The sequence below is a fragment of the Marmota flaviventris genome, chromosome 7 (assembly GCF_047511675.1).
Source record: "Marmota flaviventris isolate mMarFla1 chromosome 7, mMarFla1.hap1, whole genome shotgun sequence".
Classification (NCBI taxonomy): Eukaryota; Metazoa; Chordata; class Mammalia; order Rodentia; family Sciuridae; genus Marmota; species Marmota flaviventris.
In genome coordinates, this window is record NC_092504.1 from 92299857 (window position 1) to 92588214 (window position 288358).

The following is a 288358-nucleotide window of genomic DNA, read 5'->3' on the forward strand; positions in this document are numbered from 1 at the left end:
ATTGCTTAGTAATGGTATTCTCCTGTCTGAATTTAGCTGAGTTGATTTATTAACTTATCTCTTTTGTTATAGGCACTCAGGGTGCCCCCAACCCCTGCTTTCTTTTTTATACTTGGGATTGAACCCCATTCCTAATGCATGCTTGGAAATTGCTCTACCACTGAGCCATTCCCCCAGCTCTTAGATTGCTTCTTGATCCATCTTATCAGGGGTCTATACATTTTTCCCCCTTAAAGTTCAACTTGTGGCTTTGTTGATATTCTTAATTGCTTACTTATATTTTATACATATATATGTTATACATATATTTGTTTAATTTTTTTTACAGTACTGAAGATGGAACCCAGAGGAATTTTACCACTAAGTTACATCCCCAGATCTTAGATTTTTGGTTTTGAGACATAATATTAACAGGTTATCCAGGCTGGTTTTGAAATTCTTAGGTGTCTGAATAGCTGGGATTACAGGCATGTGCCACTATGCCTGGGAATTTTAGATTTCCTAATTTTCTTTACAAGTTATCTTTTAGCATAGCTTTGTGACTCAGAAAACATATTTTATATGATTTCAAGACATGAAATTTTTTGACTTGTCTTTGTGTACTTGAACATAGTGTTGGAATAGTGTTCTGTAAGTTTAAATAGTGTTCCATAAGTTTAAATATTGGTAAGTAGTGTTATGTAACTTCTATATTTTTACTATTTCTTCTTTTCTTAATAATTATGAAAGCATTGTATTAAGATAGCCAACTATGCTTGTGTGATAATCTATTTCTTTCAAATTTGAATTAATTTTGTTTGATAAGTTTTGAAAGTATATTACTAAACATATACATTGATCTGGAAAGATAAGAAATTCCTGTGGAAAGTAGGATGTCTCCTGACACTCCCAGGTCTGTCATGTCTACTTCCTTTTCTTATGGAGCTGAGTCCTTGCAGTTTGGGGAAATACCTGAATTATCCCCAAAGCAGAATATAAGACCTTTGAGCATCTTTCCAGATGAGAAATGAGTGCACAGGGAAGGAAAATGTAAAAATTCTGTATGCAGACAGTTTCTTTTTATTGAGAACCTTATCTTGAGGTCTACCCTCTCCTTGGATCTCAGAGGCTCTCATATTTCTTAATATTTGGACTGATTCTGATCTGATCCCCAAATGGACTGTGTGCTGATATGGATGTTGCACATGCCCCTTTTACTAGAGTCATGACAGTCACATCATAACCAACCACAAACCACGTGTCTTTTTGCTCTTATTTTTTTTTTCTGGTGAATTCACATTTGATCCTGTGCAACTACATTAATATTTTGGTTCTGATTCGTTTTATCAAACTGGGAGTTTCTTTTAACTCTATAATTTTCTTTTTCTTTTTTTTCTGCTGTCTTTATTTAGAGGCTGATTTTTCAAGGGCTAACTTTCAAAATATACTGGGTAAAAAAAAGATCTTCTCCTTTAGAAGGTAGTAGGAAGAAGAGTAAACACTGGTGATGGTTGGTGTGGATCTACTTCATGGAGGGACAACTGGCCACCTGAACCATTGATTCAGTGTCTGGACATGACTCGTAGAACCTGCCCCAGCCACCCCCAACTCTAGAGTCCTCCCCTAGGTCTATGCCTTCTGTTCTATGATCTCTTATTCACCATCACACAAAGATCATCTGTGAAAGACTACTTTGGTTTCTGAAATTCTCAATCTGCTGTACACTCTTTTTAATAAGCAACTTTTTCTTATCTCCTGTCTATGGGTGCCCAATACCAGGTCTATGCAAACTCACAGACCCATCTTTTTTCCCTTTGCTGGTCTCATGAGATGCTTTCTTTTCTGTTGCTTGGTTCAAGGCGATATCTGGCCACTGATGATTTACCTAAATTTTTAAAAACACAATTTCCATTTTAAGGGCCTCATCCTCTATTGACAAGCTCTTTTTTTAAGATTTTTATTTATTTATTTTTAGTCATACATGACAGTAGATTGCATTTTAATATATAATACATACATGGAATGTACATACATCAATCATATTGTATTGACAAGCTCTTAAAACAGGAAAAGATATTAATTTAGGTCTGCATAACCAGCCTGTGGCCTTCAATTGTGTAAACCCTCCTCAGTGATATTTAAACTAAGTTTTAAGTTTTCAAGATGTAAATTTCCTCCTTTGTTTCAATTATGTCATATCTTTGAAAGTGCAGATTTAAGATTCAGAATTACTTATGAGTATGGTAATCATAGCAACAGATTAATTTTAAAGAAAGCCTGGCAGCCTGGTGTGGTGGCACACACCTGCAATCCCAGTGGCTTGGGAGGCTGAGACAGGAGGATTGTGAGTTCAAAGCCAGCCTCAGCAACAGTGAGATGCTAGACAACTCAGTGAGACTCTGTCTCTAAATAAAATACAAAATAGGGCTGGGGTGTGGCTCAGTGGTTGAGAGCCCCTGTGTTCAATTCCCAGTACAAAAAAATCAAAACAACAACAACAAAAAACCAAACAAGAGAAACCTGAATAAATTGTGAACTTTAGTTAACAACAACAACAAAACATGGCAAATGGTAAATCTAGATAAAATCTATAAAATCTTTTGTTTCTTGTCTGTTTTATGTATATTTTTGTCACCCTATGTATGTTGTGTCTACATACGTCCATGTGTCTCTATATCACATTATACCAAAATTGACTTATGGGTAGATGAGCACTCATTAAGAAACAAAGGATGAATCCAAAAAAGAAAAAGTCCATGTTATTTAAAAAATGAATTAAATTTTTTATTTAATGAAATTTAATTTTTCTCTTACATCTGTCTGTAATAGGCAAAGATAAGGTTTGCTCCATTATCCTTAAAGCTATATTTAAGATCATTAAGTGTACCTTAATGAAGTGTATTATTATAGTTTATGGTGACAGTGTGATGCCATTTGGGTAGCTCTCACAGACAATTTACAGATTTATTTTGTCTGCTCCACTGAGTTATTTGACTACTTTCCCTTCCAACTTAGTGGTAATGTCCATTGTACAGATTGGTGGGATGTGATGTTTATTTATTTTTATCCTATCACCATTACCCTGCTGCAGTGGTGCACACCGGTAATCCCAGAAGTTCAGGAGGCTGAGGCAGGAGGATCGCAAGTTCAAAGCCAGCCTCAGCAATGGTAAAGCACTAAACAACTCAGTGAGACCCTGTCTCTAAATAAAATGCAAAATAGGGCTGGGGATGTGGCTCAGTGGTTGAGTGCCCCTGAGTTCAATACCAGCATCCTCCCTCCTGCCCCCTCCAAAAAAGAAACCAAGATTTTAAGAACAATCTCTATTCAGCCTTCTCCTTAATTTTGTAATCCACTCAAAATTTTTATTAATACATTTCTGATTAACTTAGCTATAGTTACCTATAGTGGCTTAAGTGAAAGAACTCTCCCTGACATGGGCACCTTTGTAGTGCCAAGTGCCATTCTAGATGCTCAGGTCATATACATAAAACTACATTGATTCTGATTATATAGAAGTCCTATACAGTGTGGAACTAGATGTATTAACCAAAAAATCTACCCTAGGAAGTACAATGGTAATGTCAAATGAGTAATTATATGTAAGGGGACTATGGTGGAGGTATGTCTATGGGGAAGAGGACTAGAGAAAGAAGCATCTGTGCTTGCTTAGGGCGCCATATGCTTTTCACTGCTGGTGATTCTGGAGGTGAGGAGAGACAGCCAGTAGACGAGAGTAACCATGAGGAGGATTAAGGAGTACCAGGGAAGGGATTCTAGATAGAGGGGATAGCAAGTACCACAATTCCCTTCTCAGGGAAACCTAAGAAATCGCTAAGATTATGGGAGAAATACATGGTAGAAAAATGTCAGGAGAAAAGATGGAATATGCAGATAGATGCCATGGTAAGGATTTGGAGAAGAGAAGAGAATGTTATGAAGATATTTATGGTAAGAAAAGAATGTAGGGCAATGAGTCAAGAGGCAAAGAAATCAGTTAGAATTGTGGTGTTTCTCTTAGTAAATTTCATATTTTTTCCAGATATTAAGACTTACAAGTATTCTTTTTACTTTGCATAGGTATATTTGTCATTATATTTCCACTCTAATTCATGCCTTCACATGTTATTGGAAGACAATGAAAAATTTTACCTCGTCAGAAGGAATGATCAAAACAACTTGGAAGCATTTTGTGCACCAATTGAAGTTCATTGACTGTGCATATTGCTGTTGCAGCAATTGCATTGCCAGAGGAAGGGGTAAAAAGCATGAATAAGTACAATGTGCATAGGGACAAAGAGTAATAGATAATGAGAGTGATCGTATAACAGGAAGCAGAATGAAGCCAAAAATAATTTAATTGAAGACAATAGTCAAGCTGTTGTGGTGCACATGCCCAGAATCCCAGTTACTCAGGAGACTGAGGCAGGAGGATCACAAGTTCCAGGAAAACTTCAGCAACTCATTGAGGCTATATCTTAAAGTAAAAGATAAAAAAACTGCTGTAGATGTTACCCAGTGATAACACATCCCTGGGTTAAATCCCAGCACCACACAACAACAACAACAACAAAAAATAAGCAAACAAAAAACAATGATCAAATTAAAGAGGCCCTCTTAAGCAGAAGGCAATGTACAGGCTTAAACCTCTGCAAATGAAAAACATTTCTTCCCTCTCTAGTAATTGTACTCCTTTTATGCCCTATACCAGGCCATAGCCTGATGGATTGGGAGAAACAATTGTAATATTATAATTTTTAAACTAAAGTCTATTCAAGTCTTTCAAGCTATGGCATACATCATGTTTTGGCTCTCAGAGCAATCCTGAAATTCTGTTTCAGCACATACTTTAGTTGAAAATTATGGATGGTGGAAGCAGTTTTGGTGGTAATGTTAGAAGACATAGGAACACTAGTAGGGAAGAGAAGGGAAAAGGATGGGAGAGGAAGAGGAGGGGTAGCAAACAAAGAGGGGAAGGAAATAGGAAATAAGCAAAGTCTCTCAAGGCAATGAAAGTAGATCAAAGGCAAAGAAAAAACTGAATTCGTTTCAGCTGTCAATTGGTTTCAATGGAGTTATATGTCAGCCATATAACTCCATTCTTCATAGCAATCATTGTTATGTGTTTGTTAAATCAAAACAGCTTAAGTTGACTTTTGGATTTTAAAAAGGAGAAAGAAAAGGTAGGGTTGAAGAGAATTTAAAAAGAATATGTTAAAAAGAGAAGATGGAAATAATAAAACATTATTGGCCTAAAATGAGGAAGTAAATCATTTATAATAGATGAGGGAAAATCAGGAAGTCTGAAAGAATTATGTTAAGGCTCAGAGAAGTTGCACTCTGTGTAGTCTGTGACATTTAATGTGTCACAGAAGAAGTGTAGAAATAAAGTTTGTTTTTTAGAAAGAGTAGTTGTGTAATGTCTCTGAGGTGGTTTTAGTTCTTTCAGTTACTATAGACTCAGGAAATGTAATTAACTTGGGGTCTGTTTACCTTTGTATTTTATTATGAGATTTAACAACTAATATTTAACTATATTTTGCTTTATTGAGAGTGAAGCTGGCCATAGATTAAAAAATATAATATAGCCGGGTGCAGTGGCACATGCCTGTAATCCCAGTGGCTCTAGAGGCTGAGGCAGGAGTATTGCAAGTTCAAGATCTTAAGCAATTTAGTGAAATCCTGTGGATGTAGCTTAGTGGATAAGCACCTGAGTTTAATCTCTTATACAAAAAATATAATATGTGTACATACATATACATATATGTATACATATATGTATATGTAATGTATGTGTATATTATTTGCATAATACTGATACATTTCTGAAGGGATATACACCAAATTGTTAGGGGTGGCACACTTTGGGAGTCTGCTTGGGTTTGGGTCTGAGCAATACTTTAACCTTTTATGTCACAAACATATAATTTATTGTTAATTTTTAAAATTAATTTTATTTTGAAAAACTTTTAGCATTAATAGTTGAATATTTGCTGAAATTACAAAATGAATAGATGCTTGTAAAATTTACTGCAATTTATTTAATCAATGCCTATTGATAAATTTTTAGCTTGCTTCTAATTTTTTGCTAGGACAAATATTATTGTGATCATGCCTATATATTTAATATATTTCTGTTTTAATCTAGGATAAATTCATTCACAGAAGTAGAATTACTGAGTCTAAATGTGCATTTTTATTTTGAGAAATTTTGCTAGATAGCTTATATAAATATTATAGTAATTCATATTTTTACAAAAGTGCATGACTTTGCTAATATTTTCTTGCTTTCACCAATACAGGAGGTAATTGCTGTTCTTAATCTTTTTTTTTTTTGTACCAGGGATTGAACCCAGGGGCACTTTAACCACTGAGCCATAGCCCCAGCCTTTAAAAATATTTTAGTTAGAGATGGTGTCTCGCTGAGTTGCAAAAAGCCTCACTAAGTTGCTGAGGCTGGCTTTGAACTTGGGATCCTCCTGCCTCATTCTCCCCAGTTGCTGGGATTACAGGCATGCACCACCACCCCTGGTTGCTCTTCTTAATCTTTTTCAGTCTCATAAGGAAATTTAATTTCATCTTTTTTAAATTAAATCTATTATTAGTTAAGTTTGGAATAGTTTTATATTCTTAATTATGGCTATGGTTATTTAAAAAATGGTTTTGTAAGAGCTTTTTTATATAGGTAATATATACTTCTGCTATATATGTTGAAAATATTTTCTCCCTGTTTATGTGGTCTTTTAACTTTGTTTATACTGCCTTTTCATATTAAAGTTATGTAGTTTTATACAGTTGAATATGATAATTTTTAGTGCTTTCAGATATCACATCATGATTAAAATATAATATAGATTAAAAATATAATATAGAAATTACAAAAATACTCTCATTAACATAATATTGATGAATAATGGAAACTTAAAAACTGTTTTTAAGAGTCTTAGGACTATTTTACATGTTATAGGTTGATGGAAAATGTTAGTTATCTTAAAATTATTAAATATATCTTTTCTATCTTTTCTTTCTGTGCACTATTTCCTTCACTCTTTCTAACATGGTAGTTCCTTGTAGTTATTTCCTGCTACTTAGAAGGTTAAATGAAGGTTAAGTTTAAAAAATATTCCTAAGAGAGATCAGAATAGTAGTATGCTTTCCCAAATGAGTAAGAGAGAAATCTTGATAGAGAAGAAAAATAAAATGGCTATCAGTTACTAACATTTGTTATCTCATACAATTATGACCATTTATTTTCCTGTCTCACCATGTATAAACCCTACCCATTCTTTAGTGCTCAGCTCAAATAAAACTTTCTCTTTGATACCTCTTTGATCTCCCTTTCTAGGATTAATGTTTCCATTTTTGGAATTTTTAAGTTAGATTTATATATACCACTCTTTCCCATATATCTTTATCTGTATTCTTTATAGTGTTTTAAGTAACTATGACTTTTTTCTCCTAGAATTTAAACTTCCTAGGGGAGAGATTCTTAGTTATATCTTAACTAATTCAGAATATCTCCACAGTGCCTATTAGAATAACTACTCATCCGAATAGGTAAAACAGAATTTAACTAGATTGAAGAGAAATTTAAAAATTTTAAGTTATATATCAGAAAAATAGAAAGGTTTAGAATAAATAAGGAGTGTCCATAAAATTAAAAAAAAGAGTACAAATTCAGACTTCCTCATTTTTGTTATGTGAATAATTTGAAATAGATGTAATCTCAGACTATCATGATTTATAGTGGTCTGATCTGATTTTTGAGGAATTATTTGATATTCAAAGTTTTTTTTTTATTTTATAGCTATTGTTATGGTTTGGATGTGAGGTGTCCCCCAGAAGCTCATGTGTGAGACAATGCAAGCAGGTACAGAAGAGAAATGATTGAGTTATAAGAATCTTAACCCAATCAGTGAATTAATTCCCCCAATAGGGATTAACTAAGTGGTAACTGAAGAGGTAGGGTGTCCTGGAAGAGGCGGGAATTGGGGGTATGGCTTTGGGGTATATATTTGTATCTGGTGATAGGAGTCTTTCTCTCTGCTTCCTAATCACCATGTGAGCTGCTTCCCTCTACTACACTCTTCTTTCAGATGTTCTGCCTCACCTTGAGCCCCAAGGAATGGAGCTGGCCTTCTGTGGACTAAGACCACTGAATCCGTGAGCCCCCAAATAAACTTTTCTATCCTAAAATTGTTCTGGTCATATCTTTCAGTCACAGCAGTGAAAGAGCTAAAACAGAAATTTAAAATGTTCAAATTATACTAAATAAATCTTAAATCTATAAAACAAGATAGTTTGTTGAACTAGGGAGAAGAGAATATTAATGACTGATTTGTATTTTAAAATTTCTGATTAGTTTTTCCATCTGGATGATATTTGTCATTCTTCATGTGAGGTGATTCTAGCAAGTGTGTATTTATTTTCTAATTTTTTTTGTAGTTATAGATAAACAAAATGCCTTTATTTTATTTGTTTATTTTTATGTGGTGCTCAGGATCGAACCCAGAGCCTCACACATGCTAGGCAAGCACTCTGCTGCTGAGCTATATCCCCAGCCCATGGTGTATAATACAACTACTCTTTTTTTTTTTTTTTGATACTGGAGATTGAACCTAGGAGTGCTTAAATACTAAGCCACATCCCCAGTTCTTTTTTTTTAAATTCTAATTAGTTATACATGACAGCAGAATGCATTTCGATTCATTGTACACAAATGGAGCACAACTTTTCATTTCTCTGGTTATACACAATGTAGAGTCACACCATTCATGCAATCATACATGTACTTAGGGTAATGATGTCTGTCTCATTCCACCATCTTTCCTACCCTGGTGCCCCCTCCTCTCCCCTCTGCCCAATCCAAAGTTCCTCTATTCTTCCCATGCCCCCCATTATGGATCTCAGTTCTATTTATTCATTTATTTATTTATTGGGGGGCTGTACTGGGGATTAAACTCAGGGGCACTCAATCACTGAGCCACATCCCCAGCCCTATTTTGTATTTTATTTAGAGACAGGGTCTCACTGAGTTTTTTAGGTCCTTGCTTTTGCTGAGACTGGCTTTGAACTTGTGATCCTCCTGCCTCAGCCTCCTGAGCTGCTGGGATTATAGGTGTGTAATCCAAATACAACAAAATACAACAAAGTTTTACTGATTTTCTTCATGAAATTTTTTAGTTTTATACAGTAACTGTAGAGCAGAAGGTATGTTTTGCATTAAAGCAGAATTAATCATGACAGTTAAAATAGGTTTCATATTGTTGCATTTGAACCAAAGGGGCTAGATTTGGAATTCCTTGAAATCTACATTGTAAACTCAGACCTTCTGGATACCTTGCATGGGCATGCTTGAATCAAAGCAATGTGATTTTCTTAAATGGAAAAAGAGCTAATTAAGTTACTATCATTCTTCAGTCATCAACAGAGAATAGCCAATAATTGATTTGTAAACGAAGGGGGAACTTTTCCTTAGCTGGCACTGTTTTTTTTTTTTTATTGGATCTGTCTCTTGATGATTAACACAGAAATTCCTTTAGCAATTATAGACTCTCTCATAAATGACTCTCATAATTTACAGCTTGCCAGGAGCGGCTTCAACTCAAACATGTGTGTAATTCACTCTTCTGGCTCATTTCCATCACATAGCTCCCTCCCCATTTCCAATTCTGAACTCTTTATACATGTGAAATGCTTCCTGCTGAGGGAGTGTGTATTCCTCTTGGCCAGTAAACTGGCATATTATATAGATAATACTATGGCTGACTTGGATACATTTTTTTTTTTTTTTGGTACTGGGGATTGAATTCAGGGGTGCTTAACCACTGAGCCACATCCCCAGACCTTTTGCAATATTTTATTAGGGTCTTTCTGAGTTGTTAAGTGCCTTGCTAAGTTGCTGAGACTGGCTTTGAACTCACAAATCCCCTGCCACTGGGATTACAGGCATGCACCATCATGCCTGGCAACATGCATGGGTACATTTTGATGAAAACTAGGGATACTTTTGATAAAGGAATTTCATAGATCAGCTCTACATGTATTGCTAATTTCCAGCCTACTACCCTTTCTAACAGTTTTTCCTCTGAATTGTTGTTTTAACTATCAGAGTCAGAGCGGGTGACTTACTTAATAAACTAGAAGATTTCAAGATGACTGAGTAAAGATTCCCGGCAGTCACCGACTTCTCCACAAAGAAGAGCCAAAATAACAGATGTAAAGCTGCATTTTGAAATGAGTGACCATGGGAAAGCACTGGAAATCAGCAAGAGAGACACTGGAACCTTGTAAGATTTAGAGATTTGGGACAGGAGCATAGAAAGAGAAACAAAATATCCTGGCATCTGTCATCCCAGCTCCACAGCCAAGGGTGGGGAATTCTCTTATTTGTGAGAGTCAGGGGTAAAAAGAGGAGCAGCAAGCTGACAGCACTGATGCTGGTAATCTTAGCTGCTGGATGGTTTCACAATCCTCACAGGCTGGCAGCCCCTTTAAATAAGTGTCCTTACTTAAATTCTGCACAGTACCCTTGATTTGGAAAAGTATCTCACAGCATCTGCCAGTGAAAACCAGGGGGCTGTAGCCAGGAACCATCTAGAGAAGGTTACTATTGTCTTAATTTGGATTTCTCTAGGGTTAAGAAATCCCTGGATATTTCCATTCCTAAGACCCCACAGACATTCATTCCATTGCACTGGCTAAGAGGAGAGCTGCCTTTGTGAACCCAGGTTGGCCCAGCACAGTGAATCTTACTCAAACCTGCTGGGTGCCCTGTACTGTGGGAAACAAATGGGACATGGAGGGAAGAATAGGGTACCACTCTTAATAACCTGGATGGTGTGGAACTTTTTCTCAGAGATCAGGGGAATGATCAGGTATGTGTGGATTATTGCCAGTGCCAGGACTGAAGGCAGTTGTCTATGTAGTTTGTACATCCCTCTCCCTTGTGCCCCATTCAAGTGCCTGTTATTGGCAAGGTGGGAAGGGACTACTGCAGTTTTACTGTTACCCTGTCCACAGGGGGATGCTGAGGGAACTTTGAGTAATGCTGAGAGCAAATGTCTAAAGGGAGCCCCCAGAGAAATTTAGCCCCACTCCAGTCACCTCCTGTTATGAGAAGGGTATTACAGCTGAAGGATTTGTAAAAGGCACTTGAATGTGGCACAGTGCTAATATCAAAAGTGCCTGAAGAAACCTTTAGCACCTGATAGGAGCCATTGGCCTGTTGTTGGAGTAGCCACAAGTAAGCTCCCTGCGCTGACTTCTGTCTACACCACACGTACCTGAACTGCTTGAGTGCCCCCACTTGTTGATGGCCTGCAAAAACAGTGGATCTCTCTGACTCTGACACAGTATGCACTATGCCCAGACTCACTGATCAAAGCCACAGAAGTTAGAGGGAGACTGACTACAATGTGGTGCTTAGCAAAGTGGACAATTCATAGCAAACTCAGGCTTCAAGACATGTCTTTAGGAAAAAGTTGTTTATTAATATAGCTACCCCAGATAAGTGGCAGAGATCATTGATCTACCAGATGTGAAAAAGTCAAGATAAAAATGCATAAAATATGAGAAAACAAAACCAAAAAACAATATACCTTCAAAACTGAGGGAGAAATAAAAACCTTCCAAGACAAGCAGAAACTGTAAGAATCCATGACTCTTAAGCTGACACTACAGAAAATACTTAAAGAAATGTTTGACACAGAAAAAAAAAAAAAAAAAAAAAAAACAAGTGACAGAGAAAACAAATGAACAAATCTCATTTGAAAAGTAGCTAACCAAACAAGGAACAGATCACATTAAACATTAGAAATAAATCAAAATGGCAAGAATCAATAAACATCTCTCTGTAATAACATTGAATGTAAATAGTCTCAACTCTCCAATTAAAAGACCTAGATTAATAGAATGAATTAAAATATAAGACCCAACTCTATGTTGCTTCCAAAAACTCACCTTACAGGCACAGAGCTACAGGCTGAAAGTGAAAGGACAAAAAAAATGTCATGCAAACAAGCAGGAGTAGCTAATTTCATATCCAACAAAGCAAACGCTAAGCCAAAATTAATCAGAAGAGAAAAAAGAAGATCACTTCATATTGATAAAGGGAACAATCCAAGATGAAGATGTAATAATTATAAATATTTATACCTCAAATGATAGTGCACCCAACTGCATAAAGTATCCATACTCAAATTAAAGCCTCAAATAGACCCCATTACAATACTGCTGGGTGATTTCAATATACATCTCTTATTAATAGATAAGTTACACAGACATAAACACAGTAACAATTCTTTGGACCTGAAAAGTTAAATGCACTTAACAGATAACTATAGAATATTTCATCCAAGAACAGTTGAACACATTTTCTTTTCAGTTGCTCATGGAAACTTCTCCAAAATAGGCCATATTTTGGCTACAAAACAACTCTTATAAAATACCAAACCAAACCAACAACAAAAAGACTGATATAATTCCTTGCATCTTATCAGATCATAATGGAATGGAATTAGAAATCAACACTAAACAAACCTAGAGAAACTACATAAATACATGGACATTGAACAAGACAATTTTGAAAGGTAAATGGATGATGGAAGTAATTAGAGGAGAAATTAAAAATTTCTTAGAATCAAGCAAGAATAGTGATATGACATACCAAAACCTCTGAGACCCTATGAATATGGTTCCAAGAGGAAAGTTTATAGCTATCAGTGCCTACATAAGAAAGTCAAAAAGATCCCAAACAACCTAATGATATCTCTTAAGGTCCTTAAAAACAAACCAATTCCAAAATTAGCAGAAGGAAGAAGATAATTAAGATCAGAGCTAAAATCAATGAAATAGACAATAAAAAAAATACACAGGATCAAGAAAACAAAGAGTTGCTTCTTTGGAAAGTTAAACAAGATTGATAAGCCCTTAGCCAAAATAAACAAAAGAAAAGAAGACCTAAATTAATAAAAATCAGAGATTTAAGGAACAATCACCACAGGCATCACAAATCCAGAGGATCATGAGGGACTATTTTTAAAACATACTCCAATAAATTGTAGACCTAGAAGAAATGGATATTCTTAGACACATATGACCTGCACAAATTGAATTAAGAAAATATAGAAAACCTAAATAGACCCATAACTAGCAATGAGATAGAAACAGCAATAAAAAGCCTTTCAACAAAGAAAATCCCACGACCAGATGAATTCTCAGCTGAATTCTACTAGACTTTTAAAGAACTAATGCCAATATTCCTTAAATTACTTCATGAAATAGAAAGGGATGGAAGACTTCAAAATTCATTCTATTAAACCAGTATCACTCTCAAACTAAACTAGATAGGGACACATCAAGGTAAGAGAACTACAGAGCAATATCCCTAATGAAGTTAGATGCTTTAATAAAATATTAGCAAATCATACTCAACAACATATTAAGAAGATACATTATAATCAAGTTGGTTTTATCCCAGGGATGCAAGGATGGTTTAATATATTCAAATTCAAAAATTTAATTCATCACATAAATTGAATTAAGGACAAAAATCACAGTCACTTCAATAGATGCAGAAAAAAAGCCTTCAAAAAATTTTGTACCCATTCATGATAAAAATTCTAAAAAAAACTAGTGATAGAAGAAACATATATCAACACCATAAAGGCTATATATGACAAACAGAAAGCCAATTTTTTCATAGTGAATAGTCAAAAGATGAAAATATTTTCTTTAAATTCCAGAATGAGATAAGGATGTTCACTCTTACCACTCTTATTCAATATAGTACTAGAAATTCAGCCAGAGCAATTAGTCAAGAGAAGAAAATGAAAGTAATAAAAATAGGAAGAAGTAAAATTATCACTATTTGTATGTGATTTGATACTAAGAAAATCTACAAAGGTCTATCAAAAGGCTGCTAAAATTAATAAACAAATTCACCAAGGTAGCAGGTTAAAAAAAATCAACATACAAAATTCAGTGGCTTTCCCATACATCAATAATGAATTTGCTGAGAAAGAAATCAGGAAAACAATCCCATTCACAACAGTCTCAAGAATAATAAAATATTAGGAATCAATCTAATCAAGGAGGTGAAAGAGAACTCTACAAAGAAAACTATAGAGCTTTCAGAAAGAGGTTGATGAAGATATAAGATGTTAAGATTTCCATATTCATTGACACATAGAATTAATGATGTTAAAATGCTCATACTACCAAATCTGTGTACCAATATACAGATTCAATGCAATTCCCATCAAATTACCAATGACATTTTTCACAGGACTAGGACAAAGTCCTAACATTAACTTGGAAGAATAAAAGACCCAGAATAGCCAAAGAAATTCTAAGTCAAAAAGCAATGCTGGAGGCATTACAATACCTGACTTCAAGTCATACTACAGAGCTTTAGTAACAAAGACTGCAACATAATGGCATAAAAATAGACATGTAGACAAATATTATACAATACAAGAAACAGATATGGTCATCTGATCCTTTACAAATGTGCCAATAACATATGTTGGAGAAAAGAGAACCCTTTTAACAAATGGTGGTGGGAAAACTGTTTATTCATATGTAGAAAATGAGACAAGATCCGTGTCTCTCACCCTGTATGAAAATCAACTCAAAATGGATCAAATATGTAGGAATTAGACCAGAAACTAAGCAACTCCTAGCAGAAAACAGAGGGTAAACACTCCATCATACAGGCACAGGCAACGTCCTTCTCAATAGGATCAATAGGATCCTTAAAGCTCAGGAAACAATACTAAGAGTGAATAAATGCTATGGCATCAAGGTAAAAAGCTTTGGCATAGTGAAGGGAAACAATTAGGAAAGTGAAGGGAGAAACTAAAGATTGAGAGAAAAATCTCTTCTGACAGAGGATTTATATCTAGAATATATAAAGAACTCAAAAAACTTAACTCCCCCCCCACAAAAAAACAACCCCAAAAATAAATGGGTAAATGAATTAAACAAACACTTCTCAAAAGTAAAAATACAAATTGCCAACAAATATATGAAAAAAATGTTAAATATCATTAGCAATTAGTAAAATGTAAATATAAACTACACTTAAGATTTCATCTCACACCCATCAGAATGGCAGTCATCAAGAATACAAACAATAATTAATGCTGGAGAGGATGTGGAGAAAAAGGGACATTTTTGCACTGTTGGTGGGATTGTGAATTAGTACAACCAGTATGGAAATTAGTGTGGTAGTTCTTCAAAAGACTAGGAATGGAACAATGATACAATTCAGCGATATCACTCCTTGACATTTCTCCTAATAATGTATCCTATCGTACAATAGTGATACACACAGACCCAAGTGATACACACAAATTATGGAATCAACCTAGGTGTCCATCAGTGGAAAAATGGATAGAGTATGTGGTGTCTTTATACACAAAAGAGTTTTATTCAGACATAAAGAAGAACAAAATTATGCAGGAAAATGATTAGAACTTGAGACTAACACATTAAGAATATAACCCAAATCAGAAAGTTGGGGGTCACATGTTTTCTTTTGTATGTGGAAGCTAAAGAAGGAAAAAAAAGAAGAAATTCGAGTGGAGGAATATCCTGATAACTGAAGGGAAATCAGTAGAGGAAAAGGACCAGAAGGAGGACAGGAAAGGGAAATACTGGGGAATGATATTGGCCCAGTTTTATTGTTATGTTGTGTACATGTATGGATATGAAATGTTGAATCCTACCATTAAAGTAACTATAATGCATCAATAAAAATATGGAAAAAGAGATAATGTGACACCAACAAAAGATTATCTCCCCAGTAACAAGTTCCATAGAAATCAAAATGGATGATAAGAAATTCAAAGGAATGAACTTTTTAGAGCTCTGTGACATCCAAGAGAATGCAGATAAAGTTATGAAGGAGATAATGCAGTATATGAATGAGATATTCAGTACAGAGAGAGATTTTGATAAATAACAAAACCTTGAAAATAAAGAGCTGAGTCAAACAAAAAATTCAGCTGAAACCTTCAACAGTAGTGAAAGAAAGGATATCTGAATTTGAAGACCAGTCTTTTGAAATAGAAAAAAGAAAAAAAAAAAAGAAAGAAAGAAAAGAAAAAGAAAGACCAAGAAGAGCATTCAAGTGATTTGGGACACCATTAATGAACAAAATGCAGATATTGCTCAATGGTGAAGCAATAAAGGTTAAGCACATAGAAACCTACTCAATGAAATACTAGAAAAAAATAGACACATGGTTAACAAAAATAAGAAAAAATGCTCAATATTATTAGCCATCAGGGAAATGCAAATCAAACTACAATGAGATACCACTTTGCCTCTGTTGAAATGACTATTAGAAACAAAACAAGAGTAACAAGTGCTGGTAAGAATGTGGTGTAAGAGAGGAACACCTATACACTGTTGGTGGAATGTAGATTACTTTAGTATGGGCAACAGTATGGGAATTTCTCAAAAAACTGAAAATAGACATTCCATATGATTCAGTTCTCCCCCACCTGGGAAATATCCAAAGGAAATAAAATCAGCATATCAAAGACACACTGCACATCCATGTAATTGTAGCACTATTCACAATAGAGCCTAGGTACCATCAGTACATAAGTGGACAAAGAAAATGTAGCACACACACATACACAAACACACACAATGGAGTCTTAGCTATAAAGAAGAATGAAATCCTATCATTTGTAGCAAATTTTATGAAACTGGAGGACATTGAATTAAGTGAAATAAGCCAGACACAGAATGATGGGTACCAAATGCTCCCTTTCATATGTGGAAACTAAAAAATGTTGACTTGAAAGTAGGATAGTAGATTACTTGGGATTAGGAAGGGTGTGTATGTGCAAAGGAATTATGGAAAGAGGGTGGTTGGATATGACCAATGCATGCTGTATCCATGTATGGGACTATCACAATCAATCCCATTATATAAACAATTAATATGTGTCTATGAAATAAATTTGAATATTGATTCCTTTCCTTGTATTTCCCCTACTCTAGTAGAGATATTGATGACATTAGAGATGATAATGAAATATCCAAAATAAATATTAGTAGATAATAAAAAAGGCAAAGACCATTTCCACTGACAAAATCTTCCTTGAACATTAAGTAGAACCATATAAAAATTTCCCATTTTTCTAAACAATATATAATTTGACTTTAATATATCTCTTAGCTCCATTACTAGTAACATTTTTGTTATTATTAAGTGGGTTAATTTCTTTCCTACAGCACCAAGCAATAGTGAGCAGAGGAAAAGCTAATAGCCATATTAGCAACCACTGGGCCTTTAGAGTGGTAGTTTATATTTTCCTGAAGACTACTTGATAAAAGTACATTGTATGTCTATTTCATGTGCCTTAACATACCTCCTAACAGGCTTAGTGGGTAGATATAAGGAAAAGTTTCATCAGTAGACTAAGATGCATAAACTATCACATCAAAAGGGGCTATCCAATGAGCCATTAAAAGGAGCTACAGAGACCAATTTGGGATCAATTCTAAGTTATTATTCACTTAAATAATATTTGCCAATAACCTACAATGAGTTTGAGTGTGGATCAAGATTCTGGGTATACAATAGTAAATATAGGAGTTGTTAATCTTTCTTCACAAGATTTATGATCTAGCATGGGGCTGGAGAGGTAATGGTAGAAGAGGAGACAGGCTGTCACGAAGACAGAGTAAAGCATGGTGGGCCCTTGGAGGCAGGATGCCTGAAACCCAAAGCACTAAGTGTGAAGGTTCATTTTATGTTGCCTTAAGAGGGCTTTTTAAGAGGAAGACCCAGAGTCAATGGGCTGAAAGACGTGGAGATGACTAAGACATAGTCCTTAAATGTAGGCACTTAAATCTAGGAGGTGCCACATCCAATGAACATGAATTACTATGTTACAAAGCAGAATGTGTCCCATGTCATTAGAGAGGGAAGAAATAATTAAAAATGTACTGAGTGCCCTGACAGTGGATATATCACACTTTTTTTTATTGCCTTGTGCTCCTTTGATAAAGCTGCCTTGTCTTTAGGTACTAACTCAGAGAGGTGGCGATGGGTTAATTTTTGCATAGTACAGTCTGTGATTGGACTGGCAGTTTATATTGAACAAAGTCAGCTTGTCTGTAGCCTGGTGGATACTATAGGATGTAGCCCGACATGAAAATATGAATTGGCCAATTGTATTATTTCACTGGAATTGAGCCTCGAGCCACTAAGAGAACAAAGCAATTAGCACTGGGGCTAAATGTGAAAGTCATAATTTAGAGGGTGGAGAGGACTATGCAGCTGGGTTAGTGGAAAACCTGAGGGCTTTAGCATAGCTGTGGACTGTTGGGAGGGCTCCTACAGTGGATATATCACACTAACTTGCAAAAGGATAAATTACCATGGCCTGATGTAAGCGGGGGCAGGGGAGGAGTGCAAATTTGGAGGAATAGAGTTGGTGAATACCTGAATTAGTTCAGGAAAGAATGGGAGAAGGAAAATTCACAGCAGCAAATGTAAACAATCTGTGTCATTTTGCAGTGAAGGAAAGGGGAGAAAAGGGGGAGCAACAAGAGGGAAGAATACCAATCGGGAGAGAAACTTTCTTCAAGATGGAGAAGTGGGGAAAATAACCACATACTTGCATGCCACGGGGAAAGATTTGACAGAGAGGGAAGAAATGACGACACAGTAAAGAAAGGATGGAGTTATTAGAGTGATGCTCTTGAGCAATGGAGGGAAAGTAAGAAACGGGATGACAAATGAAGTCCACCCACCATTGTGGGAAGAAGACAGTCTGCAGGGCCAGTTGCACACAGGTAAGAAGCTGGCAGTGAAAGCTGTGGATACTCTTTTCTGGTTGTTTTTATTTTCTCAGAGAAAGTAGAAACCAGATGAGAAAGTAGGTGAAGAAGGGACAGGAGGTGTAGGAGATTTGAGCTCACAGAAGACAGGAACATGTTCAGTTACAGGAATGTCATGTCACAGCTGTGTTCAGGGCTCACTCGATGGTGAAAAATCAGGAATTTAAGGCACAAGTCATGAAGGTCAGCTGTGTAGTTGTTGTCTGGAGTGGGCATGGACGAGGATATAATCATTATTGTGATTATCCAAGTGGAGGCCTGCAAAGGGAAATAGACCTAGGAGCATATGGGGGCATGACGGGGGGTGATTACAATAATTGATTTTGGAATTAAACCTCATCAGAGAAAATGTGAGTTCATGAGGTTGAAGGACAGTGAAAAGGCGGCAGGTGGGAGGCCCTAGTTTTGGGGTGAGTGGTTAAAGGTAGGGCAGAGGGTAAGATCACAGAAGGAACAGTTCTCAATCATATCGAAACAACACATGTTTACGTGTGTTTCTCCTACTAGAATTGGGTTTCTTAACCTCGGTACCATTTTGGACTGAATAATTCTTTATGGAAGTTGGCAGGAGTCAGGCTGTTCTGTTTCTATTGTAGGATGTTCAGCAACGTTCCTGACTTCTACCTACTTGATGTCAATAGCACTGCCCTAGTGATGACAATAATAAAAAAAAGTCTCAAGATACTACCAAATGTTTCCAGGGAGACAAAAACACATGCCCAACACCACGGGTGAGAATCATGCCACTGGTCCATAGGCTTTTAAGTTGCCATTGTGAATAATTCATTATTACATTCTCAATGCTGAAAAAACATTTGAGCATATAGTAAAAGCTCAATAGATGTGTTACCAACTGAAAATTTTTAGTAATAATGAGTATGGTATTGTGCTGAAGATAGCCAAGATCACCCCCAGATTTGGTGATCCACCTGCCAGACACAGGAATCAGCATGCGGTTGTACTCATGCCTTTGATTTATTGCACAAAAGGCAATCAGCAAAGGGAAAAGGTACATGGGATGAAATTAGGAAAACCAGGAACAAACTTTCAAGGATCCTCTTCTAGGGGAGTGATACGGAACACACTTAACTTCCCTAGTAACATGTTCTGAGAATCTTGCTGGCTGTGGCCAACCAGGTAAGCTCTTAGAACTGCAGCACTCAAGTTTTTGTTTGTTTGTTTTGGTGGGCTGATCACATAAGCACTCTCTGCCTGGCATCTGAATTCCAGACTCCTAGAAGAAAGCAGATGTTGAAGCTAAACCATACAGTTTGCACAGTTCAGGCACAGTGAGACCTTTGTATCAGTTCTGAGGATGGTGGGAACCCTCATCATATCCAAGTTCCCACACAGCTATCAAGGGCTAGCCCCATGAGCAGGCTTTTCAAAAGATAGAAATTGGGTCTGTTATGTTAACTTTTTCCTGTGCAGGACATTTATATTGCACATCACAAGGAAAAACAATACAATCTCTGTTTTCAAAATTCCTAATCCCCTACCCAAATGCCCCATATGTCATATATTTTTTTAAAAAGATATATGTCTAGCTCCACACACAGCATTGTATATGCCCTTTCTTTAGCAAGCAGTATGTTAATTGTGCATAAGCAATGCTGCCAAAAGATCCCAAACCTTTTACTCCTCACTCCAAACTGCCAAGAAAACAAGTATTTTCCATGTGTTTCATATAGGAGCAAAAGAAATGCTTCTATTGTGTAATATTCAAGAAAATTTTGGTACATTCCATTACAGTTGCTTCAACCTTAGAACAAAATAAAATATATTTAATATGGAGTAAACTTATTCTTGAAAATAGGGTTTGCTGTAGCAAAAATATGAACACTAGTTGCTTGGTCTATTGACCAACTAAAAATTATCCAATTATTTAATGCCATGTCTCAAAAAAGAGATAGTTCATAAGATAATTTACAGTCCTTATAACTATAAAGAATGTATTACTAAGGGTTGCTTACACAGGCTACGCAGAGGACTGGGGCTTCAGGAATGAGAGAGGCTGAGCTGCTCAGTGACTCTATCCCTTGCTCAATTAAAGTTTCCTATTAAAGAAACTTGAATAAAGAAGAAGGGAGATAGAATGCATATTTTAGGAAAAATCTGAAATATGCTCAAAAAATTTAAAAAGGAATTTGTTAGCTTCACGGTCATTAAGAGCATGGAATCAGACACAATGTTCTGGGTCATTAACTTAGTCATGACACCTGTGAAAATGGCCTGATTTCTTTAAGCAGTAATTTCCTCATGCATCTGATGAAGCAGTCATCATACTTTTTTCATCAGTTCTGAGTAATAAAGGAGATAACACATGAAAGCACATAGTACATCCTCTTAGCACTGGCTTATAGTACATTCTAAGTAAGTTTCATCTCATTTTAGTAACACATTATTTTTATTGTTATTTTATTTTATTATTTTTTCTTTTTTTTATAAAATTTTTTATTGTTGGTTGTTCAAAACATTACATATTTCTTGATATATCATATTTCACACTTTGATTCAAGTGGGTTATGAACTCCCATTTTTACCCCATATACAGATTGCAGAATCATATCAGCTACACATCCATTGATTTACATATTGCCATACTAGTGTCTGTTGTGTTCTGCTGCCTTTCCTATCCTCTACTATCCCCCCTCCCCTCCCCTCCCCTTCCCTCTTCTCTCTCTACCCCCTCTACTGTCATTCATTTCTCCCCCTTGTATTATTTATTTTTATTGTTATTTTAACCATTCATGCATTCATTCAGAACTTCTATTTGACACTAGATCTTGCTTTAGGTGGAAGGGACACAACTGTGAACACGACAGTCATAGTCTCTATCCTTTCTGTGCTGAGTCTAACAGGCCATTAATGTGTGATTACAACAAGTGAAAACTACTATGCTAAGCAAAGACAACAAAATAATTGAAACAACCCACAAGTTACTAGAAATTAGTGATGAGTTAGATTCTAGCTTTAGCAACCTTTAAATATCAAAGATCTGTGAGCCTCTTCCATTTTGTAAAACTATTATCAGTAAAAATAATCCTATAAATGACCAATTTTTTGTATGTTCATGCAAAAGAATAGAAAGGAGAATACTGCTTTGTTCACGGTGCTTTGACAGGAGGAAGAAGTGATTCTTTTATTTGCACATCTTTCCCTAAATCCACAATTTGGGATCAACACTTTTGAGAATTTAGGAAAAAAATTAATCTTTAAAACTAATTTAAAAATTTTATGAAAAATCAAATTTAATCCAGAGAAACTATTTTAAAGCCTGCTAGGAGGTTCTGTGTCTCTGAATCCATGCGTTGGAAATAAAGAAGAAACAGGGTGAAAAGACATTAAGTTAACATTATTGAAAGTTGTAACTTATATGATGTAGTAGTGAGAAAGAAGAGTCAAGGTCAGCTCCTAGATTTCTGGCTGAGATAACTGGGTGCACTTATCTAATCAGAGACCCTAAGAGGGAAGGATGTGCTCAAAACTGAGAGATTGTGAGTTGACCTTTGATCATGTTGAGGTTAGGCACCTGCAGGACCTCAGAGAGGAGACAGCTGTTGGACAAGAGGGTTAAGTGTCAGGAGACACATTAAGATTGTACTTAAATGTTGACAGGAAGTCAGTCATTTTGCCAGTGTCTGCTCTGTGATAGGTACTGGTTAGGCCTGTGAAAGCTGTTAATATAGAGGTATCTCCTGATCTGTTTCATGTCCTCCTCACCTCCCATTATCTCGCCTCTATTTGCTCCTCCACTTAGCCTCTGACTCCCATGTCCCAATCTAACTCTTTTCATCCCAAATAACTTCATCCATTTCAACTTTCTGCTCACTGCCTCCTCATTCCACTCTCCTCCATCTGATAGCCTAACCCTAAATAATCCTTTTGTCTCCTGAACCTGCAATTTCAGAACCTTTTCATTGTCTCCACACTTTCATGTCCTCACTTTGTCTTTTATTTAGCTAAACTTCCAGTCCCCCACCCCCACGATTCCCATAATATCCTTACTTTCTCAGCCATCTCCATTGAAACTAGGGGTTTGTTTACCTTTGTTTCATTTCTGCCCCATAAACTGTTGGTGGAGATCTTGTTGGTTTTGTGTGGGGCATGGTTTTGGGAAAACTTTGGTGTGTCCTTTTCCTCCCCATTTTGTCCTACTTTGAATCAGGTTATAATAGCCAGAGCCCTGGCAGCCACATTGCACCCATGAATAAAAAGCCATGAGAACTGCTAAGATGTTGACTCCCCCATCACAGTGAAGCCATTGAGCCAAAGGCAATAATTGCAGAAAACAATCTTCTGTTTAAGGCAGGAAACATTCTTAAGTAATAAATACTCCAAAAATAAGAGATGTGCTGAATCTGTGTATTTTAGAATGTTTTGTCTTATGATGAATTTTATTTACCAATATATTGCAGTAGGCAAATAGGGGAAGCTGTTTAACCAAAGGAAACTCATATGTAGATTGTAGTTTAGAAGAGCCCTTAGTTGACTGTATGGAAGATTAGAGGGAGCAACTTTTTCCTTCCTTTGGCTAACTTTTCTTTATTCACTTCATATGGTCCTGCTGGGGCTGTCAAACACATCCTTGACTTCATGGCCCCAGTAAGTATCCCATGGAATCAAGTGTGCAGCAAATAGGGCCAATAAGAATCCATCTCTCTCTCTCTCTCTCTCTCTCTCTCTCTCTCTCTCTCTCTCTCTCTCTCTGTCACCAGGGATAGAAACCAAGGTGCTTAACCACTGAGCCACATCCCCAGCCAAGTTTTTTTTTTTTAATTTTTAAATTAAATTAAATTAAATTTTTTTAAATTTAGAGACAAGATCTCGCTAAGTTGCTTTGGGTCTCAATAAGTTGCTGGAGGCTGGCTTTGAACTTGTGATCCTCTTTCTTCAGCCTCCTGAGTCGCCGGGATTACAGGTATGCCCCTCTGTGCCTGGTCAAAATCCATCCTAAGAATGTTCTTACTAGAGGTAGAAGAGGAGGACTGATTTCTAATTCCAGGATCATGGAGTTGGGGGTACTACAAAGTCTCAGTGGCTTTGTCATATAGCCCATATAACTCACTGTCATAGGCCATTTCTGGGGACTCATACTGAGATGGAGTTTGGGATGCAGAAGGTATAAAAAAATAGAAAAGATGTCTAATCAGGCAGAGGGGGAAGCTGAGCTACAACGAGGGTCTGACAAAGCCTCTGTAAATGTGGCAGGGAGCTCAGAAGTGAGATGAATGCATGAGTGTCCTGCAAGGGCTGGCTGGATTCCCTACAGCTGGAGAGTTTGTTCTTCCTGGGAAGGCAGTGCATCTTACTATCTAACACACTAGTCATGGAGAAAGTCTAACTTTAATAGGTGACATTTGGGCAAACATAATCATAGCTGAGAAATGAAAAAAGGAACACCCAAATATGTTTGTTTGTTTATTTATTTACTGGTGGTAATGGGAATTGAATCTAGCACCCTTGTGCATGCTGGGCAAGTGCTGTACCACTACCTACATCCCCAGTCCTTTTAAATTTTTTATTTTGAGACAAAGTCTCATTCAGTTTTCCAGGCTGCCCTTGAACTTGTGATCATCTTGCTTCAGTTTCCTCAGTAGGTGGGCTTGATAGGAGAAAATACTTTAGAAGCTATTGGTCCAGTTGTACTTGAGGGCAGAACTATTCTTATCATCCTTAGTTACTTGAGTCTATAAGTTATCTTTTGGGTTCAACCATTTGAGTCATGTCACTCATGAATGAAACAGTCCTGATTAAGGCCATAATTGATTTGAAGACACAAAAAATGGTAGAGCAACCTTTACAGAAATCATGGAGAATTGATGAAGGACTAAGCTAGTGGAAATAGTGTTGCAAAAATGTTGCACGAAAGAATTAATAATCTATATTGACTGGTTTAAGGGAAGGATCATAGAGAGCAAGAATTCTCAGACAGCTTTCCAGTTTTTCGTTTAGGTGATATGGGAGGATAGTGAGGCTACATATGAGACAGGACAAAATGGAATAGGTGAAGAGTAGGGTGGTTATATATTTCAATTTACAATATAGTGTATTTTAAGTGCCTGAAATGCCAACTAACAAATTATCAATGAAAAAATATTACAACTAATGGGTGGACTCTTTAGTCAACTAAAGAGTCTTTTTGGTTAGAAGGGTATCTCAGTTTTTTTGTCTTACTATAACAAAATACTAGAGTCTGGGTAATTTATAAAGTATAGAGGTTTATTGAGTTTATGGTTAAATAAGCTGGGAAGCTCAAGTGCATGATGCAGGCACCTGGGAGGGTAATCTTGCTGATGGAGAGACTCTGTAGAGTTCTAGGGCAGAAAAAAGCATTGCATGGTGAAGAGACTCATGAGAAATGACCAAATTGGCTTTTATAACAGACATGTTCTAGTGATAACTAACCCAGTCCCTTGATCCATACATGGAGCCCAGCCCCCCAGACACATTCATATCCCAAAGGACCCATCTCCAAATACTATTACTGTCTAACTTTGTAGATGAAGTTGCCAAAACATGAATTCTAGAGCACAAACATTCACATCTCAGTAATGGGCCTATTTGTGAAGCTAAATTTAAATCAGAAATTTGCTTGAGTCAAAATAAAACAAGTTAAATGATGCTGTTTAGTTGTTATGTAGCTGTGATACTCAACTTCTCTTCGAGAACTTATCTGTCAAGAATACTTGAATATTTTGTTAGCTGACTGGGTACCTGTTCTAACAGTAATAGAACAAACCTGGAAAACATTTAATTATCACCTCTCTTTTTATCTCCAAGATTCAATGTAGATTTTTCCTTTTGTTTATCATTATATCACACTATCTTCTGACAGGTTAAGTCCCAGTTTATACCATACATGTTTTAATAAAGTCACTTTTTGCCAACATCTAAGAGGTAACATTTTTTTGTCTCAAAATAAATTATATTGAATCACATTGTGCGCTGGAATACCGTGAATCTTATTTATATAAATTTTTGTTTACAGAAAATGATGCTGATTGACCCTTTCCCTGCATTTTGGTGTACCTCTTGCTCTAGCATCAATTACTCTCATTTTACTATCAAATACAGGTAGATGAGTGGTGGAGAGAAGAAGAAGAAAAATAATCAGGGAGGGGTCTGTGATGGTTAAATACTGACTACATCATATTCTAAAACCTGAAAATGAAGCTGTCACGTGTTTATACACACTTGTTTATTTCCTCAGATTATCTCAAATGCAGAATTGGCATCTGCTAAAGTTTAGATCTTGAATGTCTCCCAAAGGCCTATGTGTTGAAGGCTTGACCCCCAGCCTGTTATGCTACCGGGAGGTGGTACAACTTTTAAGAGGTGGAGCCTCATGGAAGGAGGTTGGGTCATTTAGGGTTGCTCTTGAAGGCAATACTGGGACCCTGGCCTCTTTCTGTTTCTTTTATTCCTGACCACTGTGAGGTAAATAGACCTCTATAGTGTGCTCCCTGCCATGATGTGCTATGCCACCACAGACCCAAAACAAAGGGACAAATGACCATGGACTCAAGCCTTTTAAAGCATGACCCAATAGTAACCTTTCCTCCTTAAAATTTGATTATCTAAAGTATTTTGTTATAGTTTTGGAAAGCCTACTGACAGCATCTTTTGCTCTGAGAGGAATAATGGTGAACACAATGATGTACACAATATCTCTTAAATATATGCTATGTTGCAACTTTATAATTGACATTCATATGAGTTAGATGCTGCCCCAACCTTATACCCATATAGAAAAATGTATAGACCAAAGATATAGATAAATGTGTTGGTTAACTGTGTGCACTAAAGATAGCTCCTCATGCCCTGAGACAAAGCCTCGTTATGATACCTCTGCCTCATCATTCGTCAACTTCTTTCTTTCTTAACTCATAATCCTATAGTTATCACTGTCTCTCACTGTTTGAAGGTACATTCTATTCCCATTAGGCCTCTAGTCACTTAACTATTCCCAATTAATCCAAAACATTAGTTCCCAATTTAAATTATATCACTCCCAAAGAACAGCTGTAAAATTCAGGATGAGCAAAAACATCTTAGAATTATATGTTTTTTGGTGTTCAAAAATTTAAAAGGAGTGTACCATATTGCCTTAATTGTGTTGAGGTATGTTCCTTTTTCATCTAATTTGTTGACAATTTTTAATTATGAATGGATGTTGAGTTTTATCAAATACTTTTTGTGCATCTTTTGAGGTGATCATCAAGTTTTTGTCTTGGAGGTATTACATTTATTAATCTGTACGCATTGAACCATCCTTGTACTCCTGGGATGAATCCCTACTGATCATGGTGAATGATCTTTTTAACATGTTATTGAATTTGATTCACTAGTATTTTGTTGAGTATTTTTATACCTATGTTCATCAAGAATATTGAACTATATATTCTTTTTTGGTTATGTCCTAGTCTGGTTTTGGTTATACTGGCTTTGTAGGATGAGTTTGGAAGAATTTTCCTTAATTTTTTTTTTTGCAATAATTTGAGAAAAATTGGAGTAGTTACTCTTTAAATGTTAGGTAGAATTCAGCAGTGAAGACGATAGGTTGAAACTCACAGCTAACATCAGACCAAACAGGGAAAAATTGAAAGCTTTTTCTTTAAAATCAGGACAAGTAAAGGATGACCCCTCTTATCACTTTTACTCAGTGTACTACTGGAAGTCTAACTGGAGCAATTAGGCAAGAGAAAGAAATAAAAGACATTAAAATCAGAAAGAGGGAATTCAAACTGTCCTTGTTTTCAGACAACATATACAAAACCTCAAAGAGCTTCACAAAAAAAAAAACCAAAAAACCCAAACAAAACAAAAACCTGTTGGAATAAGTTCAGTAAAGTTGCAGGACACAAAATCCACACACAAAAGTAAGTAGTATTTCTAAATGCTAATAGTGAACTATCTGAAAAAGAGAACAGTCCAATTTACAACAGCTACAAAAAATGGCTAGTAATAAATTCAATAAATTCAACCAAGGAGATGAAAAAGATCCACACAGAAGACTATAAAGATTGATTAAATAAATTGAAGTGAATATAAATGAATGGAAAGATAGTCTGTATTCATGGATTGGAAGGATTAATATAATTAAAATGCCCTTACCATTCAAAGCAATCCATAGATTTACTGCAATTCTTATCAAAATTCTCATGTCTTTCTTCACAGAAACAGAAACAACAATCCTAAAATTCATATGGAACTACAAAAGATCCTGAATAAAGAGAACAAAGCTGGAAGCATCACAATTATCTGACTTCAAAAATACTACAAATCTGCAATAACTTAAACAGCATGGTATTGTCATCAAAACAGACACACAGAACAATGGAACAGAAAAAAGAGCCCAGAAATGAAACTACACATTTACAGCCAATTGATTTTTTACAGAGGTGATGAGAATATACATTGGGGAAAGAAGAGTCTCTTCTATAAACAGTGCAGGGAAAAGTGGATATTGATGTACAGAAGAATGAAATTACATCCCTATATCTATATCTATATCTATATATCCATATCTATATCTTTATTTCTATATACATACGTACAAAAATCAACTCAAAATGAGTTAAAGACTTAAAGGTAAGACCCAGAACTGAACTGTGAAACTACTAGAAGAAAACATACAGGAAATATTACACGACCTTTTTCTGGGCAAGAACTTTTTAGATAAAACCTCAAAGCACAGGCAACAAAAGCACACATAAACAAATAGGATTGCATCTAATTAAAGAAAGAGCTTCTGCACAACAAAGGAAATAATTATAATAGAGATAACCTACATAATGTGAGAAAATATTTGCAAACTACACATCTGACAAGGAATTAATATTCTGAATTTATTTAAAAAAACACAAAAAAGCTAAAAAAAAAAAAAAAAAAAAAAAACCTCAACAGGAAAACCTGAATAATTCAAGATAAAAAAAGATTTCAAGAGCTGGATAGACATTTCTTAAAAAGCAACAAACAAATGATCAATGAATTTTAAAAAAGCCCAACAAAACTAACCATCAGGGAGCTGCAAATTATAATTAAAATAAAATATCACCTAACACCTGTTAGAATAAAAGACTATTAACAAAAAGGTGGAAAATAACAAATGTTGTTGAGAATGTGGAGAAAATGGAACATATATTCATTGTTGGCAGGGATATAATTTAGTACAACCATTGTAGAAAATAGTGTGGGAGTGCCTCAAAAAATATAATAATAGGGCTATCATATAATCCAGCAATCCTGGTTTCATGTCAAAAGAAAATGAAACAATATATTGAAAAGATATCTTTACAACATGTTTACTGCAACATATTTACTTCACCACATGTTTACTTCACCATAGTTAAGATACGGAATCAAACCAAACCAGATATCCACCAATAGATGAATGAAAAAAAATGTGGAAAATATTTATAATGGGATACTTACTATTTAGTCATGAAAAAGAACAAGATCTGTCATTTGTAACAACAAGGATGGACCTGGAGGATATTTTGTTAAATGAAATAAACCCAACAGAGAAAGACCAATACCACATTATTACATCCATACACAGAATGTAAAAAAGTTAACCTAATAGAAGTTGAGGGGGAAGAATATGTGTGCCAGGGATGGGAACTGTAGAGGGGAGAGAGGATTGGGAGAGACTGGTCAATAATGTTACAGTTAGGTTGGAGGTACAAATTCTGTTGTTCTATTGCACAGTAGTGTGAGTACATTTAACAGTAATGCACTGTACAGGTCAAAATAGCTTCAAAAGACAATTTTGAAAGTACTTACCTTCAAGAAATGATAAAATTTTACAGTGCTGGATATGTTAATTACCCTGACTTGATCATTACACAATGTATACATGAATGAAAACATCACATTGTACTCCATAAGTATGTATAATTATTAGGGTTAATCAATAATAAAGAAAAAATAAAAAAACCACAATTTATACTAAAGGATAGGCACTCAAGAAATTTTCATGTGGGGAGTGATTAGGAGAAAAATAGCTTAACAAGGCACCTTATGTGTGTAAGCATGAAACAACAGAGCCTGGGCAGTGCCGACCTAGGAAAAACCACCATGTGTATACCTGATGATATCAACACACTTGGCTCTAGACTCCTCTGTACCTGTTATCCTTTGTTCTGTCTGGTCTGATGTCTAAAAGAAGCAACATATGAGGCTCCCATGCAATTTAAAATTTTCCAGTAACTGCATTTAAAAAAGTGAAAACAAAGGAAATTAACTTGAATAATATATTTTACTTCTGACTTAGCCCAGTATATCTAAAATATTCAACATGTAAACCACATAATTATTAATTAGACATCTCACATTATTTTTGCAAGTGTGTCATCTTCAAAATTCAGTGTATGTTTCATACTTACAGTATTTTTCTAATTGTAGGCTAATTGTTATTGAAATTCCTTGATCTATTAGATCTCATAAAATGTTCAAGTTAAAAAGAATCACATACCCAAGTTATTCTAAACATATTTAAACATTTGCATCAATGAAATATTCAGTATTTTAACTAAATAACATTAAATAAAACTTTCAGTTTCTCAGTCACACCAGGAACATTTTAAGTGTTCAAAAGTTGGTGGCTATATACTAGAAAATGCTTATTTGGTCTATTATTCCTGCATGGTTCTCTCCACTCCCTTCCTTTTGGTTTCTATTTGCATATACAGATGCATTGAAGATGTGGAATTTTAAGATGCTAACTCAAGACAGATATGTGATATAAAAGTTCAGTTGAGTTCTGACTGCTGTTGAGCAATCTTATGATTCATGTCTCATGATCCTCTTTGCAGAGGGATAGCTACTAACATGGCACAAGGATCACAGCTGCTCTACTCTGATTTCAGGCAGACATCACAAATCAAAAATGGGATTCTTTCCCACTGAGCCCAAAAGCAGCCTCAAAACACTTTTACAACTTCCTTTAACTAGTAAGACTCCTCTCAATACAATATTCATTTAGCTATAATAAATTAATTGGATTTACTATGAAAGTTGAAAGCAATCTGCCATATGTATCTTTGTTCATTACACAATATTCCTTTCCAGAACTTACTTTAAGTGAACATAAAGGGTTTTAAACTGGGATATAAAGGGGTTTGCAGGTGTGATGAGGCAAGCATTTCTAGTGAAAGGGGGAAAAACAAATCCTCTGTGGAAGAACAGATTTAAGTTTGAAACTATTTTTACTATTTACCAACTATATGATCTTGAGCATAGTAGTATTTTCTCATTTTAAAAATCAGAATAATAACATTGGCTTTGCAAAATCATTATAAGAATTAAAAATTAGGAATTTGACAAAGAGCCTGGTACAGAGTAAGCATTCAAATTAAATATTTATTTTCTTGATATGATTAAATATTTTACATTATATTTGTATGCTTTAACTTACCAACCAATTTACCTGCTTGGAAGGAAAATTTATGTGCCATTTGAGACTTTTTAAAATCCTTTCCAGAGATTAATAAAATTCTACTTCAGGACTGATATTTAATGACTACTGAATGAATGCCCCAATCAATGTACCTGTAAACTTAGAATTATTCTCATAATATTTAAAAGGTGGATTTGCCTATTCAGGGCAAAACAGCTATTAAATACAGGCTGAGCAGATTTCTATGAAGCTAGACCTGATCCTAAGAAGTATAAAACCAGGGCAGATCAAAATTCTAAGATCTATATCCAGGCATCTTAGAGTACATTTTCCTGATGCTGTTCTAAATGGAGCTTAGTCATAGGAGGAGAGAATAACATGGCGAGGACCTGGAGCCCAGACAGTTTAACAGAAATGTCAGTACACGGAGAGGTACCATCATCAGAAAATAGGAGCATTAAATAGGAGTTTTTTAGGAAAAGGTCTACAGTAGCCAAGAAATACATGTCTCAGTTGGTGAGTACATCCCAGCTTGATGAGTGAACACATGGCAAAGCCATCAGTGGGGGGTGGGGGACAACCTGGCAATCAATAACTTTCCAGTACATTTGGTATCATAAAATTGAAATTCAACTATTAAGGCTAATTTGGAATAGGACTTTACCATTTAGAAAGGACTGTGAGGGGAAGTTAGAAATTCAATTCTAAATGAAATTCAATGGTCAGTAAATCTAGAGGAAGATTCAGTGCCCTAGATTTAACTGTCATAATTTCTCACTTCAAATTTAGCAGTAATCTTCTCCATGGCTCCTGCTCCTCCAGTCTATTCTTTTCATTCTCCACATGGCAGCCAGAGCTAAAATCTCCAAAGTATAAATTTGATCCTACCGTTCCCTTCGTTTATAACCTTCCATGGCTTCAAATCACTCTCAAAATTTAAACTCTCTAACATATCATAACAGATACTGTAAAATCTACTAAATTCTTTGACCTTATCTATTATCTCACTCAACACTGGACTTTACAATCCAGCTGCATTGAACTTTTTTCAGTTTCCCAATAGAACACCTGCTGCGGTCTCTCTAAATCCCTGGGTTTCTCAACTCGGTTTCTTCTGCCAGATTATTTCACCTCTTTTCTGTGCCAGGATAATGTTTTTTAACATCCCTTCAGTCTTAGTTAGAAGGCATTTTTTTCCCCTGGGAAACTATCTCAAGTTTGCTGAGTTTCAATTAATTGCCACTGTGCTTCATCCTATGTACTTCCCACCTCATCCCTCACCCCCATCAGAATAGGGACTCTGTATATCCTCTTCAGTTATACTCGCCAGAACCCAACATAATAAAGTGTGTATTTGTTGAATGGATAAATGCATGCTTATCAATAAATGAGTAAATGCTCATATGCTTATAAAGACTGGGTCTTGTCTCTCTTATTGGTCAATGACATCATAGGATGAGTGACTACTACTGAGCAACTGCTGGAGTTGAACTACTCAACAGAGGTTATGAGACATTTCTTGGATTATATTGAGAAGTTGGGAACAGATGAATTAAGATGTCACCTTCTGCAGGCTGAAGATGTATAAGTAATAAAAAAGATTTTATAAAGTTTGTGTGTTTTAACTGTCATTAGCATAGAGACTGATGGTTGTCCATCTATGACTTTCTTTTTCTCTTTTCTAGTTACCAAGGAAATTAGTATTGTTAATAATATTATTATTGTAAAAGTGAATATTGATGGCTTTTCTCAAATAAAGATGTTTATAAGACAAATTGAATAAACATTTCATCCACTGACTGATAATGGACTCAATATGTGTGAACAGTATAAACACTTATTTTCCTGACCACAATTATCCAAAACATTTGTCTACTCTGATTTATTGTTTGTCTACTCTCTTTTCCAATGAATTTTACTCTTTAATTCCAATATATATTTATATAATATTCCAATATTTAAGAGTATAAAACTTTAAAAAATTTCACTGATGACCCAAGTTCTAGAGCCCTATAGATGAGGAAAGTTTTTGTCCTGTTTATGTGGCATGTCATCACATCATTGCAACTCAGAGGCATTAAGGACACTCAATTAGTCATATATTTCCAAGGGTTCTGCCAAATTTCTTTGGACTAGTAACATAGCATTGAATTACTTTTGATTTTCTTTCTTTTCTAACTTGATGGTTATAGTGGGAATCTACCTATTCTCTTATTTTACTGTATTTGAAAAAAGTTCTGTCACACTCTCCTAGCTATAATTCTACTTCAAAGCATTTGTCAGAGTATATATTTACTGGTGTATTATAAATACTGAGATTATAAATAGGCAGAAGGCAGCAGCTGTTTATCTATTTGGCTTGAAACTGCGTCCTTTAGCATGTAGCACAGGGCCTGGCATATATCAGGCTAGAAAAAAAAATTTTTTTTGTTTGGAATTACTGAACAGATGCACTGATCTTTTTCATCTTGAGTATGTTCAGGTTTTGTGAGAAACAGGAGTCATTCTAGTATTTTGGTTAGGAAGAAGGCAGGGTATTGGAAGTTCTGTGAGAGAGAAGGTCCGGAAGATCACTTTTCAGAAAACCTGAAAGGGCAGCATTGCAGGAGAGCCACTGCTAATGATCCTCATTGCAGGGAGCATTGGCGTGGGTTATTCTCAGGGGGATGACTCGAGCCACTGGAAACTTTTACTGATGATCTCAGCTGCCTGCTTATAGCAGGTGATTCCTGGGAGAAGTACTGACAGCCAAGGAGTGCTGCCAACAATGATCTCATCTGCCTGCAAACAGCTGCTGCTGAGAAAAATGGCTTCCCGTCAAAATATTTGTGAAGGCTCCATCAGCAGAATCTAACCTTGAATGATACTGGAAAGGGATTCCGGGAAATGTAGTTCTACCATGTGGATAAGGATGAGGGTAATGTTCAGGCAAAAAGCAACAATTCCGCACAGAGATCCATTGGGAAGGAGCTCTTCATTGGAGTAAGACTACATTAGTCTGTGGCCTCCTTATGGACAGATATTTTTATTTAAAAAATCCATGTATCTCCACCATGTAGGTGCTTATTGCAAGGTGATTACCTGAGCAAAACAGTCACACTCCTTTCAGTGTAGCATTGCTCCTGGGAAGTGAGCATGTAACTGGGACCATGCAACTAGTTATTACCAATGCACTGTGGACAGAAATGATGTGTCTCTCTTCTAAAATGAGGTGGATAAGAACAAGGCAATCAGTTTTCCAAGATGTTCTTCCTGCCTGTTGTCATCACTGAGTTAGAACATCCCCAAAGGACTCTGAAGAGCTTCTATTATAGAATCACTCATGGAAGTGTCTTGGATTTTGGTCATCACTAGGACAAAAGCTGCTAACCAGAAGTATCTGATTGGAATCTGTATATGAGAACTGAATTTAGTATAAAACCAACACAATTTAGGGGTTGTTTGTTATAGCAGTTGACTTACCCTAAATGCTTAAGAAATATTTGATAATGAATGAATAAAATAAAAAAAATTTACTATGGCTTTTGCAAAGTCTACTGGACCCTTGCTTAAGAATGAGTGTTCTGACAGGCAGACTCCATTCTTGTGGTCAAGAATGCTTCCTCCTCTTAATAACTTCCTGCATGCTCCTCAAATAGGGAGTTACTTCAGTTACTACAAGTCTAGCATGGCAATTAGAAAGGACTTCCCATTGTTAAAAATTATAACTGTTTTTAGCACAACTTTCTGATCCAAATTTTGTAGAAAAAAGTGTGAAAGGAGTTGATAGAGGTGTTTTTCCTTAGCATAACTGGTCTGCTTGATTAAAACCCAGAATTCTTGTTAATGCTTTCAGAAGTTTAGGATTTTCCACTTGACATACCGAGAGTAAGTGAGGACCCCAGGAACCTTTGACATACCTGAAACTTCATTCTAATTTTGTGGCAAGATCAGCTGTTGGAAAGTAGCTGGATAATGGTTCTGGTAGTCTCTCAATGCTTCTACTAAATTACTTTAATACTAGCAGCATAAAATGATAGCTGACAACAAAGTATCATTTTAAGTGCTTTATGCACACTAGGAATTCATTAGTTCTATGTACAACACAGCAACCTGTTATTATTATTTCAACTTTACTGATGAGGAAATGGTTGCTCATAGAGGTTAAGAGACATTTCCAAGGCCACATAACTATTTTGTATTTTTCTTTGATCTGTAAAAGAATTTATGCATTTGTTAATAATTTGTCTGAAATACAACTAGTAAGAAGTTTTTATAAACCTTTTTTGCCAGGTTGTGACAGCTCTTTATTTTCTTTATTAAGTACTCTGCAAATCAATGGTTATGTCTTCACATATTCAGTAAGAAATCTCTCTTGATTTCAAATTTGTTCATTTTATACTCATTTCCACAGTTCTGCTTGGCATATTAATTATAGAATCTCTTTTTATCATTGGTTTTAAAACTAGAGAGCATTTGATTAACATGTCTCATTGATTTTTAGTACTGAAAAGGGCTATTTTAAGCCTTATTATATAATTTCAGTACTTAAAACCATAAAAGGATTTTCTTAAAGAAATTTTGTTTCTTAATAACATTGAGCTTCAACTGCATACCTGTCAATACTACTCAGGTCAAATTTTCATCATCATCAACAACAACAACAATAACAAAAACCTAAACAAAGTGAGAATTTTCCATTTGGGATATAAGTTATATCTCTATATACTTCAATACAACTGCTGCTGCAAATACAATTTCTGTCATTATTCTTTTAGCCACAATCATTTATTGAGTACTCATTATTTTCACTCACCAGATTAAGTACTTAACATATGAGAACACTAATCTTTAAATGAAGATGTAAGGAGATATTGTTATCCCTATTTTATAGACAAGCAAGCTGGAGGGAGGTAAAAATACTTCACCTCCCCTATGGACATAGGACTAGTTAGCATCAGAGTTCAGATTTGAATCTGACTTTTAATCCTACATCATTACCCCATGATGACTTTCTCAATTCATTTATAAAGGAACATCTGAAATAGAGTCCAATTTACTTATCCAGAATCAAAAGAAATACTCAGTCACATGTTTAAGGGGTGTGAGTGTAATATCATGGGCTTCCAAACATGCATATGCTGCTGACCTCTGTGTGTCCTCTGTGGATCCTTCTCTATCCTGTTATCCATGTCCCTGAAAGTTGATAATACCCAAGCTATATAAATTTTTTTAAGTAGTGATAAACACTAACCAGATAAATGCATCTCTTATAAAACCTTCCCAGACTTCTTCCACGCAGGTGACTCCTTAGAGGAACTTTGATAGCAGGAAGTGCTGGTCTGGGGAAATGGGAAGCAGGAACCAAATAGACAAGGTAGCCCGCTTATCCAACCGGTGGAAGGAGTTAGCATACTTTATTTCAGCTCCGTGGATCAAGAAAAATTATGGCATCTATCTCTAATAATAAATAATATAAATACTGTTAGTATTACTGCTACGTCTCTATAATTTTATGGAACAGAAAAGAAGGGGAAAATTACTGGAAGATAAAAATTAAGGTTGACCTAATAAAATTAGAGGCTTTGTCTATCAAATGAAAATATGACTTTATTCCCCGCTGTGTGGTTGCTTTAATTTTTAAGTTACTGCCAAAGAACTGCCCTCACTCATATTCAGCTGTTCCTTATTTACAAAGCTTATACCCCCAGCTGACTGTCTTTAGCATCTAGGAGAGGGACTAACATATGGCATGTTAGAGCAATGATTCTGCACATAGGAATCACCTGGAAAGCTTTAAAAGTCCTGTTGTCTGGATTTCCTATAAGGAGATTGATTTAATTGTTCTGGGCATGGGGAATTTCAGAAGTTCCCCATGCACTACTAATATTTAGCTATCCCCAGGAGGCTGGGTCTCCATGCTGGAAATTCTCCAGATTCAAAAGAGGGAATGACAATGACCAGCCACTATTGTTGCTTTCCACTTACATCATCTCCTCACTGTTCCTATTTCTATTTGTCCTCTCTTTTTAAAGAAATCAAAGCCTTCCAACAAGAGAGCAAAAACCAGCCTTAAAAAGAAATCATTCTGGGAAAAGGGGCTTTCTGTGGCTGGCTTCACTAGGTAAGAATTCATTCTCTGATTTGGCTTGCTGACTGGGAAACAAATAGATTAGAGATGGTGGAAGATGAATTAGAGAGAGGAAATACAGTATAATGGAAAAAATTAACTTGGAATTAAAATGATTGGATTCGTTTCTGCCTTTGCCACAGTGTGTGACTGAGTCTTTTTCTTTATTAGCAGCAGAAGAAATTTGGACTATTTGATCTATGAAGTATTTTCCAGTTAAGATAATTTTTTTTTTTTTTACAATGAAAGGAGAGGAACTATAACTGAAGGTGAAATAACTAGTGCTGGAGCAGGCTCCAGTTCCTTGTTTGACTCATGGCTGGTTTGCAGAAAGCTGGTGGAAATCCTGCTTCTCCTGACACTTTCCTTGTTCCAGCAGGCATCATGGAACCCCATGAAGGGGCCTTTCTGATCCTAGGTAGTAGCTCTAGCTTTCTCATTACTTAATATACTTCTCCCTGTCTATGACTTTGGCCTGGTCTATGTGGATTTTCTGCTCTGTATGTATGACTGCTTTACCTTAGTGATAACCCCCCTCATGGGATCCTTTCCTCTCTGTCCACTTGGATTTCTCTATTCCTGCTTTGAAACACCGACACTTTTTTGCTCAACCACTTCTGGTGCACAACCAGGTTCAGTTGATCCCAATAAACTACTTTTTGTGCTGGCTTTACAGAATGGAAAGCTCTTCCTGTCTGAGGTGAGGGGATGTCTTGGGGTTGAGAAGGCAGTGATGCTGTCTTTGAGATTTGGTGACGGTTATGGTTTAGATATGTGGTGTCCCCCAAAAGCTCATGTGTGACACAATTTGAGGAGGTCTAGAGATGAAACCATTTGGGTTTCAATCAGTGAAAGCCTCAATTCAATCAGTGAATTAATCCTCTAATGGGGATTAACTGAGTGGTAATTGAAAGCAGGTTGGGTGGGATTAGAGAAGGTGGGTCCTTGGGGGCGTGCCTTAGGGTATATATTTCGTTTTTGTTAAGAGGTGCTGATTCCTTTGTCTTGTCCTCAGCTGCTTCCCTTCATCATACCCTTCTGCCATGATGTTCTGACTCACTTCAAGCCTCAGAGAATGGAGTCAGCATCTGTGGACTGAGACCTCTGAAACTGTGAGCCTCACGATAAACTTCTATTCTTAAAATAGTACTTGTTGGGTGTTTTGGTCATAATAGTCAAACAGGTGACCAAACCAGTGACCTTAGCCACCTCCATATTCTCATTTCTAATGAAGCATAAAATAAGGGTAACTTAAAGGATAAAACTCCTTCTTTGTCTTTCTGGAAAAAAAAAAAAGAAGTTTGCTCTGGGGAACTGAGCCCACTTGAAACCCTCCCTCAACTACAGAACGAGAGCAGCAGAAACACTTCAGAGATTTGGACTTCCTTCATGGTTGACTGGGTGTTCTCCAGGTCAGATAGGACTAAAAGAGAGTTAAGGAATCCTTTGGGCTTCAGGTCCCTGATGTTTTATATTGTAGTGGCTATTTGGGGCAGTCCACAGTTATTCTTCACCTGGTGGAGATGGGAAATGAATACATATTGGTTACCTCATGGTTCTAAAACTTGTACATTGAAATCACCAGGAGATCTTTAAAAAATATTCATACAATTGGCTTCTTCCCTAGCACCCATACTGATTGAATTGGTGTGGGTAGAAACTAGGACATAGTGTTGATTATGGGGAGGTTTCAATCTCTGCCTAGTTACAGGTATGACAGCAGTTTTCAAAGTGTGGTCCCTGCTCTAGAACATAAGCATCACCTGGGAACTTGTTAGAAATGCAAATTCTTAGACCCCACTCAAACTGGAGTTAGAAACTCTGAGCATAGACTAGGTTCTGCAATCTGTTTCAATTAACCCTCCAGGTGATGCTGATGTCCACTAATGTCTGAGAACCACTGTTTTAGAAGAGGGCTTTCTAGCCATATACAGTGGTGCACGTATATAATCCCAGCAACTTGGAGAATGATGCAGGAGGACTGCAAGTTGAAGTCCAGCGTTAGCAATTTAATGAGGCCCTGTCTCAAAATAAAAGGGTTAGAAATGTAGCTCAGGGGTAAAGCACCCCTAGACTGGATTCAATTCTCAGTATGCCCACCAAAAAATTAAATAAATAAAAATTGTGATTTTTCTCCTTTCCTGTCCCACTCCAGGCCCAGGTACAGAGAGGTAAATAGACTGCTATTATGTAGGCCTAGAGCAAGGGCTGCAGTGGTGACCTGGATCCTGCTTGTGTGGCAGTGCCAGCCCTTGGCTTTGGGTTCAGGGGAAGGTGGCAAGCCTTCCAGTGTTGTATCCATGGGAGGTCCTATTTTTTTTCTGCATGTGTGTACAGTCTGCTTCATTTCCCCTTGATGATAGACCTAGGAGTCCTGTGTGCCTTTTCTGTTTAATGGTTCCTTCTTTTCTGCCAGATAAAGTAACTGCAGGAGTTGCTAATCAATCAAAAGGTGCAGTATCTATGAGCAGAAGGGGAAGGAGCTGGGGAAGCTCAAAGAGTGGGGTATGGCAGAATCACCAGGGAAGTCAGTTTCTGAACATTTGAGGGACACATTCTCAGAAGAAAATTCCCCACCACCCATGTACCCTTCCTCTCCTCTTTCTCCTTGAAGAGACTGGCATTTTCAACAACCTGAAGTGGTCAGAGGGGAGGCAGCCTACAGGGAAAATGCAAAGCTGATGGTAGATAAGAAGAGGGAGGCAGTGTGTGAACAGAGGGGAGGCCGGGGTGTAAAATCATGGACAAAGTGAGTAGGAAGACTTGATTTGGTTTTGGAATAGTTTTCTTTTACCTGTCCTGTTGCATTTGATTAGGAAAATGGGAGTCAAGTTTTTCCAGCGGTGAGAAACCTGAGAAACAGCTTGCAGTGGTCTCCAGCGTAAGTGAGGAACTCAGGCGGGTGCTGAACTCCTGGGCTGCTCTGGGGATGTCCATTGAGTTTCCAGGTGGTAGAAAGAGAGCACTGAATCTTAAGTCAGGCTCCAGTTGCAGTAATGGATCCTTTTCACTTATTTCAGAGTGGAGGCGAGTGAGTGGTGGTGTGTTTTCCAGAAACTTACTCTGTTCAGCAGGAGCCAGCTGGATAACCATCAGCTCTCTAGAGCTTCCACTTGGGTCCTCTCAAACTGCAGGCTGAATGGCTCATCTCCATTGAAGGCACACCTGATTTCCCCTCTTATTCAATTTCACCCTCTCTCCTCTGGAAAGCCTAGGTGGCCATAATTGTGGACAGTTGGTGCCTTCTAGTAACTATAGTTTCCTCAAGAAGAAAGTGGAGGTACTAAAAAAGTCAGGGTTTTCCCTACTCACAGGCCCTGATGGTCCCCATGTGGGTGAAGCTGGGGCCAGTGTCTTTCTCAGGAGAGAGAGTCTTTGGGGTTGGAGGCTTGAAATTGAAACTTTCTTTAAGTGGACTGTCATTCTACCACCTTGTCCGAGGCCAGGCAGTGGAGACGGCCCTAGGTGTAGACCCCAATTCAGCAACAGAGGCCATGAGAAAGTGCTAGTCCGGCTGCGGCAGGAGTTATTGTGGAGTGGGACTTCATTGCCTATCATAGCATTGGTTCTAGGTGAGTAGTATAAAGAGGCTTCTCTAGGCCAGAGCTACAAGGCAGGGACTGCAGCCAATAGGGACAGTTTTTTTGAGTAAGAAGCTCGGGTGAGACCCAGAAAGACCAATTCCAGGGCTCTTCCTTTCTCTGTTTTTTTTATTTTTTTGGTACCAGGGATTGAACCCAGGGGCACTGAACCACTGAGCTACTCCCCAGCCCTTTTTATTATTTTATTTAGAGACATGGTCTCGCCAGGGTGCTTAAGGCTTCACTAAGTTACTGAGGCTGGCTATGAACTTGAAATTCACCTGCTTCAGCTGCTGGAATTATAGGTGTGTGCCACTACGCTTGGTTCTCCTTTCTCAAAGAACAGTAGAGGGTGCAGAAGTCCAGGCACTTTTTGTCTAGAAGTGAGCCTATTTTAAAGCAGAAATAGCTTGTCACTGAAGCCACCATCTGTCTGGACCAGGAGGTAATTGCAGGGGTAGGCAGGGGTCTCTGGGTGCAGATACCCTCAGTTTTTCTGTGGGTCTTTTGGCTTTTCCTCTGGTTTTACACTTTGAGCTGCAGAAGACTCTCTCCTGGAAGGAGGAACTTCTGGGATTCTTTATCTGCAGTTCTTCCCAGTTGGAGTCCCTAAGGTCCAGTCTTGATGCTGAACCCCAAAGTGTGTGTTGTTAGACCTGTTCTCACTTTGTCCAGGAAAACATCTCCAGACATTGGATATCTAGATCTTCCAGCTTACTCCTTTTGATTGAACCTCTCTTCTGGTATTTTTCTTAGTTCACTAATCTCCTTAAAATACTCTAGAAAGGACTCTGGTTCTTGGTGCTCTGTTTGCTGTTCTTTCTCTGGGATCAGTTGAAGCTCGGGTATCCTTGTGTTCCAGATGGTTCCATACTTAAGGGATCTAACCACTTCTTTTAAATGGAAGGTAAGGATGAGGACAGCTTTGGAGTGAGCTTGGTAGGCAGAGGTAGGTATAGGTAGTGATTTCCCCCACCTAAGTACACTGGGGCTGCTACAGATGCCAAAGAACCACTTGATTTGCCATATAGTTCCCTGGGTATTTCTCTTTGGTATTTCAGAGGCAAAAGGGCTGGAGGTGGAAAAGGGTTGGCTTTTATTTATTTATCTTTAAATGTTGAGAAAAACCTTATTCTTTGAACTGTTCTGTCTTTTAACAAAGGGAATACGCCTTCAATGACATAGATATGGGCATTGAGGATTGAGTGTAGTGGTGTTCAATGGAAGATGAGTTGTGGAAGAAATTTGTTGGGAATGGGGAGAGAATTGAAAGTGGGTGGTGGTGGTAAAGAAATCCTCTTCCCTTCAGAGAATAGGATGAAGTATCTTATGTTAGGCAAAGACTGAAAAATGATGGATTTCAAGTGCTATCCTCACTCCACTAAAACTTTCTTCTTCTTCCCTTCTTTTGCTACAAATTCCTTCATGAAACTTCAGAAGAGAGCAGTAGAAAGAGAACAGTAGAAATGGGGAGGTGGAACAGGATGAAGGACCTCGAGAACTGAGTTGGGCCCATGGACTTAGGAGTCGCCAATGTCATCTATAAATTTTCACACTTAACAGTGGGGGATTGGTGTGGGGAATGAGTGTAAGAGAAGAATTTCCAACAGGTGAAAAGGGGCCAGCACTGACTTGGCTCCAGTAGTGCCCCCTTTACCTTCTGGGTGAGTTCTGTGCTAGTAGAATCAGCTTTCACCTTGTTTTCCCCTATGGCATGAGATCTGTAAAGTTGGAATGAATAGCTTCCTTCTTCCTTTGGTTCAGTCAAAACCTGTAAACCAGGCCTTTTTGTGCTATGAGTAGGTGTTTTATCAATGAATGAGTCTCTCTCTCCATATTGCTAGGTGGCTTTATTCTTGGCTACTATTCTTTCTGATATCTTCTCTTGCTTAGAGCTGGCAAAGGGCATAAGCCCAGACTTAACTTGCTCCCTTGCTTGTAATATTTGTGAATAAATCTGACAAACAATGTAAGCTCAGTGTCTGAATTACTTACAGAAGTGGCAATTTAGTTTTTGTGCTACGGAAGAAGGGGTGGAGAGTCAAGATAAAGCTGAACTCACAGGAAGGTTCTTGGATGTCATGTAACTGTACCTGTCTGTCAACTATTCCTAAGAGCAAGGATTATATATTTGGGTATATAGAGATTTTCTTATCAGCCAAAAGAGAGAACTCAGGAGGAGGAAAGGACTATATTACTCATAATAGTTTAGCTTTTGTGACCTCCACACTCTCCTTCCCACCCTGGAAAATACCTCTTTAAATTTTGGGGGAATATATTCTGAATCTTGGCTAGATATAATACATAATAATATATAACTTTATATAACTATATATAACTATATATAACTTTATATAATTATATATAACTATATAACTATATATAAATATAAATATATAATATATATATATATATTTGTTTGGGTACCGTGGATTGAACTCAACCACTGAGTCACATCCCCAGTCTGATTTTGTATTTTATTTAGAGATTAGAGACAGGGTCTCAATGAGTTGCTTAGTGCCATGCTTTTACTGAGGCTGGCTTTGAACTTGAGATCCTCCTGCCTCAGCTTCCTGAGCAACTGGGATTACAGGCATGTGCCACCATGCCTGGCTATATAAATTATATTTTTAAAAAGATAATATATGATTTTATACACACACACACACATTTCCTTTAAAAATTAACTTTTTGTTTGCTTGTAGTACTGGAGATTGAACCCAGGGGAGTTTTTTCCTCTGAACTGTAGCCCAGTCCTTTTTATTTTGAGACAAGTTCTCATCAAATTGCTCAGGCTGGCCTTTAGCTGGTAATCTTCCTGCCTCATCCTCCCAAATTGCTGGGATTATAGTCATGTGCCACCATGCCCATCAACACACCACTGTTTTGCACAACTCTACAGTGACTTTATAGCTAATTATATGTCAAATATTCTACCTTCCCCTGAAGTTAGAGATAGCCATGTGTTATAATTCTGGATATTACACATCGTAGGGGGCATCAAATTTGCTTTTGCAGGGTCATATCTTTGATACTTCAGGTATGCAGTGTTACCAGATTCAGTCCTACGTTGTTAGTAGAAATGTAGAATGTCCTTAAACTTCCAATTAGGAAAAGGCATTAAGTGAGAAGTTGGATCACGTCACTTCATTGCTGATTTCCCATTACGTGTGACCAGGAGTCCTCTTAAGTAGCAAAACCCTGCTGTTCTGGTGGTAAAATGCCAAGTGGTGCCAACATCACCTCTAGACGTCTCCCTTAGTTTTAATATATTGGGTTTTTTTCACCCCAATTATTTCCTAAATTCTTTTACTACTCTTGAGGAAGGCAAGGAGAATTATGAATATGTTTCTGATGAGCTCTTCAAACTCATCTCATTTGCTCTACATTTAAGCAAAGATTCTTTGAGGCTTTTGCTGTGCCATTTTGAGGCAGCATCAACTTGCCTGTGGATGATCTGGTGGACAGATGTAAAGCATTTGTGTTCACTTGTTTCTAGTGAGACTTTCTGTGTGCATGATGTTGACTCTTTTCAGCGAGGTTTCCAAAGGTGATTTGGATTTAACATTCTGATGCCCTTGCGTGAGATTTGAAAGAAGGGAGGGACAGGTCACGTTTTTGGTTGTTCTGGTAAATGCCATCCTGAAGACCCAGTTCTGTGGTGGCTTCCTGATCATGGGGTAAGAGCTGCCAAGTTTTGCAGGTAGGTTCCTGGTTGAAGAGGAGTGGTTTTATTCATAACTCACTTCTGTAGTGTGATTCTTAGTCATTTCTGAAAACTGAACTTGGAGTTTGTTTCTTCAGTTTTCTAATGACTGATTGCCATCTGATCATGTATAAAATCTTTCTGTCTCACTAGAGTAGATTTATTATCTGCCACTGGACTTTGCCAAATGTGAATTGAGACGTGGACCCTATTCTCGTTTTCTTTTGTGATGTGGATTATTCTAGGAAGGATTTTGAAATTGTGCTACTATACCACCATCTTTTCTGGAAGTCTGCTTATAATAAAAATTCAGGTATTTATGTAGTCAAAGCTTTGTTTCCTTTTCATTACTGTCTTTGGGAGTTTTCTTAAGAAGTGAGATCATAGTTTTTTTTTTTTTTTTAGAGATTTCATAAATACCTTATCTTCAAAGACTTGGTGGTATAATCCCACTCATTTCACGATGAACCAGATAACATTTTCAATTGATGTATTTTTCAGAAAGATTTAATTTCTTCTGACTTCTTTGTGCTACATGGGTACTTTTACCGCCCCCCCCCCCTTTCTCCCAGATTCACTTTGGATACTACTGTTCATTTTATTGCTATTCATCATTCTGCCCTCATGGAACTCACTGTAATGGAAGCAACTGATCTAAACAGACTGGCAAGGAATCATATGCTTTCTCTATGTTCTCTGTTTGATTCTATCAGATCTTAACTGTGGCTGTAGGAGGGATGGAAAGACTGGCTTCCTGTAGAAGGAATAAGTAAGGTGGTTTTGAAGAAACTGTAGACTTCAGCATAATGTAAGAGTGGGGGTGATAAGTGCTCAAGGGAGAACAATATTTAACAGGTGCCAAGATTTGAATTTGAGGGGAAAAAAACGAACCTAGTGGACTCTGAATTGCAGGGAACTCTTGGAGCCAGACTGAATGTGTTGGGCTAAGGATAAGTCATGGTGTCCAAATGAACAGAAAAGAGTTCATTTTACTTATATTATTCTAATAGAACCAGGGGCCCACACAGCTCAATTTCATTAAAGAGACGCCTCTAAAACAGGCCAATTCATAGTAAAAAGTTCATTCAGAGTTTTGATTTTAACTTGCATTTTCCAGATAAGATTAAAATTCTCACTTCTGCCTCCCAATTTCTGTTTTCTCTTTGTCCTGTTATCTAATACTTCAAAACTACACCTGCATCTCTTATCCCCAGCATTTTCTTTTTCTTTTTTTATTTTCTTTTCTGGTGCTGGAGATTGAATCTAGCACCATAACCCTTAGCAATTAAACACTTTAAACACATTTTATAGGTGTTCTGACATAGTCTTGGTTCTTGCCTAAACAATAAAAGTTATTGCCTTACACATTGTAGACAAGCACTCCACCACTGAGCTAGATCCCCAGCAATCTTCAGGATTTTATTAACACCAGCTCTTATTTCTTCCTTTCTGTGTCCCTTTCTTTCTGATCTTTTAATTCAACATCTCTAAAACTTTCTCTTGTCCTTAGTCTAACTAACCTCCTTGATCATATATCTCCAAAGATCCAGAATAGACCTGCCTGAGGCAAAACTTTCTTTAGAGAGCAGGAAAGAGAAAAGCAGAAGTTATGTGTACCTTTACAAATACAGTGGTCAATTACATTTAGAAATTTGGACTTTATTCTGTAACTAGTGGCAGCCATGGGAGGATGTTTTTTTTTTTTGGCCATGGAATGACAGAATCAGGTTTGCATGTTAGCATGTTTACTTTTTAGAATTGCAGAGAATAAACAAATGATTACTCCAGTTACATAAACATAGAAAGTGCTTAGCATTGATATATTAAATTTATATATATATATATATATATATATATATATATATATAAATATATATATATATATATATATATATTTATATATATATATATATATATATAAATAAATAAACTGGTTTATGTGATATCATCTCCCACAACCCTAAAATAGAATAACAAGGAACTTGTAATTGCTGACAACTTTAAACAACCTAGCTAAATATAAATAGAATATTAAGACCAAGGGAAAATGTCTCTGCAAAAATTGAATGCAATGGTTTCTTTGATTCAGCTTTACATATATCACAGCATTGCTGATGGGGCGCTGGGTAAGATGGCTATCAATGTTAGCATATTACAGCAATCATGGTAATGAACTTCAAAAGTGATTTCTTTTGTATTTTTAAGAAGTTGAGGCCCCCAAAATAAAATTTAAATAGTTTCTAACATTAAATTTATAAGGACTAAGAATATTGCTCTCTAGAATATAAGAGACAGGATATAAGTGAGATTCATGGAACAGTGGGGATAGTTAACCTAGCCATTACATATATCCTGTACATATTTTGAGACATCCTTCATAGGAGGAGTCCAAAATTATTTTGTTCTGAAAAAATTTTAAAGCAGTTGTGTTTTAGTCACTCTTGACATAAAAACCAAATGTCTAGAGGGAAAGTCAGATTCTGAGCATCCTGCTGCCTGGACATGCTTCTTCCATAATATGCATTTCTACATAATCGGTTTATGTGATATCATTTCCCGGAGACCAAGTTTGCCACATGACTATGATTTAGTGTTTGTCTATCCCTTCTTTCCTGCAGGAGATTGAGGAGTCTTGATCACACTGGTTTCATGGGGGTACTTTTTTAAGTACAGCATTAAGATCCTCTAAGGAGTCACACCTGGAAGACAGATCCATGTATGGATTAATTAAGACTGGGAAGGACCTGTACACAGCATGTAATAAGTACGAATTCCTTTTTCCTTCTCAACAGAATACAGGTTACCAGGCACCAGACAATGTTTGTGTTGACACTAAATCTGATTGCCAGGATGAACATAAGAATCCATCTAATATACGAATTGATCCTCTTTTCCACTTTACTTTCTCATTGGTTGTGTTTTTGTGATTCTACTAGGATTGAGAGAGGAAAAGAACAGTTGGGAAGGCCTCATGGAAGATCTGGTACTTGAAGGAAGGATAGGTTTAATGAAGAAAGGGAACCATCAGGTCAAGTATAGTAACATGAAGGAAAGTTGAGGTGATATGTTGTGATTGGGACCCTGTAAGGAGAAGGAGCTCAGCTTTTTATGGTTAAATCAGCTACTCCACTGAGCTAAATTAAGCAAAACCGTTTTTTTTTTTTTTTTTGTAAATGTCACTGGGGGATACAGAAGCTATATATTTGGCATAAAGAATGAACAGTTTAGCTTGTGCATGATGCCAAATCTTAGTCACTCAAAAAAAAAAAATACCTGTTTCACATTTATTCATCAGCTATACATTTTTTTTTGCTATTTTTATATTCTAATTCTATAGCAGTTCCCCTTTCTGCTGTATTACAATGATGATATTTTTAACCTCTTGGTTAACATTTTGTATCAACTAATCAAGCATTACTTTGGTTTTTACACACAGAGGGATTGTTGCACAAGTAAGAAAGAAATTTTAAGTTTTAATATAAGAAAATAAAATATTGGTTGTTTTTAGCCCTATCTTTTGAGCATATTATAAAAACAATTTTATCTGTATCTTAGAATTGCAAATGGGATGCCTTGATATATAGATTTAAGTGGTTTAGAAAAAAATAATATGAATTCTAGATCATCATATCTGGCAGCAAAGGTATAATTTTCCTGAAAATTACATTTTTAGCAGGAATATTTGCATGCAAAGCATCTTATTTTTCTTTGAATGTTATGCTTTTCTCAGAAGCCAGTAATTTCCTTTCAGTATTTTAAATCAGTATCTTTATTTATTTTCCTACAATCTGTTGATATTAGGGGGATACTTGAACTTGAGACTCCGGTTAGCCAAGTAGATTTTGAAAGTATTCTTTCTCAATGGGGAAATCATTTGAATTGGGAATCAAAGTTGATTCAATATAGAAATACTGAAGAAGCATTTCACGATATGACATAAAAAATCCAAAGTGAAAATTATAAAGGGATTGCAAAGGGAAGAAGTTGTCTTGACATTCGAGACTTCCAGAATTACTTAATCAAACTAGTGGTGATTTTCCACAATGCTAGTAACAATTCTGTGTTAAGCTTTTAACTAAAAGCATTACTATGTTTTTTTAATTCATTGGCAAAATTTAAAAATATTGGCTATAAAAGAAATCAAGTAGGAAAAATGTAAACAATCTTTCAAATTTCTTTAGATGATTCAAATGTCTTGCTGAGATTGAGAAATCCTGCTTTCTAAATAAATGACTATCTCATTGGCTCATTTACCTGCATTCCTAAAAGTAAAACCTTTTATATTTTAATGCTTTATTTTATTATTGTTATTATTCTTAAGGTATTTTTGGGTACCTGGGATTGAACTCAGGGGTGCTTTACAACTGAGCCACATCTCAAGTCCTTTTTATTTTTTATTTTGGGACAGGGTCTTGGTAAGTTTCTTAGGGCTTCTGTAAATTGCTGAGGTTGGTCTCAAACTTGCAATCCTCCTGCCTCTGCCTCCTGAGCCTCTGGGATTACAGGTATGTGCCATCATGCCTGGCTTTAAACTTAGTTTTTAACTATAGATGGGAACAAAATTATACATATAAATGGGAATAACATGATGTTAAAATACATGTATACATTATATAATGTCAAAATCATCTTAAATATCTCATTTATCATTTCTTCATGGTAAAAACTTCCAAGTTCTCCTAGCTTACAGTTATTGTTGTTACCCTATTGTGCAATAGCTCATCGGAACTACTTTCTCCTATCTACTGTAAAACATTACTTGAACCTCAGTTCTTCTATTCATCCTGCCAAGTCCCTGTCTATATGTAAGATGCAATGTGAATTTTGTCTCCTCACGAAAAGCAGAAATGGCTCTGATGGCCCTTGAGTCCTTGGCCTGATGAAAACACCAGCTACTTTCCCCAAGTCAAGTGATAAATCGGTCTTTAAAACCAAGGACACATTTCTGGAGTCTATGGCTTCATTTTATAAATTTTGCAACTGTGCCCCGTGATGACTTTGGAAGTCCTTTGAAGGCAAAAGAATCATTATGAAAATATTCCTCTGGTGTTTAAGTCATCATATAAACATTTTGAAACTTTCACATAGGATGAGCACGAAGGCCCAAGTACTTCACTGTATCATATTCAGTGAATTTTGTGTAGAGTTTGGTTCTGTGTGCTTCTGTCATGTCTTGGCCACTCTGAGTTAAAAGGGACTTTAAAGTTATCTAACTTTCTATAAAAGAAACAATCAATTATCAGCATAGGCCTGGCTATTGGGTTAGTTATAGCAACTGTGAGAAGGATTTGAGGTTATTAAGAGGGAGCATCAACAATGAATCCAGAATGGGACTTGGATATGAAAAAAGAAAAGTTAGAAATCGGCACTGATAAGAAATCAGCACTGATAAAGACATATCTCCAAAATGAAGTAGTTTATTGATCTCAGTTTCATGGAAATGCATTTGAAGTATTGTTTAATCCTGCAGAGTAAGAGCTCAGAAAAGAGACAGCTCAGGATTTCATGGGTGAGTAACCAGGAGAAGGTCCATATGAGGAACTGATAAATGAAGAGGGTGTTGGTCTGCAAGAGTACTAACCAGAGGAACTAACGACTATTTTCAAGCATTTGAAAGGCTGTGTGGGGGGAGATTGTGGCACAAGGTGTGTTCATTAATAAGAATGTACAGAACAATTCATGAGATAAAAAGTTTGATTTCTAAGTGCAAATATATTTCTGATGTTCTATGATTTATAACTTCCCTGCATGTTGATGTCTAAGTGTATTTCCTCTAGCCTTAACTTGTTAAATTGTAAATTAATTTACAATTATAAATTGATCATTTACAATTTAACAAGTTGGTCTCATAATTGTTTTAGAAGACGTTCTATAATCTTAGGTCATTTAACTATTTTTTGGACTCAGTTTTATCATCTTACCACATGGTATGTCCTGTGCAGGATAAGGCATTATTATTATTATTATTGTTTCCTAGCAAAAATAAAGTGTTAAATCATTAACATAATTTACTGAGTTTTTAAAAAGTGATTTTTTAACTCTCCGGGACAGGTTCTTCTGGGAAGGTAGGCAAGTTACTTGTATACTTATCTAATAGCATTATCTGTGCAAATGATAATGGATTACTTCTATCCATCCAAATTCATATCAGGGAACAGCTTTCAGAGGACATCAGGTATCCCTATTTAGGGCAGTTAAAGAAACTGAGGCAGTGTTATGCCCTTGGAGGACAAGTTGAATTTAGGATCAGTATTTTAGAAACTTCTTCCCCTTTCTTCTAAGGTAATGTTAAAAAAACAAACAAAAACACTTAGAAAAGAACCTAGCAGTGGTGCATTCCTATAATAATTCCAGTAACTTAAGAGCCTGAGGCAGAAGGATCACAAGTTTGAGACCAGCCTCAGTAACTTAGGTTCTCTCCCAGTTGCCTAGGACCTTGCTGTCTCAAAATAAACAAGAAAAAAGTCTGAGTATGTAGCTCAGTGTTGAAGTGCCTCTGGGTTCAATCTCCAGTTACCCCCCTCCCTAATAAAAAAACCCTAAAAATGGTTTAGACTTTACCTAGTTTCTTTTGAATTTTATTCATATAATTTTACAAATAATTTATAAATATTGAGTCCCTATCACATGAAAGAGACCCTAATTAGAATAAGTTATACTCCATGTACGTATACTAAAATATTAAACAAAGTGGGGAAAACGGGTGAAACTAGTAAGTTTAGAAAGAGCAAAAATATTGGAAATCCTACTTGTATAAAATATCAATATATTCATGTATTTCCTTTCATTTTTTTGTTTTTACTCTTCATGAAGAAAAAGCTCTAGAGAATTGGGTTACTCTTTGTCATTTCCATTTATGCAGTGTAGTTTCTAGACTTCTGACAGTTTGTTATGTGTCTAGAGTTTTCCAGACTTCTCAGAATCTTAATCTGGTAAAAATAGTAATGCCATAGTCCCAGAGATCTGTATTAACTAGTCTAGAGTGGAATCTAGACCCTGGTAATTTTTAAAGTTTTCCAATATAACACCCCACTAAGAATCTGCTCTAGGGAATATTTTAAAAGTTGTTTATCTAGGTTTCCTGGCACACACTTATGATCCCAGTGACTCAGGAGGTTGAGGCAGGAGGATCATAAATTCAAGGCAAGAACTTGTGTCAAAATAAAAAGGGCTAAAACTATGGAATCAACCTATGTGCCCTTCAACAGATAAATGGATAAAGAAAATGTGGTACATAATAAAGTTTTACTCAGCCATAAAGAAGAATGCAATTATGGCATGTGATGGTAAATGGATGAAAATGGAGACCATCATGCTAAGTGAAATAAGCCAGACCCCAAAAGTCAAAGGTTGAATGTTTGTTGAATGTTTGTGATATACAGAAACTAGTCAAAAATAAGGAGGGGGGAAAAAGGACAGGGGGGATTCCATCAAAATAAATCAGTGAAGTAGAGGAAAGGGATTGAGGAGGAGAGGGGAGGGATGGAATAAGGGAAGAACAGTGATATGAATCTGATCTAACTTTCCTATATACAAATATGAATATACCACAGTAAATATCACCATGATTTACATCTACAAAGATACCAACTTAGAAAAAAATGAACCCCAATGTTAAATATAACTAAAAATAACCAATGAATAAAAAAAATAAAAAGGGCTGAGATGTAGCTCAGTGATAGAGCACCCTTGGATTCAATTTTGTACCAGTACCAAAAACAAACAAAAAAAACCACAAAAAAACCCAGAAAATTGTTGATGAAAGACCTCAGTTGATTCAGTTTGGATTCTGTGTTCTTGCTTTCATCTTCAAGTGTATATCCGTTCTGCTGATAACTCCCAGATCAATGTAGTCAGTTCTTCTCAAAAACTCCTAAACTATATTAAAAGTTTGCTGGACATTTTGATTTGCATTTACCTCAAAATTGTCATATTATCTCCCAGTAAGCAGTTCCCCGTGTTGGAAACGTCTAGTAATCTTTGACATTGTCTTCTTCAGCTTCCTTTTCCTCTGTGGTTCTTGTTTGTCTTTTCAACTACAATAGAACTCTTCATCCTTCCCTCCTCTTTTGAGTCTATCGGTTAGTGTAGGCCCTTATCATCTGGCCCATTGTCTATATGGATTTCTGATCTCAAATCTAGGCCCTTTTGGTCTCTAACATATCTTGTGCAATGTTCTAATTTTCTTTGCCTTCTCTTTTTGCTTCCCATGTCAAATAACAAAATAACAAAAAGCCAGCCTACTTTGGCCAAGCCTTTGTACCTAACATTATTTAATTTTGCTTTTTTCTTTTTCCTTACAAGTCTGTCATGCATGCTCCACAGCATACTTTTGTTTGATTAATTTAGTGTTTCCTGAATTGATATATCCTACTGACAACACTGAAGATACTGTACTTTTGGTGGTACATGAATGAACTAAACTTTGTGGTTATATATATTTAAATGTAATATAAAGTAGAAAAAAATGCTCATATTGGGGCTGGGGTTGTAGCTCAGTGGTAGAGTACTCGCCTAGCGTGCATGAGGCACTGGGTTTGATTCTCAGCACCACATAGAAATAAAATAAACTAATAAATAAATAAACAAACAAATGAATGATCATATACCTGAAATCCATGATTGGACAGATTTTTATTACTTAGACTGAGGCTAAAGTAAATATTAAAGATTTTTAAAGAGTCAGTTTGAATGAGATATTAAATGGAAAAACTGTGAAGGTGATGCATGAGTAGCTGGTGTTCAGTAAAAGAATGAAGTATGGTCCCAGTGACTTGGGAAACAGATACAGGAGGATTGCAAGTTTGATGCCAGCCTCAGCAATTTAGGCCTTGTTACCCCATTTCAAAATAAATAAAAATATTTTTATCTCCTGAAATATGCTGAGGGAGATCCTATCCCTCATTTTAGGTTCAACTTTAAAATTCGCAGTGAGGTCAACAGTGCCACATCTGATAGATAAATGAATAACAAATCCATTAATGATTTTTCTTTTTTTAAATTAGAGCATTATACATAGCAGTTGGATTCATTTGGACAAAGTCATACATGCATGGAATTTGATTTTCTCTATTTCACTCCCCATTCCCTCCTGTTTTTCCTTTTCTCCTCCCTTACCCCTTTTTCTTTCCTCTATTTTACTGATCTTCCTTTCATTTATTTTTGAATTGTGCTTTATACATATACATAAAGGTAAAATTTATTGTGGTATATTTATATATGAATTTTGTTAAATTCATTCAGCATTTCTTCCCCTTTCCTGTCCCTCCTCCCTCCCATTTGATTTCCTCCTCCACTGATCTTCCCTGTATCTTTGATATCTGATCTGCCCACCCTCCCCCCCCATATCCCCATTTTGTTCTAATTTCTGCATGTGAGAGAAAACAGTCAACCTTTGACTTTCTGCACCTGGCTTATTTCACTTAGCAGGATGTTCTCCAGTTCCATCCATTTACCAGCAAATGCCATAATTTCATTTTTTATGGAGTAGGTGTGTCATTGTAGTATGCCAATTTTAGATTGTTTGGTAAAATACCAAGGAGTGGGATAGCTGAGTCATATGGTGGTTCCAGCCCTAGTTTTTTGAGAAATCTCCATACTGCTTTCTAGAGTGGTTATACTAGTCTGCAGTCTTTCCAATAATGTATAAGTGTCTTCTTTTCCTCACAACCTTGCTGACATTTTTTGTTGTATGTATTCTTTATCATTCTTTCTGACTGGAGTGAGATGAAATATTGGTACAGTTTTTATTTACATTTCCCAGGCTGCTACAGATGTTGAATATTTTTTCACATATTTCTTGGCCATTTGTGTTTCTTCTTTTGAGAAGTTTCTGTTTCTTTGTCCATTTTTGATTGCGTTGTTTTATGGGTGTTAAGTTTTTTGGTTCTGTGTATATTCTGGATATTAATCCCTTATCAGAGGTGCAGCTGGCCACGATTTTTTCCCCCATTCTACAGACTCTCTTCATGCTCTCAATCATTTCCTTTGATGTATAAAAGAAAAGCCATTGATCTTGGCCAACACAAGGAATGTACGAAGAGGGTTTTGTTGAATGGGTGAGGGTGGGAACTAATGCACTAGTTCCAGTACCATTTGGGCTACCGCTTCAAATGGTAAAGGGAAAATGAAAGCCAAAATCAGTACTAGAGGGAACAGGTTGCTCCCGACTGAAAGCCAGGCAAGCAGCTCCCTCTTAAAAACTACACAGTAGGAATTGAGAGAAACACCAGTGCAACACATAAACCCCAAAGCTGCCATGCTTGTGCCCTCTGATGCTACCACTCCTCGGTCCTCTTCTGCCATCCTCTGAGATCCATACTCTGCATGGTGGCCAGGGACCTGGAGTCAGTCTGGAGAGAGCAGAGGGTGAGGCACACATAGATATAGCAGACAGGAATACATGCCATGGGCAGTTGTGGCTTGTCTGGTCTCTTTCTTTACACTTGGAAAACCAGTTCAGAAGAACCTTTGAGGAAGAAGCCCAAAGTGGCAATTAATGTTTTTTTTTTTTTTCCTTCCATGGTTAAACCCAAGGTGTCTTTTTTTTTTTTTTTTTTTTTTTTTCAGTTTCTCCCTCAGGGATCTCTTGTACTCCTGTGTGTCCCCAGAATGTTCAGTATTTGTGATACCTTGGTGTGGCATCTTTCAAATTCCCCTGGAATGAAATCAGTCAATTGTAAAGCCAGTTTTTCACAACAATTCTTGATGGCTTCATATAAAATGAGGCCACCAGTGCTTTTGCTCTTTATCAGGCAAGAGGAGGAAACTCAGGTGAAATCAGGATGTGTTTGTGTGTTAGTGAAAACTGAACTAGGCTTCCGTGTCAGGTTCCTGCTTCGGCTTAGCCCTAAATAAGCTGGGTAGTGATGTGCAATCCAGTTGCTTCATCAGTAATATGAAGGGATGGGATTAGAACACGACTAGCTCCTCCCAACTCAATGAAAGGGAAGAATCTTTTTTCATACATTTTATTGGAATGGTTCCCAGTTTTCCATGTAACCACCTGTGGATCCTCTGCTAAATAAACTGACAAAAAGTGCTTCAACCGATTTCACAGTTTAATTTAATCAGATGCTCACAGGGCTCTGGGAATTGCTCCTGGTTTGACTAAGAAGGGATCATTGTTTTGAGTAGTTGGGATTAGGATGAAGTAATGGGCTGCTTGTTTACCAAAGCAAGTTTAGTTAATGAATAATTGTAATCCATACATTGGCTTTGAGAAAAATCTCAAAAGTCAATTGGGTATTTCAAGCTGAGATCTGAAGAAATTTGGCAGTTTATTCTGCTTCAAAGATTCTGTGTTTGCATTTTAAACATTTGAAGTTCCACCTCCTACTGAATGTTTCTGGTTTAAGACAGCTCCCAGCAAAAGCCCTACTGTTGTTTCGAGGCAGGGTTGATACGCTTTGCAAGTGTTTGGTGTTTTCTGGGGAACCAAAAAGCACTCTGATTTTATACTATATTCATATATGTGTGATGGGAAGTTTACAACTTTGGATTTTCTTTCTCAGGAGCTTAGCATTTAACTAAAGGATGCTCTGGGTGATCCTTCTGCTTGTGCATCTGGCAGGTTAGATATGCTATAAGAATATGTCACTGTTAATTATTTCCTATATTTTCAATCTAGATATGAGATCCCTTGAGATAATCCCTTGTTTTCAGAAATGTGCAGGTTGCCAGAGCTCTAAAAATTATCATTAGTCTCTTCACTCTTTACTATGAGGTTTTATCTGCACTGATGCTCAGACCACAGATAATTTTCTAAGGAATATGACTTAAAGGGATCCATTCCAAGAATAAGTAACATCAACATTCTGGTTGAAAAAAGATGTTTTCTTTTTTTGTATCATGTCCTCAATTTTTCCAAAGAAAAATGTTTAAGAAAAAAAAATGCTGTAAGAGAAAGCATTTTTCAAGAGGAAAAAAGACAAAGCTGGAGGTATCACAGGACCCTGGCTTCAAAATATATTGCAAAGCTACAGTAACCAAAACAGCAAGATCCTGGCACAAAAACATACACACAAGCCAATGGTACAGAGAGCCAGAAATAAAGCCAGAAATAAATTCATGCCTTTATGGTGGTCAATTGCATTTACAAGAAATTTATTTTCAACAAAGGTGTCAAGAACACACAATGGGGAAAGAATGGTTTCTTCAATTAATGGTTTTGGGAAATCTTAGATATCCACATGAAGACTGAAATGAATCCATTATTTGGCACTGTACACAAAAAGTTAACTCAAAGTGGATCAAACAAACTTAAAACCAAAACCATGAAAAATTCTTGAAGAAAATATAGGGGAAAAGTTCCATTGCTCTGGGCAATGATTATTTTTTTATCTGACCCCAAAAGCATAGGTAACAAAAGCAAAAATAGACAAATAGGATTATATGAAACTGAAAAGCTTCTGTATAGCAAAGGAAATGATCATCAGGGTGAAGATACAATTAAAAAATGGGAAAAATATTTGTAAACAATATATCTGATAAGAAATTAATATCCCAAATATATAAGGAATTCAACCCAAAAAACAAATAATTTAAAATGTGCAAAGGACCAGAATAGATATTTCTTAGAAGAAAACATACAACTGACCAGATATATGGAAAAAAATGTTCAACATCACTAATCATAAGGGGAGTGCAAATTAGTGCTAAAATGGTATCGCCTCACCTCCTGTTAGAATGGCTACCATCAAAAATATGAGAGAGAACAAGTGTTGAAGAGAATGTGAAGGGAACACTTGAACAAAGTTTCTGATAACATAAATTAGTATACTCATTAGGAAAAATGATAGATTCCTAAAAAAAATAAAAATAAAAATAGAGCTACTTTAGGCTCTAACAATTCTACTGGGCACATATCCAAAGAAAGTGAAATCGGCATGTCAAAGATATATATATATATATATATATATATATATATATATACATACATTATACATATATACATACACCTATGTATTATATATACAAAGATATATATGTATATGTTATATATAATTCATATGTATTATATATAATTCTTTACTATTCACAGTAGACAAGTTATGGAATCAATCTAAGTGTCAATCAGTACATGTATTGATAAAAAAAAAATGTGGTATATACACAACAGAATACTATTTAGCCTTAAGAAAGAAAGCTTTCAATTTTTAACATAAATAAAACTGTAGGACACATTATGTTAAGTAATATAAGCTATATACAGAAAGACAAATATGTCATGGTATTATTTTTATGTGGAATCTGGAAATGTTGAACTCACAGAAGATGAGAGTAAAATCAGGCTTGGGGGGAGGTGGTAGTGAGGTGATGTTGGCCAAAAGATACAAAATTTAGTTAAGAGTAAGTTTAGATGTATTATACACCATAGTGACTCTAGATGATAACAATTTATTTTATTCTCAATTTTATGTTATAAAATATATAAGTTTATATATATGTGAAAGAACAAATTGGTTTTTGGTGTGGAAAGAACCCATGCATTTGGTTTCAGTCGTGTAGTAGAAGCAGATCAAAATATCAACCATGCTGATTTCTTTTAAGAAGCATTTCTTCAAAGGGTTTTGCAAATTGATATATTTTCCCAATTGGTTTTCTTTTTTTATAATATTAGTTAATACATGTATTAAGATGTATTAGTACCAAGTAAACTTTCTTAGTTTTCTAGCCCTATCTCTCCAAACATTAGCTGGTGGCCTGTCCATGAGAGTCATTTAAAGAAATTTATGCTTGGGTTCAAAATACTTTGCTTGCATATTTTATGTGCTGAATATATTTAAACTGTTATGTGCTGGTCCCTGCTTTTTAATTCTCAAGTTTAAGGGCATTATTCCCATTTTATAACCTTATTATCTAGAGATTGAAGTATTAGGTAACATTCCCTGTGCCCTTAATAAGTAAGAGTGCTGTTCTTAAGTGGTAGAGGTATATAAGAGCCAGGACCTGTGGTCTGAAGGTGTCCTTCAAAATTCATATGTTGAAACTTGGCTGCAGTGACAAACCTCAGGGATGTTATGAGTGCCCTTGTAGAAGAGGCATGGGGAGCTTCCCCGTTCCCTTCATACTCTTGTGCCAGGTGAGGACACAGCAAGACAACCTGCAACAGACACTGAATGCTGGCACCCTCATTTTGCATGTCCCTTCCTCCAAAACTGTAAAAAATCACTGTTATGGTTTGGATGTGAGGTGTCCTCCAAAAGCTTATGCATGAGACAACACAAGAAAGTTCAGAGGAGAAATGATTGAGCCTTAACCTAATCAATGAATTAATCTTCCTAATGGGGATTAACTGAATGGTAACCAAAGGTGGGTAGGGTGTTGTTGGAGGAAGTGGGCATTGTGGGTGTGGGCTTTGGGATATATATTTTGTATATGTAAAGTGTCTCTCTCTGCTTTCTGATTGTCATGTGAGCTGTTTCCTTATGCCACACTCTCCACCATTGATGTTCAGCCTCACCTTGAGCCCCAAGGAATCAATCTGGTTTTCTGTGGACTGAGACCTCTGATACAGTGAGCCCCCAAATAAACTTTTCCTCCTCCACAATTGTTCTGATCATATCTTTTAGTCACAGCAGTGAAAAAGCTGACTGAAACAATCACTTTATATTATTTATAAACTGCTATATCTGAAGTATGTTGTTATAGCACCAAAAATGTAAGACAGTGGATGAAAGTTAATAATGTGAGAGCAATCAGAAGAAATGGCCATATTCCATCTGAGCTTTCTTGAATTGTGAACATCTTATCTTCAATTAACTGAGTATTTAGCATATAGTCCTTTATACACACACACACACACACACACACACACACACACACACACGAAATGTTTCTAGGAAGTGGAATTTTAACCTCATTCCCATCTACCCATGAGATGCTCACATGAGCATTCTGAAGGATTTATTAATTATAATTGTCCTAAAATGGATTGGTGGGTCCATCTCAAATGCATCAATCCCAGAATTGTTCAAGTACACACAGGACCAATTGTCAATGATGTTATTGAAAAGATTAAAATTAAAGGTTTGGAAAATAGACCTTAGATTCCATGAAAATAAGATGTGGGTAGTGTTCTGAAGGAATAATATTCAAGAAAAATGGGTTCTGTATTTATGCCCCATAAAACCTTACTGTGCTATTACTTTCTAAATAACATACATTTTCCTCAATGTGTACTCAATCTTTGTGCAGCAAAAGAATGAGCAGCTGTCTGGGCTGAGATAACTAGTGGATATTTATTGGAAGAGTACAATTAAATGGTAGTGTACAAAGCTTACACCCAGTCAGAATAATTAATCTCATTCTTATTTCCTGTCCCCTTTTTTGTCTCCTAAATTATCTGAACATTCAGACTAAAGAAGAGTTTTCAATTGTGCATTATTCAGGGAACTATATCTATTATAGATTGTACTTTTAGTAAGAAGTTGGAAACAAAATAATAAACCTTCTTTTATTCTGTTAGGGGCTTTTAGTGCTTATTCATCATAACATGGGATTTGAAGCTTTTTAAAATATTTTTATGTCCAAAGGCATTTGGTGAGAATGAGCCTTTATATGGTGGCTTCATAAAATCAGGAAAAGACCAATGATGAAATTCAACAGAAGGCAGTTTGTATTCTTTTTGGAAACTCACATGATTTTATTTCACTGCCACCCATAGAATGGCACTAGCTTCTTAGCACATTTGAGTGATTAAAAAAGAGAGCTGATACCAAAGACAGTCAAGAACTTGTCACACTTTACAGTTGTACATATCTGTCTAATGAATAGCAAAACAGCAAACTTTGTAAGAAAGTGACCATCCAAACCATTCAATAACTCTTTTGTTATTTTTAGAGTAGGTGTTAATATTTTGAAATTCTAAAGCACTTTCTTACTTTAAATTTTATACATTCAATTTCTGATTGAGTTTGGAAGAAGTGTTTATAATAAGGAAGGCAGTTCTCAGAGTAGTCAGAAGCTGTTTTAAGGGCACTTGATGGAAAGAAGTTACATCCCAATTTTGGGTTAAATTTGGTAAGTGTTAAATTGACTTCCAACTGTATTTGCTGGAGGAAAGAATGCTCCAGGGAGATGCTAGGCAGAGAAATAAAGACAGATTTGATGACTGGAGGCTTGACTTTGCTCTTCTGACTGAAAATCTTGAGTCTGCTGGGTAAGAGTAGGAGAGGAGTGGATGATATTAGGAGGGAATGCTAATTTTGCTATCGGTGGTCAGGAATGATGCAATCTAGTATACATTTCTAAAATCTGTATCTTGGGATTTCATGTTTTGATTCCTGTTACTAAGCAGTGTGACAGTTTCTGAGGACTTGAAGAGTGTCTGCTGATGATAGCCAATGAATGAACAGAGGCATCAAAAAACAGGCATACAGACATGTACTCAATAGGATATATAGCATGGTACTATAGATGAATATGATACACAACAAGAATGCCTCCTGTTACCTAAAAGGAGATGAAATACACATGCACCAGAATTTCCTCATGTCCAAATATAAGTTTTACCAAAGAGGTCACATCTGAGTATTCTATTAAATTGGTGACAAAGTAATAGGTTTGATGAGGCTTTCTTTTTATTATTATTATTACCATTATTATTTTTTTGCGGCGCTGAGGATTGAACCCAGGGCCTTCTGCATGCGAGGCAAGCACTCTGTCAACTGAGCTATGTCCCCAGCCCCCGAGGCTTTATCTTTTTTAAAAATTTTATTGTTGCATTATAGTTGTACATAATGATGGGATTTGTTGTTGCATATTTATATATGCACACAACATAACAATATAATTTGGCCAATATCATGCTCCAGCGCAGCTGCCCCCTTGTCTTCCTGCCTGCCACCCCATGGTCCCTTTCCTCTATTGATCTCCCTTTGATTTTTTTTTTTAAAAAAAACATTTATTCCATTTTGTTATGTATGACAGCAGAATGCATTACAATTCTATATTACACATATAAAGCACAATTTTTCATCTGTTTGTACACAAAGTAGAGTCACATCATTCGTGTCTTCATACATGAACTTAGGGTAAAGATGTCCTTCTCATTCCACTGTCTCTCCTACCCCCCAGGCCCCCTCTCTTCCCCTCCCTCCCCTTTGCCCTATATAGAGTTCATCTAATTCTCTCATGCTCCCCCCACAACCCCACTATGAATCAGCAATGAGGCTTTATCTTGAAGTGGGCTATCCAAAAGTCAAAAATATTTTCTAAAAGGCAGTAATTTTAAGTTTTAGGACTTCTTGGGGAAAAAGGATGAATGGGATTTAAGCCTTTTTGTTAAAACTCTTTTATTATTTTCTATATTTTCAAATTTTATTTTGCAATAGGATGATAATTTTTTATGTTAATAAAAATATCTGATGGTTTCATCACACTAAAGTGGTAATGTATTTCAATTAAACATACCTGCAAGACTACTATCTTTAATTCAGAAGACAACTAATATTTTTTGCAAACTAAGTCCTAGGTGTAAATAGACTCTTTTTAAATTAACTTTTTAATTTGTTTTAATTAGTTATGCATGACAGTAGAGTGTATTTATGCACTTCAATATATCATACATAGATGGGATATAATTTCTCATTTTTCTGAGTGTACATGTTGTAGAATCATATTGGTCATGTGGTCACATATATACATAAAGTAGTGATGTCTCTTCCCTTATACTATCTTTTCTATCCTTACCCTCTCCTCCCTTCATTCCCTCTACCTAATCTAAGGTAACACTATTGATTACCAATCTTAAAAACTCAGTTTTATAAAGCTACATTAAATATCACACCAATGATTTTCAGTACTTTAATTAAAAAAAATTAGGCAGGTCTATAAATCTTATATGTGGGTGTTCATGTTTATCCATACGATTTGTAAAAATGAGAATTCATATTGTGTCTGCCATCTTGTAACAAAGGACAAGGGAGATGGCACTGTGGTCTTTGGAGATGACTCTTTTATATTTACTATATCCCACAAGTAGGGGGATATAGGGGGACCTGGGGGGGTAGGAAATATCCCATTAATCATTATCATGCTCTATTTGTATATTGTATTTCCAAAAATTATTACTTAGTTGGAATGTGTCCCTTATAATTTTAGGCCCATCTTGTTGTCAACAGCATTGTTTTTCTCAGAAGGTATAGCCCTCATTTAAGCACAGGACTTTTTCCTATTTTGAGCATCAAGATTAAACATTTGGACTGATACAATAAAACCAGAGTTAACTGGGATGGGGCAAATAATATAGAATACTCTGATTTTTGTAGGACATAAATTTTAGAGAACTTTTGTTATGGAATTTAGTTATGTTCATCCTCATCTGAATATATAGTTCTTTGAATATTGTTGAGTTTTATTTACGCACTTCTCAAAACAAAACAACAAAACCTCAAACAGAAAAAAAAACTAAAGCAAATCTTCATATCAACATGCATAAGAAAGCTAAATCCAGGCTTTCTTTTATTAATCAACAGATTATCAATCAAATAGACAATCTCCCCTTGTGTGTTTTTGATGACAAAACAGAAATGGAGAGGTAAACTATAAATCTGATGAATATATGGGCACTTTCTAATATGTGCGTATATATTGGCAGAATTGATGGATCCCAGGAGAACATTTTTATTATCTATTGAAAAGCTATGTGCCAGGTACCAAACAAATGATGCACATGAATTAATTCATTTAATCATCAAAACTTGGAGAAAGTAATGGTACTATTTTCTTACACATAATTGTACAGATGATAAGATCAACATTTGGAAAGGGTATCATTTAGTTCAAATCCGAGGAAGAGAATCACTGATGCAGAATTAGTGACTTAACCTTAACCAATTAAAGGTTAAATAGTACCTCTAAGACTGATGGTTCTGCATCTGAGGTTAAGTTTGCTGTCAGCAGAGAAGGCAGTCAGACAGGGAAGATGGACATACAATAGGGATTAGCGAGGACAGAACTGGCTCCTTGGGGATGTCCTGAAGATCAATCAATATCTATCAATCCCCAACCTCAGTGGTATAGGAGGAGCGGGCCCCTTTTACCACACAGTTGCATATGCACCTCTCTCAGATTTGAGGCACTGAGACAGGAGCTTGATGACGTGGAAACCTGGTTGCTGCCCTGTACCAAATGTGATCTAGCAGCTCAGTGTCAATGTGTGTGAGCTACAGGAGCATCAGCCCTATCCCATAGTTCAGAGCATAAAATGACAGTTGCTGAAATTCTGCCTTCCAAGTCCTGTGTAGATTTATCTTTTTAAAAATCTATTTATTTTTTATTAGCTACACATGACATTACAATGATCTTGGCAATAGATTTATCTTTGACAGACCCTAATTTGGGTCATAGATAAAGAATTTTTGGAAATATATTTCTAGCCTAGGTAAATTGACCTCTGCAACTAAACAGCATAAAGGTTAAGTACCATAACCAGGGTCATACATTTAATAAGTGCTAGGGCAAGGATTCATATCTGGTTCTTTTTTTTCATTCAAAAATGTATTTGGGGGCAAATATTTTCCTATAATGCTTTTAAACATGTATTAATTAACAAGAATGCCAAGTATGAATTTGAAACATAAGTGAGAAATGAGAATTTAAAAAGTTTATCAAATGTTACTTTTGATTCAGAAAATACAAAATGAAGTAATGTGCATTTGCAGATTAAACTATAACATTAATATTTTCATTATATTATAGCAAATGTTCAGCTTATCACTAATTCAGCCTTACATCTCTGTTTGGTTCTGGCAGGATTTCTTAGATTTTTTTATTAAAGAATGTAAACAGTAGTAGTAAAGTTAGTATCATCTATTATTTGTTGAAGATTTACTTTTGGCAGAAAGTAAAGACTACTTTTATCTAAGCACTTTAATGAATGGATTCTTTCATTAAACAGTACACTTTTATATTCTTTTCATTATATTTTTAAATAAGAGTTGGATTTCATGTTTTTAGTTGCAACTTCATAATTTTAAGGATTAAGTCTTACAAATATTTCTTCAGTCTTTAACAGAAAATGAATCCCACATGAATGTAGGGACCCCACAGATGCCATGATCAAAATGCTTTATATTACTATAAAAATTTTTAGATATTATATCTTTTAAAAACATTTAAAAATTTTTAAATTTGTTATATATGACAGCGGAATGCATTATAATTCATATTACACATATAGAGCACAATCTTTTCATATCACTGGTTGTACACAAAGTAGAGTCACATCCTTTGTGTTTTCATGCATGTACTTAGGGTGATGATGACCATCGCAGTCCACCATCTTTCCTACCCCTATGCTCCCTCCCTACCCTTGTGTCCCCTTTTCCCCTTTGCCCTATCTAGAGTTCATTAAATCCTCCCAACCCACTGCCCCCCACAGCATATATGAATCAGCATCCTTAAATCAGAGAAATCATTCTGCATTTGTTTTTTGGGGGGATTGGCTAATTTCACTTAGCATTATATTCTCCAGCTCCATCCATTTACCTGCAAAATGCCATAATTTTATTCTTTTTTAATTTTGAATAATATTCCATTGTATACATATACCACATTTTCTTTATCCATTCATCTACTAAAGGGCATCTAGGTTGGTTCCACATTTTAGCTATTGTGAATTGCGCTGCTATAAACATTGATGTGGCTGTGTCCCTGCAGTATGCTGTTTTTAAGGGCTTTGAGCAAGAAGTGGGATAGCTGGGTCAAATGGTGGTTTTTCCAAGGATTCTCCTTATCGCTTTCCATATTGGCTGCACCAATTTTCAGTCCCACCAGCAATGTATGATTTTTTTCCCCCACATCCCCACCAATATTTATTGTTGTTTGTATTCTTAATAGCTGCCATTCTGACTGGAGTGAGATGAAGTCTTAGAGTAGTTTTGATTTGCATTTCTCTAATTGCTAGAGATGATGAGCATTTTTTCATATATTTGTTGATTGATTGTATATCTTCTGAGAAGTGTCTTTTCAGTTCCTTGGCCCATTTGTTGATTGGGTTACTTGTTTTTTTGGTGTTAAGATTTTGAGTTCTTTATATATTCTAGAGATTAGAGCTCAATTTGACATGCATGTGGTAAGAATTTGTTCCCAAGATGTAGGCTCTTTATTCACCTCACTGATTGTTTATTTTGCTGAGAAGAAGCTTTTTAGTTTGAATCTATCTCATTTATTGATTCTTGATATTAATTCTTACACTACAGGAGTCTTATTAAGGAAGTTGTGGCCTAATCTGACATGATGAAGATTTGGGCTTACTTTTTCTTCTAATAGATGCAGTGTTTCTAGTTTAATTCCTAGGTCCTTGATCCACTTTGAGTTGAGTTTTGTGCATGATGAGGAATAGGGGTTTAATTTCATTTTGTTGCATATGGATTTCCAATTTTCCCAGCACCATTTGTTGAAGAGTGATATCTTTTCTCTAATGTATGGTTTTGGCACCTTTGTCAAAAATATAAGATAACTGTAATTATGTGGGTTAGTCTCTGTGTCTTCTCTTCTGTACCATTGGTCTACAAGTCCATTTTGGTGCCAATACCATGCTTTTTTTGTTACTATTGCTCTGTATTATAGTTTAAGGTCTGGTATAGTGATGACACCTGCTTCACTCTTCTCACTAATGATTGCTTTAGCTATTCTGGGTCTCTTATTTTTCCAGATGAATTTCATGATTGCTTTTTCTATTTCTATGAGGAATGTCATTGGGGTTTTGGTTGGAATTGAAATAAATCTATATAGTGCTTTTGGTAGTGTGGTCATTTTTACAATATTAATTCTGCCTATGCAAGAATAAGGTAGATCTTTCCATCTTCATAGGTCTTCCTTTATTTCTTTCTTTAGCATTTTGTAGTTTTTGTTGTAGAAATCTTTCACTTCTTTCGTTAAGTTGATTCACAAGTATTTTATTTTATTTTTTTGAGGCTATTGTAAATGGGGTAGTTTTCCTCATTTTCCTTTCAGAAGATTTGTCACTGACATACAGAAATGACTTTAATTTATGGGTGTTGATTTTGCATCCTGCTACTTTGCTGAATTCATTTCCTAGTTGAAGTTTTCTGGTGGAATTTTTTGGGTCTTCTAGGTATAGAATCATATCGTTGGCAAATAGTGCTAATTTGAGTTCTTCTTTAACTATCTGTATCCCTTTAATTTTTTTCGTCTGTGTAATTGCTGTGGCTAGAGATTCAAGGACTAGATTAAATGGAAGTGGTGAAAGAGGGCATCCCTGTCTTATTCCAGTTTTTAGAGGGGTTGCTTTCAATTTTTCTCCATTTAGAATGATGTTAGCTTGGGGCTTAACATAGATAGCTTTTACTATGTTGAGATATGTTCCTGGTATCCCTAATTTTTCTAGTGTTTTGAACATGAAGAGGTGCTGTATTTTGTTGAATGCTTTTTCTGCATCTATTGAGATGATCATGTGGTTCTTATCTTTAAGTTTATTGATGTGATGAATTACATTTGTTTATTTCCGTATGTTGAACCAACCTTGCATTGCTGGGATTAACCCACCTAGGTCGTAATGTACTATTTTTTTAATGTTTTTGTATTCAATTTGTCAGAATTTTATTGAGAATTTTTGCATCTATGTTCATTAGAGATACTGCTCTGAAGTTTTCCTTTTTTATTGTGTCTTTGCCTGGTTTTGGAATCAGGGTGATATTGGTAGTGTGGTCATTTGGAAGTGCTCCTCTTTTCTATTTCCTCAAATAAATTGAAGAGTGTTGGTATTAGTTCTTCTTCAAAGGTCTTGCAGAACTCACCTGAGCATCCATCTAGTCCTGGGCTTTCCTTGGTTGGTAGGTTTCTGATGGGGTCTTCTATTTCATCACTTGAAATTGATCTCTTTGAATTGTGCATATTATCCTGATTCAATTTGGGCAAATCATATAACTTTAGAAATTTGTTAATGCCTTCAATATTGTCTATTTTATTGGTGTACAAGTGCTCAAAATAATTTTTAAATTATCTTCTGTATTTGTGTAATGTCTGTCATGATATTTCCTTTTACATCTCATTTGTTAGTAACTTGAGGTTTGTCTCTCCTTCTTTTCATTAGCATGGCTAAGGGTGTATCAATTTTATTTATTTTTTCAAAGTACCAATTTTTTTGTCAATTATTTCAGTTGTTTTGTTTCAATTTCATTGATCTCAGCTCTGATTTTAATTATTTCCTGTCTTCTACTGCTTTTGGTGATTTGTTCTTCTTTTTCTAGGGCTTTGAGATGTAATGTTAAGTCATTTATTTGTTGAATTTTTCTTCTTTTAAGGAATGAACTCCATGCAATGAACTTTCCTCTTAGAACTGCCTTCATAGTGTCCCAGAGATTTCGATATATTGTATCTGTGTTCTCATTCACCTCTAAAATTTTTTGATCTCCTCTTTGATGTCTTCTGCAACAAATTGTTCATTCAGTAGCATATTATTTAGTTTCCAGGTATTGGAGTAGCTTTTATTTCTTATTTTATCATTGATTTCTAATTTTATTTCATTATGATCTGATAGAATGCAGGGTAGTATCTCTACTTTTTAATATTTGCTTAGAGTTGCTTTGTGGCATAATATATGGTTTATTTTAGAGAATGATCCTTGTGCTGCTAAGAAGAAAGTGTATTCATTTGTTGAAGGATGAAATAATCTATATATGTCAGTTAAGTCTAAGTTATTGATTGTATTATTGAGTTCTATAATTTCTTTGTTCAACTTTTGTTTGGAAGATCTATCTAGTATCCAGTGGTGAAAGAGGTGTGTTAAAGTCACCCAAAATTATTGTGTTGTGGTATATTTGACTGTGAACTTGAGAAGAGTTTGTTTAAACATAGCTGCTCCGTTGTTTGGGGCATATATATTTATAATTGTTAAGTCTTGTTGGTGTATGGTTTTCTTGAGCAGTATTTAGTGTTCTTCTTTATCCCTTTTGATTAACTTTACCTTGAAGTCTACTTTATTTGATATGGGAAAGGAAACCCCTGCTTGCTTCCATAGTCCATGTGAGTGGTGTGATTTTTCCTAACCTTTCACCTTCAGTCTGTGGATGTCTTTTCCTATGAGTTGAGTATCTTGGAGGCAGCATATTATTGGGTCTTTTTTTCTTTTTTCTTTTTGATCCAATCTGCTATTCTATGTCTTTTGATTGGTGAGTTTAGGCCATTAACATTCAGAGTTTTTATTGAGACATGTTTTGTATTCCTAGCCATTTTTGTTTATTTTTGGTATTTAACCTGACTTGCTTTCTTCTCTGATTAGGTTTTTTTTTTTCTTTTTTTTTAGTGTTATACCTCCCTCTGCTGATTTTCATCAGTTTTTCATGTTGTCTTCATGGAATAGTTTGCCGAGGATGTTCTGTAGTACAGGCTTTCTAGTTGTAAATTCTTTTAATTTTTGTTTATCATGGAAGGCTTTTATTTCATCATCAAAACATAAAGATTAATTTTACTGGATATAAGATTTTTCATTGGCATCCATTTTCTTTTAGAGCTTGGTATATGTTGTTCCACTATCTCCTGGGTTTGAGGGTCTGGGTTGAAAAATCTGAGATATGAATTGGTCTCCCCTTATATGTGACATGATTCCTCTTTCTTGTGGCTTTTAAGATTCTATCCTTATTCTGTATGCTAGACATTTTCATTATAATGTGGCTTGGTATAGATCTGTTGTAATTTTGTACATTTGGTGTCCTGTAAGCCTCTTGTATTTGGTTTTCCAATTCATTCTTCATGCTTGGGAAATTTTCTGATGTTATCTTATTGAAGAGGTTGTGCATTTCTTTGGTTTGAAATTCTGTGCCTTCCTCTATTCCAATAAGTCTTATATTTGTCTTTTGATGCTGTCCCACATTTCTTGGGTGTTCTGTTTATGGTTTCTTACTATCTTCACTGTGTGGTCAACTTTATTTTCCAAGTTGTATACTTTGTCTTCATTATCTGATGTTCTTTCTTCCATGTGATCTAGTCTGTTGGTTATGCTTTCAATTGAGTTTTTTATTTGGTTTATTGTTTCCTTCATTTCAAGGATTTCTGACTGTTTTTTATTTTCAGAGTCTCTATCTCTTGAAGTAATCTTTTGCTACCTGTATTTGCTCTCTTATCTCTTTGTTGGAGTGATCATTTTTTGCTGGTGTTTGCCTATTTAGATCATTCTTTAATTCACAGATCATTTTAACTATAAACCTTCTGAACTCCTTCTCTGAAATTTCATCATCTTCACTGTCCATGTTATTGTAGTATCTTGGTTTGTTTGGGGCACTTTCCTCCCTTATTTTTTATGTTGTCTGTGTCTTCCTTTCTTGCAGTGTGGATCTGAGATATTACAGTTTCTACCCTATAGTCTTGTAGTACCTGTGCAGATTGGTTGTACCTCACCTTGATGTTGGGCTTCCAGACCCTGCTGGTGTCCCTAACGTATGCTACTGCAACTAAAAATGGTGGCGGCAATAGTTGAGGTCACTTGAGATAATAGTGGAGGTGCCTCAAGACGGATGCAATGTCTTATAAAAAGATGGGGCTGAAAGGGTGGGCCTTACGCTGTCTTTGGCCTTACACTACTCTGAGATGCAGCTGCTTCTAGCCTATATCTGTTGTAAAAAGGTAGGGTCTCCTACATGGGGAGGGCTCTGGCTATGTCTGCAGTGTCTCTAGATGTAAGTGGGTTAGGCTTGGGCTCCCAGGTGTTGGGGGGTTGGCAGACTCACTCCTGCCATGGGCCTGGGTTCCATTTCTGTTGGTGTAGATAGATCTGGGCTGGGCCTGAGCTCCCGCAGTGGTCTGCTGGTTAGAAGTGGCAGTCCTGTGCCTGAGCTCCATGGGGTGGCTGCCAGTGGCAAAATGGACCCAGGCCTATTCTGAGCCCAAGTCCTGTGCAGATCAGTATGGGTGGATCTGGGCAGGGCCTGAGCTCTAGTGGTTGTCTGCTAGTTGAAAGAGGTGGTCCTGTTCCAAAGCCTGAGCTCCGGTGGGTGTCTGATGGCGGCAAGATGGACCAGGGCTCACTCTGGGCTTGGGTCCCATGTATGTGGGTCTGGGTGGATCTGGGCTGGGCCTGAGCTCTAGTGGGTGTCTGCTGGTGGCAGGATGGGCCTGGGCCTACTCTGAGCCTGGGTCCTCCATAGGTCAGTGTGGGCCAGCCATATTCAGTGCTGCCCAATATCAGAGTTAGGATGTAATTAAACATTACAAGAACCAAGGGGTTCTATTAACTTTCATTTCATAGGTTAAGAGTATGTATTCAATAACTAATTCATTCAAGTATTTGAGAACTTCTTAGAGTTAGATTCTATATAATAGCAAGAACATATAAACACAGTTCTTCCCTTTAGAGTTTGAAAGAAAAATTTGGAAGAACCAAAAGGTAGAAGAAGTAGAAAAGAAGAAAGTAAGTAGGGTAGCTGCTTAGAAAAAGGCAAGGATACAGGGTAGTGAAAGAGGATACAAATATGGAGGGCCATCTTTTTCCAGGTTGTGTTGGATAGACAGTGGTGAATAGCATGCTGCAGGGAACTTCAGTCTAAGAGGTGACTTATATTTTAGAGGGCAGTTTATTCATTGGTCCTATTGAAGATTCATCCCTGGGATATTGGTCTGTGTTCTTCTGTGGTGGTCCCAATAAATATTACGAGTTCTTTTAATATTACATTCTAAAGATGAAGCCTATCTTGGTCCATTAGGGATGCTATAGCAAAACACTATAGACTGCTTATAAACAGTGACATTTATTTCTAACAGTTCTGGAGACTGGATAGTGTAAGATCAAGGCTCAGAAGGATTCAGTATCTGGGGAGAGCTGAGTTCCAGATTCATAGATGGCACCTTCGTGGTGAAAGATGCTAGTTATAATACTCTTGAGGTCCCTTTTATTTTATTTTTATAGTACTGGGGATTAAACCCAGAACCTTGCACTTGCTGGGAAAACCCTTTACCCTCAGTCCTTGAGTTCTCTTTGTAAGGGTGTTAATCCCATTGATGCAAGATTTGTCCTCATGACCTAACCACCTACCATAAGCCTCTTTTAATACCATCACCTTGTGGTTTAGGATCTCAGTATATGAATTTGGGAGGACATTGGCTTTCAGATTATATTAGAGGCCTCAAGCCTGGGATGCACACTGGCAGATCTTAGGCAGATCAGCACTTCATTCATCCTAGCATTTTCTGTGAAAATAACCACAACGTCTGGAGTAAATTCTTTCTGAAGCATTACAACTGTGTGGGAGTCTTAGCATTCACATTACCATTCTGCAGAGACACCAAATGAATGTATAATGAATGTGGCACTTATGCAGTTCACATATTTGCATTAGAAGTGAGGATATTTTAAAAGATTATGACCAAAATGTAGTTTGACCTCTTTTAAGAATTTTCTATCTCTTTATGTATATACTAACAATAAAATATTTTCCAATTTTGATTTCCAGTGCACTGGAATGTGTGGCAAATGTCCAGTGTAGCACAAAAGCAGTAATTTTTTCTTTATTATTGTTATTTATTATTGAAACATGCTTCCTTAAGCAGTCCCTGTCTCATTACTAAAACAACTTAATACGGTTTCACATGACTAATGGTTTTCACCAGCATTTATCACTGAACTGCTTTCTACCTAAGAAATGAAATTGGTGTTCTATATAAATGCTTTATATGGTTGGATAGGAAATCTTATTACCAAAAAGGTATATGGTAAGTTTTAGGAAGAAACTAATTCATGTCAATCACTAAAATGGTCTATGTAGAGAGCTACATGACAATCATAGTAATGTATTCCTTATCATTCAGTAGATTAAATATCTACTGTTTTCTCTGCTATTGGTCAATCAGAAATAAATGGAACCTCAATTTTGACTTGCAATGATTAAAATGAGCATTCCTGCCTGGGGAAGTACAAATGTGCAGTGGGAAAGATGCTGCATAGGGAAGAACTCAGGAGCACTGGAGTCTAACTAAGCTGTGCTATTTAGAGGATTTGGTTGTTTCATCAAAGAAATGAAAGGAATGCTGATATTTCTTTAATTTGGCTTCAAGTTCTAATATGATGCCCACATTACCTCCTATCACAAAGCATCTCTTTCACATGTTAAACAAAAAAAGGAATGAAGATATACATAGCATTAGCTCACCATAAAATGTTAGAGGAAGTCTACTGTACTGGGAAAAAACCCAGCTGGGAATGGGAAGGCCAGCTCTGTGAACAACTAGCTTTGTCACCTTGTGCAAGATATTTTCTCAGTAGTGCATAAAGTTATTTTCAGTTCTAGGATTCTGTGGTCTCAAGAATGAAGTACAATTAGATAGAATGTGGGCATATAACTCTACCTGATGTCATCAGAATCAATTTTAGATATAGGAAGGTATTGGGAAACTTGGGTTTCAGGAGTTTTATTTTTCTTCTTTAGTATCACAAGGTAGATGTTAAAAGAAACATTTTTATGACTTTTAAAATTACCTTTTGAGAGGACTTTGTTAAAGTTTGAAGTGGTGGAGGATTATTACTCTTGTCCTATAAATCCTCTCTGAGTCTAGAACTAGTTGAGAAACAGGTAAGGATCAAATGGCGAGTGATTAAGCCTGGATTGGAGTAGATAGCGTAGTAATTTCCATAGCAGTGGAAAACTTTTTATTATTTTCCTCTAAGCATATGTTTTGGGATGCTCTGTAAGAATAACATAAAGGAACCAGACTCAGAAGTACTGGCTCATCTCTGCTGAACCTAGCAATTGAGATAGGGAGAAGGCATTCCAAGAAGGGATTTTGGTCCTTCATCTGTGTGCATTTACCACCTGAAGTTACTATCTGGAGGACATGGCCAGTGGCAATGAGAAATGAGAGAAGGGGGAAGCCAGTTTTTTTTTTTTTTAAAAAATCTGAGGCTGAAGATCTGGAAAGAATGTGGGTCTGAATACAAAGCTCTCCAATGAGTTTTGTTAGTCCACGTTCCCTTAGGAGCCCAAAAATATTTTCATGGGGACCAGTCTGCTCTGTTATCCTAATGGAAGCTCTTTTCTTTCTGTAGCTATGAAAGAACAAATATAGAAGGACCAAAGTCCCTCATTTCAATCTGCCCAATCATCTGTCTCCCCTCCTTTTTGGGAAAACACAGGATACCTGTGGAAGCTGAAGTAAGTGTTATATTAAAAGCTCTTTTTGGAAATATGAGACTGGGAGGTTGGTAGTATTTCTCTAATGTACTATTTTTCTACTTGGTGGGGGGAACAAATATTTATCCCAAATACAATTTTGATTAAAGTAGAATATACTAAAGGCAAAACTGGTTTATAGGAACAAGTGCATGTTTATCAGTCAGAAACCCTTTTTTTTTTTTTAAATCTTAATCTAGAGCAAACATTCAAATTCTTCTCTATGTAGTCTGATCTTCTTCCAAAGGATCACTGGGGAATGAGTTAATATTAGGGTTACTTATGGAGGTCAAAGGGTAGCTTAGAGGCCCTGATTACATACAGAAATATGTTTCTCTGGTGGAACTACCTTAATATGCTGCTAATCATCTCTGCCCTGTTTATTCTTTACATTAATATAAGATCTAATAGTATAGCAGATCATTGCTAGATTAGTTTACATGCATGAAGCAGAAATCATGGGATTTTGGGGGAGTGGTTGAAATATTGATCTTTAAAATAGAGGTGACTTCAACATGGTATTACTTAGAGGGAGAGAGGGAAAAAAAGAACAGCTTTGACCTCCTGAATGCCACTTTGCCACTTTACCTGTCCTTGTGAATGAACTTCATGGACAGTCTCCCTGGCTTCCTATATTTCCTATATACATCAGGAAAATAGACTAGATTTGTGTCAGAGCTGGGCAACAATACTGAGAGATGTTTGTGGATAGAAGACCAGGAAGCCAACCATAGAAAGTTCTCTGGAAATCTGAGGGCTAGAAATGAGAAGCCTGGGTAAAACTTAAATGAAAGTAGGGTTTATAATAGTAAAGCAGAGAAGACTGCCAATTCAAGTACATATCAAAAAGAAATAGCCATATAACACTAAAAAAACAGAAGTGGCCTTGTAGTATACCAACTAAATGCAAAGAAAAACCATCAAGCCAGGCACCATTCCAGGTGCAGCAAAGGTGGGGGTGGGAGGGTGGCGATGGAGCAAGGAAGAAGACAAAGCCCTCTTTTATTGCTGTCTGGAGTTGGCTTGCCTGGCTTAGAATCTTGGCTCATTATGTTATCTTGTTTAAACTTGCTATGCCTCAGTTTCATCATCTCTCAAATGAGGTTAAAAATACCACCTACTGTTCTAAGAATGTATATGTTGGCTGTGGTAAAGTCATTGCAGCCACAGGAGGAAACAAGAACAAGGCTTGCAAAGATATCTATTGTCAGAGCTCAGAAAGGGAATCAGCACATGACATACAGGGGAAAGCACCTGTGTCATGCAGGGTGCAGAAGAAAGGAACAAGAGGAAAGTCAAGGTCAGAACCTTCTTTGAGGTTTCTATGGAAAAGTGAGAGCAAAGCAGAGCACACAGTTTAGGATTAGCCAGTTTGACTAATTCTAGTGGGCTTTAGGCTACAGGATCACTAGTTGCTTGGTAACTGGGATGATTTAGGACACGGGAAATATTGGTTTGGCTTGTGAGAGTTAGATAAGGAGGTTGGGTCTACAGATGCAGAAATGCTTGGTTTCTATGTGAAAACTGTGCTCTTGGCCAAGCCCTTTACTATCATCTTTCAGAATTTACTGGCCCTAGGAAGCCTAGGATGGGTGGTCCGTCCTGGGTCTGTGAGGCTCCTAAATGCCAGAGCATCAAGAACACAGTCAATATAGTTTGTGTAATTAACCTGTGATGAACAAATAGAGAATCTGTGAAACAGAGTCTGAGAAAATACAGAGTGTTTACAATATCGTGAGTTTTAATGATTTAGTACATACATAGTCCCATGACCAAAACTGGTCACATGTTCCCTGTCTGACTTCAAGTGATATGGAGTCATAAGTGGAGCACAAAGAATACTTGAGGAACATATTTGTGTCTTCCATGTAGTCATAGCCCAGAGAAAGTCAGTCCTTGTAGAGCCTATAGGAGGTTTGGAAAGCCATTGAAGTTAAAATGAGTAAATAAATAAATAACCCCTGGTGATTATTCTATTAATCTGAAATAATTTATATATCTGCATTATTTTAGAGCAGGTGATGAATTTTATAAAATGTATAAGTGTATGAAATATCAAATGGAATAAAAGTTATTTACAACAATTTAATTGGTTTGATTGGCATTTTCTTGATATCCAGAATGAAATGCAGATATAAAAGAAAATATACTATAATGAGTTGTTTTATTTTACATGAAAGTGGAGATCAGCAGTTTCTTTGGTTGATACAAGTTGGAGTCACACTGCACCATGGATTGTGTGAGCCTCCAGGAGGTTGTGGGTGCCACTGTGAGGGACACATTTTACCATCACTGATGCCATATCTGTGAACCTGAGTTAAGTGGACAAGTCAGATTTGCATCTACAAGTCCTGGGTTTGGGTCTGTCTTTGCGACTTCCTGGATATGTGACTTTGAGCCAATTCCCATATATCAAATAAGAACAAAGTGATACGGCAGGCTGGTTGTGGGGTTTCAATGAGATGTTTTTGAAAGTATTTCCAGTGAGAGTTCATTTCCACTCTCCTAGCTTCTGATTCCAGTCAATAACTGCTCTCCATATATCCCCTGATTTCTGGTGAAGTTCACTAGGAAGGTACATAATTCACTCCTTCCAGTAGTGGAGACTTAGTTCTAAGGATATATATTTATATATATTTATATATTTATATACTTTATATATAATATATAATCTCAAAATTTTGCATTCTGACTTTACTCCAAGACTGTTTCTCATCATTAAAATAGGAATAGTGATAGCATCAACCTGTTGTCATAATTAGACAAACTTATACAAGTAAGACTTTTAGCTCAATACCTGACAGATAGCAACCATTTACTGAGTGATTATTATTATTAGTCCACTTTATGTACACATAAAGGATTTTGATCTTCTGGGATTCAGACACTGATCTATGTCTCTTTAAAAGAATCAATGAGAAAAAGTAGAAGGGGTGACTAATGCTATTAAGTTATTAGTGGTCAAAAACTGCTATAAAGGGACAAATGGATGTTTCATATTTTCAGCAGGGTTCTATGGTAGCTCAGTGTGTTTCTTTGAGAAAATTTAACACTAATAAAAACTGACTGATCTAAAAAAAATTCTTACATTTCTTGATTAACAATGAAGTTTTATTGTCAAATTGGCAATTTAAAATAAGGATAAAGAAACTATTGTTTCACTTAGATGGAAATTAAGAAAAATACTAACAGCCAAATAGGTAACAAGTAACTTCATTTACTAGGCATTGAGGTAAGTATCTTAGGAGATATGACTGTCAATAACTAATAGTTACCCTGAGTAAATGTACTCAATGCAATTAGAACAGTCTGGCATGTAGTCAGAGCTCAAAAATAGAATTCGTTCTTACTCCTTGAAAGAAACTTTTCAGTGTTGTTGGGAGATAAATACATAATGGAAGGTAAAATTCATTACAAAAGAAGGATTTTTAAAACCCTATAATTTGATTAATACCTGCAGGGAATGCTATAGGAATTCAATTGGCTCACCCTCAAGAAATGCTTCTTGGGAAAGGTAGGATTTTAATGTTTCTGTGTGCCCCAGAAGTTGTGAGATAATGCCTAGTAATTAGCATAAGCTTGAAGCTAAATAGCTGGAAAAACACATTTCAGGACATTGCAGATAAAATCATATTTCTATAAAAAGAATCTGCTGGATGTTTGGCTGACAAAACATCAACCATAAAAGGATAGTTTAATGGATTTCAATCATTATCTATACACAAAATCATAGCGCCAAGTTTATGTGCATTGTTAATCATAGGCTGTGAACCTGGTAAGAGAAAATGTGACAAAAGCATCAGATGTTTTTTCTTTTCTGATTTTTGAATCGTGATATTTGATTTTTGAGCGTCACTAAAAAAAGAGTGGGTTTTTTTGGAGCAACTCCACTATGGGAAGGGCATGATCTTGTTGGAGAAACAAAATGATACTTCAGAGAATGCTTTATAAGTCACCAAATTCCTTGTTTTTTCTTTTTAAAAATTTTGTTAATGTATTATAGTTATCCATATTGTAATACATAATGGGGTTCATTTTGACGTATTCATGAGTGCTCTATTTCAATCATCAGTACTACCCCTTCCCTTTCTTCTCCCCCTGGTTTTCTTCCTCTACTCTATAGGTCTTCCTTCTATTAATTTGATATTTTTAATTGGTGCATTATAGTTATGTATAAAAGTAGAATTCATTGTGATATATTCAAACCTGAACATAGCATAGTTTGGTCGATTTCATTGTGCAGTTCCTCCCTTTCCCAACCCTCCTCCCTCCCTCTCAGCCCCCTTCCTCTACTCCACGGTTCTCTCTTCTATTTTCATGAGTTCTTCCTTTAAAAAATGTCTTATTTTGCTCTAACTTCCACATAGAAAACATTTGACCCTTGACTTTCTGAGTCTGGATTATTTTACTTAACATTATGATCTCCAGTTCCATCCATTTACCAGCAAAAAGACATAACTTCATTCTTCTTTATGGTTGAATGGAACTCTATTGTGTATACATACCACATTTTCTTTATTCAATCCTCTATTGACGGACACCTAAACTGCTTCCATAACATGGCTATTGTGAATTGGGCTGCTATAAATATTGGTATGTATCTATCACTATAGTGTGCTGATTTTAGTTCTTTTTGAAAAATACCAAGGAAGGGGCTAGCAGTGTTATACGATGGGTCCAGAGAAAGAACTCTGAAAATAGTGAGTGCTTTATAAAATGACAAGTTTTCTTGCTATTTCTAATATTTAAATTCTGGAAGACAACATATCCCAACCCAGAGGATTCTTTTGCATATATTTTTATTGGTGTGTTTTAAACCTGTGGTCACTTTTTAAATTTTAAATTATGTTAATGATGCAGTTTCCTAAACTATTTTAAATCGATCCGTCTTTAAATATATTGAAAACTGACATACATTACAGACATGAAAAATTTAAGAATACAAGGATATTCATTAAGGTAAGTGGTTATAAAATAAACGTATAAAACAAGTAGCTTTCTCATCTCCTATGTTCTTTTTTTTAAAATTTTTATTGTTGGTTGTTCAGAACATTACATAGTTCTTGACATATCATATTTCACACTTTGATTTAAGTGGGTTATGAACCCCCATTTTTACCCCATATACAGATTGCAGAATCACATCGGTTACACATCCACTGATTTACATATTGCCATAGTAGTGTCTGTTGTATTCTGCTGCCTTTCCTATCCTCTACTATCCCCCCTCCCCTCCCCTCCCCTCCCATCTTCTCTCTCTACCCCATCTACTGTAATTCATTTCTCCCCCTTGTTTTTTTTACCCTTTCCCCTCACTTCCTCTTGTATGTAATTTTGTATAACCATGAGGGTCTCCTTCCATTTCCATGCAATTTCCCTTTTCTCTCCCTTTCCCTCCCACCTCTCGTCCCTGTTTAATGTTAATCTTCTTCTCATGCTCTTCGTCCCTACTCTGTTCTTAGTTACTCTCCTTATATCAAAGAAGACATTTGGCATTTGTTTTTTAGGGATTGGCTAGCTTCACTTAGCATAATCTGCTCTAATGCCATCCATTTCCCTGTAAATTCCATGATTTTGTCATTTTTTAATGCAGAGTAATACTCCATTGTGTATAAATGCCACATTTTTTTTATCCATTCATCTATTGAAGGGCATCTAGGTTGGTTCCACAGTCTTGCTATTGTGAATTGTGCTGCTATGAACATCGATATAGCAGTGTCCCTGTAGTATGCTCTTTTTAGGTCTTTAGGAAATAGACCAAGAAGGGGAATAGCTGGGTCAAATGGTGGTTCCATTCCCAGCTTTCCGAGAAATCTCCATACTGCTTTCCAAATTGGCCGCACCAATTTGCAGTCCCACCAGCAATGTATAAGTGTACCCTTTTCCCCACCTCCTTGCCAGCACTTGTTGTTGTTTGACTTCATAATGGCTGCCAGTCTTACTGGAGTGAGATGGTATCTTAGGGTGGTTTTGATTTGCATTTATCTGACTGCTAGAGATGGTGAGCATTTTTTCATGTACTTGTTGATTGATTGTATGTCCTCCTCTGAGAAGTGTCTGTTCAGGTCCTTGGCCCATTTGTTGATTGGGTTATTTGTTTTCTTATTGTTTAATTTTTTGAGTTCTTTGTATACCCTGATATTAGGGCTCTATCTGAAGTGTGAGGAGTAAAGATTTATTCCCAGGATGTAGGCTCCCTATTTACCTCTCTTATTGTTTCTTTTGCTGAGAAAAAACTTTTTAGTTTGAGTAAGTCCCATTTGTTGATTCCAGTTATTAACTCTTGTGCTATGGGTGTCCTATTGAGGAATTTGGAGCCCGACCCCACAGTATGTAGATCATAGCCAACTTTTTCCTCTATCAGACGCCGTGTCTCTGATTTGATATCAAGCTCCTTCATCCATTTTGAGTTAACTTTTGTGCATGGCGAGAGAAAGGGATTCAGTTTCATTTTGTTGCATATGGATTTCCAGTTTTCCCAGCACCATTTGTTGAAGATGCTATCCTTCCTCCATTGCATGCTTTTAGCCCCTTTATCAAATATAAGATGGTGTAATTTTGTGGATTGGTTTCTGTGTACTCTATTCTGTACCATTGGTCCACCCACCTGTTTTGGTACCAGTACCATGCTGTTTTTTGTTATTATTGCTCTGTAGTATAGTTTGAAGTCTGGTATCACTATACCGCCTGATACACACTTCTTGCTTAGAGTTGTTTTTGCTATTCTGGGTCTTTTATTTTTCCATATGAATTTCATGATTGCTTTATCTATTTGTACAAGAAATGCCGTTGGGATTTTGATTGGCATTGCATTAAACCTATAGAGAACTTTTGGTAATATCGCCATTTTGATGATGTTAGTTCTGCCTATCCATGAACAGGGTATATTTTTCCATCTTCTAAGATCTTCTTCTATTTCTCTCTTTAGGGTTCTGTAGTTTTCATTGTATAAGTCTTTTACCTCTTTTGTTAGGTTGATTCCCAAGTATTTTATTTTTTTTGAGGATTTTGTGAATGGAGTGGTTGTCCTCATTTCCATTTCAGAAGATTTGTCCCTGATATACAGGAATGCCTTTGATTTATGCGTGTTGATTTTATATCCTGCCACTTTGGTGAATTCATTTATTAGCTCTAATGGTTTCTTTGTAGACCCTTTTGGGTCTGCTAGGTATAGAATCATGTCTCCTGCAAATAATGATAATTTAAGTTCTTCTTTTCCTATTTTGATGCCTTTAATTTCTTTCGTCTGTCTAATTGCTCTGGCCAGTGTTTCGAGAACTGTGTTGAACAGAAGTGGTGAGAGAGGGCATCCCTGTCTTGTTCCAGATTTTAGAGGGAATGCCTTCAATTTTTCTCCATTCAGAATGATGCTAGCCTGATAGCTTTTATAATGTTGAGGTAAGTTAGCTTAGCATAGATAGCTTTTATAATGTTGAGGTAAGTTCCTGTTATCCCTAGTTTTTCTAATGTTTTGAACATAAAGGGATGCTGTACTTTGTCGAATGCTTTTTCTGCGTCTATCGAGATGATCATATGGTTTTTATCTTTAAGTCTATTGATGTGGTGAATAACATTTATTGATTTCCATATATTGAACAAGCCTTGCATCCCAGAGATGAATCCTACTTGATCATAGTGCACAATTTTTTTGATATGTTTTTGTATCCGATTCACCAGAATTTTATTGAGGATTTTTGCATCTAGGTTCATTAGAGATATTGGTCTGTAGCTTTCTTTCTTTGAAGTGTCTTTGTCTGGTTTAGGAATCAGGGTGATGTTGGCCTCGTAGAATGAATTTTGAAGTTCTCCCTCTTTTTCTATTTCCTGAAATAGCTTGAAAAGTTTTGGTATTAGTTCTTCTTTAAAGGTTTTGTAAAACTCTGCTGTATACCCATCCGGTCCTGGGCTTTTCTTAGTTGGTAGTCTTTTGATGGCTTCTTCTATTTCCTCAATTGATATTGGTCTGTTTAGGTTGTCTATATCCTCCTGACTCAATCTGGGCAGATCATATGACTTAAGAAATTTATCGATGCCTTCACTATTTTCTATTTTATTGGAGTATAAGGATTCAACATAATTTCTAATTATCTTCTGTATTTCTGAAGTGTCTGTTGTGATATTGCCTTTTCATCCCGTATGCTAGTAATTTGAGTTCTCTCTCTTCTTCTCTTAGTTAGCATGGCTAAGGGGCTGTCGATCTTATTTATTTTTTCAAAGAACCAACTTTTAGTTTTGTCAATTTTTTCAATTGTTTCTTTTGTTTCGATTTCATTAATTTCAGCTCTGATTTTAATTATTTCTTGCCTTTTACTTCTTTTGCTGTTGTTTTGCTCTTCTTTTTCTAGGATTTTGAGATGAAGTGTGAGTTCATTTATTTGTTGGTTTTTTCTTTTTTTAAGGAATGAACTCCAAGCAATGAATTTTCCTCTTAGAACTGCTTTCATTGTGTCCCATAGATTCCGATATGTTGTGTCTGTGTTTTCATTTATCACTAAGAATTTTTTAATTTCCTCCTTGATGTCTTCTATAACCCATTGATCATTCAGTAACCTATTGTTAATTCTCCAAGTGATGCATGATTTTTCCTTCCTTCTTTTATCATTGATTTCCAGTTTCATTCCATTATAATCAGATAAGATGCATGGTATTATCTCTACTCCTTTATAATGTCCAAGAGTTGCCCTGTGACATATTATGTGATCTATTTTTGAGAAGGATCCATGTGCTGCTGAGAAAAAAGTGTAACTGCTTGATGTTGGGTGGTATATTCTATATATGTCAATTAAGTCTAGGTTATTAATTGTATTATTGAGTTCTATAGTTTCTTTATTCAACTTTTGTTTGGAAGATCTGTCCAGTGGTGAGAGAGGTGTGTTGAAGTCTCCCATGATTATTGTATGGTGGTCTATTAGACTCTTGAACTTGAGAAGAGTTTGTTTGATGAACATAGCTGCACCATTGTTTGGGGCATATATATTTATGATTGTTATGTCTTGTTGGTGTATGGTTCCCTTGAGCAGTATGTAGTGTCCCTCTTTATCCCTTTTGATTAACTTTGGCTTGAAATCTATTTTATTTGATATGAGTATGGACACTCCTGCTTGTTTCCAAAGTCCATATGAGTGATATGATTTTTCCCAACCTTTCACCTTCAGTCTATGTATGTCTTTTCCTATCAAATGCGTCTCCTGTAGGCAGCGTATTTTTGGATCTTTTTTTTTTTTTAATCCATTCTACTAGCCTGTGTCTCTTAATTGGTGAGTTTAAGCCATTAACATTTAGGGTTATTATTGAGATATGGATTGTTCTTCCAGCCATATTTGTTTATTTATGTTACTTAACATGGTTTGTTTTTATTCTTTGATTATTTTTTCCCTTTACTGTACTACCTCCCACTGTTGGTTTTCATTGTTATTTTCCATTTCCTCTTCCTGTAATGTTTTGCCGAGGATGTTTTGAAGAGATGGTTTTCTAGCAGCAAATTCTTTTAACTTTTGTTTATCGTGGAAGGTTTTAATTTCATCTTCCATCCTGAAGCTTAATTTCACTGCATACACAATTCTTGGTTGGAACCCATTTTCTTTTTTTTTTTTTTTTTTTTTAATTTTTTATTGTTGGCTGTTCAAAACATTACATAGTTCTTGATATATCATATTTCACAATTTGATTCAAGTGGGTTATGAGCTCCCATTTTTACCCCATATACAGATTGCAGAATCACATCAGTTACACATCCATTGATTTACATATTGCCATACTAGTGTCTGTTGTATTCTGCTGCCTTTCCTATCCTCTACTATCACCCCTCCCCTCCCCTCCCCTCCCCTCCCCTCCCCTCTTCTCTCTCTGCCCCCTCTACTGACATTCGTTTGTCCCCCTTGTATTATTTTTCCCCTTCCCCTCGCTTCCTCTTGTATGTACTTTTGTATAACTCTGAGGGTCTCCTTCCGTTTCCATGCTTTTTCCCTTCTCTCTCCCTTTCCCTCCCACCTCTCATCCCTGTTTAATGTTAATCTTCTTCTCATGCTCTTCGACCCTACTCTGTTCTTAGTTACTCTCCTTATATCAAAGAAGACATTTGGCATTTGTTTTTTAGGGATTGGCTAGCTTCACTTAGCATAATCTGCTCTAATGCCATCCATTTCCCTGTAAATTCTATGATTTTGTCATTTTTTAATGCAGAGTAATACTCCATTGTGTATAAATGCCACATTTTTTTTATCCATTCATCCATTGAAGGGCATCTAGGTTGGTTCCACAGTCTAGCTATTGTGAATTGTGCTGCTATGAACATCGATGTAGCAGTGTCCCTGTAGCATGCTCTTTTTAGGTCTTTAGGGAATAGACCGAGAAGGGGAATAGCTGGGTCAAATGGTGGCTCCATTCCCAGCTTTCCAAGAAATCTCCATACTGCTTTCCAAATTGGCTGCACCAATTTGCAGTCCCACCAGCAATGTACAAGTGTACCCTTTTCCCCACATCCTCGCCAGCACTTGTTGTTGTTTGACTTCATAATGGCTGCCAATCTAACTGGAGTGAGAGGCTGAGCCGCCCCCTCCCCCTGCGCCGGCATAGTAGAGGGAACTGGGACCAAACACAGAGCAGGCCCAGCGGCCTGCTGAGGGGCAGAGCCGCCCCCCACCCCCCTCGCCTGCCAGGTAGGGGAAGGGTGACCACCGACAGAAAAGGCCCAGTGGCCCGCGGCGGGACAGAGCTTCCAATCACTCCTGCAAGGTAGGCGGGCCTGCGACCCACCAGCAGAAGAGGAGCAGCCGCCTGCTGAGAGGCTGAGCCGCCCTCTCCCCCTGCGCTGGCATAGTAGAGGGAACTGGGACCAAACACAGAGCAGGCCCAGCGGCCTGCTGAGGGGCAGAGCCGCCCCCCACCCCCCGCGCCTGCCAGGTAGGGGAACTGTGACCACCGACAGAAAAGGCCCAGTGGCCCGCGGCGGGACAGAGCTTCCAATCACTCCTGCAAGGTAGGCGGGCCTGCGACCCACCGGCAGAAGAGGAGCAGCGGCCTGCTGAGAGGCAGAGCCGCCCACTCCCCCCCGCGCCTGCAAGGTAGTCGGAACTGAGACCACTATCAGAACAGGTCAGGCCTGCAACCGAGAGACAGAACAGGCCCAGTGGCCTGTGGAAGGGTAGAGCCGCCCCCCCCCACGCCTGCAAAGTAGGCGGACCTGCGACCCACTGGCACTACAGCCCCAGAGGCCTGCAGAGGGGCAGTGCCGCTGCCTGTGCCGGCAAAGTAGGCAGAACTGCGACCACCGACAGAACAAGCCTAGCGGCCCGCAGAGGGACAGAGCCGCCGCCCGCGCCTGCAAGGACGGCGGACCTGCTACCGACTGGCAGAGCAGGCCCAGCGGCCTGCCGGCGTGGTAGGCACATTGCCCCAATTGGAGGAGGGGCAGAGCCGCCGCCCGCGCCTGCGAGGGAGACTTTGCAACTATACAAGACCAATATAAATATATAGGGGGAAAATTCAATAGCACAACAGTTTCACCAAGAAGAAAGGAACGCGAACAGTATGAAGAGACAAGGAAAGAAAGGACCACAAGCATTGCAGGTCAACTCAACGTTAGAAGAGGTAATAGCTGCAGCTGATGGAATGTCAGATAAAGAATTCAGGATATACATGCTTCAGATGATCTGGAGTCTCAAGGAAGACATCAGACAGCAAAATCAGACAATGAAAGATCACTTCAACAATGAATTACATAAACAAATCCAAGAAGCAAAAGATCAACTATACAGGGAAATAGAGGTTATAAAAAACAAACAAACAGAAATCCTAGAAATGCAGGAAGCAATAAGCCAACTTAAAAACTCAATTGAGAATACTACCAGCAGAGTAGAACACTTAGAAGACAGAACATCAGACAATGAAGATAAAGTATTTCAACTTGAAAAGAACATAGACAGCTCAGCAAGACTGTTAAGAAACCATGAGCAGAACATCCAAGAAATATGGGATAACATCAAGAGACCAAATTTAAGAGTCATTGGGATACAGGAAGGAACAGAGTTTCAAACCAAAGGAATGAGCAATCTATTCAATGAAATAATTCGAGAAAACTTCCCAGACTTGAAGAATGAGACAGAACCCCAAATCCTAGAAGCCTACAGGACGCCGAATGTGCAAAATCATAAGAGACCCACACCTAGACACATTATAATGAAGATGCCCAACATACAGAATAAGGAGAGAATTTTAAAAGCTACAAGAGAAAGGAAGCAGATCACATTTAGGGGTAAGCCAATCAGGATAACAGCTGATCTTTCAACACAGACTCTGAAAGCTAGAAGATCCTGGAATAACATATTTCAAACACTGAAAGAAAATGGGTTCCAACCAAGAATTGTGTTTCCAGCGAAATTAAGCTTCAGGATGGAAGATGAAATTAAAACCTTCCACGATAAACAAAAGTTAAAAGAATTTGCAGCTAGAAAACCATCTCTTCAAAACATCCTTGGCAAAACATTACAGGAAGAGGAAATGGAAAATAACAATGAAAACCAACAGTGGGAGGTAGGACACTAAAGGGGGGAAAATAATCAAAGTGGAAAACAAACCATGTTTAGTAACATAAATAAACAAATATGGCTGGAAGAACAACCCATATCTCAATAATAACCCTAAATGTTAATGGCTTAAACTCACCAATCAAGAGACACAGGCTAGTAGAATGGATCACAAAACAAGACCCAACAATATGCTGCCTACAGGAGACGCATTTGATAGGAAAAGACATACATAGGCTGAAGGTGAAAGGTTGGGAAAAATCATATCACTAATATGGACTTCAGAAACAAGCAGGAGTATCCATACTCATATCAAATAAAATAGATTTTAAGCCAAAGTTAATCAAAAGGGATAAAGAGGGACACTTCATACTGCTCAAGGGAACCATACACCAACAAGACATAACAATCATAAATATATATGCCCCAAACAATGGTGCAGCTATGTTCATCAAACTCTTCTCAAGTTCAAGAGTCTAATAGACCACCATACAATAATCATGGGAGACTTCAACACACCTCTATCACCACTGGACAGATCTTCCAAACAAAAGTTGAATAAGGAAACTATAGAACTCAATAACACAATTAATAACCTAGACTTAATTGACATATATAGAATATACCACCCAACATCAAGCAGTTACACTTTTTTCTCAGCAGCACATGGATCCTTCTCAAAAATAGATCATATATTATGTCACAGGGCAACTCTTAGACAATACAAAGGAGTAGAGATAATACCATGCATCCTATCTGATCATAATGGAATGGAACTGAAAATCAACGATAAAAGAAGGAAGGAAAAAGAATACATCACTTGGAGAATGAACAATAGGTTACTGAATGATCAATGGGTTATAGAAGACATCAAGGAGGAAATTAAAAAATTCTTAGAGATTAATGAAAACACAGACACAACATATCGGAATCTATGGGACACATTGAAAGCAGTTCTAAGAGGAAAATTCATTGCTTGGAGTTCATTCCTTAAAAAAAGAAAAAAACCAACAAATAAATGATGTCATACTTCATCTCAAAATCCTAGAAAAAGAAGAGCAAAACAACAGCAAAAGAAGTAGAAGGCAAGAAATAATTAAAATCAGAGCTGAAATTAATGAAATCGAAACAAAAGAAACAATTGAAAAAATTGACAAAAGTAAAAGTTGGTTCTTTGAAAAAATAAACAAAATCGACAGACCCTTAGCCATGCTAGCGAAGAGAAGAAGAGAGAGAACTCAAATCACTAACATACGGGATGAAAGAGGCAATATCACAACAGACACTTCAGAAATACAGAAGATAATCAAAAATTATTTTGAATCCTTATACTCCAATAAATTAGAAGATAGTGAAGGCATAGATAAATTTCTTAAGTCATATGATCTGCCCAGATTGAGTCAGGAGGATATAGACAACCTAAACAGACCAATATCAATTGAGGAAATAGAAGAAACCATCAAAAGACTACCAACTAAGAAAAGCCCAGGACCGGATGGGTATACAGCAGAGTTTTACAAAACCTTTAAAGAGGAACTAATACCAATACTTTTCAAGCTACTTCGGGAAATAGAAAAAGAGGGAGAACTTCCAAATTCATTCTACGAGGCCAACATCACCCTGATACCTAAACCAGACAAAGACACTTCAAAGAAAGAAAGCTACAGACCAATATCTCTAATGAACCTAGATGCAAAAATCCTCAATAAAATTCTGGCGAATCGGATACAAAAACATATCAAAAAAATTGTGCACCATGATCAAGTAGGATTCATCCCTGGGATGCAAGGCTGGTTCAATATACGGAAATCAATAAATGTTATTCACCACATCAATAGACTTAAAAATAAGAACCATATGATCATCTCGATAGATGCGGAAAAAGCATTCGACAAAGTACAGCATCCCTTTATGTTCAAAACTCTAGAAAAACTAGGGATAACAGGAACATACCTCAATATTGTAAAAGCAATCTATGCTAAGCCTCAGGCTAGCATCATTCTGAATGGAGAAAAATCGAAGGCATTCCCTCTAAAATCTGGAACAAGACAGGGATGCCCTCTCTCACCACTTCTGTGGAACCCATTTTCTTTCAGCGTTTGAAATATGTTGTTCCAGGATCTTCTAGCTTTCAGAGTCTGTGTTGAAAGATCAGCTGTTATCCTGATTGGTTTACCCCTAAATATAATCTGCTTCCTTTCTCTTGTAGCTTTTAAAATTCTCTCCTTATTCTGTATGTTGGGCATCTTCATTATAATGTGTCTAGGTGTGGATCTCTTATGATTTTGCACATTCGGCGTCCTGTAGGCTTCTAGGATTTGGGATTCTGTCTCATTCTTCAACTCTGGGAAGTTTTCTCGTATTATTTCGTTGAACAGATTGTTTATTCCTTTGGTTTGGACCTCTATACCTTCCTGTATCCCAATGATTCTTAAGTTTGGTCTCTTTGTTATCCCATATTTCTTGGATATTCTGCTCATGGTTTCTTAACAGTCTCGCTAAGCTGTCTATATTCTTTTCAAGTTGAAATACTTTGTCGTCATTGTCTGATGTTCTATCTTCTAAGTGTTCTACTCTGCTGGTAGTATTCTCATTTGAGTTTTTAAGTTGGTTTATTGCTTCCTGCATTTCTAGGATTTCTGTTTGTTTGTTATAACCTCTATCTCCCTGTATAGTTGATCTTTTGCTTCTTGGATTTGTTTATGTAATTCATTGTCGAAGTGATCTTTCATTGTCTGATTTTGCTGTCTAATGTCTTCCTTGAGACTCCAGATCATCTGAAGCATGTATATCCTGAATTCTTTATCTGACATTCCATCTGCTGCAGATATTATCTCTTCTAAAGTTGAGTTGACCTGCATTGCTTGTGGTCCTTTCTTTCCTTGTCTTTTTATACTGCTCGCGTTTCTTTCTGCTTGGTGAAACTGTTGTGTTTTTGAATTTTCCCCCTATATATTTATAGTGCTCTTGTATAGTTGCAAAGTCTCCCTTGCAGGCGTGGGCAGCGTCTGTGCTGCTCCTCCAATTGGGATGATCTGTTTATCATGCCGGCAGGCCACTGGGCCCCTTCTCCAGGTAGTGTGCTCTGCCTACCTTGCAGGCAACGGCTGGGCCCCTCCTCCAATAGGGGTGATCTGTCTACCACGCTGGCAGGCTGCTGGGCTTGTTCTCCAGGTTGCAGGTCTGCCTACCTTGTAGGTGCAGGCGGCGGCTGTGCCCCTCCTCCAATTGGGGTGATCTTTCAACTAGGCCAGCGGGCCGCTGGGCCCCTTCTCCGGGACGCGTGGTCTGCCTACCTTGCATGTGGCTGGTGGGCCCTTCCTCCAGTTGGGGTGATGTGTCTACCATGCCGGCGGCCCGCTGGGCCTGTTCTCTATACTATGTTCTTATGTAGAAAATATGAAGGGAAAGCATTTTGTTTTCACTTATAAGTAAATAGTATCTAATATTTAAAAGTAGTTGACAGGAAATGTCAGGAACTACATGAATGAAATCATAAAATTCTATAGGATAGTATAACAAAAAGATTGAGAGGATGACAAAACATTTGAAGAAAATGAGAAATACCTTAGAAAAAGTAAGCTTAATTTTTTGAAAGTCAATTTTGTTTATGTGAATTGTAATATCAAGTAAAATCCCCTTTTGTTGTGGCAAAGAAGGTAAAGAACTTGACAAAAACATTCTAAATTTTACTTTGAATAAACATGTAAGACTAGCTGGAAGAATTCTGGAAAACAAAAATAAAGTATTGCTTTACCATGTACAAAATATACTACAAAATTTCTCAAATTAAAACAATATGATACTGACTGAAAAGATCTATCCTTGGACCCAAGTATGTTCAGGGATTTAGCATATTAGAGAGTTACCATCTTGATTGGTTGGGGGAAAATGCATTAGTGGAGAAAATGTTTGTGCAACATGTAATCACTTGAGAAAAATGTCATTCTTGTGGTGGTCTTTTATGTTATTCATCCTTGTTAAGAATAAGAAACTGCAAAAATGACTGAAGATAATATGGGGGGATTTTAAGCATAATATTAGGGTAAGAACGACTTTTCTAAGGATGAAATTAAAGGCCAGAACAAAAACAATAATTAATAAATATAATTCTAAAAATTAAATACTCTGAATAAACATTGTGAGGTTGAAATAAAAAGTATTATTCATATGTGACAGAGGCATGCTATCCTGAATATACAAAAATCTCTTACAAATCAATACAAATGTACAACCCAGCAGGAAAAACATGCAAAACCAAAATACAGTATACATCAGAAAAATTTTGGTAGTTCAAGAAAATTAGTGGGACACCAAGATCAGAAGAGGAAGAACATTAAATAAGACATAAAAGTACAAAACAGAATTCTTAATAGTGAGTTAATAAAATTTTTGTTATGCTGCCAAGTATCTCAAACTTTACTACATTGTTTATAGAAATACTTATCTTTATTATGTACTGAGTATGATTCTAATCTTCACTGAAAATCTTTCTTAATTGAACTTTAAAAAATACTTAGGCAAATTGGGTATTTTTTGGTTTGTATTTGAAAAGTACAAGAAATTATACTAGCTTCAGACATAGTTGAATCCAAAGATATAAACTTTGTCTTCAAGACTCAAGTTTGTCTAGCTATGGCTTAGCTTTCCTCTCCTCTGCATTGGCTTCATTCTTTGATGAGCACCTTGATGCGGTGGACCCTATCAGTAGGAGCTTTGTCACTGATAAAACTAAGCCATATCAGTAGAGAGGTTCCTCTTCTTCCCCTACTGTTAAATTCCTAGGATTAAGTATTGTTACACCAGTGTGAATCACATGAGTATTTCTGAATCAATCATTATGGTTAAAGAGATGGACTATGCTCATTGGTGAGGTATGAATTACGTATCCATGCAGAAGCCCAAGATTGTCTTTGACCATCTGAACCACATGGACTGAAAATAGGAAGAAGTGTTTCCAAGAGCATCAGGAGGTTGTTACAAGGAGATGGAATAAATAGTGGACAGTGAATAAACTTTTGATTTTGAGATAATTATAGATTAATAAACAGAAGGACTGATTGTTAAGATGAAGTTAGGAAAGCAAAAAGAAAGTATTTGGTATTGTGAATGAACAAGTAGCTCAATAATATGTAGAGATCCTTTTATCTAGTTTCCTTCAACAATATCTTACAAAACTACAGTACCATATCAAGCCAGGAATTGGACATTGGTACAGTCAAGATACAGAGAATTTCCATCATCACAAGATCTCTTATTTTTGACCTTTTATATGCACACTCATTTCTCCTCTGTCATTCTCCCATCCTAAACCCCTGGAAACCACCAATCTGTTCTACATTGCTATAATTTTGTCATTTCAAATAATGGAATCACATAGTTTATAACCTTTTGGGAATGCTTTTATCACTGAGCATGATTCTCTGGAGACTCATCAAGGTTACTGAGTATACCAGTAGTTCTTTTTACTGGGTGTACTATAGCGTGTTTAACCATTTACCTGTTGCAGGACACATGGGGTGTTTCTGCTTTTTAGCTATAATGGAGTTGCCATAAACATTAATATACATATTCCTCTGTGAACATCTGCTTTAATTTCTCTAGAATCAATGTGCAGGGTGAAATGTAAGTTGGTTTAAATGAAAATTATTTCATCTTAAAGAACTTCTCTTCATTGTTTACAGAATTCTTCAGTAAAGACATTGCTCTCTGACTTCTGTTGAAGTAGTGATTGTTAAGATGAAGTTAGGGAAGCGAGAAGAAAGCATTATTGGTATTGTGAATGAACAAGTAGCTCAAAGAAACATTACTGTACTTCAATAATTTCCTTAATAATTTGTTACGTGGATAAACTAAGGCAATTTTAAGCAAACTTCCATGAAGCATAAAGACTACTTTGGAATTTTGAGGCATGACAAATGCAGTTCACCCTGCAGGACTTTTGACTATACCCTCTAAAATAATAGTTATGTGGGTTTGAAATTTCCTTTTCTTTAACTATTACATGCTTCTTTTAAATTCAATTGGTTCAGAAATGATTAAAACAAAATCTCCCCTCTAGAAATGCTTTTAAGTAAAGCTATGATTTAAGATTGGTTTTATATGGAAATATTTTTGCTCTTTCAGTCCTTCTATAGGAAATATGGATTCTTTTTTTCTCTGGAATAGAAAAGTAGTTGCAGTCTGATAATAAATGTTTTTGAGAAGTAATTTATTATAATAAATAATTATGAATCATATTCTCCGGCAATCGAGTGAAACATATAGAATTTTAAAATGTCTTTATTTGAGTAGAACACATTCTCAATAAGACATGGGTAAGCTGAATGAAAAGCTATATGTAATATGCACCCACTTCCATAAAACAATTTTATTATAGGATCTCACACCCTTCAAAAACAGAGTAAAAGCTGTAACAGTGTCAGAGAACCTAAATGATACCCTTAGCAGCACTATTATAATTTAATATTGGTTGAGGTGTGAGCAGTGAGCAAGACTTTCTATAAAACACAGCAGGAGAGCTGCTTTCTGTTCTTTAGACAACCATGTGTATCAAACTAGTAGTGAGGCTTTTGTTTCTTTATGAAAACAAATTTTTCCAGAAGTTGTCATTTGGGAATGGATAGAATAACTCATTTGAAAACTCAATTTGAGTCAATCGTAGCACTGTGCCATATAGATCATAGTCGGTGAATAATTTTTGAACAATTAATAGACCACTTAAACTTAAATAAATGTGTTTAACCAGTTCACACAATGCATTTTCTAATATTTATTAAACACCACATGTAAAGCTACATGGAAAATAGAAAAAAAATATGAAAGGAAAAGTGTTATCTGTGGCAATGATGAATGTCCAGTGGGACTCTACTACAGGCATGAAGTAAAAGTTATTAGACTGTTTTGGCTGCAGGTAACAGAAAAAATGACTGACAGTGGTGTAAATATTTAATAGTTTTTTTTCCCTCTTATAAGCATGAAGCCAAGAGATAGATTGCTCACAATGCTGTCAAAGATTTAGGATCCTTCTAGCTTTCCATTCTACCTCTCATTTACCAGCACTTTCCTTTTCTGCTGGAGATTCTGTGGCTTTCATCTGGCTACTAGAACACCAGGAACATATCCTTGTAAGAAGAAGAGGGAAGGAGAGGTTTTGTCCATTTTTGTCCTTTATATCAGGAAATATGGGGACAACATTCCAGGTTGCAAAGAAGAGTAAAACATGATTATTTGGCAAGGAGAAAGAATTTCTGATTAGTATTTTGGAATCATTGCCTCCCAGAGATGAATACATTATGCTCCATGAGTAAGAGTTCTGAATGGCAGAAATAGGGCAGATTGCTTATTGGCGGGCAGTGCGGTCTTCCCCAGAGGCAGAGGAGAATGAACATGATGATGGCAAAGTCTTGAAGGACTTTTTTGGTAGATGTAGGAGTTTAGGATTTATCAATGTAACTCATCAACTAATAGATTGGGTACTTGTCATAAACCATGGTATATTTCTACGGTTTTAGATATTATTGTGCTTATACAAATTTTTGTGGTATTCAGTTTGTTGTCCTAGAAATGAGGGGCCTAGTTATCTACCTGAAGCCAGATCTATTATGGAACAGTTACTATGGCTTGAGAATTCCATCAAGATTTGAGATCAGGAGACGAAAGTGTCCCTGCAACCTGATAGTGCCACATCCATCTAACTCATGTCATTAAGAGAATCTGTGACCAGTACCTGCACACTTGGTGCCTCATGTCTAAATGTATGAACAAAAATAAAAACAAGATGCTTTTGAAAGGCCGTCTGATTCCTTAGACGTTAAATATGCCTGACTTGTGCTACCATGTTTTGCTGTGTTCATTTAATTAATTTTCTCCTAAAATATATTTAGCTTATCATTATAAAACCAACAATGTTTGGCCACATATTCCAGATGGTAGGAGGTCTAAAATATAATGATTTGTAATATATGTAAAAGAAATTTCTTTTAAGGAAAGTACCACAAAGGAAAATTCTTTGAGAGTTTAACTAGCTGTCTTCCTACCTAAAAATACACATGTGTATGAGAATTTATCACAGATTTGTGGTGAAGTTACTTGTATCCTTTTGGGTATCGGTTTGTATAGATTTTGATTGATTATGTAATTGGCTGAAGTTTTTACCTTTTGGAGTTTTTGGAGGCTTTAGGGTGTTCACAGAAAGAGTCAAGAGGCATGTTCAGAAAAGAGACAAAAAGCTTTATACTTTATTTTTATTATACAATGTTCCTTTCCTGTAGAAAAAAAATAAGTGTGATTCATTGAGACATGTTAACTAGGAAGTAGGGTCCTTACAGCCTTTCACATCTGGAAGAAAAATTGTATACCTATTGCTAACACAGATTTAAGCCACAGGAACCAAGGCTTGAGGCACAGATAAAAGTAGGTACAAGCAGTAGTGACATTATAATTAAAAACATTTGGTGATTTTTTTTAACCGGTTTTAATGACTACTAAAAGGACTTTTATAGTTGGGGGCTAGCCAAGGCAGGACAGGTCCAGAGTGTGCATTTTTGAGGCAATCGTAAGAAACCATCTATAAGGATTACAGCTCGATGAATTCTGATGATCACCTCAAAATCTCTACACATAAAAATTTCCTGTATGGTGCCTTTAGTTATTACGTTGTGACTCTTCCTCACTATTATATTTTTAATTTTTGTTTCTGTGGTCACTGCTTTAATTTTCAGTAGCTTGTTTCAAATTTTAGATCCAGATGTGCTTTGCTTCTAAGGCTAAAACAGAATTCAATTTCAGGGTAAACTGTCAGGTGTGATTCCTTCTTCCTTTCACTCTTCCTGGATTGCTAACATCTTTTTTTAAGGCAATTATTTTATTTTGGTACTAGGGATTAAACCTAGGGGTACTTAACAACTGAACCACATCCCCAACCCTTTTAAAAATTTTATTTAGTAAGAGTCTCCCTGAATTGCTTAGGGCCTTGCTAAGTGGCGGAGGCTGGCTTTGAACTTTTGGTCCTCTTGCCTCAGTCTCCTGAGCCACTAGGATTACAGGTGTGCTTCACCATGAATAGCCCAGGCAAGCATTTTTAGAAACCATTTAAACACCTAGAATCCTGCAATATTTAATAAAAGGGAAAATCAAACCTGGGTGGATAGCTATCGAGTTAGATTTTCCCACTGTTGACTCAATATACTTTCCAATTCTACTCTTTTAGGTACTACACAACAGAATAAAACAATATGACCTAATTTTACTGGCATTTACAGATTTAGAAGATACTCAGACGAATTCCAGAACATAATACAGGGAATTAAGAAAATTTTTTGTCTATGAAAGAACATTGTTTACCTGTGCTTGTTTTCTGGTTTCATGGATTTGATGCTATTTTCCACTCAAAGGCTGCCATCATATTTGTAATTTCACCACATGGGCTACTTTTGTTTTAAATAGCACTGGGTTCATTTTTTAAAAAGATTTTTTAAATTATATATAACATTCAGATTCATTTTGACATAATTAAAAAGCATGGAATATAATTTGTTCTAATTTAGGCCCCAGTCAGTACTTCTTTCCCTCCTTCCCTTCCCCCTTTTCATTTGCCTCTACTCTATTGATCTTTCTGCTGTTATTATTTTTTTTTAAGTTAGTGCTTTGTAGTTATACATCACGATGAGATTCACTGTGGTATATTCATGTATGTACATAAGGAAGTTAGGTCAGATTCATTCCCCTGTTCTTCCCTTATCCTGTTCCTCTTCCCCCTCCTTCAATCCCCTTCATCTAGTCCACTCATCTTCTATTTTGATGACCCCTCCCCACACACACCATTTTTTTTCTTCCTTGTTTTGCACTAGCTTCCACATGTCAGATAAAACATCCTACCTTTGACTCTCTGGGTCTAGTTTATTTCACTTAGCCAATTCCATCCATTTACCAGCAAATGCCAGAATTTAATTCTTTATGGAGTATGAGTAATAACTCCATTGTGTAGACATCCTACATTTTCTTTATCCATTCCTCTGTTGGCACACATACCAAGGTTGGTTTCATAGTTTGGCTGTTGTGAATAGATTCTACATGATGGGTGTTGGCCCATTAGAATTATAAACATGACAAGGATTTTCAGATCACATTTGTATTCAACTAGGTCAAAGTGGAATACTTGGAATAGAGTCAGTGATAACCATGTGGGGAAGAAGGTGGCAAGAGGCTTTTTAGGAATGTGTTGGGGACTTTGGTTTCTGGAATTTTTGTATTGTTTACAGTAAAGGAGAAATACCTTGCTCTTAGGTGGAAGAGTCTTGGATTAGGACTTTGTAGTGCTAGAGGATGCTGATGAACCACCCACCTGGAATAATGAATGTGCAAACTAAACTCAGGGTAAACATAACATTTATGAGTTTTTCTAAGCTGTTCGACCTGACATGTTCTAACATATTTTAAGCCTGCTTGCTTTCAAATATCTTTTAAATAGCAAATTCTATACAACAGAGGCTGATTATTTTGGGTGACTAATTATAGCAGTAATGTATGCTATTTCTATTATATGTCTAATTTAGCTGAACAGAAATGAGACCTTTTTTTTGTGTGTGACAGGATTGGTATTTGGAGATTCTGCCAGTTGTCCATGTAAAGGCATTATTAGCATACAGGGCCCTTAGAATTCACCTGTTTTTGTAGGGCTGGGTTTTAGATTTGATTTACAGGAAAAAAGAGCAGATCTGGTTCACTCCAGATTATTATTTGCTAGCTGATGTGTTTGAGAAGCTTACTGAGAAGGTGTGTGTGTAGGAATAATTTTAGCTGTCACAGGTAGCTTCTTGTTTTGTTAGGCTTGTTGAATCTCCTTATAGAAAACAGCCATGTCCTGTTTTTCAGGTTTCTTTAAAATCCCTTTTTTCAGTGCTTTCCAGACCTCACAAGCTATTATTTTCCTGTATGTCAACATGCCTTCTCTCTCGAGCGTGGCCAACAGGGCTGCCTCCCTCTAAAAGCAATCCAGCCCCCAAAGGGCAAATATTTTGGTCATCATTTATGTGGGTAATTACAGGTATTCCTTCTGTAATTTATTAAGTTATAGGAAGTTTAATTTTCCTTAGTTGTGGGTTTTGATCACAACAGAAAGCTGTCTCACTAGCTCTAGTGACTTGCACTCAAATCTGTTGTAGTATATGAATATTTGACTTTGAATTGAAGCTTTATTTTTTTTTCCCATCACCATAATGTGAGTGGATGGTGGATGGAGTAGAAGAATTTAAACTTGTAATAGGAATGAGGATCCATCTGGCAAGTCTTAGTCTGGCTGAAGTGTTTGTTGTTGTTAAAACCGCCTTCTCACCACTGGGATTTAGAAACTGACTAGTAGTTTACTGCAGGTCTTAAAAAAAAAAAAATTGAGAATAAAGATTGGGCTCTTTTCCTGTCCTTTCCTCCAGTGTGCTAGCTTATAATAAAAATGTTTTAGGCAAACACAATTAAAATGTAAACAAAGTAAGTGGTACATTTTAGTTATACTTCACTCCAGAAATAATTTTTTTTAATGATTACATGCATTATTCTTCTTTTGATTAATTCACACATTTTGCTATCAGAATGTCTTCTGCATAAAAGAGGTTAAACTGAAACATTAGATGGTTCTAGGGAAGTCAATGTAAAATTGAATGTGCTACTTTAGCACCGTAGTTTAAGTGCAGACTGTGCGTAGGTATGGGTTTAAGCTTCCCATGCAAGTAGTAATCAGTGTTTGCCAGTACTTTTTTTGAGGGGTATGGGGGAGCAGAGTAAAATATACCTTCACCACATGAAAGAAAAAAAGGAAAAGGGATTTTAAAATCCATAAAGGGTTCACCTGGACTCTGGCATGACCAACTGGATTAACTCAATAAGATCACCTCCTATTATCTACCTTCCTCGGTGATAACTATCATGGAAGTTGCTCGAAAGACAAATAGGGGTGCCAGGGACAGTGGAATCCCTGTGACTGACTCTTCTTGGAGTTCTGCCTCATTCAGGCCCTTGTGGAACTGTGCTGTGGCTCTGATAACTATTCAAACCCACAGATTTCTTTTTGGTCTATTTGTAAATATATGTCATATAGACTGAATGCTCTTGCCACCTTCTTTCCCACATGGTTATCTCTGATTATATTTCAGGAATTCCACTTTTACCTAGTTGAATAAAATGTGATTGAAAATCCTTGTAATGTTTATATTTCTAGTGGGGTCCACACCTATCATGTAGAAGTTTGTGTGTTGGGACCCTGATTTCCAATGTGAGGGTATTTGGACATGGGTCTTTTGGGCAGGAATTAAGTCTTGAGGGTGAAAGAGCTAGAATGGGATTCGTTTCTTTATAGGAAGAGACCAGAGAGTTTTTCTTTTTTTCTTTGCTGTCCAATATATGCAGATACAAGATTATAAACCAGAAAGAGGACCCTTACCAAAAATCTGACCATGCAGGCACCCTAATCTTGGATTTTTGGTTGCCAGAACTGTGAGAATTAAATTTTTGGATGCTTAGGCTACCTACATATTAGTTTTTAATATCAAAGTCCAAACTAACTAAAGCAATATAACTTTGTAACTGAATACACTCATGCAAATGCCCTGGAATCAGGCATTTGGCTGAATCAAATGGCTCTACCTGGCTTATCATTGGTGCTCAGAACTTAAGTCCTGTTAGAAAAAAGTTGGGCAGCCTACTTACTTAGACATTTCATTGGAGCAGGGGGACCTCCTAGAGAAAGCCTTAACCTTAAGACACTTTTCCTATTTCATTTAAAAGTCATTAAAACCTACAGGATGTACTTCCAGTGCAAAGAAATGCTGTGATGAAGAAAATATGAGGAGGGTGTGACTAAGTTGAACCAGTGCATGGGAAAATGTATGAAGGGAAGTTTTGTTTTTGTTCTACAAGGAGCTTTACTCTGAACCCTAATATTGTAATAACCACTTTGCTTCATGGAAGTGGATATATGAGTGAATCCAAAGACTCGCAACTTTGGGAATAGAACCCAGTTTGACATAGATTATCTTTTCTTATAGTCTGAGCTGGAAGCCTAGCAAGTCACAGTAGATGTCTCAATTTGAGTCCATCTCTGTTTTCCCTTGGCTCTAAGTGGTAGCCACAGTGGTGAGTTAAGATGCAAGAGACCGCAGAGTGTGGGATCCATTCAAGGGGCACCTTGGGATTGCATCAGGCACAAACACCAATAATCAGGCATCCAACACAACACAGCCACATGGAAAGAGTTTCTGGAACAACAATGATTATGGAGACCACCAACCTAAAGGGGAATGTGTAGTTTTGAATCTATTGGTAAGATGAGAGTAATAAATGTTGATCCCTTGCACAGAATAAACATTGTGAGAATAGTTAAATATACTGGGATGAAGAATTTAAAAATAGACTGGAAAACTTGGAGTTTTACTTTGCAATTTTACTCTAGAGGGACATTTTTTATATCTAAAACTGAGGAAGAAACCACCATTTACAGATTTATATTCACTGATCATATGTAAAACCTTATATTGGGGGAATTTCAGAATTGTGAGCTTGAATAACTTCATAATAGTGCATCCTACAATATGAGGAGTTGTATTTTCTGAGGTTCTCAATAGCCAACAAATGGAAAAAAGTCAACTCAAAGAATCTAGTCAGAAATGTATGAGTTCAGGATGCGTAATGGATAAAATATAGGACTTGAGTCAGAGAGACCTGTGTTTCAATCTTGATTCTCTTTCTGGCTGTGTGATTTTGTTAAAGTTATTTAAACTTTGAGATTCAGAAAATTTAAACAATTTGAATAATTTAATTTTTTTTCCTCTGTAAAACAGTGACAATCATATCTGCTTTGTAGTTGCCTGTGAGGATTAAATAAGATAATGAGTATTAAGGAATCTAAGAAAGAACAGGAAACCAATGTAAGACAGCTATTGTAATAGAAATGCTGACAAATTAATTCTTCAACTTCTCATAACAGGAGGTTTTAAAATTATGCTATTAATGTGGCAGTGAGATGAGGCATCTTTTTTTTTGATGATAATGATTTTTAATGGCCCTTCCTGTTTTTAAAAAAATGCCCAAGGAAAAAGAAGAACTGAAAACAGCCTCTTCCTGCAATACCATCTTTCTCCAAGTACCATTGCACAATTGTTGGCTGCAGTATTGCATTGGCCTAAAAAAAAAAAACATTACTATGGACATGCAACTAGTTAAAGAAGTACTTTAAGTAAACAAATTCCTTTCAAAAACCCTCAGAGATCCACATGGGTAATATCATGATAAAAAAATTTTGTAATTTAAGTAACTTTTATTTTAATTTGTTTTTTGAAAATTATAAGTTTATACCTATAGAATTCCCATTAAACTAGGCTTCCAATTTAAAGTAGAAAAAATAATTGAAGCAACTATTGAGAATGAACCTTGAAGGACAAGGACATTTATGGTTCTGAGAAAAAAAGATGGCCCTTGGCTTGGCATCTATGAGCTTGTTCACATCATGGAGAGTGTTTTTGTATACCAGGGATGGGGGATTTTTGCTTATTATTTGAAGGGACAGGAAATTTAGTATTTGAATTACTGAATAGTGTATTCTTATGGAGCTCTAGTAGTATTTGTTTCAAAATGTCACTTAATTCAATTAAAAAAAAATTTAGTGTAATCTATCTTCCTGTTAGAAATTTGTAAAACATGGACAAAAAGAACAAAATTTCACCAGAGATAACTATTCTATTTAAATTGCTTTTGTACCCATATTCACATATAAAGCAAAAAACACAATAATGTATTTGTAATTTACATTTTTTCAACCAAGAAATTTATTTTGACTTGCACATATAATTTTATTTTGAATACCCACACAAGTTTCCATTACATGAATAAACTATAATTTAACTAATCTTCTATTATAAACCTTTTAGCTTTGTATTGATTTTTGCCAATTATAAATAATATTTCTACAAACATTTTTTGTGACAAAAATCTTTGTACACATCTATAATTGTTTTTTGAATGAAATTGTAGGTCAAATGTGATATGCAAAAATCTTAGAAGTGTTTGCTGCCAATTGCAAATTGCTATCCAAAAGGAAAGTTACAAAATGCCATTCCATCCTCTAGTAACTCAGTGCCTGTTTTTCCAGCTTCTCAACACTGCTATCCTTTCCTTTAAGACTATTTACTTAATTGATAAAACACATACAACTTTTATTTTTCCTAATCGTGTGATTGATCATGTTTTCCTGTATTGTCTGTCACTTCCTGGTGAAGACGTTCCACATGACTGTGCAAATGTTAAGGTTTAAGTATAGAAAATGAGGTTACTTCCTTGGATAAAAATCAAGGTAAGTCTTCCCTTTTCCCAGCTCCTCTTTGTACAGCTTCTCACACAATTCTTTAAGTGAGGTGCTCATATTTTTAAATCATAAGGAACCGAAAATTGATTTCGCGTGGAAGTTCAAGTGGTAGATCAAATCCATGATTTATGCTGTTTAGAAAAGGGCGTGCTGAAATTCAAAATTCCATAAACATATATCACCTCACATTATTCTTGCACCTTTCATATACAGATCAGGTGGTGCTAAAAAGAGTAAATATAAATATTATCATTCATCATTCAGAATCCTTGCATAATGAATGGAAAGGGCCTTTTAAGTCCTAGTGCAACAACCTAGTCAGTTCATAGGGAAGGAATTCAGACTTCATGAGGCACCTCAGTGAAATGAAAAGGTTTTCAAATTTAGACTTACATACCTGGGTTTGAATCTTGATTTTCCCGCTCACAAATGTAAATAGAAGAATAAAGTACTTAATTGTTTAGAGCTTTAGTTTTGTCATCTCTCAAGCATATTAATGCTGGCAGGTTCACTGGATGTTGTGAGGTCAGTTTCTCTTCTTTCCTTTAATGGCTTGCCCAGGGTCACTTGTGTTATTAATAGGATAGAGCTGACGAGAGCCTTAGCCTCTGAATGTTCATCATATGCTCTGTTTGCTCTATCCTGATTTCCTTTTCTTGTTAAGGAGTTTGAAGCATGCCATATTAAAGCACATCATTTTAGTTAAAAATGGACTGGGATGAAAAAAAAAAAGGTGACAAATACTTATTTGGTCCACTCAATGTGCTATCAACCAGCCATAGATCACCAGGAACATACTGAGAGTTGAAGGAGTTCGAATTATTACTGGAATTAGTAAAAAGGAGACTACACACCACATATGTGGTGGTGTGTAGTGTTTTAGCAAGAGGGTGTCTGAAAGCATGGATGTAGTTGATTCAGAAGGAAAATTTAAAGAAGTGGTTTTGCTCTGGATTGGACACTTTCAGGAACTCGGGATAGCTCTGGTTTAAACATCTCTAAGATGGCAGAAGTAAAGCAACGCAGAAGGCAAAGTTGGAAGAAAAGCAAATTCCTCGAATCAGCCAGGGTGCTCAGATGTTTGGTATTTCTGTGGTGGCACAATAACCATGTCTCTTTGTTCAACAAGATGCTTAATTGGGTTTGTCATCCTTCTTTCTTCATCATGTTCTCCAATATTGGTGATATGGAAACCTGTTTCTTTTTTTTTTACTGTATTAATAATATTAATTTATTTTTCAGACTGGCACTTCTTTGCACATCCTTTTGATGATTTGCAAGGTTTTACTTCTTGAGAATGAACAAGCATTAGGAAATAAGTTGCTTTTCCCTGTGGTTTCTTTTAAAATGTCTGTGTGGTTTGCTTACAGAGCTCTTCAAAATACCTCTGTATTCATTCAATGAAGATAGGTGTTTCTTCTACTTTCTCAAGTTAGAATTTAGATTCTGTTTTTATATTTGCTGGCTTTTAAAACCACCTTTTAGTTTATTAAAAAAGGAAATATAGCCAAGTTCTCTGAACATTGTAATTTGTACATAAATTCATTTGAATAAGTGGTGATATTAACTATCCATATTTTTATTTCAATTGATTATCTCTGGTATTCAAACTGAAAACAAAGAAGGATCACTTTTACAAAACTTTTACTCTAGAGATAATGAATATTTTTGGTTTTTATCTTTATGTATCTTACATACTTACTTCATAAATGGGAAACCATGAATTTTTTAAAAAGCTTAGTTCTTAGGCAGTCTAAGAATGACTATAATGTACAACTTTGCTTTATTTAGTGGCTATCTAGATAGTGTGTCAAATTATGCAATTTAGTTGGGGGATTCAGAAACAGCAAATGCACTCCTCAGCCTTCTCAACCCTGAGATCTGTACCTTTATGACTTATTATTATTGTGAGAGTGAGGTTTAATCCACTTCAGAAGTATGATTGGAGTAGCACAATAGCTAGACTGTGAAACCAACTCAGATGCCCTTCAACAGATGAATGGATAAAAAAAATGTGGCATTTATACACAATGGAATATTACTCAGCTCTAAAAAATGGAAACCTGTTTCCGTTGAACCGGAGATCGCCAAGGACTATTTGTGAAAGCTGGGTTAACTCTTTGTGTTAGTCAATTTTCTGTCTTTGTGACAAAATACCTGAGAAAATCAACTTAAAGGAGGAAAGGTTTGTTTGGCTCATGGTTTCAGAGGTTCCAGTCTGTTTTCTTTGCTCTGTTGCTTCGAGCCTGTGTGAGCACCTGGTGGAAGAGCTGCTCACCTCATGGAGGCCAGGAAGCAAAAACAGAAAGGGGCCAAAATCCCCTCCAAGGGCATTCACCAGTGATCTAACTTGCTTCCAATTAGCCCAACTTCCCAAAGGTTTCTCCTGCCCTGATAGGCACCCTGGGCTGGTGACCAAGCCTTTAGCACATGGGTTTTGGGGGGACATTTCAGATCAAAAGTAAAACACTCTTCTGAACATCAGTGCCTGGGTATGAGTATCTTCTGAACATCAGTGCCTGGGTATGAGTATCTGGCCAATGTCTGGATGCCATGAGCTGCCTTTGCTTTTTTCTTTGCCTTTCCTCTCTCTGGCCATCTCTCTGCCAGGAGTGACTCTGGAACAAAACTATGGCCAAAGAGATATAAACAGAAATTTTCTGGGAGCTTTCTCATAAAACTTTTACTTTCAGATATTGGCAATTCCCTTTCTATCGGCTTCATTCTCTGTCTTCTTGTTGGAAAGGGGATATAATTGTGGAAGCTGCAACAGATTTGTTGTAATTGTGAGAACAAGGTCAAGGAGATCTCAAACTCTTTGGCATCACTGATCTGCTGAATAAGCCATGCACTGCTAACTCTGGACTTCTCATTATGGGAGAAAAATGCTCCTTAATTTTTTAAAGCCACTGTAGTCAGGCTTTCTGTTCATTACCTGTAGCTAAAAGCATTCCTAAAATGTTAGGTATTCATGTTCATTATTTGCTAAAGTGGGCACTCTTCTGACGGCTAAAAATTTCATGGCAGTTCAGGCCATCTTCTATTAGGGGAGAGAACTTGGAAATTTCCCTTCCCTCCTTTAAGAAATTAAGCTCATGTTAGGTGAATGAATTACTCTTCTTTCCGCTTCATAAATTTTGTCATTACTATTTCATTCAGATGCAATTGCTTCTTAGGATTCTGAAATCTACATTAAAACAAACAAAGAAAGAAAACAAGTTTTAGAAACCTTCCAGATTAAGTTTAGCAGAAGTGTAGGCACATTTTGTGTGACTCAATCATTAGAAGAATAGATATATCTATACATAATTGCTGGATAATTGCAACTTCCTCATTGCAATGGTCTCTATCCCAATTGTGATTTGTTAAGCTTGACAATATATTGGTTGCTTCTAATGATTATTGACTCAGAGGTGAAAAGAGCTCCTGTTCTCCTAGGGGTATAATTCCCTGGTTACTCAGTACCACTGTGGTTAGAAGGTTAGACTCCATAGTACAGAATCAATGCCCATGGGAAGCTGATAATGTGTTGGTAGGTAAGGATGAGGACAATAGATAATTACTATTAATATTCAGCATGCAGGAGAACAAAGCCACAGGGAAAGCAGGAGTCCAATGCATGCCAGATGCTGAAGGAAGTTCCTGATGAAAGAGAAAAGGTTCAAAAAACTTCATTTATTGATAGTTAGGATTTGGACATTAAAAATTATGTACCTGTGGTAAGAATAAATTTTACTGTATCAATCACTAATAATTATTGTATAAGCCTTTCTTTAAAAAATTTTCTTCACCCTACTAGGTGTAAAATAATTGTTGTTCCAGAAATGCTTGAAATATATTAAAATTGGGCACCGTTGGATGGTTTAACCTCTATAAAACAGACAGGAATCATATAAAATATTCTTTACAGCCACATAGGGTGGCCCCTGTAATTAGCTACTTAGGAGACTGAGGCAGGGGCAACCCAAGTTTGATGGCAGCCTCAGCATCTTAGCAAGATCCTGTCTCAAAATTTTAAAAAAGCGATGGGGGTGTAATTCACAGGAAGGAAGCCCTGGGTTCAATCTTAATACTGCCCAAAACCCAACTAATCCTATGAATAGTAAATTATTTAGAAGACCACAATTCATAAGTAACAGATATATTATTGAGTAAAATATATTGCTGAACACTATAGTTAACATAAGATGTGCAGATTTAGGAATATTTAATTTATGGGAAAGATTCATGTCCACATAATTAAGTTGGCTATGAATCTTACATGGAACACTTGAATGCTAGCATATGAAACAAACCAGTGCTCTTTTTCAAGAGAAATTTAAAGGAATTACAATAAAGTAGTTTTACAATGTAAATTTCTTATCTTAAACTTGAAATGTTTATGAAAGGGCTGATTTTTCTTCAGTTGTTGTAGGCAAATTAAATAAACACATACAAATGAAGTGATTCATATAAACTCTGTTCACTGGTAGGTTGTTACAGGTCTAAGTTGAAGTTACGGGTCTGGTATACCTTCACACATTTAGGAAATTGCAGAAATTTAGTTAATGAGGAACATGCAAAATCCTTGTTTGGTAGCAATATTCAATGTCATTATCACTTTCTCTGTTTTCCTCCTCATTTTGGTTTGCTCTTTGAAATAAACAGGAGATCTGTGCTGGAAAGATATTGGAAACGAAGGTTAGAAACTTGTCCATTTTCCTTTGGGGGTTTTATATTACTATCAATCTTCCTGCACAATTAAGTTCTATTGAAGTACACGTTTGATAAATTTTTTTTAGAAAATAAATGAATGAAATAAAAACTCTCAACCTTTATCTAAGAAGAAGGGTACCAGAAACTTCTTTGAGAACCTGTTAAAATAATGAGGGCAAAGAAAGGTCAAGTGTAATTCAATAAAATAAATACCAAGTTGGATTTTTTAATATTTATTTTTTAGTTGTGGTTGGACACAATACCTTTATTTTATTTACTTATTTATTTTATGTGGTGCTGGGGACAGAACCCAGGGCCTTGCATGTGCTAGGCATGCGCTCTATCACTGAGCCACAACCCCAGCCCAAATTAGATGTTTTAAATTTCAAGATAAGAAATAGAAGAGGGAATCTAGAAGTTGTGTGCCATACGGTGTCTGCCTGATCTAACTGCAGCCAGACTATATAACATGCTCTCTTTGCAGTTTTGTCAGGAAAAAAAAATCTCTTAAGATTTCTAATATAATTAATTCATAAAAATTCTTCTGAGATTCCATAAGTATTCCATGGCTCTTCTTAGGAGCACCCCAGCCACATTATGAAACTTTCTGTCCTCTCTACTCCTTGTCTATCTGGAAAATCCTTACTTTTCCCTTAGGATTTATCTCAAAGATCAGTCCAGAGAAATAAGTTTACTATTTCTTCCCTCTTTAGCAGAGAGGAAGACTATATTTTGCACCTTCTTTTTGGTTTGTTATGACCAGTGTAATTAATTTCTGGCTAAGGGAGTTATGTATGCCTTTCCAGACCTTGCCCATGAAATGCCTCCTACATAATCCTCTATGTTCTTTCTTTTCTCTCATATGCTGGTTGGATGCAGAGGGATTAACCAGTTTTCTGGGTGATTCTAACTGTGCAGCTAAGATTAAACCAAAGGTATAGGGTAGGGGTCAGTGGTGTGTGTGTGTGTGTGTGTGTGTGTGTGTGTGTATTTCCTGCAGAGGGTAAGATAGTAAATATTTCAGGTTTTGACTTTGAAAGTAATACAATCTCTGTTGGAGCTACTTAATCTACCACATTGGGAGAGCAGCCAAGGCAACATGTAAGCAAATGGCTGGGCTGGGTTCCAATAAGACTTTATTTAAGAAACAGAAAGCAAGCTGGTATTTACCTTCAGGCCAAAGTCTGACAATCTCCTTTCTAGAACAGGTATTTTCCAACTTTTGTTCTCAGAACTCCTTTATCCTTTTAAAAACTATTGAAGCTCACAAAAAGCTTTTATGTGTTTTATGTGTTATATTTAGCAAGAATTATAATAATAAAATTAAACTGAGAAATTTAAAAAATTAATGAGTCAAAAATAATAATACATCCATTATGCTAACATCAATAACAATTTTATTATAATCGCATTTGCAAAAAATGAAAAGAATGGCATCATTTTATATTTTTTCAAAACCCTTTATTGTCTATCCGAATAGAAGACATCTAGAATCAAGACCCATACTTCTTTTGAAGGAACATATTTTTAGTCTTTTTAGATAACTACAGATATTCTATGATACTACATCCCAACTTAACAAGTGATACTTTCTTTTCTGGAGATTGAGTATAGGACCTTGCCCACACTAAGCATATGCTCTTCTACTGAGTACAGATCCCAAGTGATAATTTCTTAAAATTTCATTGCAATGTGAAATCCAAAACCATATCAATGAACTTTCATACTCTATTACATTAAAATCTATTGACTTATTTTCATTTTAAACAAATCTTTTACCTATGTATGATTTTGTAATGTCTTACATTGGTTACTTGGAAAATACTGTTTTACTGAGTTTTACCATTGTGCATTTCATTATGTAAAAATTTTTAAAAATCACATTTGTTAATATTGCCATTGATCTCATGAAAAAAAGTCTTTAAGTATTCAGAAGCTGTCAAGCTCATGGTGGTGTATACAAGTTTTCCAAATTCTAATTTTTACTTGAAAGCTTAGATTTTATCATTGGCAACAAATACTGTAAGGTTGTTTGCCTTCAAGTGACAGGCTCACTTCATTTATTTTCGAGAAAGCAACTGCCAAGTACCCAAGTCTGAATAACCATATTTTGTTTATCACTTGTTCTTTCAAGTAAAAATGGTGCTCTATGAAAAAGAGATGAATCAGTTTGCAACTCAATCGTACATTGCTTTTCCTCAAGGCAACCATTGTACTTGGGTATGCATCTCAAGTGCTGTATGTGTTCTTCGCTTCTGGTCCAACAGAATATTTAAAAGATCTATACTCAAGTGTTGAGATTGGTAAAGTAAATCCCTTACTTTTTCATCAGAGTCATCTTAACTTCAACTTGTTTTTAAAACTGAGAACATGGTGATGAAATGATCCAATAGACATTTTTAGTGATCAATACAATCCTACAATTTGGTGATATTACCTTGATTTGTTCTAAAAGACCAACAATTTCTCCTATCATTACATTTGCATCATGAGTTCAAATGCAAAAAAACAAAAAAAAGTCCAGTAACCTCTTAGTGTTATTCTGAAAATAACTTTGATCTCATGATTTCACTAAAGGGGTTTGGGATTTACTGGGTTTTGCAGATCACATTATGAGGACCATTAATTTAGAAGATGTATTCTATTTAATTTTTTAAAATATTTATTTTTAGTTGTAGTTGGATGCAATACCTTTATTATTTTTTTTTAAATTTATTTATATGTGGTGCTAAGGATCAAACCCAGGGCCTTGCACATACTAGGTGAACGCTCTACTGCTGAGCCACAACCCCAGCCCCTAGAAGATGTATTTAAAAGAATCAGAGTGTAAGTGTGTGACAGCTATTGTTGGCTGCTTTGGGTAAGGTGTTTCCAGGAAGAAATGATCTCAGAAAGAACTGACCATTTTCCAGGTTGAATAGAAAACAACAAAGAGTCCAAAGACTTTTAGAAAAATGGTTGGAAATTCAACTGGTTCCAGATCCCAAATGAAGACATGAAGAACCCAGTCAGAGTTTTTAGTTGAACAACATGACTTGGTTCTATGGTCAAGATCAGATAAAAGGAAGAGGAAAGGTGGAGAGGGGGAGAGAGGAAGAGAAATGCTAGAAACTATGACATGGAAGCAAATACAACATGAGCTGAACAAGTTTTTGCAGAAATTGCACTGTGAAAAAATTCAAAATATCAAATTGAACATCTTTGACTCCTTGATGTATAAAATTATTTATTAGCTTTAAAATGTTTGGATTTACTTATTTCAACTCTGGCCAAGGGGATTAAATAAACAATAAGAAACCCTAAAGGAAAGAGGGCTAAGGAAGAAAGGGACAAAGGAATTATTCAGAGAGAATGAAAGTTTAATCAAGTGACTCTTTCTCCTCAGGGTAGTGGACTTCCATAGTGATTTCAGAATTGATGTGGACTAGTGAAGTTTGTCCTAACAGTCCCTTTGTTGAATGAGAGTTTTAATTGTAGCTCTCCTGTCCCTGTTCCATCATTGTATATAGAGTAAGCCCGTAATCAAACTTTACCCTCTGTCCTCTCATATGCCTATCAGGTGAAAGTCAGGATCTGATGGGGCACTCCATGCACCTAAGAGATCGGGTGGCCATTAGATGGAAGAAACCTGGTTATCAGAGGAGAGTAGATTCTGTTCTACAGCCTGCAAGAGACTGTGACATGCGCAAGGAATAAATCTTTATTGTGCTATATCACTAATGTTTTTCTTGCAACATTTGTTATAAACATCCTTTGTTATAACACACAGACTAATCTGGATAATGCAGGGGCTAGTTTCTTGCTCTACACATGAGGAATGAACTAAGGCCGTGGAAGAAATAAACACTTATTTAGAAGTAGGATCAGTAAGCCATCATAGGCTGGTAGGATATGAGAGCAGAGTGAGAGAATGGGAGTCTGGATGTGTTCTAGTTTTTCATCTTGGGTCAGGGTAGGTATAAATTGTGGATGGCACTTAGAACAGTCCAGTTAAGTTGTCTAATAGGAGTAATATGCAGGCTGAAAGCTTGGGTCAGAGGCCTGACAGGGAGGAATTATAGGACCATCAGTTTTTAGGTGATGGTTGAAGACATGGGGAGGGAGGAGTGGTAGGGAAATTTTGTTGGAATGACTATTTGCAAAGAGAAGAGTGAGAGGTCATTGACACCAGAGAGAGTATTGCCTCAAAAAGACAGTGATAATGAACACCCAGGAAGATAAATGACAGGATAGATCACAGAAACCAAAAAAGACAATTGAAAGAAATATGAAATGGTAGAGTCAAATATTGCAAAGAGTTCAAATACAAGTAAATATTCAGTTTGAAAATTGAGAGTATCGGTGTTCAAGAAGATAATTTCAATGAAACATTGACATAAAATTTAGATCATTGTGTGATATGTTTTTCCCATGACAGATGGAAAAACAGAAGCATTAAATCTTGACCATAGTTGACAGTTAATTTTGAAGTTTGGCTCTGAACTCTTGCCTATCTTATATCGCAACCCATACTCTACGTGCTTTGAAGCTGAATCAGAAAAGCTCAGTTTACTAAGATGCAGATTCAGATAGAATTTTATTATAATAATAATACAGGTAAAATAGGTGTATTGAAATTGGTATCAATATTTACTAATAGGGAAAAAGGTAGAGGAGTGACCATTGTTCTATTTTCTGAAAGAGGATTCTCTTTCCCCTCTCTCTTTTCACTCTCCCTTCTTCTCTCTCTCCCTCTGTATTTGTCAGATGTCTGTCACTATTACAAATACCTGAGGTAATCAACTTATCAAGATGAAGGTTTTATTTTGCTCACTATATTAGAGGTTTCAGTCTGATTGGCTAACTGCATTCTTCTAGACCTGTGATGAGGCAACATATCATGGCCGAAGCATGTGGTCACTGACCTCGTGGCAGGAAAGCTAAAGAGTGAGCCAAAAGGAGGCCAAGGGTCCTATTGTCTCCTTCAAGGGTATACCCCAACCCCCTGAAGACCTCCTGCTAGGCTCCCCCCTTTAACACATGGGTCTTGGGGAAACATTTAAGATCAAAACTATAGCACCCACCCTCCCGTGTTTTTAAAGCTGATCGTACTGATAATATCATAAACCAGGAGTTAAATTTTATAATATGAATGGGTATATTAGTGTCATATTTTTAAAAGGAAGGTTATTTTAGTTTTAGAACACAGGATGTATCAAACTTCTAAAATAACTTTTCTCAAGCTATAATCTTTAAGTTGGCTGATAGAACTTTTTCTCTTATAAAACTTAATTGGCAAGATCAAAGGCAAGAAGAGTTTAACAGTCACCTTTATATATACCAGATGCCTTGTTAGCAATTCAGTATTTTAAGTATCATGCCAAAAAGCCCAAAACGGAGCCAAATGTTTTAAGAGATTCATCCTATGATTCTTTTTTCTTAACAAACATAAAGGTTGATGTTACCTTAAATGCTGTCACAGAACATAATTTCAAAATGAGCTCTTTAGCAAATTAAATGACAGACATGTAGAAACCTGAAGAAACATTTACTCTTGTGAGTCAAAGTGTCTACAAATCTTGTGTAGGAAACAGCTTATTTTTCAGTTCATACAATGAAATGAAGAAAAGTAATTTGCATCATTTGAATCCATTATTCATTAAATTTTCATATAAAGGAATATTTCTTGCTATGTACTGAATTTCTAATCTGGAAGTTTGCTAATTTTTTTTTTCCTGGTGTGTGTGTGTGTGTGTGTGTAGATGTGCTATTTTTAGTAGTAGAGGACCTCCCAACTTGGGACTCAGCACTTTCATTTTAGGGAATGTATAAGAATCCATGCAGTCAGCATTATTAAACATAAATGTTGATACTGTCCTACTTAAACTGCAATTTTTGATGGCACAGTTCAGTGTTATTTGTATCTTTTACATTTCTATAGCAACTATTTCTGTAGAAGTTACATATTTTGGTTTATTTTCTAGTTAAACAGGAAGGATGTGTTGTATTGAGAAATGACTTGTATGCAAAACAACTTTTCCAAAGCTCTATCCTACACACATGTATAGACACATGTTTTCATGTTCAGTTTTATAGACATTACTTACATTATCTTATAACATGGTAGCAGATCATTCATAACCTTCTATTAAAAATTGAGGAAACGACTTAAGAAGGAAAAAAAATGCCTAGCACCATCCTAAGAAATCCATGTTACAAAAGTTGCACATGTGGATTTTTTGTACAAAATACATAGAAAAAATGTAGTTGTCATATACCAATTATGTTACATAAGACGTAGAGTAATAGGGTATGTTTCTCATTTTAAGAGATACCGTTTTATAACGCACACTGTCACATAAGAGAAAGTTAAAGAAAACAGAATTATTGTTAAAACTGAGCTCCTTTTGTTTCTAAACCAAGTTTATTTCTTTAGCAATTTGAAAACATTTTGATTTTTCTCATCAAGACTTAAATTTATCCTAATAATTATTTCAGAAGATCCTAAAACTGAAATGAAATTGAGTATCTGAGAGGTATAGATTTCTAGTGAATCTTTTTTATAACCTCTTTTATGATAGAAGGGCATGTTACAACTTCTGAATCTCTTCTCAAATGTCAGGTGTCTAACACATCTTATAAAGACAATAACAAGGAAATTCACAGTTGATTTTAAGTCTTGCAGTTTTGAAATTTTTTAACAATAAACATGTTACTTTTTCATGTTCAGGTAAAACCTTTCATTTTTGAAATTACAATTGTTGCTGGTTTTTTTATGTAGTTTTTTTTTAGTTGTAGATGGATATAATACCTTTATTTTATCTATCTTTATGTGGTGCCAGGGATCAAACCCAGTGCCTCATACATGCTAGGCAAACACGCTACCACTGAGCCACAACCCTGGCCCCAGTTGCTGTTTTTGATGACTGTAAACTCAGTAAAGTCAAATGAAACAAATATTTGGTATGTTCATAATACTGATTTCATTCATTCATTAAACAAGTATGAACTATTTATTATGTGACAAGGTAGTATACCGGTGTCACTAGATGCATAACAAAGAGCTAGACCTTCAATACTTTCTGAAGCTTTCAGGACTAATTTTTTATAGCTGTGAAGAAAGACATTTGGCATATATGCTGAGCAAAGAGGAAAAAAATCAAACAAAGCAAAACTGGATGCCAATGAATTACAAAAACCACTATTTAACTGGGTACAGACCAAAGGTTGTTAGGGCTACTGGCCACAGCTCTCTGAAAAGGACCCAGAAAGTCAAGCTGACCTCTTCATAGTGACAAGTCGAATACCAAGGTTCAGTGGTTCTTGATGCACATTCAAATATTTGGATGTCTGTCCCATATTTTAGTTACAGCTTGTTCTATTAATGTTGTTTAGAAATGAGTGAAATGTGACATGCAATAGAATGTTCAAGGTTCTATTTTTATCATCTTTAATGAACGAAAATAGTCCAAATTTTGAGCACAATCCCTTAAGTTCATACAAGGTTAGAGTGGCACGATACTCATTATCCATGAATCATGGTTGATAACAAGAAGTCGGTACTTCACAGTTTTCTCTTCAGAACTGAAGAGAAAGAACAGGCTGTGACGCACCTCGTGAAAGGAAGAAACGGGTGATACAAATGACAGTCACAGGCTGGAGTGGGAGTGGCAGGGGAGGCCAAGGAAGGTCTCTCTAAGGAATAAAATCTGAAGGACAAGAAGTCTTGGAAAGAACCAGGCAAACAGCTTCTAAATGAGTACAATAGAAAGTGTGCAGCTCTGAGGTGAAAAGAACTTGTTGATTAGAAAAAGCAAAGAGTAGCTTAAGCTCTTATAGGGACGATCTTTCTGACTTACATTTTTGCATGTCTAGCAGACAGCCGCCCTGCCACCCAGCCAGAGAGCCGCACTTAAGTGGCAGTGACTGATATCCCCGACCCCTCTCAACACTAGGTTTATTTTCTACTTACTCTACGTGTCCATTGCTGAGGTCTAGGTGCTCTGCTCTGTCCACCTCACTCTGGAACCCAAACTGACAGCAGTTTTTGGTGGCAGCAAAAAAAAAAAAAAAAAAAAAAAAAAAATGGCAAATTGCACACAGGCTCTTGAAACTTCCCCACACGTCACTTCCACTTGCATTCCATTGGCCAAAGCAGTGATTTATCTCAAGTCAGCAAGGAAGTAGACTCCTCCAGTGTGCCTGGCAGGGGGGTAGAACTGAAAATATTGACCAGCAGAAGTAATATCTCCTACAGAGGATCCGTCATTAGGCAGCCTGCAATTGTATGCATGAGGGGTGTGTGTGTGTGTGTGTGTGTGTGTGTGTGTAGTTATGTGCCTATCTCCAGAGACAGTACATTGTCTTAATCAGGGTCTCGAGGGATCTGTGACACAACAACGATTAAAAACCACTGGACCAGTTGAAAACTGTCATGTAAACAGATAATTACTATACAAGGCAATTTGCAGCCTGAGCAAGAGGCTAAAATAATTAAAGAATTGTTTCTGTGGGCGTGTGGATGGTGAGGAGATAAAAGTTGAGCAAATGTGCAGACCAGAGGGTAGAAGCCAGAGAGCAGAGAGCAGGGATAAATGACACCAAAGTGTGAGGGAAACTGATGGAATGACATCCCTGCAGCTGCCTCTTCAGGGGGATGGATATTCTACACAAGTATTAGCTTTGGGGATTAGAAAAGAGCACTCTTTGATTTAGAAGAAAGGGAGGGAGAGGATAGGTATCCTCGTGGGTCAGTCAGTTGGTTGAGGGAAGGAGAGGAACTCTGTGATATATGAGCAAGGTCAACTATGAGAATGAGGGGACCACAGAGTTTGAAACATCTGTAAGGCAAATCTGAAATGGCGGTGACTGGGGACAAATAAAAGGACTGCCAGTAGCACTGAGGGACTTCCAGCTGATGTTGGAGAACAGATTTGTCAGAGTGCCAGTAAATGGGGTTATGTGTTTCTTTTTCCCCTCTCTACACCCAGCTGTCTGGAATTATGAACTGAGAAAGTTAAAAGTTGGACTGCTCCAATGCTGGGGATTGGCAGGGCAGGTGCAACATGTTTTACTGATAATCTGAAATTCAAGAGTTCCAGAACAAAGAAAAGTAACTAATTTCACTTTTATTTAAAAAATAAAGTAAGTTAGAGTGTTGCTTAGGGTAAAAGAAAAAATAATGGTGAGAAGTACTATGTAACTATAACCTCTAGTTTGTGGGGTTTTTTTTTCTTTTTGTATGTGAGTTGCAGGTTTTGTTTCCTTTACAACTTGTCTTCATTTTGAGGTTATAACTGATACAACCGATAGAAATAGGGTGAAGGATGAGATGCATGCATATTTCTGATTGCTTAAGTGACATTAATCATGATTGTCTCACGTGAGATTTTTTTTCCTAGTTCTCAATTTTATTGAGATTCATTTAATAGCAAAAATTGTCAACAATATATAAACACAACTTGAAATTTGATACATATATTCTGAAATAAATGTAACTATTCATATCATAGGATGGCATTTAAGGGTAAACATTCAGATTTTATATGTTCCTAATACTGCCTTATTCTACTAGTAAAATCCGGCAGAAGAAAGGTAAAAGGAAAAAAAAAATTAAATTCTAAAAATATAATTACATACTCCGAGACAGAATTGCTTAGCTAAGCATCTTGCTATTAATTAGTATGTTGTAAATTTTGCTGCCTTGGCTGATACTAAGATGTGGTATTTAGAGGAACCATTAAAAGAAGACAAAAGAGAAACATCTGGAGTAGCTCGGCTCCAATGCAGACCGCAGGCTGAAATAGCATTGTATTGCATTTCTCTGTTCCCAATTGCTTGCCAAATCTCTGAATTCCCCCCATTTCGGTGAAATTACATCATAAGCATCTGATAAAAATGGTGTTGCTCTTCACAAAGGCTGCATATGCATACTGAAGGCAAACACAGCCCTGATAGTAATTCTGGTTTGCTGAACAATGTTCCTTGAAATCTGTCATTTTATTTTCTCTTTCTTCAGAATGGGGGTTTTTATCTCAAGTCACTATTGATGACTGACAGGTGAGGAGAACAAGCCATGCCTGATCATTTAGAATTAACCTTGGAAGCCGAAGTTAAATGTAACTTTTCACATCCTTCCTTAACAGAGAATTTAGCAGGAGGCAAGCAAGTTTGAGTTCTAAAAGGAGACTGCACTGCAAATGGCTTTTCCCCAGAGGACCCTCTCTCTCAATTTCAGTTGTTGATAACTAACAGGTTTTATCTCCAGGAACTAAGATAATTTTTCCTCGCTTCTGGTCTGCCAACTTGTAGACTGTCTTCAGCTGAGGCAGTGCTGCCAGATTGAATAACTGGAGAATCTTCTCAACTCTATTTATTTTAGAGTATGATAATTTGAAGGAAAATTAAAATTGTCAGTTTTTCATTACACCCTAAAGCAATCAGTGCTGGTTATCTTATCAGACCTAAAAAAACTTAGTTCTACAGAAAATTGTGTAAACAGGCGGAGAAGCCAAGAAAAAAGGGGAGAAATGTCTTGCCAAGGGTCACGTAGTATGTTCAGGGTAGGGCCACCTGAGCATCTTGGCTGATCTGATCCAGGTCTTCCTGCTTTAGCCCCAGGACAAGGCGCAATGTGGGTGGTGAGATGGGAAGTGAGTAGAGGTCTGGTTATATAAGGGGCAAGGACAATAGATTTGAAATGTTCACACACCAACCTGCAAAGAGCTGGACCAGAGGTACAGAAACTCTGAGGGCCAGGACTCTGCTCAGTTCATCTCTGTGCACATGGCCTTAATCCCAGTGCCTGGCATTCACTAGAAACCTAATCCATGTTAAATAAATTCAGATCCTTTAATAACATTGCCAGGTAATCTCATTTCTCTGCTCCAAATGCTGTAATAGCTTCTCATTTCACTTGGAGTAAAAGTCAACCCCCTGGCAGATCTAGGTTTTGCTACCTCTGTGGTGGGATTTCCTTCTTTCTGGTCCCATTCTCAGTAGTCCCACAAACCCTACAGTGGCTTCTTTCTTATTCACAGGAGAAACTTCCTGTACATCCATTGTTCTGTAGGTATGGACTCTCTACATAGCTAATAAGGCCAGCTCCACTCCTTGCTACAGGACTTCACTCAAATGTGACTTTCGTTAAGCCATATACTCCTCTGCCTTTTTAAAAATTACATCTTTCTGCCCTCAGACCACCCATACTCTTCACGTCTCTTCGCCGGATCTATTTCATTTGTAAGACTTATCACCTTCTAACTCTTAGTATATAATTTATTATGTTGATGTTTTGTTGTCTCATTCTTGCTAGGATGTGAGCCCACAAGGGTGAGGATTTCTGTCACTCTCATTCATTGAATATTCCTAGTGTTTCAGCCAGTGTCTGACACACAGAGAATACTTGGTAAATAATCGTTGAGTGAATAAATGAATAAAGCTGGATTATTGAAGCAAGTGAATGGACGAATCTGAAAGTAAAAGGGATGTACCTTTAAAACTAGGGGCAAAGGTGAATGAACTGTCAGTTGTAAATTCACGAAGACATTCATTTTCAATTCAAAAGCCTTTGTGTTTCATGAGGAACTTGGTCAACTTCCAGAGTCAAAGCTACAGACTTCCAACCTATGAAGTGTCAAGCTTTCTTGTTATCAGGGTATAGTTAATCCCTCGTGACTTCAGACAAAGGGCATGTCTGTGTGTGGATTGGTCTTTCTCAGAGTGGGCCATGAGCTGCCTTGCGTTATGAGTGCTTGTTGGGGAGTCCCGTGCTGGAGCCTTACCCAGTTTTATGAATGATTGCTATGGATTAGATCCACAGGTGATCCAAATATGTGCTAATATTTGAGAATTACTAGCACATTGTAAATCTACAGAAAATGATGGGACTATAGTAGAACAGGATTTCCCCTGCTGTCATATAAGTGTCCCACAGGAAGTTGATAAGATGGCAGTTTCAGAAAGTGTTATTTGAATTAGTTAGGGCAATACTGAGTTAAATGATTTTTTTTATAATAGTAATTCTCAGAACCTTTAAAAAGCTGACATTGTGAATTCCCAACAGTAGGATGTAGTATGTGGTTTTCCAAATTTATTCCATCATGGGCATCATCTCTTTTTAGGCACCTCTTATTAACTTGGTGGGGAACAGAAGAGCTTTTTTTTTTTCTTTAAAGGGAATGTCTATAATATTATTTAAAAATTACTGATATTACCACTTTCTAATTTACTATAATTCTGTTTTCTCTCTTGTAAACTCCCCTTAGTTTATAATTGGGGCTTTTTACACTCCTGAGCAAAAAAAGGTCTAAAATAGTATTCCTATTTCATGATTCCCAGGACTCGTCCCTGCAAGTGCGAAATGAGGAAGATCTTTTATATTTTTTGTGTGGGTGGGAAAGAGAATAGGATGATTGCCAGTCCAGAAGTGCTACACAAAGAAGCCTAGGTATAGTACATCTGAATAAAGCTGCTTGCTAAAATAAAATTTGGTAGATTTATGAGTGAGGATTCAGTCCGTTGTGTGAGTCTTTTGTTGGTGGAACACACACATGTAAATATCTCACTGGGTGTAAGCATGCATGGAACCTGGTTCTCCTTTATTGATCACCTCTGATCTATTCTGAATGTTGCTTTCCATTCCTGTGGCATGGCCCCTGGAAGTAAGACAGGTATGTGCCTGGAATAAACAGGCTTCTCCCCATTTGAAAGCTGTGCGAGGTCTCCAGCACATTACATCCTTCCGTGTAATGGAAGTATCCACACACGGGCAATCGCTGTCTACAGATGTAATGAACCAAGTGGGAGGTAATGAGAAGTGACTGTCACGCCATCTCTAGGGCCCCGTTTCTCCCACCACACAATTACACTGTGACCCCAGAGAAACTGAGAAGACTGTAAAATTTTCCCCTTTTCTAATGGTCTTAAAATCAGCCCTTGCTTACTAGGGGGAGCGAAAATGCGGCATTATGCACTTGGCAGTCCAGAGGCTGTCCAAGGAAATATAGGATTATAATATAGGAGGCAGTTCTCTACACGACCACACACTGCGTCCTGGGTGCAGACTTGGACTCTGGCCCAAAAGATGCCGGCAGACTATCATGATCCTTCCCCTCTTTGCCATGGTGTGTTTTTGGAGTGAGAACTGTTACTTTCCTAAGAGGAGAGTCTAGGGAGGAGGCTGGAGTGCTGCAGAGCCACATTTCTGTTAGAGGAATACCTGTTTTTTTTTTTTTTTTAAAGCTTTTAAAATAATGATGATAAATGTGGTGATAGCAGCTCTTGGATGCTATGTCGCCCCAATCTTATTTCAGAGTTCATTTTAAGGGAGAGCATCCATTACGGCGACCATTTCCATTGACTTATTTTTGGGAGAGGGAGATGGCAGGGTTGAAGAAAAGCTGGAGAGGGTTGCCCACCTGCTGGGTCAACTTTTAGAGAGCACATACGGAAAGTGCAAAAAGGTGAAGGCTTTTAACATTCCTTTCATTGTCTTCATTTTGCTTGATAGCTGAGGCTTGCCCATGCTCTGGGGGAAGTCTGCCAAGCTTGCTGAATGGTGAATGGGAACAAGCTGGGCTGCTGTGTTGCTTGGCAAAGAGAGAATAGCAGTGCAGGCTGGCTGCTGGCCGGGGCCACACCATTTCCCACTCTCTGCACCTCTGCCGGCAGGAACCCCCCAGGTGGCATTAGGGAGAATTAGTGTGAAAATTACAGGGCCTGCTAATTTCTCACCACTTCATTAGTTGACAGTTCAATGAAAGAGCTCTCCTGCCATTCACCTCACGTCTGTGCGCTGACATTGCTCATCAGGGGAAGCAGAGTTCAGTGCTGTGCTGACATGCTTGTGACTTTTTGGTTCCCCTGCCCTTGGTGTGTGCTAATTGATCCTCTGACCCTGTTACTTAGCAATTGCTTTCTTGGATGTTCCTGCAACATTTGCCTCAAATCTTCCTCTGGTTCAGGCTTGGCTTATCAGCACCAGGAAAAGTTAGAAACTGCTCCTACCCCATGTCCATGTCTTTTTACTAAATGGGCCCAAAGATATGCACAAAGAAAGAAGAAAATACATCGAGAAAAAACAATATATGTAAATGGATCATCTCACAGAATTCCTCATAGCTAATATTTTTTGAATGCTAACTATGCGCTAGGCAGTTTTCAAAACACTTCATACTTTATTAAATCTGATTATTTCTGTTTTGTGCAGGAGCAAACTAAGGCACAGAGAGGTTAAATTGACCTCCTAGAACATACAGCATTTAAATATGCTAAGTTGGATCCTGAATCCACTCTGTGAGTGTGGGGGCATTTTGTCTTAATTACTTAGTTAATTCTTAGTTTCATTAGTGTTTAATGAATTAATCTATGTCACTTTCTATGCCAGACTGCCTTACCTTATCAACTTTTTTTCATTTCCATCAGTCAAAATGTATTTGTTGAGCACCTTCTACCTCTCCAGGTCTATTCTCATGTATATGCAAGAGAAATGCAGGCGGAACCTTGACATCAGGAAATTGAAATACATGGAGAGAAGGAGTTGACAAGGCTTTTTCTGTAAAGGGCCAGATCGTTAATATTGCTGGCATTAGAGATCACATCATGGATCTCAATAAGAGTAAAAGCAGCAGCAAACAATATGCAAAAACAAACAAACAAACAAAAAAACAATGACCACATATGTATTTAACAAAACTTTACAAAAATAGCAGATTGCCTTTGGCACATGGTCTGTCTACTGTGGAGGACAACAGAAGTATCAAGAAACACACAGGATGGTAAATGCAGGGTGACTGAAGGTGGGACTATGTGGTGCTGTTTTCAAGGCTAGGAGTGTGTCAGTGAAATCAAGTCTCTGGGAGTGAAGAGACTGGTGCTGTACAACCAGTGATTAGGCAGACCATGTTTAGAGAAGATGAAGCGTGAGCCTTCCCTAAAGGTTGGGAAGTAACTGATGTATTCCTGTGAGGTTGTTAGGTGGGTTTCATTATCGGACCCACGGTTCTTATTGCTGTGTATGGTGGACAAGCTTGTTCCCTGTAACCATTTTCCCTGTTAACAGAACCCCAGTTTTGTTTGGTAGCACCACACATCCAGTTTCAAGCAATGACTCATCATTGATTCAAGTGAATCCTAAAAACAGTGTTCTCTAATTTCTGTGCCTCTTTTGAAGTTAAAAGTGACCATATACCTCAATTTTTATCAATTGAAAGTAGATGGTGCCGACTGGGTGAAGTGGGAAGGGGCTCTTGGGAAACCTTTCACTTTTTTGTTCAAAGGGGGAGACCAAGCTAGTGCCACACATCCTGGTGTGTCCTGCATGATGGAAACAGGGAGGTGAGGACAGCCTGGAGGGAGCAAGCCAATGTGTCCCAGAAGAATAGGGGTAGAGAAAAGGCTCAGGCCTGAGGTCACCATGGAGCATGGGCGCTGGCTGCCTTCATGTTAAGAGAGCTGGTGAAACATTTTCATTGCTTTAAGTTACTGTCAGATGAATACAAAGGTCTTTCAAAATGTTCTACAAGTAACTAAAAGTTTTTTACTTCTAGAAATTTCCTGTTGTCTTAATATTTTAAGAAAACGGCACTAAGTCAGATAAAAGAATTATTTCTAATTGTAAGATCAGGCACTGGTGATCAAAAGGAGGCATATTAAAAACAGTTAAAAAAGGCTTTATTGAGATTCGTTCCCATGGAAGACCCTCCAGTCCAACAGAGCGAGTCCGGGGGAGTTGCTCCCAGGCTCAGCTGGATTGGAATTTTCTTGGACTTAGGGCAGGAAAGGACGGCTTGGGACCACAAAGGGAGGTTTTTAGAGTCCCTTGTCCTCCTGGGGTTGGTCAGGGGATATCTTGCTGAGATCCATGTCCTTCCAGGATTGGTCAGGAGACCCACTGATTGACAGGTGGTTATGAGGCATCATCTCTGTTTCTCTGTGGGCACCTGATTGGTTGTTTTTTGCTCATGGGTTACCTGGCGATTTGTTCCCTTAGCCACCTTAAACTGATCTAACACTAATTATTTTTGTGTCTCTTCCATAATAAACTACAGGAGGATAATAAAACATATTGCAGAAGAGAATTCACCCATTTTAATTTAAATATTAGTGCCAGTGCCTTAAACAATTATGGCCAGGGGTTAATAATGGTTTGTCTTGGTTATTGATTCTCTCTAGATGTTAGAGTTAGGAGTCTGGTGTGCCTTTTAATTTTTTTTTTTCGAAGGAGTCTTTAAATTTTTTCTATTAGAAAGTTTATAAAGCTGGGTGCTGTGGCACATGCCTATAATTCCATTGGCTTGGGAGGCTTAGGCAGGAAGATGGCAAGTTCAAGGCCAGCCTCAGTAACTGAATGAGACCCTAAGGGACTTAGTGAGACCCTGTCTCAAAATAAAAATGTGCTGGAGATGTGACTGAGAGGTTGGTTAAGCATCTTGGGTTCAAAAATAAATTTATTATAGAAAGAAGAAGGTAACTTCAAGTGGAACTGCCTCAAGCCAAACTCTTACTTTTTTGCTACTGGGGATTTAACCCAGGGGTGCTTTACCACTGAGCTACATCCCTAGCCCTTTTCAATTTTGAGACAGGAACTTGCTATGTTGCTGAGGCTAACCTGGAACTTGTGATCCTCCTGCCTCAATCCACAGAGTTGCTGGAATCACAGGCATGCACAGCCATTCTCAGCTCAAACTAATTTTACTTTTAATGCAAGCTTCTTTTCTAGCTTCTACTATTGCTCCATCATTGTTTCTCCTTTTGCTTCGAAGCTCACCAGTAATAGTTTTCCTTCACATACAATTATATTTGTTTGGTTTTACACTGTCATTCTGTACATTTTTCAGTTTCATGGGGTCTGTTGCATATTACAAGCATGAGGTATGTTTTTGAAGTTTGAGTCTTATGTTCTAAGTTTCAGCCAATCATCATCTTCATTTTTTTTTTCATTTTAGCAAATGTGGTTGAGTGGTTATTATGTGCCAGCTGCCATTTTACGTATTATAGATTGAGGAGGAAGGAACACTGGAGACTTTGTCCCTCTTTCCTTTGGGCTGCCACACTTCTGGTCATACTGTAAAACCCACTATAAGTGCTATTTCCTCCATGAAACCTGAAGTTACACACTCATTGGACTATTACTATGCTCTTCTATATTTCTGTGACACGACTGTCTCCACCTCTATTTGGATCCTATTTGCTGGTTTACTATCTTGTTCAGACTCTGGGTTTTTTTAGGAGAGTGGCTGTGCCTTTGAATTTTTCCCTGTGTCCAGCCTGTGGTGCTTCTTCAGGTGGCCATACTTATATCTTATCCACCTTAACTGTCAATTTCCCTAGACCCCAGTGTCACTTTTTGTCCTTCATCTTCTCATTTTTCAGATATGCTTCAGCCCTTCTTCTTTCTAGAATCTTCTCAGTCCTATCCCTTCTCTGACTTTCTGACTTTGACATAACTTCTCCTAGGGTGCTGAGATCTTAGGGAAGAACCTGGAGAATGACTATATTTCACCCTTAGCAAGGCCTAAATTAATCTATTTAACAACTAGGTGAATGCTCGGAGGAAATATGCCTGGGAAGGCACCCAAATATAGGCCTGAAAACTCCACTGTGGCAGGCGAGGCCACGGACACCTCCCCTGGCCACCCTGTCCTTCTGCACAGCCATCCCTGTTGTATAGTAGCCCTCTTTAAATAGGGGAAATAAGAAAAAAAAAACTCTCTGAACTCGAGCTACATCAGGAAATGGTGGCAATTTCTGGAATGTCAAGAGTAAAAATAAGAAAGGAAGAATTAATCGTGCTAGCCCAAAATGAAAAGCTGTCACCACTGAAGCTATAACTCTCTAAATGAATGTAACACCTCTGAAAACTCTCACAACTGTGCCAAGTATTTACATGTTCTCTCTGAATGTGGCATCTACAGCAAGTGGCTTCGGTCGGGAAGCACACCATCTGTGTGCTTACCCACCCCTTGCTAGAGTACTCTGAACTCAGCAGTTGTACAACAGATGCATTTAAATATACAGTATTCCTGCTCTCATAGTTCAGAATGGGTGTTAGAAACTGAGGGAAAACAACCAGCTTCCTTGAAAACTCAGGCTCCATCTGACATTTTCCTCTGACACCTTTTGTAACTGTACTACACGTTGTCCTGAAAGATGACATTATCATAATAGATTTACAGATAGTTAAACAGGTCAGCTTGACCCAGAACATCAGCAGCTGCTGTCACCATCGTTAATGAGTCAGTCAATCTGGAAGGGGAAACCAGATCACTGTTTGGTTTTCATTCAAGTGGAGGTCTATGTCATTGTGAGAAAAACAGGCCTGCAAAAAATCAGATGGTAAGTACTCCAGATAGAGGAATTAAAATGGTTTCACTATAACTCATCGTGACTGTATTAGTAGATATGTCTCTTCGGAAAAATAACAACAGTTTCTGATGAAATTATAAAATAAAAAATGAAGACTTGAATTCCATTCTTTCCAATATTTATTTAAACATTTTACATGTATTCACTGAGGTGTTTTATTCAGGGGTTATTTTATCCTAAATGCAGGAATGAGATCTGAAGTTGCATTTATCACAATGTGCTTATTAGTAAAGGCCATTAAGTCCTTCTGCATCGTGGCCTCTCTGGCTTCCCACTTATGTGTTGACGTCATGCCCTTTTAGGTTGATTGTAAGCCTTGCTACGTGAGGGACAGACATTCCTTATATAAGCATGACAGCTTTTATTCATTTTGTCCACAGATCTCTTTTCTCTTTTCCCAATCCTGAGTTTTCAAGGCAGGGCTGTTATCAATATTGAAAAAGAGTAAACTCTAGAAACGAATTGGTTAGTCTCAAGAATTTAAGAGAAGACATGGACAAAATATGTTATTTTACATTTATGCAATAAAGTTCACAATAGTAAGTTTTAACATTACCAGAAAATGAGTTGTCATTAACACTTCCTGCAAGCTCTGGGTAAGACTTGCCCTGTGGCCATCATCCTGAAACACAGTAACCTCTGGGAGAGTCATTGGAAACCACAATTCATGGGTGGTTCAGTGGCTGAGGAAACATCATGGGGGATGTAACCAGCATAAGTAAATAATATCAGCAAGTCAGAGGCAAGAACTAAATTTTATTAATGTAAACGGATTCCAAGAGTTTTGGTATCGTGAGTTATAGCAGAACTGCTACACCTTTTTCTTCTCAGTGGGAAAAATAAGAAAAAACATTGTTTTTAAAATTCAAATTAGGTTAGGAGTTGGCAGCACTTTTTAGAATATCAAGAATAATAAATAAGAAATAGAGAATTAAACCTGTAAGTACAAAATGAGGACTTGTCTCTATCAAAAGAGTATGATGAAAATGTTTTCTGAAGAAATGTTTTTTTCTGGTTAAAATGTTTTCTGCTTGGACAGAGTGAAGACTCCTCACCTACCCAAGAAGGCCAAAACCAGTTCTCTAAGTCCCTTTTCTCTGCCCATTATTTTAAACCTTCATCCCCAAACCACTCTATCTTACATGGGCCTAAGGAGTCTTAATATATTTTAATCAAATTATGTATATTAGCAGAAACTGCAAAAAAATATTTTCCCAGAACCCCCTAAACATAGAAGTGGCCCTGACCAGGAAAGAGAGATAAGGACTTTGAAGTATTTGGTAGTCAATAAGAAAACACTGAAGGAGTGTCTAGCATGATGTAATGCAATTACATTTTATTTCAGAATTGTAATATGAAAGGGGACTAGAAGATGACTTAGTGGATGTGAAAGGAGTCACCAGAGGCCCAGGCCTAGTTGGTAGACCAATGCCACTATGCTGCTGATGGCTGATTTACAGTGCAAGTGGAGAGAGCAGGGCATTCAACCTTGGAAGAAAGCGAGAATGCTCATATCTAATAGAATTGAAGACATCTGAAGAAAGAAAAGACATGTGGAATGTTATGGTTTGGAAAGGGGGTTGATTTTAGGAATAATGATGTTGGTGGAACATTTATCTATATTCTTGTTGCGCTGTGGTCCAAAGGTCCTTTGGCTGCAATTTCTCAGAAGCTTTAATCAAATCTTGGAATAATCTGAAAGTTTATTTAGACTTTCGACATTCAGCATTTCCAAATCAGTTAAGTTGAATTCCCAAAATATGCAGGGAAGAAGTGGTTTGGTTTTCTTTATTTAAAGCTACCTCCACCTTCATATATATATGGAATAACTTTGGTATCCACCAGAAGACTAATGGGAAGACTCAGCATATTTGATGTTTGTGCTTGTTTTTGCCAAGGAAAATACCATTCAGACCTCATCACCAGATGGTTATCTAGACAGCACACACTCCTTTATTCTCATACCCTCTCCACCCCAAAAGGAAACAGGCCTAATCAATATTGACTTTAAGATGTGGTTAAAAGAACATTGCTAAGAGTGGAAAAAAATGGTACCTTCGGCGCTTGCATGTCTCTGAGTGTTTATATGTATGACTTCACCAAATGGAAGATGTTCACAGTGGCAAGCAAGTCAACATAAAACAAGGGCATAGAATATCAGAAATAGTTACTAGTGGTTATAAAATTTGACTTATATTTATGCTATTGTAGTAAAGGTCCCAGTGGGTATTGGTGACTGTGGTTTTCATAGAATGTTTTTCTTACCATATTGTGGGATTTCTTATGTGATGACTCCTTTGGCAGAATTCTGTTAAGTAGAACACACTGATTAATGTGGCTTAGAGGGGGAAGTAAAGGAATTCTGCCAGTGATAAAAGAGTCATAGTCGTTACTTTGGATATCACTTTGTAAATTTAGTAGATAATGCAGTGAAATTAAAATTGAAAATATTTTGGGAAGAATTCATAATAAATCATCCAAGTTTTCTTGAAGTGTATAAAACTTTTCTTCAACATTTTCTTAATTATACGCCCATGACATGGTAAATAAAGGTAATGATGATTTGATGAGGAGGAAATAGAAGTATAGAATTTAAGCAATTTTCATAGTTATATAAGTCAAAGGCAGAAATAAGGACTAGTACCCCCAGATCTGTCTACTAGATCACACTTTTCCTCTATTCATTTTTTTTCTAAACCTAACTTAAAAATGTATATGTAGAAGATAATATTTAAGAGACAAAAATTAAAAGCAATTTCATCTAAATGTTGGGAAACTTGAAAAGATGTAGTCATCTCCCTATGTAAATTCTGCAGTAACTAAGAACAAAACTTTTGCTTGTGTTTATCTTCATTGTTCTTCTTTTACCAGAGGGAAACTTTCGTTGAGTAGGTTTAAAATAAGAACAAACAAAATAATTTAAAACTCATTATACTAATGAGTGACTGTTAACTGTGCCATGTAATGGCAAGATGTGTTAACAATTAGATCAGTTCTTCCATTATTTAATTGTTTTAGGAAAGCCTTACTCCTTCTCTTCCTTCCCACTTCCTCCACCTGCTTCTCCCCTAGCCTCTTTCTCTTATTTAAGAATCCTGTGGCTCTCATCTGAGAAAAGACTGGAGATAGTAAGGCCTATCACATGGCTGCCTCACCAAGTATTTGGGAAAATTACATGAGACATGTAAATAGTTTCACTCCTTCCTTCCTGTCTTAGCAATAGGACTATTATCCATCCAGGTCCTTAGTAAAATCTTTGAAGTCACCTGATTCTTTACTTTTATTCTAGATCTATCCAACTACACATCCTCCACAATGTACTCCATATTTACTCACCACTTTTCCACTGCTCCCCTTTTATCCAGACGACTATAGTAGCCTCTGATTGGTCACTCTGCTTTCCCTCTTGTCCTTATTTCAATTCATCTCTGAAAAGTTAAAATGATTTTTTAAAAACAAAAATAAAACATCATTCCCATACTTAAAAACCTCTAGTAACAATGATAGGGTAATAATGTCCTATTCATTCTACTATGTGCTTACATGATTACATGACTAGCATAAATCTACATCATGTACAACCAGAAGAATGAGAAGTTATACTCCATCTATATATGATGTGTCAAAATGCATTCTACTATCATATATAACTAATTAGAACAAATTAAAAATATAAACCTCAAAACACACACACGCACACACACGCCTCCAGTAACTTACCATACCATTCAGAATAATAAGTAGAATACCTACCATGCCCTCTTTGGTGGATTCACAATAGCCACAAACTCTTTGATACTCTTCCCTTCTAAGGATATTGTCTGGATTTCTTCCCTTTGAGTCCAGACTGGCCTTAGTACTTTGTTTAAAAAAAAGAATGGCAAAATGGCAGAAGTGATGTTCTGAGATTTCCAAGGAGATGTGATAAGAAGGCTTGGAGCTTGGCTTGCTCTTAGGGCAGCAGTCTTCATGTAAAAGTTATAACTACAAGACAGCCAAAAGCTGATTTGTGAGAACAAGCCATTCAAAGAGGCCCTAGAGTGAGATTCTATGTAAACAAAGAGGCCAGGGAGCTCTGAGGCACCAGACTCCGGAAGAAGTCACTGGGAAGTATGTTGTATAGTTTCAGTGGATCAGGGATGAATAGCCCAGAGAACTTTCCCATTTCTTAAATTCTGAGTGGTGAGTAGAATAAAATGTTTATGTTAAGTTTCTGAGTTTTGAGGATAATTACATCACAGAAATGTCCCCATTGTCTCCTATGTACCCAAAAGGTGGTTCCTGCCTCTGAGTTCATCTCCTCCTATTCTTCCTCTTGCTTACTTGAACTCTAGTCACTCTGTCTTCTTTGAACATGCCGCACTCCTTCTTGTCCTGGAGCTCAAGTTGGCCTTGCAGACCATATCTGAATAACCACACCTCACCTCACATTATTCTAGCTTATCACTGTGTTTTTGTTTTCATAACACTTACCTACTACCAGAAAAAGTTTTGGTCACTAATTTATTTCCTACCCACTCTTTTGCTAACTACAACGTAAATGTTTTGAGACAAGTGTCTTACTTGTATTTTATATAATGTACCTTTTATATTCAATATATTTTTTATGAAAGCATGTGAAAAAAAAAGGTTTCAATATTATTACACACACAAACACAACTATTGCAAGAAACCACAGAATTCTAGAAAAATGTAGACTAGAATGTGCTGAGCCATGTATCAATAAGAAACAGAGAACTAGAAATATCTAATAATATCAATCTTTTATTCCACTCAAGTTAAAGAGAGCCATACATTTCCATGTCAATATATCCTTTAGAAAACTGACAGTTTGTTTATACTATTTTACCATTTTCCCTTGGCACAGGGGCACATGGCTCAAGCTTCATTTTTTTTTTTTTAGTATTTGTCCTTTAGTAATAAAATAATAAGGTATTTTTTCATTTGCCCATTCATAAAGTGATCAGAGTCCATGAGAATGTCAAGTGTGTTGACTTTCAAAGGGGAGGCACTGACCCATTTCAAAGAAGTAAGAATGAGCTCACAATACATGTGAATTTTTATTTTGCTTTACATTTTAACAACCAGTGATGACTTAGGGCGAAGACTATTGCCAATCAGTAGTGTTTAGGCTACTCAAAGGGAGAGATAACAGAGAACAAATTTGTGGGGAGAACATCTCTACAGTGATTTGAGAGTCAAGAAATTTCATTTGATTCTATTTCAATAAACTTATTGTTGTGATAAACTATGTAATTGTCAGCACATACCAGGAGAGCAAGTTTAATATATGTTACTATCATACACATTTTAATATGGGGAGCTAGAGAAACTCACTGACTAGCAAGGAATTGAAATGTTAAAATGGAAATCCAGGCGTTGAGATTCCTAGAATCTCTGAAACCATCTTGCATCTTTTTCTCCATCTGCCTGTCAACATGACTTTCTGAAATAACTAATCTCAAAGGAATATTTTAGAAAAAAATATCATGTGGACGTATTTTTCCCCCTAATAAATGCCAATCTTAGGCAGTGTTTTCGTCGGGAATCTCGGTTCCAGCTTTAAAAGCCAAAAGCAAGATGAAAATGAATACACCAAAATGTAATTTAAAATGCAAATGCAGATTCTTCAGAAAAGCAGCAAAAGCTAATTGTAGTTTTTCTTCATGCTTTTGGCTCTGCAAAGTGTTACCTTCCTCCTGCTGGGAATGCCCAGCGTGCAGCTGCACTGCCATGTTCTGACCTCTCTGATGAAATACATTTGACCTAGAAAATCCCCAAGCCCCAGTCACAGAAATCAATAGGTATTTAACCCTATGCAGTTGTAGGTAGAAAGGCAACCATATGTGACAGTGTGGTTGTTAACTTCTGAGAAACCCTTAGAATAGAAACAGTAGTTGCATATTATAAAGAAAGGGCAGCTAATCCATATTCTCCAAGAGTTAGTAGTATTAAAAAAATGCTCTGAATTAAGGACACCATTTTTTTAAAAGATCAAGAGGCTGTAAAAATACTTTATATTTAGATCAACTTGAGTCAATTCTATAACTGGCAATCCTGACATCTTTTTATTTTAATTCCTGTTATACCTGGATACTTTATGGTGAACTTGGATAAATATATTAATTATAGCAGAAATTTGTCTGTTCCTTGTTGTTTTAGGATTTGATTATGAAAAAATAGAAAAATCATTTGTGGATCTCAATTTTTAACTCTATCCCCCTTTTCTGAGAAGATGTGTGTTATAATAAATTTATTCAGGATTTTATTACAAAAATTGAGTGGTTTTGCATATGGTTATGGGAAACTCTGCTACAGGTATTAGGGAGTACAGGCAGAAGAATAGATCTACCAAATAAAATTAGAATTTTGAATTTTTAAAATCGGCTCTTGGAATCAAGTGGAATCCATTTTATATTATGTTTTAATTAGAACTTCAGTCTCCATGAACAAAAGAAATTTGTTCCTAGTCCTTGTCCTTAATTATCAACTTTATGAACTCCATTAATAGTGCTCTATAGGTGTTTCATGCCATTTCTTGCTCTCTAGTGGGGTGCTGCGGTATTATAAAATGGCCAGACAGAAAAATGGAGGCTATGAGATGGAAGAGTTTGGATAATTGCTTTAACAACCCCAGGACATAATCTGGTTCCAGATGTCCACAGATATGCTAAACTTCAGAGGCTTCCACCCTTCCTTAGGGAGGGGTACAAATTCCCTCAAGCAGCCATCCACAGGGCTTAGGGCTCACAGCGATTATATTATGTTACTTTGGACCTACCTTTATTTCTTCTTCCAAGGTTTATCACCTGGGTGTTATCTTGCCTGAGAGCAATGGCTTCTTTTAGTTACATACAACATTTTAATAAGAGAAAGGCAGATTGTGGAGCCTGGTGGTGCACACTTGTAACCCTGGCTACTCAGGAAGCTGAGGCAGGAGGATCACAAGTTCCAGGCCAGTTTGGACAATTTAGTGAGACACTGTCTCAAAATTAAAAGGTAAGGTGGAAATGTAGCTCAGTGGCAGAATGCTTGCTCCTGGGTTCAATCCCTAGTACTCAAGGGCGAAAAAGAGAGAGAAAAGCAGAATCCCTTGTTTAACTTTATCAATTACTTTGCACAAGCAATCACATCTGCCTGTTCACACGACAAGTGTAGGAAGAGAAGAACAATGAGGTAAAGCTTCCTTCTGAACTTTGTGATAAATAAGCAGTTAAGCCACACAAAGAATGATTTTTAAAGTTGGTTTTGTGCTTATCAGTCCTACATATACCAATCTCAATGCCCTACCAAAACCAAATTTTACTAGTGTGTCTCGTTCATGAGTGCTTTATTTTCTTGACCATTTCTTGCTTTTAGTTCTATGTTTTTAATTTCATTTTTTTTTCCTTTTGGAGAGACTAACTTTGAGGTCTCCTTCCCAGAAATGAATTCCTCTGGGCAGGAAAACAGTTTTTCTTTCCACTTTTTTTTTTATTGGTTGTACATAATGATGGGATTTGTTGTTACTTATTCTATACATACACACGATATAACTATGGCATGCGGAGGAAAAAACTTTTATAATACCACTCAGAGATACATTGTTCTTTTAGTAATTATTTTTGCATGAATATTTTTGTCTTTTAAAACAAAGACTAGGTTGCCCTTTACTACCTCTGATGCAGGAAATAGGATTGCATCCTAAACTAATTTATTATTTCTTTATAAAATATTTTAAACATAATACATATATCAAATTAAAATATCAAATTAAAAAATCAGTGCAAATCCTAATGCCCAACAGTAATCAGAATGCTCAGGAAAGCCAAGTTGAGTCCCTCTGTTTCATTTCTGGTTGTTGGTGTTGGTTTGCATTAATACTTTCCATCTTTCCCAAATAAATCTCTCCTCCCTATCTGAACTCAAGTTTTATTCCCAACTTACCTCTTGCAGACAGTTGTTGATTTTGAAATTTTTTTTATTTCTTCTTTTTAGTAATACATGACAGTAAATATATTTTGACATTTTATATGGAGTATAACTTCCCACTTTTGTGGTTGTACATGATGTAGAGTTACACTGGTTGTGTCCAATTGTTTCTAATATGAGACTGGCTGTAAAAGAGACCATTTATTTTGTTAATGCTATGATGGTTGAATTAAAAAAGACCAAATGTCCTTTTCTTTATTACCAGCTAAGGACAAATATCTATTCAAAGTACATAATGGATTTTATATTTTACTTGGCATAGGCTCTACATAATTATCCAGTGAGTTTCATTTTTTATGATATTCTGAATCCATTCTTCTTCAGTATTCTCACAGTAGAGTATTCCATTTATGAAAAATCTTCCTTATGCTATCTCTACAGAATGATGATGATAATAATAACTGTTACCACCACTCGTGATTGCAAACACTATAGTATTACTATGTGTTATGCCCTATTGTAAATACTAGATATTAACTCATCTATCCTTTAATAACCCTATAGTAGAGGTATATGGTCAACTACAATGTATAGAAGAGGAAACTGAGGCATAGAAAAATTGATTATGTTAATGGTGATCACACAGCCATAAGTTGGAGTTGGACCCAAAATCAGCTGGTGTGGATCAAGAACTAATATTTGCTAACCATAGTGATATGCATTTTTCTATAATTGTTAACAATTGTTATGTAATATCAACAAAAATGTAAAGAAAGAGTAAAGTGACATATTTTTATCACGTTAACTGGGAAAATAGAACTTACTCTACCTAGTACATATGTGACGTTTTGAAATTGACATGCTAAGTAAAATACATTCTTTTAAGCAACCTAGAACTCTGTGTAGGGTTGCATGGTTGGTTATGTGGTGTTAAGTAGATCTGAAGAGGTGGTCTCTGGAGAATGAGCTTTGCACAGATGCCTGGATCATCATGAGGCACCTATGTACCTGTAGAAGCACAGTACCTGCAGTGGGGTCCAGCTCTAGAATTGTATGACCTTAGACAAGTTGTGTCTCAGAATTTTCATCTGTTTAAAAAAAAAAAGACAATTCTAATCCCCCCAATTGCTGGGAATGTATACTATATTAGAAATTGAAAACTCCTATTGTGTGCTGTATGAACAAAATGTTTTATAAGAGAAAAAACATATCAGTAAACTCAAATCATCACTTTGCCTAAGACTTTAGGCAAATAGAACTGAAAAGAACCTGCACCTAGAGGTCTTCACATTGTAAGTAGATACCCCCACTGAATATCATCTTAGTATGTATCAAGTGGAGGTAGTTTATTAGCAGTAGATGTGTTTCTTATTTTATTAATAAATGCATTATAATTTTATAATTCAGACTTAAAATATTATGTGTCAAACGTTAATAGTAGCCTACTCCAATATGCATTTTTCCTCTCTCACCTTAGTAACACACCTGAGCACATTGCTTCCTGGAAACTAAAAACAAATAAAACAGTAAACTTTATTTTTCTTCTTTCTTTGCAACCAGGTAAGGGCATATAACTATGTTTTGGTAAATAAGATATAAATGGAAATATTGTGTCAATATTCTAGGAAGACTGTTTAAGGGAACCAAATCAATAGAGAGGAATCCTTTTGTCCCTTTGAATTTGCTTTCTCTTTTGTCAACAATGTGGATAAGCGGATTGAAACTCCAGTATGAACTGATGGACTATGAACTGACCTTGAAAATGGAAGACAAGATTTAGGACAAGGGAACAGAAATATAGCAGCCTGGATTCCTGATGATATCATGGCTTCCTTGCTTTGGTCATGAGCTACCTAGTTCTAGATTTTACAATGAGATTATTAAAAGAAAACCAAAGAAATTTAAATCACTGGTATTTTTGATCTGTTAACCCATTTCAAATTATGCAGCAGAACAATCTTATCATCAAACTAAACAAGAACTTTTATATAGTTATTGAGTGCCTTTATTTATAATGTAATGGCATGTAAAAATAGATTGTTGGATTTTGATTAAATATAAGATCTGATTGTCCTGAGGTAGAAAAGAATAATTTTGATGTTATATGCTATTATATACTTGCATACTTAAGTTAAAGAGGCATTTTCCTGAAATATATTCCAAAACATAAAATACAGAAAATTAAAAAAAATAGATCTGAAGGTATATTATCTACTGTTTATAACACCAACACTTAGATTTTAGTAAAATAACATCATCTGTGATCTTAAATTAACTTTATTATAATTTGATTATTTCCATAGTTTTGGCTACATTTAATACATAGATTTACTTTGTGCTATTTTTATCTAAGCATAGGAATTTATATTTAATTAAAGTGAAAAAAAGATGCCCCATGATTATTGTTTTACTTTAGAAGGGGAAAATAAAATACTTAAGTTTAAAAAAATCCAACTGAGGGCTGGGGATATGGCTCAAGTGGTAGCGTGCTTGCCTGGCATGCGTGCGGCCCGGGTTTAATCCTCAGCACCACATACAAACAAAGATGCTGTATCCGCCAAAAACTAAAAAAATAAATAAATAAAATTCTCTCTCTCTCTCTCTCTTAAAAAAAAAAATCCAATTGAGGAGGCTAAGCAAAGTATCTCCTAAATAAGATACTCAGCCATCATCTCCTCACAGACAAACCAACCAGAAGAGCTACCCACACACCAAAATACCTTTGAAAGAGCTAAGGAAATAAGGTGAGAGGCCATGGTGCCTGCTTTTGGTATAACAAAACAAAAAGACACATTGAAGAAGGCAGAAAGGAAAGGGTTACCCTTGTCACTCTTTTTCCAACTCAAAACAGACCAGTGCATTCCCCCTCCCCATTTTGGGGAGAGGGAAAAATTAATCCAGGTCTTGGAGTTGAAGCCCAGTGCTGGGCAAAGCCCATGACCTCTACCACCAGGCCAGTAGCTGTGGCCAAAGCTGCTAGAACTGTACTGTGCCAAGTGGCTGACTGTAATCACTAGTCCTCATCTAACCTCAGACAGCAGAGCCAAGAGCAATATTCCATCCTCTGGGGAACAGGGCATGAAAGCTAGCACCAGGCTTTTACTTGGATCCCAGTGCCAGGCCCACTGAAGTGAGACCCAGCAGCTAGTAGAAACTGAAGTTCCTGTACACAGGCCAGAGCTCATGGATGGATCCTCTAGTATGGCCCTGGCATTAGGTTGTAATCTGTGTGATGAGACAAACCTGAATTTCAGCCTCACCAGTTCTAGCTTTGGAGTGAGCTTAGAATACCCACACTTCTTCAAAGAGTGTGTAGTTGTGAGACTCGCGTGCAACCCTGTTAGTACCATCGATGGCCTAGGAACTCTATTGTCCATCATCCAACCTTGGGCAGCACAGGCTATTACCACACCAGTGTTCTCAGATGGGGCTTTAGAACTACCCTGGTGCCAAGCATACACTTGAGCCCCAGTGGGATGAGCTTGTGTTTTGTCTTGAATCACCACCAGCTGTGGTGTGAACCCTTGTATGCCTCTGAGATTGTGCAGGACCCCCGTGACTGTGAGACTCAAGCTTAAACCACCTTAGCATCTAGGTGGCCAAGGGACTGCCTTTGCCAAAACTATCCCAACCTTGGGTAGCATACTGTGGTAAAAGACCCCATTCATTAGGGGTAGAACAGGATAGTAAACCAAGGATTTGGACTGGTAAAACCTAACATTGAGCAGAACCTAACAATCTTCATGCCCTGGCCTGCCTACATACAGTAGCCATAGTGTTGGGGGAGATGTGTGGACCCTGCCTATTAGTTTTCTGTTCTAGCTAGAGTCACTTGTGGCTTGTTGCAATGGTCTTGGGTCACAGGGAAACTGACCTCAGCAATGGGCAGCCCACAGCAGTGCAAGCCTTGGTCCTACCCTAGCATTGTGATAGTCTAGGAGAGTTATGGGTTCAAGGTCTGACACAGCTTGATGGTATTGGTGGCCACAGAAGTGAAAACAGGAACCTAGGGGTTATCTATCCATGATGACTTTGTTCAGAGAGAATCCTGCAGGCTGATAACTGCAGATGAGGCTTTCAGGCCAACCCTGGGCTCAGGGAGAGGCATATTGAGTACTGACTACTCTTTCTAGGCACTTTCCTGTTTCTTTCTCAACAGTACACCAACAGTATATTTGAAACCAATCAGGGCTTGGATTGCCCTCTCTTAGTGAAATAGTGCCAATACATCAACCACAGACTTCTTGTGAATCTGGACTTGAGCACCTTCTAGAACTGAAATCATAGAAGTGACTATAGGCTTAGAGAAAATAAACATCATGCTGTTTTAATTATTATATTTTGGTGTTATGTTTTGAAATCAAGTACCGTACTGCCTCTTTTTTTCCCCCTCAAGAGTCTTGTGATTCCCATACAAGCTTTAGAATTTTTCTTTAAAGATCTGTGAAGAATGCATTAGTATTTTGATAGAGACTGCATTGAATCTATAAATCACTTTGGATAATATGAACATTTAACATTATCGAGACTTCCAATTCATGTACACAGGATGTGTTTTCAGGTTTTTGATCCTCTTCAGCTTCTTTTATTATTGCTTTACAGTTTTCATTATAGAGATCAGTATGTGTCTGTGTTGGCATTTTTAGGTAAAACTAACTCTTTGATTACCTGAGAAATATTTCCTTCATAGTACTAATAACTTTTGACATAGTCCATTGGCCTTTACCTGTCCTTTTCTTCCAACTATGTCTGGTCCATTTCAGGTTATATTGTTTTATGTCATATTTTTCTCTAGTTTGTTCTTGAGGTCTCTCTCATGAGAGTGACTATATACTACAACCCTGCTCTGATGGGAATACTGGGGCAGTTGTGGGTCTCCTGTGTGTCTTTCACAGCAGATGTCCTAGTGTCAGAACCATGACCAAATGACCCTCTTACAGAAAACTTGTTACACCGACAGACACCCTTATGGCTCTTGTTTGACTTGTGTCCAGTCTATTCTTACCTTGAAGCCACTCTCTAAGACAATCTTGACTTGCAGGAGATTTAGGTGCAGGTGTTTTAGTCAGGTGAGACTGAGGAGGTAGCACTATAAAATGCCATGAAATAATGGGAGTATTTTCTTATTGTTTTCAGATCCCAGTAGAGAAGAGGGCAGCTTGCCTCAGAGGATAAACAGGAAATGAGGAGCTATCTGGCACATGTACATTCAACCAGAAGATAAGGAGCAAGAGGAGAAGGAGGTACCTACAAGCCAAAGTCTTTATTGAATTTCAGGGTATATTATAGAAGCAGGGTTCTAATGGCAACTTCTAGTTGGTAGCTTTAAAATGAGTGAGTACGAGTTCCAGGAGAGCATACTGTGACTGACAAGGGGTCACTCACTGTGTCATACCTGCTTAATCTAGGTAGAGTGTGGGGGTCCACAGGGAGTGGTCAGGAAGTTGCCTAAGGCAGATACCTGGATTCATCACATTGAGGAACTAGAAGGAGGCAGAGAACATAAAGCTGTGTCAAGGGTAGCTAAGATCTATTTTTAGTATGAGAAAGTACAACATATATTTAACATGAGTGCCAAGGAAACATAAAATTATAGAAATTCATTTTTTCCCAAATCCAGAGCCATTGCTCTGGTAAGAAACAAAATGCATCTTGATTAGCCATGCATTGGTGGAATAATAATGATAATAATAATAGCTGCAAATATAACCATATTAAAATAACTGATTCAGACTCAATGATGGGGAAGCAGGAGGTGGCAGAAATGGAGGAAATGTGCTGACTCTCAGGGAAACCTTGACAGCTCTTATAACTTTTCTAGAAGAAATAATATAAAACTTAGACTTAACAGTGGCTTTGGAAGCAATCTGTCCTGGGTTGGAAGGTCTACTTTGCCACCTACCACTGTATGTCTGTTAGTGAATAATTTGCCCTTTTGGAACCTCATATCCCTTACATATAAAATGGGAATAATAACAGTTGTCTTACAGCATAGTTGTGAGAATTATGGGTTGTATGGACTTGTGGGAAAAATGTTAATGAGATATTTGGTGCATAGCAGGTATTCAATTCATGGTAGCCATGATTATTGCATTGTGACTTTCTTACATTGTGATGAAGACATTCAATGATGGCCTATTGGTATCAAAGATAACAGAAACAAAAAGTTGAGAAATGGAGCAAAGTTATGATGCTGTGAGGAATTAACTTATGCCTTTTATCAAGTTCCTGTTCCCCAGGGAGTATTGTACCATTTTTTCCCTTCCACAATGGATCCTATACCAACATCTACGCTAAAGTGGCTGTTTAAAACACAGTTCTATGGTAGAAGAACAAAATGCTACTGATTTAGTCCCAATTATAATTTATAACCTGGGATGCTCTTAAAAATATTTGGTAACCAAATAGCGGAGGCACCTGTATTATACACTCTAACTGATGGCCCATGTCATCCCCTTTACTGACAGACACAGTTAACATTTACTTAAATTACTACTGATATTGAGACTGCTATTGCTATGTACAGTCACAATAGTCTCTCCGACTACGCCAGTGTGGACTTTCTCTCTACCTTAGTATACCAGGAAATACTGCATAAGAAGGAAAGTGACTCTAACTATATGACTTCACTATTTTCTGGGAGCTACCTGGAGACATACGCTCTGATATGCATGCACCTTTGCTTGGTTTTCATTTTCAGAAATTCTTTTTCCTTTCCCTGTCAAAAAAGAAAATTTTCAATTTCTTAACAAGTGGAATAAAAAGTGAAGTTTTAATCTTGCACTGCAAAGAGTAATAGAATGGTAATTGGAGCTTTCCCAGCATATGCAGTAGGTATTTTAAAAAATATTTGGCAACTTTCATTTTGACAAATATTTAATTTGAAAAAAAAAAAAACACAGAAGACAAAGAGCAACCAAATAGCCAACACTTCAATTTAGTCTCAATATCAGTAATAATTTAAGCATATGTGAACTGAGCAGAGTTTTAAAATATTAAACTGTGGCCTTATAGTTGATGCTTAGGGTAGAGATCTGTTAAATTGGTCTGGGAAGTTTCTAAGGGATCTTTTACCTTCAGACTGAAGAGTAAGTTCTACAAACCTCAGACTGTTAGCATAGGAAAGGGAAGAAGTACAGGAAACCAAAGCCCATTTACTGAGTGGTATTATATTCAAGGTATTTCTGAAGATAAACCTGTTCTCTCCAAATCCCTTGGTGGGTAGGAATCCTGTGGAATTTGCTCATTGTTGGCATCATTGTCCTTGGAATATATTTACACATTGGAAACTCAAAAAATGTTGGAAGCATGATGGGATGGTGATGTATTCTAAACCTTTCTTTTTTTTTAATTTATTTTTTTAATTTGTTGTTCAAAACATTATAAAGCTCTTGACATATCATATTTCATACATTAGATTCGAGTTGGTTGTGAACTCCCAATTTTACCCCAAATACAGATTGCAAAGTCACATTGGTTACACATCCACATTTTTACATAATGCCCTATTAGTAACTGTTGTATTCTGCTACCTTTCCTATTCTCTACTATCCCCCCTCCCTCCCCTCCCATCTTCTCTCTCTACCCCATCCACTGTAATTCATTTCTCTCCTTGTTTATTTTCCCATTCCCCTCACAACCTCTTATATGTAATTTTGTATAACAATGAGGGTCTCCCTCCATTACCATGCAATTTCCCTTTTCTCTCCCTTTCCCTCCCACCTCATGTATCTGTTTAATGTTAATCTTTTCTTCTTGCTCTTCCTCCCTGCTCTGTTCTTAGTTGCTCTCATTATATCAAAGAAGACATTTGGTATTTGTTTTTTAGGGATTGGCTAGCTTCACTAAGCATAATCTGCTCTAGTGCCATCCATTTCCCTGCAAATTCCATGATTTTGTCATTTTTTAGTGCTGCGTAATACTCCATGGTGTATAAATGCCACATTTTTTTTATCCATTCATCTATTGAAGGGCATCTGGGTTGGTTCCACAGTCTAGCAATTGTGAATTGTGCTGCTATGAACATCGATGTAGCAGTATCCCTGTAGTACACTCTTTTAAGGTCTTCAGGGAATAGTCCAAGAAGGGCAATAGCTGGGTCAAATGGTGGTTCCATTCCCAGCTTTCCCAGGAATCTCCATACTGCTTTCCAGATTGGCCGCACCAGTTTGCAGTCCCACCAGCAATGTACAAGAGTACCCTTTTCCCCACATCCTCTCCAGCACTTGTTGTTGTTTGACTTCATAATGGCTGCCAATCTTACTGGAGTGAGATGGTATCTTAGGATGGTTTTGATTTGCATTTCTCTGACTGCTAGAGATGGTGAGCATTTTTTCATGTACTTGTTGATTGATTGTATGTCCTCCTCTGAGAAGTGTCTGTTCAGGTCTTTGGCCCATTTGTTGATTGGGTTATTTGTTTTCTTATTGTTTAATTTTTTCTTATAGAAATTGATAAAGCAATCATGAAATTCATATGGAAAAATAAAAGACCCAGAATAGCAAAAGCAATTCTAAGCAGGAAGTGTGAATCAGGCGGTATAGCGATACCAGACTTAAAACTATATTACAGAGCAATAGTAACAAATACAGCATGGTACTGGTACCAAAACAGGAGGGTGGACCAATGGTACAGAATAGAGGACACAGAAACCAATCCACAAAGCTACAACTATCTTATATTTGATAAAGGAGCTAAAAGCATGCAATGGAGGAAGGATAGCATCTTCAACAAATGGTGCTGGGAAAACTGGAAATCCATATGCAACAAAATGAAACTGAATCCCCTCCTCTTGCCATGCATAAAAGTTAACTCAAAGTGGATCAAGGAGCTAGATATCAAATCAGAGACTCTGTGTCTGATAGAAGAAAAAGTTGGCTCCGATCTACATATTGTAGGGTCGGGCTCCAAATTCCTTAATAGGACACCCATAGCACAAAAGTTGATAACAAGAATCAACAAATGGGACTTACTTAAACTGAAAAGTTTTCTCTCAGCAAGAGAAACAATAAAACAGGTAAATAGGGAGCCTACATCATGGGAACAAATTTTTACTCCTCACACTTCAGATAGAGCCCTAATATCAGAGTATACAAAGAACTCAAAAAAAAAAAATATTCTAAACCTTTCAAAGGCCACAAAACTTCTGAAAGGGATGGTACTTTAAGAAAAACCAGGGCTTGATTTGATGCTGCCTTCCCAATTCATATATATTGGGAATGGTTTTATGGTATTTAAAATCTATGTATTCACTTTCTATTGGGGTTTTAATGGTCGAGTTCTTAGTAGGCTGATTCTCAACCTTAGGACAAGGGTTTAGCCATAGCTTTGTTTTTTTCTGCCAGTATAGTGAATTAATCATGGTATAACTGGCAGAATTCAGCTGTGGGTCAGGTGTCAGTACAAACTTCATTACCGTATCTGTCAAGGTCATGCAAACTGCCTATTTGTGTATGTGGGAAATATTTTACATGGACAGATACACTGAGTTGCACTTGTGCTAAGAAAAGAGCTCCACACACTGCAAAAAAAAAAAAAAAAAAAAAAAAAAAAATTCCTGGCTTTTTTTTTCTTTTTCTGCTTTTCTAGGAGTCAAAGTTCAGGCTGCATTCTGGGTTCTTTGACCCACCAGCTCTGTTTGGCAGTTTTATAGGGCATGTGAGGGAGTCAGATGGCTAACAGCCCCTTCCTTTTAATTAAAGACTTTGGTGGCTTTGGTAAAGGAGAGATAGAAACAGGAAAGAGCTGGCCTTCACTGTGCATTGAGGATGTCAACATTGATATCTTCACAAAAATATCTTAGGCAGAACTAATCTATCAGAAATTTTGTTTTGGAGAAAAAGTCTAAAGCTTTATCATTTTCATCATCATCATCATCATCATCATCATCATCATCAAGTTCAGGGGCAGAATTAAATGGTATACCGAAGCCTCCCAGTCTCCTGGAGTGGGACCATTATGACTTGGCACTTATGTTGCTAGAACATCTTGTAAGCAGGTACAGTGCCAAAGGAACACATGTGAACAAGCATACTCAGCAAGGAGGAAATGTTAGTTTAACAGTGAGTATCTGACTAGAAGTAGGGAAGAACTACTTCTTTTGCTCTGTGGACAAGGACATCCAGGCTTCAAGACAATAGATCACTGCTGGTACAGAAGATGGACAAAAAAAAAAAAAAAAGTTGTGCATCTGTCCCTTTTGTGAAACCTGGAAAATAAGCACTTTTCAATGTATAAGCATGTTTTACCAATCTACACTCTCAGAGGAGAAAAATACTATAAGTCAAATCTGTATGCCTTGCTACCATCACACATTGATTGTTTTTGTCCTAGGTAAGTTGGGAGCATGGCTAATTGTCCGGCAGCCTTTTGCATGTATGTTATCCATGAAGACTATGTACTTCAATTGATAGTTCATAAATTTGCCCACAATATAAGGTGGAAAAGGAAGTTCATTGTGTGTCAAAGGCAGACAACTTTGTTTATTTCCTCCATATGGAATACTAACATTGTCTCTGGTAATTTTCCTTTCTTTTGTTCATTTAAAAAATAAGATAGAGCCAGGACCAGTGACACATGCCTGTAATTCTAGTGGCTAGGGTGGCTGAGGCAGGAGGATCATGAGTTCAAAGCCGGCCTTAGCAAAAAATACAAGGCACCAAGCAACTCAGACCCTGTCTCTAAATAAAATACAAAATAGGGCTGGGGATGTGGCTCAGTGGTTGAGTGCCCCTGAGTTCTATCCCCATTACCCACCCTCCAAATAAATAAATAAATAAATAAATAAATAAAATAGAATAAAAAATAAGATAGAAGCATAAGAGACATACATTAAACTACACATATAAAAGTATACAACTGATAAATTTATATATGTATATATTTATGAAATGACCAATAAAACTAACATGATTGACATATTAACACCAAGAGTTTTCTTGTTTCCCTTTGTGACCCTGACCCTTAACATCCTCCCCACTCCTTCCCCTTTTCCCAGGCAACCACTGACCTGTTCTTTGTTATAGATGACTTTGTATTTTCTAGGACTTATATAATAAAATAATACAATATGTACTATTTTTTAAAATTCTTTCCTTCACTATACTCGCTTTGAGAGCCATGTTGTTATGTGCAATAGTTCTTACTTTTTAATTTTTACAATAGTATGCCTTTATACGGATAAATAACCATTTGTTTAACTACTCACTTGTTCATGGTATTTGCATTTTTTTTCTTTTTTAATTATAAAAAAGCAGCTGTTTACAAGTTTTTGTATGGACAGGTGTTTTCATTTTTCTTGGGTAAATATCTAGGAGTAGGATGGCCGAATCCTACCATTAGTGTATATTTATTTAAAAAGCTACCAAACTATTTTCCAAAGTAGTTTTGCTAGTACACACATCTATAGCAATTCATGAGGCTTTCCACATTCTCCATATCTCACAGATATTTGATCTGGTGAATTTTACTCATTTGAATAATAGGTCATGGTATCTCATGGTGTTTTTAATTTGAATTTTCTTAATGAGTAATGATGTTGAGCAAATTTTCATCTGTTCATTTACAATAAGCACATCCTCTTTGGGGAAGTGTCTGTTCAGATTTTGTTTTCCCCAGTAAAATGTTTTTCTCAGTGAGTTCATGAGAATTTATCAATTTGCTCTTTTATATAGATCTTGCTTTTGGTGTAGTACCTAAGTGGTCTTTGCCTAACCAAGTTCATAAAAGTTTTCTCCTATGTTCCCTCTTTCTTTTTCTTCTCATTCCTTGATGCCAGGAGTAGAAGTGGCAGAGCTGGTTTTTAGATATGAAGAGGTTCCTGTTTTCTGCATTCAATAGTTTTATGCAATCTGGCTACTTGCCATTTGGATTTAAAACATTTAGAGGAAGGCCAGAAGCAAGAGACTCAGAACTTTCTTGAAGCTTCACATTTTAACTAAAAGAGAGAGTCACTGATTACTTTTAGAGAACCTGTCAAGGTTTCAGATGTACTCACAGTTGGTTTTTCTAAGAAAAAGCAAAAGCAATTTTACACAGTATTTTGAAATGTTAACTGGTGGCATTTAATATTTAACAAAACTGGGAAGTGGGAAGAAATTTCTTGGTATTTTAATTTTAAAGTGTAATTAAAATAGTCTTTTTTAACCTTGTTCTGTTCTTCCTAATTTATTTTGAACATTTCTTGAATGTAGTTTAGCTAATGACTCAAAATAACAATTAAGGTAGGTGCTACATGAGCAGTTCCAAGGAATAAAGATTTATATTATAATAATATAAGCATCAATATTTCATTTGCCCATAATGTTTAAAAATATTTGTCATTAATTAAATTTTATTTTGAATTTTATTTATTAAAATTGTTTAAATTCAGGGTAGATTCTAAATATTTCCCTAAAACTAGTGTTTTAAATCACCAAATATAGAAATAAAACCTCTCCCTAAGCTACCTACTATAAAGCAAACCTCAGACCTGTCACAACAAAATGCCTTGTAAAGTCTCAATTTAATTCCGTTAAATTCTTATAAAGCAAATAACCTCAAAGTGTTGCTTAGTTGATACTATGTGATGTTTTTACTATCTATTCTGATATTATTAATGATAATACTCATTCCTGCAAGTGTTTTAAGATATTTTGCAAAGAACTTGGATTGTTCTGTATTCTGAGGTTTATATTTAGATTTACAATTATAATAGTGCACTGAGGAGGGTGTCTATTACGAATTCTGGTTAAAATAGCTTAAAATGCAGTCAGAAAAGCTGTTTTTCATTGACAGTATAAAAGTTAGCTGAGAAATTTGGAAATGCTCATATTGGATGGAGAAGGGAGGTTGAATTTCCTGCCATTGGCTACTATTGGAACAACTATGAACAATCTAAACAAGGATTATTTTCTTTAAAGCAAAACTGTGAAAGTAGAATTTCTTCTTTGAGGCATGCAAGGGACATAGCTGGGCTCATACATTTTTAGCAGCTGGCATGTTAATGAGACCATTTCCATTGAAATGAGCTAAATACTATTAACATTTGTGGACTTCAAACTGATTTCTGAAGTATTTATTGAATTTACAGAATCAATTAAAAATAAATGTTTGGGTTCAACATGTATATAATTCATGAATAGTCAACATTTATACTTATTTGGTGTGGCTCATGCCATGCCTAATTTTCTTTACTGTTTGTGCTTTGATGGTCAAACAGTAATAGGTATGAAATCTGGTAAAATTGTTACCTAACTCAGATAATTTTCAAAAATTTAACTTTTTCTTTATTAGTCAGCTTTCTCTTGCTGTGACAAAGTACTGGACAAAATCAACTTAAAAGAGGAAAGATTTATTTTGACTCATGGATTCGGAGGTTTCACCCATGGTCATTTGGCTCTGTTGTTTCTGGGCTTGTGTGAAGTAGAACATGATGGTCATTAAAAGCTTCTCACCTCATGGCAGCCAGGAAACAAAAAGAGAGGGAGGGAAGGAGAGAGAGAGAGAAGGAGACGAGAAGAAAAAGAGAGAAAGGGACTGGAACAAAATATTTCCTCAAGGACATGGACCAAATGACCTACTCTGCAACTAGGCCCCACTTCCTAAAGTTTGCACCTCCTCCCAAGAGGTCATTAAGTTATGACTTCATACATGGATTAGTGTATTCATGAAGTCAAAGACTTCATGATCCAATTATCTCCCAAAGGCCCTTCCTCGAACATTGGGTACCAAATCTTCAACATATGAGTTTGGGGGAGACATTTAAGATCTGTAAAATAGAAAATAATGTTTCCTATAACATATGAAGAAAAATAATAACCAAAATAAGAAGATAATAAAAATAATAACCAAAATAAGAAATAATAAAAATAATAACCAAAATAAGAAGCCACTCATTAGAGAAAGTTATACTCTATTTAGGTATAATGTGTCAAAGTGCATTTTACTGTCATGCATAACTAATTAGAACAAATTTAAAAAATGCAGAAAAACGAATTCTAGGAAGTCCTATGATGTTAGCACAGCTTGAGGCAGAATCTACAGCTATGCTGTTCAGCAGGAGAGCCAACAGTCACGTGTGGCTACCAAGCAGGTGTCCAAATTCAGATGGCACTGTATAAACATAGTGCCCACTGGACTTGAAAAGCTTAGTGCAAAAAAATGAATATCAATTCTTTCATTCATAATGTTATATTAATATATATTACGTTGAAATAATATTTTAGATACATTGGATTAAAGAAAGTATATGCTTATAATAAGGTTTATTTAGATATATTACTAAATGAAATATTATAACATTATTATATATTAACATATTATCTTAATATGTTTAATATTGATTGGTATAAATATATTAAAACTAAAAAAAAAGGGCAAATAATTTGGTACAACTGTATTTGTGAAGAGAAATGGAACTCTTCTCTAGTTTCTGAATCTGCTTTATTATCAAGTGGTGATTTTATTTTCTGAATGAAATAGTGAATTTGCCAAAGCATTTTTTTATTCTGATTTTGGTTTTAATAGCTATTTTTTTTCCAAATTACTTTATGTAATTATCTTGTTGGGCTCTTGTAACTCTTATTCCTATGCACATTAGAGGAAAGAGAAACTCAGAAAAGTTAAAAGTGCTCTAGGGAACACAGCCAGCAGATAAACTGGGGTAGTCACACTTTCTTTCTTTGATAGTTTCTCCATTGGGTGCTCCTACATGTTTTAAGAAAGTACCTCTTTTTGTCAATGGGAAATTCAGTTATCCAATTCTGTTTTTGTTGATATTCATCAACAAAGAAAAAAATGAATGCTAATGGACTTGGTAATAGAGTAAAAGCATTGGAGACAGTACTTGTGCTTTCCTGACATACAGTATCCTATTTGCAGAAAACAGAAATATTTTGCAACCTGAGGTTTAGATTTAAGACTTGTAACACTACACCAAGGAGTATATCTCTTACTAACATCTTTCAACTGATCTTTCTAGGGGATTCCACTGAGAGGAAGCCTATCTGTGACTACTCTTCCTCTAGAACATGCATATTCCACGATTTCCTTCTGAGCCAAGGTGTGTCTTTGAGTGTTCTATTCTTTATGCAAAAGAGAAACTTGTGTCATATTGTTGGGAGCCAGTCATGAGCTGTGTGTGAGCTCTGCACATTTGAGCGTATGAGGGAACTGGATTATCGCTGCTGTCTGATTGGGCTGTGTGACATATGTGTGCCCTTTCGCTCACTTTGCCTTTGATCCCACACAGCACCTGAGATGGATGTGGCTTTTCAAGATGTCAGTCATCTGATGACAAGACATCACCAAGCAAGACTCCATCCTTCAAAACCCAATCCCTTGCCTTATTCGGGTGGAACTTTCTCAAATGTCTTTCCCCCCAATAAATACCAGGGTTCAGGGCATTCTGGCCTTCTTGCCTGCCTTTTGCCTCCCTTGATCTCTGTGCCTTCCAGTGTGGGAGCTTGATTCTTGAGGCTGCAGAGCTGTCCTGAACCCCGAGAAAGGTATTTTCTGTGATTGTGTAATTTTTTCGTTGCCAGTCCAATCCACCCAGAATGACCCTTATTCTGTCACAGATTGGGACATCATATCCTGATTTAAAAATAAAACCAAATGCCTATGACATTCAGGGAATTTTAGGGGTAGGAGCTGAGAACAGGGAAGCATACCTAGATATGCGTGGCTGATGTTTGCTAAAATTGTGCACAAGAAATTTGATGAATGTTCCATGAATGTGTACCATAGTTGGTGGCTTAAATAAGAGAAATTTATTTTCTTACAGTTCTAGAGGCAGAATCCATTTCTGGGGAGGCTCTCTTCCTGGCTTGCAGTTGACCTCCTCCTTGCTATGTCCTCACATTGAAAATATGTAGATAGAGAGAACACAAGCTCTGTGGCATCTCTATTTTACAGGAACTAATCGAATCATGAGGGTCATGCCTTTATTTAATCCTAATTACCTCACAAAGGCCCCATCTCCAAATACCATCATCGGGGGCTAGGACTTCTACATATGAATTTTAGGGGTCTACACATATTCAGTCCATAACAATTGTCTTATGTAACATTCAATTAGAGATATTTTATGTATTGTTATAAATGGGAGTCTGGATTCAAGAAGGAGACTGAGATCAGGTTAGATATATAAAGATAGACTCTCCTCTGCAGGTCACTATTGTCCCAACTTCTCTTAGATGCAAATATTGTCAATGTCTGCCTTGGCATTTCTTACTTTTCATGCTACTACAAACACAGTCTGGGGAACCTCATATTTGTTTATGGATTCCATTATCACATGCAAATAAATGAAAAATACAGCAAAACTCTGAAATCTAGTCTAATATTTTTTTCCATCTTTTTCTATCCAGCAATATTCTAAACATTTCCGTCTAGTTGTCATTATTGATGCTTTGCACTTAAGAATTTTGAAATCGAACTCATTATTTTTTCCCCAGATACCCACCTTGAATAACAAATAAGAAAACTCCCTCTTCTTTTCTATACCTGGAGTAATGACACCATTACTTTTATTCAAGGGAAGATCCAGTGGCAGGGCTCTCATTCCCTGTGTTAGTATTGCTGCTGTAACACATCATTGCAAACTTAGTGACTTAAATAGCACAATTTGTTACTTACAGTTTGGGAGGTCAAAAGTATCATACTTACTATGCTAAAATCAGATGTTGGCAGGGCTGGGTTCCCTTTGGGAGACTGGAGATTCTTTTCTATCTACAGCTTCTGGAGGCTGCTCATATTTTTTGGTTTATGGCCTTCCCTCCATTTTCAAAGTCAGTAACATCAAGTTGAGTCCCTTTTGGGCTTCCATCTCTCTCCTTTCCTTCTGATTTTCTCTTCTACTTTTAAGAACTCTTGTGGTTACATTGGGCTGACCCAGATAATCCAGGGTAACCTCCTTATTCGAAGGTCAGCTAATTAGCTTCCTCAGCTCTGTCTTAATTCCCTTTTGTTTTGTGACATTATGCATTCACAGGTTTTGTGGTTTAAGATCATTATTCTGTCTACTATACTTCTCTCCCTTCTGTCATCCTGTGCACCGTCTTTCTTCAATATACCTTATTCTGCTACATTTTTCTTCATTGCATTTATTATTATCTAATATATAGGTTTACTTGTTTATTTTCTGCTGCTTTCACTGGACAAAGGCTTTGCCTTTGTCTCATCAGTTGATGATGTAGAGTTATGCTGAAAATATAGCAGCTTCTCAATAAATATCCTTCAAATCAATGAATAAATAAAACTCTCACTTGTCATTAAAGACTCAATTTGATCTTTTTTTTTTAATTTTTTATTGTTGGCTGTTCAAAACATTACATAGTTCTTGATATATCATATTTCACAATTTGATTCAAGTGGGTTATGAGCTCCCATTTTTACCCCATATACAGATTGCAGAATCACATCAGTTACACATCCATTGATTTACATATTGCAATACTCGTGTCTGTTGTGTTCTGCTGCCTTTCCTATCCTCTACTATCCCCCCTCCCCTCCCCTCCCCTCCCCTCTTCTCTCTCTGCCCCCTCTACTGACATTCGTTTGTCCCCCTTGTATTATTTTTCCCCTTCCCCTCACTTCCTCTTGTATGTACTTTTGTATAACTCTGAGGGACTCCTTCTATTTCCATGCATTTTCCCTTCTCTCTCCCTTTCCCTCCCACCTCTCATCCCTGTTTAATGTTAACCTTCTTCTCATGCTCTTCGACCCTACTCTGTTCTTAGTTACTCTCCTTATATCAAAGAAGACATTTGGCATTTGTTTTTTAGGGATTGGCTAGCTTCACTTAGCATAATCTGCTCTAATGCCATCCATTTCCCTGTAAATTCTATGATTTTGTCATTTTTTAATGCAGAGTAATACTCCATTGTGTATAAATGCCACATTTTTTTTTATCCATTCATCCATTGAAGGGCATCTAGGTTGGTTCCACAGTCTAGCTATTGTGAATTGTGCTGCTATGAACATCGATGTAGCAGTGTCCCTGTAGCATGCTCTTTTTAGGTCTTTAGGGAATAGACCGAGAAGGGGAATAGCTGGGTCAAATGGTGGCTCCATTCCCAGCTTTCCAAGAAATCTCCATACTGCTTTCCAAATTGGCTGCACCAATTTGCAGTCCCACCAGCAATGTACAAGTGTACCCTTTTCCCCACATCCTCGCCAGCACTTGTTGTTGTTTGACTTCATAATGGCTGCCAATCTAACTGGAGTGAGATGGTATCTTAGGGTGGTTTTGATTTGCATTTCTCTGACTGCTAGCGATGGTGAGCATTTTTTCATGTACTTGTTGATTGATTGTATGTCCTCCTCTGAGAAGTGTCTGTTCAGGTCCTTGGCCCATTTGTTGATTGGGTTGTTTGTTCTCTTATTGTCTAATTTTTTGAGTTCTTTGTATACTCTGGATATTAGGGCTCTATCTGAAGTGTGAGGAGTAAAGATTTGTTCCCAGGATGTAGGCTCTCTATTTACCTCTCTTATTGTATCTTTTGCTGAGAAAAAACTTTCTAGTTTGAGTAAGTCCCATTTGTTGATTCTAGTTATTAACTTTTGTGCTATGGGTGTCCTATTGAGGAATTTGGAGCCCGACCCCACAGTATGTAGATCATAGCCAACTTTTTCTTCTATCAGACGGCGTGTCTCTGATTTGATTTCAAGCTCCTTGATCCATTTTGAATTCACTTTTGTGCATGGCGAGAGAAAGGGATTCAGTTTCATTTTGTTGCATATGGATTTCCAGTTTTCCCAGCACCATTTGTTGAAGATGCTATCCTTCCTCCATTGCATGCTTTTAGACCCTTTATCAAATATAAGATAATTGTAGTTTTGTGGATTGGTTTCTGTGTCCTCTATTCTGTACCATTGGTCCACCCTCCTGTTTTGGTACCAGTACCATGCTGTTTTTGTTACTATTGCTCTGTAGTATAGTTTGAAGTCTGGTATCGCTATACCGCCTGATTCACACTTCCTGCTTAGCATTGTTTTTGCTATTCTGGGTCTTTTATTTTTCCATATGAATTTCATGATTGCTTTCTCTATTTCTACAAGAAATGCCGTTGGGATTTTGATTGGCATTGCATTAAACCTATAGAGAACTTTTGGTAATATCGCCATTTTGATGATGTTAGTTCTGCCTATCCATGAACAGGGTATATTTTTCCATCTTCTAAGATCTTCTTCTATTTCTCTCTTTAGGGTTCTGTAGTTTTCATTGTATAAGTCTTTCACCTCTTTTGTTAGGTTGATTCCCAAGTATTTTATTTTTTTTGAAGATATTGTGAATGGAGTGGTTGTCCTCATTTCCATTTCAGAGGATTTGTCGCTGATATGCAGGAATGCCTTTGATTTATGTGTGTTGATTTTATATCCTGCCACTTTGCTGAATTCATTTATTAGCTCTAATAGTTTCTTTGTAGACCCTTTTGGGTCTGCTAGGTATAGAATCATGTCATCTGCAAATAGTGATAATTTAAGTTCTTCTTTTCCTATTTTGATGCCTTTAATTTCTTTCGTCTGTCTAATTGCTCTGGCCAGTGTTTCGAGAACTATGTTGAACAGAAGTGGTGAGAGAGGGCATCCCTGTCTTGTTCCAGATTTTAGAGGGAATGCCTTCAATTTTTCTCCATTCAGAATGATGCTAGCCTGAGGCTTAGCATAGATTGCTTTTACAATATTGAGGTATGTTCCTGTTATCCCTAGTTTTTCTAGAGTTTTGAACATAAAGGGATGCTGTACTTTGTCGAATGCTTTTTCCGCATCTATCGAGATGATCATATGGTTCTTATTTTTAAGTCTATTGATGTGGTGAATAACATTTATTGATTTCCTTATATTGAACCAGCCTTGCATCCCAGAGATGAATCCTACTTGATCATGGTGCACAATTTTTTTGATATGTTTTTGTATCCGATTCGCCAGAATTTTATTGAGGATTTTTGCATCTAGGTTCATTAGAGATATTGGTCTGTAGCTTTCTTTCTTTGAAGTGTCTTTGTCTGGTTTAGGAATCAGGGTGATGTTGGCCTCGTAGAATGAATTTGGAAGTTCTCCCTCTTTTTCTATTTCCTGAAATAGCTTGAAAAGTTTTGGTATTAGTTCTTCTTTAAAGGTTTTGTAAAACTCTGCTGTATACCCATCCGGTCCTGGGCTTTTCTTAGTTGGTAGTCTTTTGATGGCTTCTTCTATTTCCTCAATTGATATTGGTCTGTTTAGGTTGTCTATATCCTCCTGACTCAATCTGGGCAGATCATATGACTTAAGAAATTTATCTATGCCTTCACTATCTTCTAATTTATTGGAGTATAAGGATTCAAAATAATTTTTGATTATCTTCTGTATTTCTGAAGTGTCTGTTGTGATATTGCCTCTTTCATCCCGTATGTTAGTGATTTGAGTTCTCTCTCTTCTTCTCTTCGCTAGCATGGCTAAGGGTCTGTCGATTTTGTTTATTTTTTCATAGAACCAACTTTTAGTTTTGTCAATTTTTTCAATTGTTTCTTTTGTTTCGATTTCATTAATTTCAGCTCTGATTTTAATTATTTCTTGCCTTCTACTTCTTTTGCTGTTGTTTTGCTCTTCTTTTTCTAGGATTTTGAGATGAAGTATGAGATCATTTATTTGTTGGTTTTTTCTTTTTTTAAGGAATGAACTCCAAGCAATGAATTTTCCTCTTAGAACTGCTTTCAATGTGTCCCATAGATTCCGATATGTTGTGTCTGTGTTTTCATTAATCTCTAAGAATTTTTTAATTTCCTCCTTGGTGTCTTCTATAACCCATTGATCATTCAGTAACCTATTGTTCATTCTCCAAGTGATGTATTCTTTTTCCTTCCTTCTTTTATCGTTGATTTTCAGTTCCATTCCATTATGATCAGATAGGATGCATGGTATTATCTCTACTCCTTTATATTGTCTAAGAGTTTCCCTGTGACATAATATATGATCTATTTTTGAGAAGGATCCATGTGCTGCTGAGAAAAAAGTGTAACTGCTTGATGTTGGGTGGTATATTCTATATATGTCAATTAAGTCTAGGTTATTAATAGTGTTATTGAGTTCTATAGTTTCCTTATTCAACTTTTGTTTGGAAGATCTGTCCAGTGGTGATAGAGGTGTGTTGAAGTCTCCCATGATTATTGTATGGTGGTCTATTAGACTCTTGAACTTGAGAAGAGTTTGTTTGATGAACATAGCTGCACCATTGTTTGGGGCATATATATTTATGATTGTTATGTCTTGTTGGTGTATGGTTCCCTTGAGCAGTATGTAGTGTCCCTCTTTATCCCTTTTGATTAACTTTGGCTTGAAATCTATTTTATTTGATATGAGTATGGATACTCCTGCTTGTTTCCGAAGTCCATATGAGTGATATGATTTTTCCCAACCTTTCACCTTCAGCCTATGTATGTCTTTTCCTATCAAATGGGTCTCCTGTAGGCAGCATATTGTTGGGTCTTGTTTTGTGATCCATTCTACTAGCCTGTGTCTCTTGATTGGTGAGTTTAAGCCATTAACATTTAGGGTTATTATTGAGATATGGGTTCTTCTTCCAGCCATATTTGTTTATTTATGTTACTAAACATGGTTTGTTTTCCACTTTGATTATTTTCCCCCCTTTAGTGTCCTACCTCCCATTGTTGGTTTTCATTGTTATTTTCCATTTCCTCTTCCTGTAATGTTTTGCCAAGGATGTTTTGAAGAGATGGTTTTCTAGCTGCAAATTCTTTTAACTTTTGTTTATCGTGGAAGGTTTTAATTTCATCTTCCATCCTGAAGCTTAATTTCGCTGGAAACACAATTCTTGGTTGGAACCCATTTTCTTTCAGTGTTTGAAATATGTTATTCCAGGATCTTCCAGCTTTCAGAGTCTGTGTTGAAAGATCAGCTGTTATCCTGATTGGCTTACCCCTAAATGTGATCTGCTTCCTTTGTCTTGTAACTTTTAAAATTCTCTCCTTCTTCTGTATGTTGGGCATCTTCATTATAATGTGTCTAGGTGTGGGTCTCTTATGATTTTGCACATTCGGCATCCTGTAGGCTTCTAGGATTTGGGGTTCTGTCTCATTCTTCAAGTCTGAGAAGTTTTCTCGTATTATTTCATTGAATAGATTGCTCATTCCTTTGGTTTGAAACTCTGTCCCTTCCTGTATCCCAATGACTCTTAAATTTGGTCTCTTGATGTTATCCCATATTTCTTGGATGTTCTGTTCATGGTTTCTTAACAGTCTTGCTGAGCTGTCTATGTTCTTTTCAAGTTGAAATACTTTATCTTCATTGTCTGATGTTCTGTCTTCTAAGTGTTCTACTCTGCTGGTAGTATTCTCAATTGAGTTTTTAAGTTGGCTTATTGCTTCCTGCATTTCTAGGATTTCTGTTTGTTTGTTTTTTATAACCTCTATTTCCCTGTATAGTTGATCTTTTGCTTCTTGGATTTGTTTATGTAATTCATTGTTGAAGTGATCTTTCATTGTCTGATTTTGCTGTCTGATGTCTTCCTTGAGACTCCAGATCATCTGAAGCATGTATATCCTGAATTCTTTATCTGACATTCCATCTGCTGCAGCTATTACCTCTTCTAACGTTGAGTTGACCTGCAATGCTTGTGGTCCTTTCTTTCCTTGTCTCTTCATACTGTTCGCGTTCCTTTCTACTTGGTGAAACTGTTGTGCTATTGAATTTTCCCCCTATATATTTATATTGGTCTTGTATAGTTGCAAAGTCTCCCTCACAGGCGCGGGCGGCGGCTCTGCCCCTCCTCCAATTGGGGCAATGTGCCTACCACGCCAGCAGGCCGCTGGGCCTGCTCTGCCGGTCGGTAGCAGGTCTGCCGACCTTGCAGGCGCGGGCGACGGCTCTGTCCCTCTGCGGGCCGCTAGGCTTGTTCTGTCGGTGGTCACAGTTCTGCCTACTTTGCAGGCGCAGGCAGCGGCACTGCCCCTCTGCAGGCCTCTGGGGCTGTACTGCCAGTGGGTCGCAGGTCCGCGTACCTTGCAGGCGTTGGGGGGGGGGGGCGGCTCTACCCTTCCTCAGGCCACTGGGCCTGTTCTGTCTCTCGGTTGCAGGTCTGACCTGTTCTGATGGTGGTCACAGTTCCGTCTACCTTGCAGGCGCGGGGGGGAGGGGGCGGCTCTGCCTCTCAGCAGGCCGCTGCTCCTCTTCTGCCGGTGGGTCGCAGGCCCGCCTACCTTGCAGGAGTGATTGGAAGCTCTGCCCCTCCGCGGGCCACTGGGTCTTTTCTGTCGGTGGTCACAGTTCCGCCTACCTGGCAGGCGCGGGGGGTGGGGGGCGGCTCTGCCCCTCAGCAGGCCGCTGGGCCTGTTCTGTGGGTGGTCACAGTTCCCTCTACCTTGCCGGCGCAGGGGGAGGGGGCGGCTCTGCCTCTCAGCAGGCCGCTGCTCCTCTTCTGCCGGTGGGTCGCAGGCCCGCCTACCTTGCAGGAGTGATTGGAAGCTCTGTCCCACCGCGGGCCACTGGGCCTTTTCTGTCGGTGGTCACCGTTCCACCTACCTGGCAGGTGCGGGGGGTGGGGGGCGGCTCTGCCCCTCAGCAGGCCGCTGGGCCTGCTCTGTGCGTGGTCACAGTTCCCTCTACTTTCTCAATTTGATCTTAATAGCATGTTTTCCTTCATTCCGTTTTTATTCATATTCATTGTTATTTGTATTATTTCATTCCACTCATTTTTTTCCTGTGGGGAAATTTCAATATTTCAGTAAATCTCTACTAAGTATACATTCATTTTCTGTCCCATTTCTTTCTTCATTTCTTTATTTTTAAAATTGGCAAAGTGAATACAGTCTTTTTTTTTTTTTTGAAAATTGGCAGTTTTCCAAATTATAAAAATTGTTAGCAATTAATTGATACAATAACAATTTCTTGTGGTCTGCTCTGTGCCAGACACTTAAATTGTCACCTGTCTCTAAACCACAAATCTGTACACCTTCATCCTCTAGAATTAAAAACTCCTCAGTGGTTCTTTGGCAAAGTTTCTGAGATTATGCATGACTTGCCTCTGCCCTTCTCTTCAGCATGGTTTTCTGTATACTTCATAGACCATGTTCCAGAGATTCTGGAATATTTGTCCATGTCTAGAGTACTTTCTCTTCTTTGATTGTCTGGAGAAATATTCCTTCTCCTTAAAGATCCACATTGAGTACATCTTTCTCTACAAACCTGTCAGTGGAAAAATCTAAATAAGATTAACTGCTTTCTCCTCTGTTGCCATAAACAGAGGAGGGTTGGGGCTAGGATGGGCCCAAAAGATTCAGATTGTGAATGCACAGAAAGATATTGGATGAAAGAATTGTTTGGAGACTAGGTTCTCATGGTTCTGTTGGTAGAATTGAATCAGAGCATTTTCCTTTTATTACTAGGTATTGTGACTTTTAAGTAATTACTCTCCTGCAAACACCTACCCAGTCTTCTAGGAACATTCAGGTTGGTGAGACTTTATAATTTCAGATTTACAGTATTATAGTCAATATGACCATTTTATTGTACTAGTCATTCTATACATAAACAATTATGTAGTTTATGAATCATATGTGTCTTTATGTGATTTTTAAAAATTTCTCTATTGGACTCTGGATTTGCTTTTCTTGAGCTCAAATCTTAGTTTCATCGCTTACTAGTATGTAACCTTGAATCATTTACTGAAGTTCTTTCAGTCTCAGTTTTATCATCTGAAAACTGGAGTTAATAATATTACCACTTTATAAATTTATTGTTAGGAGTAATGAATTAAAATAAATTCTTAGTACTGGGTACATGTGCATAATTAGTGCTAACTATTATTATTCTAATGATAAATGTTCTGAGGGAAAATATTATTTGTAATTCATCTCTGTATTCCAATCATAACTAGATTCAGTTTTTTAAAAATTCTTTTTAGAATTTTAACTTATAATGAGCAATCAATAAGTGTATGCTGAATAATGAATACATAAGAACAATTCTCAAGACTTTGGAACACAGTTCATGTATGGAACACCAGATCAGAAAAAAAGGCTTATTGGATTAGGATTTGTGATACTTTACCTCTTTCCTTCTTCCTTTCCACCCTCATTCTGTGAATTAGAATTTTGACTGTGAGAATTAATTTTGTACATCATTTGATGGTGTCGACTTAAAAGTGAATTTAATAAAACAAAACTAATTTGTTGAGAATTATTCAGTAAAAAAATGTCCATTGAGGGCCCAGTCTATAGGGGGCTTTCTGGGTGTTGGAGCCACAACATTGTATTCTTCACAACTAGCACTGACAGTTTTCTATATATGTTTAGGAAAAGTAGAAAATAGAGGCAGGCAAGGGTCTGGTACAGGCTCTGTTTCCTCACCATTAAATCTTTAGGAACAACCTTTAACCAGAGTGAATAAAGAAACACCCCAAGTCCCTTGTCCCTGTGAGGTCCTATGTGGTTCGTAGTTTGACAGTGGCTTCCTCCAAATTCTCCTGCTCAGCCAACTGACTGGTTGCAAGACCGGGTGTCTTCTCCCTTCCTGTTTCTTCTGCTTTATACTTCTGTTAGTATTCCTTCTCCCCATCCCCCCAAAGAACATAGTTCTATGTGCCTGTGGTAGTTCTCCTAATTTTCAGGTTTTAAAATAAGGTCTTAGAGAAACATTGGCTCTTTAAACACTACTCCAGAAAGGAGTACAGCCTGTGGCTGGCTAATCCCTATTTCATCCATTTCCATACCTTTGGCATGTAATCAATATTCACAAGTAAAAGCTGGCTTATATGGGCTGGCGCTGTAACTCAGTGGCAGAGCACTTGCCTAAAGTGTGAGGCACTGGGTTCAATCCCTAGCACCAAATAAAAATAAACAAAGGCATTCTGTCCATTTACATGTACAAAAAAATTTTTTTAAAAAAATCTGGCTTATATGAATCCTAGTTGATTTCTAAGTACTGACTCCTCCCATCCCTAGGACTCAATATATCACCAGGTGCTTATTCTAGAATTGTGTCGTACTCTATTGGGCCATTGCAATTTACCCAAAGCTTTGGGTAAGAAATCTGATTATATTCGCCTCTGTTTTTCTTGTCATGAAGAACATGACAAATACATCAGTCAGATGATCAAGTTAATACCAACGATAAGTCAGCTCGATAGTTTGAACCCTTAAGAGGTGATGAGAAAGGCACGTCACTTCTATTGTCTTCCACTCCAAACCATATAACTCCAGTCTAATTGTAAGAAAAGCATCAGCACAAATCCCAAATAAGGGACATTCTACAGAATACTCAGTGCTTTCCCAAATTTGTCTAGATGTTTATGTTCGACTGAAGTTAAATGTTTTTGAGCAGAAGACAATATAATTGAAGTGCCTTTCCCATTAGCTCTTATTAAGGGCACAGAATGTAGATCTGACTTATTGTTGATATTAACCTTGATCATTTGACTGATGTTTCGTGTTTCTCCATGATGTTACTTAGAAAATTATTGGATGTGGTGGTGCATGCCTGTAATCCCAGTGACTCAGGAGATTGAGACAGGTGGATCACAAGTTCAAAGCCAGCCTCAGCAATCTAGCAAATTAGGGAGATCCTATCTAAAAAAAAAAAAATTAAAAAAAGGCTGAGGGTTTAGTTCAGTGGTTAAATGCCTCTGGTTCAATCTCTGGCACACACAAAAAAATAGAAATCAATAATTTATCTAACTGCAACCCTCTATGGGAAATACTCTCTCTGATATTTTAGTATGGTTATCTGAGAAATATCATATAATGGAAATTATTGTTTAAACAATATTTTTCCTGATTAGCAATGTTAATTATCAACTCAGCCACCACCAGTCCCTGATGACTTCCCAATGTCCTCATTTGTAAAAGGGGGCCATTTAGTAACTAGCTCATAGGCTTGCAGTATAAATAAAATAAGTTAATAACATGTGTTTAGTGTGGTGACAGCACTTTGTAAGCACCCAATCAATAATAGTTATTATTATTCCTATCATTAATATTTATAATTCTCAAGGGACCAAAAGCTTTTAATTAGAAGTATTCCCAATATATTCCTTTGTATTATTGAGATATTTCAGATTAATTTAAAAACTTTATATTTTAGATATGATTTTGAAAAAAAAGTTATAAAGATGGTACAATGTTCCCATGTTTCCCACACCTAGTTTCCCCCATTGTTAACATTTTGCATTACTATGTCACCTTGGTTACCACTTAGAGACCAACACTAACATCCAAATTTATTCAGACTTCACTAGTTTTTCTCTCATGTCTTTTTTTTCCGTTCCAGAGTCCCATGTATGATAGTGCATTCCATCTACTGTCATGTCCCCTTAGGCTCCTCCTGGCTGTGAGAGTATTTCTGTTTTTCTCTGTTTTTGATGACTTGGTCAATTTGGGGAACACTGGATATTTTGTAGAATGTTCCTTATTTGGGACTTGTCTTGATGTTTTTCTTATGATCAGACTGGAGTTAACATGTTTTGAGCAATGGACAATAGAATTGACGTGCCTTTCTTATCATTTATTGGTATTAACCTTGATCATCTGACTGATACGTTTGTCATGTTTCTCCATAACAACATTATGTTGAAAATAATCATCATAGTCATAAACCTTTGGGATGCATGTAAAAAATTTTAAACTTACATGTTAAATCTAAAAATACAAAAGGCTTATTTCAGTAGAGAAGCAGAACTCTCTATCTCATTTGGAATTTAGTCCTTGTGTATGGTTTATGTATGAGGTGTCCCCAAAGAGCTCGTGTGTGAGACAATGCCAGGAGGTTTTAGAGGTGAAATAATTGGGTTATGAGTGCCTTAACTTAATCAGTACATTAATTCATGTAAATAGATTAAGTGAATGGCAATAAGGAGGTAGGGTGTGGCTAGAGGAGGAGTGTCATGGGGGGTTATTTGGGGGATTATATTTTGTCTCTGGTGAGAGCCATCTCTGCTACCTTATTGGCGTCTCCTGAACTGCTTTCCTCCTCTGAACATTTCAGAGATGGTGTTCTGCCTCATCTGGGGTACAGAGCAAAACACCTTGAATCCTATCAGAACCAATTCTTGTGATGAAAAGATAGAAAGTGTATCAGCCTTCACTATGATCCTTATCTTTTCACTGCAGGCGGAAAGCTAGACAAACATGAAGTTGATGGTGAGAATTAAGCAGTAGACACATGATGGAAGATGTAAATGATTGTAGGTGGGTTGGGATGAAATTTATGTGGTAAACACACATAGATGTCATCAAACAAGTAAACCCTCAGGAGTGAGGCTTCTGAATTTGTGTAGAGAAGGTGATACAATTTAACAGGACCTGAAGAACAGGGTTTTAAGACTTGAGTGGAGCACAGTAGAGGAAAGAGACCAGGAGAGGGAAGAAGGGAAGGAAAGGCAAATACTGGGGAATGATATTGGCTAATTTATATTGTTACATTGTGTGCATGTAAAGATAGATATATAGCAACAAATCCCACCATTATGTACAACTATAATGCACCAATAAATATGGAGGAAAAAAAGACTAGTGAAATGAGAGAACAAACTATGTATAAAATGGGTGAAGAACATTCTAGGTGCAAGGGATAGAAAATACAAAGGCCCTAGAGGCTTTGCTGAGGAATTGCAGGAATGGTGAAATGTATATTAATTGCCAATAATTTCTAGATGCTTCTTAGGAACATACCCTAATAATGGACACTGTGGGACATTTTGCTTTGTTCTGAAGTCTACGGATTCATGGATATGTTCTTGAACCAGAATGTTGTCATATTTTCTTAATTTTGAACAGGTTTAATTCATTTTCTCGTTCTTGAAATTTTCCCAAATAAATGTCTTTGGAAATAGAAAAAAACACAGCAAAGATTTGGCTTTGTTTCCTACTCCTGGAAATTCTCTAACTCCTGAAGAATATCTGGGGGGATTTTCCTCTAAATTATTTTGCTCTCCAAAATGTTTCATTAACTCTCAGCAGTGAGCTAAGACTTACCATCAGCCACCTCCAAAGAAGCTTTTGTTAAGCTTGTTTATTTGTAACAGGTGTTAGAATTTGACATTTGATTTGACTTATCCATATTTTTGGAGACTGTAAATTAAGAACACATCTGAAATATGCACAAACTGTTATGCAGAAACATACTTACAGATATATGGGCAGAATTAAAAAAAAAAACTTTCAATAAAAACCTTCTTTTTACTTTAGGTTTGAAAAGGCTTGATACTTTTCTAATGGTTCTCAGCCAGCTGATTTCAGTCCAGGAGGCTAAAAGGAATATAATAAGAAACCTGTTCTTGTAAAATTTTCAGTCTGTCTAAAACAAGTCTGAGCAGGAAGCGTTTGTGAGAAGCCTGTTCCTGCAGAATCTCCCTCCTGGCTCCTAATTTCTGGAGGTTCCTTCTACTCCCAGATGAATATTTGAAATGTTCGTGATTTTTTTTCATCCCACTAAGAATATTAACGGGAAAGGGGCAAGTGGATCCAACTTCTTAACACAAGTGAGTGATATAGCACTTCTTGTTTACTGCTGATGATTCTGTGCGGATCAATTTAACCTTGTTTTGTTATTTTTTAGAGCCAAGCTTCAATACATAAAACTTAGAGATACTGCCTCATTTCATAAGCCTGTTCTGTTCTAGACCCCATGCATTCACACTTACTCTTGTGAGGGCAGAAACCACACCTGTCCTGTTCTCTACTACTTCCCCAAGGTACAGAAAAATGCCTGTCACATGGAATGTGTTCAGTGAAATTATGTTACGTATATTAATGACTAGCACATGACTACTGTCTGTAGCTTCCAATTTGAAAAATTCAAAATCCACACCAGGTTCCAGAAACTCTGGCCAGAATTTATTGTCTCAAACCTCCAGCATTTATTCAATTTCATCCTTGTAGTAACTCAAATTAATGACTCTTAATAGCCCTTAATATACAAAGGCAGATACTTTCATGAAAATTGTTTTTTTTCCAGATCAATATACTAAAGCATAAGAAAGTCACACGACTTGTTAAAAATCCAATGATTATTTTAGTAATGATTCAATGTTCACAAGAAGTATACTTCCAGTAACATTGGTAATAACAGCAATCATAAAAATAAACTTCAATGTTATTTTCTTTTGGGCAGGTACCAGGGATTGAACTTAGGGGCACTCAACCACTGAACCACATCCCCAGCCCCATTTTGTATTTTATTTAGAGAGAGGTTCTTGCTGAGTTGCTTAGTGCCTCATCATCGCTGAGGCTGGCTTTGAACTTGCGATCCTCCAGTCTCAGCCTCCTGAGCTGTTGGGATTACAGGTGTGCACTACCATGCCTGGCTATCTTTAGTTGTTATAATTCAAAAGCAGGTATATTAGAGACCTACTAAGTAATTAAGTACCATGATAGATGCTATCTATAAGTATAAAAGAACCCAAAGAAGGTATTTAATATGGAGGTATTTAATAACAGCAACAACAAGCTGGGGATATAGCTCAGTTGGTAGAGTACTTGCCTCAGATGCCTCAATCCCCAGTACCACAAAAAAACAAAACAACAAAAATCCAACATTTATCAAGCACTTAATGTGTGCCAGTTACTGAGCTAAATCTATATATTTCAAAATTTTGTCTTCCTGCCTATGAAATACACACACACACACACACACACACACGCACGCACACACACACACATACATACACATACATACATACACACACATACATACATACTATAGATTTCCACATATAACAAATGATGAAGTTAATGATCAGGAATGTTAAAGAAATTGTCCAAGGTCAAGTTAAAGAAAATGATGAAAGTAGGATTTGAATTTTTTGACACATTATCTTCTTTTTCCTTAACTAATTAACTTTATTTTTTGTCCTTCAAATTTACCCTGTAGCTGAAGGTTCAGGACATTCATATGCAATAATACTTGTCAAACAACATATAAATGACCATAGTAACTTGAATACAGACCACTAAAACCAGAAGAGGGTAAATGCAACCCAAGTGGCAGTTCATATTGCAAGTATTTCCTAGAGAAAATCAGTTGGAATCTATATGAGCAGCAATGGAAAATGTACTTTTTGGTGAAGATAAGAGATATATTGCAACTCTTTATGTTAAAAAGCTAAGCCTTTACTTTTAAAAGCCTAAACTTTAAAAATTTATACCTCTTTGCTCCTGGTAAGATAATGGTCATAACAAGAAGAAAAATAATACCATATATTTCTATACAATTAAGAAAATATAATTTGGTTCCATTTGTGGACTAATGGCCCTTAATGTGATAAGTTCCATTTTAATATAAACAAAAAGGAACTAGAAGATCTTTCCTGGTAAAGTCTTGAAAAAGCACAATTCAACAAATGCTGCAGGGATGGAAACCCTCCAGTCCTGCTATGAACTCCCTTTTTAGTTGTTTATGAAACTTCGAGTCTGCCCACAAGCCCTTCCCCTGTAGCCCACCCCACCCAGTTCCCACCACACACACAATGCTGCTCTTTTTGAAAAGAAACAGAGAAAATCCCCACATTACAGATGTGGTTTTCATAATGGATAGAATGGTTTAGAATGTTCACCAACTGCATCTGTTGTGTGGGGCTATGTCTTTACCCAACTTGCTTCAAATCTGGTTTTTGCCAGTGGTAACTCCTTGTGTTAGTTTATATTTCTGTTATTGTCAGAGATGACAATTCCACTTCTCTGTTTCATTATTACACATTGTTCATATTTAAGAATTCAAATTTTATTTTTTTTTCAGAGGAGAATCTCTGATGTATACTTTCCCCTTTACAAGAAGCATGCTAATATGACTTAACTAAAGAATATTGAAGGGAAAGCAAGTTAGAATATTTTAGGTTAATAATAAAATGAAGCATGATAATAAGATACAGAGAGGAATGAAGGAGGCACAGAGATGTGCCTTTGCAATGCTACCGAGCTCTGGTAACAATATTCAGGGATTGGTGGATTTGGGTGACAGTAAAAATTGTCTGTCAAACATATATAGTTTACACATTTATCTGTAATAAGTCTTAGCATCTCTGTGTATTTTACAATATATAGGAGAAAAATGTAAACTTTTTAAAGAATATCTCCTGAATTTATAAAACAGTAACAAACCCCATTAACTAGCCACTCCCTGTGTGAGAGATAGTAAATAAGAAGAGCCTTGTGTGATGGTATAAAGACAGCCATCATGAGACAGAGGTGACAAGAAACAAGAGTGGCTTTTAGCAAGAAGGAGAAAATAGAAGACCAAGTTTCATTCAAGGCATAGCCTGGATTTATGCTAGGAAATTTATTTGTTTTTATGCAAGAATCTTGGAGTTAACCTCTTATTTAGATTAGGTCAAGAATCATTTGTAATGCATTTTAGTGTTCTTCATAAAAGTTGAAAAATAAGTATATATTTATACTTGCTTGTGTATGGTCTCATATGGGGATGGGACAGAAATAAATTTAAGGACTAGAAACCACTTCTGGGCCAGGTTGTTCCCAATAACATTTTCTTCTTGATCCTACCTACCTAATGGAGTTTACAAAAGAATAAAATAATAAAGACACAAAATCCCTTTTAAACATTAGACTCATTTTTCATCTCAGATATGTGGCATATTTAATAAATTCAAATCTTGGAGCTATTCTGTTCCTTAATATGATTCTTTAAGTTAGAGCATAGCAAGCTGCCCCTTTCATTATATTAGTGTTTAGCTATTAAAAAATAAAAATTGAAGTTGAGTAACAGAAAGAAGTACAGAAAGTGCATATATACAGATACTTATTTCTCCCCCAAATTAAGTTAAAAACAGAATAGCATCAAGTTTTCATATGAAAGAATTTATGTTTTTCCAAAAAATAGCAAATAAAAAGGAAGGATGCCAAACCTCCTTAATAAAAACCTTCAAATATTATCTTTATATTTGGAGAGATATAGAAACAGACTAAGATTTTTGTATATTTTAGAGTGGGGCTTACTTACTGTGGAAAAGAAAACAACTTATGTAAGACTTCACAAATTTACAACAGGTTTTGTGGTGGATGAGTAGGTTAAGGTGTTAGGTAATCCAAATCCATTTATTTATTCAAAAAATGTTTAAGGAACATTTTCTATGATCCAGACCTTTTTGCCAACTTCTAGGAAGTGGTGGAGAATAAAGCTAAAGGTAAACTCTCTTAAAGCTTACAGTCAAGAAGACATCCAGGCACGATGGCACATGCCTGTAATTCCAGTATCTTGGGAGGCTGGGGGAAGAAGATGGCAAATTCAAAGCCAGCCTCAGCAACTTAGTGAAACCTTATCTTAAAAATAAAAAAGGAGTGGGAATGTGGCTCAGTGATAAAGCACCCGAGTTCAATCCCTAGTACAAAAAAAAAAAAAAAAAGGGAGACTGGGGGTGTAGCTCTGTGGTACACACACATACATACATACTACATACATACCCCCCATAATCAAGTAAATAAAAATGAGTTCATCAACATATACATGTGAAACTGCAGCTATGAGAAGTGCCTCGTGGAAAAGGCAGAGTCTGTAATGAACACAGCTGGATGTCAGGGGAAGATTCCAGAGGAAGATACTTAACTGAGATCTGCAAGAAGAGAGATGAGGAAGTGCATTCCAGGCATTGGAAATAGGAGTGAGACGACAGAGAATTGGACCCAACCAAACCTTGGCAGAAAGAGGAGCTCAGACTGGAAAGGTCAGTAGAAAGCAGATCATACAGGTCTTTGATGGTCACATTAAGAATTTATCATTTTTAAAATATTTTTTTAGTTGTAGTTGGACACAATACCTTTATTTTATTTATTTATTTTCATGTGGTGCTGAAGATCAAACCCAGCACCTTGCACGTGCTAGGCGAGGAGCGCTCTACTGCTGAGCCACAACCCCAGGAAGAATTATAATTTTTCTAAGAACAGTGGGAAGCCATGAAAAGAGAGAAGCAGGTTGGTGACTTATTCAGACCTTCAGCCTTCCATTTGAAAGAACACTCTGGCTGGAGCTGGTGCTCCTAGTTATAGGAGGATAGTTCGAGCAAGCCATTCTTGGGGAAGGAACCTTGTCTACTAGGTTGGTGTTGGGTATAGAAAGAAGTGAAGAACTCAGATCTATAGCAGATAAAATTAGTATGGCTAGTGATAAAGCAATCATGGGCTCTCTTTCTCTGCATAAATATATACAAGAATATGTATATTATTCTTATATAGTCTTCATATATTTTCCATGTATCATACATATATGCATATATATAAATGTATGTGCAGGTATGTGAGATTAGCGCTTTATAAAGGATGCTTTCATAGAGCAATATTTATGGTTAGTTTCTCTCTTTTTAAAGCAGATTCTTTTGTTTTTTTTTTCCTATTAAGTGTGATGGTTATGACTTCCATGTAAACAGAGAATGTAGAATGAAAGTGAAAATTGAAGTAGAAAATTTTTCTTTATTAGAATGATTTGACCATGAGGTTAAGATAATTAAAGCACACACTTTATACTTTTTCAAACTGAATTATGCCTAGCTTCCCCAAAAACCATTAATCAAAGAAGTTACTTAAATAATGACTAGGTTATAATAATGTATTATAGTTAAAGTGACAATAGAGGAGAATTAAAAGTGAAGAATGCTGAATAATGCTTAACTGCCATTACCCAGGTGAAACATGAATGATTTAGGGTCAGCCTGAAGAACTGTATTGGAAAAGTGACTGGTTTCAGGCTGAAAGCTACTGAATTTTTTTTTTTTTTGTATTGATTTTTTCCTGTCACGATCCTACCATTCTTTTTGATGAAATTTGTTGCTTTTATAATTCTGATTTGGTAGAAGAATTTAAAAGTGTAAATTATAATTAAAATTTCCATGTTTTTTTCACACTCTCTTATAAATTTTGTTCATTTAGCAGTTAAGTGATTTTCCTATAAATAGAAATTTAATAGCTTAGTCACCTGTATGGTGTCTGCCACTGAGTGTTCTTATCTGAGAAAAATTTTCTTGGGGATTTATATTTCTAGAGTACAGGACTTATTGTCTATTGAATAGTTGGAGATGGATTGTATCTATAGGAGATTGCCTGTATATGGAACAAACAGACCTTTGCATAATATTTGGATATAAATTTAATTTCTGTCAGAAAATAACAAGCAGTAGAAAATAGCATGTGTGGTAAAGGAGGAACCAAGTTGCCAGAGCACTGAGCTATGTTACGACTTATGGAAAGATTTGCTCAGGTGGGGCTTTGGTGGGCTAGATGACCAGATCTTGCCTTGTTTTAGATTTTGCTGTCTTATACATCCTAGGTCATAGCACTATGTTTCTGAGATTAAATGAGACCAGTGTACTGCACTCTCCTGTGTTACCTCAACCTGCTCATAGCAGGCAGAACATTTTAGAACACATTGAACACATTACAAGTGCTTTTGCACTCAGTGTTCATCATCTGAATCTTTTTTCTTTTAATCGTATATTCATCTTTGAACATGAACTCCAGGGTATCACATGGCAACCTACAGAAGTTCAGGAAAATAATTTAGCTTTGATTTTAGGCCTATTTCCTTATAATATAAATGGTCATTTTCAGCGGATGCTTTCTACCCTAAATGATTAATTTGGCTTGGAATATCTTTTATATGTTACTATTAATTGATTTGTTTGTTTGTTTGTTTCTTGAACAAATATGAAATACAAATGTCCTGGATAGAGAGCTTTAAAATGGCTGCCACTGTGACTCAGAGTTGTGTTAACTGGGATTCCTGTTTGTGTTATCTTTTTGACAGCAATATTTCTTTCTGCTTTTCTGACAGCATTATTTCTAGGGAATCAAGCTGATTCCTATTTTTCTTTCTCTGTTAAAAGGATTACTCATTTCCCTCACATGTTCCTAGTGTGTCCTTGTTTCTGATTAAGATGATCTATAATAATAATCCATGTGACTCCTTTGAAATTTTGAAAATAAAATGTTACGTATTTTTCTTTTTCGCTTAACTCCATAAATTGATTTTTGGTTCAGATTTTACCACCTTTATGAACCCTCCCTGCCCCCAGTTCTTCTTTTACCTTGAGATATTTCTTGACTCAAAGAAGATGAACAAATTTATTCACGTTTTTATATGTATGCAATATTGCTTAAAATGTAATTCATGATATATTTACATTTTTTTACGAAGTATCTGTAAACTTAATCTCATTTTATTTTTTCACAATGGTAAGTGTAATTATCCTCAATTTATAGTTTAAAAAATTGAGGGTTTAGAGAGTTTATGTATATGAATGGTCTAGGATATTATTTTTGGAAAATGACAAAGTCAGGCAACAAGCCAGATGATATACATTTTAAATATACTGTTTATAAAGAAAAAGCATTTAATAAATCTCTGTTATAGGTGAAGCATTGTTCTTAGCAGTGTCCTTGGATTTAGAGAAGGAGATAAAAGATAAAGATCTTGCTTTCAGAGAGCTCATGTTCCTCAACTGGGCATTTCAATTCATTTTTTTTACTATAAATATAAAACCAAGATGTTATTACTTACCTAACAGTTTATTATAAATAATTTAATCATGGAGCTTCTTGTTTTTAAAGACTGCTACAATAACATGAACACTAAACTATTATAAATACAAGATGCTCTTCAATTTTTCTGTACATGGAATGAGAATGGTGCTTCTAATTCTTTGCATTTGAGTGATAAAGTGCATTTCTGGAACTGTTGGTCGAGCTGAGGGGTTCTGTGGCAGCCATTAAATGGAGTCAGGCTAAATGATCTGTACACAGTGGCCTTCCGGTCTTGGCCAAGCATTGAACCTCTTATACAGGCCAACACAGCATGCCAGGAGACCAGTCTAGGTGTTGATGGAGACTGACTTTGCTGACATTGATAGAATTGCTCTGTGAACTTACATCAAGAAATTCTTCCTTTTTCTAACCCCAGTACAGAGCAGCAATTCTAGTAATACTTATCCAGTTCTGTGCATTCCACAAAATAGCAACTCGTGTGTTCCCTGAGTTAACCATTCCTTGTCCTATAATCACTCAGCTGGCAATTTGGTGACCCCAAATATACTAAACAAGATCTTTTGCCTAGGTTTTTATTCTAAAAACTCTTAGGAGGCAGAGTATCTCGGTAATATTATAATATTGCAATATTTATGGCATGTATTCATTTGGAAGTAGATGAGAATAAAATTGTCATGAAGATTCAGAACCTATTTAGCATGCAAATAAAATAATATTTAGCATGCAAATAAAATAATATTTAGCATGCAAATAAAATAATTATTTAAAGCTTTAGTATTGTCCACATTTTAAGTCTCTGTGAAAATAGAATATCTGGGGCCCAGTGAGTCAGGAGTCTAGGCAGTTGTAGGAAGGATCCAAATATGATACTGGTTGACTGCTGCCCACAAGTTGAACCAAGACAATGATCAAAACTCTGTACAGAAAATACAAGCCTGTTAACATTTTCAGCTTTAATTGTCTCATGTTGGTGGAATATTTTGAAATATTTGCAATTGATACATTATTTGGATATTGGAATGGTGACATAGAGGTCTCTTTAAAGCAAATATAAAAACAGAACCCCTTAGGCTTGGTACATGAAAATGAGAGTTAAAAGATGCCTTCCCTTTAGATCAGATTTGGTGCCAGGGGAAAGACATGTAGTTCTTCACATTTCCAGCAGGGGTCAATATGTTTTCATCGTTACATGCTGAATGCTCAGTGAGCTAGCAGCAGAAGTGTTGATCCTAATTGGAGCAGACACAAGGATCTTCTATAATCCTCTGACATCCTTTTCAAATAATAATTCTTAGGTGGGTGGTGGGCTGGTGGCTGCAATGCCAGTGCAGGCTTCTCTACAATGAAGCCTAACCATTGTCAATTATTTTTGATGTATGCTAGCTTAACTTAAGTCTCCTTCTTACTGGCTTTTCCATCCCACAGAAGGGTATTCCTCCTCCTAATTATTGAGACACAGGACCCAGCATGGTCAGAACAAGTGTGTTATTTTGGCTTAATGTGCTCTCCAAAACCCATTCCCTTGTTTTTCAGCCTCCCTGTACTCTTGCCACTCAGCACAAAGAGAAGTATATACTTTCAGGAAAAAAAATAGCTTTGGAGTATTTTACTTATAACCTTAATTGCTGGGGTCTTTGACTTTAACTCATTAATTGCCAGTCCTCGGAAACAACTGCAGATTTTATGAGTATACAGGATTATAGTTGCATGCATACAACTTTTTGTGACTAAATCTTCCCTTAACCCTGCACTTTCTAATAATTTGTTCAGGGGCTCTGCCAGCCAGTGGTATTCAGGGAACAATTTGTCATCCTTCATGTGCATTTTAAAGAATGGTGGTTGCCTGAGTCTCCAACTGACATACAGAAGGAGTTCTCTTGAGTCAAAGGGGAAAAAAATATGTCCTGCCCCACATTTGTAAGCTCATTTTTTAACTCTCTTTGGCTCTGACTACAACCGTTTCTGCTGAGCAGGGGCGAGTGAATGTCTCCATGTAGAGACATTTTCAGAAATCCGATTCTGGAGAGCTGAGGAGTGTTGCAGCAGGAATGTATTACCGGGGACACTTAGAAGGCAGTTAACTGCTTGAGTGCTGCTGCAGGCACTGAAGAGAGAGGGGAGGGACAGCGCATCTAACAGCAGCAATAGCTCCCCCAAGCTTAGCCAAAGCAGGATTTGAGAGTGATGCCTTCACATATCCTAGGGGGGAAGGGAAGTTCTTTTGGAATATGAAACCTGGGTTGTAAAGGTGAGGTCAGAGTCAGCATGGCAAAAACAGATGGTATTTGGATCTTGCACTGGAGCTATAGAGGTTGGGGTAATTTTCCACTTAGAGCTCAGTAGGTTCCTGAAAGCAAATATCCTATCACATACTAAAGCTGCAGTGTCAGATTAAAAAAGGAATATTCCTTTTGATACATGTAAGTACATTTTAAAAATCTCCTCTAAGTATGTGATTTATTTTTAGAGACTGCAGTATCCTTTAATGAATCAATAATAAAAACAAATCTAGTCTTCTCTATTATTTTTGGCAAATCTTGCTTTAAAGTTCATATTGGACAAATCAAGTGATAAAACCCCTTAATGAGACCATTCTTTATCTCCTTTACTTTAAATTTATATTTACTTAAAAAAACCCCAAAAATATCATCCTCAAATTCAGGGCAAGGTCTGAGATATAAACGCTATAGATTGATGAAGAGGACATCAGTGATTTCAGCTTGGGTCTGACAGGCACCTGACGGGTGACGGGTAGTGTCTAATGGGTAGTCAGGAGAGGAGTGAAGAATTTTGAGCTCATTCTTGGCCGTTGCAGCAGGCAGATTAATTTCTTCATAGTTTTAAAGGTTATGGTTAACATGAATGGAAAAAAAATGGCTTAGATGCATAATAATGTCTCTCTTAAAGTAAGCACCATTTATTTATTTATTAAGTGCCTACTGTGTTCTAGGCGATGATATAAGTATTGGGACTATGTTAAAGAAAAGATAGGAAAGGGCTGTATTCTCCATGAAGGTTACATTCAGCTTGTTAAAATATACATGCTTTGAAAGTATATAAGTATATGCTCTAAAAAAACCCTTCAGTGTATTTTTGTTTCTTCACTTCACACATTTGCTTCTTCATATTTAAAATGTAGGCTGAAACACTCCTTGTATTCTTTGAAGGTGAAAAAAATATGTAACTGCAGGGTGAACTACAGAATTTCGGTGACTACAGAACTGCTTCAAAACCTAAATTTGGAACTGAGTGGATGTGAAATGGTTTACAAATAATTAGCAGATCAGGATGCTTTTTAGATAGTGCATTCATTCATAAAACTGAGAAAACTGCATCTGGAGTAGCTGACACCGAAGTTCAAGGTTGCCCATTTCCTCCGCAGGAGGCCGTAATAACTAAACATGACCATTTCTTGTTCTCACAGCAAGGCTTCAGGAAAACCAAATGGTCTTTGCCCTCAGAGTCCTGATCTCATGAATTAGGAGAAGTGAGAGGACATGGCTTCCAGATTATCTTTCAAGACTTCTAAGGATTTTTTTTTCTATTCATAGAATTTACCACTGAACAATGAAGTTAATTTGAAACAGAATAAATAGGTTTGTGTTTTGTGTATTTATAATACTATAGTTCTGTGCTCAAAGACCCCAACATTTAATATTTTTTTAAGAAACATAACTTTGAAAGCTTAATTGAAACCCATAATTTGAAACTTTGCTATATCTTTGCTTATTGCTAAGATGGTTCTTTTTCATGGCATCTGGGAAGCAGAACCTTGAGCATATCTTCTATCCTCTGTGTAATGGACATGATGCTCTTTTACAAGTTCAAATGTGAACCCTCACTATCCACTCAGAGAAGAAAAATCCAGGACCAAAGATAAGATCTAGTTCTTTCTCTTCTCTATCACTTTGTTTCTGACAACCACCTTCCTCTGTTTTTCTGCCCCCAAAGATGTGATTTCCATCATTTTCTTGTTCATACTTACCTCTAATTAATGAGTATTCACAAACTACCAGGTCTCCTGGCTTTGTCACCTTCCTGATTACAAGAAATTCCTCCGAATTTCCAAAAGAGATGCTGAAATTTTCTTTTGGAAGGTGTCAGAAAATTCAGATACTCTTGCTTTTGAGAGTTCCAACCTCTTTTGAGAAAAGAGATTACTGTTTTCCTAAAGCAGAGTTTCTTTTTCTAGTGTACAATCCCTTGTTGAATATATATTCTTCATAATAAATAGGAAGCACACCAAGAGGGAAAGTGTGCTTCTTCTCTTGAGAGTACCCATCCAGTGGGTACAGGTTACCTCAATGCTTTCGTATTTATTATGGGTAAGTATTTCTCTCCTCTCTTACATGACTGTTGATTTTCTTGGTTATGACAAGCATATTAAAAGTTACACATAGATTTTGAAATAAAAGAAATTAGTCATGTTTTTCAGAAACTGCCCAGGTTGGATTTTTCTCCAGATGCTAAGATAAATGTTTAAAGGAATAATCATGACATAAAATTATCATAGTAGACAGCTTTTAAGATTGTTTTTGGTTTCCAACTTGGATCACAAGATGATTTTTCACTCTAAGAAAACTTGCTTTTATCATAATGGATTCTTTTCTTATCTAATATGTGTAGTACAAAGGTGCCTTTTGAAATTAGGCTACCTTGGTGCCCTATAAAGCCCATGAACATGAAGCAGTGAGTATAACTCAGGAAAAAGACAAGAAAATCAGGGACAAGAGTGTCCACTCTCACCATTCCTATGCTATACAGTATTGAGATTACAAACTTTAATGAAAGGATTATAAGCATATTGGAAAGGGCAGAAGAAGAATTCAGTGAAGATTAGGTTATATCTTGGAAATTCTGTATTTCTAAGTTCTTATTCTTCTCTTATGTTGTTTCTTGACCTCAAAGAAAAAAATTTATCTTGATTCTTCACACAAGTAGACGGTTTCCCCTTATCTTTCATCTGCTAGGAAACTCAAATAAAACTCGAGACCTTTTTATAGCAATTATATATATTTTAAGAATGTGGCTTAACTTCAACAAGGCTCAAACCTTCAAACTTCGGACAACAGCAGAGCAGTTATCTTGTAAATTTGGAGACTGAAACTGTAAAGAAGCAAACCTTGAAAATAAGATGATGTGTTAGGTAAAATTTGGGTTTAGACAGTTTTTGGTCTGAGAAAACTCTCCCATCTATGACTCAGGGACATGCCAGAGCTCAAGTGTAAGCTATGATGCTGACAGCTTGAACAACAGAGGATGGAGTGAGGACTTGTAGACATTCAAAAAGTGAGAAGGAAGTTTCAGAAAGGAACAGTATAAAGGGAAGTCTTTCTTAACCCTGAACTGCCTATGTGAGGGTGAAAGGGAAGCCTGGTGAAAAAGAACAGATTAAATATTGAATTAACTAAGCAGAGATTTCAGCTGCTGCCCACCAAACTAGGGCATATTTTCAATTTAAATCCACCTACATTAACTTATTTCTAAAACAAAAATAAATGCTCTTCAGAAGAAGATAACAGAATGCAGAGACCCTACAATGTAATGTTCACTATGTCCATAACATTAATAAAAATTATTAGAGGTGGGAAAATAACAAAATGTAACTCATAGCCAGAAGAAAAATCAGTTCATATAAACCTCCAGGTGTTACAAGTGGTAAATCTAGTGAATAAATACTTTAATAAACCTCTTGATTATATTTACCATCTCACTCTGTGTGTATACACTTTTGAGTACATTGAATGTATTCAACAAAATGTAAAGAGAAATTAGAGTCATAATTAATGAACAGGTAGAGAATCCCAGACAAGAAATCTATAAACAAGAACCAATTGGAAATTCTCAAACTGAAATTCTATAACTGAAATTACAAAATTTAATAAAAGGATTATAAGTATATTGGAAAAAGCAGTTGTTCAGTACATTTAAGATTTAACCAAAACACTAGAACTTAAAGATAATGTAGAAACATACTTAAAATACTAAGAGGAAAAAAAAATAAGGAAGAACATAGAACTCTATTTCCAGCGGAAATATCCTCTACAAGTAAAGGTGAAATAAAAACATTTTCTGATAAAAGAAAACTGAGGGAATTCATCACCAGTAGATTGTCTTCAAAATGCTTAGAAAGTTCTTCAGGCTAAAGAGAAATCACATAGATGAAATGTCAAATCTAGAGGAAAGAATAAAGAGCGTCGGCAATGGCATAAAGATGCCAATCAGAAAATATTTTTGCTCGGTTTAATTCCAGAATTATATACATGTATATTTGCATAGCAATAGTGCCTTGGAATACATTAAACAAAGCTGAGATATCAAAGGGGAAAAAAGAAAAATGCACCATCATAGAAATTTTTATACTCTTTGGTATTAATTTGATATCTAATTCCAGCTTAGAGAAGCAGGCTCCATGCTGGAATTAGAGATGCAAGCAATTTATGGGAAACAAAGCAAAACAGGGAGGGGTGCAAAAAAAAGATGTAGGTGCAACGCCCTTGGAAAGAGAAGGGATCAAGATTGCATAGAAGAGTATCACAATATAATTCCAAACAGTTTGTTGGATAAATGGGGAGATTCTGAGCCACAGTTGCCTTTGGAGCAGTTCTCTGTCTTGCCAGAAGGTCCCCTCTTTGCACTCTCAAAGTGCTGAGTTATTGACTGGAAGCAGTCTGTGGGAAGCACAGCATCAATGTAATGAAATAGACGGGCACCTACAGGGTTAGTGATGCATATTCATGATGTTCAAACCTTTTCTCAGTAAATAATGGAGCAACTAGAAAATAATCCTAGGTGTAAAAGAGGTCTGAAGAGCAGTCGAGCAGATGGACTAGGTGAATTTCTCTCTATACCCAACGACTACAGGATGCACATGCTTTTCATGTGGACATGGAATACGCTCCAAAATAAAGTACATACTGGTTCATAAAATATATTACAGTACATTTTTAAAAACTGGAATCTCAGTAGGCTTTCAAATAGAATGTAAAACATTAAATTAGAAATCAGCAATAGGATATTTAGAAACTCCAAGTTACTTGGCAATTAAGCAATAGATTTCTGAGAATAAATAAAAGAAGAAATCACAAAATTAGGTAACATTTGAAGTAAATCAAAATGAAAATATGTCAAAATCTGTGGGATGCAGCAAAAGCAGTGCCTAGAGAAAAGTTGATAAGTTTAAATGCTTAGGAAAGATGAAAGGATAAAAATAAATAGTGATTCCTTCAAAGAAGTTAGTCAAAGGTAAACACATTACATCCAAAGTAATTATAAGGAAGGAAAAACAGAATTAAAAGTGGAAATTACTCAAATAGGAAGTGACAACAAAATGATAAGCAATACTTACAAAGCTAAATGTCTGTTCTTTACAGATATTAATAGAATTGTTAATCTGAAAAAAGAACAGCATGACAATAGAAAGGCACAAATTCTATTATTAGGTTTGAGAGGATAGGACCATAGCTCCTACAGATATTGAAAGATAATAAATATTGTGAACAACGTTATGGCAACCCATTCGACAACTTGGATGAGATGAAAAATTCTCTGGAAGTACACAGTAGGACTAACTTAAGAAGAAATAATTTAGGTAGCTCCATGTTTTAGTCAGCCTTTTCACTGCTGTGACTAAATACCTGACCAGAACAGTTTTCAAGGAAGAGAAGTTTATTCAAGAGCTCACAGTTTCAGAGATCTCTGTCCATAGACAGCTGGCTGTGTTCCTCAGAGATGAAGTGAAGCAGAACATCATGGCAGCATAGTGTGGCATACAGAAGTAGCTTGCATTATGACGAAGAAGCAGAGAGACACTCCACTCACCAGATGCAAAATATATCCCAAAGCCACACCCCCCCCCCCCCATGCTGGCCTCCTTCAGCCACATCCTACCCACTTTCAGCTACCAGTTAATCCTCATCAGGGGATTCATTCACTGATTGGGTTAAGGCTCTCATAACCCAATCATTTCTCCTCTAAACCTTCTTGCATTGCCTCATGCATGAGATTTTGGGGGAACACCTCATATCCAAACCATAACATTCTGTGTCTATAAAGTAACCAAAAACCTTTCCACAAAGAAAACTTTAGTATCAGGTAGTTTTGTTGGTGGGATTTATCAAATATTTAAGGAAGGAATAATATCAGCTTACTCTGGTTCAAAAAAAAAAATGTGAGAAAGGGAATCCTTCTCAACTACGTCATGAGGTCAAGATAACCTTTCCTTCAAAACCTGATACATACCAAAAGATAAAAACCAATACCTCTTATAAATGTAGATAAAAATAATATGAAAAGCATAATCAAATGCCAATTGGCATTTGTCCCAGGATGGCATTTTCTGAAGCAACTTACCATATTAACAGAATAAAGAAGAAATATCTAATGATTACATAATTAGTTACAACTATGCAAATGAATCACCTGATAAAATTGAATATCAAATTTTGATATGAAATATCTCGGCAACCAGGTGTAGAGGGAGAATCTTTAGTCTGATAAAGGACATCTATATAAAATCCTCAGCCCATTATATATTTAATAGTGAAATATTGCATAATTTTTCCTTAAGATTAGGAATCATAGAAGGATATTGACTTTCCTTCCTTCCGTAGAACAGTGTCCTAGGACTCCTACCTACTGAAAAAAGGCAAGAAAGAGAAATAAATTTGTAAATATTATAAATGAATTAAAACCTCTTCTCAGATATGACATTGTTGGCTAAGTAGAAAATCCTAAGACATCTGCAAAGCAACTACTAAAATTCATGAATGAATCTAACAACTTTGCAGGGTACAGTTTCAATACACTCAAGCATTTTTCTATTTACTTGCAGCAAATAATCAGAAATAACCTACAATTTACAATAACATCAAAATTATGAACTACTTAAGAATAAGCAACAAAAATATATGATGAAAAATTCAGAATATTGCTAAGAAAAAGACCTAAAGAGAGTGATATATGACGTTTATATATTAGAAGAATCAGTATGGTTAAGATGTTAAGTTTCTTCCAATTTAGCCATAGATTTAATAAAATTCCAATAATAACTCCATATGACCTTTAAAAAAGTAAATTCACAAATATATTCTAAAATTTTGTGGCTAAGCAGAAGATCTAGAACACCCAAAACAATCTGGAACAAAGTTGGAGAATTTGCATTACCTGACCTCATGATATAGGCATAAGAATACATAAATAATGTAAAACAGGAGAATAAAAAGTCCAAAAATAGACATACACTTTAACAACTGATTTTTTTTACTAATGTATCAAAAGAGTTTCATGGTAAATGGAAAATTTATTCAACCAATGGTGCTAGAAGAAATAAATATATATTTTGACAAAACAGTAGCAATCCCTATCTTATACATGCATATCAGTTTCGGTTGTGCTTAGAGCTAAATAGAAGCTCAAACTTCTGGAAGACGTATAGGAGAATATGTTAATCTTGGGATAATAAAGGATTTCTTCAAAAGTGCACAGAAAGCATCAACCATCAAAAAAATTTAAATTAGACTTCATTAAGTAAAAATGAATATTGTCGTCATTGAAAGACACTGTTGAAGAAATGAATGAGCTAGCCACAAAGTAAGGGAAATATTTGCAAAGCATGTATTTGGTAAAATACTTGTAGAGGGAATACATAAAAAGACCAACAATCTAATTTTAAAAATTGGTAAAAATTTGGATACATGGCCAATAAACACATGAAAGGATGCTCAACATCATTATCATGAGGGAAAGGAAATGAAAATTACATTGAGATGTCAGGATTCACCCATTTGAATCACTGAGAGTATGAAGATAATACCAAATATAGAAAGGGTGGTAGGGAAATAGAACACATGATTGCTGATAAGAATGTAAAATGGTACAAAAACTTTCAAAAAATTATGCTTAAATTTTCTATAAATAGAAATACTTCTATGAAATGGTAATTTCAAGAAAATGGAGCAAGAACTTACTCTATTACAGCAATCACATTTAACAATTTGGCTAAATATTACAGATGTTATGCTGAATAGAAGAAGTAGGAGCAATAGACTATGATTCTATGTTTGAAGTTCTAGAAAAGATAAAATAATTTGTGAACATATCAGATTGTGGTTGCTTCTAGAACAGATGCAAGTTTGGGGAGGGTCATGAGGGAAATTTCTGGAGTAATGGATATGATAAGAGTGTGGATTACTTTGGTGCAAACATTTATCAAAACATTGAATTACAAACTTACGGTTTATTTTTGTTATTTTGTTTTTGCATTTTATCTCAAGAAGAAAAACTACAACACATATTTTTCTTTGTACAGTGATATAAACAATTAATAAACAGTTCTGAAAGTACTTTCTAGATATTATAAGCTTAAGCAAATGGAATATATTAGAGATAATGGGAACCAGTTTTCTCTCTATTAAAGGAAGGAGTTAAAATATGCTCGATGAAAAATCTAGAAGAAATTCTATGGTGTTAAATTAAAATTGAAAGTATCAGTGTAAACTCATGCAGACAAATATGTAGGTGAATATATATATATATATATATATATATATACACATATACATTTTATATATATGTATATATATATATATTTAATTTATGCATATATGTGTATATTTAATAAATGTCTATATTTCTAATTTTTTCAACCTAGGAAGTTCTAGAAGTGAAGATACTCTAAAAACAATGAATAAACCTAGCACACAGACCTTATTTCTATATCTGTTTTTCACTAAAAGAAATTAATGCCTCTTGAAGAAATGGCTATTTCCACAGCAGCATCAGGGTAAGTTTAGGATGAGTTTACACGTGTCAAAAAGTGGAGAAGTGCTCAAAGAATGATATGAACCTGTGAAGAAAACATAGGAGCAGTTTTAGTTCTGATGTGTCAGAATCTTGGGGATTGTCATCATCATCCTATCCTTAGAGCAAAAAAAGCTGAATAAACTTCAAGTTAATGAGTTTTTCTTCAATCCATCAGATGATTGAGGTTGCTGAGAAACCACCACCTTGAAAGCTAGGTAGATTGGTGAATAGGAACCAGGCCTTTAAAAAAATAAAGGTAATACTGCAAACTAGAGAAGCAAGTCAATGCAGACAGAAAAGAACTATAGCATTGCAGAGACAAGACTCTTGTGGAGGTCTCAGCCCAAGAGACAGGCCTACCAGAAAACTAGACTTTAAGTAGAATAGTATAACACATTTGACCTCTCAATACCTTCTGACCATACCAACATGGGTCCAACATCTTGGAATTGAAAGAGCTGCAACTTAATAGTTAAGAAACTATTATAACAAGAGACCAAAGTTGACATTACCAATATTGGCATGATCAATATCAGGTGTGTCCTGATAGGATGTATAAGAAAGAACCGAGCATCACATTTGTGATATTCCTGCCCAAAATGCTTCATGTAAATTTAGCCACAAGGAAACACCAGGCAAACCCAAATAAGAGAGAGATTATAAAAAAAAATAGCCAATAATCTTTAAAAATATTGAGGTAAAAACAAACAAACAAACAAACAAAAAACCCGAAGAAACTGTTGTTATGTGTTAAAGGATACAAGAGATAGATGGCTAATTGCAACACATGATCTCAGATTATATCCTGGTCTCAGAAAAAAATAACTATTAAATATATATTGTTGGGGCTAGGATTGTAGCTCAGTAGTTGGGTGCTTCTCTCGCATGCGTGAGGTTCGATTCTCAGCACCATATAAAAATAAATTTTAAAACATAAATAATAAATAAAATAAAGATATTGTGTCCATCCACAAGTAAAAAAATTTAAAAAAATATTTTGTTGTAAAATTAGAAAATTTGCATAGGGGCTATAAATAAGACAATAGTATTGCATGTTAAATGTTCTGGTTTTGAAAATTATACCATGGTTATGTAAGAGAATGTTCTTGTTTGTAAGAAACATGCATTGAAACATTTAAAGAGGTATAATATCTTTATTCTCAAATGGTTCCAAAATATTATCTATATTTCTGCCTCTCTTTCCTGATACATCATATATCTGCTTCTTTCTGTATAACTAATCAAGAGCATGATAAAATGAATTATGGTAAAATGATTGTAAATTTGGGTTAAAAAAACAGTGGAGTTCCTTCCTTGTGCTATTCTTGCTTTTTTTTCTGTAGTTTTGAAGTTATGTAATAATTAAAAGTTACAAAATAAGTTCTGTGGAGACTCTGACACTTATGACTTTGTTACTCAAACCATGTCACATGCAGGATTGGAATTATTATTGCCAGTGTGCTTATAAGTATGCTAAATCTCATACTCATTCCTGATCCACTCCATCAGAATCTGCAATATAACATCTCCACATGATCTTTATTCCCCAGATGATTTTAAGACACAGTAAAGATTAAGCAACTGATTTGTGTGAAAGTATTCAGCAGCATCTGCAGATGCTCTAGAACTTCATGGTGGTTGTTCATTTGCTCCTTTGCATCACCAGGTTGGTCCCATAGATGACCACTCCTATTCCCATTTCTATACATAACTCCTGTTCCTCTCTACTGTGCATGGTGCAATGATACAGTCAGAAACTTCATTCATGAAATTTGCTTAATGTGTCTCTTGCCTTTCTTCTACCTATTCTTATTCAAGTCTCAGTTTGACTCAACTCATTCATGAACACTTCCCTCTATTCCTTGAACATCTTTATTTTTATTTTTATTTTTTTGATTTCTTTTTTTCATTGGTTGTTCAAAACATTACAAAGCTCTTGACATATCATATTTCATACATTAGATTCAAGTGGGTTATTAACTCCCATTTTTACCCCAAATACAGATTGCAGAATCACATCGGTTACACATCCACATTTTTACATGATGCCGTATTAGTGACTGTTGTATTCTGCTACCTTTCCTATCCTCTACTATGCCCCCTCCCCTCCCCTCCCATCTTCTCTCTCTACCCCATCTACTGTAATTCATTTCTCTCCTTGTTTTTTTTCCCATTCCCCTCAGAACCTCTTATATGTAATTTTGTGTAACAATGTGGGTCTCCTTCCATTTCCATGCAATTTCCCTTTTCTCTCCCTTTCCCTCCCACCTCATGTCTCTATTTAATGTTAATCTTTTCCTCTTGCTCTTCCTCCCGCCTCTGTTCTTAGTTGCTCTCATTATATCAAAGAAGACATTTGGCATTTGTTTTTTAGGGATTGGCTAGCTTCACTTAGCATAATCTGCTCTAATGCCATCCATTTCCCTGCAAATTCCATGATTTTGTCATTTTTTAGTGCAGAGTAATACTCCATTGTGTATAAATGCCACATTTTTTTATCCATTCATCTATTAAAGGGCATCTGGGTTGGTTCCACAGTCTAGCTATTGTGAATTGTGCTGCTAGGAATATCGATGTGGCAGTATCCCTATAGTACGCTCTTTTAAGGTCTTCAGGGAATAGTCTGAGAAGGGCAATAGCTGGGTCAAATGGTGGTTCCATTCCCAGCATTCCAAGAAATCAAATCTCCATACTGCTTTCCAAATTGATTGCACCAATTTGCAGTCCCACCAGCAATGTACAAGTGTACCCTTTTCCCCACCTCCTCGCCAGCACTTGTTGTTGTTTGACTTCATAATGGCTGCCAATCTTACTGGAGTGAGATGGTATCTTAGGGTGGTTTTGATTGGCATTTCTCTGACGGCTAGAGATGGTGAGCATTTTTTCATGTACTTGTTGATTGATTGTATGTCCTCCTCTGAGAAGTGTCTGTTCAGGTCCTTGGCCCATTTGTTGATTGGGTTATTTGTTATCTTATTGTTTAATTTTTTGAGTTCTTTGTATACTCTGGATATTAGGGCTCTATCTGAAGTGTGAGGAGTAAAAATTTGTTCCCATGATGTAGGCTCCCTATTTAACTCTCTTATTGTTTCTCTTGCAGAGAAAAAACTTTTTAGTTTAAGTAGGTCCCATTTGTTGATTCTTGTTATTAACTCTTGTGCTATGGGTGTCCTATTAAGGAATTTGGAGCCCAACCCCACAATATGTAGATCAGAGCCAACTTTTTCTTCTATCAGATGCAGAGTCTCTGATTTGATATCAAGCTCCTTGATTCACTTTGAGTTAACTTTTATGCATGGCAAGAGAAGGGGATTCAGTTTCATTTTGTTGCATATGGATTTCCAGTTTTCCCAGCACCATTTGTTGAAGATGCTATCCTTCCTCCATTGCATGCTTTTAGCCCCTTTATCAAATATAAGATAGTTGTAACTTTGTGGATTAGTCTCTGTGTCCTCTATTCTGTACCATTGGTCCACCCGCCTGTTTTGGTACCAGTACCATGCTGTTTTTGTTACTATTGCTCTGTAGTATAGTTTGAAATCTGGTATCGCTATGCCGCCTGATTCAGACTTCCTGCTTAGAGTTGCTTTTGCTATTCTGGGTCTTTTATTTTTCCATATGAATTTCATGATTAATTTATCTATTTCTACAAGAAATGCCATTGGGATTTTGATTGGCATTGCATTAAACCTATAGAGAACTTTTGGTAATATCGCCATTTTGATGATGTTAGTTCTGCCTATCCATGAACAGGGTATATTTTTCCATCTTCTAAGATCTTCTTCTATTTCTCTCTTTAGGGTTCTGTAGTTTTCATTGTATAAATCTTTCACCTCTTTTGTTAGGTTGATTCCCAAATATTTTATTTTTTTTGAGGATATTGTTAATGGGGTATTTTTCCTCATTTCCATTTCAGAAGTTTTGTCGCTGATATACAGAAATGCCTTTGATTTATGCGTGTTGATTTTATATCCTGCAACTTTGCTGAATTCATTTATTAGTTCTAGGAGTTTCTTTGTAGACCCTTTTGGGTCTTCTAGGTATAGAATCATGTCTACCGCAAATAGTGATAATTTAAGTTCTTCTTTTCCTATTTATATGCCTTTAATTTCTTTCGTCTGTATAATTGCTCTGGCCAGTGTTTCGAGAACTATATTGAATAGAAGTGGTGATAGAGGGCATCCCTGTCTTGTTCCAGATTTTAGAGGGAATGCCTTCAATTTTTCTCCATTCAGAATGATGCTAGCCTGAGGCTTAGCATAGATAGCTTCTACAATGTTGAGGTAAGTTCCTGTTTTTCTAGAGTTTTGAACATAAAGGGATGCTGTACTTTGTCGAATGCTTTTTCTGCATCTATCCAGATGATCATATGGTTCTTATCTTTTAGTCTATTGATGTGGTGAATAACATTTATTGATTTCCATATATTGAACCAGCCTTGCATCCCAGGGATGAATCCTACTTGATCATGGTGCACAATTTTTTTGATGTGTTTTTGTATCCGAGTGGCCAGAATTTTATTGAGGATTTTTGCATCTAGGTTCATTAGAGATATTGGTCTGTAGTTTTCTTTCTTTGAGGTGTCTTTGTCTGGTTTCGGAATCAGGGTGATGTTGGCCTCATAGAATGAATTTGGAGAGCTCCCTCTTTTTTTATTTCCTGAAATAACTTGAAAAGTATTGGTATTAATTCTTCTTTAAAGGTTTTGTAAGACTCCACTGTATACCCATCCAGTCCTGGGCTTTTCTTGGTTGGTAGTCTTTTGATTGCTTCTTCTATTTCATCCATTGATATTGGTCTGTTCAAATTGTGTGTATCCTCCTGACTCAGTCTGGGCAAATCATATGACTTAAGAAATTTATTGATGTTTTCACTATCTTCTATTTTATTGGAATATAGGTTTTCAAAATAATTTCTAATTGTCTTCTGTATTTCTGTAGCATCTGTTGTGATATTGCCTTTTGCATCCCATATGTTAGTAATTTGAGTTCTCTCTCTTCTTCTCTTCGTTAGCATGGCTAAGGGTCTGTCGATCTTATTTATTTTTTCAAAGAACCAACTTTTAGTTTTGTCAATTTTTTCAATAGTTTCTTTTGTTTCAATTTCATTGATTTCTGCTCTGATTTTAATTATTTCTTGCCTTCTGCTACATTTGCTGTTGTTTTGCTCTTCCTTTTCTAGGGCTTTGAGATGAAGTGTGAGCTCATTTATTTGTTGGTTTTTCTTTTTTTGAGGAATGACCTGCAGGGGATGAATTTCCCTCTTAAAACTGCTTTCATTGTGTCCCATAGATTCCGATATGTTGTGTCTGTATTTTCATTTATGTCTAAGAATTTTTTTATTTCCTCCTTTATGTCTTCTGTAACCCATTGATCATTCAGTAACATATTGTTCATTTTCCATGTGATGTAGGATTTTTTTCTTCCTTCTTTTATCATTGATTTCCAGTTTCATTCCATTATGATCAGATAAAATCCATGGTAGTATCTCCACCCCTGTATATTTACTGAGGGTTGCCCTATGGCATAATATATGGTCTATTTTTGAGAAGGATCCATGTACTACTGAGAAAAAAGTATATCCACTTGATGATGGTTGATATATTCTATATATGTCAGTTAAGTCTAGGTTATTGATTGTGATATTGAGTTGTATAATTTCTTTATTCAACTTTTGTTTGGAGGATCTGTCCAATGGTGAGAGAGGTATGTTGAAGTCACCCATAATTATTGTGTTGTGGTCTATTTGATTCTTGAACTTGAGGAGAGTTTGTTTTATGAATGTCGCAGCACCCTCATTTGGTGCATAAATATTGATAATTGTTATGTCTTGTTGGTGAATGGCTCCTTTTAACAGTATATAATGTCCTTCCTTATCCCTTTTGATTAACTTAGTCTTGAAGTCAATTTTATTTGATATGAGGATGCCCACCCCTGCTTGCTTACGAGGACCGTGTGCATGGTATATTTTTTCCCAACCTTTCACCTTCAGCCTGTGTATGTCTTTTCCAATCAGATGTGTCTCCTGGAGGCAGCATATTGTTGGATTTGTTTTTTCAATCCATGTTACCAGCCTATGTCGCTTTATTGGAGAGTTTAAGCCATTAACGTTTAGAATTACTATTGATATATGGTTTGTACTTCCAGCCATGTTTGATTATTATTATTTTTTTTTTGTTTAATTTAGTTTGTTTCTCCATGATTAGCTTTCCCCCCGCCCTCTGTCTTACTGAGGTACTTCCCAGTGTTGGTTTTGGTTATTGTTTTTCATTTCTTCTTTGTGTAGTGTTTTGCTCAAGATGCTTTGCAGTGCTGGTTTTCTGGCTGCAAATTCTTTTAACTTTTGTTTTTCATGAAAGATTTTTATTTCATTTTCGTATCTGAAGCTTAATTTTGCTGGATACAAAATTCTTGGTTGGCATCCATTGTCTTTCAGTGTTAGAAATACGTTATTCCAGGATCTTCTCGCTTTCTGTGTCTGTGATGAAAAATCTGTTGTTAACCTTATTGGTTTACCCCTGAATGTAATCTGCCTCCTTTCTCTTGTAGCTTTTAATATTTTCTCTTTGTTCTATATTGAATATCTTCATAACAATGTGTCTTGGCGTTGGTATACTGTGATTTTGTATGCTCGGTGTCCTGTATGCATCGACAATTTGTATATCTGTTTCCTTTTTTATTTCTGGAAAGTTTTCTATAATTATTTCATTCTGCAGGTTGCTCATTCCCTTGGTTTGAACCTCTATACCTTCCTCTATCCTGATGACTCTTATGTTTGCTTTTTTTATGTTATCCCATATCTCTTGGATGTTTTTCTCGTGATTTTTTACTAGCCTTTCTGAGTTGGCGAGACTCTTTTCAAGATGATATATTTTGTCTTCATTATCTGATGTTCTGGCTTCTACTTGCTCCACTCTGTTAGTGATACTCTCATTTGAGTTTTTAATTTGGTTTATATTTCCTGCATTTCTAGAATTATTGTTTGATTTTTTTATAATCTCTATCTCCTGATAAAGATGCTTATTTGCTTCTTTTATCTGTTTATGTAATTCATTTTCAATGTGTTCTTTCACTGTTTGAATTTGCTGTCTCATATCCTCTTTAAGATTCCATTCCATCTATCTAAGGTATTCCTTGAGTTCTTTATTTGGCCATTTTTCTGATGCCTCTAGGTCCTCCTGAATATTTAGGCTGTCCTGCATTGTTTGTACTCCTTTTCTTCCTTGCTTTTTCATGCTGCTCATGTTACTTCTTGTTCTGTTTGACTGCTGAGTTACTGTTTACTCCTATAAATTTATTTGATGCTTGGGAAGAAAGGTATTAGAAGGGAAGGGAAGAAGTCACTAAAGAGAATGAGAGTAAGCAGGTAGAATTCAAGGATGTGGGAATAAGGAAATTGAAAATAAATGAAAAGACAAAAGAAAAAATAGAAAATAAAAAAAGAAAAAAATTTAAAAAAATAATCAAAAAAATTAAAATTAAAACAAATAATAAAAAAATTTAAAAAAAATTTAAAAAAAAATGAAAATGAAACCCCCCCCCCCAAAAAAAAATTAATAAATGCAGTCTTAGAGTTTGATTAACTTCTCTTTCAGTAGGTCGAGCTGTGCCCACCGGGCCAAGCTTCTCCTCTCAATATGCGGGAACCAATCACTGTGCAGCAGCTCCTCCTCCCATACTGGGCGGGTCTTCAGTCCTGAGTGCCTAGGGCCTTCTCTTGTGTCTAGTCACTTCTCCACTTTTCCTCAAGCCAGGCCCCGCTCACCGGTGATGCTCACCACAATACTGGCTACACGCCAGGTCTGCTGCTCCCAGGAGCCCAATTTTCTTGAACGACTGGGCACACTCTCCCCGTTTGCCCTTCCCTCAGACCCTAAGTTTGTGCAGCTTGGGGCTGAGAACCCTCAGCGAAATTTTGCTTGCCCTCTGGTAGCCACAACCCCAGTAGCTGGTGCAAGAGACCTCAGTTGTCAGCACTGGTGGGAGTGGTAGCTGGGGGTTTCACGCCACGGGTCCCGCACCACTCCTGATTCCCTCCGTCTGACTATGGTGCTCACGGGAGAGCTGGGAGGGGCCCTTAAGGTTTCCCCGCTGTGTGGAGAGGAAGGGCTAGGGGGTTACACACCTGTCGCCGTGGGTTTCAATGAAGTTATCTCCTCCGCCGCATTCTGATGACTTCAGTTCTCTGCCATGGTGGTATCCCATGCAAATGGCGACAGTTCGTTCCCTTTGCCGGGTGAGCAATGCAACGGGTGGGTCCTGACTGGCTCTCCCAAGCCCCGTCTCAATCCTGTGGCCACTGCCTATGTAGGCTCGGTTGGTATTAAGCTCCACAGGTTCAGAAGGGCCGACCAGTTGTTTCAGCGGTATTGTTTAGTGCTGAGTCACAGCAGATTGTCTGCGAGACGCAGGCGAACGGGAGCTTGAATTCAGCAGGTCCGGGCTCGGTGTGTGTTCTGAGAGGTCCAGACTGTTTGCCCCAGATCCACTTTAGCTTAGCATTGCCTAGTGATCCTGAGCAAATAGCATTTAGACGGTTTATGACTCCCTATGCCCGCAGCTGAAGAGGTCAGAGACTTGATCTCTCCGTGCCCGCCGCCATGTTGAAACCATTGAACATATTTAAACTTCTATAACTTCTATACAACTTGACCGTTTGCTTCTTATTGTATGCTACTTTATATAGCATACAATAAATAAATGCTTTACATGTCACACAATATTTTGGGGGATAGAACCTGTTCTCCTGGTTTCCTACTATAGCTCCCTCCATAGTATGCAGTCTATTTTCTAGAACATGTGGGAAAAGTGTCATTAGGAAGGAGGAAAATTATTATGACTTCATCAAAATCTGAAGAAAGACAATACATATTATTAATACTTTACAAATAAGTCAAAAGAAACCATATAAACACACACACACACACACACAACCCTACTTTTTGGTAAAACATACTTTGGAGATGCAAGCTTAGAACTTTTTATGGATGTGGGTATGTAATTTAAAAATTTTAAAGTATAATAGAAAATACTGGATGCACACTTTGTGTGTGTGTGTGTGTGTGTGTGTGTGTGTGTGTGTGTGTATGGTTCTGAGGCTTGAACCCAGGGCCTTGTAAATGCGAGACAAGCACTTTACCAACTGAGCTACATCCCCAGCCCCAGAACTTTTTATTTAATTTAGTAATGAAGGAAAAACTGAAGGTAGAAATGATGACAATCATTCAGCCTAAGAAACATTGATAGGATTTCATACTCTAGTACATCCTCCTTAAAGATATTGGATTCAGAGATGAAACCATTCCTTACTGGTTATGAATGCGGTTATGGAAGATGACTTTGAGGAGACATTGTACTAGAATTACTCTGAAAAACTAGGATTCACACTTTTTACGACTTACTGGGGGTTCCTTACTTAATAGCATCCCAGGACAACCTGACATAGACTCAAATAAACTCAGAGGTTTCATGATTGTAGAAAGATAAAGACTATTTTTTCTGCAAAATCTCTAGATTAATATTCAATTTTAAAACATGCTGTTTGAAAAATAATACTATAATAACATGTAAAATCTTATTTGATGAAGTCTTGATGAATATAGCTTGTTACTAAGACTAATAGATTAATTAATTAGTGAACAAAACTTATAAATTCCAAAAATTTGAAACGCCTTTGTTAGAAATGATAGAAGTAGCTAATCTGAATAACTATATCTTTAAAATATTTGATCTTGCATTACCCTCAAGATACAAAGTAACTTATACTAGTTCTAATTTTGAGGTAGAAATCTAGGGACATCAACAAATTGTGTTATTTGTACAAGAATAGGTACATTCAAAGGGTTTGAAAACTAGTTATTTTAAGTAAGCATCATAAATCTATTTTAAGCTATTGTCAGGTTTATACCTACTGCTGTTTCTTTGTACATTTTTCAAACTTTAAATTCACAGTTGAAATTAAATTGATAAATTATAAAAATTGTGTCTAAAGTTTCCAGTATCTAATAGATAATCTCTTCTTTAATAGTTGTGGCCCAAACTGAAAGTCCTACCTTGATTTTTAGTTAGATCCCTAGAATCATTTTTCTACAGTTTTCTTGTTTCTCTCAAACCTCTACCATCATTCAAAAATAACAGACACATACACCCACTCCCTTTCCCAACAAAATAGGCCCTCTGACTTTTTTTTTTTAATACTCAGGATTGAACCTGGGGGTGCTTTACCACTGAATTATATCCTCCTCAGTCGTTTCTTACATTATTTTTTTTTTCATTTTGAGACAAGGTCTTACCAAGTTTCTGAGGCTGGCCTCGATCTTGCCTTCATCCTACCTTCACTTCCAGAAAGTCACTGGGATTATAGGCATATAATACCACACCTGACTTCTGGCTTGCCTTTAAGAATTATGCTCATTGATGCTAACTAAGAAGCATGACCCTGCTTAATCCAATCTTTAAACTTTCATTACATGTCTGATTCAGTTACCGGAGGGATTTAAAATAGGTTTAAGAGCAGTTGTTATATAGCTTACTTTTATTATTTATTCCTGAAATTTCAACTCCAGTTATCTCAAGAAAAAGAAAGCTTGAGATAACCATGTCATTAGCATTCTTGCAAAGTGAATATTCTTATTATAATCAATAACTATATTTTTTAATTTGTGCTCTTAATTTTTAGCTTTTAATATTAGTTTTTCTCTATATGTTTATATATAAGAGGAAATATTATTCCCATGTTTTGTCACTGATTGAGCACATAGGGGCCAAATTAATACCTTTTTTGTTATTGTTGATCTATTAAAAATTACTAAAATTTGGAAACTTAGGATGGTTAATTTTTTTTTTGCATAAAAGAGTAAGACCTAATTTTTATGGAAACTATTGCCTCCTATTAGTAATTGTCAAAAATGCTCAAGAGTGCTTAAAAGTTTGGATTCATTTTTACTTACAGAATAAATTAGGTTTTTGCTGGGCCAATCTGTCTTTCAAAAATAATTAGTGGTAATAATGTGACCCCAGTGGTCACAGATGCTGAGTCAGTATGATTCTGATTTCAATGGGCACCGTAGAGTCACCTACATACCAATGCTATAACATAATCATTTGATTAATTTATTAATTCAACCAATATTAAGCAGAAATTAGGAACTTCAGAATAATTTTTGTATTTTGAGTATATTTTCATTACTTTCTTTTCTCCAGCTTTAAAATACTCTTTTAATCTTTTTTATTTAAAAAATTTAATAACCCACATAAAAATTAATTAAAGCTAGAATCTTCATTAACCCTTATCTTTCATGCTTGCATTTTACTTTTCTTCCTTGGGTACTCACTCTGCTTTAGTCAAGTCCACCTATTTCCATTTCTTTTGTGCATCTCTTTTCTGCTTTTGTGCTGTTAAATTTTTTTTTCAATGAGTGGTTATTGATCCATATGCTAAGTTCTGTACTTGTTTTTGGTGGTGGTGGTAGTGTGTGTGGTGTACGTATATTATTTTTGGATAGAATGGGAATACATAAACAGAAGTAGAATTATGATCTTATGGTAACCTAACTTCTGGTAGCAGAGTCAAAGATACATAATTATATTTAAAAACTCTGTGGAAGGAGTGACAGCAAATACACAACTAATATATAATAAGAGAACATAAAATAAGAAATTATTTTGATGGGTAAAGAGGAAAATTGATTAGTATAAATTATTTAAATATTTGAATAGCAACTATGGCATGACATTTTTTTTTTCCAGGAACAGAGGGTAGAGTATATAATAAGATAAAAAAATAATGCTTCTTGAGTTCAGGGAACTCACATTTTCATTATGGATGAAATAAGGTATTTTCAGATGGTAAGTGCTACAAAAACAATAAAATGTAATATCGGAGAAGGTCTGGGAGCTATTTGAGAAATCAAGGAAGACTTTACTGGGAAGGGGACATTAGTGGGGAGTGGCGAATGAGGTGATATCTTTTCATCCTCCTTTCTAAATATCTCCCCTAAATGCAGAGTTTGACTTCCAGGACTATGGGAGATGCCTCCTTTTTCTTTACTCTATTCCAGGTCCATTGACATACCCTTTGTGCAGACATTTGTCATTTCTCTCACAGATTCAACCAGAATCTTTGGATCACCAGCCTCTGTAATCCCAAGTGTGCTCCCACCCCTTTTTATATCTTCACTGAGGCAGATAGAACAGCTGTTGTATTCCCAAACTCCTAAATATACATCCATTCTGCTTAAAATGTTTTATGGGCTCTCTTTCCCTCTAAGATAAAATTCCAAGTCCTTAATGTGGTCTACAAAATAATTTAATGATCTGGCCCCTGTCCATCTCCCAGACTCATCTCATTATTCTTCTCCTTTCTCCATTCCTGAACTCTGTGCAGTGGTGAGGTATGAGAGAATATTCTTCCCTTAGGTTTTGACTTAATCCAAAATTGCAAGCTCACTTTTAATTTTTACTATGGAAACAATACTCGTTCATAAACTTTCAATTTTAAATAATGTTCATTTTGACTTCTTGAAGTATTAATATGTGATAAGTCACAAAGTAAAATTTAAACAGTCTAGAGTTTACTGGAGATAGTAATTTAGCATTTTATTGAAAAATCTTCTTGCCACAATACATGTGCACATGCATGTAGAATTTTGGGAAGTAGATTCCATTAGTGGGTCATCACTGTTGTGAGTTAGTAGTGGTTTTCCAACTATTGCTATTCTGGCTTTGGTCATCTTCACTCCAAGTTTTAGTATTTGTGTGGATTATTTTATTTAACCAGAAGAGTATACTGGATTATAGCTCAATTTTTTTTGGCCTATGACTTTTCAAAGACCAATTTCAAAGAGAGTTTGAGTTGCATTTTTGGTATAAAGCTTCTATATTTTGCTAAAGCAAGTGTATACATAGTCTATCTACTCAAAATTTATGTGCATAATAATTCTTCATCTGGATTCACTGCATGTGAATATGTGCTATTTAAACATTTTTCTGTGAGACAACATATCTGCATGTCATATTATAGACAGAGTGCTCATCTTCCTAATATATCACAAGTTCCCAAAATTAAAGAGGCTAATTGCTATAGTAAAAAAACGATATGAGCAAACTGTTTACAGATAATTAAGTATAAATGGTTCTTAAATGTACACTAGAACATATATAAATTAAAACTATACAGAGACATTATTATCCATATAGCCTGTAAAGTTAAAATGCTCAAATAACACATTCTGCAGTTGAGGCCTAGAACATTGTTTTGAATGTATGCTGGAATAATCTGTATGGAGGGTAATTTGGTCATACATTTTGATCTAGCAATTTGCTCTGGGAAAAATATTCTCAACTTACTCTTATATGTTAGAAACAATGGATACATAAGGCTATTAACAGAAGCATAAACACTTTCACATTATGTCTGCATTAAAAATTTAAATGTTTAAACCTATAAACCTCATGAATATGATACTGTCTATTAAAATTAAATGATAAGATCATGTTCTCCCATGCATCACACCAAGAAGCTTCCATGCCTTCTTAACAAATGTGTTTACCTTGATCACATGGGCATGTTAGTGTGTGTGTAAATTTCTTAACTGTAAAATTATTTTTTCTTTATAGTTAATGGTCTGTAGTGGTAGTTGTTTTGAGAGTAGACCAATTCTGTTTATTCTCAAACCTTTGCCCACTGATTTTACCATGTGTTGGTGGACTTGCCTGCATCAGCTGTTACTGTGGTGTTTGCCTAAGGTTGATTCTTAATTTTCATTCTGTATTCCATTAAGTGGAATTTTATTGCAAGAACCATTCTTACTCCAGTATTTATTGATTTATTTAATCCTTTATATCCGTGTATATTCATTAATATTTTGTAGATTAAAATCCAGCACCATTATGATTTTTTGTTCAGATTGATTCAGCTTTGGTCATTAGGACATAGGTCTCATTGGTTCCTGTGTACTTTCGACAAGGGCCTATAGTTTTGGAGCATTTTTCTTATCTTCCTACATCATCATCAATTATCCCAGGCTTACCTTGTATTGTTCCTATTCCAGTCCTGGACCCAACCATTTCTCATAGCATTCCTCAGGGCATCAATTTTTGTCACATTCATTCCAGAAATATGTAATATCATTGTAAACATAAAAAATATATAGATAAAGCCACATTAAGGAAAATTCTATAAAATAATTGATTAGTACTCTTTAATATCAGGGTCATAAAAAACAAGGAAAAACAGGAATTGTTAGAGATTAGAAGGTTGTGTTATCCAGTTTTACATCAGTATAACAAATACCTGAGACAATTAACTTACACAGAGAACAGATTTCTTTGGCTCAGTTTTGGTAGTTTTAGTCCATGATTGGGTCAACTCATTCCTTTTTAGGCTTCCAGTGGGGTGGGGGAAATAGTATCATGTCAGGAATGCATAGACGAACAGAATCTTTCAGAAGGCCCAGAAGCAAAAGTGAGCAAGCAAGAGACCAGTGTCCCACAATCTTTTTCAAAGGTACTCTCCCAGTAACTTGAAGAAAGTTTCCATACCTCCTACTAGAAGTTGGGGACCAAGTGTCCCATATATGGGCCTGTGGGGAACATTTATTATTCAAAGTAAAGACCAATACACTGTGGGATCGTGGGTAGAATACAGAGACAAAGAACATTAGTGGAAAATTTGCTAAAATTAGAATAATGTTTGTGATTTAATATTGTAGCAATGTTTATTTCCTGTTTTTGATAATCATATTCCATATTATGAAAAGTACGTGACAGAGATAAATTCTTGTAATAGTTTTGCAACTTTTCTGGGTCTAAAATTAATTCAAAATATTAAAAAGAGAAAAACACATTGAAGTAGTGCAGAGAGCTTTCCAAAATATATTTTAAGCATGGGAAATAAAGTTCTCCTATTGTATTATTGCATAAATGTATGTATTTCTGAATATGTATAATATCTTTGGAAGGATACACAGGAAACTGAATATTTGTAATCTCTGGGGACACTTGGAGACAGTAAAACAATTTTTATTTTTGTGCTTTTGTAATTATTTTGTACATGTATTACTTATACAAAATAGCAAAATAAAAAAGTGACATTCCATTACTAAACTAATGCAATGATGTACAGGTTTACTTTAAAATGTGTAAGTTCTTATTTAAACATGTAATTACATATATTAATATTTTCATCTTATTGATAAAAAATTCACACATGTTAATGTAGAAAATTTACTGAAATTCATTCATTTCTTGTCTCTTTAATTTTTAAATCCTTTCCCCCTGGGAATTGGAAATGGTAGTCAGGAGGGCTGTAGTTCTTGGCCTTCACCCAAAAGCCTGCTTTCTCTCAGTAACTATTTTTTTTTTCATAGCTGTTCTCTTGCCTAGAGTGTCTCTCTGACTTTCCCCTTACCTGGCTATCTTCTCCTCTTTGAAGCTCAAGTTAGATGTTATCTTCTCCAGAAAGCGTTTCTTGATCCTTAAACACCAAATATGGGCTTGAAACCAATCCTATGTGCTTCCATTACACCGTTGACTCTTCAATAACCTCTACTTTATTATATTTCTTTTTCTCTTTCTTAGATTATGTGTTGTTTAAGGGGAAAGATTGAGTCTTTTAATTTTTTTTACCATGTATTCTTCAGATAGTGCCTAAATATATATATGTATATATTAAGTATCTAAATATACATAATATAATCTATGTATTTATTTTATATGTATTTACAGAATAGAATTGAAATAAGTCTAAAATACAAATATAGAAATCTTCTGTTTCCTGGAGTTAGCAGATCCATGTAGGATTACATCATCTCTATGAAAACAGAATAAGTCTGAGATCTGAAAAAATTACATGATTTTTTTTTTAAAAGTAGGAACTTCATTTTAATGATCAAGCAAGGTTTTTTCAAGCTGGGCGATATAACCAAGTGAAACAGTTATATATCTTAAGTCCATGTGCTCATAGAATACACTTACCAATATTATCAGTTCTGGTAGATAGATTATTTCTGATTTGATGCATCAATGTGAGCAACATAAGTCTTTTGCAAGCTACAGCCTCATAAGGAAAGCATGTTCTCTGAAACTTGGTAAAAGAACAGGTCAAAAAAAATATTGGAAGTCTAAAAATAAAGATAACTCCTGGCTTTCAGCAAAATATCGAGAATTTTTTTCATGGTGCTCTGAGCGCATGAAATTCTTTTTATGACTACCCTGAGGAAACCTTATCATCACTATTCCCTCCATCTGGAATACGGTTCCTTCCAAGGCTTACAACGGACCGGCCTCTTTCCACATAGGTTCTGCCTTCTCTGCAGGAACTTCCCAATTCTTCTCAGCATAGTAGGCAAGGTTTCTCATTGCTCTCTTGTAAGTGACCTCCCCTTTGTCATAGCACTTAACATCAAATTTGTTTTCACACTCTGACATTTAATTAGTTGAAAGCAGAATTCATCCCTGCTATGGTTTGGATAAAGCTTAGGTATGCCCCCAGAGGTTCATGAGCTGGCAGCTTGGACCCCAGTGTGGCAGTGCTGAGGTGGTAGAAACTTCAAAAGCTAAAGCCTAGTGAAAGAAAATTGGATGATAGGGGCTCTACCATCATTAATACATTAATGCTGACTTACAGGAAAAGGTCAAAGTTTGTGGGACTGGATTAATTCCCAAGAGAATGGGCTGTTATAACTGGACCTGGCACCTCTCCTGAAGCCCTCTTTAACATATGCTGCATACCACTTTTGTTGAGGGCCACAGCCAAGTTGGGATGATGCATGGCATTTTTGCCAGAAGTAGTGGTTGACAGGTGACTCCAGCGAGCCATTAAGATGATGACTTTTGAGTTCTCTCGGAGTTCCCTTGAGTTCTGGTTGAGCTCTCACGGGGATTCCTGAAGAGTTTGCTTTGGTTGGTGAAGTTCTGGTGGTGGGAGTTCCGGTTGGTGTGTGGTGTGTTCCTGGAGGAGCCTCGTGGGTGGCATTCGGGAGAGTTCCCGGGGAGCGTGTGTGGAGTGTGCTGGTGGAGTTCAGAAATAAAGTTTGTTCCTGCTTGAGTGGCTCGTGATTTGTGCCCAGCCAGACTGCAGCAACTTTTACCTGTTCTTGTGCTTTTGTGATGCTATCTGCCATGAGGCTCTTACCAGAACCAAGCATATGCTAGCACTATGCTTTTCAAGTTCCAGAACAATGAGCTAAATTTTATTTCTTTATAAAATACCCAGTTTCAGATATTTTCTTATAGCAAGCACAAAACAAACTAAGGCTATGACATTTCACATTTTGCATCCTTGAAAATCAAAAGAGTGTTAAGGATCTTAGTAGATACTTCATAAATGATTAGTAATAGCATAAAAGAATGAACGAAAGAACTATTCAGTGGTCACCATAATTAAAATAGAATTTGGAGAAATATATGGAAGGTACTAATTTTAAAAATAGAACTCAACTACACATCTGAAGTCCCAATTTTGTGTTTTGCCCAAGCAATTATTTTTATTTTCTTTATTTCATTTAAAATAACATAAACATTTCAAGTTAAACATGGTTTTAAAGTTATTTCTATAGTTTCAAAATCACACTTTCTTTATTAAATAAAACTGTTATTTGAAAGTTGAAAACAAATCCTTCAATATTTTCATATCTGCCTCTTCATTCTTTGAAATTTGCTGTTTCTTCTAGCAACCTGTGATACACTAGTAAAATAATTAAGCTCTGGTAAAGGATCTTACTGGGAAAATTAGATGAAATAAATAGATAATAGCTCTTGCAATAATCTTAGAGATGAACTAGCATAGCTCATTTTTTATACACATGAGGGAAAAGTAGAATAAATCCCCTTTAAATTGGTTTCTTTTGACTTCAAGAGACAGATCAAATCAGCAAAGGGAGAGTGGATATAAGGATGGAGCCAAATCTCACAAAGGTGCTTCTTTCTCCAGGCCACCATGACACCAGATAATAAGTAGGATGGGTTAATAGGATCCTGTTAAACAACAAAACATTCACTGTGGTCCTAGATAGAGAAATTGAAATGCACAGATACTCCAGAACCATTTCACAACTGAGGTTCATTTCTGATCCACTGTGATACTGGGAACCTAGTAGGAGGAGTCCCACATGTCCTTGCTATAGCTTTGCTATTAACATGACTCAGTAGTTCTGCCTGTGCCATCTTTCTTACTGTGTCTGTTTATTTCTACTCACTATTACCAACTTTTTCCTTCTACTCTGTCTATATTCAAAGCAAAAACAAAAAAAATAGAAGAAAAAATCTGAGAGAAAAAAGACATATTGTCTCATAGCATCTTCTAAGTGAACTTTGTGACTTATCAGATATCTTTGACTCTTAGGAACCATTATTGTCCCCAGTCAGGGTTTCTCCTTAGGCATCTTTTTCCCTAGCTTAGCTTCCCCATGCCTCCTTTTCTATTTATTTTCCAGTGCAGTTTCTAGAGATAGTGTGACTTTCCCAGCTTATTTATTTGTGAGAGAGAGTGTCTGGGTTACAGATTTCTGGCTTATCTTATAAAATAGCTGCTTTGGGGTAGGGGTGATGGTCCCAGCTGTCACTAGTAAAGAGGGTTGGCAGGTGGAATGGAGCTCCTATATTTTAAAGCATGACCTCTTTTAAGTGCTTATTCAGCATTCTGAAAAAATATATATAATGGGCTGCACTCTTTAGTCATTGGTCATTCAAACTATAATGAATTGGAAATAAAACCAAAATACAAGATGAGATTTTTAAAAGTAAACTTACATAGACATTGCACTTGTTTCTTTACATACAATAAAATAAAAATTCTGGGGCTCCAAAACTGCTATGGATGTGTTAAGTTTAACACCTTATACACTATGGACACTTCATCAATATTGAGCAAGTGATAACAGCTGGAGATATTTCACAAGATGTATTTTTTCATTTTTCCTGTTGGTGTTTTCAAACTTTCTTTAGAATACAAAACTGAATGTTTTACATTACTTTCAAGAGAAATGAGAATATTTTGATATTTAAACATCCAGACATTACATTTCAAATATTTTGGATAGTTATCCATTAAATTTTTCTTTGCCATGAAGTAATGAATCACATCTAAACCATATATGAAAATCAAAATATTGGTGTTTTCTCTTAATGAACTTAAGAGTTCTTTCTATACTGGTTTAAAGAATATTCAAAATAATTTTTACTTCTTGTTTTTCCAATATCTGGGAGTTAATTCCTTTGCGGCAGAGCTCAGTAGTTTTACAGTGATCTCTTTGTCTCTTTCATTTTCATTTGGCATGAAAAGTATAAATACTATTTAGGTTGGGTTTAAAGCTATAATACAGTATACAAAAATAACATAGAAAATGTCTCTGTATATAGATTTTTTAATATATGACTTAAAGGAATGTGATTCCTTATATAAATGAAAGTTATTAAAAGTTTAGCCTGGCATGGGGGTGCACACCTGTAATCACAGGGGTTGGGAGGCTAAGACAGAAGGATCTCAAGTTCAAGACCCATCTCAGCAACTTAGTGAGGCCCTAAGCAACTCATTCTCAAAATGTAAAACCAAAACAGCTGGGGACTCAATTCAGTGGGAAAGCATATCAGGTTAAATCTCCAGGACCAGAAAAAAAAAAAAAAAAAGCCCACTACCAACAAACACAGTTCAGAGCTCCTAGCACAGATATTAGATGTTGTAAACAACTATTTAGTATTTAAATAGCAATACTGTTTGTTGAAATGTACACTTTCTAAATTAATCCACTTAAACAATTGTAACTTAAGGTATCACTTATATGCCATTGATTGCCAGTCTCTATTTCCAATCCTACTCATTTTCATAAACTTGAGACCCATATACTGAAGTGTACTGGACATTTCTATCTGGATATTCTTCAGAGAAACTGTATAAAAAATATGTTCCAACATTTGTCATTTTGCCTTCACTTCAATTATTTTCACTTAAATACTGCAAGTAGTAGCCCTAAAGTCATTTTGCAATTTTTTCTTTCTGAAGCCATGATGATTTTTATAAAATACAAACCTGAACATTGCTCTTTCTTGTTTATTTCTTTAACAGAGTCACTGTTTTCTCTCATCTTCACACTACATTCTAGCCTTCCTGAACTTCTTTTGTTTTGCTAACTACATGACTCTCTTTTTGCTCCCTTGCAATGCATTTACTACTTGTTTGCCTAAGAAATACTTTCTTCAGTTTCTTTAGCTAATTCTTACTTATACTTTGACTTTCTGCTTCAATGTTGAGTCTTTTGGTTAGAATTCTTCAGTTTTCCCAAGGTTAAATATTTTACCTGGAATCTTCTAGAGTATTTTTTTTTTGTCGTCGAATATTATTCTGGATTAGAATTTTTTATTCAATTGATGTTTTCCTTGTGGATTATAAGCCACAAGGAAAACATCAATTGAATTAAAAAAGCCATAAGAATAGAAACCTTCTTCATTCTTATACTCCCAACATCTATAAGAATTTCTGGATCTAGTACATATAAAGAGGTACTTCTTAAATGAATTACTGAAAGTGCTCTAATTTAACTTCTTAAATTCTATATAAATATATTGACTATGTCACATGTTTAATTGGTTATAACATAAGTCTTCCCACAATTGGTATGGAGATAATATTTTGTTTCACAATCTTATGATTCTTTTCATGTGAGTGGTATTCCTTTCACATACCAATTATGTCTCAGCTTCCCATCCTCACATGCTTCTTCTTGGACAGACTAACTAGATGGGTTATATGACTTATAAATTTTGAAAGAATAAGTTGAGTATGCCAGCTTAGTCATTTCTCTTTCTCTTTGGGTCCATATCTGTTTACAGAGATTGTGTATTCTGTTATGCTTCTCCACCTGTTCAAGTTTAGAAATGCAGATCTCATATGAGAAGGTCCCTGGTGGCCTTGTTCTGCTTGTGCCCAGGTTGGTGTCTGTTGAATTCTGGGTTCTCCAGTAGGAAACCAGCGTTGCTATGGTTATAAGTTCCATTTTCCCTTCTGAGGTTGTTCAGTGTTAAAGCCAACAGTTATATTAAGTTTCCTATTTGCTTTACTCTTTCTTATTTTTTAACTGGTTTAGAAACAAAAGATATAGAATATTATTTGTTGGGTCTCATCGTCACTACAGCATTGCTGCATTCTAGGCTATTTCTTTCATTTGGGTAATAAATATTTTTTAAGTGTCTGCTATACCAGAAAATCTGTACAAAGACTAATTCTTTCACTTGAGCTTTAAAAACTAAAAATAGGCATTAGAGGGTTTATGTTTCTATTTCAACTAGTTGGAGTTGGATTGACTGAAATTTGGAGTTCATATTGTCCTCAATGGATTTCAAAGCATATACAATTTAGTTGGAAAATATTCAGTGCATGTTCATTTTAGCAGACTAGTTTATATATTCTTCCCTTTCTTACCCCTCTTTCTAATTCTTCTAAGTAAGTAGAAGAAATTTTTTCTTTAGGTTTGACAGACTAGTAACCCTGCATTTGATTAATTTAAGCTGTACTTCAATAATATCTATGACTACAATTAAGCCAAAACACTTTCTATGGTAACATCATGGACTTTCTAAATTCAGAGTCAGTCAAACTGACTGTCATACTTGAATTCTTGTTTATTTTATTTGTAACATTTCTTATTTAAGTCTACTATACTACACATATATTTTCCACATCTGAATTTATCTTGGGGGATTTAAGAAATATTATAGTTGCTTCTATTTTAGAAAATTTATTTTGATTTTTTGGTATTATGGATTTCATATTTCAACTAGAATTAAGATATATATGGCCAAAATGGGCCAAATTATGTATTTGTATCTATATGATATTGACCTAATTTTCACAAAATTCCAGTAATTTTCTATCCATGCTGTAGAATATTACTGTAGTCAAGATATTATGGAAGAGTGGATCTTACACATTAAATTGATTGTTACTGTGTGATCTATTAACAAATTATGAACTAGTTGAGAATTTTGGCCTGGATTTCCTAAAGTATCCAATCTAACAAGATTTTTTTAAAAAAATAAATACACAAGTTTTTTATTTTAGTGCTTTTCCTTTAAGTAGTAGTTGTGAGTGACTATTTTATAAACATGTATATAAATTGACTACTCTCTAGATTCCTCTAATGGTGGAAAATGTGAAGATCTTTCTTTGTCTTTGGGTTTAGATAAGATATTTATTTGAATAAAACTAGAACTTTGAGCCTGAAAACTCTGGAATTTACTGATGTAAAATCATTTTTTACTCATTTTTCCCCTTTGTTTCTTACTTATGAACTCATTCAGGAACATAAATACATGGAGGAGAGAGAATCAAGAACATCATTTTGTGGACATAAATTTGGAGACTATTGGTGCTACTTGCTAGAACAGATTCAGGGGGATGTTGAGTACATTCCCTCAGCATTCTTTCAGGGAAAATACACCATTCTCTGTATTCTGTGCATTATAGGTTGAACATGCAACTAAGGGTTTTCAAAACTTGTTGAAAAGTTGAAGAAGCAGAGCTTAGGACAACTGACAATGATAAAAAAAAAAGGGAGCTGTTACTCATAGGGCAGAGAAATGAACCCTGAAGATCTCCGTTTACAACCTTAAGGCAAATCTGTCTTGTGAACTGTTAAATGTCTGGAAGGTGTTATATGGTGCAGTACTTTAGTGGGAAACTCCCAGAAACTGTCTCAGACTGTGGAAAGTAGGAGATGGGTCTTCAGAGCATCCCTGAAAGCTATGGTGACTCTCATCTCTCGACATCTCTCTCATATGTCTTTGGCTTCTAGAGAATGCAGCATCAGCTTCACTTAAGTCTAGTTCTCACTTGAGTTTCTGTCATTGAAAACATTCTAACCAAGACCACATAGAGAAAGGGGTTCCTGAAAATGATTTCACAGGCTTAGATGGGAGTGGGAGTGGTGCTGAGTTGTGAACAAATAGTCTGGGACCATGACGTGAGCAGGACTAGAGCATATGGCTAAAGACAAGAAGTGAGAGGAAACTTTCAACCTTTGACTTTTTGGGTCTGGTTCATTTCACTTGGCATGCTGTTGTCCAGTTCCATCCATTTACCGGCAAATGCCATAAAACTCCATTGTGTATATATACCACATTGTCTTTACCCATTCATCTGTTGGTGGGCACCTAGGCTGATTCCATAGCTCTGCTATTGTGAATTGTGCTCCTCTAAACATTAATGTAACTGCATCCCTATAGAATGCTGAGTTTAGATCTTTTGGATATATATTGAGGAGAGGAATAGCTGGGTCATATGATGATTCCATTCCTAGTTTTTTGAGGAATCTCCATACTGCTTTCCAGAGTGGTGGAGCTAATATGAAGTTTATTACTACTTTATATTATTCTATTAACAATACACTACTAACAATTATGTACCTTTTGCCCCACATCCTTGCCAACATTTATTATGATTTGTATTTTTGATAATTGCCACCTAACTGAAGGAGATACATTTCCCTGATTGCTAGAGATGTTGAACAGTTTTTCATATATTTATTGACTATTTATATTTCTTTTTTTTTGAGAAAGTGTCTCTTTAATTCTTTTTCCTGTTTATTAATTGGGTTATTGATGGTGTGTGTGTGTGTGTGTGTGTGTGTGTGTTAAGGTTTTTGAGTTCTTTATTCTGGACATTAATTCTCTGAGGAGCAGGTGTCAAAGATCTCCCATTCTGTAGGCTCTCTCTTCACACTCTTAATCGTTCCCTTTGCTGTGCAGAAGCTTTTTAATTAGATGGTATCCCATTTATTGATTCTTGGTATTATTTCTTGTGCTTTAAAAGACTTATTAAGGAAGTAGATGCCTGTGACAATATGTTGGAATGTTGACCTACATTTTCTTTCAGCAGATGCAGAGTTTGTGATCTAATTCCTAGGCCTTTGGTCTGCCTTGATTCGACTTTTGTGCAGGGTAAGTAATAGGGATCAAGTTTTGTTCCTCTACATATGGATTTCCAGTTTTCTCAGCACCATTTGTTAAAAAGGCTGTCTTTTCTCCAACATGTGCTTTGGGTCCCTTTATTTAGTATCAGAAGACTGTATGTATGTGGGTTTGTCTCTGTGTCTTTGATTTCCCTGGTTTTCATGTCTGCTTTGGTGCCAATACTATACTGTTTTCGTTATGATAGCTCTGTAGTTGAGGTCTTGTATTCTGATTCCTGTAGCATCACCCTTCTTATTCATGATTTATTTAGCTTTTCTGGATCTCTTATTTTTCCAAATGAATTCCAGAACTTTTTTGCTGTTGTTTTGTGAAGAATATCATTGGTATTTCAATGGGGTTACATTGAATCTGCTTTGGGTAGTATGGCTATTTTGGTAGTATTGAATCTGCCATATGTTTTCTATCATATGTGGGATCTAGACCAAAATAAAGGAGAAAAAAGAAAGAAATGAAAAGGGCGGGGGAATTCCATGAAAACAGAAGAGAATCAGTGGAGTAGAGAAAGGGGGAGAGAGGAGGGACAGGAAAAGGGAAGAATGGTGCAATTAATGTGACCAAACTTTCCTATGTGCATTTATGAATATACCACAGTGAGTCTCACATTTATGTATATCCACAAGGCACTAATTAAAAAAAAACATAAATAGAAGAAAGATCAGCAGAGTGAGGAAAGGGAATAGGGAAAGGGAGGAAGAGATGAAAATGGAAAATACTGGGGACTGAATTAGAGACAATTATATTTCATGCTTATATAATCATGTCAAAATAAACTTTAGTATTATGTATAATTATAATGAACTAATAGATAGAGAAAGGGCTGGGTGCAGTGGCACATGCCTGAAATTTCAATGACTTGGAAGGCTGAGGCAGGAGCAGACTCTTTTATTAAACAAAAGGTTAAAAAAGAATGAAAGGTGGATAGGCTATATTAGAGCCAGACAAAAGATTTAGTATTTTGTTTTCTTTTAAAGAGTAGTATCATTTGGTTAGAATTTTATTCAGAAAGAAAGAAGCTAATAGAGAAAGATAGATTGTAGTGTAATGAAATGGGATGACTGTTAATGAAGCAAAGTTTCTAAAGGACATAGGAGATGTTGAGAACAAAGCATGAGTGGAGAGTTTACTCTTAAATATGAGAAGCAACAAGGCTTTATATGAAAACAAATTAAAGCATTATGGTGCAAAAGTAGTTTAGTTTATAGGGTTTAGAGTGATGAATTGAGGGATTTTCTCTGTGAACTAGGAAGTAATGATGTCTAGTAAGGGGAACATGGCAGGGATTAATTTGGAGAAGGGTGGATGGGATTACAGTTATTCTGTGGGAAATAAGGAAAGGGGTTCTTCCTGAATGAGCAAAAGATTTCTGAATTCACCAAGAGCTCAGAGGAGGCAAGAGTCCATACATATGCAGTTCACCCAACTTCTGGATTTTCCTTAACTGAGATTATCATCTTTAATGAATTGATAGCTCACTTGAGTTCCTCTTTTTGGTGATATTAATGAATATCCTGTGATTACTTTCCTTGTGGGCATTCACTTGGACACAGTAGAAGTCACTGATTTGTGCCTGGTTTTTATTAGGCATTCAGTAGAATGCATGTAGAAAGGGATTGGACCAAAATGAAGAGTCACACAGGAGAGACTTGATCCATGTTTAGTGATCTATGAAAGTCTTTGATATAAAAACAGAGTGAAAGAGTTGGTGGGGTGCAGCTGTGACAATGTTTCGGGGGGTGATAGAATAAGGAGTTTAGACTGAGGCCAGGAAGTGGCTAGTGGAAGTAGAAATGAGGAGGACAAGAGGATAAAAGTCTTAAGAGACTTAAGAACATACTTAATAAGAATAAAGGAATGAAAACACTAGAAAAACAGAACAGGAATTATAGTCAAAGAGTAGATTAATAGAAATATTTTAAGGAGTGTAATATTTTAAGTTGTCAGAAAATAAAAAAAAAAGAGATTCCAATTATATTCATGGAGTGATTGAAAACACAGAAACTCAGAATGTCAAAGAAGTAAAGGTTATAGTATTGGGCCCCAGACAGCTACATGGAATCTTGTACTACCTACCCATCTACATTATAACCTATGTGTATGGTGCCCCCTCAAGGCTAATACTGGCACAACATACGTGGCAATTGGTGGTCCTGACCTGGATGTTACTCATGTAGACCTGTATTCACACATATCTTATCAGGTATTTCCCTATAGTTCTTATAGTTACCTTAGCAGGAAGACAGGCCAAGGAGTGATTGGAAGCTCTCCAGACAGCACAGAAAGAGAAGTGAAATCCAACTGACGACTGGTTTTAAAGAGCAAAGGAGTGCTCCATGTGATATGAGGAACCTATTGATTCACAGAAATGAATAAATGCTTTACAAATGGAGGGACCCATGAACAGAGACCTAAAAGCAGCAAAGTGCTTTGGTTGTATAAACAATACGTCCTATGCTCTTTATAGCTGTTCAGAAGATAGACTTTATGATGATACATGTCTCATGATGGTGGCTATTGCATTACAATGAAAATGGAAATCCTGAACATGAGAATCCATTGGCCCTTGGAAAATATATTCTTATAAAGGAAAACTTTTTTTTTTTTTTTTTCAGGAAACAAGGTCAGAACAGGAAATTACCTACTTTTAGTGGAGAGAAGCTAAATGAGAGTCAAAAGTTTCTGCTGCTTTTATAAGTAAAACTGGTTGGATTAAAAAAGAAGATAAGATTTATTTGTTACCATAGATAATCATTATTGTTTTCTATGCATTTTAGCTTCATAACTATGAGAATAAAAGAGAAAAAGATGGATCGATTGTACCAAGTGCTATCTTAATTTGTTCTGTGAAATTATTGTGACACATTCACTGTGTTTACTTCACAGAAACAATTGTTTCTAGAGACGACTGTACGCATTCATACTTTTCAGTTTTATTTATTAAAATTATAGTATATAATAAAATTACTATTATTATTTTGCTTTAGATGAAGCTATTGTCCCAAGGATCCTTGAAAGATTTATAGAAACATTGCATTAATCCCTTTACCATCTCATGTAAGAGGTAAGTTTTATTGAAAATTCTGTTAGTGTAACTCAGAAACAATGAATTTGTCACCCACATAACAACAATGTAAGTAGAGAAGACACAGATGACAATCAATAAAAATGGTTCTTTAAATTTCTGCCATTGTAGTAACTAACATTCGTTGCTATAGTATATAAGCCCCGATATCTCAGTGGTTGAAAAGCACATCATTTATTTTTAACTTCTCTGAAATCCTATTGATGGGGAGGGATAATGAGAGATGTAGAAGGCAGTTATACAGGAAATGTATGGAGAAATTTCAGGAAAGTTTTATCATTTTTAATGTATAGCTTCCAAGATTATCCTAAGCATTTGCATATAGACTATGATGGTAGAATTGAGGGGCAGAAAATTATGCAGGAGATTTTTTGGCCATTCAATTTTCATGGCCAGAGTAGGGTCACATGACCACACCTAACTGCAAAGGAGACTGGGAAATATATTTGGATATCAGGAAGGAAGGGAAATGGACTTAATGAACAATCTGTCATCTTCTGCTATAATCACCATTCAGTGGCTCAAAAAACAATTATGATTTCTGATATGTAATTATAAAATGTGGCATGGGTTACTCTAACAACTATTTGTCATCTTAGTACAAGTTACAGTACATCAAAGTTTTCTAGGAAATAGATTTTCACAATAATACTTCTACAGTAGCTCAATAATATGATACTTTCTTAAGCAGAAATTCCTAGAGTGACATAAGTACTTGGGCCGCACATATGTGAATGGATGTTGCAACTTTAAATGAATCCATAGTAATTAAAAAAGTGAAGAAAGGCTGAGCATGGAGGTGTCTTCCTGTAATCCCAGCAACTCTGGAGGCTGAAGTAGGAGGATTGCAGATTGCAAGACAGTCTCAACAACTTAGTGAGGCTATAAGCAACCTGTGAGACCCTGTCTCAAAATAAGAAATAAAGAAGGCTGTCGATGTGGCTCAGTGATTAAGTGCCCTTGGGTTCAGTCCCTGGTACAAAAAACAAAAACAAAAGTGAAACAAAACCAAAAAACCTCTCTGTACAACAGGACTTATCCAGCTAGACTCCCACAGAATGATCATGCTGGACACAGACTCATGGTTCTGGGTGCAGAGTTAGTGACCTCCCCATCCTGGACTTGTAGAAACTTGTTCATCAGTACAGATTCTGGGAGATCATCCCACTCATTCAAGGGTGTCCCTCGGGAACCTGACGGTTCCATGCTGCTGGGTGACCCCAATCTGGTGGGGCCTGGGCCCCATCTGTGTCATGGCCAGCAAGTTTTCCACTGTTGCCTTTGCCATCAAAACTCTTCTGATTCAGAAGAGGAATGAAGCCAAAAAGGAACTAGGAACTAGGACTCAACATTGAAGTCTGGGCATTCAGAAGTGAGAGTCAGGAACACACAGGGAAAATGAATCATCTCTCTCTGTATGGAAGGAGGAGAGAGAACAAGGACATGAGGTAGATGCATACCACAGGCTCATGCTAGGTCCCTCTTTTGAAGCTAAAAGAGCTAATGCATAATGAATAAACAACAATGTTAATGAATAAACAACAACATGTTAAAATGAAATCAAAGAAAATGATAAAAAAAGGTTTTGAGGTCAAATGATTGGTTTAGGGGAATCTTCACCTAACCAGTGCGTTAATCACTGGGTAGGGATTTACTCGGTGGTAACCAGAGGCAGGCTGGGTGTGGCTGGAGGAAGTGGGTCGCTGGGGGTGTGCCTTTGGGGTTTATATTTTGTGGGTGGTTTATATATGAATACACAACCACTGAAACTCCCTCTCTGCTTCCTGGTGTGATGGGCTGAACCACACTCTGCATCACACACTTATGCCATAATGTTCTGGCTTACCTTAGGCCCCAAAGAATGGAGCCAGCTGTCTGTGGGCTGAGACCTCTGAAACTGTGAGCTCTAAAATCAACTTTTCCTCCTCTGATTACTTTTTTTAGGTCTTTTAGTCACAGCAGCAAAAAAAAAAAAAAAAAAAAAAAAAAAAAATCTGACTAAAACAAAGGTATTCTGGTACATTACTCTTATTTGATTAAGACTTCTGAATTTTAATTTTGTAGTCCTACACACTTGTGATGTTTCTTTGACTTTCATTAATTAATTAAAGTCTATAAAGAGTCTGCACCTACTAGAAGAAAATGTAGGTCCAACTCTCCATCTCGTCAGCTTAGGAAGTGACTTCCTCAACAAGACTCCTAAGGTGCAAGAAGTAAAAGAAAGAATCAATAAATGGGATGGTATCACACTAAAGCTTCTTCACAGCAAAGGAAACAACCAAGAGCATGAAGAGAGAATGGGAGGAAATCTCTGCCACCTGCACCTCGGATAGAGCGTTAATCTTCAGGATATAGAAAGAACTCAAAACACTTACCCCACAAAACAAAAAGCCCAATCAATAAATAGGCAAACTAACTGAACAGGCAATTCATGGAAGAAGAAATATAATCAGTCAACAAATACATGGAAAAAGATTCAACATGTCTAGCAATGAAAGAAATGCAAATTTGGGCTGGGATTGTGGCTCAGTGGTAGAACGCTCACCTAGCACAGGCATAACCGGGTTTGATTCTCAGCACCACATAAAAATAAAGGCATTGTGTTGTGTCCATCTACAAAAAAGATTTTTTTTCTCTCTCTCTCTCTTAAAAAAAGGAAATGTAAATTAAAACTACACTGAAATTTCATCTCACTCCAATCAGAATGGCAATTTTCAAGAATATAAGTAACAATAAATGTTGGTGAGGATGTGGGGAAAAAGTCTCACTGACACATTGCTGGTGGGACTGCAAATTGATACAACCCCTCTGGAAAGCAGTATGGATTAAACTTTGGAATGGAACCATCATTTGACCTAGTTATTCCACTCCACAGTATGTACCCAAAGGACTTAAAAATCAGTATATTACAGTGTCATGATCACAATAATGTTTATAGCAGCTCAGTTCATGACCTAGGTGCCCTTCAACAGATCAATGGATAGGCAAATGTGTGTATATGTGTGTGTGTGTGTGTATACACACACACACACACACACACACACACTAGAATGTTACTCAGCCATTAAGAAAAATGAAATATGGCATTTGCCAGTAAATGGATGGAACTGGAGACTCTTATGCAAAGTGAAATAATCCAATCCCCAAAACACAAGGTCCAATTGTTCTCTCTGATATGATAACACAGGATAAGGGAGGGGGTAGGGAAGAAAAGAAGTTTATTAGATTAGATAAAAGAGAATGAAGGGTTTCCCTGTGACATAATATATGATCTATTTTTGAGAAGGATCCATGTGCTGCTGAGAAAAAAGTGTAACTGCTTGATGTTGGGTGGTGAGATAATACCATGCATCCTATCTGATCATAATGGAATGGAACTGAAAATCAACGATAAAAGAAGGAAGGAAAAAGAATACATCACTTGGAGAATGAACAATAGGTTACTGAATGATCAATGGGTTATAGAAGACATCAAGGAGGAAATTAAAAAATTCTTAGAGATTAATGAAAACACAGACACAACATATCGGAATCTATGGGACACACTGAAAGCAGTTCTAAGAGGAAAATTCATTGCTTGGAGTTCATTCCTTAAAAAAAGAAAAAACCAACAAATAAATGATCTCATACTTCATCTCAAAATCCTAGAAAAAGAAGAGCAAAACAACAGCAAAAGAAGTAGAAGGCAAGAAATAGTTAAAATCAGAGCTGAAATTAATGAAATCGAAACAAAAGAAACAATTGAAAAAATTGACAAAACTAAAAGTTGGTTCTTTGAAAAAATAAACAAAATCCACAGACCCTTAGCCATGCTAGCGAAGAGAAGAAGAGAGAGAACTCAAATCACTAACATACGGGATGAAAGAGGCAATATCACAACAGACACTTCAGAAATACAGAAGACAATCAAAAATTATTTTGAATCCTTATACTCCAATAAATTAGAAAATAGTGAAGGCATAGATAAATTTCTTAAGTCATATGATCTGCCCAGATTGAGTCAGGAGGATATAGACAACCTAAACAGACCAATATCAATTGAGGAAATAGAAGAAACCATCAAAAGACTACCAACTAAGAAAAACCCAGGACTGGATGGGTATACAGCAGAGTTTTACAAAACCTTTAAAGAGGAACTAATACCAATACTTTTCAAGCTACTTAGGGAAATAGAAAAAGAGGGAGAACTTCCAAATTCATTCTACGAGGCCAACATCACCCTGATTCCTAAACCAGACAAAGACACTTCAAAGAAAGAAAGCTACAGACCAATATCTCTAATGAACCTAGATGCAAAAATCCTCAATAAAATTCTGGCGAATCGGATACAAAAACATATCAAAAAAATTGTGCACCATGATCAAGTAGGATTCATCTCTGGGATGCAAGGCTGGTTCAATATACGGAAATCAATAAATGTTATTCACCACATCAATAGACTTAAAAATAAGAACCATATGATCATCTCGATAGATGCGGAAAAAGCATTCGACAAAGTACAGCATCCCTTTATGTTCAAAACTCTAGAAAAACTAGGGATAACAGGAACATACCTCAATATTGTAAAAGCAATCTATGCTAAGCCTCAGGCTAGCATCATTCTGAATGGAGAAAAATTGAAGGCATTCCCTCTAAAATCTGGAACAAGACAGGGATGCCCTCTCTCAGCACTTCTGTTCAACATAGTTCTCGAAACACTGGCCAGAGCAATTAGACAGATGAAAGAAATTAAAGGCATCAAAATAGGAAAAGAAGAACTTAAATTATCACTATTTGCAGATGATATGATTCTATACCTAGCAGACCCAATAGGGTCTACAAAGAAACTATTAGAGCTAATAAATGAATTCAGCAAAGTGGCAGGATATAAAATCAACACGCATAAATCAAAGGCATTCCTGTATATCAGGGACAAATCTTCTGAAATGGAAATGAGGACAACCACTCCATTCACAATATCTTCAAAAAAAATAAAATACTTGGGAATCAACCTAACAAAAGAGGTGAAAGACTTATACAATGAAAACTACAGAACCCTAAAGAGAGAAATAGAAGAAGATCTTAGAAGATGGAAAAATATACCCTGTTCATGGATAGGCAGAACTAACATCATCAAAATGGCGATATTACCAAAAGTTCTCTATAGGTTTAATGCAATGCCAATCAAAATCCCAACGGCATTTCTTGTAGAAATAGAGAAAGCAATCATGAAATTCATATGGAAAAATAAAAGACCCAGAATAGCAAAAACAATGCTAAGCAGGAAGTGTGAATCAGGCGGTATAGCGATACCAGACTTCAAACTATACTACAGAGCAATAGTAACAAAAACAGCATGGTACTGGTACCAAAACAGGCGGGTGGACCAATGGTACAGAATAGAGGACACAGAGACTAATCCACAAAGTTACAACTATCTTATATTTGATAAAGGGGCTAAAAGCATGCAATGGAGGAAGGATAGCATCTTCAACAAATGGTGCTGGGAAAACTGGAAATCCATATGCAACAAAATGAAACTGAATCCCTTTCTCTCGCCATGCACAAAAGTTAATTCAAAATGGATCAAGGAGCTTGAAATCAAATCAGAGACACGCCGTCTGATAGAAGAAAAAGTTGGCTATGATCTACATACTGTGGGGTCGGGCTCCAAATTCCTCAATAGGACACCCATAGCACAAAAGTTAATAACTAGAATCAACAAATGGGACTTACTCAAACTAAAAAGTTTTTTCTCAGCAAAAGATACAATAAGAGAGGTAAATAGAGAGCCTACATCCTGGGAACAAATCTTTACTCCTCACACTTCAGATAGAGCCCTAATATCCAGAGTATACAAAGAACTCAAAAAATTAGACAATAAGAGAACAAACAACCCAATCAACAAATGGGCCAAGGACCTGAACAGACACTTCTCAGAGGAGGACATACAATCAATCAACAAGTACATGAAAAAATGCTCACCATCTCTAGCAGTCAGAGAAATGCAAATCAAAACCACCCTAAGATACCATCTCACTCCAGTTAGATTGGCAGCCATTATGAAGTCAAACAACAACAAGTGCTGGCGAGGATGTGGGGAAAAGGGTACACTTGTACATTGCTGGTGGGACTGCAAATTGGTGCAGCCAATTTGGAAAGCAGTATGGAGATTTCTTGGAAAGCTGGGAATGGAGCCACCATTTGACCCAGCTATTCCCCTTCTCGGTCTATTCCCTAAAGACCTAAAAAGAGCATGCTACAGGGACACTGCTACATCGATGTTCATAGCAGCACAATTCACAATAGCTAGACTGTGGAACCAACCTAGATGCCCTTCAATGGATGAATGGATAAAAAAAATGTGGCATTTATACACAATGGAGTATTACTCTGCATTAAAAAATGACAAAATCATAGAATTTACAGGGAAATGGATGGCATTAGAGCAGATTATGCTAAGTGAAGCTAGCCAATCCCTAAAAAACAAATGCCAAATGTCTTCTTTGATATAAGGAGAGTAACTAAGAACAGAGTAGGGTCGAAGAGCATGAGAAGAAGATTAACATTAAACAGGGATGAGAGGTGGGAGGGAAAGGGAGAGAGAAGGGAAAAAGCATGGAAACGGAAGGAGACCCTCAGGGTTATACAAAAGTACATACAAGAGGAAGCGAGGGGAAGGGGAAAAATAATACAAGGGGGACAAACGAATGTCAGTAGAGGGGGCAGAGAGAGAAGAGGGGAGGGGAGGGGTGATAGTAGAGGATAGGAAAGGCAGCAGAATACAACAGACACTAGTATGGCAATATGTAAATCAATGGATGTGTAACTGATGTGATTCTGCAATCTGTATATGGGGTAAAAATGGGAGCTCATAACCCACTTGAATCAAATTGTGAAATATGATATATCAAGAACTATGTAATGTTTTGAACAGCCAACAATAAAAAATTAAAAAAAAAAAGAGAATGAAGGGAAAGGAGGAAGGATGTGAATAGGAAAGACAGTGGAATGAATCTGACATAACTTTCCTATGTTTATATATGAATATACAACCACTGAAACTCCACATCATGTACAACCACAAGAATAGGATTCTAATTTGAATAAGTTGTACTCCATGTATGTATAATATGTGAAAATACACTCTACTGGTATGTACACCTAAAAAGAACAAATAAAAAATAAAATAATTAAAATATAATGGTAGATTTTCACATTCTGTATTAATTGGTCCCTTGCTATATTCTCTTTTTGTAATTACTATTATATTCCTCAAATTGACTACAGTTATATTTAAAAAAGCTAACTTTAAAACAAGTGAAAACTAATGAAAAGTAATGCATATACTGCTCAAGTACTTTGGATGTTTGGCTTTGAATGTCAAGTTTCCTATTCATTTGCTTAATAATAAAATTTTCATTTTATTTTCACTAACACAGACTATTGTAACTATTAATGGTTTTTGATGTGATATCTCCATACATGCATAGAGTGTGCACTAATTAGTCATATCCAACCACCCCTTATCCAACTTTCTCCATGAAACCCTTCCTAGCCTTCCCAACCCTTAGCATTCACTATTTTATTTTTAGGTAAATTCTTTTTTTTTCTCTTAGTTTTCTTGAGAGAAAGAGAGAGAGAGAGAGAGAGAGAGAGAGAGAGAGAGAGAGAGAATATGAATGTGTTACTTTCTGTGTCTAGATTATTTCACTTAATGTCCTTCAGTTCCATTCATATTGCTAACTAAATAATACTCCATTGTGTGTGTATGTTTTCTCCATTTCATTCCAATCTTATGTATTGTGATTAGTGTCCCAGTAAATATGTGTATGAAGATATCCCTTTTGTATGCCTATTTCATTTCCTTCAGATCTAAATGCAGAAGTAGGATAGCTGTACCCTATAGTAGTTCTACAGTTCTATATTTAGATTCTAAGAACCTTCATACATTTCTCCATAATTTCTGCATTAATTCACAGGCCACCAACGGTGTATAAGAGTTCCTTTTCCTTCACGTACTTGCCAGCCCCCTTTTTTTTCTTTATAGCAGTCTTATACTTTCTAGGCTACAACTTGAAGGAAAAAAACCATAACAAATATGTATCAACAGAATAAGTAAAATGACTCAACAGAATAACCTTGCCAGCATTTGTTATTTTTTGATAGTAGTCATTCGGACTAGGGTGAGATGGCATTTTATCATGGTTATTGCCGCAGTCCGGCTGCAGCAAAATAACTGGGGGGTGACGAACAACTTGTGTAGATTGATACAGCAGGAGTGGGAGCCGTTTATTGCAGGACAGGAGCAGTATTTATACATTCCACACAGCCTATCTAATTAGCATAAACTAGATACATCAGTCAACCAATAAGGAATCTCCACACTTAATGGCTCGCTTTTGTTACTTCTCAAACCACTCCCTCTGGCATTTTGCCAGGCACCATCCAGACTTGTTTACGAACTCTAACATCCCCCTGGCAAAATGCCAGGTGTTATTTTGACTTGTTTACAGACTCTAACAGGTTATGATTTGCATTTCCTAATGTCTAATGATACTGAATTTTTTTCAAACATTTTTAGCCATTTGCATTTCTTTGAGAAGTGTCTATTCAGATCATTTGCCCATTTAAAATTTGGATTGCTTGTTTTTTTTATTGTTAAGTTTTTTTGAGTTTCTTATGTATTCTGAATACCAACACTCTGTCAGATGAACAGATGACAAAGATTGTCTCTTGACTATGTTGATTGTTTCTTTTGCAGTGGAGACACTTTTTAATATGGCATAATCCCATTTTCTGTTTTTGTGACTTGTGTTTTTGGAGTCCTATCCAGAAAATCATCACCTGTACCAGTATCTTTTAAATTTTTTATTCTTATTATTATTTATTCTAATTAGTTGTACATGACAGTAAAATGGATTTTGACACATTGTACACAAATGGAGCACAACTTCTAATTCTTCTGGCTATACACGATGCAGGGTCACACCTGTTATGCTATCATATATGTATATAGGATAATAATGTCTGTCTCATTCTGACATCCTTCCCCTCACCACAACCCTTCCCCTCACCACACTCCTTCCCATCACCACACTCCTTCCCTTCCCCTCATTCCTTTCTGCCCAATCCAAAGTTCCTCCACTCTTCCCTACTCCTCCTCCAGCCATTATGGATCAGCATCACTTATCAGAGAAAACATTTGGTCTTTGGTTTTTTGGGTTTGTCTTGTTTCGCTTAGAAAGATATTCTCTAGTTCTATGCATATACCTGAAAATATCATAATTTCATTCTTCTTTATGGCTGAGTAATATTCCATTGTGTATATATACCACATTTTCTTTATCCAGTCATTTGCTGAAGGACACCTAGGTTGGTTCTATAGTTTAGCTATTGTGTATATGAACTGCTATAAACATTGATGTGTCAGTGTCATTGTAGTATACTGATTTTAAATCCTTTGGGTATAAATCTAGGAGCAGGATGGCTGGGTCAAATGGTGGTTCCATTATACTATTTCTGAGGAATCTCCATGCTGCTTTCCAGATTGGTTGCACCAATTTGCAATCCTACCAGCAATATGTGAGTGTACCTTCCCCCCCGCCCCATCTTTGCTAGCACTTATTGTTGCTTGTATTCTTGATAATTGCCATTTGGACTAGAGTGAGATGAAATCTTAGAGCAGTTTTGATTTACAGTTCTCTAATTGCTAGAGATGTTGAACATTTTTTCATATATTTGTTGATTGATTGTATTTCTTCTTCTGTGAAGTGTCTGTTCAATTCCTTAGAAATGGTGCTGGGAAAAGTGGAAATCCCTATGTAGCAACATGAAATTAAACCCCTATTTCTCACCCTGTACCAGTATCTTGATGTGTTTCCCTTGCTTTCCTCTTGTAATGTTAAGAGTTTGAGATCTAACATTAAAGTCTGTGACCCATTCTGAGTTGATTTGTGTTCAGAGTAAGAGACGGAGGGTAAGTTTCGATTTTATGTACATGCATATCCAGGATTCCCAGCATCAGTTTTTGAAGAGTCTATCCTTTCTACAATGTCTTCTGTAAATGTAGGTGTTTGTTTCTGGGTTCTCCATTCTGTCTCATTGATTTGTGTCTATATTTATGACCATACAACAGATAAACGGATAAAGAAAATGTGGTATATATACACGATGAAACATTACTCAGCCTTAAAGAAGAATGAAATTATGGCATTTGCAGGTAAATGGATGGAGCTGGAGAATATGATGCTAACTGAAATAAGCCAATCCTAAAAATCAAAGGCCAAATATTTTCTCTGATATGTTTTAGTTACTATGTCTTTGTAGTATGTATTGAAATCTGGTACTATGATGCCTCCAGCTTTGTTAATTTTTGATCAAGATGGTTTTCGTTATTCAAAATCTTTTGTGCTTCCATTTGAATTTTGGATTTTTAAAAATTCTGTGAAGAATGTCATTGGTATTTTTATCAAGATTGTATTGATTCTGAAGATCATTTTGAGTACTATGGACCTTAGAACAAAATTAATTCTGCCTATCTATGAACATGGAAAGTCTTCCTATTTTTAGTGTATTTATCAGCATTTTGTAATTTTTTATTGTAGAGGTCTCACTACCCTACATAAATTATTCCTAGGTATTTTGTTTTATTTATTTATTTTTTGTAGTTATTGTGATTGGGATTACTTTCATTGCTTCTATATCAACAAATTCATTATTGGAGTATAGCAAAGCTACTGGTTTTTGACTTTGTATCCTGCTACTTTGCTGAATTTTAAAATCAGTCTACTAGTCTTTTGGTGGAGTCTTCAGGTTTTCCTATGTATAGAATCACATCATCTCCAAATAGAAATGATTTGGCTTTCTTTGTTCCTATGCATATGCCATTTTTTTTTCTTTCTATTTATTTGGCTAAAACTTCTTCTGTTGAATAAAAGTAGTAAGAATGGGAGTTCTCATCTTGTTCGTTATCTTAGAAGAAATGCTTTCAGTTTCTCCCCATTCCGAAGGATTCTGGCTGTGCAGTCATCACATATAGCCTATATTATACTGAGCTCTGAAATTAGATGTTATATATTTACAATCATATCTTCATGATAGATTGATATATTGGTTATCAAAAACCTTTCTTGTTACTTCTTACAATTTTTATCTCAAAATATATTTTATTAGGTATAAGTATAGTTACTCCTGATCACTTTCAGGTTTATTTTCTTGAAGTATAATTCATTTTACTGTGTGTGTGTGTGTGTGTGTGTGTGTTTACTGGACTTACTCTTAAAGCGGCAGCAGGAATTGTCATGTTTCTCTGCTGCTACTGGGGGTGTGCCTGCCCAGAAGTGGACCTCAGACTCCCTGTAGCTCTGAGTGCTTGAGTCGTGCTATTCTTTACCTGGCTCAGCCATATTGCCCACCAGGGGATAAAGTGAATTTCTTTTAGGCAACATATTGTTGAATCGTGTTATCCATTTATTCAGTCTGTATGTTTGAACTGGAGAATGAAGCTCATTTATATTTAAGGTTATCATTGAAAGATATGGACTTATGCCTGTTATTTTATTGATTTTTAGTTGTTTAAAAATATTCTCTCCTTTTTTCTTCTCTCATTCATCTTTATGTTTTTATGATTAATGACATTGGTAATATTTGATTTTTTTCTATTTCTGCTTTATGTACCTACTTTTCTAGTGGGCCTTGCATATTCAAATGCTTTCATGATTTTATCTTTCACCCCTTGATATAGGACTCTGTTAAACATCTTTTGTGGGGCTGGTATGCTGGCCATAAATTCCCTCAGTTTTCACTTACATTAGAAGGTCCTTATTTCTTATTTATTTCTAAAGGATAGCTTTTCCGGGTGTAGCGATTGTAGTTGTCAGTGACTTTCTCCAGGACTTGAAATATATTATTGTATTTCCTACTGCTCTGTAGGGTTTCTGCTGAGAAATTTTCTGCTAGTCTCATAGGGTCATCCTTAAATGGGACTTTTATTTTTCTCTCATAGATTTAAAAATTCTTTCTTTGTCCTGTAGTTTTGATAGCTTGACTATAGTAAGCTGTGGTGAAGAACTTTTCTAGTCATGTCTACTTGGGTTTCATAAACCTTTTTATAAGGACACTCATGTCTTTTCCAAGATTAGGAAATTTTTCTGCTATTATTTTATTGAATCAGTTTTCTGTGTTCTTAACATTTATCTCCTCCTCTTCAGAAAATTTAAAAATGCAGATATTTGGTGTTTACCAAAGATATTATATGTTCTGTCCTTTCCTCCCTCTTTCTTTCTTTCAAATGGGATATTTCAACAAACCATCTTCAAGTTCAGATATTCTTTCTTCTACTTGAAGATCCAGTCTGATGTTGAAGCTTTCAGTTGAATTTTTATTTGACTCTCTGAGCTCATTCCCATGACTTTTATTTAGCTTTTTCAAAATCTTTTTGCTCAATTTTTCAGTCTTGCATCATCTTTCTCATTTCATTTCACTAATAATATTCTCTTGGTTCTTATTGAATTTTGAAGAAATCATTCTATTAAATTGTTTATCAGATATTTTATCCCATTTATTTTCTTTGGAATCTGGTACTAGAGAGTTACAATCTTTGGGAGATGTCTTATTACCTTATTTTTCATCTTTTTTTTGTGTGTTCCTACTTGAGATTTGCATATCTGGTGGATTGAGTATCACTACCACTTTTTGTTGGTATAGCTTTATTAGTAAATGATTTTCTCCTGTGTTTGGGATATTGCTTTATCCTAGGCAATGTTGGCTTTATTTCTAGCTGTGCACATAGTGTAGTCCACTGTAGCTTCTTTGGTTGTTGTGATTAGTGAGTTTGGTCCATCAGTATGCACTGTGAGAGAGACCCGTTGATTTTTTGGATCACTGAAGAGTGGTGACATTCTAATCTGTTCAGGCAATTATATCGTAGATAGTAGAGAGTGTCTAGGTGCATACTTTGTGATTACTCCTACAATAAGAGTGGTATCCTCTGTCAGGTGATGGTAGTTTCTTTGGTCACTCTTGATTTTGGCTCTGTGACTTGTAAGGTCTATAGCATATTCTGCACCAGTGCTGATAAAGGGCCTCAAGTATTTTCCTCTAACAATATGCTTCAGTGCTTCATGGGGGAGGCATTGGCAAGAACCATGGTACCTCTCTGAGGCGATCACATCTAAACCTGTCAGCAGTACATGATTAAACAAGGTGTGGCAGCCAGAAGTGGGAACCAAGTAGGTGCAGCAGCAGCAGGAATTGTCATTTCTCTCTGCTGCTGCTGCAGGTGTGCCTGCCCAGGAGTGGACTTCAGACTCCCTGTAGCTGTGAGTGCTTGGGTCGTGCTTTTCTTTGCCTGGCTTAGCCATGTTGCCCACCAGGGGAAAGCAGAAATTGATAATGACTGGAGCCAGGAAGCATTCCTTTTGATGCCTACCTTGGTTGTGCCTACCAAAGGACAGAGTGATGATGGGACTTGTCTCCCTGCCACATCTTCAGCTCAAGTGCTTTTGGGAGAAAGGAAGAGAGAAACTCTGCAAGCACCTGTCAGTTTTTTTAGGGGGGGGGATCATTAGGCTGTGCAGTCTGGGGGTGTGATGACAACTGGAACCTTGATATTGCTCAGAACCACCTCATCACAGCCCTGTGTGGGGGGCATCAGTGAAACGACAGTTATTTCCCTGCCCTAGGAGTTACAGGTGCCAGTGTGCCCATTGTGAGAAAGGGTGGCGGGAACCATGTCAGGAAGTCCTAGCACCTGCATGAGTCCACATATGACTTGTCACACCTTGGGTCTCAGAAAGCAGGCTCCTCAATCTCCCAGTCATCAAGGGAAGAGCCTTGTCACAGCACCCACCCTTAACAGAGCAAGCCACTCAGTAGGTCTGAGTCAGTCATCCTTCTGAGCCCGGTTTCTTTGGTGAGGTAGCTTTCTTCTGAGCCCATGCAGTGGAATGTCTGGGGAGTCTTAGGGATGGAAATATGCAGGGGTTTCTGAGCCCTAGACCAGCCCAAATTCAGACAGTATTCTCCTTCTCAAGATGGATCCTGGATGCCCAACCTTGGAGTTTCACATGGGGATGATGTGAAATCCTTTTCCAGAACAAAGCTACTGTGAAGGTTTCAGGTTACTTATTTAGTGAGACTATGACGTTGTAAAACTTTGCAATAGGATGGCCAGAATCTCTGCTGATAGAGTTTTCTGGGACTTTCTTTCACTCTTATCCCTGCAGCAGTGGAGATAGGGTGGCAGGTGCTTGGACAACATGTTTTTCTTACTATGTTGTTATACCAGGTCTCTGAATCTTAAAAGGTTTCTGTTTTCTCCTCTTGATTTCCCCTGTTCTTCTACAATCACTCACCTCAAAATGCAGGTATACCTCCATTGTTCATATTCTTTATGAAGGAGCAGATGCCTCTATTCAGCCATCATGAAAATATTCATTTCCAACGAAGATCATTTAGACTAGCTTCATTTAGTTTTAGTCATTCAAATTAAATCCATAGACTTTGTTTTTCTTTTTTAGAAGTCATATCCATTAATTGGTGGGTATATATGTTTATACAAATATATAATGCTTAGAAAAAGATTCAGCAGACTAACTTACATAGGTCAGGGGAAATAGCCATTAAATCATTTTATTTAGGTTCTATTATTGTTTCCATTGAAACATAGAAATTATTGTTAAGGAAAATAGTTATCTTGATAATAACTGTATTTTTAAATAAAATATTAATGAGAAAAATATTTGTTCCTGAGTAATTCAATAATAGTAAAAACAAGATTTCAAAGATACTAATTTATTAGTTGTAATAATGTCAATAAACAAAAAAACCTCAGCAAATTAATGTCATTATAGAAGTATTAAATGCCACTAAAATACATTTTATTACAGTTTTCCCCATTTTATTAGCTCAGATTTTAGAGGACTGTTGTATAAGCCCTTTGGAGAAAGAGACAGAGAGAGAGATAGGGAGAAATATTCATTGTGGGGATAGATGGGTGTACTCAGGTCTTTAGTGTCCCTCAGTGGACAAATGTCAAATGGGCTATTCATTTCTCCCCAACCTAATCCATGAATAATAATACTATTGGTTTTGTCTTCCTCAGTGTCCTTTTCCCAATTTAATATTTGATACTTCTTAAAAATGACAAATATTTAAGAGGAAAAATGGCATAACTCAAGTGTTAACTTATTTTTTGACATGCTGATATTTTCTAGTTTGATATTTTGCAAAATTTCCCCCTTATAGGAAACATTCTGTTCATCAGTTATATTATTCAGATTTTCCAACACAGTTTGCAGTAGAGAAAGAAACCATTTTACTTATATTTTAAATTCTAGAAAAACAATATTTTCTTAATGAAATTTCATGGCAACTTCTTCTATCTACTGGGGGTGGGGATAGGTGGACACCATCACTGTGATAAGCTAATGCTGGGTATTGTTTCTGATTTATTTCTTCCCTGTGGATGGAAATTTAAAGTCCATCACTTAACTTCTATCAATTTTTCATATACTCTAAGTATGAAACTTTGCTTAATTAAAAAAATTTCCAAATTGTCTGTGAAATTTATCAGTATTTCTTTGGTTTCTAATCTGTGTATAACATTTAAAACATGAACCAGTGAATAAGGCATTTCCTAACCCTAAAGAATTTAGTCTCAGTGGAGTTATTTATATTTTTACTTGCTTTTACACATACTACCCTTGTAGTTGTTAATGGTTTTACTCTCTTAGAATTCTGCAAGTGTGCCTACTGTATAAACTTGTAAATGACTTCTCTGTGTTATTACAGTGATAGAGATTTTAAAAGCCCACAGCTTTTGCTAGGAAACAACATACCTCTAACACAGATACTATCAGGAATCTTTCCCTGCATTTTTCAAAGATCTTTACATGATGTTTACTTCCTGTGTGATGTTATCAATTTCTGCACTGCTTTCAGTAGTAAGGTTAAATACTATATATTTTCTCTTTCACTGTGGTTTGTCAGTTTAACTCTTTCATGTTTCTTTATGCGTGCATTACAATTTTATGAGCTTAGGAATATGGAAATGTTTAGAAAATCTAGAGGTATGATTCAATGAACAGATTTTAATTTAACTATGATTTTACTTTGTTCTATATTTTATCCAACCTCACTTTTGAGACTTTCCTTCCTCAGATGAACATTCCTATAAATCTGTGCCCTGAAATCCCAACCTATGAAAGGCAAAAAAAAAAAAAAAAAACCAGAAAGTGAGAGAACAGGCCAGGGTCAGAGTGGGAGGAGGTTCTTTTCTTTTTCTATGGAATGAACCCCAGGGCCCTTTAACACTGAGCTATTTCTGTGGTTCTTTTCTTCTTTTTTTGAGACATGGTCTTGTTATGTTGCTGAAGTTGGTCTTGAACTTGTGATTCTCCTACCTCAGTCTCCTGAGTAGCAGGATTCTAAGCAGGTGTCACGATGCCTAAGTGGTTTCTATATTAGGAAAAACACCATAAAAAATAATTTGAATCATAAAATTGATCATATATTGTATAAGAGAAAAGTGTAATGCTAGTTTTGTTTTTTAAATTATAAGAAACTCAGACATCTGATACTGGCATTGAGGGAGTAAGACGATAGAGAATTAATCTTCTGCTATTAGCAATTAAAGACTAGATAAACAAAGGGTAAAAGAAGGAAGGAAGGGGGAGGAGGAATAGGAAAGACAGTGGAAAAAATCTGACATAACTTTCCTATGTACATATATGATACACCATGTTGAATTTCACCATTGTGTGCATCCATAAGACTAGGGACCCATTAGAATAAGATATATTCCATGCATGTATAATTTTATCCAAATGGATTCTACTGTCACATATAACTCTAAAGAACAAATAAAAAAACTAGACAAAATATTAGAAGCATTGAACAACAGGATGCACCAGACTAAGAAAAGGCAAACAAATGAAATGAACCCTACCACTGCCTGGGTTTTATAATTTGAAGTAATTCCTAGAAGGTTGCAAGAAGGGAGAACCCAACAATGGTCTAATAATCTCCTAAACTGAGAAGCTAGAGTGGAATTTTGGAAAATTGAGTTAGCTAGATTTTGTGGGACAAAGAATTTCATATTATAGGCTACATAGAAAAATAAATCAAAATACTTGTCAAAGGAATCTAATACTCTTTATAGGAATAAAATAAAATATAGTACTCAAATATGTAAAATTCATGGCTGGGCACAGAGATACATTCCTGTAATCTCAGTAATACAGAAGACTGCAGTGAGAGTTGTCAGCCTGGGAAATTTAGTAATCCTGTCTCAAAATAAAAAGTAAAAACAGCTAGATGTATAGCTCAGTAGTAAATCACCCCTGTATTGAATCTCTATTTCTGGAAAAAAGAAAATTTATAATGCTCAATGTCCAATAGAATTTATTGAACATACAAATAAAGAGAAAATGGAAACCATATTTAGGAGGAAAAATAATTATGAAGAACATGAAAATGCATTGTTGGTATACAGTGCTTGGTATCACATTGTGGTTGTGATTTGAATTTCCCTGATGATTAGTGATGCTGAACATTTGTCCATGTACTTCTTAGCCATTTTTGTTTTCTGTTTTTTCGAGTGCCTTATAGTTATACCTAACATACATATAAAGTTATACCTAATATATAATAGCATACCTAACAGTGGGGTTCATTTTACATATTAATGCATTCAAGTAACATAATTTGCTCCATTTTAATCCCCAGAACTTTCCCTTTCCCTCTTCTCCCCTTGCCCCAGCTCCCTTTCCTTTGTTCTATCAGTTTTCCTTCTATTGATTTGTTAACTTTTTTACATTGGTGCTTTATAGATGTACATAAAGGTGGAATTCACTGTGGTATAAAAAAAAAGTGTGGAATGAAATTGACCAAACTGATGTCTTCTTTTGGGAATGTCTGTTCAGTTCTTTTGTCAATTTTTAAGTCAGATTATTTGTTTATTTATTTATTTATTTATTTGCTATTGCGTTGTTTGAGTTTCTTATGTATTCAGGATATTAATATTAATCCCTTGTCAAATTCATAGTTTGCAAATATTCCCATCATTTGTAAATTTTCTCCTTACTCTGTTGTTGCCTCTGCTATGCAGAAGATTTTTAGTTTAATATATTATCATTTAGATTAATGTATTATCGTTTTTGGTTTTTTTTTTTTGTCTGTGTTTTTGAGGTTATATTGAGAAAAAAAAAAGATCTTGCCCAAACTGATGTCTTAGAGCATTTTCCTTACGTTTTACTCTAGTTGTTGTATCATTTGAGGGTCTTTGTTTAAGCCTTTAATCCATTTGAATTTAATTTTTATGTAATGAGAGAAGGTTCTAGCTTTGTCCTTCTGCATATCAGTATCCTGTTTTCTCATAACATTTATTGGAGAGGCTGTTCTTTTTCTATGGTATGTTCTTGACACCCTTGACAAAAATTAGTTAGCTGTAAGAGCATGAGTTTATTTCTGTTTTATCTATTCTGTTTCATTGATATATTGATATATTTATTTTTATGCCAGTACCATAATACAAAGCCATAGCTTTTACAGTCTATTTTGAGGTCAGGTAGGGTGTGCCTCCAATTTTGTTCTTTTTGTTCAAGATTACTTTGACCACTCATGTTCTTTTGAAATTCCATATGGATTTTAGAATTGATTTTTCTACTTCTGTGAAGAATGTCATTTGGATTTTGATAGGAATTGCATTGAATCTGTAGATCACCTTGGGTAATATGGTCACTTTTGGAATACTCTTCCAAACCATTAACATGGGAGACCAGTCTTCCTAACTTTTTTGTGGCTTCTTCAAATCCCTTCTTTTTATCTGAGAGCTAGTACTTTTGTGATACACAATGCTACAGAAGACTTTCCCCCATAAGAAGTTGCCCTTATGTACTTCTTGCCTACTGTTTAGGTACTTGACCAAGAAGACTGAAATGCAGATTGAATAAATTAAAAAATATATAATTGGAATCACTCTTACATGTATCACCCTGACAAGAACCCTACGGGAAGGGGAAAATTCACTGGTAAGGTTGCCCTTAAGAAAGGTTATGGTCAACACAAAGTAAAGTGAAAATATTAAGATGCTGTGGAAATGAGCTGCTGCATTAGTTATATGAGAAAAGAAGACCTGCAATGATTAGTTCAGAGAACAGCCTATCCCTATGGCCATTAGGAACACTGGTAAGAGAGGTTCCAATATCACTAAGAAGTTCCAGGGTCATTTTCCTTTGTAAGACTGAAAACAGGAAGTATGGTTACAGACATTGGCTTGTTAACTTCCATAGGTTTGTTGTGTCTTGCAGTAAAGGAAGGCAGAAAGGAGCATCAGAAACTAGGAGGCTGCAGTTACCTTAATTATCAGAAGTATCAGAGGTACAGCCATGGGGACTTGTCTCTCCATAAATTACAGACTGTTTAATAATGCATGGTGTCTTTTGGAGAAAAATAGTTTGGTAACCAACAAACATGCTACTTAACACTAATAATCCAAAAGCTGCAAAAATAAAGAGAAGTAGGCTAAGGATTGTCAGCTCAATAAAAATTGACAGTCCCTTGCTCAGTTTCTGATTGCTCATTTTTCAGATCCACAACCCAGTGACTCAAATGGAGACTCAGTCCATAGGAGCAAATATCCCGTAATTCCATAGAATGATACAATATTCTCATGTTCCTTCCACCAAAGGCACATCTGCCCATTTACTTGGATGATCAATAGGGAAAAGGATGCATTAGTTTACTTTTTTCTGTGACAGCATGGTACATCAGACTTAGCAGCTTAAAATAATACTAATTTATTTTATCATATTTCTGTATGTCAGAAGTCTACCACACTGGCTCAGATCATTCTGATGAAGTCTTACAAAGTTAAAATCAAGAGGTTGGCAGTATTGCACTTCTTTGTGGAGAGTCCTTACTGAGTTAATCAATTCATTATTGTTTTTACATTGGTATTTCATTTCCTTGATGGCTGTCAGACAGAAAACTCTCAGTCTTTAAGGCCATATTTTTATCTTATTGTCATTCCCTTTATTACTTTTTAAAAAAAGTTTATTGGTTCACAATAATTATACAGAATAATGGGTTTCAGTGTGGCATATTTGTACATGTCTAACATGCTTTGATCAATTTCATTTCCCAGTACCTGTCCTTCATCCTTCTTGCCCACTTCCTCTAATCCATGGTTCTCCCTTCTATATTCATGAGGTCCTTTTTTTTAATAACTTCCGCATACCAGAGAAAACATGTGACCCTTTACTTTCTGAGTCTGGTTTATTTTGTTTAACATGACATTCACTAGTTTCATCCCTTTTTTTCAGCAAATGACAAAATACAATTTTTTTATGATTGACTAAAACTCCTTTGGGTATGTACACCACATATTCTTTATTCATTCATCTGTTGATGATCATCTAGGCTGTTTCTATAACTTGGATATTGTGAATTGTACTGCTGTAAAAATACAAGCAATTGTATCTATCTACAGAACATTGACTTTAGTTATTTAGGGTAGATAATGAGGTGTAGCTAGATCATATAGTGGCTCTGTTTCTAGTCTTTTGAGCAACCTTCATGTCAGTTTCCATAGTGGCTGTACTAACTTGCATACCACCAGCAGTGTAAGAGTTCCTTTTCCCTTCTTCCTCACTAATGTTTATTGTTAATTGCATTCTTGATGATTGCCTTTCTAATTGAAATGAGATGAAATCTCAGTGTGGTTTTTTTAAAATTTTTTTAAATTTTTTATTGTTGGTTGTTCAAAACATTACATAGTTCTCAGTGTGGTTTTGAATTACATTTCCTGGAAGGCTGAAGACATTCAGCATTTTTTTCATATATTTGATGACCACTTGTACTTATTTTGAGAAGTATGTGTTCAGTTCATTTATTCATTTATTAAGTGGTCTTTTGGCTTTTATCCCAATGTTTTTTAAGTTTGTTATGTATTTTGAATATTAATCCTCTGTTTCTGTTGTTATTCCTGGGTTTTTGATCCATTTTGAGTTGACTTTCATGCAAAGTGAGAGATAAGGACCTAGTTTGATTTTTCTACATATGGATATAACAATTTCCCTAGCAACATTTCTTAAAAAGGCTATCTTTGCTTCAGTATATGTTTTTGGAAAGTTTGTCAATCCAATGTCTCTATCTGTGTGGTTTTGTCTCTGTGTCTTCTATTTTATTTCATTGGTCTATATGTCTGTTTTTATGGCAATACCATGCTGTTTTTGTTACTATATTTTTGTAGTATAATTTGAAATCAGGTATTGTGATACTTACGGCATTACTCTTTTTACTCATAATAGCTTTGGCTATATTGGGTCTTTTGTTCTTCCATGTGAATTTCAGGATTATTTTTTCTAGTTCTGTGAAGAATATCATTGGTATTTTAATGGATATTGTATTGAATCTGTAGATCACTTTTGGTAATATGGCCATTTGAACATTATTAGTTCTACTTATCCATGAACATGGGAAATCTTTCCATCTTCTAGTGTTATCTTCTATTTCTATTTTGAAAATAGAAGATTTCTATTTCTATTATGAAATATCTGTAGTTTTCATAATAGAGGTCTTTTGTAGCTATATTCATCATGGAAATTGATCTGTAGTTTTTTCTTTTTTTTTTCTTTGCTGTGTCATTATCTGGTTTAGGTATCAGGGTGATACTGACTTCATGGAATGAGTTTTTGGAGTGTTCTCTCCCTTTCTATTGTATGGAATAATTTGAGAATTGGCATTAGTTCTTTAAAATTCTGGTAGGACTCAACTGAGAATCCATGTGGTATTTGGGTTTTTCTTTGCTAGAAGACCTTTTATTACTACTTCAATCATTGCTTGCTATTAATTTTTTTCAATTTGGGTATGTCATAAGTATCTAGAAATTTGTCCATATCTTCTAGATTTCCTAATTTATTAGAATATAATTTTCACAATAGTCCCTTATGATCTTATGGATTTAAATAATGTTTGTGGTGATATCTCCTTTTTCATCTCTAATTTTGTCTATTTGTGTGTTTTTTTCTCTTTCCTTTGATCTGTTTGTGTTAGGTTTTATCACTCTTGTTTATCTTTTCAAAGAAATCAATCTTTGTTTCATTGTTCCTTTGGATATTTTTAATTTTCAATTTCACTATTTTTTTCTCTAATATTTGTTATTTCCTGCCTTCTACTGGTTTTGGAATTAGTTTGTTCCTACTTTTGGGGGGCCTTGAGAAGTAGCATTGGACTGTTTATTTGGTGTCTTTTGGTTTTTAAAAATACAGAAACTTAATGCTATAAATTTTCCTCTTAAAACTACCTTCATATTCTCCCAGATTTGGGTACATTATACTACTATTATTATTCAATTAATTGTAGGAATTTCAAAATTTCTCCTCTCTCTCTTCTATGATCCACTCTTCATTTAAAACAGTATTGTTCAATATACATGTGCTTTATATAGTTTTCTTGCTGTTGATTTCTACTTTTATTCTATTATGATCTGATAAGATACATGGGAGTATAATTTTTTTTTGCTAAGACTTACCTTGTGACCTAGAATATAATTTGTCTTGGAAAATGTTCTATGATGCTGAGAGGAAAGTGAATTTAACTGTTTTTGTATGAAATATTCTATAAATGTCTTTTAGGTCTATTTGATTTATAGTGTTATCTAGGTCAGAAGTGTGTTTATTGATTTTATGTCCATATGACTTGTCTATTGGTGTGAGAGGTGTGTTGAAATCAGCCAGGATTATTGTATTGGAGTCTACTAAGAATGTAATATAAAGAAGTATCTGTTTTATGTAATTAGGCACACCAACATCTGGCACATAAATATTTACCATTGTTATATCTTCTTGTTGGATTGTTCCTGTTACCTGTTTATAGTGAATTTCTTTGTGTCTTCTGATTGAATTTTGCTTGAAATCTCCTTTATCAGATATAAGAGTATCTATTTCTGCTTGTTTTTGTGCTCCATTTGCATGAAACATCTTTTTTCATCTTTTACCCTCAGCCTGTGGATGTCTTTGCCTATGAGTCTCTTGCAAAGAACATATAGTTAGATCTTTTGTTGTAATCCATTCTGCCAATATGCATCTTTTAATTGGAGAGTTGAGACCATTTACATCCAGTGTTATTGTGGATATAATGCCTTAACACTGTCTACCATTCCAGAACTGTATTCAGTTTTGCCCTATCAAGTAAGATGTTGACTTTGTGTTTGTCATAGATAGCCTTTAAGAAATTGAGGTAAATTTCCTCTATCCATATTTTTTTTTAATTTTATCATGAAGGGGCATTGAATTTTTAATTAGTTAATTTTAATTAGGTATATATGACAGCAGAATGCATTTTGATTTATTGTACACAATTGCAGCACAACTTTCATTTCTCTGATTGTATGTGATATAGTGTCTCACCATATGTGCAGTCATACATGTACCTAGGGTAATAATGTCCATCTCATTCCACCGTCTTTCCTGTCCCCATGTGCCCTCCCCATCCCTCCCTCCCCTTTGCTCAAGCAGCGTTCCTCCATTTTTCCATGCCTGCCCTCCACTTATGGATCACCATCCACTTATAAGAAAGGACATTCCACCTTTGGTTTTTTGAGATTGGCTTACTTTGCTTAGCATGATATTCTCAAACTTCATCCATTTACCTGCAAATACCATAGCATTGAGTTTTGTCCAAGGCTTTTCCTTTATCTGTTGAAATTATCTTGTGCATATTGTTCTTGATTTTATTTATGTTGTATATCATGTGTATTAATTTGCAAATATTTTACCATCCTTTTATTCATTCTTACCTACTTTTGAATTTTATTTGCAAGTATTTTGTTAAGGATTTTTTTCAACTTTATTCATCAAGTTTGGTTTGTAATTTTCTTAAGGTGTCTGTATTTATTTGGGGTATCAGGGTGATACTAGCTTTATAGAATGAGTTTGGATGTATTCCCTTTCTATTTCATATAATAATTTGAGAAGTACTAGTGTTAATTCTTCCTTAAATATCTGGCAGAATTCAGCTGTAAAGTCATCTGGTCCTGAGCTCTTATTTGTTGGGAGATTTTTTTTATTAGTATTTCAATAACAATGCTTACTCTTTGTTTAAGTTTTCTACATCCTCTTAGTTCAATGTTGGTAGGTTTTGTGTGTCTAGAAATTTTCCATTTCTTCTAAATTTTTCAATTTATTAGGAACTAGATTTTCAAGATAGTCCCTAAGGATCCTCTGTATTTCATTGGTATCTGTTGTAATACTCCACTCTTCAAATCTAATTTTATTAATTTGGGTTTTCTCTTTCTTTTGGATGGCTTGGTTAAGGATTTATCAATATTATTTATCTTTTCACAGAATCAACTCTTTGTTTCATTGATCCTATGTATTTTCTCTCTATTTCAATAATTTCAGCTCTAATTTTGTTCTCTCCCATTGGTTTTTGGATTGATTTGTTCTTGTGGTTCTAAGAATTTGAGATACATCATTAGGTTATTTATTTGAGATACTTCTGATTTTTTTAAAAAAATTTGCATTCATAACCTTTCCTCTTAAAAATTCCTTGATTATATCTCATAGATTCTTGAAAGTTATATTTCTGTTCTTGTTTGATTGTAATAATTTTTATATTTCTCCCCTGATTTCTTTAATGACTCACTCATTATTCAAAAAGTATGTTATTCAGTCTCCATGTGTTTTGTAGTTTTTCTTGTTTATTTCTAATTTCATTATCTATTTAAAAATATTTTTAGTTTTATATAGACTCAATACCTTCATTTATTTTTATGTAGTGCTAAGATCGAACACAGTGCCTCACACTTGTGAGGCAAGTGCTCTACCACTGAGCTACAACTCCAGCCCTAATTTCATTATATTTTAATCTAATAAGGCATTAGGAAGTATTTCAACGTTTTCGTATATGCTAAGATTGATTTGTGGATTAAAATATGTCCCATTTTGGAGAAAGTTTCATGGGCAGCTGAACAGCTTTTGATGAATGAAACATTCTGTAAATATTTATTCTGTCTACAAAGACCATTTGGTCCATAGTAAATTTTAACTCTGTAGTAACTTTGCTATCATGTCTGGATTACCTACCTGCTAGTTGAAGAAGTCTATTAAAATCACCCACTATTATTATATTGAGATCTGAGTCTTTATGTTGAGTATTACTTTTTTATATAATTAGATGTGGCAAATTTGGGGCAATGGATATTCATAATTATTATATCTTCTTGTTGGCTTTTTGGTGGACACAACATCTTTATTTGTATGTGGTGCTGAGGATCGAACCCAGCGCTGTGCACATGCCAGGCGGGCACACTACCGCTACCACTTGAGCTATATTCCCAGCCCTGAAATGTCATTTTTAATCCTTTCTTTTTAGTCTGTGGATGTCCTTGCTAATGAGGTATGTTTTGTTTTTGTTTTTTTTGTAAGCAACATCTAGTTGAGTCTTGTTTTTTGAATTCTGTCTCCTAATCTATGCATTTTAATTGGAGACCATTTACATTCAATGTTATTATAGAGTGAAAGGTATTACTCTCTGTCATTTTATTTCAGTTCTAATGTTTGATTTAATCCTACTTCTCACTTGCTTATTCACTTTTCTAATGAGACTTATTCTTTCCTGTGCCCTCTTTGTTGTTTTTATGTTCTTTTTCTGAGAGTAGGATTTAAGTGTCTTTTGCCATCCTGATTTAATTCCTTTAGTTAATGTTTATCTTGAGATATTTTTATTTATTTGTTTTTTAATTCTGAAAGGTATCTTTGCTGAATATAGGAATATGAATTGGAAGTTATATGTTTTCAGGCTTTGAAATACATTGTTCCAAACTCTCCTGGACTTTAAAGTTTTTGCTAAGAAATCTGCTATTATCTCAATTAGTTTGCTTTTATACATGACCTGATATTTCCTTCTTTTAGGATTTGAAATTATTTATCTAGAGTAGATTTTTGATATTTTAACTATGATATGTCATGGGGAGGTGTTTTCTTTTTTTTTTTTTTTTGGTCGTGTCTATTTGGGTTTCTAAATGCATCTAATATTTGAATGCCAGTCTCATTTTCCACATTTGAGAAATTTTATGATATTATTTCACTGAATGGGTTATTAGTGCCATTAGCTTTATTTATTCTCTGTGTTCAATATGAACAGGCCTTAGGTCTCCTGAATGTTATCCTGAGTTCTTAAATATTCAGGTTATGATTATTTCTTCTTCTTTTGTTGTTGTCTGAGAATTCAAGTTCATACACCTTGTCTTCAAGGCCTGATATCCTATATTCTATGTGATCTAATGTAATAGTGAGACTTTCAGTTGAATTTTTTATTGGACTTTTTGTATTTTTTATTTTCAGGATTTGTTTGGTTTTTTATTTTATTTATTTATTTATTTATTTTTATTAGTTGTTCAAAACATTACAAAGCTCTTGACATATCATATTTCATACACTTGATTCAAGCGGATTATGAACTCCCATTTTTACCCCGTATACAGATTGAAGAATCACATTAGTTACACATTGGTATATTTATCTCTTTACTGAAATACTCTTATCTTGCATTTTCTACCTTAGTTTATTTCTTAGATCTTTTGGTTCATTGATAATTTTAATAATCAACTCTTTGAATTCTTTATTCAGAGTTTCCTCCATGTCGATATCTATGGGATCAGTTTTGGGAGTGTTATGAACTTTAGGGAGTATCTTATTACCTTGCTTTCTCATAATTCCTGCATTTCTGTGTTGAGTGTTGCACATCTGCTGTTGTGATTATCTCTGACACTGTCATAAGAGGGACTTTTTTAGTGAACTATTTTCTCTTCCCTATGTATCCCAATCTGAGAGTATATCTGTGTGTCAAAACTTTCACTCAACATGATCACACTTTCATTGTCAGTCCCTAATCTTGCTTTGAGAGGAGATAATAATCACCAGTCACTGCAACCATTTCAAAACAAAGCCATACATTAATAAACCTTAAACTGCATATTGAAAATGTCCTCTACAACTCCACCAATCTAAAAGTGAAAATGGGGAATAATGCTCTAGAATAGCCTGAGAAGTTGGATATTAAAGCAAATAAAAATTATACTTAAACTTTATATGACCTAAAAGGGAAAGATAGGGGAAAAAGGGGGGAAAGAAAAGCAAAAAATGGGGAGGGGAACAGGAGAAGATAATGGAAAATACAAAAGAGAAGAAGAGTATAGGCATAAATAAGGAGGCAAAAGAGTAAATCCAACTAATGCATTAAAAATTAAAAGAAATAAAGTTGGATTAAGAATTGTGACATCAAATAGTAAGCAGAAACCTATCAAATCAATACAGAAGATATTTGTGAATCAAAAAACTGAACTAAGAGAGATTTATATTTTCCATTCATAGCTATTTGACATGGAGAGATTTCTTATTAGGCCTTCTAGATTTGGATTTTATCAGATTTGGGGGGACTTAGTAAATGCACACACCTCTTTGGCTTGACCTCTAAATTTCTCTTTGGACATGGAGGTAGCAAGGCCAGCAGCCCACCTCTGATGTAAATCTAGCAGCTTCCTCTATTCTTTAATGTGTCTGAGTACCAAATAGCTTTCTGGACAGTCAGAGCAAATGACCTCTACTTCTAGCCTCCAGGCCAGGTGTCCTTCTGGTTGAGACTGCAGTCTTGTGTGTCTGTCTGTGGAAATACTTCATGTGATCAGAACTGTCCAAACAGGTATGGGCTTACCTCTGTATATTTCAGTGTGCATGGAGCATAGCCATGGCAGATGCCCAGTGACCTAGCGATAGTGGTGCTGGATGGCCCCTGGGAAGTGTGGGATGGTTATGCCCAACTGGGGTACATGTGTTAGTGGGCCTACATCTGTGCAAATTCAACAGTGGCCAGCATCTGTGGTGAATGTGTCTGCAGGATATGTCTGGGGTACACTCAGTGCTGCTACTTCTCGGCAGCTTCAATCAGCTGCTGGGTTTTGAACAGCTTCACACGGAAGACTAGGGTCCATGTCTTTGGGCTGCCCCTACGGCAAAAGCAGCACTGCTCTGATGCAGGAAGGTTCCCCCAGATCTGGGGCCTGTTGGTGGCATGCAGTCAGCAGTGGCTGGCATCTGTGAGGCATGTGGTGTTGCTGGGACACCAGCAGCTTCTGCTCTCTATGGTAGCTTGTGCAGCTGCATCCAGCAGCTGGGGCACGTGCTGCCCCCCAGACACTGAAATCCCTGAGCATGACTTGCTCTCTCTTCTGCAGCAACTTGCTCCTCAGTGGTGGAGTTAGGGAGTTTAGCAACCTTTAGCTTACAGCAGTCCCAGTATACAGACAACCCAATCATTCCATCAAAGGCATTTCCTAGGCTAGTATGTTTTGCTATCTGTATGTTGAATGAAGCAATATAGATTTATCCTTTAAACAAAACAGGCTTAGGTGTAGCCTCTACAAAATGGCTGCCTTCCATAGTTTTCTATCAGCAATTTGAGATAAGATGTACTGTTATCACTAAGTGGCTTTGCAGCTCTTGCCCCAGGTTAACTCAGTTGGTCTAACTTTGTTTACTGCCATTCTTTCCAAAGTAAGCTTTGCCTCTTCCTCTTTTACTCCTCCCCCACTGACCCACTCAGAGTTCAAGGTTATTGAATTATTTTCGGTTTCCTGTTTCAGTAACCCAAACTTTTGCACCCCCTTCAAGGTTCTGACTGTCTAATATTATATCTCTATTACTGCACCCCCCACCCCATCAGCTGTTCTCTCACTGCTTTGGTTCTAGAATGTAGAGTTGAAATTTGCTTCCATTCCATCACCTTGCCTCCCCAGCTCCTCCAAACTTAAACCAGCAATAGTGTTCTGGATTCTTCTCACACTCAAAATATCTCTTGTGTCTCTCTGTTTGCATCAGACAGTTTTCCTCTTTTAAGGGATTATATGATAATCTAGGGTTTGCCTGTAGAAAGTAGGTCAGTGTTTCTATCTTAAAGATCTATCATCTTAATTATATCTACAAAATCTCATTTGCCATGTATTGAAACATACTCACAAGTTGTAGGTATTAGGTACATATATCTATGGGTACTTTTATTGCCCACCACTTACAATGTTGGAACAACCCTGACATTGCCTGTGCAGTATGAGCTGTCATAGTGGGGAATACCAAGTAGGAACTTCTGAAAGTTCTTTGCTGCTCTCCTCCAAATTGCCCCAACTAAGGGTAAATTAACACATCGCGTAACATCCTAGGCAAGGATTAGTGAAGCCATTAAATACACAAAGGCAGGAGTAGGGCTGTCTATCACATCTGCATTTACTTCCTGGTCTTGCCCCAGCAGATACTGGATAATCCTGGAAAATGACTGTAAATTGCCCCCATAACATCTGTTCTTCCATGCTGAAGTGTGCCTGTGCTTTGCTAGACATTAATAAGGTTGTAGATACATGGCATATAACAATTTATTTGGAAAATTTATTATTTTTCATTCCAAGTTAATAAGTAAATCTTCAGTTGTTGTAGGATCCACAACAGTAAATAGTATTTATGAAGAGTTCTGATTCAAGACTGTTCTTTAACATTCTCTTATAAAGAGATCTAAACTATTTAGACACCCTGAGGTTTTCATACTGATCATTTAAATTTATGATATATGCTGATGAGATGATTAAGAACAAGTTAGGGACTGGGATGTAGCTGAGTGGTAGAGCACTCACCTTGCACGTTGGAGAACCTGGGTTTGATCCTCAGCACTGCATAAAAATAAATAAATAAAATAAAGGTATTGTGTCCAACTACAACTAAAACAGTATATATTAAAAGAAAGAAACAAGTTAGGAAACTGGAGACCTTAGAAAGCTACATGTGTACTAAAAATAAGGAAATTAATACTTTGAAGTTTCAGGACCATCTATGTCAGTGAATAAATTTTAAGGATCCAATAATCAGGTACAATGATCCTCCACCAAAAGCAAACAAAGATTTTGGTAGTACTCTTTGTGTTTTATAAGCATCCCAAATATCCTTCAGATGTTAAAAATATAATTAGTGAATATTACAATCTCACAATAATACATTTGAAAAGGTAGATGAAATGTACAAGTTCCACAAAAAAACACAAATGAGCAAAATTGACTTGAAAAGAAATTGAAATTCCAAAGAGTCTTTTATGAATTAAAAAATAATTTATAATTATGTTCCTACATAAAAACTGCCCAACCCAGTTGGATTTATTAGCAATTTTAATGTCTAGAAGACATTCATGAAGAATTAATGCTATTCTTGCACAGAACACACTTCCCTAATGATTTTATGAGGCAAGCATTAAGCTGGCTCTAAAATCACACAAGGAGGTAATTTTAATTTCACAGTGCTGCCATTAAAGATTACCATAAATTTGGCGATTTTAAAAAACAAATTTATTTTCTTATTGTTGTGGAGGATATGTCTAAAATAAAAATATTGGTATAGTCATGGCCCCTTGAGGTCTGTGGGGGAGGGACTCTTCCTTTACTCTTCTAGCTTCTGGTAACTCTAGGCATTCTTTGGCAGCAAAAATACTTAAACTACTGCCCCTATCCTCTGTTTGTCTGTATTCCTCTTATAAAGATAACAGTCATATGGGATTGGAGTCCTCCCTAGTGACCTCATCTTAACTCAATTTTATCTTCAAAGCCCTTATTTTCAAATAATATCACATTCACTGTTATGGGAGCTTAGGACTTCAACATCTTTTGGGGGCAGCATATATCAACTACATCATATATCACTAGATATGAATAATTCTTATCAGAGAAATAGTAATAATTTATACAATTTTAGCAAAATTAAAAATTATATAAAATGTAATATTTCACAACTAATGTTCATTCAATAAAGCAAATTTAGTGTTATGTAAAAGGCAATCAAGCCGGGTGCGGTGGCGCATGCCTGTAATCTCAGCAACTTTGGAGGCTGAGGCAGGAGGATTAGGAGTTCAAACCAGCCTCAGGAACTTATTGAGGCCCTAAACAATTCAGATAGACCCTATCTCTAATAAAATATAAAAAAGGGCTGGGGATGTGGCTTAGTGGTAAAGGTGTCCCTGGATTCACTTCCTGGTACCAAAAAAAAAAAAAAAAAAAAAAAAAAAAAACCTAAAAAATGCAATCAGGGTAGTTCACCACACTAATTAAATAAAAGAACATGATCTGATGATCTCAAAAGATACATAGAAAGAATTTGATGAATTCATCATCTATTTATAATTAAAAACTCTCAGCAAAACTAGGAAAAGAAGGAGACATAGTGAACATAATAATTAGTGGCAAAAAACTAAATATTATATCCCAAATTTCTGGGGTAAAGAAATAATACCCATTTCTACCACTTCTATTCAATATTAACTTATATTAACCTTTGCAATAAGACAAGAAAAAAAATTATTGCCTACAGATCAAAAAAGTAGACCTAAAATGTCATTATTTTCAGAAGACATGATTGTATACATACAAAATGTTTGTTATACAAAAAAACCTAAAACTAAAATTATGAAAGTTGTTGTATAAAATGTCAATATACAAAATCAATTATATTTCATATACATACATATACATTAATAATGAATATGTTGAAATGAAATAAAAAGTAAAATTTAAATAGCTTCAGAAAAGAACAATTTTGGCCTAAATGTAAATGAAATATTTGCAAGACTTACATGTAATTACAAAACATTGATGGGAGAAGTTAAAAGACTTAAATAAATGGATTGGAAACTTAATATTGTAAGGATATCATTTCTCTCCAAATTTATCTATGTATTAAATGCACCTTCAAACATATTTGTGTGTATGTACATGTACATATGTACAAATACATATATGTGTATATTTGTACATACATATGTATATGTTTGTGTGTATATATATATGTATATATAGTTTGTGTATGTTTTTTTGTATAGGCATCTGCAAACACCCCCTCCACACAAAGTAATTCTAAAAAATTTACATTACATGAAAATATAAATGAGTTAGAATGGCCAAGATAAATTTGAAGGAAAAATTATGAGTATTGTACTTGGTTTTCAATATGTACAAAAAGCTACATCAATTAAAACAGTATGATAGCAGCATAAGATTAGACATATAAATCAATGAAATAAAATAGAGTTCAAAAATTGATATGCATAATGTCAACTGACTTCTAACAAAGGCAGCAAGTAATTCAGTTGGGAAAAAATAGTCTTTCAGACAATTGATGCTTAAATAATTGGGTATTCATATAGGAAATATGGGAAGTAATAGTTGTTACTTTAAACCCTGTGAACAATGAACTAAAAATGGATCATGTATCTAAATATTAAGGCTAAAAATATAAAATTTTAGGAGAAATTATAAAAGTAATTTGTCATGACCTTAGGGAACACAAAGAGTTCCCTTTTTTTGAAGGTAGATCTATGTATTTTTTTTATTACTAATTCATGTTTTTCATTAACATTGCACTCAATGCATTTTTTCATATTATTGTACACTTTCATAACCATTCTTTTTCATAACTATAAATATTCCATCATATAGATGAGCCATAATTTGCTCAAACAATACTAAATAGACATTTGACTTGTGTTCAACAATCTATAGAACATTAAAAGAGGATGCAAGATTTGGAGTTGGAGGCACATGTCTGTAATCCCAGCAACCTGAGAAGCTGAGGTAGAAGGATGGCAAGTGCAAGGCCAGCCTGGGCAACTTAGCCAAACCAGCTTCAGAGGTTTCAGTCTATGTTCGATCAGCTCCACTGCTCTTGATCTTAGGTGAAGCAAACCGTCATGATGGAAGGGAATGGCAGAGAAATGTTGCTCAGCTCATGGTAGCCAAGAGGCAGAGTGAGAACACCATAAAGATTTCTTAGGGATAAAACAGAATGAAACATAAAGAATAATTAATAAATTAGACTTCATTAAAAACTTCTGAAAAGACAAGTCACTGATGGGGAGAAAATGTTTATTAAAAAAAGTCTACAAAGTATTTGTATCCACGATATATAAAGAGGTATTACAATTCAGTAACAAGAAAAAAATAATAATCAACAATGATGGACAAAATGTTTCTGTAGCAACTTTAAAATATAGGACATGAAAATGTCTAGAAAGTTCATGAAAAGGTGTTTAGTATCACCAATATGAAGGAAATACAACTTAAAAATAGTAAGTTACTATAATGTATCCAGTAGAAGGAATCAAATTGACAAGACTGACCGCGTTAAGTCTGTCAAGGATGTGATGCAACTGAAACTTTCACACATTGCTTGAGAACTTTGGCAAAAAAGTAGAAATCCATTCAAGAGAAATGAAATCACAGAATTTGTGTTCTAATGTTCATAGTGGATATGAACTACTGTTATACTTAACAGCATGGATGAAGCAAAAACATGCTTAGTCACAGAAACAATCCAAAAGAGTACACACTTTATTATTTCATTTCATAGAACAGAATGACAAATATAGTTTGTTGTAACAACAACAACAAAAAAAAAAAACAGATGGTTGTTTGTTTGTGGCATAGGGTTGATAGTGGAGTGGGGGGATAGGAATCTGACTGCAAAGAACAGCAGGGAAATTTTTGAACCAGCAGTTATATTTTGTATCACCTGTTTTGGAGGTTATTTCAGTAAGATCCTCAACATGTGTACTGTAATTGGGTTTACTTTATTTTATTTAAACTATATCTCAATTAAGTTTTTAAAAGTAAAACTCTTATAAACCCCAAATAAGAATGTCAAGTGACAGTGTTAGTGAAGGTGGTCAGAGCTGCTTTTTTTTCTGATTTTATCCTAGTAATGCATAATGGCATCTTCCGATTATGATTAAGCATGGATTCCAACAATAATAGCTATGACAATTTAAAAAAATTGCCTTTATACATAAACACAAATTATGTATGATTGTGTTCATTTTTAAAGCTTAAATATATTAAAGCATATAAGTATGTGCTTTAAATATGTGGGTACAGGCTAAGCTTATCCATGTTCATATATTAAAAGTTCAATTTTAATAAACTGAGCAAATATGTGTGAAAGCAATTGCCCCCCTTTGAAATCAGGAGCAATAAGAGAAATACAGGGGACTTTTCATAGGTTGTGGTGAGCACAGTAGGTGCTGTGATCAGGAATTACTCTAAGGTCAATAAACCAGTTTCTATGGTTTTAGAGCTTGCATCTCTGTCACAGTGCTCCAAGTCTCACCCCTGAGCTGATCCGAATGGTTCACATTCTTTGATGCTGCAGAGGAATTTTACCTTACCAGGAATCACTATCCCTCTTATCTTTGCCGTTCCTTTCCTTTTTCTACTTCAGCCTACATGGCTACCCTATTGAGGTGCTATCTCAGTCAAGGAAGCAGCACCTCTTTCCTATTTTTACTAATAACTCTCTCTTATTTATTTTGAAAATGCGTTTTTAATGTTTGAAAGGTAACTCATATGGAACAGGATCTCCCAGGATCACATAAAGGACTTTCAAAGACCCACCTCTGAGTCTTTTCCGTAAGTTCCATTATTTTCTAACATCAATTCTTATTTATCTAATATGCATGGCTTCTCTCCCTATATTAAACAACTGGGGAATGGAGAATGAAAAAAAAGTTGAATATCACTTCATACATCTGTTTTTCTCTCCTCTTTCCTTCTTCTTTTTTATGTGCCCCAGTTCCCAATTCTTTTTAAGTTCCAAAGTAGACCTCATCAATCTTTTTGATTCTTTAACGCTCCCTGATCTGGACCTCACCTCCCTTCTCTTGCAATCTGACAACCACCCATGTAATCTGGTTTCCTGAGAAACAACCTTGTTTACTCCTTGAAAACTTCCCTTACCCGTATTTATACAGCAAATACCATTTTTACCTCTTACAGACTGTACACATTCACTGGCTCTAAACACAGCAATATTTGATGAGTCAAAGTCATTTCTTCTTGCTACACTCAGGGTATTACTACCTGTATCTTAAGACAGTTGGACACAACTATAACCTTGTCTTAACATTTTTCTACTAGTACTCTAAGGAGATCAGAAATAAGAGAGTTAGTCACCATTAGTTTTTATAAATTTCTTTGCAAAGACAATTGATTTTCCTTCTTTCTCTCTGAGAAACTTTGATTTTGCATGATTTGCCAATTGTCTTAGTTCATCTGTACAAAACACCTAAGGGCAATTTATAAAGAACAGGAATTTGTTTCTTATAGCTTTGGAGTATGGGAAGTCTAGGATCAAGGTGCTGGCAGGTGTTAAGTGAGGGCTGCTTTCTGCCTCAAGAGAAATCCTTATTTGAGTTCTCAAGTTGTGGAAGATGGGAGGGATAAGGGGGAAGTTATTGGGTAAAGCTTCTTTTAAAAAGCATTAATCCCATTAGGGAGGCAAAGCTCTCAGAATTTAATCATATCCCAAAGGCCACACTTTCAGATACCATCACCTTGGTGATTAAGTTTCAGTATATGAATTTTAGGGAGGGCAAAAACATTCTTCACATCACAACATCTATTTTTGTAGATTTGTTCTCATTATAATTTCTCCTTGTTTGCATTAATTCTAATTTTATTGTCATATGAGGTCTGAAGGCTTTCCAACAGAGCTACATCCTTAAAAAGATGACTGAGTTTCAGAGTTGATGTTCCTTTACATTTTACTCCTCACGGTACTGTTATATCAGATCATAAAGCTCATGGGAATCGAAAGGTCATGGCAATGCAAACTGGGAGGGGAAGTTTTAAAATTAGTTAATAACAATTTGTTTTTTAATACATGTATTTCTCAATCCTCAATTTATAACAAAAATCCAGATACATCAGAGTATTCTAAGAGCTCTGTAATATTTATTGTTTCATTATTAGATATTTTCACCATGTTAAATATGTCACTTTTACTGGTCAGGATAGGAGATGCCTTATCTCTAATTTGAGGTTTGTACTGAATAACTATTATTATATTATATGGGGGTAAGAACAATAAACATTTGAGCTTTTCTATAATGTATCTCTGGTCAAATGAGCCAAGAGATCTCTTAGCCTGATTTTTTCAGAAAGCAGAATCAAAACAAAGACTAATGTGCTGCTGTTATTATATGGGTCAGGGGTGACTCTAGGGTGTGGGAGTGAGAAATGAGGAGAGTAGAACCATATTGGGAAGGGTATTGAACCAAGTGTAGTGCTGAATTCTGGAAAAGCCTATAACTCCAGGTTATTCCTAGGTAGGGAAGGAATAAACCAGAAATAATTTATGCACTGGTTCTCATAAGCCCCTAGTAAGTTAGACCTCTTCACATACAAACTCCTCCATCCATACAAGTTGTGCATGCCAGGTAGCGGAACCGAAAAAGAGTCCTGTGGCATCAACAGCAACCCTGGGGTAGGAAGCTAGAGACGCACAGAAGGGGAAGAAGATAAGGCAATATCCAGTTACATCAGGGGGAATTTGGTCAAAACACATGGAGAGCTGGAAAAGGGATGCTAAAAGTGTCTGAAGAGAAGAAAAGCCGACGTTAGATATGAAACATTCTCATTTATTTTTGCAAACATAGATGATTTAAATATATCATAATATCTTGTGGATATCTCTGTGTCTGTCCTGCAGATATCTTCTTTCTCATTGAAATTATTTCCCTATTAGATGTGGCTGATGGGATTTCTGCTGCCAAAGGATGATGTATAGGGGACATTCTAAGATAGAACAGAGAACCTTGTGGTCTATATCTATAGAGGGAAGGATGTAAAAGCATGCTGATAAGTATAGTCTCTTCCATCCTTTGACTGCTTTCTTATGAGTCATCTTTATGGAGAAATTTTTCCTTGTTACCAGGAGATCTCACATATGTGAAGGCTGTATATTGCACACCTGAGAGTGGCCAGGAACAGCTGGCCAAGTAACTGCCAACAATTTAACTGACAGAAAGAGGATGCTCTGAATCAGCCCCCAGTGAGGATGTGCAAGATCCTGTAAGGGGAATAAAAACACATTGAAAATAATAGTAAAAAACATGTCTCTGCTCATGAGCCTGGACTGATTTCAAATTTCTGCAAAAACCCTTTGATTTCACTCACAGATAGTGTTTTACTTAAAATACACGTTTTAAGTAGGAAAGGAAAATGGAGTAAGATAAACAGATATATTAGTCTCCCACTCTCTTTAATTTTATCCCATGACTAGAATCCAGTCATCGTTTTCCTTTTTAGAAGATACAAGCTCAGTCATGAAAGCAATGAATGTTTTGTTCCAGAAAAATACATACTGCACCTGCCCTCTTATGCATATGGATGCACATACACAAGTTTGCACAAAATTTCATACTCTCGAAGTCTCTTTCTCTAATAAAGGTAGGAAAAAATGGATAATCTCACATGGTGTTTTAGGAATCAGGGAATAAGGATTAACTTTAAGCAGACCTATTTCCCAAGTAGAGTTTCATGCTTGTATTTTAACAAATTAGGTAAATTACACATAGCACTGTTGTTTTTTTTTTTTTTTCTCTTCTCATTTTCAGTCCATTACTGAATTTTAAATACAGTTTTTATCTTTATAGACTAATGGAAGTTCAGAAGAAAACAATACAATATGAGGAATTCAGGAAGGATAGACTATATGATGGAAGGTTAGTAGGGCTGAGAACTTCGGAATATGGAGAAAGGAAGGCGAAGGGGAGGCATGATGGCTTCTGATGACACATTAAAGGAAATTACCAGGAGGACAGGGACCAATTCTCATTAGTCCATGGGAGCAGAACAGGAAGCAATGAGCTAAACTGCAGCAGCGAAATTAGAGTGAAAAATAAGAAAAAAAAAATTGATCATGAGAACAATTAGGTAAAAGTACTAATTATTAAGAAAAATAATGAGTTCCCCTTTACTAATCATATTCAGAGTAGCACTTGACACCCTGCATTAGGGACAAGTTAGGAATAACAACTTTTCCAACATTCTGGGAGTAGACCAAATGATCCAAGTGGGAATACTTTTCAAAATCCCCATCATGTACTAAAAATTGACTCAAAGGAAAATAATAGCTTTTAAAATGTGTAAAAGTAACAAATATTAATTCTACAAATAATTCCTATTTTTATAATTAGTCTCTTTGGAGGGAATAAAGATTAATTTTAAATGGCAAGACCTCAGGTCACTTACTTGCTAGGAAATTGGTACTCCTATTTTTATTATTACATTTCCCTATTAGGAAAATATTTTGAACATTCACCTTTATTAAAAGTACATTAATTCATTTGTGGAACATAAATATATTATGTATATGATAAAATAAATGCAGTACAAATTGAAAAGGGTAAAATGAAATAAATCTTATTTTAAAAATATTTTGCTAATTGTTATACTTTCATTTATCATTAACTTATTATTTAGAACCACAAAAATCGATTAGGCTAATTTCACATTTAACAATAATTAATTGTTATTCTTTATAGAAAATAATCTTCTTGATAATTTTAAGGTTCTTGGTTAACTTATTGTCAGATCTTATTAAACTGTCATTATTTTCACCTTGTGTGGTGGCCAGAAAAGACCTTTTCCTAGGAATAGAACTGTCAGCTCTGTTACTTTGGTTTTCTGTGCCTATATTGTTAGTGTTAGAAATCTACACTTTCTCTAAAGCAGTAGTTTTAAAGCTTGGGTCTCATTTATAAGATTTATTTCATTGGAACTATATGATATATTCCATAGAACTAATTAGCTCACATTTATAGGCTATTAATATGTTAAACAGATGTATGCACAAAGGTTTTCTTCTCAACACTTCTCTAGGTTGGGCAGATCTCTCCCTTTCCTTGACCTTGTGCTGACTTTAGAATCTATGAAATGAGTGATGGTATAAATCAAATATTGATAAGTTTAATTATGTTTATAGGTAAAATAATAGAAATAGACTGCCATTTCCAGAATTATAGCAGACTGGATTAATCTAAAAACCTTTCACTAAAAATAAATTTAGACTTTACATTAACATGAGTTTAAATGTAAATGCATTGGTGAAATAAGAGAAATTTTCAAGGATTTTATTTATTCTGCTCAATAAATTTAAGCCTAGAGAATGTATTCAGAGAATGTGAAAAAATAAGATATTTTCCAGTAGAAACAGAAAGTTTATTAATAAAAATTTATCCTCATTAAAAGATCTTCCAAGGATGTATATAATAAAAAAGAAAATGATTCTAGAAGATTTGAAGTAATAGTAAGAAGTAATAGTGAGTAAAATATTGCTTAGCAGGTCTTTATATTATTTTGCAGAAAAGACAATAACAATTGTTTTAAGTCAAGAATATAAGGCAGATTTCCAAAAGTAATCACCAAAAACATATTACTACTAATTTTAATAGATCTTTATAAATCAATGAAATGAATACAAATTAAAAAAATTAAAGAGAAAAGGAAGGATAAGAAAGTATGGTAGATAGAACACAAAATAATAAAGTAGAAAAACACAAAATATATTAGTAATCACAATAAAAATAAATGAGCTAAACTATTAAACTCAACAATTAAGTACTAATATTTTCATGTAATTGTAATAATAGTTGTTTGCCAAAGATTCACCTAAGTCATAAAGGTAAATAAATATTGTAATGTGTAGGATGGGCAAATGATATAGAAGGAAAATTCTAACCTTAAAAAGGCTGTTATAGAAATAATAATTCAGACTTTTAGGTAAAAATAAATATCAAAGATGAATATAATATTAAATGATGATAATGATAACATTTTAAGTTACTAGAAACAGATAATAATTCTAAACCTATGTATATCTGATGAAAGCCTCAAACATAAAGCAAAATGAAAGAAGTATATGAAGAAATTCAAATCCACTGTTATAGTAGGAGATTTAAATGTCTCTAATATTATGTAGTATTTAATCTGAAAAACACAATCAACAAAAACTTTGCACTCAACAATTGTAGAATACTCATTCTCTCCAAAGAAACACAAAAATATGCAATCTTAAAAGGACACATTCTGTGTATACAAGACAATGAAATCAAATTAGAGTATAAAAGATCTCGCAAATGCTTGGAAAAATGGAAATTTTACCTATAATTAGTCTAGGAGTCAAGGAGAGATCATAACAGAAATAAAGAAACAATTAGCACTAGCATATAACAAAAATACTTGTGTCAGTTTATCAACTGGAGTGCTCTGAGAAGCAGACATCTACAGAATTTGTTATAAAAGAGATACATGGGAGAAATCCCTTTGGAATATAAAGAGGGTTAGCAGGAGTAGGACACAGGAGCCTTCAAATTAGGATGCACTTAGCACCTGTGAAAAGAGGGGACAATGGATGATTGGGAAGGAAGAGCTTCAGACTATTCTGTAGTTCTGCGAACGCTTAGCCAAGATTATGGGAGTCCCCAAGTCAAGGCTGTCTTAATGGAATCTCACAACTAGCCAACAAGGCCCTCTTCTGTGACCATTGCTGTGCTAAGTCCCTGCCAAGAGCAGCCTGAGAGTGGCACTGGTGAATGTCACAGTGGGTCAGAGGTACAACTACTGGAGACTGTCAGTCACATGTGTCCTAACAGCACATCATCTTAAAGATCTGAGCAGCATACATCTGAGCAAAATCAACCTAAAGAAATAGAAAGAAGGAAATGATTAAGATCGTGGCATAAATTAATGTGACATAAAGCCAAAGGACCAAATTAAAAATGATTTGTTGAAAAATTAGTAAAATATAGAAGCCATAGGCAAACAAATCAAGAAAAAAAGAAAACATAAAATATTAAGCATCAACAGGAACAAAACAGTAGCTACTATGAAGATTTAAAATAAAAATGATGAACATTTTTTGTAAAAATATTAAATTTTGCTATTTAAAAATGTGTCTTACAGCATAAAATTGCATTGTTAAAGAATGTAATAAATCTAAAATATAGATTTAGTGGACAATGGCCTAGCATGTTTATTCTAGCAGTTTTTATTGGATACACTAATATTTCTAATAGTCTTACTTATCAAGTGACAGAAAGAGAGCTCCATGATTTGATCTCTAGCAATCTTTCTTTTGGATGGGTAATGGAGGTAAATGGAATTTCTTCTGGCTCCATCTGCTTTGGGGAACAGAAGGGATGTCAGCAATTCATATGGAAGTTTCCATTTGTTCCCACAGGACTTCATACTAAGTACCCCTCAAGTATTTCTGGAAATCCCAATGGGCTGAATCAACGGTACTAGGGAATGAGTCCAATCACTTCAGGCATTATGCCACTATGTCTGGCACTCAGTTTTTCCTGCCTACTCAATTAATTCCTAGAGTACAGTTTCCAAGGGCTCCAGTGGGTAGTAATGTCTTTCACCAGAATTCACTAGAATCCTTTCCAGTCTCTTGGCACTACTGTCTGTCGCCTGGTACAGTGGAAAGTCCTGATAGGTGCTTCCCATCTTTCTCTGTTCACAGTTACTGTTTATAGGATTTTCATGATGCTAAAGCTACCCAATGGCCTATGGTAAGGTGAAAGTTGAAAGTCTATTTACATTATATCACCTGCAGCATCCAAAAATCTCTATATATATTTTCAATGTTACATACTCTTCTTAATTAAGAAATCAATTTTTATTAAACACTCTCTTAGTTCTTCATAGAACTCAATGATCTTTGGGATCTGGACTAGGAAACAAAGCATATAACAGAAATCATTTTTGTTTTTCCACATCTACACTGATGTTTTTTCTTATTGAATCAATATCCTCATGTCTGGATATTTCGTTTTTTTTTTTCTCTACAGTTCCTACCCAGGGTGTTCATTGGTTTTTATGAAAATAGATTCCTATTAAACTTTTAATGCCATTTACCAGGTATAATTTTGCTTCAATCTTTCTTAATTTTTTCCTTAGTTTCTTTTATCTCTTTCTGCCTTTTATTTTATCCATTTGTCTGAATATTCCTCTTTCTATCATCTTCTCCCTCTCACGAAATATATATCATATATATATATATATATGAAATTATCACATACTAAATAAAATAAGTGCTAACACTAAAGATCAATGGTGAGAAAATAATTAACATTTAAAGATTTGTAAGCAAAGATGTAATTTTAGAGTATTTTTGTAAAAAGATGACAAGGTAGAATGCAAATAAGGAAGAGGATCTAATTAATTCAGACAACATTTAATTTCTCCAGCCTTTACTACTTTTGGCTCTACTAGAATCTAGTTTAGGTCAAGTGCTCAATGAAAAAGAAAAAAAAATCTATAAATGTTAATGGAATTCACACTCTTAGTCCAAAGGGAGAAACTCAAGTGGTAACAGAATATGCCTGTTTCCTGCTCTGTCTGCTGGGAGAGAAGATAACCCACCCTAAGGTTATGGCAGTGCCCTCAAGAAAGCAGGCAGGAGCAACCTTCCAAATGCCATCAGGATGTTCACGTAACCTTATCTTTCCCCTCAATAGATCTTGAGCATTTTCCATCTAACAATGCAAGTGAAGCAAAATGAGAAATTTTTAACGATTTGGTAACTTTCTCACAGTGTTATGGTTCTTCTCTGTTCACCTCCTTCTGGATTTCAATTTAATTCATTGAACATATTGAATATTTACCATGTAGATCACATTGTTTTATTCTTCTGAGCAATTAAAAATGAATATGGAATAATTCCTGCCTCAGGGATCTCAGAATCCATTGGAAGATAATTTTCATCCATTTAGCATAGATTAATTGGCAACAGTGACATAAGAGTCAAACCAATTGCTAAAAGGATGATTCATATGAAATACTGACTAATTATTTTTTAAAAATATTTTTTAGTTGTAGATGGACACAATACCTTTATTTTATTTATTTATTTTTATGTGGTGCTGAGGATCAAACCCAGGGCCTCATACTTGCGAGGCAAGTGCTCTGCCACTGAGCCACAGTCGCAGCCCCCAACAAATTCTTACAAGCATGATGAACATCATGGTGAAGGTGAAATTAGGGCCTGCCCTTGTACATTTTCTTTTCTTTTTTTTTTTTTTCTAAAGAAGAAAGTTATTTATTTTAAATTTAAATCTAAGTGTTTTTAAAGAAAATTTATATATTTTATATATACTTAATCCATATGTTTTGGTCACAATACAGTCTTAAATTTAAATTTAGAGATATTCTGAGTAACAGTAAGAAGCACAATTCCTTGTACATTTTCAATAAATAGCTTTTAGGAGAGAGGAGAAAGAGCAGCTTTAGAAAAATACAGACACTTGCCAAATGTAGATTGAGGGTAGCTGGAGAGAGTGGGGTTTGGGATGAGACAAAATCAGTTATCCATCAGCATACAGTTGAAGAGAGCCATATCCTGCTGTACTCACTGAGTGCTAGACAGAATCTCCACATTCTACCACCTTCCTTCCCAGTCCCACTAACAAGAGGAATGAGAGCAGTAAGCATCATTGGTCTGGTGGATTGAAGAGTTTTTTATTGGAAGTTTTCCCTCCCTCAATAAAGCGCATTGGTGCCGCAGTCTGGCTGGGCACAAAATCACGAGCCACCACACAGCTTGTAGGTTCAAACAGCAACTCTTTATTCTCGAACTGTCACCAGCACTCTACACACGTTCTGGGGGCAAATCCACGTTCTCCGCCCAAATCCATCTCCACTGGGCTTCTGTCTCTCAAAAAATACTGTCTGAATCCCGTGAGAACTCAAGGGGAACTCAGGCAGCAGGATACGCCCTATTCCCAGCAGGAATAATCTTAAACCTTAAACCTGGAACCTAAACCGGGAACGCCCTAAACCCGGATCCGCCCTGGTCCTTGAGCAAGGTCACCTACATGCAATGTCACTGCAAAATGTCCTATTTCCACGAGTCCTTCCACTAAGCAACATGGAGTACGCTGGCAAGGAAATTGTCATACCACTTGGCTAATGGCTCCCAGCATCTCCCCCCTTCTGATTAATTAAACAACAAGCAATGTGGCTTAAGGACCGTGCCTGGTAGGTTGTCCAATTCAACATATGGTTCTTACCCGTCATGGGAAAAACTGACCTTTAGGCGTCAGCCTCCTGTCTTAGGTTGATACCACTGCAATTGGATCATACCCGTCACTGACTACCGGTCCAGCATACAGCCATACTTGTGGATAGGTCTATGCACCAGTGGGGGGGTGAGGTTCTTTGCCTCACCTCTGTTGGCCCCCAAATTTGGCCTTGGTGCCAGTGGGGGAGTGAGGTTAATGTGGCTTAAGGACCGTGCCTGGTAGGTTGTCCAATTCAACATATGGTTCTTACCCGTCATCGGAAAACTGACCTTTAGGCGTCAGCCTCCTGTCTTAGGTTGATACCACTGCAATTGGATCATACCCGTCACTGACTACTGGTCCTGCATATAGCCATTGGCCCCCAAATTTTAGACCATCACTAGCAGAAGGGAGGAGGATACAGAAATGCCAAGACACCAAGCCAATTGATGGCTCCTTGGGAAAAATTGCATCACTGGTGACACCATCAGCAAAGATATGCCAGCACTACCACAACTAACATGGGGTGCGCTGGCAAGGAAATAAAAATTGCATCACTGGTTAATCACTGTCGCAGATGTAAGAATGGCCAAGCTGGAGCTCTGGATATCAGCTGTTATGGATTTGAGTCAAATCATCTTCTTTTCGATCTGTAGAAATTGTTTTAGTTAATCTCTCTGGAATCCAAATCGGCTGCTGTTCTCCCTGTGGAAACACACAAACAAAACCCCGACTCCAGACAATCACTGGTCAGGAACTTTCCATTGTCCTGTTAGAATATCTTTCCAAAGTACCTTAGGCTTATGTACATTTTTTGGATACATATGTCTTTCCGCAGCACTAAGTCCTTATGAATCCAAATTTAAAAAGTTTAGTGTAAAAAGGGTTATTTTAAGTTTATCTTTGGGGGGTATATACCCCTTTTCAATTCCCTCTTTTTTGCTTTAATAAGTACATGTCTGTATCTAATAGTTGTCTTAGCCTTTTGCATTTTCTATCTAAATACCTTACTTGACATTTTCAACCATTTTCTATCTTATTTCTATCTTCTAGTTTTTTTTTTTCTAAGGTTTGTATATTTACCCTTAGTTGCTTATTTTCCTCCTAGTTTTTTTTTCTTCCTATTTTGTGGGTTTAAAATTCTTGTCTTCCTACATTTTTTTATCTTTCTACATCTTGTTTATCTTTTTTTCTTTTTAACTTTCTATACTTCTGTCTTTAAAGTTTTTCACTTCAATTTTTTAATCTTCTTTATCTAAATATCTTTTATCCTATTATCTTCCCATTTTTTTTAAGTAATGCCTTTACGATTAACTAGGCTTCGAATGACGCAATCTTTCCTCCGTCATGAAGGCATTTTAACCACCTTCAATTTAACCTTTTAAAGCCTTTTGCAACTTACTTAGACATTTCACAACTTTTTACTTTACCACACAAAGATTATCTCATCTAGAAACATTTCTTTCTTTTAACCTTCCATATTTTTCTCCATTAAGAAGCTTTGTCTCAATCTGCCATGTACAAATATATTTTTCTTCTTTCTTTCTTTCTCAAGCTTTTAAATTAAGTCTAGTTTCCTAAAAATCTTTTTAAATGGCATTTTACAACTTTATACTTTACCACACAGAGATTATCTCATCTAGAAACATTTCTTTTTCTTTTAACCTTCCATATTAAAATATATTTCCACATCTTGAATCTTTTTATATCTCTTTTTTCTTTTTTCCGCCATGAAGGTATCTCAAACACCTTCAATTTAACCTTTTAAAGCCTTTCAATTATCATCTATACTGTACTTTTAAGTGTACTTTTTCACCACCTACAACTTCACTCTTTTAAACGAGGCTTAGATTCTGTTTAAATCACTTTAATGTTAGTTTACATGGCTGCCCTTCAACCAAAGCCTTTTTTTTTTTTTAACTCCATTGAGAAGCTTTGTCTCAATCTGCCATGTACAAATACCTTTTTTCTTCTTTTTTCCTTTCTCAAGCTTATAAAGTAAGTCTAGTTTCCTCAAAATCTTTTTAAATGGCATTTTACAACTTTTTACTTTACCACACAGAGATTATCTCATCTAGAACATTTCTTTTTCCTTTAACCTTTTATATTAAAATATATTTCCACATCTTGAATCTTTTTCTATCTCTTTTTTAACCTTTAACCCTTTTTATAAATTCACATTTTGAAACAACTCTTATAAAATTTCTGATTTAGACAAATTACTCCACTTTAATAAGATGAAATACTTTCATGTTTTTTTTTATGGTACTATAATACTATTATTGAAACCCAACTGAAACTTCTTATACTCTTTGTATATAAATTACACCTGATAGAATCTTAACACTTAGCAACCTTGTTTCAGCAAAGACACAGACCAAAGCAATATTAAACTTTTTTTTCCATTTACCAATTTATGAAAACACACATAATGTTTAAATATATTACCTTATGGAACTTAATAAGTAAGAGTACTTGATTTTATATTTAGTGGTTGATATTTTAACACTTTACCTTTGTAAATTAATCAGATGTCTGTAAAAAACAAGATCTTAGACAATTATAGTAAACAGAACTAGCCATCTCTTTCTTGTTGAAGAAAAATCCTTCTACAGGATACCATGATGGTCCCATTGATATACTTAATGACTCTTCTTTAAAAGGCCATGTGCTACATTTTTGTATTGTATCAACATATGCCCTAACTGTTGTTGGTCTTACTGGGGTGCCTCCTTCCTCTAACAATTTCTCTTCCTCGGAGGCGAACAACTTCAAATCTTGAGTCAACCATTTTCCCCAGATTGCCTGAGAAAGTTCTAGGAACAGGCAACTTGAAATAAAAACAAAATAAGTCAAAACAATAACACATTGTTTTTTGAATTGGTCACCCATTCTTTCGCTCTTCCTCAGGGGTGAGAAATTTCACTTACTTCTAAGCTTCAGAAGTTCCCCGCACGGGACGCCAAATGCCGCAGTCTGGCTGGGCACAAAATCACGAGCCACCACACAGCTTGTAGATTCAAACAGCAACTCTTTATTCCCGAACTCACACCAGCCGTCTACAATCACGTTCTGGGGAAATCCACATTCTCTGCCCAAATCTATCTCCACTGGGCTTCTGTCTCTCAAAAAATACTGTCTGAATCCCATGAGAACTCAAGGGGAACTCAGGCAGCAGGATACGCCCTATTCCCAGCAGGAATAATCTTAAACCTTAAACCTGGAACCTAAACCGGGAACGCCCTAAACCCGATTATCCTAAACCGGGAACACCCTAAACCCGGATCCGCCCTGGTCCTTGAGCAAGGTCACCTACATGCAATTTCACTGCAAAATGTCCTATTTCCATGAGTCCTTCCACTAAGCAACATGGGGTACGCCGGCAAGGAAATTGTCATACCTACTTGGCTAATGGCTCCCAGCACATTGGTACTTCTTATATAATGAAACTGCATAAAGAAAATTTCAAGAAAATAAAGACTAGAGGGACCAATCAAAGACATGGACATCTCATTTTGTAGTTGGAAGAATTATTAAAAAAAACAAGATGAGCAATGTAAATTTTAATAAATAGAAAAACTTACATAAAATGGATAAGATTACTAGAAAAACATAACATACAAAACTTGACTCAAGAATAATAAGAATACTAAGTAACCTTAATTAGCGTAAAAATTAAACCTGTACTTTAAAATCTTCCCCCCAAGAAAACACATCAAGTGCAGCAGATTTTTTGGTGATTTCTACCAAACACTTAGGAATGTAATCATTCGAAGTAAATAAAGATTCTTCTAGAAAATATAAAATGGCAAGATAATTTCTACCTTATTTTATAAGCATATATCTATAATTATGAATATATTATCTATAGCATATACTTTACAAATTATATATTATGCAAATCATGTTATATAATATGGAAATTACATATTTTATAATATACAAATATATAAGCTGATATATACATTTATATATATATATACACACATACACACAGCACATATGTACACACACACATATATATGCATAAGTTTTAGTAATTAAACCAAGCAAAGAATAATATAGAAAATACAGAGCTACCTCACTCATGAATATAGATGTTAAAATCCCATCATTAGTACACATCCAAATGTATGAATCTCATAAGCATGAGTAAAAAAACAGCTCAGAAAATTCACAGGACATGATATAATTTCAAAGTTCAAAACATATAAAAATAAACAATATATTGCTTAGAAATGCATGCGTTCACTCATGAAAACATTTATAATCATGGTTATCTATGTGTGAAAGGGAGGGGAATGTAATCTCTTGGGGCACATGGCAGAGATTCAGCATTCCTAGTAATGCTGTCTGTCTTAAGTTTTATGGTGACTATTTGAAATTATTTTTGTAGCATCAAATACATTTAGAATTGGAAAGGAACCTTTGAAATACACAAGGCTGGTTTCTTACTCATGAACATGGCAGGGTGAAAATTTCTAGTCTTTACAATATACACACGTAAAATCACTCAAATCTTTAATGTTCCTTCCATCACAGAACACCTATAGAAGTTGAATGAGTCTTCTTTTTTTTTAATTTATTTTTTTTAATTGGTTGTTCAAAACATTACAAAGCTCTTGACATATCATATTTCATACATTTGATTCAAGTGGGTTTTGAACTCCCAATTTTACCCCAAATACAGATTGCAGAATCACGTTGGTTACACATCCACATTTTTACATGATGCCATATTAGTAACTGTTGTATTCTGCTACCTTTCCAATCCTCTACTATCTCCCCTCCCCTCCCCTCCCATCTTCTCTCTCTACCCCATCTACTGTAATTCATTTCTCTCCTTGTTTATTTTCCCATTCCCCTCACAACCTCTTATATGTAATTTTGTATAACAATGAGGATCTCCCTCAATTACCATGCAATTTCCCTTTTCTCTCCCTTTCCCTCCCACCTCATGTATCTGTTTAATGTTAAACTTTTCTTCCTGCTCTTCCTCCCTGCTTTGTTCTTAGTTGCTCTCATTATATCAAAGAAGACATTTGGTATTTGTTTTTTTAGGGATTGGCTAGCTTCACTAAGCATAATCTGCTCTAGTGCCATCCATTTCCCTGCAAATTCCATGATTTTGTCATTTTTTATTGCTGTATAATACTCCACTGTGTATAAATGCCACATTTTTTTTTTATCCATTCATCTATTGAAGGGCATCTGGGTTGGTTCCACAGTCTAGCGATTGTGAATTGTGCTGCTATGAACATCGATGTAGCAGTATCCCTGTAGTACGCTCTTTTAAGGTCTTCAGGGAATAGTCTGAGAAGGGCAATAGCTGGGTCAAATGGTGGTTCCATTCCCAGCTTTCCCAGGAATCTCCACACTGCTTTCCAAATTGGCCGCACCAGTTTGCAGTCCCACCAGCAATGTACAAGAGTACCCTTTTCCCCACATCTTCTCCAGCACTTTTTGTTGTTTGACTTCATAATGGCTGCCAATCTTACTGGAATGAGATGGTATCTTAGGATGGTTTTGATTTGCATTTCTCTGACTGCTAGTGATGGTGAGCATTTTTTCATGTACTTGTTGATTGATTGTATGTCCTCCTCTGAGAAGTGTCTGTTCAGGTCTTTGGCCCATTTGTTGATTGGGTTATTTGTTTTCTTATTGTTTAATTTTTTGAGTTCTTTGTATACTCTGGATATTAGGGCTCTATCTGAAGTGTGAGGAGTAAAAATTTGTTCCCATGATGTAGGCTCCCTATTTCCCTCTCTTATTGTTTCTCTTGCTGAGAAAAAACTTTTCAGTTTAAGTAAGTCCCATTTGTTGATTCTTGTTATTAACTTTTGTGCTATGGGTGTCCTATTAAGGAATTTGGAGCCCGACCCCACAATATGTAGATCGGAGCCAACGTTTTCTTCTATCAGACGTAGAGTCTCTGATTTGATATCTAGCTCCTTGATTCACTTTGAGTTAACTTTTGTGCATGGCGAGAGGAGGGGATTCAGTTTCATTTTGTTGCATATGGATTTCCAGTTTTCCCAACACCATTTGTTGAAGATGCTATCCTTCCTCCATTGCATGCTTTTAGCTCCTTTATCAAATATAAGATAGCTGTAGCTTTGTGGATTAGTCTCTGTGTCCTCTATTCTGTACCATTGGTCCACCCACCTGTTTTGGTACCAGTACCATGCTGTTTTTGTTACTATTGCTCTGTAATATAGTTTTAAATCCGGTATCGCTATACCACCTGATTCACACTTCCTGCTTAGAATTGCTTTTGCTATTCTGGGTCTTTTATTTTTCCATATGAATTTCATGATTGCTTTATCTATTTCTACAAGAAATGCCATTGGTATTTTGATTGGCATTGCATTAAACCTATAGAGAACTTTTGGTAATATCGCCATTTTGATGATGTTAGTTCTGCCTATCCATGAACAGGGTATATTTTTCCATCTTCTAAGATCTTCTTCTACTTCTCTTTTTAGGGTTTTATAGTTTTCATTGTATAAATCCTTCACCTCTTTTGTTAGGTTGATTCCCAAGTATTTTATTTTTGGGGGGGATATTGTGAATGGAGTGTTTTTCCTCATTTCCGTTTCAGAAGTTTTGTCGCTGATATACAGAAATGCCTTTGATTTATGCGTGTTGATTTTATATCCTGCCACTTTGCTGAATTCATTTATTAGTTCTAGTAGTTCTTTTGTAGACCCTTTTGGGTCTTCTATGTATAGAATCATGTCATCTGCAAATAGTGATAATTTAAGTTCTTCCTTTCCTATTTTTATGCCTTTAATTTCTTTCGTCTGTATAATTGCTCTGGCCAGTGTTTCGAGAACTATATTGAATAGAAGTGGTGATAGAGGGCATCCCTGTCTTGTTCCAGATTTTAGGGGGAATGCCTTCAATTTTTCTCCATTGAGAATGATGCTAGCCTGAGGCTTAGCATAAATAGCTTTTACTATGTCGAGGTAAGTTCCTGTTATTCCTAGTTTTTCTAATGTTTTGAACATAAAGGGATGCTGTACTTTGTCGAATGCTTTTTCTGCATCTATTGAGATGATTATATGGTTCTTATCTTTAAGTCTATTGATGTGGTGAATAACATTTATTGATTTCCGTATATTGAACCATCCTTGCATCCCAGGGATGAATCCTACTTGATCATGGTGTACAATTTTTTTGATGTGCCTTTGTATCCGATTCGCCAGAATTTTATTGAGGATTTTTGCATCTTGGTTCATCAGAGATATTGGTCTGTAGTTTTCTTTCTTTGAGGTGTCTTTGTCTGGTTTCGGAATCAGGGTGATGTTGGCCTCATAGAATGAATTTGGCAAAGCTCCCTCTTTTTCTATTTCCTGAAATAGCTTGAAAAGTATTGGTATTAATTCTTCCTTAAAGGTTTTGTAAAACTCTGCTGCATACCCATCCGGTCCTGGGCTTTTCTTTGTTGGAAGTCTTTTGATTGCTTCTTCTATTTCATCTATTGATATTGGTCTGTTTAAGTTGTGAGTATCCTCCTGACTCAGTCTGGGCAAATCATATGACTTAAGGAATTTATCGATGTCTTCACTATCTTCTATTTTATTGGAATATAGGTTTTCAAAATAATTTCTAATTGTCTTCTGTATTTCTGTAGCGTCTGTTGTGATATTGCCTTTTTCATCCCGTATGTTAGTAATTTGAGTTCTCTCTCTTCTTCTCTTCGTTAGCATGGCTAAGGGTCTGTCGATCTTATTTATTTTTTCAAAGAACCAACTTTTAGTTTTGTTAATTTTTTCAATAGTTTCTTTTGTTTCAATTTCGTTGATTTCCGCTCTGATTTTAATTATTTCTTGCCTTCTGCTACATTTGCTGTTTTTTTGCTCTTCCTTTTCTAGGGCTTTGAGATGAAGTGTGAGCTCATTTATTTGTTGGTTTTTCCTTTTTTTGAGGAATGACCTCCAGGCGATGAATTTCCCTCTTAAAACTGCTTTCATTGTGTCCCATAGATTCTGATATGTTGTGTCTGTATTTTCATTTATCTCTAAGAATTTTTTTATTTCCTCCTTTATGTCTTCTGTAACCCATTGATCATTCAGTAACATATTGTTCATTTTCCATGTGATGTAGGATTTTTCCTTCCTTCTTTTATCATTGATTTCCAGTTTCATTCCATTATGATCAGATAAAATGCATGGGATTATCTCCACCCCTGTATATTTACTGAGGGTTGCCCTATGGCATAATATATGCTCTATTTTTGAGAAGGATCCATGTACTACTGAGAAAAAAATATATCCACTTGATGATGGTTGATATATTCTATATATGTCAGTTAAGTCTAGGTTGTTGATTATGATATTGAGTTCTATAGTTTCTTTATTCAACTTTTGTTTGGAGGATCTGTCAAATGGTGAGAGAGGTGTGTTGAAGTCACCCATAATTATTGTGTTGTGGTCTATTTGATTCTTGAACTTGAGGAGAATTTGTTTTATGAACATCGCAGCACCATTATTTGGTGCATAAATATTGATAATTGTTATGTCTTGTTGGTGAATGGTTCCTTTTAACAGTATATAATGTCCTTCCTTATCCCTTTTGATTAACTTAGTCTTGAAGTCGATTTTATTCGATATGAGGATGGCCACCCCTGCTTGCTTACGAGGACCGTGTGCGTGGTATATTTTTTCCCAACCTTTCACCTTCAGCCTGTGTATGTCTTTTGCAATCAGATGTGTCTCCTGCAGGCAGCATATTGTTGGATTTGTTTTTTTAATCCATGTTAGCAGCCTATGTCGCTTTATTGGAAAGTTTAAGCCATTAACTTTTAGAGTTACTATTGATATATGGTTTGTACTTCCAGCCATGTTTGATTGTTTATCTTCTTTTTTTTAATTTAATTTAGTTTGTTTCTCCATGGTTAGCTTTCCCCCCGCCCTCTGTTTTTATAGAGGCACTTCCCACTGATGGTTTTGGTTATTGTTTTTCATTTCTTCCTCGTGTAGTGTTTTGCTCAAGATGCTTTGCAATGCTGGTTTTCTGGCTGCAAATTCTTTTAGCTTTTGTTTATCATGAAAGATTTTTATTTCGTTGTCGTACCTGAAGCTTAATTTTGCTGGATACGGAATTCTTGGTTGGCATCCATTGTCTTTCAGTGTTTGAAATACGTTGTTCCAGGATCTTCTCGCTTTCAGCGTCTGTGATGAAAAATCCGTTGTTAACCTTATTGGTTTACCCCTGAATGTAATCTGCCTCCTTTCTCTTGTAGCTTTTAATATTTTCTCTTTGTTCTGTATATTGGATATCTTCATAACAATGTGTCTTGGCGTTGGTCTACTGTGATTTGTGTGCTCGGTGTCCTGTATGCATCTTAAATTTGTATATCCGTTTCCTTTTTTATTTCTGGAAAGTTTTCTGTAATTATTTCATTCAGCAGGCTACTCATTCCCTTGGTTTGAATCTCTGTACCTTCTTCTATCCCGATGACTCATAGGTTTGGTTTTTTTATGTTATCCCATATCTCTTGGATGTTTCTCTCGTGATTTTTAACCAGCCTTTCTGAGTTGGCTAGGCTCTTTTCAAGATGATATATTTTGTCTTCATTATCTGACGTTCTGGCTTCTACTTGCTCCACTCTGTTAGTGATACTCTCAATTGAGTTTTTAATTTGGTTTATTGTTTCCTTCATTTCTAGAATTTTTGTTTGATTTTTTTTTATAATCTCTATCTCCTGATAAAGGTGCTTAACTTTTTCTTTCATCTGTTTATGTAATTCATTTTCAAAGTGTTCTTTCACTGTTTGGATTTGCTGTCTCGTATCCTCTTTAAGGTTCCATTCCATCTGTCTAAGGTATTCCTTGAGTTCTTTATATGACCATTTTGCTGCTGACTCTAGGTCCTCCTGAATATTTAGGCTGTCCTTCATTGTTTGTACCCCTTTTCTTCCTTGCTTTTTTATGCTGCTCATGTTACTTCTTGTTCTGTTTGACTGCTGAGTTACTGTTTACTCTTATAAATTTATTTGATGCTTGGGAGGAAAGATATTAGAAGGGAAGGGAAGAAGTCACTAAAGAGAATGAGAGTAGGCAGGTAGAATTGAAGGAAGGGGGAATAAGAAAATTGAAAAGAAATGAAAAGACAAAAGAAACAAAAACAAAACACACACAATAAAGTTAGAAAATAAAGAAAGAAAGAAAAGAAAAAAAATTTTTTTACAAAAATAATAATGATAATAAAAATAATGAAAATTAAATTTTAAAAAATTATAATAATAATAATAAAAAAATTAAAAAAAATTAGAAACATTAAAAAAGTTAAAGAACAACAAAAAATTGAAAATGAAAGAAAAAAAAGAAAAAGGAAAAAAAAATGATAATAATAATAATAATAAATGCAGTCATAGAGTTCGATTAATTTCTCTTCCAGTAGGTGGAGCTGTGCCCACTGGGTCAAGCTTCTCCTCTCACTAGGTGGGAACCAATCACTGTGTAGCAGCTCTTCCTCACAGACTGGGCGGGTCTCCAATCCTGAGTGCCTAGGGCCTTCTCTTGTGTTTCCTCAAGCTAGGCTGCGCTCACCTGTGACGCTCACCACAATACTGGCTACACGCCATGTCTGCTGCTCCTGGGCGCCCTGTTGCACTGGTTTCAATGCAGTTATCTCCTCCGCCCGTGACGTCAGTTCTCTGCCAAGGTCACATGCAAATGGTGACCGTTCGTTCCCTTTGCCGGGTGACCAATGCAACGGGTGGGTCCTGACTGTCTCTCCCAATCCCTGTTTCAATCCTGTGGCCACTGCCTATGAAGGCTTGGTTGTTTTTTACCTCTGAAAGTTCATAAGGGCCAACTAGTTATTTCAGCGGGATCGTTAGTGCTGAGTCACGAGAAGTAGGCAAACCAGAGCTTGAATGCAGCCGATCCGGGCTCGGTGTGTGTGTTCTGAGGGGCCCAGACTGTACACCCCAGATCCACGTCAGCTCAGCATTGCCTAGTGATCCTGAGCAAACAGCATTTATACAATTTACAGCTCCCTATGCCTGCGCAGTTGAAGAGGTCAGAGACTTGATCTCTCCCCACCCGCTGCCATGTTAGATCTCCTCAATGATATTCATGTTGCCCTTACAGCTTCCTGGCATAAGCAAGTTCTTGGGATTATACAAACTGCTGCTTCTGTTTCCAGTCCAGATTTCTAGAAATTAAACCCTGCCACCATCGCCTCTTCCCCGGGGCCACGCTCAGGAGCGCCGCGCTCGTCCGTGACCGTAGCTGCGCCGCCGACCGGTGCCCAGCCCCTGGGGCCCAAGCGGCTGCCGCTGCGGCTCTCCGGCTCCCTCCTCTGAAGCACGGGTCACCTCGCAGGGGGATGCGGAACGACCCCAGAGCAGGCTCTGCCAGAGGGTGCAGCGGCGAACAGGTGACCCAGGCGCTCAAGGCTGCGGTCCAGCCTTTGGAGACAGGGCTCGGCATGCAGCCCAGCTCCAACCTCTAGGTGCGGCTGCCGGACAATGTAGACATAGCCATCAAGACTGCTAGCAGAGAGCAAATGGCGGCTCCCGCGGAGTGGATTTTCGGCACAGAAACCGCAGCCCAGCCAACAATCCCAATCCACAAACTCTCCCTGTATAAAAAATATTCAAAAAAAAAAGGCAGGGCTCACTGAGCTTTCTTTGCCTCGGGTACTTACAATCAACTGCTGATTACACATTCACCTTCTCTGCCCGGAGCGAAGCGAAAGAGGAAGCAGATGGGAGCAAAGCTCCCGTGGCTCTGGGCGGCAAAGCGTCTGGGAGCCAAGCGTCTCTTTTTCAATCTCTTTGTTCTTCCTGCTGCTTGGCAAAGTGGTCCGCTACAGATTAACGGTGAAAGGAGCTCTTACATTCTGTGCGAAATCTCGATTAAAGCCGCTGCTCTGAGCACCACGCTCAGCACTTCAGCAACCCCCGTGCGCAGCGGCCATCTTCTCCTTGGCACGCTCATCCTCTGAATGAGTCTTCTATTTGGAGTTTTCTTTTGTCCATGTGAACTGTCATTAGGTATGAAATCCTTATGACAAAAATTAAATGACAATACCATTACTTAGCATTCACATTTTATTTTATTTTTAAATTTGTTTCAATCATTTATTGTTAACATGGTGTCAGAAATTATTTTTAAATAATGAAGGATGAATAACTATCACTAAGTGCTATTTTTTTAGATTCTTTACATAAATTCTCAACTAATTTAATATATGATGTTTTAGCTTTGTGTTGCTGTGACCAAAATAGCTGACAAAAACAACTAAGAAGAGACAAAATTTTTTTTTGGGGGGGGTTCGTGGTTCCGGAGGTCTCAGTCCATAGATGGCCAACTCCATTGCTCTAGGCCTAAGGTGAGGCAGCACATTGTGGGGGAAGGGCCCAGTAGAGAAAAACTGCTTAGTTCATGGCAGGATCAAGAAAAAGATAGCAGGATAGAGAGGAAAGAGTTGCAGGAAAGATAAACCTTCCAGGGCACCCCTCAGTGACCTATCCCTTTAAGGCATGCCTCCCTGCCTAAAGTTACCACAGTTAGTAGGTTCAAGTAGACCATTCAAGCTAGGATGGACTGATTAGGTTGCAGCTCTTATAATAATATCATCATTTCAGCTCTACATATTCTTGCATTAACAGGAGCTTTTGTGCACGAGTGTGAGGTGAAGTGGGGGAGGTGCACCTCACATCCAAACCACACATGATTTTATTCAATTTTGGGAAAAAGTGTATTTTGGGGGGACATTTTACCAATTGTATTTTGTTAGTTTAATATGTGATTTAGTTTTCAGAAACACTAAGGGAATCAGGAAAGTTTTCCTAGAGGAATATGAGGAAAAGAAGTCAGGTGAGAAATTCAACTGAAGGTGGTAGATGAACAAGTGATGTATACTTAGAGAGAGAGAGAAAGAAAAAAAACCTGATTCTCTGGCTCTAGGAGAAATTTGTACCACATAAGTATGACATCATTAGATTTCTTGTGTCCTGGGTACAATATTGAAACAGCAGATAAAACTGTGGACATCTAATGTAAGCTAGGCTGAGGGACATTTTGTCAGCAGCCTCTGAGGTCCTTGATACATATGTACCACTTAGCTCCCTGTCCCAACCCTATCACCCCAGAACTGCAATGTTACTTGGGGGCAAACTGCAGAAGGACTATTTTCTTCTATTGTGTGTACAATAACATTTTTGAGATGGAAAATAAAATGAATTATGATCTTAATTATCTGTATTTATGGGTATCACACACACAAAGGAGTGATTAGCACATAATACGAAACTGTAGACATGGGAAACAGCATGTGACAGGAGAAGTAGAAGTTCCAATGACAGAATCCTGAGCCAGACCAGCATTTAAAAGAACAGAGGTATTGTGGAGCCTACAGCATTGCTCTTTTTTTGCCTATGATTTCTTTGTCTATTTGGTGTCTTTTGTGCTTCCATATGAATTTTATAAATTTTTTTTCTAATCTGTGAAGACTATCATTGGTAATTTGATGAGGATTGCATTGAATTTGTAGAATACTTTAGGTATTATGGCCATTTTAACAACATTAATTCTCCCAATTCAAAAACATAGGAGGTCCCTTCACCTTTTAGTGTCTTCTTTAAATGTTTCATAATTATCATTTTAGTGATCATTCATCTCCTTAGGTTTATTCCTAGAATTTTTTAAAATATATTTTTAGTTGTAGATGGACACAATTCCTTTATTTTATTTGTTTGTTTTTATGTGATGCTGGGCATCGAACCCAGGGCCTCACACATGCTAGGCAAGTGCTCTACCACTGAGCCACATCCCCAGCCCCCTAGAATTGTTTTTGAGGTTATTGTGAATGGGATTGCTTTCCTGATTGTTTTCTCATTGAGTTCATTATTCACATATAGAAAGCTACTGATTTTATATGTGGATTTTGTATCCCGATGCTTTGCTGAATTTATCAGTTGAAATGGATCAAAGATCTAAACCTAAGACCTGAAACAATGAAACTATTAGAAGAAACACAGTGCAAACACTCCAAGATATTGGCACAGGCAATAATTTCCTGAATAGGGCTCAATAACTTAAGAAACAAAAGCAAAAATTGACACATGAGATTATACCAAATTAAAAAAAAATCTGTGCAGCAAAGGAAACAATTTGCTGAATAAAGAGACAGCCTACAGACTGGGAGAAAATCTTTGCCAGATATTCATCTAGCAGGGGATTAATATCCAGAATATATAAAGAGCCAAAAACATCTTAACAACCAAAGAACAAATTATCTGAATAGTCACTTCTCAAAACAAATAAATAAATAAATAAATAACCTATAAATATATGAAAAAAAAAAAAACCCTCATTATGTTTAGCCATCAAGAAAATGCTAATCAAAACTACACTAAGTCCATCTCATCCTAGTCAGAATGGCAATTATTAAAAAAAATGCTGTCAAAGATGTGTAGAAAATTTTGATGGGAACCTAAATTGGTAAAGATACTACAGAGAACAGTATGGAGTTTCCTTGAAACACCAAATATAGAGCAACCAAATGATCTTACTATTCCGCTAGAGTATGCATCCTATGGAAGTGAAGACAGCATGCAGAAGAGACAGCTGCATACCCATGTTTATTGTAGTGCTATTCACAATAGCTAAAATATGGAGTCAGTCTAGGTACCTGTGAACAGATGAATGGATTAGGAAAATATGGCATATATATACACAATGGAGTGCTGTTTAGCCATAAAGAAGAATAATGTCACATCATTTGCAGGAAAGTGGATGGAACTGGAGAATATCATGTTAAGCAAAATAAGCCAGAAGAAGAAAGAGAAGTATTTCATGTTTTCTATATTTTTGTGAAAACAAACATAAAAAGACCTGAAAGTAGAGATTTTAAGAGACAGGAGAAGGGGACCAAGGGAAGTGGAGAGAGTAGGGAGAGCAAAAAAGGGCATAGGGAAGGTGGACATGATCAAGGCACAATATGTGCACGCATGTAAATATGGTGAAATCCATTAAACCATACAATTCATATATGCTAATTTTTTTAAAAAAGAACAGAAGAATCATAGTGAGATGAAACTAAATTTTCTAATTCTGCTGGCTGGTGTGGTCTGCATAAGTTTTAGGCCTTTGCAATGGAGAAAGCCCACAGCTAATCACATCTATGGGCATCTGCTGGGGGGTGGGGGGTGTGCAGACAGCTGAGCCAGATTTCCTCTCCACTGAGCAGCTTGTTGCGGCTCTCAGTGGAAGGCCCTAGCAGCTCACTGCCAATTTCTTTCCAGGTTCTAGTCTCACAATTCCAAAGAATGAAATCCAAGTGCAACGAAAGGCAAGAGTGAAAGGAGTAGGATTTCTTTTAAGTAAGAAGAAAAGAGATAGAACTCTTGCAAGGCAAGAGGGGAACTCATAGCAAGTTACCTCTTAAATGTACTAATCTAGGGGCTTATGTAGTTTCTGGGTAGGAGCACTGATGAAAATCCATGCTAAGTAGGTTTTGGAAAAGTGCCAAGCCTATTGGTCAAAATCTATGCTAAACAGGTAATGGAAAAATATTAAGGCTATTAGTCAGCTCTTTGTTCTGTGGCCTTTACTTAGGTCTATCCTGCCTCCCTATTCTCATCACCCTGGGACAAAGGAGTTGGCTAAAATGTTTGGAATGTTTCCGCAGGGTAACCTCACAGATTGGCCTTTGCATTAAAAAAGGAGAAAAAAAAGAAAGCCTTAATTGGGACCTATTAGCTATTCTATCTTATTCAATAGTCTGCAACTGGAAGAGTTGCAGAGAAACCATGGAACTAAGGGAAAATTTGAAGAATATGAAATTATAAACACCAATGAAAGAGGAGTTCAAGTTTGGGTGATGTTAGCTGGATAAAATATTGCTGAGTTTAATGAAGATTAAACATTGAGAAGTACACGGCTGGACTTGGTGATAACAAGGTCCCTGTATCTTTGGAGTTCTTGGGAATAAATAGATGACCACATAAAAAGGAATGGCACTTAAATGAGGACAGCCAGCACAATAGTTTCAAGATGCTTGGTTCTGAACAGGTAATAGACATAGGATAGAAATTGGAAGCAGATGTGCAGGGGAGGAAAGTTTTCCCTTAAAATGAGAGAGAATGGAGCAGGCTAAGGAGCCATGAAAGCAGACAGGGAAAGGATGGGGTTATTAATGGAGCAACATTACAGAGAGAGTGGGAAGGAGCAGAGTCACAAAAGCTATAAAAAGACTAACAATGTTTTAGGTAGAGGTCTGTCTATAACTTTGGTGGGAAGAAAAAAAAAAGATACAAGAAGAATTCTTTTCTGGTGGGTTCTATTTTCTCTCTGAGGAAGGAAATGGCATCTGTGAGTTGGAAAGAAGACTATTGGAAGTTTGAGGAACAATGGCTCTAACAAGTGAGTCTAATCCTTTTTGGGGGTGGTTTTGGGGATCTGGCCCAGGGCCTCCTTGACTGCTCATTCGAGTTACCTGGAGAGCTATCAAAATCTTACTAGTACTTCAGGCAAAATAATCATCTCTGGGGGTAGGATCTGTGCATAAGTACTGTGAACAACTCCTCAGGTGATTATTATGTGATATTATTATGCCGAAAACACTGCTCTAAAACTTGCCTCCCCATTACAATTACCTGGGAGAGCTTTCAAAGTTACTAATGCCTTTATCTCACCAGGAAAGGAGAGGGTCTGATTTTATTGGTCTGGGATGAGGCCCAGGTATCAGAATTTTAAGAAAACTCCCCAGGATTGCAATGGGCATCAGGATTGAGAGCCCCTGATTGTAAAGGCAGAACTGAGGATTTAGCAGACTGGAAACCACAGGTTTGTACTAATGTAAGGGTAAAAGAAATTGAAGTTAAAGCGTAAAAGTTAAAGGGTAAAAGACCGGGTGTTGTAAAGTTTCTAAGCTGCAAGGTCTGAGTTAAAATGTAGAGGATTAGGTATTGTTAGGTTTCTATGCTACCTGCAAAACCTGAAATCCCTGTAGCTGTTAGGACAATACTGGAATTGCCCAGTAAATATTCCCACTGACTCCCTGGTTGTCCAATAACTCGGGACTCTGTGTAACTGGTCACGTAGTCCTTTAGGCCCTAAACCAATCAGTTTGAATGTAACCCCCTCCTTAGGAATGACCTATCACTCCAGCCTGACCTGTTCCCGCCAATGAATGAACTAATCATGTTTAGGAGTTGTTGTTCAATTTTCCCGCGCCTCATGATGATTTGTTCTGATGTGTACAAAGCCCTCCGCCCTCCGCAAAAAGTGTACTTAAGCAGTGCTCAGCCCCTGCTCGGGGCTCTGGGCTGCTTTCCCTTCTTGAGTGGGCACGGAGCCCCAGCATGCTGGTTCAATAAATCCCCTTCTGCCAATTGCATGAGTGGTCACTTGGTGGTCTCTTTCTCCAACGCTTCGCCTGACCCTTACACTAACAGCATCTTGCATGAACGAGTGATCCACCAGGGGCATTCAGCAGTCCTGTTTGAAAACATGAATCGTGGGGTTCATCTGATCCCAGGGCTCCGTTAGTTGTTACTCTCCCTGAAGGAAAATGGAGAAAGAGATTTGCAGATATCAGCAATAAAGGGGTTTAAATGATGGATTATGAAGTTTAAGCTGAATAGGAAATGAGGTAATGTGACAAGGGCTCAGTAAAGAAGAAGTAAAGGGATCCTGAGGCAAGAGCATCCTTCAAGGGAGAAGGACAAATGTTTAAGTGTAAGCAGCTGTCGGGGAGAACTGGCGATAACTGTGGAGGATAATCCAAGATTAATTAACATTGTTCTCTTCCTTATTTATCTGCATCACTGACACAGACTAATGATATTAATGTCAGTGGTAAAACAGAAATTAGTGAATAGATTTGGAAGATGATATTTACTCAAGATAACATATTATTTTAGGATAATATAGAGAAACCATAAGGTCTTGCATTCCTGGGTGATGGAATATTGACTATATTTGGCTTTAGTGATTAAGATAGATATTTGATTATAATGCTGTTTTAAGAGCTTGGTTTTCTTTCCACAAACTGTTACAGACATCTCCAAGGCTTTACATCTCTCTGGAGAGGTCTCTGTGTGACCTTACACAGAATGCTTAGGAGGGGCAAACATGCCCCTTGTTTTCCCTGAAGTTGGCCTTCCTTTTGGGGACCTTCAACCTCCATGAGCCTCCTGGCCCTTGGGGAAACGATACTGCCTTGTTTACACTTCAGATCACTTGAGGACACTATTTTTTTAAAAAAATTAACAAAATAGGCAAAACCTTCTGGTAATAAAGAAAAATAAAATAACTACAGAAAACTTTTAAAAATTCAAGAATATTGATGTTTCTAAAGCCCAAGTTTCTGATTCTATAACTATTCAATTCTAAAACTTAGAAGGCGTGTGTTAATTCCCTCTCTATCTTTCCAGGGCTTACATGGTGTATTTAACTTTATTTCCTGCCATATGGAGAAATTTTTAGGGAAATTGCACCCTATTGAAGCAAGTCTTAAAGCATTTAATGTATTCTTGTTCTGTTTGGGTTTTCACCTCTTATAGAGACAAGGCAAAAACCATGAGAGGTATTCAATTGGAAGTGGGTCCTTCTACCACATAAATGCCAGGAAGTAATTTTATCCTTTATCAATCAACTGAATATATTCATTGCATCATAATTTTAATTCAACTATATTAACAATAATAGCTAATATTTTTCATCTTAACTATGTATCAGATACAACTCCAGGTAGAAGGGCAACATAATAAACTTATAGGATATAAGGTAAGTAATAATAACACAATAAAATTCATAATGAAATGAAAAATACAGAAATCAACTAAAAAATGCATTCTTTGTAAAATCAGTAAGATTGACCAATCTCTGGAAAAACTGATCTGGATAAAAAAGATAGAAATAAAAAATAATAAAATAAGATATAAAGATAGAATTTTAACATAAACTTACAAAGGAGTTGAACAGCTATAAACAATGATATTTTAAAATCTAGATAACTTTAATTAAATTTGTAGGAATAAAACTAAAGTCTGCCCTGCAGGTGGTACAAAAAGTAATGGGAATACCTTTAAAATTATTATTGAATTCAAACTCAATCAAAACCTTACCATTTCAAATAAAAGATTCAGGAAGTTCTATAGGTGAATTCTACCAAATGTTCAAGGAGAACAATACTCCTTTCTTTAAAAATTGTTTTGTTACAAGAAAAAAAAAACAAGGTAAACCTAATCAACTGTTATCAAGTTAGTAAAGTTGATTCTCCAATTGGATCAATAAGAGAAAAAATAATAGATGAATTCTAGATAGGGTAGAGGGGTGAGAAGGAAAGGAAGGGGGAAGGGGGTTCGCAAGGATGGTGGAACATGATAGATATCATTATCCAAAGTACATGTATGAAGACACAAATTGGTGTCAATATACTTTACATACAACCAGAGATATGAAAAATTGTGCTGTATATGTGTAATAAAAATTGTAATGCATTCTGCTGTCATTTATTTTTTTAAAAAATCAATAAAAATAAATAAAAGAAAAGAAAAAAGAAAAACTGGATTCCTACACTAGTACAGAGAAGTAGGATCAGGGGACCTATTAAACATAGTTGCAATTACCCTGGGCTGTATTTGCTGTGAATCTAAGCTGCCCTCAAGTGGGAAATAGTGGGGTTGGGAGGGGAAGCATGGGAGGATTAGAGGAACTCTAGAGAGGGGAAAGGGGTGGCAGGGGAAGGGAGGGAGCATGGGGGTAAGAAAGATGGTGGAATGAGATGGACATCATTACCCTAAGTACATGTATGAAGACACGAATGGTGTGAATATACTTTATGTACAACCAGAGATATGAAAAATTGTGCTCTATATGTGTAATGTGAATTCTCATACATTCTGCTGTCATATATAACAAATCAGAATACAAATAAAATAAAAATAAAATATAAAGAAATTTAGTTTTGAACATTAATGCAAGTATACTAATAAACTTTCATTAACTCAAGTGGTAATTAAAAGCAGGTAGGGTATGGCTGGAAGATTTGGGATATTGGTGCCTATGGGGTATATATTTTGTATCTGGTGAGTGGAGTATCTCTCTCTGCTTCCTTATTATCATCTGAGCTGTTTGCCTCCTCCACATTCTTTGCCATGATGTTCTGCCTCATCTCAAGCCCCAAGGAATGAAGCTGGTGGTCTATGGACTGAGACCTCTGAAACTGTGAGCGCCCAAATAAACTTTTCCTCCTCTACAATTATTCTAGTTGGGTCTTTTAATCACAGCAGTGAAAAAGCTGACTAAAACAATAATTTACTATATTAATGATCAAAAAAGAAATATTTTTTGATTATCTAAACTGAGGCAGAAAAACTATTTAATAAAGGTCAACTGATATTTATTACAAAACCCCACAAACATGAAAAATAAAATTGTTGCATATGAAATCAGTTTACCAAAGCTTAGTACTTTTCTTTATCTCAAAACAGTCAACTAGAATACCAAACAGGAAATGAGACTCAGTAAAAATAACTATAAAACTGGGGAATATCTATCTATCTATCTAATAAAGAATGCATAAGATGCTTATGGACTAAAAGGAAATAAATGTATATTAAGTGGTATGAAAGAACACCCTGGACCAAAATACTGAGCCATGTTCATAGATAGAATGAATAATAATATAAATATGTTGATTTCACTTAAAGTAACATATATATCCGATCCAAACTGAACCAAAATTACATAAAAATTTTTATAGGATATTGGCAAACTGAATGTTTATTGAATGAGATCTCAAAAATTTCAGAAAAGTTCTTTAAAAATGAAAGAGTAAGGCTTTTTCTCCTATATATTAATATATACTACCAAGTCAAAGTTTTTTTTTATTATTTTTTATTTTTACTTTAGCAAGGCAAACTTCTCCAGAGTTCAAAGTTTTAAAGCCCAGTGAAACCAAAATGAAAGGTCAGAAACAATTTATATATAAATTTGGTTTATTGAAATGAATCTTCTTTGGTGGCACTGGGGATTGAACCCAGAGCCATGTGCATGTGAGGCAAGCACTCTACCAACTGAGCTATATCCCTAGCCCCAATAAAACTGGTTTATAACTCGACCAATGGTTCAAATAAACAGAGATTTGACAGAACTAAATGTGAAGCATAAACTGGAAATCCAAACAAAAAATTATGAGGGGAATGGCTGTGGCTTTGAAGAAGGACAGGGCTTCAAGAACAAATGCACAATGTTAATGAGTAAATTGAGAAATTTAGCTACATCACAACTGAAGATGTCCACTTAAGGAAGGGTGACAAATGAAGAAGATAGTTACAATGTAAAATACTCCAATAGATCGGTTTCTGGAATATACAAGGAATGTCAAGAGGAACAAGGAAAACCAATTAAAAAATGGACAAGTCATAGAATTCTGGGTAAATCATAACAATATGACATGCTGTCATGACACAGTATTTGTGATGTATTAAACAACCATTCTTCAAGATCTCTGTATCTCCTTCCATAAATGTAAAGTGTGGTTGAAAATGAAATGCTTATGTGCAGATACAGTAAAATACAATGGAAGGCTGAACCTTTGCCTGGAAGAACAACTGATCCTGAAATATTAACCTTTTCAGTCCATATGTATTCAGCATCTGCTGCAGTCCAGGCAAGTTCTAGAGGCAGCATTTACATTTTAATTTTAAAAAGTGCTGAAGTTTCATAAGTTTTGTCTTATTTTTCTTCAATACCTGAAGCAATACTTTGCACACAGTTAAGCATATAAAGTAGTTTTTAATGACAGGATAAGTGATTAGTGACACTCTGATCTCCTGTAAGAAATTAATTTTTAGTTATGTCAATTGAGTTAGGTCCTTTAGTCAAAACCCAGGCAGGTTAGTAAACTTTTTCCTGATCCTTTCTAATAATTCCCATGGTTTAGTTCAATGCCTAATTTCAAATAAATAAATAAATAAATAAATAAATAAATAAATAAATGCTTCAAAAGGCAGCTAGCTATATGATACAATGATTTATTTAGTTTCAAATCCTCTCTGTCACTTATTATGTGTGCTTTGTGAATATCATGATGCTCTCACACTTTCCACATGTAAAAGAAGGATAATGACACTTGTCTCAGAGGATAGCCACAAAGTTTAAGAGTGATTCAACTCATGTATGTACATACACACACACACACACACACACACACACACCCCACATATTGCTTGGCATGGTTCCTGGCATGAAATGGTAGTTATTATCAATAAGTATATTTTATTAAATGACATTTCTAATGACTTCATCACATTGGAGAAACAGTGAAACAGACCCCTGCATCTGAATTTTTTACTAAGCACAGTCCATCTTCAAATCTGTGAGCAATTTCTTCTTCTATGCAAATCTCTTGGCTAAGGTGCAAGAGATCAGCAAGAGACAATGATCGCTGGGTTCAATGATTTTCCTGTGTTGAATCTATACATGTGTAAGTTACCATATTACAGAGCCAGCTCTAGTTAGGGAACTTTGCTCCCTATTATTATTACCTTTCTTACTATTCTTTCATTTCTAAGCTTTGTCTAGTTTTCTCATCAGAACAGAACATGAGTGAGGCGATTGCATGCAGGTCATGCAGGTAGTTTGTTCTGGGAAGTGATTTCACAGGAGTAGGGGGTGGTACTTTCTTGAACTTCCAAGCCGTGCTCACATTAATACTTGGTGGGAGTCTTTGAACACCAAGGAAGGCTTTCTGACCCACACAGCATGACTTGAGTTGATAATTTGCTAATCTAGAGTTACCTTTTCTTTTTTTCAAATTTCTCAAGAAGTTAACAAAAGGCTTGCTACTAGAACATTATCTCTCTTTTATTTGCAGCCTGCTTTTTTTTTGAGTACTTGGAATTGAATCCAAGGGCACTTTACCACTGAGCTACCTCCCCAGTCCATTTTATTGTATTTTATTTTGACAAGTTCTCACTAAATTGCTGGGGTTCTCGCTAAGTTGCCCAAACTGACCTTGAATTTGCTCTTCTCTTGCCTCCGCCTCCTGAGAGAGAGTCACTAAGATAACATGAGGATCATCTTGTCCAGCTGGCCTGCTCTTGTGTGAGTACCTAGTGGTTCCCACAAGTGTCCTATACTGTGGAGTCATTAAAGCCCCAGAGCATAAAGCACATGGCTTTTAGAGTAGCAGAGTCAAGGTGGTGTCAGGATTCTTCCATGTGCTGCTGTTACTGAAGCAACACTAGGATAAAACTTACGCTAAGGGAAGGGCCTCTGTGCCAGTGACTCACTCAGTGCCACAGTAGAAGAGTTTGGGAAGATTTCTTTTCACCTCCATCTCAGTGGCCCATATGCATTTACCATCAACCTACAGGATCATTGGCGAAAGAGGTTCACATTTTTTTATTTTCTGATATTTGGGATGGGCAATACCCCATGAGGCTTTAAGTATTAGTAGGGAAAAGACATCAGTGCAACAGAGGCAGAAGAAATGGATTCTGAGTCACATGCTCATAGTTTCCTTGCACCCTCTGAACATGTTTATGCATGATCCATTACACAATGAAAAAGTGCGTTATTCACCCACATTTGTGACTTAATAATTGTGATAATATTCAGTTCAGGATAGGCAACTTTCCTGGCATATTTCCCCGTGGCCCATGGTTAAGGTGTTATGCTTTAACTAAGGGTAACAGAAAGCCAAAATCTAATTTTCAAAGTGACCCTAGCTGTCAGGATCATAACTCTCCTGTTGGAACTGGTTAGATTCAGAACATTTAGAATCAGAACCCATCACAGATACCTGTAGACCATTAGATGCTGTCACCTATAGCCTATGGGTCAGGAAAGTTTGCTCTGGAATTTGGAATTACTGTAATGGTTTTCTTGCTTTGAAATTCAAACTGGTAACTTACTAGATCACTATAAATGGGTTTGAGAAGGATTCCCACATACAGTGTGTACTGTTTGTGAAATTTAAAGAGGATTATACATGCTGTGCCTCTATTTTTATATTAGGGAGATCAGATACCACAACTTATCTTTTATCTTAAAGGGTGAACTTAGAGTTTGGGGATATCCTGGTTAGGCTGGAGGACAAAAAGTCAGTCAGTATAGCTGATAAATGATTAGATCAGAAAGATGGGGGTTGATTCAGAATGAAAGAAAATGTTAATACCTTCTGGACAGTTTCCTCCTCCTCCACCTGTTGCCTAGGCAATCTGCCTCCAGGGATTATTCCTCCATACAAGGAGTTGTTAATGAATGAATGCTTCCTGGGCCACTCCCTAGTCTACCATCACTCCAAATTTGGCCCACCTTTTAGCCACTAATCTTGTATGCAGGATGGGAGGAGGAGCAAGCATGAGAACAAAGGAAATCTAAAAAGTATAAAAGGGTCAGGGCACCCCCACTTCCTTGGATACCCAGCCCTGGCACACCTTCTCTGCAGAGAAGTCTATCTCTGTTCTATCCCTTAAATAAAACTTGCTTTCTATGCTTGCCTCAGTGTGTCTTGGGTATTCAGTCTTTAACATCTGGGGAAATGGAACTTGACCCTGATTGATTCTCATCACAGGTATCACCCCAGACATTTGGTATCCTAAATTTTACTAAGGTGGCAGACTCATAGGTAGTAGATTCTCTGGTCTCACATATTAAAAAAAAATCCCTCCAGTTATTTCCTCTTTCTGAGTTTCTGACTCCTTCTTCAATCCTCTGCAAATGTCCTTCTGATGTCTCTATATTGTAGCCCAAATTCAAGGTGTCATCCTGGCAGCATATTAAGACTGGTTTTAGGTTTCTTTGCTAAAATATTAAATCCTAAAATATGAATGTTTTGATGTCAATAGATTTTTTTCCCTAATGTAGCCTGATGGTTTAAAAGTATGGCACAAAATGCTTCCCTCTCAGGTCTTGGACTGCCATTTTTTTAAAAAAAATCAGGCCTTTGACATTGATATGTAGAAGATCTTTAACACTCTCATTATGCCTTTTATGGAACCTCTCTCTTACAGTCTTCCCTGAGGATTCAGGGAACAGGCCCCTCTAAATGCTTCCCTGAAATTTTTATGTCTTTTATTTCATTCCAACTAACTCCTAAAGATAACTTCAATAATTGTGGAAGTGTAGCATGCCAGAGGTTATTAGCTCTTCCTCTATTCCTATGATTGTGGAATCTTTAATTTCAAGTATTTGGTGAATAATTCAGATCCAAAATATAATCCTGATGGTCTCCTTTCCAGGGCCACTTATTTCTTAGTTCATAATCCATGAGCAAAATATAGTTCAAGGTAAGGGCTTATGTCCAGGTTGTTGATTCTGGGAAGTGATTTCAAGAAAGAAGAATGGTGGCTTAGGAAGCATGAAATAAGGCAGAAGAAAAACTAATAAGAAATGTATTGCTGAGGTGGTCATCATGGTGAGAAACTGAGCTTGATCCCACCATATCCCTCTGAGAAGCCTCATAAAATTGCCTTACATCTGCCCACCCAAGGGATGGAAGAGGAGAGTTTTGTCATTTGATCTTATCATTCAGCTTTATCACTGAATATTTTCCCTATGGGATTTTAACTTTCTTGCACTTTTAGGTTGCACATGGGTATCTGCTGGGTTCCATGAGGAGTCCTGTATTGTGGAGTGAGGTTACAACTGAGAGAAACTGCTTGTTGAAGTAATAACTGCAGTGCAGGCAAAACCTATAAGTTCAGCACAAGAATTAACTAATTGTACTCTGATCTTTTTTTCTTAAACTTTCCCCAAATCTGGTCTTTCATTTTTGCATTCTGTTCCAGTTGTCTCATTAATATTCCTCTGTCATAGAATCATAAAATGTTAGAAAACAGAAAGAAACCTCAGGGAACTTAAAAGGGCCCCGTTGTACAGATAATGATACTAAGGTACAAAAGGGCTCATGAATTCTGGCAAGTCTCATGACAAATGAGTACTAATATTAGGTGTGGAACCTAGGTCCCTTGTTGACCTGCATTTGGTACCTCAAAACTTCCAATCTCTTGGAGTCCAGGAGGTCATGTAATTGTAAACATGTTAATTATCTATACAATGCTTCTCTGAGAATAACTTTTTACTAATGCTCCTTATATTTATTCAGTACTTTACATTTTGCCAAAGAATTTTGTTTACATCAGTCCATTTTGTGTTTCCAGGAACTCTTTAAGGGCCATGTTATTGTCATTTCATAGATCAAGAAGTAGAAGTTTAGGCTTAGGACCACCCTGTCAACCTGCAAAGGGGCCAAAGCCAAGTCTCCAGCCCCAAAATACCCCCTGACCAGCAGACCCACACCAGACCCCAGCCCCAGGCCAAGAACTGCCCACTCACCTGTGGGAGCCAAGGCCAAGGTTAGTCCCAGTACCAGCTAGCTGACAGGCAGACCCACACTGGAACCCAGGCCCCAATCCAGGACTTCCCATACTCACTGGCACACCCATGCCAAACACAGGCTTACCCCACCACAATCTTGGAATACTGCAGCCCTCACCATAGCCCTCCCCATGCAGTAGCCTCCACCTTGGGACAATAGATAGAGCCTGGAGGCAGCTACATCTCAGAATAGACAGCCCACCCTTTCAATCCCATCTCTGAGAGTAGTCTCATCCATCTTGGCACACCCCCACTGCTATTTTGAGTTATCTCCACTATTGCTACCACCACCTTTAGTAGCAGTAGCATTTGTCATAGGACACTTGCCCAGGTCTAGAAGTACAATAGCAAGGTGAGGTACAGGTAATCTGCAGGGGCACTATAAGATTATATGGTAGAAACTGTAATACCTCAGATCTGCACTGCAAGAATGGAAGAAACATAGATAATATGAAAAAAACAAGGGAGGAAAATGCCCCAAAACAAATCAAGATACTACAATACTACAATCCACGAACAGCACACTTGATGAAATGTCAGAGAAGGAGTTCAGAGTGTACATAATTAAAATAATCTGTGAATTAAAGAATGACCTAAGTGAGCAAATACAGGCAAAAAATTGATCACTCCAACAAAGACACAACAAAGACACTAGAAAAACTAGGGATAACAGGAACATATCTCAACATTGTAAAAGCTATGTATGCTGAGCCCAAGGCCAACATCATTCTAAAAGGAGAAAAATTAAAAGCACTTCTCTAAAAACTGGAAAAAGAGAGGGATGCCCTCTTTGACCGCTTCTATTTAATATAGTTCTTGAAACTCTAGCCAGAGCAATTAGACAAATGGAAAATTAAAAGGATACAAATAGGAAAAGCAGAACTCAACTATCACTATTTGCCAACTACATGATTCCATACCTAGATCCAAAAATTTCCACCAGAAAACTTCTAGAATGAATAAATAAATTCAGCAAAGTAGCAGGATATAAAATCAACACCCATAAATCAAAAGCATTTCTGTACATCAGTGACAAATCCTCTGAAAGAGGAACTAGGAAAACCACCCCATTTATAATAGCTTCAAAAAAAAAAAAAACTTGGGAATCAACGAAAGAGGTGAAAAATCTCTACAATGAAAACTACAGAATGCTAAACAAAGAAATTAAAGAAGACCTTAAAAGATGGAAAGATCTCCTTTGTTCTTGGATAGGCAGAATTAATATTGTCAAAATGACCTTACAGATTTAATGCAATTACAATCAAAAACCCAATGACATTCCTCTTAGAATAGAAATAGCAATCATGAAATTTATGTGGAAAAATAAGAGACCCTGAATAGCTAAAGCAACCTTTAGCAAGAAGAGTGAAAGTAGGTGGCATCACTGTACTAGATCTTAAACTGTACTACAGAGGAATAGTTAACAAAAATGGCATGGTATTGGTATCAAAATAGACTTGTAGACCAATGGTACTGAATAGAGGACTTGGAGAGAAACTCACATAAATTCAGTTATCTCATACTAGACAGATTCTAAAAACATATATTGAAGAAAAGATAGTTCTTCAACAAATGGTGCAGGAAAAACTGAAATCCATATGCAGCAAAATGAAATTAAGCCCTTCTCTCTCACCATGCACAAAACTTACAGAGGATTGAGGACCTAGGTATTAAACTAGAGACCCTTGCCTAAAAGAAGAAAAGTAGGTTCAAATTTTCATCATCTTGAATTAGGCCTTTATTTCCTTGATAAGACTGCTATAGTGAAAGAAATAAAATCAAGAAAAAATAAATGGGATGGATTCAGATTGAAAAGCTTCTTCTTAGCAAAAGAAACAAATCAGTGAGGTGAATAGAGATCCTATGAAATGGGAGCAAATTTTTACTGAATGCACATCAGACAAAGCAATAATCTCTAGGATATGCAAAGAAATCAAAAAGCTTAACCCCCCCCCCCAAAAAAAAAAACCTACAAATAACCTAATCAATAAATGAGCTGAACAGACATTTCTCAGAAGATGATATTTGATCAATCAACAAATATATGAAAAATGTTCATCATCCCTAGCAATTAGAGAAATGCAAATCAAAACTATTCTAAAATTTCATCTCACTCAAGTCAGAATGGAAGCTATGAAGAATGCAAATACCAATAAGTGTTGGCAAGGATGTGGGAAAAAAGGCACACTCACACATTGCTGGTGGGACTGTAAATTGGTGCAACCAATAGGGAAAGCAGTATGGAGATTCCTTGGAAAACTTGGAATGGAACCACCATTTGACCCAGCTATCCCACTCTCGGTTTATACCCAAGGGACTTATAAACAGCATACTACAGTGACACAGCCACTTCAATGCTTTTAGCATTACAATTTACAATAAGTAAATTGTAGAACCAACCTCAATGCCCTTTAGTAGATGAATAGATAAATAAGCTGTGGTATATATACACAATGGAATATTACTCAGAATTAAAAGAGAATACAATCATGTCATTTTCAGGTAAATAGATGGAGTTGGAGAATATTATGCTAAGTGATGTAAGCCAATACCAAAAAAAAACAAAGGGTGAATGTTTTCTCTGATAAGTGAATGCTGATCTATAGGGATGGTGGGGAGCATAGGAGAAATGGAGGAACTTTAGGTAGGACAAAGGGGAAGGAGGGGAAGAGAGGGGACATGAGGGTAGGAAAAATGGTGGAATGAGATGGACATCATTACCCTTAAGTACATGTATGAAGAAACAAATGGTGTGACTCTACTTTGTGTACAACCAGAGACATGAAAAATTGTGCTCTATATGTGTACTATGAATTGAAATGCATTCTGCTGTCATGTATAACAAATTAGAATAAATAAATAAATTTAAAATAAAAATTTAAAATTAAAAAAAAGAAATAGAAGTTTAGAGATCCAGTTAGTTGTGTGCCCACGATGTCTCCAGTTAAAAACTAGAATTCTGTTTTCCAAAATTGCTAGAATTCTGTCTTCTGAATTCATTTATTATAAGCCATGGAAAGATTCTGTATAAATGCTAATGGAGTACACACATAAAATCATGTAATTATTGAGCAATCTTTTATATGCAGTGCCCAAATATAATCATACACATGCACACATAGAATAATTATTAATTTGGAATACATAAAGCTTCTAGCAGCATTTTCTATACAATTATTGTTTACTATATCTATTCTTTCATTTAAAAGTTGTCGAGTACTTACTGATTGCCTGGCATTGTTCATAGCCCTGCAGATTACAGTAAGAACTGATAAAGACTGCCTTTTATGCAACTTATTATTTACACTAAAATTCATGTAATTTATCATTTGTGTCTTAGCAAGAACTCCAGCTGACTTCCTGGGTACTGTAATGTTTTTACTGATACAAGCCACAAAAGAAGAAAGGATGTTGGTTCCTTGGATAGGTAGGTGAGCCATGGTTCAAATGTTTACCTTGTAGGTTATTTTCAAAATTGTTCTTCTGTAATGCAGGGAGACCAATAGGAGGAAAGAAGGTGACACAAAGAGTTTCTGCTTCAAGCACAGCTTCCCTACTTACTGATAACATTTCCACTTAAGTAAATTTATGTCACATTCATCTCCATTCCTCTTATCCCAAGTTCCCAACTCTGCTCCACCACCAATAAAAGCATCGTCCTCGTTTCTAACTTTCAACACTTGTAATACTACTTTTGCCAGCTTGTGGTTACCTATGGAAGACATTTTATGGCCTGAAAACGCCTGGCTTAAGAAGCTTCCCCCTCCCCAAATATGCAAAACTGATGGTAACATATGGCCCTATATTTTTTCCCTTCTTGCCAGTTCACTAAAATAAATTTACTTTCAATTTACATATCCTTGTCTACATTTCAGAGATTTAAATATATTTGTAAGGTCTGTCCTGTCTATCTTTTTCTGAGATTATGCAACAGCTTTGCATGCTGTTTAGGAAATAACAGGAACTTTTATGATTTTTAGAATCTTTCATTTCCTAAGAAATTTAGACAAGCTTATGAGATCAGAAAGAGAAAGGCGAGGATGTCCTTAGAAATGTAAAATTATGTAAAATGTAAAATCATTGTCTCTATAAGATAGATATTAATATACCTTTGAAATTTGTAAACAAATCTACTGCCTATAAAATTCTAAATAAATTTATTAGATAGGTGCATGCTGTTCTTACAGAGTTTTGTTCAGGCCCTTTAAATCAAGGTCAGCTTTAAAAGAACTGTAGAAATATGAAAGGGATTTTTTTAATGCAGAGAAAGGTAGGGATTTTTTAATGCAGAGAAACTTATCATAGACCATTGAGTTTGCTAAAGTGAAAATAATATGTTTATCCAGAAACAAGACTACTTCTTTGTTCTTTAAGAAAAACTGAAAGGTTCTAAGAGGATGTCTAAATCGACTGTCTTTCTAGGGTCCAGTCTCAACCATTCTTGAGACTTTGTTGACAGGATGTTGACAGTGAAATGGAATTATCCAGTAGACAAGGAACACCATGTACCTACATGTAAGGAAGGGACAGCTGGCCTGTCTTGCTTACTTACTGTCTGATTCAGCTGTGGAGAACAGAGCTGTGACTGGGTCTTCACAAATCTATGATAGGATGGGGTTACCAACACCACCGTTATTACTAATGGGTCATGGATATGGAGTGTTGAAACCTTAGGGACTCTTACTTACCTTTGCCTTGAAAATCATAAGCAGGTGGTAGGTACTAGGGATGTTTATGAGGCTAAAAGTGTGATCGTTTAAAAAGATATTTAAACAGTAGTTCTCAACTGGAGGCAATTTTACCAGGGGCTATTTGGCTGTGTCTGGAGAATTTTTTGATTATACAACTGCATGAAGAGCTACTGGCATCTGATGGGAACAGGTATGAGTGTTGCTGCTCATCATACAATGTACAGGACAGCCTTTCACAACAAATAAACTTTGGATTAGAGATTGGTTTGGGTTTCTTTTGTTTTTGATGCTATTTTGATACCTTAACCAGATATGTTAAAATATATAGCATATTGTTACCAAGTATGTATGCAAAGATACCACTTGTTTATACCATCCTAGAGTTTACCCAATTCCTCCCTTCCTTGCTGAGTTTCACTTCATTTCTTATAACATCCCTGTCCATTCTAGACCCCCATTGCATTTCATTCCTGATCCCATCCCTACAGATCACCTTATACCTGAGTTTCAACTGAGGCATTGTATTTAAATATGTTATACTTTTACAAAGCTGGAAGTTGAATAGTTTAATTTTCTAAGCAGTAAAATGATATCATTAAATATCATATTCCTAAGCTGTGATATATCGAAGCAAGAGGATTCCTTAACGCATTTTACCTACAACACCCCCATGATATCTGAGTCCTTTTTATTAACGTATTTAGCATTATAAGATGACCATTCTCTGACCAAGGAAATACATTTCTCCATCTAATTATTCTATAAACATTTATATCCATGTAGATCATAAATGAGGAGGCACTAAAATAATTGATAGTGAATATGAGTGACCATAAATGAGAAAACAGGGAAGCATCAAATAATATAATATTCTTTTTTTTTTTTTTTAGCATAATGGAATAGATAACTTGGAGGGTCATCAAAGAAGAGAAGTGAAGGGATTTCTTTTCCAAATTTTCCGAAAGTCAGATATTTCTTGAATTGTTAAGAGCTATTACAGAATCATGGTCAAGAAAGGTAGAATTGATACAAAGAAGAAAAATTATAGGGCTAGATGGTGACTTAATATTTTTAAAAAATCTTACATTTAAATTATATTCAGAGACATGGAAAGATAAGATTAAAGCTTCAGTGAGGAGCTAACGTTGCTGCCTGTGTGCTCAATCATGAAGGTTTAAAAACAGTATAATTAAGCTTGTGCTTTCAAAGACAGTAGTGTGTCTGATGGTGGGAAAGAGTCTTATTGTGAAAGATGGAGCAGATGTTCATGCTTGTGGGACTTGGAGACAGGGGTGTCTGATATTAAGAGATCAATACTTTATGATTGTGGAGTTTGACATTCCTAATCTGATAAAGAGAAAAAATTGCTCACATGGTATAGCCTTCTTTGCTCCTCTTAAAAACACACTGCACTTAGAATATTATTTCTTGTTTAGATGGGGAGACATTAAATGAGTATCATATTATGAAACTTCCTTTCTAGGCATTTTTTTCTAGAACACATCATAAAAATGCAGAGAAAAGGAAAGAATAATGAGAGATAAGGGTCTGAAAATTCTTTTGAAAGGGTGGTTCTCACCTTCTCAGAGGCAAATCACACACATATTTTTTTTCCATTCCAAAATAGAATGTATTGCCTGTGTTAATCACTTTTAATTACTTCCATCTCCATCCCAAACATATTCCCTCATAAGAGAAAGGCAATACATGCATAGTAGCCAGTGGGGTATTTTTGTTTTTAATTTTACTTTAAAATTTCTGTACGCTACTTTGTGTAATTGCTTACTTCAAACAAGCCCAGCCAATTTGCCTAAGGAGACACGAAACACTTCATGTCCTGAGGACTTTCCATCTTCCACGGAGAGTTGAAATTTGGCATCACAGAACTCCATCGTAGCCAAGAAATTAAAGGATTTTCTATTTCAATAGTTTAGCTGCATCCAGAGATGTCAGCCTAATAGGAATGCGTGTGTGTAGTCAATAGTACCTAGGAATGATAGCAAATCAGACGTGTCAGAAAAATTTCTCTCAAAAATTGCTGCAGCTGTGGTGTTTCTGCTAAAATAAATAACAAATATATTGGCAGGCTGTTTCCATAGAAGATCAGCTGTACTGATCAATGCTGTTCTAAGGGCAGCCTGGCCAAGTCAGTTGACTATGGCAGTCTAAGTTAGTGCCACACTGATATCCTTGTTAGTCGAATTTGGGAAAAGAGAACCCAACTTTCAAAGTTGAATTCTCTAGATATTTTTCTAATCTTACACTAAAATTGTATGCCATGGCGCACGGGAGGAGGGTTGATAATGTGAATCTTTATGTGTTTTCTCCTCATTGACATTTCCTAAGTTGAACCATGAAGGTGTCTGCTGAGGGGAGGCACAGGATACCCCCCCTCACTTTCCCGTTTTTTTTTTCTAAACTGGCAATGAAAACATTTTGCATAAACAAATTCCCAATCATAACTAATCATATGAAAGCTGACAAAAGTATGTTATCCTACTCTATGAAAATACTAATCAAAGCAGCTTGTCAATTGTTAAAGTTAATGATTTAGATATGCAACACTCTGACTAAATTTTAGTAGGTAATTACATAATTATGCACAGGTTAACACAATCAAAAATAGCAGTTGCCTCCTCTCTTTAAACTATGTCAGAGTACTGCAGTCTCATTCTGAAAAATGACTATATATCCTGGTGTTTGAGAGCACAGATATGGCACAAGTCTTTCTTTTAGGAAGGATTTCCACACATCTAGATTACAACCCCTAAAGTTCAAGAGTAGGAGGGGCTTTATCTGATAGTGCTATGACCAAATTTTCTGTTGAAAACAGTATTTTTAAGTTTCTGTTTCTTCTTTAGGATTAGCAGGCTTATTATTAGTTACAGGATGATTCATCCTAATTCACATAGCTGCTTTTTCCCAGCTGGAAATTCAGTAACTACAATATCTGTTACAGATGGAAAGTATTTCAGGACAATTTCCCTTGAAACAAATTTCTGGAAAACAAGTCTTTATTGATTTTTAACATACTACTGAATTCCATGTTTTAATCCTTGTCTTTTTTTAAAAATCCATGTTTTAAGAGAAATTTCCAAAGGGTTGAATTGAAATACATTGGAGTTAAAAGGGCAGTGAAATAGTGGAATTCTTACAGGACTTTTAAAAATATGTAGCATTATTTAATTTTAGATTTTCTGCTTCCCACCCCAAATCTTGGAAGAATAAAAGAATGCACAGCAACCTGGTCATGTACATTCTCATCTCCTTCTTTCTCTTTTTCTCCTCTGTCTTTTTTCACCTCTTATGTTTCTTTATATTGAGTCCTTATTATGTCTCAGGACATATTTGGGATATTAAAATAAAAGCAACAGAATCTGAAATTTAGAGAGTTCCCAGTATCCTTAGAAAAGACACACAGTTAAGAGCTGGCTGTGAGATAGTGCTGACATAGAATTCCAGATAGGAAAATATGAAAGTGAAGTCAAGAGCACTCGATTTTGCAATAGGGAGGAAGAATAGATTTGGAAGGTCACACGTAGAAGGTCCTGATTCTGAATCTGAGTATTCAGTATATACATTGTTCCCTTTTTAGTTGGTGATGAGAGAGAGACTTCAAGTTGAATTCGAGAGCCTGTGGCACCATGTGTGGAGAAATTTAGGCCATCCAGAATTTACGTAAAGAAAACCTTTGGGAAAATATCCTACGGGGCCTTCTGGGACTGAAATGTAATAATTCCCCCCACCCCCATCTCACTTGAACATATGGAATTAATAGGCAATGACTATTTTTCTAAATCAAGATGTGTCAAAGTCTTTCTGTTCCTTCCAGAAGATAAAGTTAGTGTAACATCTGTTTCATCTGTAAGTGCTACACTAAAAAAAATTGTTTATGCCTCTTTTTTCCTTTTATTTGTATAAAAAAATAGAGATAAACTTGTTCCAAAGGGACCTAAGTGGGTAGAATACCTCTGACTGGGTGTTCTCTTGGGCCAGTGTATACTATTAAATTAGTCATGAAATTGATCAGCCATCCTCTCTTGGCCTTCTCTTAGCAGGATCTGACACAAAATTTTATATGCTCATGTTTTATTGGAGGGCATTCAGGGATAGTGAGAATGAAGGGAAAAGAAAGGCCAGGGAAGGACAAAGAGAGAGCAAATGTAATGTGATATGTTATTGAAGTGGCCACAGCTTCAAAAGAAAACAGACAAATGTCTGTCCACTCGGTCCTTTTGAGTTGTCTCTGGAGAACCTTATGGAGCCATGTTCCTTTTTACAGTCTGCAGAGGGGAGAGAGGAAGAGGAATTTATCTTCAGGATCCTTGTGTTTGCTGTTCAAAGTATGCCTCATGGAGCACTAGCTCCCCCAGTCTTCAGAACCTGTGATTCCAGAAAGATAGGAACAGAGAACACCAGAAAGCCCAATGCATATTGGGAAGAGAGTTTCCCCAGAGGGAAAGGGTAGATTGTGGGGCTTTAGAGATGATTCTTGTATCCAATATATCATGCTGAAAGCTTACATAGACGTGAAGGACCACTGACCTTGAATGGTGTATTAATTTACTAATCATATGTATTTCAAAAGTTTCTAAGTCAAACTTATCACTCCAGTGAAGTTGTAGGTGAAGCAGACAGAGGGAAAGTAATCCTTCTGAATAGACCTGGTAGCATCCCATAGAACAACAAGAGCGAACGAAGGCTCTTGAACCTCTCTATGCCTGGAGGTCACTTCCAGTCTGACAGTGACACTAAGAGCAATTTTCAGGAGCCTGTCCGAAATTTCCTCACATGACCACTCTTTTTACATTTCTGTATAGAAATGTTAAAACTTTAAAACATTTATAGTGACTTCGCAAATGACTTCAAAAAATATGACGGATTTTCAGCATAGGTGGATCAGTTCCTTCTAGACACAGTTCCTGCAATGTAGGTACCAGATCACTAAGTAGATAAGATTGGCTACAGATTGTGGTCCTCACACTGAATGAGTTATTCTTTTCCTTGTGTGATTACTTGAGATAAATGAAGGAATAATGATACTTCCCTACTAGAATGTGAATTCTTTAAAATTATGTATGTATGCATGTGAGAAATATATTTTGATGTTACCTCACTAATATTTGATTTTGATTCAGAATACAAGAATATAATTTCTATTTTACAAATTACAGTTAAGGGCTTATTTCTTAGCTTTGGAAGGCAAGATTAAAAGAAACATCAATAGCTATGCACAAGTGTGTTTTTAATCTATTTTTAATTTCTGGTTCAGTCAAACCTGAAATGTTGATCTATTGTCCTTCTTTGCATTGCATTGAGCCTATTTGCTGCTCTGCTCATAAACGCTAATATTTCTGTGACACGCACAGCCTGGCTCCTGCAGCTTTGGCATCAGGCATCACCTTGTTATTCTTTTCAGTTCCTTATTAGAGAAAAGACACTGACCTCTTACTTGGGTCTCCTATCCATTTAGTGCTTGCGAAAGGGCAACTCATCCCAAGACTTCAGAATACCTGCTGTGTGTCTAAATCTCCTTGTATTCACACCTTTCCCATTTCCATCTCAGAAGAGAAATAACAGGCGATAGACCATCTTTCTGTTTCTGTTTGCTAGTTATCAAAAAGCCCATGATAACTTACCTGCACTTGAAAGATGTCTATTCTCATAGCATTATTGCTAATAAAGAGAAAATTTTTTCTAGTAGTGAGCTCTTTTCTGCCACCTCTCTCACTTCTTTTTTCTTTGTTAATGACTACTAATTAGTATCTTTTACAAAACACAATTTTAGCATTATATTTCCTCTGTGCTTTTTGGAAGCCTGGTTTGATTCATCCCACTCCCAATTTTAAACCTGAGTTCTTTGGAGGATCCGACTTCTTCTTTCATCTAGACGTATTTCGAACATCACAGGTTAGAACTGTTTTTAAATGACGTGTCTGGTCAAAGGAACACATACTAAGTCTTTCTATTAATGGAAATCTTTCCCAGGGCCCAGACCTTCCGATGCTTTAAAGCTGATGGAAGCAAAACATTCTAGAACCCGAATTTAAGACATTTCCATACAAATTTAAACCAAACAGACAATTTTCACAGATGAAACCAAATTTCACATTTTCTTTCTTTCCTTCTCTCTTTCTTTGTGTGAGATTTATATAAGATGTCTACTTTGATCAATAACCCTAAATAAGAATCCTTCTACCACTTGACATCCATGCTTCCGACCAGGTTTGATGATAGGGTTAAAAGGCAGTGCACCATATAAAATGAAAACATCAGTGTAGGCAAGGACAGTTTTATGATGTGTGTGCTCTGTCAGAAGCCAAACTGCATACTACAGAAGAATTTAACATGAGGAAAAGAATGGAGCAGTTTCAGTAAAACAACAACAACAATAACTTTGAACAATGGGAAGGCAAAAAGTAAAAAAAGGAAAAAAAAACCCAATAACTTTGAACAATAGGAAGGCAAAGGTTTTTATAAGTTACTGCAAGAGAATTC

General features: G+C 36.2%; 1 long non-coding RNA gene and 1 other non-coding gene across 2 annotated transcripts; one reads left to right on the forward strand and one right to left on the reverse strand.

The window, feature by feature from the left end:
- The first annotated feature begins 37276 nt into the window (after positions 1-37276).
- LOC114092852 (uncharacterized) lies at positions 37277-206884 on the forward strand. Its single transcript, XR_011708006.1, has 7 exons — positions 37277-37352; positions 38374-38470; positions 73648-73753; positions 137735-137841; positions 147558-147638; positions 203728-203789; positions 206804-206884. It is a non-coding gene; the product is annotated as an uncharacterized lncRNA (long non-coding RNA).
- A 64916-nt stretch (positions 206885-271800) lies between these two features.
- On the reverse strand, positions 271801-271872 carry Trnav-cac (transfer RNA valine (anticodon CAC)). Its single transcript has one exon. It is a non-coding gene; the product is annotated as a tRNA-Val (tRNA).
- Between the last annotated feature and the right edge of the window lie 16486 nt (positions 271873-288358).